The sequence below is a fragment of the Anoplolepis gracilipes genome, chromosome 13 (genome assembly GCF_047496725.1).
Source record: "Anoplolepis gracilipes chromosome 13, ASM4749672v1, whole genome shotgun sequence".
In the NCBI taxonomy this organism is placed as follows: Eukaryota; Metazoa; Arthropoda; class Insecta; order Hymenoptera; family Formicidae; genus Anoplolepis; species Anoplolepis gracilipes.
Window position 1 is genome coordinate 1,300,787 of NC_132982.1, and position 284,202 is coordinate 1,584,988.

Sequence of the window (284,202 nt, forward strand, 5' to 3'; positions counted from 1 at the left end):
CCTTTTAGGCTGGGATTTCACTTAACGTTTGTCGACATGTCGGACGGATAGCGATTGACTAGCAAATTGAACATTCGTGAAATTTCGATGGAGAGTCTAGAAATTCTCTATTGATAGCCAAATGTTTTGTCCGACAACGTCGACAAATGTTAAGTAAAATCCCAGGCTTACTCTGCTATGGATTCAATATTTGGAGAAAAGGTCAATAGCAATGGTCTATCTGCTGCTCACATCATTTCCATGCTCTCGTTCATCATTCATTAAATAAATTTATGAACAAAGGCATTGAAATTCTAATGTTAAATTTTATAGGTTCCGGCATAAATTACAATTACTGTATATGTAAATAATACTTTAAGCTACTTGCTTTCTGCAATTTGACTCAATAAATTGATAAAATTTTGCTGGAGCTGCATTCTTTCCCTGTGCATTTGATTCTGTCTTTCTATCTTTTCTGCTCTGCGTCGTTCTCTCTCTTCTTTTTTCTTCTCCTTGTTCTCTTTTATTTCAGTAATAAACGATTCCAAAATTGTTTCGACTCTTCGTTTTTTGGGTTTCGACTCTTCTACTCCCATGGAACTAGTTAAAAATAAAGTTAAAAGTTATTAATTTTTACAAACACAACTATAGACTTGGCAATTCTTCTGATGATATCTTGGATAAGAGAGCCAAAAAATCTCACACGCCGTTAACCTGCGTTTGCTCTTGATTGCCCTTTATAATTATATTTTTATCTTGTAAACACACAAAGCATCTATTATATTGTTTTTTTAACTAAGTTAAGTTTAAATTTAGTAGTCCAAAGATCAAGTTAAAAATTAATAATTTGAAATACATAAGGCTCCAATATTTACAAACACAACTATAGACTTGGCAATAAGAGCCATGCGCGGATGTTGATACGTAAAATTTCTTTTTAGAAATTAATTCTTTCGCGAAATTTGATTCGCCTCGATATTTTTTCTCTACATCTTTTTAGGATGGTAAAGAGGGGTGTAGAATTCTCAAAAATGAGAATCTATTACTTGATGAAACACACCAAGTAAAATATGTGCCTTATGCATGAATCAAATTTCGCGAAAAAATTAATTTCTAAAGTGAAAAGAATTAATTTTTAGAAAGAAATTTTACGCATCATCATCCGCGCATGGTTCTCATTGCCAAGTCTATAATTGTGTTTGTAAATATCGGAGCCTTATGTATTTCAAATTATTAATTTTTAACTTGATCTTTGGACTATTAAATTTAAACTTAACTTAGTTAAAAAAACAATATAATAGATGCTCTGTGTGTTTACAAGATAAAAATATAATTATAAAAGGCAATCAAGAGCAAACGCAGGTTAACGGCGTGTGAGATTTTTTGGCTCTCTTATCCAAGATATGCCATCCGAGGAGACCAAAGGCCCCCTTGTACCCCCCTCCCCGCGCACGTGTGTGTGTGTGTGTGTGTGTGTGTGGCCACACGAAGAAATGTCGATTAAGTATCTTTTCCTCTTACACAGAAATTCGTTTGAGTGTTTATTTACATTCGCTCGAACGTCACTATATCGTTTTTACTTACTTGATGTACTATCTTACTTGTACGTATATTTTGTTCATATTTGTTTTTCAAATTTTTTCGAGAAAAATAAATCAATATAGCACATGTACTATGTATCCCATAAATGAAAATGTCAATAAATAGATTTCAACGTTGAAAATTACAAACTTTCTGTCTTAATAACTTTTTAATAAATGCCGAGCGCAGCCTAAAATCTTCACAACATTACTCAGGGTGATGACCTTGATAACATATGTGAAGGACATTGAAATCGGGGGTGGCTCCGTATAAGTAAATAATTACCCGATTAGAAGTCGTGTAAAAAATCTGTTCAATGGAATGAAAAAAACCATAAGGACAATAATGTAGATGACATTGTCGATATACCAGTAGAGAATAAAAAAATCGTTCTTTAATATTCCTTACATCAAATATATTTCAGACCAATTCAGAGAACTGACAAAAAATTTGAATGTAACGTTGTCTTATACTGAAATTAACAACCTTTGCCAACTCATTAAAGTAGGAAAAGACAACTTACCGAGACATTCACTCAGCAATGTCGTCTATAAGATTAATTGTAAAAACTGCGATGCTTCTTACGTGGGACAGACAGGAAGACGCTTGGGAACAAGGGTTAAGGAGCATAAAAGAAGAACTACGTCTTCAGGCATAAACGATCATAAGGTTTTGAATCATGATTTTGATTGGGAGAATATTAATGTCTTGGATGAAGAACCTTTTTTTAGGAAAGAGATTGATATTTGAGATGATATATATAAAGCGACAAAAGAATGGTTTAAATTTCCAAAGCGATACAGAAAAATTAAACGGTTATTTGGCGCTCATAAATGACTTTTCGAAAATTTGACGTAAACAAAAATATTTTAACATAACAAGCGCTGCGTACTTTCCCTATAATTTCAGTCGTGTATGTGTCGTTCTTAATATGCGGTACGGCCGTCGTTCGTCTCGCGGTCTGAGTGAGTTAGCTGTTATCTATTTGGTTTTATTAATTGTGAACTTTTAAATCTTTGACGATATGATTTTAGTCGATAGTGTTGACTACGTCTTTACGACCGGAACCGTTTAGGAGGCTCCTCACATAGGATTTAGCGAGATTGACTAAGATGGCTTTTTAACATCATTTTAACATAACTGATAATTTGCGATATTTAGTATGTATTCATTATCTACACTCAATAGAATTGGTCATTACTTGGTTTATAATCCGTTTTATTTACATATGTGTTATTCTGTTGTAGTTACTGAAGAAGACTCAAATTGAGCACAAAATGTATAATAAAAATACGATTTTTGAATATATGTGAAAAACAAGAATTTTCTCACATGCCGTTAACCTGCATTTGCTCTTGATTGCCCTTTATAATTATATTTTTTAGTTAAAAAAAGTTAACTTACTCAATTTCATCTATTGTTGACTTGTTTGATAATAATGATTTTCTGATAAAGAAGAGCCTGTGGAAGGTGAATCGCTGTTGGCTATAAACAGGTTCTACCCAGGACTTTTCTCTAAATATTAAGTCCATAGTAGAGTAAAAGGTCCAAAAACTAGCATGATTCCTGTTGCTGTTACTAATATTTTTATAAATCCTTTTCAATCCGGACATTTTATTTTGGCACTGAGTAGCAGTGACGTCTACTTTGCCTTTTTCATTTTGTTTGCGATGTCTAACCATATTTTATTATGGCGTTTTAAGCCTGAATTAAATTCAGGCTCTTTATTGCGATAAATCTCCAGAAATAAAAGAACTGTCTGACGTGACCAAATAAAAGATTCTTTCTTGCTATTTTCGTTTACCTCCAATCCACAGGATGCATAGGAGGTTATTCTGGTTTGTCAGCTTCTTCATTGATAAATGCCATACTTCGCCTCTCACTTTCTCGGTCCACTAGAACCTTGATAACTTCTAAAAAAATAAAAAAAGATTTCAATTATTTAGGGCATTTTACAAAGAGTGAGTGTTACTTCACATTATCACAAAAACGATATTTCGATTGGAATTCAATATTTTAGATATGAAATCTGCTTTGCATAAATAAAAAAACACAATTCTAAAGTATTATTTATGCAGGCTGTAGTCAATAATTTATGCCGAACCTGATAGTTTGACACTGAGATGTCAATGTTTTGTTCATAAATTTTATAAATAAAGAATATATGAATGAAAACATTGAAATCCCAGTATTTAACTTTATTAATTCCGGCATAAATTATTGATTACACTTGCATAAATCAAATTGAAAAGACATTTGGAATAAATATATTGTTTTAAGAATTTTTAAAAGTGGTTGCAATTAAACTTTCTATTATTATAATACTTACTACCCGTTGTTGCCGCCAGGAATTCGGTCTCAGAGACATCGAATTCCCAAAACTCATTATCTACGTACACTTGCAATTTTTTTGAAGTTATGTGTACTTATAATGAAATAAATTTTTTTTTTAGCAATCTGCCACTAACCGTTAATCTAACTTAACCGTTAGCTATATCTAACGTCTTGGGTTCCGTTTCGCGTATGAAATGCATACGCATGGACCACGCATAGGCTGCCTCACCTCGGGAGCTGAGGCAGTTTATGGGCTCTTATCCGCTGAGTGGTGGGAAAAAGCATTATAGCGGGAGATCGTTCTCATGTGCGCATGAATCGTGCATGGAGTGAAACGGAACGACCTCCGAGCTTTTTATGCGATCCATGCATGAAACGGAACGCACTCATGGTTACGGTTGTGTTTATGGATAACTCTTTCAATAATGGAAAAAGAATTAATTGAATTTCCAGTCATCATTAACGACAATAATGAGATTAGTTCTTACCCTCTTTCTTAATAAAGAAACCGCTGCTAGAGCTAATCAAGGTATTAAAATAAATATAATTAACATAACTTACAAAAAGAGAAATATGTAATAATTCGAAAGTAACGAAAATATTTTAATATAGATCAAGAGTTTTTGCGAAGTATTATTAATGAATACAAACAGAACAGTAATGGATTGAAAGCTGCATCAATGACTGATTGTGAAATAGAATCCAAAACAAGAACAATTTTTTACAATTTAAAATCTTGCTAAACAATTATATATATACAGGGTGTCTATGACCACCCGTACCACCCTTTTATTTTGGATACAGAGCATTTTAGAGAAAAATGTTTCAGACAAAAGTTGTACAATTTTGAGGAGGCCATAAGATGGTACCATTGGTTTGACCTTGAATAGTTGTTTGAAGGTCATGTAAAGGTCACCTTGAATTTTTTAAATGAGACACCTTATATATTATTGCATATTCTTGTAGCTCATCTCGAGAGTTTTCCGAAACACTATAATAAAATGTTTTTTTATTAAATAATTTTTGGGTTATAAAGCTTCAAAGTTACAGTATTTTGACATAAAATACAAGATATCTCGTAAAATATTCATTTCTCGATTATCTTACCCTAATACTTTTATGCACAAAATAATGAGATAAATCAATTGGCGTAATTAAAACACATAATTATGTTAAAGTAAAAATGTGTAACTGCTAGTTGCAAATTCAGATTTTTTCTTAAAGATAACTATGTGTTTTCTTTACATCACTTGATTTGTCTCATTATTCTGTGCATAAAACTATTAGGGTAAAATAATCGAAAAATGAATATTTTACGAGATATCTTGTATTTTATGTCAAAATATTACAACTTTCAAGTCTTATAACTCAAAGAATACGTAATGAAAAATACTTTATCGTATATCCAAGCAGCAATATCCTTAACAGATATTTCTGAACGTAGAGGACGTACTCCTACCTCTTTGCTTCGACAAATAAAAGCAATGCTAGGATCTTTCATTTGTTCTTCACGCCATTCCTGAAGAGTGTCCTCTACGAGGATAATTCGTGCTATAGACTTCTTAATTTCTTCCGAGTTCTTCTGTTCTACCTTAGCACAATATTCACAGCCAAGTAATTCACAATGCCGTCCGGACAAACCATCAGCATTCTTATGCACCAATCCTTTACGATGCACAATTTCAAAATCATATTCCTGGAGTCTCTCCAGCCAACGCACCAACTGCCCTTCCAAGTCTCTGAAGGACATCAACCATTTAAGGGAGACATGATCCGTGCGAATCAAAAATTTTCGTCCGAAAAGATAGTGTCTGAAAAATTTTATAGAATCTACTATTGCTAAAAGTTCTTGACGAGTAACACAATAGTTTCTTTCAGTTCTACTAAAAACTCGACTAAAGTATGCAATGACTTTTTCCTTCTTGTTTCTGTGAAAGGACCGCGCCAATTCCTATATTTGAAGCATCAGTATCTAGTACAAACTCCCTCTCTCCCCTCGGAAAGGATGACATTAAAGAAGAAGACAACATTTCTTTTAGTTTCAAATATGCATCCTGACAAGATTTATCCCATGAAAATTTAACCTGACTTCCCGTTAAAGCATATAAAGGCTTGCTATAGAAGAAAACTCCTTAACAAATTTTCGATAGTAAGAACAGAATCCCAGAAAACTCCGCACTTGTTTCTTATTATGTGGAATTGGTCAATTCTTCACAGCAGAAACTTTTTCAGGATCTGTAGTAACGCCTCTTGAGGAAACTATATATCTTAAATATTTTACGTCTTTTGCAAAAAGAATACATTTTTTTGGATTCGCTTTCAAATTAGCCAAATGTAAGCGCGAGAAAACTCTTTTAAGATTATCTAGCACTTCATTAAAATTCTTTCCAAAAATGATCACATCATCCAAATATACTAAACAGATTTTAAATAACAGGCCTTGTAAAACTTTTTCCATCATCCGTTCAAAAGTAACGGGGGCGTTACACAGTCCAAAAGGCATAACATTAAATTGCCATAATCCACGTCTAACAGAAAAAGTCTTTTCTTTATCTGCAGAACGAATTTTTATCTGCCAATAACCACTCTTAAGATCTAAAGTATAAAACTAAGAGTTACCTGAAAGTTGATTGAGGATATCGTCTATTCTGGGTAAAGGAAAAGAGTCTTTTATAGTTACAGAATTCAACTTCCTGTAGTCAACACAAAATCTAATCGTTCCGTCCTTTTTTCTCACTAAAACAGCAGGAGATACCCAGGGGCTATGCGACTCTTCGATGACTCCTTGTTCTTTCATCTCCTCAATTATTTTATCAACTTCCTTCCGCATTTGTAAAAGAATCCGACGAGGAACCTCTTGCTTGATAGGAGAAGGATCTTTTACATTAATACCATGAAAAACAGTTTCACAATTTCCAGCAACAATCTGTTCGGAAAATACATCTTGATATTCATTCTAAAAATCTCCAAAAACATTCTTTTGAACTTCGTTTAAATTTTCAGGTTTTTGCTTGTAAAGTTCCTGTAAATTGGAAGGAATTCTTTCTGAATAATTTTGCTTTTTCTTGCATTCAGAAAAACCAAAAACAGAATCAAATATATTTTCTAAATTTACTTTTTCAAGAAAATCCATCCCCAACAGACAATCATCATTCATTTCTATTATAAATATTGGAATTTCTACCGATTTTCTTCCCAAAAGAACCCTCACTACAACCTTAAATTCGATCGGTACTTCCCTTCCAGAAGGATATAAGAACATTTTCCTCTTTAAAAATATGTTTATCCTCCTTTACCAATTTTTTATTGAGAATTGAGACGTTGGAGCCCATGTCTATTTTAAATAAACATTCTTCCTCATCTAACTTCCCCTTATGACTAAAATGTTTAGAATTTAACTCAATTCGATTAATATTATATGTAACATTCGGGGTTCTACTCTTTATAGTTGTTCTCCCCCCGCCGAAAGCAACTAAACTGTGTTTCCCTTATTTTCTGGGCAATCAGATCGGAAATGTCCAATTTTCCCGCATTGCCAACACTCTTTTGCATTATTCCTTTTCCAATTTCCTTTTTCCTCATCCTTTCCAGCCTTTCCTCCTTTCTCATCATTCTGTGCATTCCTATCTTTTCCTTTCTTAAAACGTTTTTCAAATTCTTTTCTCTTCTCAAAATTCTCTCCTTGAATAAATTTTACGGCCTTCGTCCTCTCTACAGCTAATTTCAGCGAAGTAATTCCCTCTAGCTGAAGAGGCCTTCTAACAAACCCATCCGATAGAGATGAAACAAATTGCGCGCACGCGATTTTATCTCTAACCGCATAAGGCATTCAGGGTAAGCCAAACGAGAAAGTCTCTCTAATTCTGAACCAAAAGTCGCGAAATTTTCTCCAAATTTTTGCCTCCTATTCGTAAATTGTGTATAGCAATTTTGCGAAAGTTGCCCATCACCAAAACGCAACTCTAATTTCGATTTCAACTTTTCATAATCTAATTTTTCTAACTCCTCCACTGATTCCAAAACAGAAGCGTTTTTTCTCTCAAATTTGAAACTAGAGCTATAGTTTTTGTCGCGTCATCTCAATGATTCGCACGCACAATTAAATTAAACTGTGAAAGAAATTCTCGCAACGGAACTGATCCGTCAAAAATGTCGAGCTTTAATTTATACTCTACGTCGGCACGCGTAATCTCTCTTTGGCAAAAATTTTCTATTTCCGGACCACGATTTGCTCTATTATCACGACTTAGCTGTCTTTGTTGCGGAGATCGAGTTCGATTTTCTCACAGATGTTGAAGCTCCTCGTCATGTCGACGCAACATCGCGGAGAACTTCTCCCGACGAGCCTGTCGCATTTGCCGCATCTCCAACAGCATGGTCTGAAGGACTGTCGCACCCGAAGTCGCTGCCGCTGTCGGAATCTCCATCGTTGCTATTTTTGCAGCCGGCTATACTCCGTCGTATACTCTGATCCCGCAGACTCCAATAATCGTCTTTTCCTTGTCGCAATTAACGTGGTCATAGCACTCGCACTCGTTTACTTCGGCTATCCTGGACGAGCCCCCAAAATGTTACGTCCGCGGGATCGATATATATATATATATATATATATATATATATATATATATATATATATGGAACGCAACGCAGCTGACACTCGCAGACCGCACTCGTAAATAAAAATACACTTTTGAATTAATAAGAACAACTTTAATAGTGAACACAAATAACAGTATCACAAATATCGATGTAAGACGCGACCGTTCAGCTTGACAGCTGTCCGAGATCTCTCTCAAAATGTTTGCCGTTTGACAACCGAATCTCCCGATATCCCGGAGACGATCTTCTTTTACCATAATGAGCGGCCGTGCAATGCGGCGTGGGAACGCCAAGCAGGGACATAACAATATTTTCAATATTTTCATAATATACACAAACACATATACACGGGGGGGGGGGGTGCAAGGGGGCCTCCGGCCCTCCCCCTCCCATACCCACCCCGTCCACCTCGCTTTACGTGAAAAGTTGCAAACCCATGTAAACTTTGCTTTGTCTTGTACATGCGAAGCGAGGTGTCCAATCGTGCAGTGTGTGTCCAATCGTGCAGTGTGTGTCCAATCGTACGGTGTCCAATCGTTCAGTGTCCAAACGTTCAGTGTCCAATCATGCAGTGTCCAATCGTGCGGTGTCCAATCGTTCCTTGTCCAAACGGGACCCTCCCTCCAAAAGACACTCACTCCCTGGCGAAACCTTGCGCTTCCGCATCGAATTCCACGAAGCCCTTTTCAAATATATCTAATAATTCAGTTATATGTTTCTGCAATATCTGCGTAGGCCAGGTCTGCAGAATTAGAAGTAGATATTTCCAGGATATTTTGCGAATATCTTTGCTAATGTGATTCATGCACGATATAATAATAGTGTGAGCGCTTAGTTTACGGCTCGGTACGCAGAGGAGAGGTAGGAGTGGTGTGAAGTAGCCTTTGATATTTGTTCTAGTATCGTAATTTATTTACATATGTACAAGTCATTATGTGGCCCATATAGGTCGGCGGAGCGTGTGTGCACGCCTTACAGTAAGCGTTCCCGTCAGGTGATCTGCGGCTTGGCCTTGGTGCGTTTCACGGGTCCCCAAGGCTCTGGACGGTTATTATTCTCGTCCTTATGCTCCTTCAGTTTTGGCAACGACGTCGTTTGGGTCCCCCTCGTGGCGTAGGTCGTTTCCCAGTCGTTGCTATACTGCGTGCCGGTCGTTCTACGGCTTACGTCGTGTTGTACGCCTCGCTCTACAGTGGTTGGCGAAGTCTGGATATCCCTACTGGTTGAACTGTGCGTTGTTTGTGTAGGCTTGTCTACGTTCGTGGCCTTCTTGGCGAAGATGGCAGCGGGGACAACAGCTTCGGGTAGTCTCCCCGATAGGACGGAGAGGTGTACCTCTTCACTTTGATGTCCCAAGGTGTCAGCAAGGCTCGATGGTCTGGTTCTTGATTCTCGTGGTAGCTCGATCTCTATCAACTTCCACAGTAGGAGGGTGAACCCCACTCTCCGTGGCGGCTGTGGTACGTGAACGTCCTGCGCTTCCTGCGATCTCCTCGTAGGCCCGGGTGATCGGGGCGTGAGAAGCGGACGTGGAATCCGGCTCTTCTAGGATGTCAGCTCGTGGCCTTCTTATATGATGTAGAGCTTCCTTTGTGATGTGGCGACATTCGCTGCTTGCGGAGCTCCGGCTGCCCGAGCTCGGCGCGCGGCTTATACGCCCGTTCGCGGAATTCTCGAGGACCAGCTCCGTGCTTGCGCTACGTAGCGGCGCGCTTCGGAGTTGTGCCGTGTGCGCGCGTTGGCCGTGTTAATGCCGGTTGCAGTAATGTGTGTGATGATACTATCGCCACAATAGTTACATATCGACTACAGTGGGTATTTGCAAAGATATACCGAACTGCCAACGCACCGGCTCTCGCCACGACCTAGTTATCGTGTGAAAATGACGATTAATTAAAACTCTTACCTTTTACGATAATACAACGAAGATGAAAATTAACGGATATACACGATCATCGTAAAATTTTACAAGATATAAACATTTATTGCAAGAATAGATAATTAAAATAGATACGACGAATTGAATAATAATTGGATTTGAATGACAGAAATCTAGTATTATCTCGCGAGATTTACCTCGGCACTGTTCTGTGCGAGAAGCAATACTAACGTTAACAAAACATCCTCGCCAAAACTGGCAAATTGGTCTCCAGGCTCTGACTCAGAAAAGCTAGAGTTATACACGCCTTTCGCATTACTTGGGATTTAGGGTCTGTGCAGGCTTGTACGAATGGTCGCTGTACGTTCTTTAGGCACTCGTGAAAATTTTTATAATTTGTTCTACCTGAGAGTACGATAGCTCTTAATTTTTTCATCTGCAAAAACAAAAAGGTAAATAAAAAACAATCGTAAAATCTTCTAAGGGAGGAGAAATTTGCATTTTTCGACACATACATTATCCGTTCTCAGTTTCCAGTCATTGCGGTCACATAATTGATAAGAATAGAATTCATAAAGAACCTAAGAAATTTGAAGCTATTGATAAAATGCCTAAACCAAATAATATTACAGAATTACGTGCATTTCTGGGTATGATTAATTACTACGGACGCTTTATACAAAATTTAAGTGCAATTTTACACCCTTTAAATAAATTATTACAGAAAAGTACCAAATTTACATGGGGTCATGCACAAGAAGCTTTTAATTTAGCAAAAAAGGAATTTAAAAATAAAAACTACATTTTGATCCTAAATTGCCTCTTATACTGGCTATAGATGCAAGCTCATACGGTGTTGGTGCAGTTTTGTCTCACTGTTATCCGGACGATTCAGAAAAAGTAATCCAATATGCTTCTCAAACACTCTCGGATACACAAAAGAAATATTCGCAAATTGACAAAGAGGCATACGCAATTATTTTTGGTGTTAAAAAATTCTATCAGTATTTATATGCGAATAAGTTTACATTGCTTACAGATCATAGACCATTGGTCCACATTTTTAATTCAGAAAGAAGTTTACCAATTTGCAGTGCATTACGCATGCAACATTATGCACTTTTTCTAAGAGCTTTTAATTATAAAATTCAATACAGACAGACTGAAGCACATGGAAATGCAGATTGCTTATCCAGATTACCAATTGCAGAGAAATCAAAACAAGAATTTGATAACGTATGCATTTGAAATTCAATTAATAGACGAATTACCTATTACAATGCAGCAATTAATCATAGAAACGGATCGTGATCCAGAATTACAAAAAATTAAAAAAGCATTAAAAAAGGTAGTACTTTACCTAAGGAAAGTAGATTTTATATTGAGCAGCACGAATTTAACATGTAAGCAAATATTTTAATGTGCGGACATAAAATAGTAATTCCAAAAAAATTACGCCCGCAAATACTAAAAGAATTACACGAAGGACATTTTGGAATTGTAAAAATGAAAAATTTAGCAAGGAATTATTGTTGATGGCCAGGTATTGACAAAGATTTAGAAATGTTAGTAAAAAATTGCCGAAATTGTAATCAAGTACATAATAATCCGAGAGAGGTTGAAAAGCATTTGTGGGGACCAACTTCGTTTCCTTTTCAACATATATGCTAATTTTGCGGGACCATTTTTAGGCCAATTCTTCTTTATTATTGTTGATGCATACTCCAAATGGCCAGAAGTGTATTTAATGAAAGATATTACAGCTAAAACAATTGAAGTATGTAGAAAAATTTTTGCTACATTTGGTATTCCGCAAACATTAGTTATAGACAATGGTCGTACTTTTATTTTGACAGAAATTCGAAAATTTTTGAACTTAAATAATATTAAGTTAAAACTAACTGCCATATAATCCGGCAACTAACGGACAAGCCGAAAGATTTATTCAAACTATGAAAAATGCGTTATTGCGTATGAATACAAATGCGAATAAAAAAGAAATACAAACAAATTTACAAAAATTTTTGCTGCAATACAGAAAAAAGTCACATATTACTACAAATAAATCACCGTCTAAATTAATGTTTGGCAGACAAATTTGTTCAAGATTAGATTTCTTAAAACCAACTATTCAAAAACAAAAAATGTTAATAACGATATAATTGTAAAACTTTTTAAAAAGGAAGAAAGAGTTGATTGTAGAAGTTATATAGGCAAAGAAAAATGGCATTTTGGTACTATACATGAGAAAGTAAGGAAGTTACATTATTTGATTCGACTTGATGATGGACGACTTTGAAAACGCCATTTAAATCAAATACATTGTCATTAGCAAATAAGAAGTAAAAATAAAAACATACTTAATACTATTGTTGCAAATGTGCACTGTGATATTAATATATCTTATAATTCTTATAATAAAAACTTAATTTTTGTTGTAAATGTATGTGCACTGTGATATTAAATTTAATAAAAATATAATAAACATGTTTATAAAATCTGAGTGTTTCTTTTATAACATAATTTATTAAAAATTCTATACAATATTTTCAGCTCCGATTACATTGGGGAAGCCGCATGATCTTTTGAATTGTTTCATTACATTTGCAACCACCTGATTTTTTGGCCATGTAATAAATCAAAGTGCAATATAATGAAGAGCATAAGTAACCCGTCTCAATGCTCGAAAAGCAGTTGCTTTGCCGATTCCAAATTTTGTAGCTACGGATCTATAACTATATAATATAAATTGTAAATATTTAATATATGTATGTCGTTATTGTCATGTTCTCATTATAGAAAACAATATATATATATATACAATATAATCTAATATATACCTATAAGAATCAAGTGTAGCCACATAAACCAGATGGCGATAAGTAATTGTTTTTCCTTTGATATTTCTGCCAGTTAATGCATTATTAATAGCACGTAATCCTGGACCAATTGTTCCCAACATCATTTCAAATGTTTCAGGAAACATTCTAAAAATAGAGAAATTCAACTGATAAAAACTAATAAAAAATACAAGCAATTAATTTTGTAATAATGTACACAGAGCTGTTATTTTCCTAGATTATACATTATATTATTTCGAAAAACTTTATACCTTATGTTTTCATTTTTTTCATATAAAAATATTATATAATTATTACTCACAGAAAATGTTCTTGAAATATTGTTCTCGAATAATCAGGAATAACTCGCTCCACATAATCTGTTAATTTTTCCACAAATATCTCTTCACGCATTTCATTAATAATTGATATTACATATAATATTTCAAATTCTGAACTTAAAATTGTATCTTGATCTTTATTTTCACTATCACTAGATTCACTAGTATTATTGGTAATTTCGTTATTAAAATTATAATTATTATTTATTAATAATAATAAGTTAGCTAATAAGTTAGAATCATTTATGGTAGCATCCATTTTTGTATCGCATCAAATGCATAATAAGTCGTTTCGTTTTTAAGCACGTATCATGCACATTGCGAAACGGAATGATATCAATGCGCGCAGCACGTTGAATGTGATCTATGCGTTTAATACATGAAACGGAACGCACTCCTAGTAAGAAGCAGTGGATACATGAATATGTTCGACAATCACACAGAACCCATCACGGTTACTTTCCAAAAAGACCTCGGCCTACCTTTAAAAACGTGATAGTGCAGTATTTACAGCAGGAGAGAATAAATGTAAAAAACATTATAGACATATTACAACAAGGTGAATTACCGGAGGAATGGCGAGTGATAGTAGCGGTCCCTAAATAAAGAGAGTTGCGTAATGATGATGCTAGATTCTACGGCAAAATGTGCTTCAAGATGCGCCTATATCAAACTGCCACCGAGAAAAATATAGCTGACCATGTGTTTCCCTACGTCAAACATCAATCCATGACAATGAACGTAGAACAGCTTACCCGAACTATACTATGCATGAACACCTCAGTTGTACAATTAGAAGGAGGAACATAAGTATTGATAGTCCTTGACTTCTCCTCTTGGTGCATTAACTTCCGACATGGGTTGGTAACACTCCTGTTCACGGAATTGGATCGATTGTTTGGTTTGCACAACGTATATTCCTTTACACATTTGTTTCCACAGTTGTTTTATCTATTATTCCAAAATAGGTTCAATTCCCCTAAACAAGGTTCCAGGTGCTATAAAGGTCTGAAAGCATAGCTAGAAGAACAGAGGCAGAAAGGTTGGACTTTGGCAACCATCCTTATTATACTCCTGGCATCTTGGAAGTGTGGAACATTGTCATCACTTTTGGGTGATAATCAGATTATTTTATTAAGGATACCGCCTCAAGATTATCTAGATACAAGGGGGTACACAAGAGACACATACATACACAATCATATTTAAAGGAGTTACAATCACTTTGCGACCAAGCTGAAATCATCATAAAATTAGAAATAACATGGTACTCCAGGAACCTATTTGAATATTCCCGTAAGTATCATTACAAAGGTATCCAAATCAATGGATGCTGTAAATGGATATCACGTATTGTTAGTGAAGCTAACCAAGTTATATTCTCTCTTCAAGAAGATTTGTCCAGCATCTTTTTAACGGATGCAACCGCAGGAGGGGAGGATAATACCTCTATAGCCTCTTACTAATGCATAATAGTAGACCTATGAGAGATATGCTACTCATCGTCAGGTGGATGCCGATGCTTTCTATGCTATTCATATGTCGCGAAAATTTGCTTCTTGGATAGTAGGTCGCAGAACGTCAGATAAAATATCAGTCCTAGAAAGCACAGTGCTAGAAGAATCAGTAACTGTGAGTTTTGTGAACCTAGGAGAATTCAGCCGTTTACAAGTGCCCTTATTTCTGAATTCTTTTGTATTTTATTGCTCTGTGTTAGATCCTTTGTTCTTTATACACACTTACACGTACTACAATAAAGCATTAGAAAGTAGTACAAAGGATCCCTACGACGTATTGATAGAGAACCTGCTTAGATGCGGTCACGTCAAAGCTCTTACAAGCATGCTAGATGGGCCGATAAGCGTTATGGGCTCCCCGCAAGATTACAGAGCTCTTTTACATGTTAACCAATCTTTGTGATAATATGAAAGACGTTTTCCATATGGCATATATACTTACTCCAGAGGACACCCTACCCTGCACAATCAGAGCCATGATATCTTGGTTATATATGCAAGAAATACCTTGTATTCTTAATAGAATATTTGATGTAACTGACACTTAGAAGACTTTCCTAGAGAAACTTACTAACACCTACCCTATGTATCCTCAACTGAAACCACCGTGCAACTGAAGCACCTTAACCGAAGAGGCTATTTATCATATAAGACAACAGGACCCGCTTGAAGTGCCCACAAGCAAAGGTCATTTACTTAAATTAAGGATAGGTGTGCCAACCCATTCCAGTGACCCTATCAATTGTGGCATAAAGGAGGCTTTATATTTTTCCTTGGTCGCAGTGGCAGTGGGCCATGTGATGCGAGCTATAAAGGACCGGGTCTCTGGGTGGCTGCCCATAAGACCGAGGCCATCGGATTTTACGATGGACCTCGGTCGGGCCGAATGCCTCCGGAGACCTGGGTCCGTGTGGAGCACGTGTTGGTCCGGGTGGGGTTCCAGATGTCATATCTGGGCCTGGACGACACATGGCGCTTCACCGCCAATTTTATCCGTCTGGTCCCGAGACTTGACGTGGCGGCGGCCGCATTAGGTCACCTGATGCCCAACCTCGGTGGTTCGGACGGACGTGTAAGGAAGCTGTATGAGTGGACGGTCCTGTCCATGGCCTTTTACGGGGCCCCGGTATGAGCGGCCGATATACGAGGGAACCGAAAGGTTCTCCCGAGTTTACGCAGGGTCCAACGCAAGCTGGCCCTGCGGGCCACCCAGGCGTATAGGACCGTCGCCCATACAGCCGCCGTAGCCTTAGCGGGGGTCCCGCCTACGGAGCTCTTAGCCCAAATATACGCCGATGTGTATACGGGAGCTCCGCAGGGAAGCGAGACCCAACACCATTATCCCCTCCAGGGTGCGGCAAGCGGTGAAGCGCCGCGCTTGGTGACGCCTGTTGGAGCACTGGCAGGACCAGTTGCTTCAAGTTGGCCTCGGTCAGCCGGGCCACAGGCGGGCCTAACGGGTCGCCGACGCGATTGGGCCCTGTCTACCAGAATGGGTAGACAGGAACTTTGGTGGCACGTCCTACCACGCGACGCAGGTACTCGCCGGACATGGTTGCTTCGGCGAGTACCTGTGTCGCATTGGGAAGGAGCCCGCACCACGGTGCTGGCACTGTGGCGCAGGGAATGACCCCACTGACGTCAATTACTTTGGCGCCAGTCGGATCGTGACGGGGGCGGTGGACTCGCAGCACACGCTCGAGTACTGCTCGGCGTGGAGCGAGCTGCGCCGAGTTTTCACCGCCCAGATTGGCGATGACCTCGATCTGCCGTAGTGCAAGCCATAGTCCGCAGCAAGGTCAACTGGTGGGCCGTGTCCTCCTTCTGCCGGGAAGTGCTCCTGGAGAAGGAGAACGCGGAACGCATAAGAAGGGGGCAGGGACCCAGGCGGGTCGTCCCCCGTGCCCCCCGTCCTTCCGTGGTTTAGGGCGAGGGTGACGGGGGGAGGCGGGGAAAGAGAGGGGGCGGATGACATTGAGAAAGGAAGGAATAACTCCCCTCCTATACTTCCCCCTTGATGACCTCTTGCCCCGACAAAAGCCCCCGGGGAAGGGCCGGATGGGATGGGAGAGGCTTTCCCCGTTAATCCCTCCGGCCTTCACCACCCCAAATCCTCGGCGGCAAGGGAAGAAAGAGGGAGTCGGGGAGGCGCGGTATTAACTGCCGCACGGGCCTCTCCGACTCCTCTCTCAAAGGGGGCGTGGAGGGGACACGGGCGGGAAACCCGTGTTCCCCTCAGACGCTCCCCCGCTTCCGCAACCAGCGGGGAAGTGCGACGGAACGGCTGGTGTCCCCGTTCCGTCGCAGGGGGCAACAACATTGCCCCCCTAATGTAAGGCTACTACTACTGACGGGCTTATCGCCCGTCAGTGTAAAGAAAGCCCACCCAGGGCTTGGGCGAGGGGAGGTGCAGGATAGTTCCGATGGCGAGGCCCGCCCTCCCCGATAATCGCCAGCATAGGACACTCGTAGGGGTTTTAGTGGGTATGCCCGTTAAATAGGGAGAGTCTCACATAGAAAAAAAGGGCTTTATATTTTATTGAGAACAACAGTGGCTACCTAGATAAGATAATAAGTAAGGACAGTCGTTTTATAGAGCGAACACGTAATAAAAAGTTAATCACTCTAGGAGACAGAGAAGGTTTGTATTACACGCTATTATATCTGTTAATCTGTTAAATGAAATTCGGTAATAATGTAAATAATTAGCTTAATGAGTTTAAATGAAATAATACTTTATTACAGAAGTGGTCACAGAACAAAGAAGTTCACTTATATATCTAAACGGCGCGAGCGAGAGAGAGAAAAAATAAACCAGTAAAAAACAGTGTCGCCAACCTAGCCTATACACTAGTGACTTTGTATAAAATGAGAACTCTATGAAAGAACTAAAATGTTACTATAAATTTGAATGTATATTTACATTGTTTAACAATATCACACATGGATATATACACCTGGCTTTTCCTATGATGCTCTGAGAAGAAACCGGAATCGAAATCCTTCCTGTTTAGCTAGTTATTCTTATGCAATATCCTGGTGTAAAGAATCATATCTTCAACAAAGGCCATTAGGAGAACGAATGTATCAAAAAGATTTTGTTGTGACGCCACCACCCAAGGGTGCGTGTCCTACAAATTGTTTATGGTTAATAAGAACTGAAGAACTGTTGCCTTATTATCCGATAGAGATTTTCAGATGTTACTCTCGTCGAGGCTCACAGGAGGTCTGGGTGCTGTATGACCCTACTAGGGTGGCTGCTGTACCCCTACACTACCCGTTGTCTATAAGTAGCACGCTTTTAAGCAACCGCCTTTTGTTATACCAGTCCTGTCGTCAACACTTAATTGACAAATTTTATAACTCCAGTTATTTGTAACCTTATGCTTTAGTACCACATACCCTTGGTTGTTTACTACAAACGACTAATGATTTGATTACCGTATCAAAAATGCGTATCCGACAATTGACTACAAATGTGTTAGCTCCCTTGAGAATTCGATCTCTTACGTATGAGCATGCTTTAGAACAACACAGAAAAAACATAATGCCATTCTATCTATCCACATATAGCTACTTATCACACTTTATTACAGTTATTGGAAACTGACGAGTGGAAGTCATTTGACCACGTTGTTATTGACCACAGATACTTTTGACCACGTTGCTTTTGACCACGCGTCGTATTTGACCACGTTGCGATTGACCACGTCGCGATTGACCACGTAAATATTGACCACACACACACACACACACACACACACACACACACACACGCACACGCACACGCACACGCACACGCACACGCACACGCACACGCACACGCACACGCACACGCACACGCACACGCACACGCACACGCACACGCACACGCACACGCACACGCACACGCACACGCACACGCACACGCACACGCACACGCACACGCACACGCACACGCACACGCACACGCACACGCACACGCACACGCACACGCACACGCACACGCACACGCACACGCACACGCACACGCACACGCACACGCACACGCACACACACACACACACACACACACACACACACACACACACACAGGGGGGGGGTGCAAGGGGGGCTCCGGCCCTCCCCCTCCCGCACCCACCCCGTCCACCTCATTTCACGTAGAAAGTTGCAAACCCACGTGGTCAAATGCAACGTGATCAATAGTAACATGGTCGATTGCAACGTGGTTAATTGCAACGTGGTCAAATAGTAACGCGTGGTCAATAACAACGTGGTCAAATGAGACGCTTCCAAATTGACTGGAATCTAAAAGAGGTAAAGGGTATTCGTTATCACACACAGAAGACCACTTTCCATTAAATTGTGCTGGACTCGTTGCGGCATAACTTCATAGGCTGTGGACGTGGCGGAGTTGTCAGTTTGCACAACTCACCTTAACATATGGTTAAGGTGTTTGTGGTGACTTTTACAAGTGCAGAAGCTTACGATACGTATCATAGGTCTTAAATTAGATGTTGTATAATTGATTGTGTATATAATTGTTTTGTAATGTAATAGCATGACGCCTAATTAGCCTATGTTTTACTTTTAAAACAATTACATTTATTTTGGTTAAGAAAATCATGTTTTGTTTTATTTGCTTTATTGTATCCGTGTAAAAATTATCATCAGTAAATTAGAGTGTACATTTTTTATTAAAAAAAAGTGCAGGTTTGAGTCCGGGGAGTAGAACTATTTATGTTATTGAAAACAATAATAATATTATAGAAAAGTTTGAAATGATTGAAATAGAAGATTTAGAGGAAATTGTTACGGGACTACCAAAAAAAGAGGTACGGAAGAGGGAATAATTAGTGACATACATAAAGTAACATCTTGCGTAATAAAAGAAGAGTTTGTCGACCTGATAAATAATTCTTAGAGAGAAGGTTGTTTTCCAGAAAGTTGGAAAACATCAACAATAATACCGATTCCAAAAATCGGTAAAAAAGCTAAAAAAGCAAGTAAATATAGGCCTATTAATATGTTACCAAATTTGGAAAAGTATTAGAGTTAGTAGTAAAAAACAAATTGAAATGTACCTTGAATCTAATGATATTATAACGGAACATCAATCGGGTTTTAAAAGACATTATTCGTGTGAAACGGCGATTCAAACTGTTATCGACGAATGGAAATTGATAGTTAGTGAGGGAAAAATGGTAGGGGTAATTTTTATGAATTTTAAACAAGCATTTGAAACAATAGATAGAGAAAGATTAATAGAAAAATAATATCAATACGGAATTAGAGGAATGGTATTAAAATGGTTAAAATCGTATTTAAATAATAGAACACAACACGTCCGTTTCAATAATAAATGGTCAAAACTAATTGCCATAAAATATGAAGTGCCACAAGGGTCAGTTTTAGGGCCTTTATTATTTATTGTATATATAAATGATATAATTAAAGTCTGCCCGGAAGAATGTAGTATACAAATGTTCATAGATGATACATTAATATATGTAAATGGAGTAAGCAGTGCGGAATTAGAAAATAAAATGAATATGGCATTTAGAATAGTAGAAAAATGGATGAATGTAAATAAGTTGAAAATGAATACGGGAAAAACGAAATACATGATAGTCAGAAGTATTAGGAAAGAACTGAAAGGAAATATTGCGTTGAAATGTTTGGATGGAAGTGAGATAGAGCGAGTAAAAACAGTGAAATACTTAGGTATAATTATTGATGATAAACTCCGTGACGTCTGTATCTTTCGTGTAAAAGAAGTATCGATTGATTCTCAGCTGAGTCGAAAAATCAATACATTGATTTTTCAGTACAAGACAATCGAAGAAGCGTCGCATAGATGTGATTTAAATAGAAAAGAGCGAGATTCGTTTGGAATTTCTATCGAGAAAGATTATTTATGAGTATTGTAGTTGTGATCTGTATAATTATTACTTTTATAAAGATCGTTCTACATTTTAAAAAGTCTCCCTTTATTGCGTGTGCGCAAGTGTGAAAAAGGAAGACGAATAATGCGCGCGCGTCGCGCGCATTCGGAAATAATATTGAAATCGTTCCACGGACGTAACATTTTGGGAGCTCGTCCGAGATAAACGATCCACGTAACGGGATCCATTCTACGGCAAATATTAAAAGTGAATTAGTGTGTGTGCTGAGAGATAAAAAATTTAAATGATGTCGATTACGCACTCTCCGAGAAAGACCCGTTCTCAGATGTCAGCATCCACAGCGGAGCCAGAAATACAACGAGCTCTTCTTCTGGAAGTGGAACAATTGAGACAGGAAAGGAGAGCAGAGCAGAAAAGAACGCAAAAGGAATTCCGAGAAAGAGATGCAGCAGTACTTCTTCAAAACGAGTTAAGTTGTTTAAATAATATCGTGTCTATTCATCCGAACGAAAGAGCAGATAGGGAATTAGAAAACAATACTAGAACAGAGAATAATATTAAAGATAATTTAGGGTATAAATTGAAGCCGGATACATACGATGGACGGGGTCGTTAAGAGAATTTTTCACATATAATGATACCGCTTTTCGCGAGTCGGCACGGTTAACTTCGTCGGAATCAGGGCAAAGGGTAAGAGCTCACAAACGATAGAATCGCGGGTATTGTTTGAAAGATCGTTTTATTCTCTTGTTCGTGTGAATGAGAGATGAATATATACAGTTTGTGGATGGTGCGTATTTACAATGTGCGTGTGTTGGTATGTACAGTGAGCGTGTCTTTGTATGTGCGGTTGCACCGCGTGGAGAATCGCGTGCGTATTCATAATCTCGAATCGGTTCAAGATTGAACGCGGTGTCTCGATGTATGGAATGCGGGCACGTGTGTTGATGGTTTTTGCGGCCGTGTTTTGACAGCTCGGGTTCACTGTCCCGACCGTGTTTATGCTTTTGCGACGCGGCCCTTTAAATTCGAAGATTGACAGCTGAGTGAAAATTAGGCTATCGGCCACGAATTTTAAGGATGGTAATCGGTTGACGAAGAGAACACTCGTCGGAGGCGGCTCACTCTCCACTCCGTGACGTTAATGTCTTCCGGTTCCGGACGGTCGGAAAATACAAAGTTATCTCGTAGCAAATTTTGAATGTCGAAAACGCTCGACCGAAGCGGAGTACTCTCCACTCTTGATTCGCTTTGTCTCGGTTTTAGAAGGATAATCTATTCAGAGTCAAGAACTCTCGGCAGGGGCGGAGTACTCTCCACCGCTGTGTTCTGGAGATCATTCAGGTTCGGATATACTCTCTGAGGCGAAGCCCGTCTTAGAGATCTGGCTGCAGGAAAGTTCTGATTACGGCGCGTGTGCTCTTTTTATTCTACCCGATTTACCCCCTCTCCCAAGACAATAGCGCCTAATTATTTTGGTTTAAAAAATCCGTTCCGCTCGGATATCTTCGCGCTCGGTCGGCGGAGTTTGGTGTTTCGGCGGGCTTCGAGACCTCGTCGCGCGCTCGGGTATTTTCGGGAGCGATCGGTCGGTACCCGAGCGCGACTTAGTCTCTCACTTGCCGATATTTGCTGGTTGTAACGACCGCGTTTTCTTAGGAGACTAAAAAGGGGCGCATCGCGCCTCCCGGCCAGTGTTCGCCGGGCATCGGACTCCCGACGGATGTTCGGTCGGGAATTTAGTAACGGGAGGCGCCTCGTTACACACACAATTCAATTTGATTGCACAGGCGAATGACTGGACAATTAGTACTAAAACGGTTACAATGGCACTATGTTTGAGGGAAAAGGCGTGTTCAATTTTAGATTGTTTTTCGGAAATAGAGACATTAAGTTTTGAAGAACTAAAATCTAAATTAGAATTGGGTTTTGGGGAAAGTCAATTTTCACAAATATGTATATTGTACACAATTTACTAATTGAAAACAAAAATATGGAGAAGAGATATCAGCTTTGGAGGCAGATATAGAACGTTTATCGCGATTAACATATCCGGAATGTACATTAGAAGTACGGGATAAAGTGGCTTGTACGTAATTCATTAATGCTCTTTTGAGTGGATTTATTAGACGAACGCTACAGATAGAAGGGATAACATCCATAAAATTAGCCTTAGAGAGGACAAAGACTTTAAAAATAATTCAAGAAAACAATTCTTTTCGTAAAGAACAAAGAGAAAGAAATTTTAATAATAGAAATTTAAGTAATGATTCAAAAAAATTTCAAAATATTAGATAAAAGAAAGAGGAGAAAAGGAAGAATTGGAATATTTGCAATGTGGAGAGAAAGGTCATTTTCGTTCCAATTGCTCTTTGCTTAAAAAGGAAAACCTGAATTAGTCGAAGCGGGTTCGATTTTTAACAGAACCAAAACAAGTTATCGAATGTAGAATTAATAGAGTAGGAATAAGTAATAGTTTTTGTTATACGGGAAAAGTAAATAGGCAGACGTGCGTTTTAAAAGTTGATACGGGCTCAGATGTGACGATTTTGAGTGAAAGATATTCTGAGGCTTAATTTGAACTTGTACCTCTGAGACCTGTTGATACTTTATATGAATACTTATAATAAAGGGTTAATATTATTTTTTTTAAGTTAAAATAACAAATTTGCGTTTGTTGTAATTCTTTCCTTAGAGAAAGTATCTTGGAAAGAGCGATGTCTCTTGAAGGTGATTTTGAAATCGACTGTGAAGAGTTATTGTTCTTTTAAGAAGATTGCCTCACTCACGGTTTTTGAGCCGTAGTTTTCCTGTGGGTCGAAGGGTAAATGCCGAGGCAGGGACTTGAGGAGTCCTTTAAGGATAACGGGTCCACGGTGATTACCCTTCTCTTGTCCGAAGACAAAACGGACCAATGAGGACAAGAATTAAGGAAGAATTGATATTGGAACCTGCATCGATGTAGTTCGGTGACTCGGAGCAGCAGCTCGAGGTAGAACAGGAAGCGCCGTGGTTTCTAGAGTATCGACAGTAAATTAAGAAATTGTCGGGACGACAATTTTGAAGAGAGGGAGCAGTGTTGCGTCCGTGACGTCTATATCTTCCGTGTAAAAGAAGAAGTATCGATTGACTCTCAGCTGAGTCGAAAAATCAATACATTGATTTTTCAGTACAAGACAATCGAAGGAGCGTCGCATAGAGACAGTGATATAAATAGAAAAGGGCGTGTCTCGTTCGGGATTTCTATCGAGAAAGATTACTTATGAGTATTGTAGTTGTGATCTGTATAATTATTACTTTTATAAAGATCGTTCTACATTTAAAAAAGTCTCCCTTTATTGCGTGTGCGCGTTCGGGTTAGGTGCGAGTGTAAGAAAGGAAGATGAATAGTTGCGTCGCGCGCATTCGGGAATAATATTGAAATTGTTCCGCAGACGTAACAATTTATATATTATATATAAATTATTAGAAGTTTTTATCCACGTGGAAAGTCAAATCGATGACTTAAAAGAAATAAGGACATCTATGCGTAAAAATGACAAAGAAAAATAAATCGATAAATATATAAACGGTGCTAATGTGATTAGGATTATGCATGTAAAAATAAGAATATAAAGAGAGAGGGAAAAAGAGAGATATTATTGTGTAACCTAATATAATTATATCGATATTGCATGATAACATTTTACTGTGTATAAATATCGATTATCCAAAAATGTATCGATCCAGTTCAATTGATAAATATGGTGCAATAATCTCTTGGTATTTTGTTAATTTCTTATTTGTTATATATATAACAAATAAGAAATTAATAAAATACCAAGAAATCATTGCACCATATTTATCAATTATATATATATATAAAGGACTACAAAAGCCGTCCCGGCCAGGTCATTCGACCCTTGTCACGGACTCGCAAAAGTGTCTGTATATATATTGTGACGTGATTTTTGTAGTCCTTCGTTTTCCTGATTTGGGAGAGAGCGATGCGGAATTAGACTGTAAGAGGTGCGAGCAATTGGTGGCCTTGCGGACATGCTGCGGAGTCTAGCCGACGGACAAAGAAGGAGGTAACGGGACAACATCAGAGGTCCACTGCTGGAGGGGAGTGCGCCAGGTGATGTATCAACAAAAATGTAACACCTCATTAATAACGTACGGATCGCGGAGGCTGCCGAAATCTAAAAAAATCTACCCCACAGGTACCATGGCACGCGCGAAGGATCGGAAGAGGTCATAGGGGACGGCCACTCCGCTCGCCAAACGCGAGGGAGCCCCGAGAAAGAGCGGACATCTACGACCCCGCGGAACCCGACAAGTTCGAGATGTCGAACGGGGGCGGATGTCCCGCTACCCGGATACTGCGCGAATACCGCCGAGAAGAATTTGAGGGGCGAGTAAGTCAAAAGTTACGGCTCTACGGGGCGTAAGGGCCGCGAAAGCCGTGAACCACCTCTGTGCACGTAAGCGCCACAGATAGCCGCAATGTGCGTTATTGACGTATCTCCTGTGGGCCTTCCGGGTCGTCACTGTTCGGCGGACTTGCGAAAACGAAGGACCCGCAATTATCGAACCAGCGATCGACCCATGAGCGGCTACGTAGTAGACGACCGGAAACAGGGTGTCGACCCGTGTAAGGCTGCCGATCTGGTAACGTACAACGATTCGGACGGACGGGCGAGTAATTGAATTATTTAGTGTTGCCGTAAATTCGGTTTTTGGTGTTTGTGCGAAACTCATGTGGGCATCGGTTGTAAAATACGCGCTCCGCGAAATTACGCGTTTTAGTGAGCCCTTTGAGCTGTCCGAATCGATTAGTCATATGCTCTCTTCTCGATGATCGCCGTCGACAATCGCTTGTAATATCGTATTAATTGTCGTTTGTAATATTTGCGTGTCGCGTACTCTGTATTTGCTGAGCGAGTTTGTGTCGTGTAAAGCGTATTTGCGAGCACGTGTTACTGCCGTGTCTGAAAAATTTGTCGTTTGTCTGGCGAATTTGTCGCGAAGTGAAATTAGCGGAATATCTAAGGATAATTGTGTTGCGGTTGTAATTAAATATCGGATTTGCGGATAATCTGGTTGTCGCGGACGGTCACAAAGAACATCAGCGTGTCACGCTTTAATCGTTAATTTTACAGAGTTAATTAGTCGCGAAATAATTTGCTGCCGTGACCTTATGACGTCACGAGCCCATTGTCTAGTAAGTCGAAATACCGCCGTATCGATAGGCAACACCTGGTAATCCGATATCCTTGCGCCTGGCCGCAATCATGTGCACTCACGCGTCCAGCGCGTGTATCGCTGCCGAAACAAACTTTTTGCCTTTTTTATTCTTTATATTTTTGAACAGCTCAACTTCTGTACATTTATATTTACTATTATTTCTGTTATTCTTCATCTATTTGTATCTTCTACTCATCATTCTTTTCTTATAATATATTCTTGTTTTCTATACAGAATTTTGCTCGATTATCTTTTAGCGCCCGTAATTAATCGATTCTTCGCTCCCAGTCTTATCGTTGAATCACCCCCCCTTCCAATTAAAGGCTGGCTAATCGATCTGTTGCCGTCGCGATTGCTCTTGTAAGAATTCTTAGAGTCTTTGATATCTATTTTTTTTTTGTGTGGCGTGATTCTTCGCGCCTAGCGCTCAACATAATTCGTGCGGTATCTAGATAATTGAGCAATAGTCACGCCGAAGGTGTGTCGAGGATCCTTCCATCGATCCCTCCGACTTTTGAGGTCACGCCATATAAAAGTCATTCGGTCACAATATATAACCAAATAAGACGCAGAATGATGGAAAAAAATTACTTGAACAAATAATATTACTTATAAAAATAAAACAAATTTTTTCTCATTTTTTAATGTTATATATGTATATAATAAATAATAAAAAATTTTCAAGAATAAATAATAATAAAATAGCAAAAGATCATTGCACTATATTCGTCAACTGTGTGTACTTCACATACTCTTTCTAAAAAGTAATTTTTATCAAAATTATAGCATCGCAATATTTATGTAATAAGATAGAGTACATAAAATTTGATTAGATACTACATTTTATTTTATAATCTTTATCTTTCTGGCAAGTCTCTAATCACTTTTTTCTTATTTTTGGATCTTTAGGAATTGAAAAAAATTTTACTTTTTTTCCTAAAAAGGACATTTGTCCGATTTTTGCAATTTTTGACTAAACAACTCAGCATGATAAATAATTCACGTAACTGTCAAAAAAATAGATGCCTTCGTTTATGTAGCGCAGCTATGTGCACTGGTTCAGAGTTTGTCTTTCTTCTACTAATATGGAGGAAAAAAGACAGACTCTGAACTAGTGCACATGGCTGCGCTAACTGCTGCATAAACAAAGGCACCAAATCAGTGTTGAATTTTGTGCTTTGGGGCACCCCTTGATTGGTTGATTGCTTCCCTCTACTTTTAGACGACTGAGTATCCACCGGAATGATTCACCTTGTATTCTTTCCATCATGAGGCGAATGACGCATACAGGTAAATCAATGCAAGAGGTTCAAATAACATATTAAGAACGTTACAAAATTATATTTGAGTTCATCAGGTCAATAACATATTGTGTTTGCTGGTTTATTTTTCAAAGTTATTATTCGTCATTACACAGACACCTTTGTCATTGGCGTGTTTATATTATTGTATGATTTTTAAATTCAACAGATAAAATTTACGATTAATTAAAAGAACGGAATAATAATTAATAATTCCGAACAAAATGCATATCAAACAATTAAGGAAATAAAGAAGCTGGATTAAAGCGAAATTGACATCAGCGAGAAATTTCGCAAGCAGTGTCATAGATAATATCGAGAGCACCACTAAGGAAGAAGACTCGCGCATTCAGAATTTAAAAGACGCATACATCAAATTCCAAGGCATCTCACAATAAATATTAAATGCAGTTTCTGAAGAAGATTACGAACAAAGAGAAGTAGTTGAGGAAACGGAATTCGAGGAGCGATATTTTTCAATAAAAGCGTCATTGCTGCAATATCTCGAAAAATTGAAGCCGTCATTACAAGCTTCAACAAGCAGTGGAAGTCAAATTAGCGAAAACATGCTGGCGCATTTCTTGGAGTAGCAATCAGTGCTTTTACAGTGGCTGACGGAACAGTCAAGTAACACCAGTGGTAACAAGATTTTGTCGTGAATACTGAATTAGCACGGTCAAATGTGGGAGCGAATGGGCACATAATCTAGCACTCCACGAGAATCTCAAGTGAAGTTTCCGATTATTAATTATCGACATTCAACTGAAATATCGAGGAGTGGAAAAGCAGATACTTTAAATATACATAGTTTAAAACTTTAATTCACGATAGCGATTTGTCAAACGTGTGTTGTGCCTCCGTGAGGGGGCACAGGGTTTTTCGGGATTCGTGCAGGGAAGACCGGGGATACGGCGGGCAGTGGCCTCTCTTTATTTTAATAAAGGTCTTTTTTTTATATGTGCTTGCTTCTTCCTTTTATTATAATAAATAACAGTTAAATAGACTCAATGGGTTGGTATTTTGTCACTGCTCCCAGCGAACGTTATGTCACTCGTGTTTAATATCGGTTGAAGTGAGAGAGCGGTATCTCTTGTACGCTCTGTCGCACGGGTAGTCTGATACGTGTCGGCTTATCTCAGGCGCGCGTATATCTCTTAGTCATTCGTGTATGACTCTGTTGAATCTGGTCAACAGCTGCTCATGGCGATTATTCCTCTTTTGGATCTGATCAACGACTGCCCCTCGCTTCATCGCGGCGGGTGCTGTTCTTCCCTCCGAACTGTACGGTTTTTCGGAGGGGATCCCTTAGCAACATGACCAAATATGGTTATGTTGCTGAATTCGCGTTTTAGTGCAGGCGAGGAAGTTCAAAGTCGAATTTCCTCGCTTGTACTTTTAGCAATTCGGCGACACCTTTCCGGTGCGTCTTCGAGAGCGCTTTCCGGTTTCGCGTTCGCGCTCGGTCTCGGGCGCGCGTGGCTTGCTGCGTCAGCGGCTCGCGCGATTATCGCTTCGCTTGCGATGGATTCCTGCATCAATATAATTATATATATATATATATATATATATATTCATTAATTAATTAAATCTATTGCCTTTTCTGGGGCTATAACACGTGCAAAAACATCAGTACTTAGTTGGATCATTAAGCTGCTGTAATGATTGAATCTATTGAAATATCTGATCAAAATTATGCAATTGCTTGGGAACTGTTAAAAAACGCTACACAGACGAGAAGGCTATATTCGCAAGTGACACGTTCAGTTCGAGCTGCCGCGAGTACATCAGGAGTCTGCAGGTGCAATACGGGATCTCGTGGATCATGTACAAAAACATTTGCGAGTTCTACACTAGATGAAGCTTTCCACTGAGTTCCTGGAGAGAATGATTATTTACTTGGTTGAGAAAAATTTGGACAATATCACAAAGAGGCGTTGTCAAGAGCATGCGGAAATCTTGGAAATTGCAACGACAAATGACATGATGGAGTTTCTGTAGTGTCGTTGTCAATCTTGGAAAGAGCATCTCTTGGCGAAGGTTCAGGAGACGTCAACAAATCAAAGGACGGTCAGTACGAGAAAGATGACTACAACAAAGCAAGAAAGCCATTTAATTTAAAATTGCAAAGCAAAACAGCGTTGTCAACAACAGTTCAGGAAGGACGATGCTTATGTAAAGGTCAACATCTCATCTATTTTTGTACTCAATTTTTAAACTTTTCTGTTAAAAACAGAATCCAAACAGTCAAACGATTAAAGCTGAGCATCAATTGTTTCCGTAACAATCATTTCATTGCTAATTGCAAGTCAGGAGCATGCCGAGAATGCGGACAGCGGCATAATACATTATGCCATTCAACGGAGGCAGCAAATTCCGTGAAGGGAATCAAGGCAACAACTATTTCTGCAGAGATGCCGAAGACGAATAATCTTATGACAAATTTGAGAGAAGAGGCATCAGTCAATTCAAACGAGGCGTCAAGTAGTCTATCACGTGCGAGAAGAAATGCAGCGGAAGCGTTTTGTTTGGAAGTTCTTTTGTCAATGGCGATCATAAACGCTAAAGGCAAGAACAATTACAATTATCAATTGCGAGTTTTGTTAGATAGTGCAAGCAAAACTAATTTTATAACGTTCGTTGCAGCGTGTAAAAAACTTGAATTAAAACTAGAAAATGTTTGTGAATCGGTGAGCAGTCTAAGTAATATGACTTGTATAATCAAACACGGCTGTCAATTGCGGTTGCAATCAAGAACTTCTGAATTCAAATTAGATTTGTATTGTTTAGTTGTTCCAAAAATCATTAAAGAATTGCCGTTATTTTTAGTAAAATTTTCTTAATTATCAATTCCGGAAAATATAAAATTAGCAGATCCGTTATTTCACAGTCCAAGCAACATAAACGCGCTCATTGGCAGAGAATTTATCTTTGACTTATTAGAAACCGGAAAAATTAACATTAACAACAATTTACCGAGATTGCAAAATAGCAAATTCGGATGGATAAACAAATAGCAATTAGGCGACTAAAATGTTTAGAACGCAAATTTCAAAATAATCAAGAATTTTTTAAGCAATATTTAGAATTCATAAAAGAATATATTCAACTAAATCATATGTTTAGAGTAGTTAAAGATATGAGTAATGCAACACTGATAGATTTATCGTATCACGACGTATTACGCAAATCTAGCGTTATTATGAAACTGCGCGTAGTGTTTGATGATTCGTAAAGACTACATCAGGAGTCTCATTAAACGACCCATTAATGATTGGAACCAATTTACAAGATAATATTATGGATATAATTTTGAGATTCAGACTACATGCGATTGCAATTACAGAAACCGACTTAAAGAAAATGTATCGACAAATTTTAGTTCATTCAAGCGATCAAGATTATCAAACAATATTATGGCGATTTTCAACTAGCGAACTGATACAAGAATTTAGATTAAATACGGTCACATATGGATTTAGTGTGTGCTCCGTTTTTGACTATACGATGCATAAAACAATTAAGCAAGTACTGCCAGTGATGAACTAATTCACGCGTCACAAGTTTTATTATAAATGACCTATACGTTGACGATATTTTAACTGGAGTTAATTGTAAAAACGATGCAATCAATTTAGTTTCACAATTAAAGGCATTGTTAAATAGCGACGGATTTGAACCTCACAAATGGCGTTCAAATTGCAATGAAATTTTTAAAATCGAGTGAACAACGCGAGGAATCGTTAGCTGTCGCAATTGATGCAAATCACGTAAGCAATATAAAAACATTAGGTCTAAATTGGCATCCTGAACAAGATATTTTTGAATTTTTCAGTTCAATCTATAGCAAACTCTAGCAAAACAAAAAGCGAAGTATTATCAGCAATTTCAAGGCTTGATCCATTAGGTTTAATTAATCCCATTTTGATTTGAGAAAAATTAATTATGCAAGAAACCTGGGCAGCCAATTTAGGTTGGGATGATCCTTTGACGATTAATCTCCAGTACGTATGGAAAATCTATGTAAACGATTTAAAAGACATAAATACGATTCAAATTCCTCGTAGGGTTAGCTCCGGTATAAATATAACTCGATTTTATTTACATGCCTTTTGTGACGCATCATTAAAGGCATACTGAGCTTGTATTTATTTACAAACTATAGACAAGGATAATAATTTTAACTCCGCATTACTGTGTTCGAAATTACGAGTAGCGCATATTAAAAATAAAACGATCACATTGCGAAGACTGGAGCTTTGTGGTGCTGTATTTTAGTTAGATTATTAAGGTTGTGCGAGTCGCTCTCAAAATTGAATTTGATAAAATACATGCATAGAACGATTCTACGATTGCGTTAGCATGGATAGCGGGCAATCTATCGCGACAAAAAGCATTCGTATTTAATAGAACAGCAGAAATTCAATCAATTCTTCCGTCAAATTGTTGGTATCAAGAGCGAAGAAAATTCTGCTGATTTAATTTCTCGAGGCACTAGTTTTAAGAATTTGCAGCAGTGTGAGCTTTGGTGGAAGGGCCCCAATTGCTTATCGAGAATTGATAATAATTTGCGAAGTAGATCTCAATCAACTAATTTTACCCAAAGCGAAATAAATATTAAATCTGAACAAAAAACAGACTCACCAATATTTTTAAATACTAGTGGTTCGAATCATATCATTTTATCTTTATTAAACAATTATTCATCTTTGACTAAGCTCAAATGTATTTTAGCGAGAATTTTTTGATTTATATTAAACTGCAAGGTCGATCAAGCTAGACGTAAATATGATAATATTTTAGTTGACGAGATTAAAAAAACAACTCAATTATTAATAATAATAACTCGAAAAATTCATTTCGCAGATGAAGTGTCAAAGCTAAAAGGAAATAGACAAATTAAATCTAATAGCAAATTGTTTATAGATGAAAACGGACTCGTCAGAGTGGGCAGAATTCAAAATTTACTTGCAAAATTCAAAACAAAACATAATTTTATTACCTTATGAGAGTAAATTCATACGACTGTTGTTCGAACGGGAACATCATAAATTATTATATGTGGATCCACAAGCACTATTATACAGAGTGTCTCATAATTCGCGCTCCACCCGTCAGGTGCAGGTAGAGGGGGTCAAACCGAATAAAAAAGTCCTTTACCATTTTGCGATATTCTCAATAATAAGAGAGAAATTAATTAACAAAGATCAGGGTTAGACGGTGGTCGTGCATGCTGCGGCGCGGAAACTCGCCTGAAGAGAATGCGTAAACGCAGGTTCGAGTCCACCCAGACCCAATAGAAATAAGAAAAATTTAGTCGGAAGGTGTGGCTGTGCACGCTGCGCCGCCGAAGCTTATCTGACATAACCAGTATGGCGGAAACGCAGACTCGAACCCATCCAGACAAATTAGGATTAAGTTTATATAGGTTTAAGATAAATATGTAATAGGTAAAAATGTGTTAGGAAAAAAGAAATAAAGGTTTGGCATAGTCTCTGAGGCGAAAAGCTAGGGACTTAAAACGCAATGTTTTTTTTTAATTAATAAAGATCGGCCAGTACAAGCGCGCGGCGAGAAAAGACGGCCCACTGTGGCGTGGTTACTACGTGCGCGGCGATAAGACAGCGGAATGTTATATCGTTGCTAAGCGCGCGACGGAACGCTGGCAGGAGCGCTTTACAAATGATAATGGCTACGTATAAACGATTAAAAAATAATTTTTTATATTCTCCCTCTGCCTCTCTCTCTCTGCCTCTCTCTCTGCCTCTCTCTCTGCCTCTCTCTCTGCCTCTCTCTCTCTGCCTCTCTCTCTGCTTCTCTCTCTCCCTCTCTCTCTCCCTCTCTCTCCCTCTCTCTCTCCCTCTCTCTCCCTCTCTCTTATAGGATTATAGGACACCCTGTATACTATAAACAGAGTTTACCAAAGAAGATCGTGTATGATTGTGTAGTTTGCTTCCGCAATAGTCCGAGATCGTTGTCGATAACAGGACAACTGCTCGCGGATCGAGTGGTTCGGAGACGTCTAATTTTTGCACCAGGGATTAATTTCACCGGACCAATTATAACTTTAGTCAATCGAGGCCGCGGTAGGAAGACTAACAAGTCTTATATAGCTTTATTTATTTGCTTTTTTACGAGAGCCATAGGTACACCTTGAGGCAATCAGCGATCTCAGTTTGAATTCGTTTATTGCGGCGCTTAGACGCTTCGTAGGACGTCGAGGATCCCCGCATCGCATTTTTTGCGATAATGTAACTAATTTCGTGGGCGCACGAAATACGACAACTTATTAAGAATAAGGCTAAGGACATAAGCGATAAATTTTACATTCTGAATAATATCGATTGGAAATTTATTCCACCATCATTCCCTTATATGGAAGGCCTGCAGGTGTAAAATCTTTTAAATTTCATTTAAAACAAGTAATAGGTCAAAATCTTTTAACTTTTGAAGAATTAGCAACAGTTTTGATACAGAAATTCAGAATACAGATTTGAAATTCACGTCCAATCTATCAGTTACTATCTACTCCCACAGATTTACAACCATTAACATCTGGCCATTTCATTATCGGCGAATCATTGACGGCTATTCCCGAAGTAGAATTAAGCGACGTGTCGATTAATAGACTCGATCGTTGGCAATTGGAGTTTAAAAAATTGTACAAGATTTTTGGCGCCGTTAGAATAGAAAATATTTAACGTCAAACTAAATGGAAATCTGAACAAGCCAATTTGTCAATTGATGATGTTGTAATAATTCAAGATAACAATATGCCCCCCCTCCCTAAAATGGAATTTAGGCAGAGTAATTGAAACTCAGGTGCAGATGGTAAGGTGTGCGTTGTTACACTTAAAACTGCGAATGGAATTTATAAAAAAGCGATCATTAAATTGTGCAGATTTCCGACGACTGACTTTTCAGAAATATAATAGCGTACAAATTAATTAATTGACATTCATTGGTAGGCGGGATGTATAGAATTGCTGTATGATTTATAATCTAGATGTGTGAACAATTTTTGAAGATTTGCGCAAGCGCTTCGATAGGATAGTGCTTCGAAACCCCTTGGTGGGAGTGTGATAGAACAGCGAGCATGAGGCTTAGGAATGGCCACCACGCTCTCTCGATCTTACGTCCATGGATTTTTTCGCGTGGGGCTTCTTGCGACACAAAGTGTATGAGACTCTGCCGTAAGAGCTAGAAGAATTGAAAAGTAAAATTCGTAACGCGTGTACGAAAATCACTCCTCCAATGATTACCAGAGTAAGAAAAAATTTTATGCACACGATTGCCTTATGTTTAGAAGAAAATGGAGGTTACATTGAACATATATTATAAGCTTATATATTATAATATATGTATTATAAAAAAAATTTTTTATTTAAATTTATATTTTATTTCTTACTTTATCTGTTTTATTATATTTTATAATTGTATTAATTGTGTTATTATATTTTAATTGTGTTATTTATGTTATTTTATTTATATTATTAAGGGGTTAGGCCACCTTGAAAAATTTTTTTTGGCTATTTTTTTCGCTTAATCAATAGTTTATAATTTTGAAAATGATTTCCCATTGGTTACAATGCCGAATCACCTTTCTTTTTTGAGTTTTGAATTGATTTAGCCGAACGCGTCAGAGCGCGCCGGAGCGCTCCAAAAGAGTTGCAGCGTATTTGTACTATCGAAGCATTTTAGACCACGAATAAGCATAAATGACGCATTTCACGTCATTACAGCTGCTGAAAGACGTTGTAACGACGCCGCTTGAGTTATCAATAAGTTTTCTTGTCCGCAAACTTTTTTTGCAATAATGGACAATACAAAAAAGTGTATTTGACAAAAAAAGCTCTAGGAGTACAAGTATGAGACCTGGAAAGAGACCAGAATTTCAAACAGACGCCCGTTAAATCATTTTATAAAGAAGCAGCAAACGGACGATTGCACGTCTGCGAAAAAATTGAAAATGTGTGAAGATGATCGTGAATTTCACGTGAACAAATCGTTTGGATATCGAATTATAGAATCTTATACTGTGTTCTCTACGATTTTACAACTCGTAGTGTGCAAACAATGTGGATTAAATACGACCTTCAGCGAAGCAAGTAACCGCGGCTTAGGTTTCAAAATTGTCGTTGCTTGTACAAATTGTGAACCAAGTTATATTAATGCTAGTCCGATTATTAATAATCGCGCGTATGAGATTAATCGCCGAATTATGTTTGCTATGCGAATACTTGGCGTTGGTTTACATAGCATTATTAAATTTTGCGCTTTCATGGAGTTGCCGCGCCTAATATTTCACTCATTTTATGACAGCCTTGTCTCTTCGCTATCTGTTGCTACGGCAGCTATTCGTCTAAAATCTATGCAGAAAGCAGCTGTTGAAGAGAAAAAAATAAGTGTTGAAAAAGGACAAAATGATGGTTTGACTGTATCAGGCGATGGATCATGGAGAAAAAGAGGATTTACGTTACTTTTCGGACTAGTTTCACTAATCGGCTGGCACACTGGTAAAGTTGTTGACATACAGTGAAATCAAAATATTGCAAAAGTTGTGAATTTTGAGAAAAAAACAGAAATGAAGAGTATGAAGAATGGACACAATTGCATAAAGAAGAATGTCAAGCTAATCATGAAGGCTCAGCAGACAAAATGGAAGTTGACGCCGTCGTCAAGATGTTCCATCGCTCTGAACATTTACATAAAGTTAAATATGCTCAGTACATTGGCGATGGTGATAGCAAGACTTTTAAAGAAATTCTTGATGCTCAGCCTTATGAAAACTTTGTCGTTTGTAAAAAAGAGTGCATCGATCATGTTCAAAAGCGCATGGGAATACGACTTTGTGCTCTTAAAAAATCTACGAAAGGTCTCGGCGGTAAAAAAAAGTTAACCGGCAAGTTAATTGATGAATTAACAATTTATTATGTCTTGCTATTCGCCGAAATCATGATTGTATTAAAAAATTGAAAAAAGAAATTTGGGCGACGCTGTTTCATAAAATTTCCACGAACGATAACCCGCAACATGACAGATGCCCGGTTGGCGAGACGTCATGGTGTACGTGGCAAAAGGCGAAGACTTTGAATAAATTAGTTGATTATAAACATAAACCACCGATGAGTCAAACTATTTTCGATGCTGTTAAGCCTGTATATAAAGAACTAAGTGGAGATGACTTATTAAACCGTTGTTTAGGAGGTTATTCTCAAAATAATAATGAATCATTCAATTCAGTCGTGTGGTCAATAGCACCGAAAACGTCTTTCAGCGGCAAATTATTAGTAGATATTGCAACTGATATCGCTGTATGCACATTTAATGATGCAGTCTTATGCATATTATGGAGCTCCTGCATCTACAAATTGGCCAATCATGTTACAATTTTTGTATGGAAGCAGATGCGAACCACGTAAAAGCTGAGGAGCGCGCAATAAGTGAAAAAGCTAAAGAAGTTTGAAAATGCTCTAAAAGCTTCCAAAAAGAAGCAGAAGATACTTATCTCAATCTAGAAGGACAGCTGTATGCCGCAGAAATAGCTGACTAAAGGTAAACTTGCTTTTTTTTCATTTCATTTATAAAATAATGGTATGCAAAACTTTAAACGTGTTTTTCTCGAAATAGCTTTTTTGACATCGGTGTTCAGTATAACTCCTACAATTTTTAATCGATTTAGTTAAAATTTGCAGATCTTCTTTTATACATAATCTAGAGAAGTACATACGGATTTTGCGATATATTAAAAACTTTTTTTGTAATTAATAATTTTGCAACCAAAATTTAGGCAAAAAAAAGAAACTTTTATTCAAGTGTTTACCATTTTCACAAAAATGAATATTTCTAAATATCCGTATGTACTTCTTCAGTTTCTAGTTTTTAGATAATAAAAATTTTTGATTTTTTTGTTTTAGGATCAATGTTACACCCGTGAAACTGAACACCGCAAAAGGCGTCACTGGAAAACGGCTCGAAATGTCTTGGCTGCAGCGCCGCCATTTTTTGTTGTAAAATTAAAAAAAAAAAATTTTTTTTTCCTTAAAGAATTGCATAATAAACGCTTTGTATACAATTTTGTATTTATTTTGTCAGGTTTTTTAAAAAAATTACTAAAAATAACGGTCATTTTGACCTATCCAAGGTGGCCTAACCCCTTAAATATTACAATTATATTATATGTGAAAAGCCGATCTCAGTTTCCTCATTCCCTACCGGATTTGCATTTAAGGTATCAATCATGTAATTTTTTCACTTTTCACAAAGAAAAAATTACATGATTGATCCCTTGATTTTATTATGTTTCGATTATGCGAGGTCGATAAAGCATGCCCCTGCCGATTACATAGGCAACCCAACTTACTGATCTGTATGTTGCGGAAGCACCCTGTACTCAGTTTATCACATTACAGTTTTCCCTCTATATATTATATACACATTGATAATGGTCACATTCTTTGCTCTTTGTTCAAGTTGCTCTCACGTTTCTCCTAATATATTGTTGCGTGCCACCGAGTACAGTCCTTCCGCGCCACGAAGTCATGCGCTCGAAGCGGCGCGATTGAAGATCATCTCCGGGACGATTTGGTCGTTGTTTGTTTATAACAAGATGAGAGAGAGTTCTCAAGCTGTGCGGACGCGTTGCTGACAGCAATAATTATAAAATTATTAGTTATTCCGTTTTGCATTATTGTATTGGACTGTGTTATTATTAAAATGATTAGTTATTATAAAGTGTGTCTTTATTTGACGCAACTCGTGAATGTCGTTTGTGCCGTGCGCGTTCGATATAAATAAATCGATCTGCGGACATAACAATATAATAAATATTATTGTACCACAAATCTAATCAACTTAATTGATAACCTGTCACAAAGCTCTGTACAACAAATACAAGTTTTGGTAAATGTTTACTTATAGAGAGTCACCTCCGAGTCTAATGATCTTGAGAAATGTTATCAAGGTCATGACCCTGAGTAATGTTGTAAAGGTTTCAATTGGCGCTCGTTGTTTATTAAAAAGTTATTAACAAAAAAAATTTGACAAGTAGGATATAATTATTCGTTCGTAGAAGTAGTTATAATAAGAAACTATATATTTATAGAAAATATAATATAATAGCGATTACATATTTAATTTAATTTTACTTTTTTATACGCGTATATATTTATAACACAATACGACATATAAACATATACTGATCACACGTATCGTTTTGACAGTATTAAAATAACAAATGATGGTGAGTTTTCACACCACCCGTGAGGTATCACCAATGGCGTTTGGTTTTTTTTAAGTGGACCTTTGCTTAGAGTCCTATTATACCACATTATACTATGTTGCATTATATTATGCTGCACGCGAATATTGTAGACAAGATATCTTTTACACACTTATTTTTTTCAAATGTGATATCTTTTGCAGACAAGATAATTTTTACATATCTGTTCTTTGCAAAAATGTTATCTTTTATAAACAAAATATCTTTCACACTTGTTTTTTTAAAGTGTGGCGTTTTTACAGACAAAATATTTAATACATCTGTTTTTTTCAAATGTAGTGTCTTTAGCTAGCCATACACGTACAGTTTTGCATCAGTTCTGAACTGCCGTCACGCCAGAACTGTCAGTTCAGTATTGATGTTTTTCGCCACGTACATACATGCTAAGCCTGACATTCCTGATTGCTACCTTCATGTTACTAGCAGTCTTTTTTTAATACTGTGATCTGTGATAATGTTGAAAAAAAAAGCTGCAGCTACTTTGATAATTTTATTAGATGAAGAAGAAGATAAAAACCGTCGAAAAAGACGGTCCAAATGGTGCAAGAATTGGTTACAACAAAGAGAAAAGCTTTCTCATATGAAACTTGTCCGAGAATTGCAAGACAACTTCCACGACGACTACAAAAATTACTTAAAGAACGCCACACACGGACAATTTTGCAACAGTTTTAAACTGCGCCACGTTAAAATAACAAGCACGTTTGATCTCTTAGTTTTGGTGTGAAGGGTCTTCAGTCTTAGCGTAACGGCTCCATACACGTTCAGTTTTACATCAGTTTTAAACTGTGTCATACCGCGCCTTATGTAAAACTGATACAAAACTGTATGTGTATGGCTAGCTTTTAATAAACTTTACACTTCTTTACATATCTTTTTAGGTATGGTGTCCTTCAAATATGCAAATAAAAATAAAATAAAATAAAATAGAATATGTAAAATTAAAATAAAAATACATAATTAATAAATTATTAAATAAAATAAAAAATAAAAATAAAAAATTAAGTAATAAAATAAAAAAAAAAAAAAAAATAATTAATAAAATAATAAAAACAAATAAATAATTAATTAATAAAATAAATAATTTAATTATTTGTTTATTATTTCGAAAAGGGACCAGCTTCGTCAGCATCCGCAACATATAATCTTAAAATACTTTTTTTTTTCTTAACAGCGGGAGCATATAAATTATCTGCTGACATAAGAGACAAATGTTTTTTATCAATTGTCATGTTTAAAACTGTTTCTCCCTTCGTTTTTAATGCTGATTTAAACACGCAAATAGCATTAACAGAAACTGACGAAAATTTATTTCGCTTTTTAGTTTTAACATTATTTAAACAAGAAAACATTCTCTCCAAATCGGCATTTGAATTTGGAAGTGATCGAATGCTACTTATAAGTTTTGTTAAACTTGGATATTTAGCAATAATATTAATATACCCACGTTATAAAATTTCTTTCCACATGTTGTCGAAATTTAATTTAGAGAGACTTTTTTTTCTTCCATTGTAAAATCTAATGGTAACACAATCCATTCTTGCTTTAAACCATTTTTGTCAATACCGCTGAAAGTTTTAGCCACGAAAGAAACATCATTGAAAGATGTTTCTCTATTATTACTGACTAAACTTACACATGGTTGAAAAACTTTTAATTTTGATAAGAATATATCATTTATAAGTAATCTTTGACGAATTTCCTCTGCAGCAGTCACATAAAATGTTAAATATTTTTCTCGAATAGTTGTAATTATGTTTACGTGACCTTTTATTATTAATTCGTTAAGATATTCTTCACATTCTGATCTTAAACTAATTTCATTAAGAGCTTTTTGATTTTGTTTTAAAGAGAATATAATATCTGTAGAAAATGGTTTTAAATGTTCCTCTTTTAAAAAATTTTGACAGATTTGAAAAAGAAAGTTTATAGATTTCGGTTGCAACAAATGAATTCTCGTTTCGGACGCTTGAAAAAAAAGCGTTAAATGCGTTAAAGAAATTTAAAACGTACTTTAAAAAAAGAAAATAAGCTTTTGTTTCTACATTGTTCATCGTAGACAGTAGCTTTCCTGCATTGTCTGTTCTTTCACTCATTACCATTTCAGTAAGAAAGTATTTAATTGTATCCCAAGATTCAAGAAATCTTTCGACACATAAATAATGAGAAAGCCAGCGTGTATTACATAATTATAATAATTTGAGATGTTTTTCTTGAAAACATTCGCAAAATTCCTTAAAAATTGCCGTACGTTTAGGACTAGTATTAAGATAACTAGCAATTTTTTTAAAGAATTTCTCGCAAAATTCGGGCAATTTATTAGATGCAGCATGCGCTACTAATGCGGCAGAATGACAAGGACATGAAAATGTTAATAAATGAACATTTTTCTTCTAATTTTTTTTTCAAAGATATAAAGTTTCCCTGTCATAACCGACGTATTGTTGCATGATAAGGCAACAATATTCAAAAATGGTATTTCTAACTTGTACATTTCATTTTTAAACGCATTAAATAACATTTCTGCACTTGAATCTTTGGCATCAATATCAATTAATTTAACTGTGAGTGAATATTTAATGTCTCCGGATCAACATATCGAACAAAAAAAGTCATCCATTTTTCATTTGTAACATCAGACGTTTCATCAATGAAAATTGAAAATTTGGTATTTTGAAGCTTATTAACGACATGATTCGTTTCAACCGGACACAAAACATTTGTAATAATGTTTGTACATTTTGTTCGACCCATGCTCATGTTTTTCAATACATTAGGATCTTTTCCTATGTTTTGAAAGAAGCTAAGAATCTCTTTCGCAGTTTGATGAGAAATATTTTTGTCAGCAATTAATACGGCATATCTTATTTCTGCTGCTTTTCTACGATCATCAAACGACAAAAGCGACTCAATATTTGTATCTTTGATTACATTCGATTTATTTTCATTTATTTTATTTTCTTTAAATTTAATTGTGTGACTTTTACATTTTGCGTGTCTGTGTATTTCCGACAGATCGCCAGTAATTGATTTATTACACACCAAACAAAAAAAAAGAAAAAGCGGTGTTTAGTACTTCACGTAACCATGACTGATTCTTTAATTTCCAGCCACTCATGTTTAAATGTTTTTTTGTATTGTGTTTTACGTTTTTTATCATGATTATCATGATCATCATCATGATTATCATTATTATCATTATTATTATTATCAAATTTAATATTATTTTTATAACTTAAAGTATTTGCGTGTCTGAAAACAGACGAATGACATGAAAATTTTTTTTACATACAATATAAAAACAGAGAATTATCGAAAGAAACTTCCTGTATCCACGATTTGGTTCTTTTATCATTAAGTCAAGCTTTGCAAAACTTTCGCTTAGGTTTTTTTATTATTATATTTTTGTCACACATATTATTACAAATTAAAAAATGGCAAGAGAGAAGAAAAAGAAAAAAGTCAATATATATATATATAATATATATAATATTTATAAAATTGAAATATATATATATATATACAGGGTGGACCATTTTAATCCATCCAGTCGAATATCTCGAAAATCAAGCCCGGGAGAGAAAAATGTTTCAGACAAAAGTTGTTTGGTTTCGAGCCATAAAATGGTACCATTGGTTTGACCTTGAAGAATTATTTGAAGGTCACATGAAGGTCACCTCAATTTTTTTAAATGGCATCCCCTATTTTTTATTACATATTCTTGTAGCTGACCTCGAGCGCTTTCCAAAACACTATAATCAAATGTTTCTTCATGGAGTACTTTTCGAGTTATAAAGCTCCAAAGTTGCAGTTTGAAGAAATTCAAAATATCTCGTAAAATATTCACTTTCCGATAGTCTTATCTTACATTCAACTAATCAAGGCAAGATCTAGGCATGATCCAACCAGTAAAGATAAGATCCGAGTATGATCCAACCAGTGAAGGTATGATGTAGCCAGTAAAGGTAAGATTCGAACATGCTCCATACCCTACACACACACGCGCACGTACACACACTTTACATACACTTGCACACATCCTACACATATTCCACACACACTCACACATAGGTTATGTGACATAACCTACACGCATGTACACACACTTTACATGTTCTTACACACACCACACGAACACTCCACACACATCACACACACATTCCGCATACATTCACACATAACCTATACACTCATACACATACCTCACACACACTTATACATATACATCCCACATTTACACACACACAGATAATCGGCCCATATAGACGATTGATACAAATCCTGTTCGCAGAAGTACAAACCTGATTGATCCCTTGATTGTTCTTGATGTTCTACTTATTTCAAATAGTCTATTTTTGAAATAATATACCCTCTATTGTTTCCAAAGAAAATATCGACCAGAAAATTTATTTGTCATTATTTAGGAATCAATTGATTACGAAAATCTCTTCTACTGTTGATCGGAGTATCAAATTTTATTACTCACAATCAGAGGCTTACGTCTGCCGACAATACCCATGGCTGATTATCGTCCCTCAGAGATTGTTGATATTCTCTTTGTTCTCGGAGAATATCAACTAAATTATCATGAAGCTTCGCGAGTTTACCGGAATCGTTACACCGAAAGAGAACAACATCCGAATCATACTACAATTCGGGACCTTGAACTAAGAGCTCGCCAAGGCCGTTTAGAACGTCAAAGAGCACATCATGAGTATGATGAAGATGATGTGCGTGTGCACGTTATCTTGGCATTCATTCATCTTAATCCTCCTACAAGTAGTCGTATTATGGCTAGAGAAATTGGTATCCCGAGAACAACGATCTTAAGAATTTTGAAGAAAATGAAGTACAATCCTTACCATATCACGTTAACACAAGCTCTTACTCAAGCAGATATGCCGTTGCGTGTACAATTTTGTCAATGGGCACAACAGATGATCCGAGCTGATCCGAATTTCTTCTATTATGTTATGTTCTCTGATGAATCGACGTTCAAAAATAATGGTGAATTGAATAGACATAATTGCCATTATTGGTCGGATGTTAACCCGACTTAATATTGGCATAGACAAGAAGATAATCAACATCGCTGGAGTGTGAATGTTTGATGTGGTATTATAAATGGTTTCTTGATTGGTCCTTATTTCTTTGAAGGAAATGTTAACAGTGTAAATTTTTTGGAACTTCTCAGGGACCACAATTGCTTGAAGACGTTGATTTTCATACACGTCAAAGAATGTGGATACAAATGGACGGGGCGCCACCTCATTATGCGGCAATAGTGAGAGCTTATCTAAATCGAAAATACAATGGCAGATGGATTGGGCGACGAGGGGCCATCGCATGGCCTCCACGATCACCTGATCTAACTTCATTTGATTTTTATTTATGGGGGTATATTAAAAATGTGCTTTATGAGCATGCGCCTACAACTAGAGTAGATAGAGAGAATAAAAGTAGCTTGCGCAAATATACCGCGAGCTGTCTTACTCAAAACGGTCAGGTACTTCGAAAATAGGTTGGAATTATGTATTCAAGCCAATGGAGATAATTTTGAACAGTTCCTTTGATAAAGATCTTACCTTGACTGATTGGATCATACTCGGATCTTATCTTTACTGGTTGGATCATGTCTAGATCTTGCCTTGACTGGCTGGATCATACTCAGATCTTACCTTCACTGGCTGCATCGTGCCTAGATCTTACCTTCACTGGTTGGATCATACTCGGATCTTATCTTTACTGGTTGGATCATGCTTAGATCTTGCCTTGACTGACTGGATCATACTCGGATCTTACCTTCACTGGCTGCATCATGCCTAGATCTTACCTTCACTGGTTGGATCATGTCCAGATCTTGCCTTGATTGGTTGGATCATACGTGGATCTTATCTTTACTGGTTGGATCATGCCTAGATCTTGCCTTGACTGGCTGGATCATACTCGGATCTTATCTTCACTGGCTACATCATGCCTAGATCTTACCTTACTGGTTGGATCATGCCTAGATCTTGCCTTGACTAGTTGAATGTAAGATAAGACTATCGGAAAGTGAATATTTAACGAGATATTTTGAATTTTTTTAAACTGCAACTTTGGAGCTTTATAACTCGAAAAGTACTCAATGAAGAAACATTTGATAGTGTTTTGGAAAGTTCTCGCGGTCAGCTACAAGAATATGTAATAAAAAATAGGGGATGCCATTTAAAAAAATTGAGGTGACCTTTATGTGACTTTCAAATAATTCTTCAAGGTCAAACCAATGGTACCATCTTATGGCCCTCTCGAAACCAAACAACTTTTGTCTGAAACATTTTTCTCTCCCGGGCTTGGTTTTCGAGATATTCGACTGCATGGATTAAAATAGTCCACCCTGTATATACATATATATATAAAATTTAAATTAAAATAAAAATAATAATCTTACAATTGATTTGCTGACGAGACTGTTTGACACCGACATTGACACTAACACCAAGTATACACATGAGCAAGTGACAACTTAGCACAGTACACAAGACTTCTTATAAGAAATTTTTGTTTTATTTACGTTCTAAGTACCACACTAGGTTATCATTTGCTCATGTTTATTTTCATCGTTTAGTATAGTCTTTACAACAAAAATAAATAAAACAAATTTAAATACAGTTAAGATAATTATATAAAATTATATACCTCGATAACTCGAAATTGAAATTTGAAAAACCTTTCTAATTCGAATTTTTTTTATTCCTAAAAAAACCTTTATAAGTCGAAGAAAAATAGGAGATTAATTAAAAAATTAAAGTTTTTTTACAAGTTAAAAAAACACATTTGCAAAAACAGGTGTGTAAAAGATTTCTTGTCTGTACGGCATTCGTATGCAACATAATATAATGCAATATAATATAATGTAGTATAACAGGGCTCCAGGCGAAGGTCCATTAAAAAAAACCAAACCCGCCATTGGTGATACCTACGGGTGGTGTGGAAACTCACCATCATTTGTTATTTTAATACTGTCAAAACGATACGTGTGATGAGTATATGTTTATGTGTCGTATTGTGTTACAAATATATATGCGTATAAAAAAGTAAAATTAAATTAAATGTGTAATCGCTATTATATTATATTTTCTATAAATATATAGTTTATTTATTACTAATATTTGTTACTATTATTATTTTGTTTTTAGTACAACGCTGCTTGGTTCTTAATATGCGTGAGTGTTAAATGCTTTTCCGAGATTTATAGTCTCTTTTATAAAATTATTTATAAATTAAATTATTAAAATTAAAATTAAATATAATATTAATATTATTATTATTATTTAATATTTTTAATATTAAATTATTTATAATTATTTAATTATTAAATTTTTATGTATAGAATTAAATATTTAATTAATTTAACAGTTGAATAATTTATTAAAAATATTAATATTAATATTAATTTCAAATTTAATTTAATTTAATTTTAATTTAATAATATAATTTATAATTTATAGTTATAATTTTAATGTTTTACATATTATTAATCATTTTTTAAATAATTCTTGAGAAAGCATTTTGCCTTATTAACTGTTGCGCATATGAAGAATCGAGAAGTGAACAACAGAATAGAGCAGCATTGCCGTCGTTTTCATTGTCGGCTTGGTAGAAAAGAGACAGAAAGCAGTATATCTGTTCTTTTCTATTATCCGAGCTAACCAAATCTCTGAAGACACACATACGCGGTTCGTGCTTGTGTGCATCATCCCTTCTATCGGCGTATCTCCTCTATTTGGCATGTTGCTCACCCTGAATCTGGCTTCTCTGGAGCCGACACCTAGTCCTGTCTTGATCCTACCTCGAGGGAGTTCCCCGAGGCTTAAGACACTTGCGACTATTTCTACGACTTCCTTCGGACAACGGCCGTTCTCGTTGACGTGGTCGGGCGTCCTCGGCCTAACCCGACGATCAGACGTCCGCTTCACGGATGCTACCACTAAGCCGTCCGTTTCCAGGACACTACCGACCAGACGACCAGTCGTCCGCTATCAGGACGCCACCGGTAAACCGTCTGTTGCCAGGACACAACCGACCGTCGCATACAAGACCGATCTCCTGATTTACCGCATGCCCCGTTTTGTACATATCGCTTACGCCATTATATATATTCATCCACGCATACTATTCATGTAACATAGCACGAATAAAAGAGTCTAAGAACAATAAGTCAAGGGCGTCTCTAACCCGTGCCTAACCTTATCCTGAATCTTGGCTGAAGGAGCGACATCCGCGGCATCGGGAAAGGAGTACCGTCACAGTATACATATATGTATATTATTGCACTTCCGACGCCTTTTATTATCGCTAGTTTTACTGTTTGATTTTATTATTTGATTATTTTATATTTTAACCCTTAAATGTCACACTTCATAAGAATAACATAAATGTTATAGGGGGTCATTTTGACCCCAACGACAAAAATGTTTGCTGTGACAAAGCTTTTTATTTTTTTAATTTGAAAAAATTAAAGACTAATTTTTAAGCATTGTTTTACAAGATGCTATTAGTTTTGTTTATTAAATTTAATTTTAAGTATGATAAAAAAATCCGAGAAGCAAATAAAAAAAGAAAATTAATGGTTTTTACTAAAAAATTCATAACTTTAACAATTTTTCATATTTTTAGTTAAAAATTGAATCTGATATTCTCAAGATTCTCATGTTACTTTTTAAGTAAAAAAATAGTATATTAGTGTGCGTTTTAAAAAAGGTATTTATTTTGAAAAATGAAGTCAGGAATAGAGTCTTAAAAAATTAATATATCATAAAAATTTGCAAAATATTATAATATTGTATATCAGGTATAATACATATCAGTATAATACAGTATATTAAAATTTATTGCATATTGCCACATTCAACGCACAGATATATACGCGGTGCTTGTCACACATCGGACGTTTGCAAAACGGGCACATTTCTTTTGTCTTCTTATCTTTTTTTCTTTTGCATAACTCGTACCTTTCCTTCGGTTTGAGATAATGACGCTATTCTAGTAGCGCAAGCTCTTCATCTTTCATTAAGATGCTAGCAATAGCTAATTTGAGTCCTTTGAGCTTAGGCAAACTGTACCGTTTTTGTAAATATGGTACTTGATTCCTTCTCGGTTTCAAATGACATTTCAGAAACATGGTCTACCTCTTCATCTGAAGGATCTCCACCAAAACTCTCAATTTGCTCGTCCTCAAGCAGCCGCTGCCAAATAAGCTGTTTTCGATCGTCAAATAAAAAAGTTATGCCATCTGATAATGCCGAAAAATATACATATAGGCTCCACAAAAAAATCCCACTATGCTCTATCAAATACTCACCTTCTACTGAACACAACTGATGATAAAAAATACAGAAAAAAATTCGAAAAAAATTCACTAAATATACGTACCTGTCAGCTGGATCTTACCACAAAAACCGTCTATTTCGAAAGGGTGTTCTAATCTCATTAACGCTTTGAGGACTGCGCATAATAGTGAAAGGGGGAGAGGATAACTCAAACTAATAACAGATGGCGCCATAACTTCAAGTTTTACATTATTTAGTACTGTAAATCTAACTTAATTCGCGTGGGGTCACAGGGACCCCTAGTGACATTTAAGGGTTAAAGTCACTGAAGAAGGCTCGAAAGAAGTCCGAAACGTGTGAAATATAGAATAAAGATTGAATCGAATACTGTTTGAGAAACAAGTTTCTTTTCACGCCCTACACTCGCATCGGCTCTTCATTGCTTTTCTATGTTTATTTTATATTATTTAATTATAGAAAATGTAAATTAAAAATGTAAATTTATACATTCTTGATCAATTATATTCTACGTAGACTAACATTTAGAAATAACAAAAATTCAACTGATTAATAGTAAGAAATATGCCCCGAACGGGTCTCCACCTTAGCATGGTGAAGAGGTTCGAGATCGCACCCAGGTACACCCGCTCAGTGGTGTCACTGGGTGCGATTGACAAAGAGAGCCTTTCCAAGCCAAGGTGTAAGTGACCGTGCCGAAGGCTGCGTGACGCAGAGGGAGTTGCGAACGGTGCCTCCTGGGCGACCTCCGGGAGTATAAACCAAGCCTTGGCACAGGGCTCTGACCGGGTGAAATCGCTCTTCCGCCCTTCTCGTGAGATCAAGATGGAAGTGCGAAATAAAAATAATAATATGGAAGTCCTTCAGGGCGTGGCTTTTTCAGGAAGCGAACGATCTGGAAGGAAACACCAACGCGGGGGCGGGTTCCAACGAAGACCGTTAAAAAAAACCCACGTCAGATTTAGCAGGGCTGCTAGGCGCCGCTACAAAAAGCAGCTACAGAGAGAGAGGAGGAGCTGACAAAGCTCTATTCACTCCCTCTGCAGCTGCTTGTGTAATTAGGAGAGAATGAAATGACTTCCATTCTATTTTAGAAGTGTTGAGTTTGTGAGAATAAAATAAGATAGCTTTAAGTGGTTGGTTGCTACAAATGATGGAGGGAATATGGTCACTATTCAAGAAATCATCATACGATTTCTAGGATAGAAAAAGAACAAAGGAAGAGGAAACGAAAGTGAGATCTATGACTGACGAAGAGTTATGAGGATAACAAAGGCGAGTGGGAGTACCATTGTTAATAGGTAAGAGATGATGCTCTTGTGTTACTTCAAGGAGCAGTTTGCCTGAAAGATTGAAGTGATGACTGCCGCACGAGGTGTGATGGGCGTTAAAATCGCCAGTAACAATAATGTGAATGTATGAATAAAAATCAAAAGAAGAAAAAAAATTTTCCTACAAATATGAATCTAAGGAGCTAGAATGTCTATAAATAGATACAATGAGTAAAGATTTGGGAGTGGCTGGTATTTCTATACAAACTGTTTCTAGAATTCTTAAAAAAGATGAAATGATATTAACTTTATGAAACGGAATATTTTTCCTGATAGCAAGCAAAACCCCAGCTGAATGGCTGGAGGGGCCATCTTGTCTGATGATATGATAGTTGTTGAAGAATAATTTTTGATTTGCAGTTAGGCATGTTTTCGAGAAAGCAAAGATATCATAATGATCTAAGAGGTTAACTAAAAGTTTTTTCTTATTAAGAACTCCACGACAATTTCATTGTAGAATTGTAAGGTCATTAGGCGAATGGTTATTTGCCATCTTGTATCGAAGATGTGAGGGATCCTTGCGGCTTTAGAAAAATTTCCATGAATGCCATTGCATTGGCTAGTGATTCTGCGGAAATGTTAAGAGTTGTGATGAGTGAAAAAAATTTCTGAATAAGTTGATTGATGTTCACGTTAGAAGAGATTTTGACAGGATTAATATTGTTTTGAGAAGTATGAGAGGGGCTACTGATAGCAAAATTGATTGTTTTGTTACTAGTATTACTATGTGACTTTTGAAGTTGGATGGAAAAAGAGACAGATGAAGACGATAATGAGGATTTAGATGTGGAGAGTGGGGAAGATGATTGGATAAGGTTATTGTGAATGATTTTCTGATGATTGGAGGATGGCATGGGAAAAGATTTAGACTTCGATAAAGGAGAGAGAAAGGATTTGTCTGATTGAATACAAGAAATAGATTTCGCGTATGACCGCGGAGAAAAGCGTGAAGCATACGAAATATCTGTCAATTTGGTATAAGGAAAAGTGTTGATGTTTCGAGAGGGGAGCGAAGGAAATTCATTTGAGGAAAAGGAGAAAGAAAGAGGTGATCTCTTACTTCTTATGATGCTGTTGGCATCAGCAATGGAAGTATTTCTGAACACTGCGTATTCTTTGATTTCTTTTTGGATCTGCTCAGGGCATTTAGTATGACACGATGTTCTCCCTTGCAATTGGCACAAATAGGCGGATTTTGCCAGAGGGGACAGTCATCCTTGTTCGCTGAATGTCCTTTCTCTCCGCAGTGCAAACATCTTGGACACCCCTGCAGGAGGCTTTTATGTGACCAAATCTATAACAGACATGGCACATAGAAACTCTAGAGACGTATGAAAACACAGGATGATTAACGTAACAAAGAGTGACATAAGTAGGAAGTTTCTGGCCTTCTAATGTGAGAACAACTGAGTATGAAGGTGTGAGGATGTCTTCAGTTAGGGGCTGAGCATTGTTTAAGTTTTGGTCTTGAGAAACTCTATTATTATGATTAATGACCCTGCGGTCATTTAGTCTTCTGGCAGAGAGAATCTTGATGGAGCTCTTGACATCCTCAAGGATTTGGTCTTCGATTACATCCAGTGGAACATTTCTTATCACACCTTTTTTGGATGTGCGAAAAGAGGGAATGAATGCTATTATGTCGTTTTCTTTCAAGCGTGAGTCTTCTATGAGAGAGTTAACAGCCTGTCCTGATTTGAGAAAAACTGAGATCTTAGAATAACTCACCTTCTTGATTTATAAGATTCCGTCTATGTTGAGTTTGGTGATTATTCTGTCAACTGTGATAGAATGTAGCGGGGGAGAAGGATTGCTGATCTGTTGGATATAGATATCATACGGACCATAATTGTTATACGAATATCTATTTCTTAGAATAGAGTCATTAATAGAGACTAAAGAGCTTGATATTGACCGTGTGTGTGTGTGTGCGTGCGTGTGCGTGTGCGTGTGCGTGTGCGTGTGCGTGTGCGTGCGTGCGTGCGTGCGTGCGTGCGTGCGTGCGTGCGTGCGTGCGTGCGTGCGTGCGTGCGTGCGTGCGTGCGTGCGTGCGTGCGTGCGTGCGTGCGTGCGTGCGTGCGTGCGTGCGTGCGTGCGTGCGTGCGTGCGTGCTGCGTCATACATCGTGCGTGCGTGCGTGCGTACATACATACATACATACATACATACATACATACATACATACATACATACATACATACATACATACATACATACATACATACATACATACATACATACATACATACATACATACATACATACATACATACATACATACATACATACATACATACATACATACATACATACATACATACATACATACATACATACATACATACATACATACATACATACATACATACATACATACATACATACATACATACATACATACATACATACATACATACATACATACATACATACATACATACATACATACATACATACATACATACATACATACATACATACATACATACATACATACATACATACATACATACATACATACATACATACATACATACATACATACATACATACATACATACATACATACATACATACATACATACATACATACATACATACATACATACATACATACATACATACATACATACATACATACATACATGTGTGTGTGTGTGTGTGTGTGTGTGTGTGTGTGTGTGTGTGTGTGTGTGTGTGTGTGTGTGTGTGTGTGTGTGTGTGTGTGTGTGTGTGTGTGTGTGTGTGTGTGTGTGTGTGTGTGTGTGTGTGTGTGTGTGTGTGTGTGTGTGTGTGTGTGTGTGTGTGTGTGTGTGTGTGTGTGTGTGTGTGTGTGTGTGTGTGTGTGTGGTGGTGGTGGTGGTGGTGGTGTGTGGTGGTGGTGGTGTGTGTGTGTGTGTGTGTGTGTGTGTGTGTGTGTGTGTGTGTGTGTTATGAAGGGAAAATTGATATTATTTATGTGAATTTTGTTTGAGGTTAAGGTGTCATTTGTATTGTCATTTTCCTGGTTCCTTTTTCGCAGGCGCTTATAAAGAGTTTCTGTGAAAGGCAATATACTTTTTATGGTGTTATTATTGAGACTTATTTGTTCGGTCAATTCAGATTCGTTTATAAAAAAGTTGAGAGTTTGAGTAAGAAGGGTGTCTTTCTCATAATCCATCTCGTTGTCTTTTGAGGAATTGTACCTACCCTCGGAGGTCATAATGAGAGAAAATAGAAGGTATTGGAATAAAAAAATTAAATAAAAAAATGATAACGGGGATAGAGGAACAAAGGTGAACAAAGGCCTAAGATGGCCGTTCTCGATAGTTCGAGACTAACGGTTGTGTTACGTTGGCACTAAGTATCGGCTGACATCCCAAATCCACGATGTCCAAGAGCACCTCAAATAAGAGATAGAGATGTTTATCGACATTCGATATTATCGAATATTCGATATTTCTTACACTTCGATATAAAAATATCGAATAAAAAAAATATGAATAAATTATCGAATGAATACTTTCGAATTATTTAAACAAGTCATAAAAAATGAATATTTTTTAAAAGTGTAGCCCAGTTTTCTATGTCCTCAATCCGAGAAATGTTTATCCAATCAATTTACAGTTTTTTGGAAAAGCGGTAATCTTATTGGCTACACGTTTCTCAGATCGGGACCTCGAACCGACTTCTAGAATTATGAGCATTGGACTTTCCTAACTTAACTTAACCTAACTATTCTATTCTACCTTTAGGTCTATGCTCTATTGTAGTATATGCGTTCTGTGTTGTACAGTGACCCATGGAACGCTGCCGTAGGTTTGTTTTTTATTCCTGTACTTCTGAACTAGTGCAATAAGTTAGAATACGACAAATATACTTTTTCTCGTTCTAACTTACTGCACTAGTTCAGAAGTGCAGGAATAAAAAACAAACCTCGAGACACAACTATAAGTAGTGAATTACAAAGTGACTAAAACAATTTAAAAGTAATATTTTGTGCTGTGACTTATTTTTCTAACATGAGTCTTGTATGGAAGTATTTTTCAAAATCAGAGAAAAATGTTGCTAAATGCACATTATGTTCTAAGAAAGTTAAAACTTCTGGAACAACATCCAACTTGTTGGCACACTTAAAAACTAAACATTTATTTGCATTTGACGAATGTATAAAAAAGAAAAAGGTATGTGTTACTTGCATTGCTTTTAAATTAAAATATTCTGTTATTAATGTACATTCAGCGTCAGGTATGCCTTAAAACATGAATTTTCGAGTGTCAAGGCACATTCAAGCAGCGTATTTCGACTCTACGTATTCGCGCATCATGACTGTGGCAATCTGGCAACATTGTTTCAAAGCAACTAGAGAAAACTTCAATTGAATAGTTTGACGTGTGACATATGTCAAAAATAATGGTTATTTGTCAAATAGAACACATGTCAGATTGTAGTTATAAAAGATAAGTATAATATATTATAATTAATAAGAAACATTTATGAATATATAAACAATATATAAATAAAATTAATATTAAAATATATAAAAATATAACATCCATAATATAGTATTACAGTTATAATATTATAATATAATATTGTTCTATAATATTATTATAATATTATTATATTATATTTTATAAATATAATACATTTATGTTTATGCAATAAAGTAATTTAATCTTTATTGTTCTGTGTTGCAGGGCATCGAAGAAAAACTATCGAATTATATCTGATTCGGGATATGTCATGTTAAGGTGTGTAATACTTGGTTTATTTCATTATATTATTTCTTATGTATATATTTTTATATTAATAAATTATTATAATAAATATATTTATGGTTTTTATTTAATTGTTATTATAAATAGGTATATATTTTTTTATATAATACAGAACAATCATATAACAACATTTTAATGTGTGCAATAATTAAATACAAAACTTTTTATACACATTATATATAATAATCAATTATAGTCAATTATAATTTTAATTAACAATAGCAATATAATACAGAACAACAAAACAATATAATACAGAACGTAATACATAACATAACATAACATTTTAATAATAGAGATTTACAAAAAATTTCGGAAATTGTGGGATAACTGTCAAACTGTAGGCTTATGGGTGAGAAAGTATGCAGAAGGAGGAATGGTAAATCTTAGGGACCATCGCAAGAATAACAGAGGTCCAAAAAAAACTACTTTAGAACAACACGAAGAAATCATAAGAACTGTTGATCAAAATCTTTATGATGCAGCTATTAATATTTTAAGACGTGGAATTAAATATTTCTGGATCAACAATTAGACGCCGCTTACATGCCGCCAATATTAATTCTCGTCCTGCAGCAAGGAAAATAGAACTCAAACCAGCACATAGAGAGCAAAGAATACAATTTGCAAGACAACATTTAAATACACCTCAAGAAGAATGGAATGCCGTTGTTTGGATGGATGAAAAAGTCTTTTCATCTGCAGAAGAAGGGCGATATAAAGTCTGGCGACCTAAGGGACAGCGATTAAATCCAAAATATGTTCTCCCATCAGGACATAGCGGCAAAATCACAATAGGATTCTGGGGAAGTATGACTTCCCATGGACTATTAGATCTCGTAGAAATCACTCCAAGAATGGATGCTGAAGAATATGTCGAAATTTTAGAAGAAGTATTAAAACCTAGCATCAGACGAATTTTTCCAGAGGAACAGTATCCAGTTGTTAAAATAGTCCAAGATAATAGTGCGGTCCATACTTCTAGACTAGTGCAAGCATGGTTTGACGTAAATCCAAACATCCAACAAATTTGATGGCTAGCAAAATCTCCAGATCTGAATCCTATTGAAAATGTTTGGGCCCAAATGATATTATCGTGGAGAGCTGGTGAACATAAAACAAGAGAAGCATTGCGAAATCATGTGCATCAAGCTTGCAATTATCACAGCGCGAAAATTATACACATAATTTAGTAAATTCAATGGGAAGAAGATTACAATTAGTTCTGGAAAATGAAGGATATTGGATACCATTAGTAAGTATTAATATAATATATGTTATATGTATATATACACATATACCCGATATAAACATATATTTATTGCTTTATATTTTTTTATTTCAGAAATGCAAAATTGAAGAAGAAAGTTTAAGAGACTAAAGAAGAGTAAATAGATGCAAATATTATAAGTAAATGCTATTATATCTATATGTTTTCGTAAAAATTTAAAAACTTATTATTATTAATTTCAATTTTTATTATGCATTTCAGGAATAACTAGTTTTAAACTTAGTGCACGTGATTTCTTAATGCTTCTTTCTATCAGTTAACCAGATGATTTCATTTGGCCAAATATTTTGGATTTACGAAGAGTATCTACTGTATGGATTTCCAGCTTTTCGTCAAAACACGCTTGCACTAGTCTAGAAATATACAATGACATCTGCTTTATATAAATATGTGCGTGCGTATATTTTGTGCTATCTTAACACTGGATACTGTTATTCTGGTTAAATTCGTCTAATACCAGGCTTTAACACTTCTCGTACTTTGCACATATTCTTCAGCATCCATTCATGGATATATCTCTACGAGATCTAATCTAATCATCTTTGAGTCATGCTTCCTTAGAATCCTCTGATTCTGTCGCTGCTCCCTGATGTGAGAACATATTTTGGATTTAATCGTTTTCCACTTGGTCGTCAGACTTTATGTATATCATTCTTCTTCTGCGGATGACAAGACTTTTCCATCCATCCAAACAGCATGCCATTCTTCTTGAGGTGTATTTAAGTGTTGTCTTGCAAACAGTAATTCTTTGCATTCTATGTTCTGATTTGCGCTTTATTTCCTGTGTCTGAATAAATATTCGTGCAGAAATATTTAATTCCACGTGTCTTAAAATATTAATAGCTGCATCATAAGGATTTTGATCAACAGTTCTTATGATTTCTTCGTCTTGTTCCAAAGTAGTTTTTTTTGGACCTCTGTTATTCTTGCGATGGTCCCTAAGATTTACCATTCCTCCTTCTGCATACTTTCTCACCCATAAGCCTACAGTTTGACAGTTATCCCACAATTTCCGAAATTTTTTGTAAATCTCTATTATTAAAATGTTATGTTATGTTATGTATTACGTTCTGTATTATATTGTTTTGTTGTTCTGTATTATATTGCTATTGTTAATTAAAATTATAATTGACTATAATTGATTATTATATATAATGTGTATAAAAAGTTTTGTATTTAATTATTGCACACATTAAAATGTTGTTATATGATTGTTCTGTATTATATAAAAAAATATATACCTATTTATAATAACAATTAAATAAAAACCATAAATATATTTATTATAATAATTTATTAATATAAAAATATATACATAAGAAATAATATAATGAAATAAACCAAGTATTACACACCTTAACATGACATATCCCGAATCAGATATAATTCGATAGTTTTTCTTCGATGCCCTGCAACACAGAACAATAAAGATTAAAATAAATTATAATAAATTACTTTATTGCATAAACATAAATGTATTATATTTATAAAATATAATATAATAATATTATAATAATATTATAGAACAATATTATATTATAATATTATAACTGTAATACTATATTATGGATGTTATATTTTTATATATTTTAATATTAATTTTATTTATATATTGTTTATATATTCATAAATGTTTCTTATTAATTATAATATATTATACTTATCTTTTATAACCACAATCTGACATGTGTTCTATTTGACAAATAACCATTATTTTTGACATATGTCACACGTCAAACTATTCAATTGAAGTTTTCTCTAGTTGCTTTGAGACAACGTTGCCAGATTACCACAGTCATGATGCGCGAATACGTAGAGTCGAAATACGCTGCCTAAATGTGCCTTGACACTCGAAAATTCATGTGTTAAGGCATACCTGACGCTGAGTGTACTTATATAAAAATTTTACTAGAATATAAAATTATTTTTATTATTTTAATTTTTTAATTTATAATAATATAAATAGCTTTTAATTTAAGTAAAAAGAGTATAATATTATAAAAGTTCTATATAAGAAAATTTGTTGTAGAAAAAAAAATAAACTTACAATTAGTGAAGACGGTTTGAAAGAAAATTTAGACCAGGAAGAACCTAGCACCAATAAACGTAGCAGGTATACTTAATTAACTTGACATTAAACTTATTTTATTACGATTAAAAATTCTATTCAGAATTCGTATAGTATAAAAGTTTAAAGTTAATGAATAAATATATATTATATAATATATATAATTTATAGTAGATAAAAATTTATCTATAATTTAATATAAAATATTGGAACAGAAAGTACAGAAAAGTATATTTTTCATTTTTTTGTAGATCGCAAAGCCCACTCTCCATTGACGATTCACCACATTCTTCACAAAATACATTATTGGAAGTCTTCAATAGAAGAACAAGTTTTGAAAGCGGAGGTTCAAGAAATACAGTAATCACAAAAGCATTAGTAAACATGATATGTAAAGATAATATGCCTACTAGAACTGTCGAAAGAGAAGGTTTTATACATTTTGTCAAAACTCTTTGTCCTCTGTATAAACTTCCTTCAAGATCTACATTAACAATTCTTCTTGAAGAAAAGTATAAAGTGTGTAGGTCACAACTTAAAGAAATGTTAAATCAAGTACATTATGTTTCTTTGACATCAGACATTTGTACAATAATGAATTCAACTAGAAATTTTTTGGTCATAACTGGTCATTTCATCAATGCAGAAACTTGCGATCTGGAATCCGTTTGTTTAGAAGCAGTACCCCTAACAGAAAGACATACGGCAAATACTATATCTGAGCAGTTTTATCAGATTTGTGAGGAATACTCTCTGAGTTCATTAAAAATAGCTTCTATTACTACAGATGGGGCTGCTAACATGCAAAAGGCAGTTGAATTATTCTCAGACTCCTCAAAATGGGTTTGGCGTTTTGCGTATATAACTAATTTAGTTGTACAAAATTCTTTAAAGAATACACCTGAACTTGATAAAATAATTTTACAAATAAAGTGAATTGTTACATACTTTAAGCAGAGTACAATTGCATCGGATGGACTCAGAGCAGAGCAGTTAAAGCATGGAAAAAGTGAAGGCAACATAATATATCTCACACAAGACATTTCTATTCGATGGAATTCTACTCTTGAAATGGTAGAAAAATTTGAGAAACTAGCTCCCACTTTGGGAACTATTTTAGCTAGTAGAAATCATAAAGATAGTCCACAAATGTTGGCAGGATACCATATTGAAGTAGTATCAGAGATTATTCGCCTTTTAGCACCTTTTAAAGAAGCAACTACTCCGCTGATAAATATGTTACTGCCAGCATCCTATTGCTATTGTGCCACAATGTACTAGATACATTAAATGAATTAAAGCCTACCACCAATGCTGCAATAGAATTAAAAAAGAATTTATTAAAGGAAATTGAAATAAAATATGTACCTCTTGAAAAAAATAAACTTCTGACAATCGCAACTCTACTTGATCCCAGGTTCAAAAGAGTGTATAGCTTTTCTTCTCTCCCTCAGGCAGAAGCTATATCACAAGTATGTCGGGAAATTAGAGAAATAGCAAGACAACAAGGCTCTCCTTCAAAGTTAGAAAACAGTCCGTCTAAAGAAACTCAAAAAGTTTAAAATTCTATTTGGATGGAACATGCAGAAAGATTGAAAAAGCATTCAGACGAGGATGAATTATATACATCATAAATGCCACCTGAATTAAAATTATATTTTAAATCTGCAGTACTTCCATTATTGGAGAATCCTATCAAATATTGGTACAACTACAAAGCGGTGTCTCCTGTATTGACAGAAGTTGCTCTAAAATATTGTACAATAATGAGGTCTTCCGTGGCTTCAGAGAGAGTTGTTTCGGCTATTAATAATGTCGAAACCGATAAAAGAAGTAGATTAACAAGTCGTCACATAAAAGAGGCTGTTTTTCTTACTCATTTTGTAAGAAATAAATGGTAAGTGTATAACATATTTTTAATTATAAGTTATTAAAGTCGCTAGTATTTGATTATAAACAACGGGTTAATTAAAAACGACCTGACTAGCCAAAATTATTCAATTTATTTACACGACGTTTCGACCATATGGTTGTGGTCCTTTTCAAGTGTAACTATAAAGAAAATAAATAAATAACGGATCAAACATTGATATATAGATACAATTTTTACCAGATTTTAGCCAAACAATACAACATAAAGGCGTCATAAAACTAGTCTACTCACACGTAAATTAAGAAAGAGATGAAAAAATCCAATGGGGCATGTTTAAAGGTAGAACATAATGATGGAATAATTAAATATGTCACTTAGTTAAAAACAATGGTTATAAATTTTGAGATGAACACAAACAAGGAGACACGTCATGTCAGCATGAGTTTTTTGAACAAAACTGTGAATATTTAAAAAGAAAAACAGTTCAAACGACCTTTATAATTTTGTCATAAATATTATTTAAATTTTCAGTATCTCTTTGTAGATTAATGGTGGAGTTAAATTTCTTAATAAAAAACATTTCAGCTATTTCTCTTTTCTTAATAAATTTTTCATTGTGTAAAATAACCGGATCATCCCACTCAAAATCATGCCCAAATTCAACTCTGTGTTTGCTAACGACTGATTGATTGGTAGGATGTAATTTTATATTGTTAAGATGTTCTCTAATACGTGTGCGTATATGTCGCTTTGTTTGGCCAATGTAAAGCGCATCGCAATCCTTACACTGTAATTTATAAACCACATCAGTTCTAAAGTCAGTATGTAATCTGTCTTTACCACGCTTAATCAATGTATTAAGTTTATTAGTTATAGTCACTTGAAAAGGACCACAACCATATGGTCGAAACGTCGTGTAAATAAATTGAATAATTTTGGCTAGTCAGGTCGTTTTTAATTAACCCGTTGTTTATATTTTTAATGTAATATATATTTTTAAGACAAAACATAACTATATCTTTTTCTGTTTTATTTCAGATTCTTTAATTGACATTTGAAAAGTCACGTACAAACGTGTTATATATATTATATATACGATGTGACGTGGTCGTCACGACGGACGTCCACCCCGCTAAAAAGTACCGCGAAACTCGAACCGAGTATACGCGCCGGTCGAGATATCGAGAGCCCTACCGCGATTCCCAAAGAGACGAACGATTTTGATTATTTGAATTTAAATATAAACGCTATATTGTATATTTTCCGGCCATAAATCACGGTGACAACGAGGGATTATGACAAGGAGTATCACAAAAGAAATAATAGCTAAGGAATGCCGTAAACAGGAGCTCGGCAACAACAAGGATCGGCCATCCTCGCGGAGCCTCGCGAGCGCTCGGAGGATCGGTCCGGCAAGACAGGGCCGACCGACAGCTGAGGGCGAGAAAGGCGCCCTGACAGCAAGCCGGAAAATTACAGAGACGCCCCTGGAAGGGCTACGTCCCCGAGGGGACATACCCGGACTGCGTCGCTCACCCACGCTGTCAAGGTGGAGGAATCTCGCGAGGAAGCCAGAAGAGCACTCGCGGTGCGAAACCTATCCGCCGAAGGCCCGGGCGCCCGAGCACGTGACACGTCCGTGCATGAAATCAAATTTTGAGCGCGCAAAGCACCTTCCCCGCTCGCCGATACCGATAAGAGCGGTAGGGCGGCAGGAATAAATGCGCATTCCTGGGAGCTTAGAGAGAGATTCGACTTAATCTCGATCAGTCGAATGCGACCCCGCAAAGCGAGACGACGGCGAGCGTGAGCAAGTGTACTCGGTGCGACAAGAGAGCGAAGATTGAGGACCAAGTCGGAGAGAAAGCCTCACCGGTGAGGCTGTCCAACATTTTTGCGCATATTTGTAACGCGATTTACGTCACCACCGACATGATCCGCGTAGTCGACCCTTCTGACTCGGACGCGCCATAATGGGCTGTTAGTGATTTCGTTTGGTGTTATAGTATTCACGTTTCGGATTTGGAGAGCGACCGTGGTCAAGGGGATCGAGAGGATCATAAGGCGTTGGCTTACCCGGCGTTATCGTTCGTCTCTTTGCGTACCGATTAATCGTGTCAAAAATACACCTCGTTGTCGGTATGGTTTTCGTGAGTTGTCGCCGGGTGGAATCGCCGGATTCCCCCGAGAGTGCTGTCGTGTGCCTGCGCAAGAAAGATTGTGAGATCTCAGTGTTCATACCAGCGGGTGCGAAAAGTGCGTGTCACCGCCTCCCTGGTGGAGGAGCGGCGCAGCCGGCACTAGTAGAGGCCTCGTGGGGCCCAGGAAAAGACTCATTTCCTCCCCCGCCAACGTAGGGTGAGTACCACCGAATTCTTGTGAGCGAACCGCGCGATTCGCGTACGCCGAAAAGGGCCTCGATTCTCGATCTCCAGTCTCGTTGCGGGTTCCACCCGCTTCCAGCGGCTTGTTGCTGCCAAGGTGATCGGCTGTCGAAAAGAAAGAGCTGTCGAAGGCGTATCTGCCTCAACCATCGGGTGCGCCATTTCGGGGGCTGCGACCACGCTCTAGCAACGGCGCGAGAGTATCGTGGCCGCGGTGTCGGTCTCGTATAGTTGTCTCATCAGACTTGCGGTAATTGCGTCGATCTTGCGAACGATTGTCGCGTCATAGATTCTTGTACTGTAACTTGTTTCTTGGCGTTCTCACGCGAAGTTGAGGAAGTCTATCGTTCTGTGTGTACTGTCGATCTCGGGCAAGAATTATTGTTGTACTTCATTGGACCCGCGACTTTCCGGGTCGTCCGACAGAATAAAGCTGTCATTACGTTTTATTATCTTAACTACGTGTTCTTTTTTTTGAGCCAGAGGTTTCCCCTACTCGCAGACCAATAAGCCTTTGCACTTCCTTCGGAAACCGCCCCTTTCATAAACCACTCTCCCCCTTACTGTTAGGTGAGCTGGCCCGTCGTGACGGGCGGAGAAATATCCAACTAACTCATAGCGAATTTCGCGCCTTTTCGCGACTTGACGCGTGAAAGACCGCGCCTGGCGCTCAGGGTATATTTCGCGCATCGCCTCCTGCCTGTCACGTCACCTCGCTTCCGCCCCCTTTCGCCACTCTTTTTCTGAGGACGACTTACTGGCCACCCCGCTCTCCTGTTCGCCGCCTGTCCCTTCCCACCCGACGGGAAAAATCGTCGCAACGAGTACAATTTAAATTCTAGTGCAAAAAATATGCATAATTATTCTCATAATGTGATTTTGTTTTGTGATTTTATGCAATACTTATATGGAATACTTATATGCAATATTTTTAATTATACGCTTTAATGTATGCTAAATATATTTTTATTTAACTTGATCGCGTAAGGCGATTTGAAATATATTTTTACTTTAATAAATTAATTTTAATAAAATAAAATACTTTCTTACATTTCTTAAAAAAATTATTATAAATTAATTATTATAAAAGTTATAATAAAATGTTCATAATACAGTTTTTTATAACTTTTATAAAAAATATCGATTATTCAATATTTTATTCGATATATTGAGCATTTATTTGATATTAACATAAATATTTTTTAAATTGATGAATATTGTGGTGGCTATGGCAAAACGCCACAAGCGCTTTTGCGCAAGCAAACCTCACAACACGCGCACGAGCACCTTCACGCGCGCAAACCGCCGAGCGCGGCTCGCGCGTCTAGTACACGGGCCGCCGCTACGCGGCGCAAGCCAGGGAACCACCCGAGAGCAGAAAACGGTCAGTGCGGTATATAAGCGTAACGAGTGAAGGAGCGACCGACCATTCTGCGACTAGCGTCAAGCGAAAACAGAACCGCCATTTTTGAGAGTGCAAGGCGTCACTTAAGATATATCCGCCCCGATTACCAGGGCCGGCTATCCATCAGCAGGAGCCAAAGGAGCGGCCGCGACGAGTGGGATTTTCCTTGCTGCCGTGGAGGCTGATCCCCATCATCACCAGTGAAGCGGACACGACCGCCAAGTGCTTTCCTTACGACGTGGGACGTTCGAGTACGACGCTGGACTTCACCCAGCATACCGTGGCGAGTACCGGACCGTTTGTCACCACCACCAGGGTCTCCTACCTCGGTGCCTACCACAGTAACGTTGCGGAACGCAGCAACGCAGACGATAACCGTCGGGCTCATAAGCCGCGGGACACAGAGCCAGCCCGGCAGTCAGGAGCGAGCCACGCAAAGTCACACATCTTTGCGATCAACCGCATCGCAAAGACCAAACGAGATCCGCTGTCACGCAGAGTCCAACACCACAATCAAAGAGGAGCGAGACAGAGACTGCAACAATAACGATTGCAAGCCCCGTTCCACGCTCAAATGGACAAAAACCAGGCCCTCCATCTCCTGGCGCAAGTGAGGCTAACGCCGAAACACACCGGCCCTTTTCAGGGCCCACACAAAATACTCACACTTCAGCATCTGTACATACACCACATTCAACACATGTGTAAATAATCATACGTGTAAATAGAGGAAGAATAAATCATCATCAAAACAAACCACATACTGTGTCTCGGTACACGCCTACCACCGCCTCTTCCCTTGCGAATACGAAAGCGAACAAACACGAAGGCGGGACTCCACGTAGTAACCGCCATAAATATATTCATATTCGATATTTTTTCTCGATATCGACATGTCTAATAAGAGATTTTTTTGTAAAATTTCACTATTGAGTAGCTCAGAAATGAATTGTTTTTTAAACATATACCGCGAAGGCACTCAAGAACACGTCCAACTAGCTTCGATGCAAAAATGGCGTTCGTTGCCAGGTTCTAGATGTATCAATGCGCCACTTCTGAAAACCTAAAGCCACAATGCGCCAATTTTAAAGATACAATGGCACTAGATACCAAATGTAAAAAACATTTTTGAAACTTGGAAAATAAATTTTACCAATGTCTGCAAACAAAATACAGAAATTTTAATAATGCCTTCCACTTTCAATAAAGATGTTTTGGCTTGGATGCATCAATCAAATCAATATATTATATTTTCGTATCATAACTAGATAGATAGATAGATAGATAAAATTTATTGATTTTCTTTGGGGTTTTCAACTCTACATAGTGTTTTCTCAGGAACTACCAACCCCTTACAAAAACAAAAAAAACTCTTTACAGACTCCCTCCTTCTTTCTCACTCTCATACATATTTACAATATTACAATACACACCTAAAAATACCCTTGTCCCTCTCTCCGTAACCCCTTGCTTTCTCACTTCTTCTCATACCTATTCTCATCCCCTTCTCCGCAATCTGGCCATATACGACCTTACAAAAACTTTTTCCCCATTCCCTCCCTCACTCCCCACCCCTCTCTCTTCTTTCTTTCCCTGTCTCTCCTCACGCCTCTCTCTCTGTCGCCCCCCTTCCTTCCCGTTTCTCACTCTCTCACTCCTTAATTCAAAACTCTCTTACAAATTGCTCAATGCTTCTATAAACGCCCCACCCCTCACACTCTAACTTTATTCCTGTCACTAACCCACCCCTCTTCATGCATCCCTCTTCTATCCTCGCCTCTCTCTCATACATTTCTCTCTTCGTTTGTATTCTTTCACTCTCTCCCTCTCCCCCTCACCACTCTCTCACTCTTTCCTCCCCTTTCTCTCCTCTCTCTCTCTCTCTTTCTCTCTCTCTCTCTCTCTCTCTTTCTCTATCCTCTCTCACTCTTCTTCTCCTGCTCCTCTTCTCCCTTCTCCATTTCTCCGTCTTTTTCCTTTTTTCTCCTTCTTTCCTCCTATTCCTCCATCCCCCTCTTCTCTTCTCTCCTTTCTCCGCGTTCCTCCTCACTTGTCCCGCTTCTCTTTGCCTACTCAGTACTCGATCCAGTCTCCCCCCTTCCCTTCTTCTCTCCTTAACTCTTCTTTCTCCCTCTTCTTCTCCTTTCCGGTCTCCTTTTCTCCTTTCTCATTCCTGTCATCAACCTCGTCACTCACTTCTGTCCTTTTCCCCTTCTCTTCATGCTTCTTCCTCCTCTCCTTCATCCGACCTTCTTCTTCACTCTCTTCCCCTCGCTGCTCCACTCCTCTCTCCTCTTCTTCCCTGTCACCTTCCTCTTCCCGTTTACCACTCGACTTATCACTCTCTCTCGGCCCTCTCTCCTCTCCCTTACCTCCTCCTCTCTGTTCCCCCTGCCATTCCGCCGCTCCTCTTTCCTTATTTTCCTCTTTCACCTTTTCTCTCCTCTCACACTCCACCTTTCCTTCCCTGCTCTCCCTCCTCACCTTTAGCTCTCTGCAAATCTTCCTCACCACCACTAGCATTTCCACCAGCCACTCTTTCAATTCTCTCATCTTGTTCCTTATCCCCCTCAGCTCCTCCATCCCTCCCTGTCCCTTTCTCCTCATTTCCTCTCTCTCTCTCTTCTTCCTTCGCGCCACTCTCCTTCCTCCACTCTGTCCACACACTTCACTGTCTTCTTTCCTTTTATTCCCAACTCTCCTTTAACCTCTCAACACACGTGTCTTAGTCCGTTCACTCGTCCTTATCCTAATCGATATCCCTGCTCGCCGCTTTCCTCGATATCGATATATCGGGATCATTTTCCGCTACACTTTCTAACCGTTTCCTACCGCCATCTGCCATTTACCGTCAGTACTCCGCCTTCTCTCTCTTATCGCACCGCTCCTTCTTTTCGCTCTCTCCTTACCGACCCGTGTCCGCCAACCTCTCCCCGTTCCTCTCCGCTCCCTGCTTCCACTCATTATCCTCAAGCCTCTTTTCTTTCCCTTTTATCTTTTTTTATCATTTCTTTTCCGTCACTCTTCTCCTGGCTCCTCTCCAGACAAACTCCTCGCTAACTTCCCTCTTCCTTCTTTTACTCCCTCGCTTTTCTCCACGTTCCACTCACTACCTTATCTTTCTCCTGTCATCCATGACACTTCCACGTCATCCTTCTCATTCTCTCCTTTCGACTTTCTCATCCTCATATTTCCTTACTCCATTTGTCCTCCACCTCCACTCCACTTTCTCCCACAACTAAGTCCCTCCTCAACCTTGTCCCTCTATTCTTCACTTTCACTCAAAACTATCTCTATCCATTCGTACTCCGATCTTTCTCCGAACTCTCGTTTCACACGTACATTCCATCCGCCATCTTACCCCCTCTCCTCAGCTAAACATGTATTTTTTTCATGATGTAAGTTCGTCATTTGAATTATTAGCATCAAAGAATAACAAACCAAAGTTTATTTCCACTGTGTAGTTTGTAAAAATTTTTGTAAATGGTTTTCTTTAATGACATCGAAATATTATAAAATAGCGTTAGGTAAAAATAATATTAATTTATATGAGGAAAATATTGATATTTGTATGAAGTTATCAATATTTTTACAAATTTAAAAATAGGTAATTGGTGGATTCAAACCCGTATAAAGAGGCATAATGATAAATACATAATCAATTATTGAATTAACTGAATATTTAATAACAAAAAGAAACTTTCAGTATATTTTGACATCAAGATTTACACAAGATGTGTCAAAAACCTTTTTTCTCAAATCACGCAAAAAAGTTATACCTACTCCACTTACAAATGACTTAAAATTAATTGCTATTGCAATGTATATGAAAGATATTAATAATACTAATTATGATAAAAACGATGGACAGTATTTATCAGGATGTCTTGAATATTTACAAAAGAGAAAAAAAAATCTGTGATTGATAAGATGAATAAAATTGAAAATACTGAGATTTCCCCTTTTAATAGAAATTATGTATCAAATTTGTCACATTTAGAATTGAATAGTTTGTATAACATAGCTGGATACATTATAAGATCTATTACAAAAACATGTACAACATGTAATAAATGTCTCTAATCTGTAACATCATTAAATCCATTGCGTCTTTTATTTACTAAATTTGGACAACTAAAATTTTATAGTTACCTAACATAAACCATATTCCTTATATTTTGTTAACGTTGAAACATTTAAAAGATTTATAATATTAGAACAAATTTTTCGTTATTATTGTAATTATTTTAGTGATTTTCAAAATGTTAATTGAACATTATTTCTAAAAACTGAATTTGCGAAAGTCAATGTTGATCATATATTAAGTAACTGTCATAATTTATTTTTTAAAATTATAACAAGATTTACTATATTTAGACTAAGAATTTATAACAAAAAAGTATTATACGCAAGCATTACGATAGTAAATCTATGGCAATGCATTCTCTTTTCTTAATGTGCAATATAAGTATTTGTGATACAGGAAGTATTTGTGATATTATAAAGTATTTTAATTTGTTTTGCAATAAATAAGTATTTTAATTTGTTTTGCAATAAAAAAGTATTTTTATATTTAATTAATGTTTTGTAAATTTATTCTTTCATACTCATTTTGTTAATTTTTATGTACAACTATTAAATAAAGATTAAATGTAAGGAATTTTTCACATATATCATTTTGATGTTCTAAATAAAAAAATCATAATATAGTTTTTCTAAAACTTTTTTTTATAAGTGATTTAAGTTAAGTAAAGCAATATATAAAATTCAATATTACTCTATTACAGTTAGTAAATATATATACAGGGTGTCCCAGACTTACCGAATCACCTGTTAATGGTGGATTCCTGAGGTCAATTAGAGACGAAAATCCTAATACCAAAATGTCGAGGCTATAGTTTTCAAATGATAAAAGTTTAAAGTTGACCAATTAGCATGATTAAACTTCACGCACTCAGGAACGTCGCATAAGTACCACCGCAATAAATTTAATTATCGACATTGAAATATTGATAAATTATGTATTTGATTTATTGTTAAGTTATTGTTATATAGTATAGTATATAATTTATTTGATTCCCCTTGGAGTTTTCAACTCTACATGGTGTTTCTCGGGGACCACCAATCCCTTACAAAAACTCCTTATAAACTCCCTCCTTTTTTCTCACTCATTCTTATACCTATTTACAAATATATACAATTGCACATCTAAAAATAACCTTGTCCTTCTCTCCGTCTCCCCTTTACTTTCTCACTTCCTCCTATTACCTATTCTCATCCCCTTCTCCGCGAACCTGGCCAACCTATGACCTTACAAAAATTTTTTCCCATTCCCTCTCTTACGGCCCATCCTTCTCTCTTCTTTCTTTCCCTGTCTTTCCTCACGCCTCTCTCTCTCTCACCCCCCTTCCTTCCCACCTTTCATTCTCTCTCCTCTCTAACCTCCTCTCCCTTCATTTCCCGCATCTAAAAAAGGCAAGTGTCTCTCTCATATCCCTAGTTTCCTCTCTCTCCTCCACCCCTTCTCTCTCTCTCTCTCTCTCTCTCTCTTATTCCTTAACCTAAAACTCCCTTACGAATTGCCCAATGCTTTTAGAAACGCCCCATCCCTCACACTCTAACCTTATTTCTGTCCCTAACCCACCCCCCTCATGCATCCCTCTTATATCCTCACCTCTCTCTCATACATCTCTCTCTTTGTTTGTATTCTTCCACTCTCACTCTCTCCCCTTCACACTAACTCTCTCTCTCTCTCTCTCTCTTCCCCTTTCTCTCCTCTTTCTCTCTCCTCTCTCTTCTCTTCTTCTGTTCCTCTTCTCCATCTCTCCATCTCTTCTCCTTCCTCTCTCTTCTCTTCTTTCCTCCTCTCCTCTCTTCTTCTTCCTCTCTCTCTCTCTTTCTGTTTCTTCTCCCTCTCTCTCTCCTTTCTCCTCGCTCTATTTGTTTTTCTCTTCTTTCTTCGTTTCCCCCTCCCCCAATTTTCCGCTCCTTTTCTCACACCCCCTATAATCCGTCATCTCTTCCTTCTTCTCTATCCTCTGTCCCCTCTCCTCTCTCTTTGCCCTCTTCATCTACTCTTTATTCTCTCTCATTACTTCTATTTCCTTTTCGTCTTTACAATTTCTCCATGCCACACGTTCCCTTCTATTTCTCCTCAACATCTCTCACCTCCTCCCTGTACTCCCTGGTCCTCCTTGCCTCATTCTTCACCCGTTTAACTCCTTCCTCTCTCCTTATCCGCTTCTCTTTCCTTTCCACCTCTTCCCTCCTCCCCTCTTCCTGCGTTCCTCCTCACTTGTTTTCCCTTCTCTCTTCCTCTTCATCACTCACTTTGAAACATTCTTCTTCTCCTTTCTCCTTTCCCTTCCTTCCTCTTCTCTCTTCTCTTTTCCCCTTGCCACTCCTCCATCCTTCTTTCCTCTTTTTCCTTTATCACCCTCTTCCCTTCTCTCCTTTCTCCGCGTTTCTCCTCACTTGTTTCCCTTCTCTGTTTCCCACTCAGTATCCGCACATAACCTCCACCTATCATCGCCCACGCTTCTCTCCATCATAGCCTCCTTCATCTCCTTCCTTTCTATCTTCCGTCTTTCTCCCTTTGCTCTTCTTCCTACTCTCCAGCTCTCCGTGGATCTTCTTCACTACCCTCAGCAACTCCGTCATGCAATCTTTCATCTCTCCCATCTCCTTCCTTCTCCCTCTTAGCTCCTCCATCTCTCCTAGCTCCTTCTTCCTTCTTTCTATTTCCTCTTCCTTTCCTCTTTACTCTCACTCTTATCATTCCTCTTTCTATCTGCTTAGCCTTCTCTCCTAACCTTCTGCCACTTGCACCTTATCTCTTCTATCCACTACTGCCCAATCAACATATCGACCAGCCTCCTACCGACATCGATCTCTCCGCTGCCTTGTTCGTGCTGCTTCGTTCCTCTTTTCTCTCTCACTCTTTTTCTTTCACAACACTCTCGCACACTTAACCTTTCTACTCTCCTTTCAATCTGTCACCACGTGTGCGCTTTATCCCGTCCACTCGCACCTTTCGACATCGATATCTTGGCCGGCTTTTCTCCGATATCGATCTATCGGATCTACCTTCGACATTACACTTTCAGTCTGCATCCTATCACCTTCTGTCCATCCTATCGTCCGCCGTCCATACTCCGCTCCCCTTTCCCTCCACCGCTCCATCTCATCGCGCACCGTTCTCTCCATGCCGATTATTCTCCGCCATCTTCCCCTTCCTCTCTTCGCCCTTTGCCTCCACTCCTGTCCATCTTTCCGTTTTTCCTTTTCACTTTCCTTCTGTCTCCTTTCTCTCCAGTCCCTCAACACTCTTCCACCAACATTCCTCCATCCTCTAGAATCCGTCCCTCTCCTCCTCGTTCCACTCGGCCTCTCTTATTCTCACTTCATCAATTCCCTCACGTCATCTCTACCATCTTTTCGCTTCGGTTTTCTTGTCCCTATAGCTCTCTCTTCCATTTACCCTTCTCTTCCACTCCACTCTTCCGTGTTGCACTGACCCTCCACTTTTCCCTTTACTTTTCTCTTCCACTCACAACTTTACCTATTTCTTTAAAATCCAAAAACTTCCACAGACTCTCACCTCGCCCATCCTTCCCATCCGTCATCTTTTCCCCCTTCTCTTGTTATGTAGTAATTTATTGTTATTAAAATAATTTTATAAATTTATCTCCTTCATGTGCGGTTAATAAATTTCGGTATTAGAATATCTCCGCAATGACAGAAAATCCTCGTAATTGTGGATTTTCTCTAACCTAACCACCCAATTAAATTCAATGTCGATGTTGCGCGCGGAATTACGAGGATTTTCTGTCGAGATATTCTAATACCGAAATTTATTAACCGAACATGAAGGAGATAAATTTATAAAATTATTTTAATAACAATAAATTACTACATAACAATAACTTAACAATAAATTAAATACATAATTTATCAATATTTCAATGTCGATAATTAAATTTAGTGCGGTAGCACTTTTAATATGCGACGTGCCTGAGCGCGTGAAATTTTGTCATGCTAATTGATCAACTTTAAACTTCATTTGAAAACTATTGTAGCCTCGACATTTTGGTATTAGGATTTTCGTCTCTAAATGACCTCAGGAATCCACCATTAACAGGTGATTCGGTAAGTTTGGGACATCCTGTATATAGAATTCTAATGCGCATTGATAAAAAAATATAACATTTTTATATTTGTTGATAATCATCTGAAATACAAACTTTTTATCTTATATTTTTTTCTTAGCAATATATAATAATTGTAAAAAGCGTTTATATTAATTTTCTTTCATATGTATGAATTATGTTCACATGTATTCGTAAATCGATATGTTTCTTCCGTATAGTATTTGTATATCCGTATTATTGCGATACATACAATAAAGATAAAAAAATGTATACAGAGTATTCGGAAATTAAACCCACAAATTTTCAGAGGTTGTCGGGGGCACCGAAAGGATAATTTTTTGCAAATGAAGCTAGGATCGGAAACGTCGCTAAAATCAGGTCAAAATTACCTTGAATTTTTTAAATAAAACCGCCTAGTTTTTATCGCATATTTATGTAGCCCTCCTCGAAACCTTTTTAAAACATTATTATCTACTTTAGATCAGTTGTTTCAAAGTTATTCAGTTTTTCTTCCGACCTTTTTTGAACACTCAATGTGCCATAGCGCTGTAACGACACGTCTCCGACCTTAGGTTTATTTGCGAAAAATGATCTTTTTAGTGCCCCCGACAACCTTTCAAAGTTTGTCGGTTTAATTTCCAAACATCCTGTATATGAGTTAAATCTCTGATCTTTTCCGATTTAAAAACTATAAATTAGAAAATATGGTTCCACAAATACCTTTTACTTTCGGTTAGAATATTTTGAATCGGTTACATTGTATCTACATATTTTTATATCAAGTATGTTGATTTTAAAAAATTTGGTGTTTTAGTCACGTTAAATGTAATAATAATATTACATATACGCATTTATAGTGTATATTACATTACATATAATGTAATTCAACTGCAAATTTTTTTCAAAATTATTAGTTATAATACGATATAAGATGGTGGATGGAGTGGGGATGAAAACCGAGCGAACCCTTCGAAGATTCCTCTGCGACCAATTAGGCGCGGCCGTGACACACGAGCGTTTAGCCAATGAGCGTCGCACTATCGGTGACTCGCATGTGTGCTTCTTCTGTTCTCTCTGTTCGTGACGATTCTCGAGACGCAACGTATCTCGCGTGTTAACGCTAATTTTGTCGATCGCGTTTCAAAGGTTGGAAAGGAGAACAGTGATATCTCGCCTAATCGGCTACCTTCTCGAGTTACCTTTAGAAAACTGAGATTATCAGCTCTCAAGTGAATAACTGGATATTCGAGAAATCACGTAAAGGACCTTCTTAGGTAAAGAAACCATGAGACCTTTTCCAGCAATTTTTGCCGGATGAAATTAAACACATAGACTAAGAGAAGTTCATCCTCTCTCTCTCTCTCTCTCTCTCTCTCTCTCTCTCTCTCTCTCTCTCTCTCTCTCTCTCTCTCTCTCTCTCTCTCTCTCTCTCTCTCATCAGGCTCCCTTCAAGAATAGCTCGAGCTTGTAAGTACTTGAACTTTCTCTCTCTTATAGGCTCCCCCTGTTGTTAACGCTCGAGCTTATAAGTGTGTATCGTTTCTTTCTTGCTTTCCTTCGGAACGCTCCCTTCTTAGTTGACGGGCCTTCAAGTGCGGACTAACCTCTTAAACCATTTATTATTTCAGGAAACATTGTATCAAACTTTTATGTTTAAATAATAATCTAACTATATGACTTACAATTACAGTGGATCTGCACAAATCAGAGTTAAACTTTCTACTCATTTATAAGTTCTATTTATTATGTTTGATACTTAGAATTAAATTTTATTTAATTCAATTCCTTTTCAAGATTATCATCCGTTGTTTATTAGTTTATTTAATAGTTAATAACTAAATTGCTAGTTTAAGTACTTGTGTTTTGTTTTGAGTTATTCGTTAGAGAAATTCATCCTTTTGGTTGTTAGTTAAAATCTGACATTGCGATCTCAAGTTTATTTGTTGCAACAACTGGTTTCATGTCCTTAATTGAAGCTTTAATTCAAGTTCAGTTCTTGATGTTGCATAACAATTTGCGTTATTGTTCGCTATCGGCGGAGTGAGCCTTGCGAAAGTAGCCCCGCGATAATTAACGCAAATCAAATAAGGCAATCAGACAAGCCACGCCGAACAACCTGCGCGCGTCCCCCGCAGCGCTAAAAAATTAAGGCGCGTTAAGCCAGCTCTCTCCGCTCTCCTGCGCTCGACAGCGCGGCAAGGAGCCTACAAGATTTATCTCGAAACGGTTGGTCGACGGATCGAAAACATCAACAACCTAAACCGAATGGAGTTATTAGCCGTGACTTTGACAAGCATAGCAAAACAACAAATAAACGGGTCTCGAAACGTCTAGAACAATCGAGAATCCGTTATACTATAAATACTCCGTGGATCGACCGTTCTTCGACACTCGTGTTATAGAAGTTGCCTAAGACAAATAATCGTAGTCGCGAATCGAATTAACGCCATCCCGCGCCTTTTTTCGTTCTCGTTCCGTCGCTTGCGGATCGCGACCGTTGGTCTCTCCACCCGTCTTATTGGCACCGAGACTTAATAGTTCAAGGCGGCACGCACCGTCTGCTCGCCGCCATCAACGCTATTTGTAAATTGACGAAAAAACTCACTTTATTTGGGTGTCACTTATTTTACGAATAAAGACTAAATTGAAAACTAGCCTATCGTGCACTGAACCCCTCCCGCGTTACCACTTCGGGTTACTATCCTTATCCTCTGGTCGCCACAGTTATTGTATCAATTAATTTAAAAGAAGGACTTTTTAAAAGAAGGAATTTTGTTATATTTATTTTAGTTTGTACCATCCTGCCGCCTGTCTATTTCTTATACTAATCTCACATTAATAGTCATCTTTTTTTAAATTTAGGTGTTAGTAGCAGTTTATAATTTTCTTGAATACTTATTAGTTCGTAGAAATGCTTTAACTCTATTTTATTAGAAAGTGAATTATATTTACTGACTATATCATCAAATGGTTATGACTTCATTATTTGATAAGGTTTGTTTTACATTTTTTAAAATATGAGGTACATCAGTACAGCAATAACATATAAATAACGACTATCATCTAATGTATAATGTAGTTTTTAATTTTACTAAATCTACCAGTATTGATATCCAACAGTTTCCATAAACCGTTATTTCCAGAACCCATGTAATAAAATTGACGTGGAAACCAAGTTTCTCTGCTTTATTAATTATCTGAAAGATAATTTGTTTTAAAGTATTACTATTAAAATTGTTTCCTGTAAAATGATACCCCACTACATGATTCCATTGATTACAAATCCCAACAAGCGTAAAAACAAGAGCATGTGTAGCTACATCTTTCTCACCAGGAAATGTTATATCTCCTATCAATAATCCCGTTGCAGGATTATAATATTTTTTTGATGTTATAGCCATTTCATCGAACATTAATCCACATTTAATATCTGTTTCTTTGTTAAAAAAAGATTTTTTATAGTTTAAAAATTCAAATAGTTTTTAAACTAGGAAGTGGTATTCCTTGCCTCAATAATTTCTCATAACCACTGACTCCACAAGAAAATTTTAATTTTAATGCATTGTCTCATTCGACCAATTTTGAATGCGAACTTTCTTAACAATGCTTTTAATTAGTCTCGATTAAAAATTTTACTTACAGCTTTCCTATATTTATTATTATCAATTATTTATTTTAGCTTTTTATTTAAATGTTGCAGACTATTTATTTTCTTATGCATAATAATAAAACAGATACTGTTTCTTTACCAGTTCCTTACACTTCTCATATTCCTTTTTTCGTTTTTATTTAATTTAATCATGGATGACACATTTGTTGACGATGTAGGTTCTGAAAGATTTTCATTGAATTCAATTATAAATGACATATTTGTTGATGATGTAGATTCTGAAAGATTTTCATTGAATTCAGTTATGGATGATACATTTGCTGACGATGTTGTAGGCTTCAAGATATCATTTGTTGTGCCTCGGGGTGTGAGGCACGGGATTTGTTGGGATCATCCGCTAGGAAATCCTAGGATGTGGGCCGTGGCACAATGACTTTTACTGACAGCAATAGTTTCTTTTTTATTAAACTCTCACTTTATTAAATTCTCAAAACGTATCTTATCGAATTGTCACTTACACCTGACTGATATCGTTTAACGATTCTCTGCAACGGTTGTACTATATTTGTCTATGAATCTACTATTCGCGACTGATTGAATGTTCGATTGCTCGATGCAATTATTATAAATTCTGATTCAGTTTCACGACTGCCCGTGACGATTGTTAATCGTTCAAATCTGAGTGACGACTGCCTAATGCAGTTCTTATTAATTCAATTTCTGTTACGACTGCCCGTCGCTTAACCCCTTGACTACGGCAGACTTTGAGACGTACTGGCCTTACCATACGGCAGGAATTGAGTTACGATGTACGCCGAGAACGGCGAACTTTTGGGTAGAAATGCATTTTTGTGAAAACATATTTCAATAATAAAAAAACTGAATTTTACTACATTAAAACAATATTATTTATTTCTCTGAACCGAATTACTATAAATATTACAAATTTAATATTAATGTAAAGCTTTTTTCGCAAGATATTTAATAGTCTAATAAAGTGTGATATAATTTGAAACATGGATAAATACATAATCCTACATCACATTTCTTACATTGGTAATTTGTCTCACTTCTTTTGTTATGTTTGCGGCACACTACATTTGCGCCTTGCGTTTTTTCAGATTGCTGCATTTTTTACGTATGGAGACGGAAAATGTCTTTGTATTAAGCGAAAAGGCTGATTATAAGGATTTCCACCTATTAATTTATATCATGTATTCTACCTGCGCGGTATTTGTGTTTTATTAAATAAATGTATTATATACAGCCAAATCCAATAAATGAAAGAAAAATTTTTTGTACCATTTGGACTTCCGTTTCCGGTGCGTTCAGTAGTGACACGTGGTGGGTGAGAGATTTTTTCAAGTGAAATGTACAAGGGTTATAGTGAGAGAGGGGGGCTGAGAGTGTGTGAGGGTGAAAGAGGAAGAGTGAGAATAACGGGTGAATGTGAAGAGAGCAGAGGGAGCGAGGTATAGAGAGAAAAAGAGGATCAACAGACAACGGAGAATAATGACAGTTAGGCACAGAAGATAGAATAGTGAAGAAGGGTAAGTGGGCAAGACGCTCAGGCGTAGAGGAAGGAGTAGACAGAGGGATAAGACGGATAATAAGCGGGTAAGGCGTGAGCGTAGGGGGCGTAAGGAGAAAATAGAAAGGCGCGAGATAACAGAAAAGAAAGAGAAGCATCAATGGCGGAAGGTATAGGGAGAATCGGGAAGCTGGGAAAGGAGAGAAGAGGGAGCGAGGGGAATATGGAGGATTGGATAAAGAGGTAGAGAGAGGAGTGGGAAAGAAGTGACGAGGGGATATTCGTTAAAAGTAGAAAAACGGCTAGATCTCCGGACAGGAAAGAGGAGAGAGGTTTAGAGGAGATAATGAAGAGGTGGAAGGAGGAAATGGAGGGGGTGATGAGAGAGGGAATGAAGAGATGGATAGACGAGATGAGAAAAGAGTTGAGAAGGATAGAAGAGAGATGGAAGGAGGAGAGAGAAGAATTAAAAAAATTAAATTATGGGATTAGAAAAGAGGGTAATAAAGTTAGAAAAGGATAAGGGGAAGAAGGGGATGAGGGGAAAGAGGAGAGATGGTAAGAAGGGTGAAGGAAATGGAAAGGAAGACGGAGATGAAAGATAGGGAAGAGAGGAGAAAAAATATAATAATAAGAGGAGTGAAGGTAAAAGAAGGGAAAAGGAAGGAGGTGGTGGAGGAGATCCAAAGGGACATAGGGGTAAAAGTAAAGGAGGTAAAAAGATTAGGAGGTGACAGGGAAAAAGATAGAGAAATAATGTTAGTGAGACTAGAGGACGAGGAACAGAGAAGAGAGATATGAAAAAAAAGCGGGTTGAGGGGGAGGAAAGAAAGAATTTTGGAAGACTGGACATGGCAGGAAAGGAGGATGAGATAAAAAATAGAATAGATTGCGAGAAAGGAGGAGAAGGCAGGAAAGAGGATAAGAATGGGATATGGGAGGATGATGATAGAGGATAAGTGGTGGAGATGAGATGAGGAAGAGGGAGGTTTGATAGATGAGGAAGGGAGGAGAAGAAGCGAAGAGCAAGGGGAAAACTAGGGAATAGGGTAAGTGAGAAGAGGAACAAAACAGAAAAGGAGGGAAGAGAGGAAAAGGGAGGGGGGAGGGGAAGAAAGAGGATGGAGAGTGGTTTTTTGGAATGTGGCAGGTTTGAAGAAAAAAGATGAAGAATTCTGGAAAGGATTGAGGGAGTGGGATGTGGTGTTATCGGACATGGTTAGATGAGAAGGGTTGAGAGAGAATGAAAAAGAGGTTACCGAATGAGCTAAAAATGGGAGGTAAATTGGCGAAGAGGGAGGGAAAGAGAAGGAGGCCTAAAGGAGGTATGTTGATGGGTATAAGGAAAGAGTGGATGAAAAAAGGAAGTAAGATAAAAAGGGAAGTGGAAGGGATGATGATGGGTAGGGTGAGATGGGGGAAGAAAGATGGAGGGTGATAGGAGTATACGTGGGGGAAGGGGTAGGGAGGATGACAAGGGAATTAGAGATGGGTGAGAGTGGAGGAAGAGGGAACGAAAACGTTAATAAGGAGGGATTTTAATGCGTGGACGGCAGAGGAGGGAGGATAAGCAGAGGGGGGAGAAGGAGGAGGAGACGGGAAGGCGATCAAAGGATAAGAAGAAGGACTAAGGAGGGTAGATGACTAATAGAATTTTTAGAGGAATGGGGGTTGGGAATTATAAATGGGAGGGCCAAAGAAGATGAGGAAGGGGAGTTCACGTTCACAGGAGGGAAGGGGTGACACGGTGATTGACTATGATAGGGGATGGGTAGGTAGAGGAAAAGATAGAGTTTAAGGGTAGGGGATAAGATAGATTCAGACCATCACCCGATAGAAGTATGGGTAAGAGGAGATGGAAGAGGTAGGGAGGAGAGAAAAAGGAGAGAGAGGTTCTGGAGGGGGGTATGGGATAAGGAGGGAAAGAAGAAGTTCAGAGATAAAATGGGAGAGATAGAACGAAAAGGCAAGGAGAATGAAGGATGGGAGGAAATGGAAAGAAAGATAAAGGAGGCGATAAAGGAGACAGAGGAGGGGAGAGGAAGAAGGGATAGGGGGAAAGAAGGTTGGTGGGACGTGGAGTGTAGGGAGAGAAAGAGAGCGGTGAGGGAAGAGATAAGGATTTGGCGGAGGGCGGGAGGGGAGGGAGAGAGGTATAAGAAGAAGAGGGAGTATAAGGAGTTGTGTGAAAGGAAAAAGAAAGAAGATAATGAAAAATGGGAGAAAAGGGCAAAGGAAATTAAGAAAAAGGAGGAAGTGTGGTTTAGTAAATAAGGAGAGGAAAAGAAGTAAAAAGAGAGTGAATGAGGATATCGAGATGGAGGAGTGGAACACTTTATGAGGTTGCTGGGGAGAGTAGAGGAAATGGCGGTAAGGGGGTATAGGGAGAGAAGGAGGGGGGAGGAAGAAGAGGAAGAGATAGGCTTAAAAGAATTCAGAGGGGTAATAGGGAAAATAAAGAATGTGAAAGCAGCGGGAATAGACGGGATACCAGGGGAAGTGTGGAAGTACAGGGGAAAGGGGTTAGAGAAGTGGGCATGGGAGTTTTGTAATAGAGTATGGGGAGGAGAAGGGTGGCCGGAGGGATGGAAGGAGAGGGTGATAGTACCAATAGTAAAAAAGAGGGAGGGGAAAGGAGTGGGAGATTACAGAGGAGTGACACTGATGCCAACGTTATATAAGGTGTATGCGGCAATACTAGCGGAGAGACTGAGAGAAGAAGTGGAGGTGAAAGGAATTGTACCGCCGAATCAGACGGGATTTAGGAAGGGGATGAGAACGATGGATAATGTATACGTACTGAACTATCTGATAGGGCAACTGGAGGGGAGAAAAGAAGGGATGGTGGCATTATTCGTTGACCTGAGGGCGGCGTTTGATTCGGTGGATAGTAATGGAAATGATGAGACGGCGGGGAGTGAGAGAAGGACTGATAAGGAGGATAGAGGAGGTACTGGGAGAGATAAAAAGTAGGGTAGAGTAAGTAGGTAAGAGTAGAGCAGGGAATAGGGGAGAGTTTTTGGACGGGGAGGGGGGTGAGGCAAGGATGCCCGCTGAGTCCGATGTTATTCAACATATTGATTGCAGATCTGGAGGAAGAATTGGGAAAAGTAAAGTGGGGAGGGGTTGTGTTAGAAGAAGAGAGAATATATACGCTGGCATATGCGGATGACTTGGAGCTGGTGGCGGAAGAAGAGGAAGGAATGAGGAGCATGATGGATAGGCTAGAGAGGTATATGGATAGAAAGGGGCTGGAAGTGAATATAGGGAAGACGAAGATCATGAGATTCAGGAGAGGGAGGGGAGGAAGGAAGTCAAAGAGGAGCTGGAGATGGAAAGGGAAAGAAGTGGAGGAGATAAAGGAGTATAGGTATTTAGGATATACGCTACAGAGGAATGGGAGACAGGAAGCACAAGTGAGGGACAGGGTTAGGAGGGCGGCATCAATAATGGGACAGGTATGGGGGATAGGAAAGAGAAGATTTGGAAGGGACTGGGGAAGGGGGATATGGCTTTTTGACAGGCTGGTATGGACAGTATAGGGGTATGGGGTAGAAATATGGGGATGGAAAGAGAGGGAGGGGATGGAGAGAATAGAGGAGAGATACTTAAGGTGGGTGCTGGGAGTGGACAGCACGACACCGGGATACATGATAAGGGAAGTACTACAGAAGGAGAAAATAAGAGTGAGAGCGGGAAGAAGAGCATGAAGCTACGAGAAAAGATTAAGGGAAGGAAGGGGCGGGGAGTTAGCAAGGAGATGTTTATAAGAGATAAGGGATAGGAGCAAAGTAGGGGAGACGGGGTCGAAGTGGGAGGAGAAAAGAGAAAGGTTCTTTAAAGATAGAGGGATAAGAGTGGAGGAGACGGGGGAGGACTAGTACAAGGGAATAGAAGATAGAGACAGAGAGAGGCAGAAGAAAGAAAGAAGGGGAAGGATGGAGGAGGCAAGATTTAATAAATGGTATAAGGAAGTTAAGGGGGAAGGGATATTTAACCCTTGTCAGTCACACTTCCCGAGAATCCCGTACCGGTCACACTGGGTGAAATACACCCCAGCGTGTTTGCACGTGTATAAAAAATTGTAAGTGACCTTAAAAAAAAAATATCCTGTTATAGTTTAAGCCTTCCTTAAAAAGATTGTATAAGTTTGATTTACAAAAAATTAATTTAACATATGACAAAAAATTGTTGAAAAAAAAGTCGGAAAAGTGACTTTTTTCACAAAAACGAATGTAACTTTTTCAATTTTTAAGATATTTCAATTTTTCAAACGGTTTTCTCATCCTCAGATGATGCACTTTTCACTGATTATTGCAGTTTATGCGAATGTTCCAAAAAGTTTATTTTGTATTTATTTTGAGGTATAAAGGTGCGATTTTTTGCGTAAAAATGAAAAAGACATTTTTATGGAAAAAATAGCAATATATTTGAAGGTCCCAACTCCCTGTAGATGGCGACACAAGGCCCATTTCCATTGGTTTATTAGGTCGTTTTCGAAGTCAAAAAAACGCTGGGGTGTATTATACCCAGGGTGACTGTTAAGGGTTAAAGAAGGATTGGGGAGAGAGCAGATGGAGAAGGGTGGCTAGATTTAGATTGGGGGGAGATGAAGAAAAGTAGGTACTGGGAAGAGGAGGGGAAAAGACAATGTAGATTATATGGAGGGCAGGAGGAGACGTGGGAGCATGTATGGGAGAGTTGTAGGAAATGAAAGAGAGGAGAGGGGAGCTGGCAGGATAATGTGAGATGGGTTCTGGAAGAGGAGGGGGAGGGAGAGGAATGGATGAGGGAGGTGGAGAGAGAGAGGGATAGGAGGGAGAAGAGTAGTAGGAATGAGAATGAACGAGAGGGAGAATGAGAGTGAATGGTAGGATGAAAGGAGAAAAGGGAGGCGAGGGGTAGAAAAAGAGAAAGGAAAATAAAGTTTTTTTTAAGGCAAGAGGAAGCGGAAGTCCGGCGGAGAGAGGGTGGTGTATGTGTGTGTGTGTAGGGAGGGTATGGGAGCGATTGGGGGGGGACATAGAAGGGTCTCCCACGATCGTAGGCTCTTCAAACAACAGTTAGGTTAAGTTAGGATAAGTTTAGCGGTAAGTTAGATTAAGGAAATTTTGTACCGAGTTGTAAACCCCAAGAGGAAACAATAAATATTCTATCTATCTATCTATTTTTTGTACCATTTTAAACTTTTCCTGGTAGAATTTAAGCTATATAAAATCTGATCAACTTTGTCAACCGCCCCCATTGTGTTATTGTAATTAATTACACATTGTGGTTTGATTATTTTTTCTTTTGTTAGATAATGTATCTTATTTGTATCAATCATATTGGCAGAATGATAAGTGGAAATCATCCACACTTCCCTTTTGTCCATCCATTTCAAGGCTAATATATTTTTTGTTGAACGAAATACACATTCTCCTTTTTTAATCTTTTTATTCAATTCTGGTATATCCAACCGGTTTTTTCTAACCGTTCCGTATGCGTTGGTTAAGTTTTTATGTAATTCGTGGAATAAACTGGGACTGCTGTATCAATTGTCGATCACGAGTGTGTGACCTTTTCCAAGATAATGTTTAAGAAGTGTCATTACTATCTGTCCGGACTTTCCTATTGATTTTGATGGTATATCTTCAGAAATTATCATGTTTTCCTCGGAATATATAAGTAAATCTTGAATATAGCCTGTCTTACTATCACACAACAAAAAGGATTTGATTCCAAACCTGCTTCTTTTTGACGGTACATATTGTTTGAAATAACATCTTCTTTTAAACAATAACAAATTTTCATCTATACATAATTTTTCATATGAATAAAATGCATTTTTAAAGGATGTTCTTAATTGTTCAACAATATAGCGTATTTTCATAATTGGATCGTGATTTGTAATGTTGTTATCACAAAAATGCAAGTTTTTTAGTAATAGTGTATATCGATCCCTTGACATTATTTCTCCAAACGATTCTGTTCTTATCAGCTTATCTTTACACCAATATTCTGATATAGATATTTTATGTATTCGCGCCATTAGCATGGTAACGGCCAAAAAATTATACATTTCGGGAACAGTAGTTGCATTAGAACTATTTATATCGCCTCTTGTACTATTTTCGAAAGATTTGTTACTTTGCTGGACAATGAATTCTATGAGCTCTTCCGAAAAGAAAATTTGAAACATGTCAAGAATAGATGATTTCCTAGTTATATTTGTTTTGATTCCACTATTCTGGTCATCAAATTCGTAAATTGTAGGTTGAAAATCTCTTTGTGTTCAGGAAAATATGGTTTTACGTTTTGTTTGCTTTGGTGCAACTTTTGTGCTATTATCTTCTGATTCCGATGAAGAGAATGAAAGGCGACGTTTTTTCAATTTACGCTTGTAAAAAGGAACAGGCATTTCAAAATCACTTGTTTCCTCAGAATCAGAATTATCTGGTGTATCATGTTTGCATGTTTTTCTGTTCATTTTCTTATTCCAATGTTTCACTCTAGGGATAAAACAAAAAAATAACTGTAAAATTTAAATTTAAATTGTGGGATGAGAAGCGATATGGAACGATTCGATGAGGTGAGAATAATTACCACGGTACGAAGTGATGTCTTCAGAATTCGTTTATTGTCTGCTTCGGACGATGCAAACAACGAAGCGCGTGCCTCCACTCCCTCTTACTCTTTTTTTTTTTAATATTTCGCTAATATTTAAATATTTAAATAGCAGGTGACTAACGAAATATGTACCAGTGAAATTAGCATTCACTCTCGTCTAATTGAGATAAGATCTATCGGAATAAATATCGATAAAATTTTCAGGGCGCCTTTAGGCGCCCTTCGTATCAGAAAGCTAAACTGCGAGCGCCTATAGGCGCTCTCAGTGTCACAAACGCAAAATTTCTAAGCACCTATAGGGACCCACAGTAGCCTAGGGGTTAATTAGAGCGGGGAGTTCTATTATCTCCGAATTGCACGCCTTTAGGAAGGGGTTCCTTAGCAACATGACCAAATATGGTTGCTATCCGAGTCCTAGTGCAGGCGAGGAAGTTCAAAGTCGAAATTCCTCGTTTGCTGGTTGTGCAGTTTTTGCAATATGCTTCCGGTCTTCAGGAACATTTCCCTGCTTTGCGGCCTTAAGCGCGCGCGTGGCTCACTGTGTCAGCGGCTCGACGGTTATCGCGCTATCGCGGTGCATATTTAATGCACCTTGATTATTATGTTAAAGAAATTTATTTTAACATATACATATATATATATTGTGACGTGGCCGCCACGACGGACGTCCACCTCGCTAAAAATTATCGCAAAGCTCGAACCAAGTATACGCGCCGGTCGAGTAATCGAGAGCCCTACCGCGATTCCCAAAGAGGCGAATGATTTCAATTATTAAAATTTAAAATTTACCGTTGTAATTGTATATTTTCCGGCCATAAATCATGGTGACAACGAGGGATTATGACGAGGAACATTACAAAGGAGACAATAGCTCAGGAATGCCGTAAACACGAGCGCGGCGACAACAAGGATCGGCCATCCTCGCGGAGCTTCGCGAACGTCCGAAGAATCGGTCCGGCAAAGCAGGACCGGCCGACAGCTAGGGACGAGAAAGGCGCCCCGACAGCGGACAGAAAAATTATGGCGACGCCCATGGAAGGGCTACGTCCGGGGAACCCGAGGGGACCTATCCGGACTACGTCGATCACCCCGCTGTCAAGAAAGAGAATCTCACGAGGAAGCTAGCGGTGCGAAACCTATCCGCCAAAGGCCCGGGCGCCTGAGCGCGCGGTACGTCCGTGCACGAAATCAAATTTTGAGCACGCGAAGCAAATTCCCCGCTCCTCGATAACGATAAAAGCGGTAGGGCGGCGGGGATAAATACGGATTCCTGAGAGCTTAGAGAGAGATTCGATTACGAGTCATTCACGTACGATCTCGCGAAGCATCACGACGACTCTGGTTATCGCGGATACTCGGTGCGACACCCGCAAGGACGAAAATTGTGGACCACGTCGGAAAGAATTCACCGGTGAGGCTATCTTGCATCTTTGCGCATTATTGTCACGTGAATTACGCCAACATCGACACGATCCGCGTGGTCGACCCCTCTGACTCGGACGCGCCATCACAGGAAATTAGTGATTTCGTTTGGTGTTTTGGTCTTTGCGTTTCGGGATTGGAGAGCGACCGCAGTCAAGGGGCTCGAAAGGATCGTAAGGCGTTGGCTTACCTGGCGTTATTGTTCGTCTCTTCGCGAACCGATTGGTCGTGTCAAAAATTTACCTCGTTGTCGATCCGGTACGGTCTTAGTAAGTTGTCGCCGGGCGGAATCGCCAGATTGCTCCCGAGAGTGCTGTCGTGTGCCTGCTCAGAAATTGTGGGATCTCAGTATTCGTATCAGCGGGTACGAAAGTGTGTGTAACCGCCTCCCGGGTGGAGGAGCGGCGCAGCTGGCGCATGTGGAAGCCTAACATGGACCGGGAAAGAACTAGTTTCCTCCTCCGCCAACGTAGGGTGAGTACCACTGAATTCTCGTGAGCGGACCACGCGATTCGCGTACGCCAAAAGGGGCCTCGATTCTCGACCACCAGTCTCGTCGCGGGTTTCACCTAGCGGTTCACTATAGCCAGGGCGAGTCGGCTGTCGGAGGCACGAGTTGTCGACGGTGTACCCGCCTCAATCATCTAGCTACGCCATTTCGTGAGCTTGCGAGTACGTCCTGGTAAACGGCGCGAAATTGTAGCGACGGCGATTCCTGTCTCGTATTGTTTTCTCACGTTCGCGACATTCGCGTCGATATTGTAAGCAATTGTCGTGTCTTAGATTATTGTCTTGTCACCAGTTTATCGACGTTTCCGCGACGGTAGGAATCATCGTCGCGTATCCCTCGCGGGGTACGTAATAACCCACGAAGTTTGTTAACGTCTATCGTTTCGTTTATACCGCCGATATCGAACGAGCATCACTAATGTATTTTATTTGACCCGCGACTTTCCAGGTCGTTCAATTGAATAAATTTGTCATTACATTCTGTCATTTTTATCCTGTTAATTGGGTGTTCTTTTTGAGCCAGGGGTTTCCCCTACTCGCAGCCTAATAAGCCTTTGGACCTCCTTCGGAAACAGTACCTCTCATAAGCGACCCTCCCCTTTACCGTTAGGCGAGCTAGCCCGTTGTGACGGGCGGAGAAATAACCGGCTAACCTTTAGCGGTTTTCGCGCATTTTTGCAACTTGGCGCGTGAAAGACCGCGCCTGGCGCCCAGGGTATATTTCGCGTATCGTCTCCTGCCCGCCACGTCACCCCGCCTTTCGCCCCTTTCGCCTCCCTTTTTCTGAACGGCGATTTACCGGCCACCCCGCTCTCCTGTTCGCCGTCCTTCCCTTTCCACCCGACGGGAAAAATCGTCGCAATATATATATGTATATGTTAAAATAAATTTCTTTAACATAATAATAAAGGCGCATCAGGTATGCACCGCGATAGCGCGATAACCGTAATAATGTGTTATAGCTCCGAAGCTATACGTTACTAATATATATATATATATATATATATTGTTACGTCCCTGGTTCGGCATCCGCTGAATGTTTTCGTTGGAGGATTGTTTATTGACAACCGTTTGGTTTTGTCTTTCGGTGATATATTTAAAAAAAAAAGATTGATTTGGGTTGAGCCGTTGACGTGCGCGGATGTGCTGAATCTTTTGGCTTTGCATGCATACGTTTTTGTATTTAATTTGTGCATTGTATTAGATCGTGGTATTAAGGATTATTTCTTAAGCTGCGTCTACACTATATAACAAAACACTGTTATATAACAAATTTGTTTTTATCTTTGTTGTACAACTTGTTATATAATTTGTTATTGGATTATACTATTGTTGTAAAAATAATTTTATGTAACAAGTTGTAAAACATTTTTCAGTTTAGTATTTACGTCTCAGTATTTGATAATGGCGTCAAACGTAGAGGATACAATTCTCGCAGCAGCAAGTTGTGTAATTTTGGCTAGACAACATATTAGGACTAAACGACGAATCTGGATGCGGCCATCATTAAAAGCTCGAGAAAAATATAGTGTTACAACTCTTCTAACAGATCTTGAAAGAGATGACAGAGATCTATTGACGGGAGAAATTCGATGTGACGGTAGTTTCAAAAACTTTGCTAGGATGACAAGTTCTGATTTTGAATATCTCATAAACAAAATCGGCCACAAGATAGGTAGAAAGGACACAGCATTTCGAGATGCAATACCAGTAAAAGAAAGACTAGCAGTTAGATTTACATTAAGGTTTTTAGCTAGTGGAGATTCATACCAAAGTTTAAGTTTTTTGTCCAAAATATCTAAGCAGAGTATTTCAAACATTGTGCCAGAAGTATGCGAAGCTATCATTGACTTTTTGAAGGATCAAATCAAAGTAAGTACAAGACAATCTTTTTAAATTATTTTATTTAGATATTATTTAGATAAACTATTTTATTTAATAACAATAGAATGACTTAACTCTATTTTATTCAGATTGATAGATATAAAATAAACTTATAAATAATAGTAAGTCAATATAATGTCTTATAAATCAAAGTAAGTTTTATAAATTCATTAAAACGTTTTCAAATTTAACGTTATTTTCATCATTTTCTGTACTCCATGAATGGTTTGAGGGAACTGATGTAGCATTAAATGAGATAGGTGTCGATGTACCAGAGAATGTAGCTGGACTAGATGTGTTATTTGATGCTTGCTCGTCATTTATCTCAGCTTGATAGAGAAATCTACTTATCTCAAATTTTGTGTGGCTTTGAATTGATCTACTCTTTAGATTTCGCAAAGAATTCGCAACATGTTCCCCAAACACATCAAACTCATCTCGTTTCTTCACGTTACTTGATAGCTGTTTCATTACTGCATACGTTTCTTCAGACATCTCGTTTACTTTTCTCTTGGTGCTTTTAACTTTAGATTTGTGAGGAATGCTTTTGTATACAGTTTTTTGTTGACAGCTTTCTGTATCATCTTGCACTTGATGTAACTCATTTAATAATTATCCATCATTCTAAAAACAAATGAAAATAAGTATATTTTTAAAACAACTATATTTTTAAAATAAATCAAATTCTTTTTTCAGGTGCCTAATTCTCAAGAAGAATGGCTAGCAGTTGCAAGTGATTTTATATTTGCAATTAGCATCCCACATTTCTGGCGCAAAATGAATCTATATGATAATAATAGTTTTATTATATACTTCAATCATAATTGTAAAAAAACATAAATTTTACAAAGTCTATTATTAGATTAATTATAATTAACATTGTAATTATTATTTTATTATAATAAAGTAATACATGATTACTAACCTCGCAAAGACAAGAATTGTTTGTTGGGGTTCCAATTATTTAAAACATTTGGTGCCCAGCTCAACGTACGGTATTTTTAGGAAATATCTTCATAATATATTCTTTAACTGAAGAATTATTACAAAATGGAGCTGCACATCCACCCATGTTTTAAATTATGTATGTACTTATTTTATTACCGGTTCTCTATGTCGTCATGCGTGAGGTGTAAGCACTCAGAAAAGGTTAAGGTTAAAAAGAGAGAGAGAGATAAATAGTGAATGTATAACTTTCTCTCTCGCAAAATTTTGTCCAGATCACTTTATGGCGAGACTCTTATTATAGGATTTCTAGGCAGTTCAGGACCGACCAGTCGTTCGGCGCATTTGCGCCACCAAACAAACTAAAAATAAGTTACGTTGTCTAGCAACAACCGCGACTCCATTCTGCGGCTACAAGGCACGAATGGGAGGCACCGGCCCAGCGCCGGGTATATAATCTGGCTCGGCCAGCGCATCGACACCAGTCCCGATTCCGATCCTCGGGATACCAGAACCTCCGAATGCTCTCGAAGGCAGACAGCGAGCCCGAATATCCTATCCTACACTGGGTCTTGGGAACGAGAACTCTCATTCTCTGCCGTAAGCTTCCGGTGATCCGTCCATTTGTTTCAACGAGCGCTTTTGTTAAATACCAGATAGCCGGTCTTGGGGGTGAGTGTTCTCACCCTCCGCCGAACGCATTCGGTGATCGATTCGTCCAGAAGTCGCGAGCGCTTTTGTGCCTCTGCTCACCGCAACTCACAGGGAGAGGACTCCCTGCTTAGCTCTGATGCACGAGTGCTCTCGTGACAACGAGCCGTAACGGCCTGAGGAAGTGCTCTTCCTCGGGCTTCCTCACAAGGCTGCTGACTTTCGGTAACCACCGCCAGCCTACAGGCTACCGTTGCCCCTCCGGAGACCTTAGAGTTAAGCTTGTGTTCGTTCCTCTAGCATAAGTCAGTGTTGTGCACGTCTGCTTAGGGTCTTAGAGTAAAGGTTGTGAGTGTCCTAGGCTAAGACCGTTTCCGCATGCGCTTGGGCACCCGACCGCCGCTAATGATACCGTACTTGTAAATGTCCGGTACTTGCGCTTGCGCCAGTAAATATCTGCGACCGCTGCTACCCACGCCTTGTAAATAGTATCACCTGTATGAACAAATAAACCAGTTGTAAGATCAATCTGTGTGGTTAGTGTGAATCTGAATCTCCCCTCTCCCGAACTCTGGAACCGGCGAGCTAATCTGTGGCAGTCGGGAAAAGTGCATCGTTACAACATAAAATTTCAAACTTATTACATATAGATATCACATTCAGTCTAATAAGTGACGCATACAAATATTGTAATTGACATGTTTATGCAGTAATTAGTGACAATAAGAACCAAAATAATAACATACAAAATTTTATTTTGTTGCAGCTGTAACAATGTCATAATTGCAATAAAATATTCAGAAATATTATAAATATTATAATTATAATTTTATCTTTCAGATAAGAATATAATAAAGAAATAATATTTATATTATGCTTGTTATTCGACTTTTGTTGTAATTATTATTTACTGCAAAAGCTTATTAGTAGTATCAATTGTGACAATTTGGTGCACTCCTTATTGTTTATTGTATCAAAATTTAACTGTTTTGCAATCAACAAAAATGAAATCTTATTAAATATTATATTAATATTTTTTTTTTAATTTAGGCTAATGCTAAATGTTTTCGATTGTCACGGCAAAGCAATGGGCGAGAGTCAACGCTTATTACGGCACAAAATTGTCCTTTTTTTTGTATTCCTTTATTAAATTTATAAAACTCAATAATTCACTGACAAATAAACAAATAAACAAATAATGAACAAGTTTTACAATTGAGTAATCGCGAGAGTCGCGCGTCGGAAGCGATGATGGTAGTAATGCGAGAAACAGCGGTTGATCGCAAAGCGGTGCGTTTGACATGGCGATAGTGCGCGTACTTTAAACAGATCAGCAGTGTTGCAAGATATGCTGGTAAAGCAGTTTATTAGTTAGCAAAAGCTCTCGAATCTTTAGTCAGCGTCGCTTTATAGATTTGACACTTGGTGCGCTGGCCAATTATTTTAAAAGTATCGAGACAATGCCAGAGTGTTGGTTTTTATTGGCTGCCGAAGGGTTGTGACGCGTGCTACGCAAATTTGCCCTGCGCGAAAGCCGACTCGGCGTTTGCCAGTATTCCCGATCACGTTACGAAGTCGCGCATGCTCGATGAAAATTGAAGCGGTTACGTACCGGCTGTAATTGTTTATGTTTGCGGTGATTGCTAGAGTGTCGTTAGCGCCAGAAAAAGTTGTTTGTTTCTTTAATTTTGAAACTTGTTTGTGAGATTTGTTTGGCTTTTGTGATCGAGAACTTTCTTGCTGGCTTGAAGGACACTCTAACAATTAAAATCGTATAACGACAAATTTAATTTGAAGGAAATGGATTTTTGCGAAATAGCATGCAATTTGTTGTGCAAGTTTTCGTATTTCCAACACTAAATATATAAACATGTATGATATTACTATTATATTTTATAAATAAATACATTTATAAAAAAACTGTAAATTCTATTCTGTACACTAGAATGACATATATTATTTTTTCGAGAATAGAATTCAGTTTTTGTAAAAATCATACACCGAAAAAATTGTATTCTCTATTTTAGAAGAATTCCTTCTAAAGCTTTCCTCCAATAAAATATTCTAAAAAATTCAGAATATTCACCTCTAATGATCTTTTGTTAAGAATAGTATATGAAATAAAGAAAATATTCTTAAATTGTGTCATACAAATCCTATTTGCGATTACACCACTAGAGGGCATAACGGTATATTTTTCCCGTAGATAGAAAAACCTTTCGCAAGATATAAGAACCCCAATCCAAGAGAGCTCAGTATCGGGGCTCTTAGCCCTGAAGATGCAAACTGCAATGTTTGTGAAACGTCATTGAATGCATTACGCTGTTCAATCACGCGGCATTCATCCGGAAGTCCCCAGTTAGACAATTCTAATGGAAAGCCTCAAGATTAGAAGTGTATATATATTCTTACATATTAAGAATATCTAATACTTTTCTATTTTTTAGAGGATTTCTGGGTTTAGTTAAGAAAATCCTCTTGGCGCTTATTTTAGAGGAAGATATTCTAAAAATAAATGGTATATTCTTAAAATGAGAATATGATTTTTTCGGTGTAGTTTCAGTCTTTTTCGATGTAACAGTTATTATCATTAGTATCATTCACAGCCTCTAGAATATATAAATCTTCTTCAACTTGTTTTTCTTTTTCATTTTCTCATCTAAATATATTGAATAATTAAACCTTTCCAACATTTTTTGTGTGCAAACAAAATTTTTACAACAATAGTTGTTTGCATAAAAAATGAGATTTAATAATTAATAATTAATTTAACATTTCATTATTTATTCTATTCCTCACTTTGTTTTCTGTTGCATTCTTAACATTAAATATTCGTTCAACTTAAAAATTTTAATGCCTATCTTGCTATTGTGTTAAAGGCTAAGGAACCACCAGAAACTGTAAGTATCGACAAGTACATCACCTTCATATAAAACATTCCAATCAACATGGGTTTAATATATAATAATAAGTTATATTCAGTTTCTGCAGTAGCTAAATCTTTTTCACTAATAAGAACGTTTATTAATGGAAAATCAGAAAATTTTAGTCTAGTAATGTTGGAAAGGCACACTTTTGGACTTAAAGATTGCATATTTTTAAATAAATCAACATCAAGAGATAATCTTTGCGCCAATTCTTTTAATAACTGTTTTAGATAATCACCAATTTGTTGTTCCAAAGTATTAATATCTTTACTTAATAAAGTTACCTTTTTCCTGTGGAAGTACTTATAATATTCAATTCCAAAATCAATATTATTTGCTTCCTTATATGCAAGATCATTGTTAATATTTTTTATAATATCATTAATAGTAATAGTAAATGCAGGTTTCAAAATTTTTCAAGAAAGAAAGAAGACAAGTCCTTTTATATCCTCCATTGCACTTCCAATTTCAACATAATTTAATTGAAAAATGCAATTTACCTTATTTACTTTATTAAGAATTGGCTTAAGAATAATTAAATATAAGTAATTAGACTAAAATAACTTAACAATTTTTTAAGGCTCTTAATATTGATAAATAAAATAAAATAGACATAAGAAGGCAATAAAGAGCCGACATTTGGCACGCTCATGGGCTCTCCATTACGATGTTGTTCTCGGAGCCGCTTTTTCTCGCGCATGCGCATTGAATGTGGCTTCAGTAATGTATATAACTTATAAGAAAAAGGTAGTTTTTACCATTTAGTTAAAGATTCATATAAATTTCACGCTTTGCACCGAAAAATTTTCACTTAATACATCAACAATTAACACATTAACTTTATTTTCACTTTCCACGTCTTATTTCTGGCATCACCGACTTAGCCTAATCACTCCGGATCCCGCCAAGACTTGCACCCATTTGTAATCATAACATATACATTACTGGATATCTTTATATTGCGCCGCGCATGCGCGAGAAAAAGCGGCCCCGAGAACAATACTGTTCCATTATCTCCGATTATCGCAGATACTCTTCAAGATTTAAAAACCAGAAGATCACGACTTTACCTGTGATTCTTCTATTTTATTTTAAATATGTTGACAATATTGTGTTAGCGGTCCCTCCCTCAATTTTAGATATTATTTTGAACACTTTTAATTTCTTCCATCCAAAATTACAGTTCACCATTGAGGAGGGGTGCAACAATTAATTGAATTTTCTTGACATCAAAACTATTGTAAAAATGAATTTATTGAATTTAACTGGTTTTATAAGCCGACGTTTTCGGGAAGATATCTGCATTTTAAGTCGCGACATCCTCTTAACTACAAAAGAGGCATCATTATTGGATTGATAGATAGAGTTTTTAAATTTTCTCATCCAAGATTTCATCAAATGAATTTTGAATTGATGATTAACATTCTTTTAAATAATGGATATCCGCTCTCTTTCATTTTTCAAACTATCAATGAACGGTTAAAGAAATTGTTTTCCCGAACAACAAATGAGCATACTGATAATTTGGCAGCCATTAAGAAGTGATAAAAACAAAAATGAAAAGAAGGTTTCATATTTCAATGTTCCATATATTAAAAATATCCAAACGATTTCGATATTATGTTAGAGATTTAGATGTAAGACTGTCTTATACGGGAATTAGCAATTTACACCGGTTCATCAAAGTAGGTAAGGATAATTTACATAAGTTTTCTCGCAGCAACGTAGTATACAAAATTAATTGTATGGATTGCAATGCATCTTACGTGGGACAAACCGGACGCTTTTTAAAAACGAGAATTAAAGAACATAAAAAAGCCACACGTCAGTCATTGCTGATCACAGAGCTTTAAATCATAATTTTGATTTTGATAACGTTGAGATTTTGAATGAGAAGCTGTTTTTGGAAAAAGACTGATATCGGAGATGATTCACATAAAACACCAAAAGAACGCTTTAAACCTCCATAGCGAGACTATGAAATTGAATAATGCTTGCCTACCTATTATTGAGAATTTATCTAAACTTTAATACATCACTATTTTTGATATGTGTCTTTGTTTTATTTACTTATTTATGATTTACGTGACTATATTTGGATGACTTCGTAGCGTTTGAATTTTTTCGTTATTGCCTGTTATTTGTATGTCGGATGTTCACGTCATCTCTACTGTTCTTTGTTTGTCCAAGTAAGTTGCCCGTGCTCTATTATTTTTTGAATTTCGCATTTGATTTTATTGATCACAACGTATGCGCTTGATTTCATTAGTGCATTTCTCCTTGCATTTTGCACCGTTTTGGAGGCGTCTTGCTTTGGACACTTTTAGAGTGCGGTTGGGATGTATCATGGTACTCTAATATTGGGATTATGTATGTACACTATTACACTTTCTGTGCTCCTACTATTGCTATCTTTTACTGTTTGATTTATTATTCGATCATTTTATATTTTTAAAGTCACTGAAGAAGGTCGAAAAAGAGTCCAAAACGTATGAAATAAAAACTGAAGATAGAATCAAATACTGTTTGAAAAAGAAGTTTCTTTTCACGCCCTACACCCGCGTCGGCTCTTCATTGCCTTCTTATGTCTATTTTATAAATAATTAATTTCATCATTTAACATTTCGTTAAGCACTCAGGCTGTGTTTAAAAAGCCTGCGCGATCGAGAGTCGATAACTATATTCAATTCCCTAGAGAGATTGAGTGGGGAATAAAAGCTCAGGCGCTCCGCGAGGGGAGCGAAAAAAGCTTCTTTTGTTCTTACGGTGAAGAAGAAGGACTTCTTTTAATGGTGGAAAAGACGCGCTGTGTAGTAGATGTACTCGCGATACACGTGCGGAGAATAAATTATCGAATCATTACGTATATTTTCGTGTGTTTGAGTAAATATTTGAGTTTGCGAGTGTGACCGATATTGAATGCCGTTCTTTACGGCCTTGTAAAAGTCAAACGGCAATCTTTCTTTTGAATGATGCAAATTTCATAATTTTTTATTGCATCACCACGCCATTGACAAACCTCATAAGGAGGAAATTGTGTTACGATCACTATAGGAGTGATCGTCGTTCTTACGAACCTCATAAGGAGGAATTGGTAGTTACGATCACTACAGGAGTGATTGTCTTTCTTACACTGTATATCTCTCTTCATTGTGTTCATATATATATATATATATCTATCTACTTACAGATATATGTATGTTTAACAGACCCTTGGTTTGTGGACTGTATATTTGTAGGCCTACAATGAAGAGAGATATACAGTGTAAGAAAGACAATCACGCCTGTAGTGATCGTAACTACCAATTATATATATATATATATATATATATATATATATACATTGTGACTGTGTATATTTTTCGGTTAACTACCGTGTACGCTCCTTTACATAATTTTTGGCCGATGAACTGGCCCACGGTACACCTTCGGCGCGATCGATTAGTTAATCGGCGTTTTTCCTTGCACGAAAGATAATTTATGGGCGCCAGGCGCGAAAATTCGCGCCACCTTTGATCGACACGATACTCGTATGGTCCACTTAAAATCGTAAAACAATTACGACCGCGATGGCAACTAAAGCGGCTAGTCAGTACTTAAGCGGCAGAGGTGGGGGGGGAGGTGCGTCAGGAGCTGAACGAGATCGAGAATCGATACTTAACAAGCGAGAAAGCCTCCCGGAAAACAGACACAATTATTAAATTTAAGAATAAATATATTTGACAAGGATTAGTAGAATAAATATAGTATACAAGAAAATTCTCGGTGTGGAACGAGAAAGTCTTTTGGAGAAAATTATTCTAAATGTGACAACTAGACGTGTACGTCGCACGCTCGGCGCATGTGAAGGGCGCGTGACGGCGCGATGCCGCGACCGAGAGGTATCGAATTACATGTGATTTAAGAGGAATTTAGACTCTTTCGCAGATCGCTCGCGGCTTATTAAGGTCGTGGCGATCGTAGAGATACATTATTCAATAAGATACCGTAGATCTCGGCCACGAATCGTCCGTTAATCGCGCTAACCGATTTACGATAAAACTTCGGGAATGCGCGTAAACATGCGCGGTCGGCATGCATCGACCTCCGCCATCGATCACCACGGTACTTATTACATGTGGTATACGGCGTGTGAAATTCTCCAAACACGCGGGATACACAGGTTCTTGTACACGAAATTACATTCGAATAAATTACGTTACATGAATTGTTCCCGGATCGCGAGTCGATAAATGGCACGGAATATTAAAGTCGCACGCGACCCGCAATACACGAGCTCGCTTCCCGACGGATACAATTTAACATGCGGTACGACAAATTTTGACAACTAAACGATACTTAACACGGCAATACAATAATGACTATCGGCGGCGGTGATAGAGAGAGACGTTATGCCCTTCTACGACTCGGACGAAATGCGGCCCCTCGCAAATTTCAACAACTATACGGCAGCAAATACGCGACGGCGGGATATAGTCTCCCCGTGGATCGCGACAACTAAAATTACGATAATTACGACAGGGCACGTTCGTCCGAATCGTATGAGTTACTGGTTTGGCGGCCTTACAATCCTTTTCCTTCTTCGTCGTCCAGTCTCGCACGGGATCCTCTTTCGTCGGGTCGATAGGCCTGTCGTCCTCGATCGCTCGCCGAACAGTGACGAGCGTGAGGCTTGCGGGAGACATGCCGGCGACATCGTACGCAATTAGGCCACCTGTGGCGCTATCGTGACCCTTAGGGCCAATCATGGCCGTTTCTTATCGCGGCCGGTTCGATTCAGGTTATCGATCTTTGATCCTTCGGTTCCCGCGAGGCAACTTCCCGGTGCGGCTTGTCAGCAGCTTCCGGCCGGTCCCCTTGGCTTCCCTGGACCCACGGTCGAGTCAGACTTTTCAGCTCCATGGTCGGGACTCCGATGCTCGATACGTCGGGAGTGGCCATCCCCTTGACCGCTTCTTTCCGATCCTTCGCCCTCGGTTCAATCCTGCGGATGTGAACCTTTTAACGGCAGCCGATGTTTCCGCCGATTTATGAATTATTAAATAAAAATGTACGGTCTTTACCGGGCGTGATTTCTCCGCCTTCCTTGACCTCTGCTCGCCGTCATAACCAGGCTCCTTGGATCCGTGTAGCTGTCGAACTAGAAGTTGCTGCCGCCAAACTTGCAAATAACGCGCGCAAATAAAAAGTGAATTTCGCAGGGCGCTCTCTCTTTAATTTGAGGACGCAGGCCCCGCGAAAACCCTTCCCGATCGGGCCTTTCGGCCCTTGTGACGGACGAAAGAAAACGTCACGTCACAACATATATGTATATATGTGTGTGTGTGTCTGGATCATAGGGATTTACCAGTCGTGATCATTGGGACACATGAATATCTAATTACAAAGACGTGTAGTCCTAATCACCTGATATCCATTCATTTAAATACAATTAACAAATATAGGCGAGTGGTTGCAGGGACCTTGTGCCTTCTTTATTTTCTCTCAATTACAAATTTGTCAAAGGGACAATGTTATGAGATAATAAGGATCTCTTGTATATAATTAATATTTCTTTGTTTATAGGGATGTCATAGGGACAATGTTATGAGATCATGAGGATCTCTTGTATATTTATTTGTTTATGTTGTCATAGGGACAACATTATGAGATCATAAGTGTTACGTCCAGACTCGGGAAGGATGAGTTAAAAGGAAGGGCGTAACAGCCAGCTCTCGAAACCGTGCGGGTCAGGAAGTAGGTTTCGAGTCGAACGAATTATCAGGTCCAAAAACAAGTCAACGATAATGAATATCGCTATTACTTGTTGTTTCGGACATTCGTCGAAAGGTCCTTTTTATAAAGGAAATTAATCCTTATTACGCGGGATAGGACCAAGTGCGATCTTTCAACTGATTGAGGGGTTAAAAGTCACTGAGAGAATTGAGTTTAATTTTACATAAATTTATTCATAGTTTTAAAAGTATATTACATAAAATTATTGCTAAGTTTGGTTATAAATATGTGTATATAATATACGTGTGTTTACATGTGTTTATTATTAAATTACAATCATTCTCTATTTTACGTTCGTGTGAGTACGTGTGGTTGTGTGCGTGTGTGTGTGAGTGTTTTAATCGCGGGTGTTACATTAGTGCGGAAGACGTCAATCAGAATAGAGAAGGGAGAGAGACTCTACTATTAAATTTTAAATTCTGATTGGAAGGTTACAATGATCTTATTAAAATAAAAAAAAAGAATTGCAAAATAAAGAAGTGTGTAAGTGTGTGTATAGGCGAAGGAGACATTGGAGATTCCTTAAGGGTATGTCGGAAGGTGAAAGTCTTCGAACACTTCCGTGATGATATTCCAGAGATCTTCTGAGGATATGGACGTTAATTATGGAAAACGTTGGAGTGATAGAGGTTGCGAAGGAGAAGGTGTTCGACGGGAAATTTTGCATGTTCGTGGGCGCAAGGGTTCCGATTTATTCGTCCTTTTTGATAGTTTAGTAAGTCGGGGGGACCAACGTCTGGGCAGTACTGACTGCTTTCCATGGTTTAAGTATTTCCGCCCCTTAAGGCGTAACGACCGGCGAATTATTGATTTGGGCACTATGTAAATTTTAATACATGAAATAATAAGTAAATGAGGGAAAGATAGGAGAGAAAAAGAAACGGAACGGAACAAGAGGAAGAGTAAATAATATGGAAGTGGATTTACTATTGAGCGATCAGGGTGTAAGCGAACTGGCGTTGGTTTCGTTTGCGAGCCTGGAAAATCCTCCGTGGTTCAATTGCCGTCAGAGTGTTGCCGTGGATTTGCCGGTCCTGGTGGTTTACCGATAAACTTTTGTCGTTCACTTCACCGAATGATGGGTTAAGGTAAACTGGTGAAAGAGGTTGTGTTGTTTTCTTCCAAAACCTCTCTTTTATATGGTTTTTGGAGCAAGATTATCGCTCATGTGGTTCTGAGTCATATTATTTTCTATGTTCTCTGCTGATAGTTCTATCGGTTAGAAACTCTTCTAACGTTGTCAGGAACCCGTTTCCTGTTTTTTAGGTGCTTCCGGTGCATTTGGAAATCGTATGGAAAAGGATGTATTTCATGATTTTGTGAGAGGACTTAGACTTAGGTATTAAGTGCATTGTTATCATTTCCCAATAGATTAAAGTCGTACTGCCCTTTTCCGTTTTTATTGATAAGTTGTTATCGCGCGCTCATGATTTTGTGAGAGGACTTGGACTTTGATATTAAGTGTATTATTATAATTTTCTAATAGATTAGAGTTGTACTGCGTTTTTCCGTTTTTTATGATAACAAATTGTTATCGCGCTCTCAGTTACCACGACTCCGCGAGAGTCGTTGAGACAGTATGCCCTAGTGAGTGTCGTAGTGTAGACAGTTAGTGTTAAAGTTCCATGGAAGGAAGGAATCGTGCAGTCGAGACGATGTAACATAAGGATCTCTTATAATTTCCTTGGTTTATAATGCTCTATTATATTTTCATGTATAATTTACTATATTTGTATTTATGATCTGGTGTATATTCATGATATATGGTATTTACGTCTATGAGATCATACGGATCTCTGAATCTTTTCATTGTATTTATAATTTCAACGATGTCAATGTTATTAATCGACATTTATTTACAGCCACGATTGATTCATAGAATTGATAATTCCTTTTATTTATATGTTCATATTTGTGATTTAACAACAATATTTCAGTAATGTTTATTTGATTTCTCATATATTATGTTATTCTTATGTTAAGAAAATATTAGCACTTTCCTTTCTTGAAAGTCATTATTTTCCTTATGTGTTTTATAATTAAATATCGATTGATATATTTATTATTAATGATGATGATAATAAGCTTTTTACTTGAACAATATTATATTTAATTAATTTGTGTTTCTCTTCATATAAAAATGTACATTCGTATCATTTAATTTTCATGTTTTGAAAATATATAATATTAATTAATAGAATTTAATGGTTTGTGAATACTTTCATATAGTATATTATACCGTTAAACATATATTCTGTCCATATATTCATATTATTCTTTTGGTTATTATATATTTTATTAGCATATTCTGCTATTATGCTTTATTATATTATTCAGTATTATTTAATTTCAATGTTTTTCTTTCAAGTTAAGTATATTTGATTCATTCTTATGTATATATGTTATGTATCTGTATGTATTTCTTTGTTCATTCTTTCTTTCAAAAGCAGGATTTAAGGAATAAAAACAAACCTGATTTCATACAGGCTGTATAACATTGTTCTTTGTTTACTACTATTTTAAAATGAAGTTTTAATTTATCCTAGTGTTCTAATATTATATTTATCACGTTGTATCTACATAACCAACGTGTGGAACACAACTGTACAAACTTATGAAAAGTTTTTTCATCTTTGTTTAATATATCGTATAAACTTTTATATTGAATTCTTCTAAGAGAACTGTGACTAAACCACATGTAAAATTTCTTTACAAAGGAAATCTAAATTTATTCGCTCGTGTCGTGTGAAAAATATACATATTTGTATATTTGGCACACGACACGAACAAAAATCATATATTCATATAATCAATTAGATGTAAACATCCATAATGGAAAGCTGTCTTTTTAGTTCGTAGCTAGTAATGAAAAGCTGTATTTTCAGTTCGTAGCTAATAATGTAAATAAGTGTGTTAGATTTAGATATTGTGCTTTGGTGAACATGTAAGTATTTATTGTCAACTTATATTACTTTCTTATTCTTGTCATTCATTGCTTAAATATTATTGAAATTATAAAGGTGGTTAAATTATTATTGTACATATATAATGCAGCATAGTAGTGTACGGAAAACTGAAATGAAATGGAGAAAAAATTTACTTGCTAATTATACAGTGTGTTCGAAAATTAAACGGACAAACTTACATGCACAAGAGGCAGTTATTAAATGTGCCACAACTAAAGAAAGAACGCAACAATTTATAGCGCAGCGAACATATATATAGCACGAAGTTATCTTGTTTTCTCAAAATTGATTCGTGGAATCCATATATTATTATACATGGATGGATTTGGCTTTTGATATGTAATTTTTGTTCTTACAAAATTTTTAAAATTTTGTAAAATAAGGGGTGGGGGTGATAAATTATTAAAAAATTTGACATTTTAAAAAATATAATGATACTATTGTAAAGAGTACAAAATACCATAAAATTTTTATATAAAACATTTTTTCATATATCTTATATTTTCAAAGATATTTGCTAAAAACGAAAAATTCGTTATTCTTCGAAGGGTTGTTTCAACCCCTAAACGTTGAGATACGCCGCTAAAAAAATATGAGTCTAATATTTTTTTATACTCTACAATATATTTAAAGTTCATTAAAATCAGTTAGGGACATTTCCGATTGTTCTCTTGTAAGTGTTCTCTTTTAATTAAGAAAGTAATTGCACCAATTCTTTTAAATGATTTGTTGGATGATTTGAAAGATTGTCCTTATTCTTTAATAATTTATGAAAGTACTGATATAGCAATGGTTAAATATTTATGTATTTGTATACAATATTTTAGTAAAAAAAACACAGAAAATTTTAATCTGCTTTATGGAATTAATTGAAATACAAGAGGCAACAGCGAAATGTTTGTACTTGTTTGTTTGTGTTGAAATTTTAAAAATTCTTGAAAAAATTGAAATTAAATGTTTTAAATTTGATTGGAATAGGCACAGATAGAGCAAATAATTTATGTGGGTAACACATCTTTCAAAATTCGTTATTCTTCAAAGGGTTGTTTCAATCCCTAAACGTTGAGATACGCCGCTAAAAAAATATGAGTCTAATATTTTTTTATACTCTGCAACATATCCAAAGTTCATTCAAATCGGTGAGGGACACTTCCGACCGTTCCCTTGTTAATTCTATGAAGACTTATTATCTTTTGAGATACGATTATATATCTTTGAAAGATGGTCGATACTATTTATTAAAGAATGAACAGCAATATAAACAGCTAAAAGTACTTCGATATATTTTTCTTTTTTTGAAAGAATAAATACATATCTTTCGGATAGTTTTTGTTGATTCGTGTCCGGAAAAAGACTTTTTATGTTAGATTTATACGCTGTATGCCTGATGAGATCAGCTTTGCGTGCTCTTATGTCTGTTATACAAACTTTGCAAAATGCAGTATGGAAAGTGTCCTCCTGGGTACTCTCAACCAACCTAAAATTAATGAGAAATTACAAAATTTGCAAAATTTATTTTTAATAAATTTTTCTAACATTGCAACTGCAATTTTTTTAGCATACTTTTAATATGCTGGATTACTTAGTAAACATGCTCAGAAAACGTAAATCGTTAAATGTTCAAAAAGTTTTATGTGCCAAGGGCTCGTTTTTCCATTTTAGATTAAATTTTCGAAGTTTTTCCACTTTTTCCACATTTTTACTGAAATAAGCAACCAGAAAATAATTAATCACATATGAAGAAACGTTATAAGGTTGTTTGTCTAGAAAGTTATAAATCTAACCTTGTCCTAAACAACTCAGTCTTTTTCTTCTGGAAGCCTATCCATTTTCACTGCATTTCTGAATGCAATCAGTATTGTCGAATCGTGGGACACTATTATATGCACAAATGTATTGATGTAGCGGCGGCGCTTGTGGCATTGCGGCAGTCAATAGACAATGCTTACTGTTTCGCCATCACTACACCGATACATCTATGCATGTGTAGTGTCCCATGATTGGACAACAGTAAATGTAATATAAGTTAGAACAAAACAAATATATTTTCTTTCATTCTAACTTGCACTAGTTAAGGTGCCTAATTTTTCCTTCAGGATCCCAAAAAGTCTCATTGTCAGCAGCTAATTAGAAGCCGTTTGACAAGCTAGCTGTCGGACACACATGTACTAGCCTAAAGTGCCACTTTCCGCCATATTTTTTTTTCAATGCGTCACATATGCACTAAAGCGCCAAAGCGAAATTTCACGCGTCAATTCAGCACCTCAAAGAGTCACATTGGCGCTATTGCGCCATATCTGGCAACCCTGGATTCCAGTATGGTATATATAGTTCAATAATTTGAATACAATGCAGAAAACGCTAAGTACAAATTAGTCCACGACAGTCGGATCACAAAATATATGATTACTTTTGATTTCGAATTTTTATGTTGACTTTTCAATATTTTAGAGATCGTTCAAGCTCTTTCAATCTCTTTTTCCTCTAAATGTAAGGTGCGCTTGTTTGTATATGTTCCGATGTTCAGATAGCCAGTAAATCGAACGTTTCTGCGCGATGTTATTCCGCTCGTTATTAAAAAAAATTTCATAATATAAAAATTATTTTCTCTTAACAGTTTCTAATTTTTTGATTGGATAAACTCTACGATCTATAAACGGCCATATATGTCAATAATAATAATGAATATTGTTTTCCTGAGAGATTCCTCCTTTGAACACGGTTAAGAAATACAGACACATATTAGTTGCTTCTTTCACTAATATTCCTTTGTTTCATTAATATTCCTCCTTTTTTTATGAAAAAAAGGCCTTTTTATCGAATGAAGTTACTTCTCTCCTTGAAATGTGAATAATATCACTCACTCCCATTACTTCCAGCGAGTCTTCCGACTCCTCTATCTTCATCTTAGCAATAAGCACTGTTTTTATCGATACATCTAAAAATCATTCATCTCGCTGTCGGTATATCCTTCTTTTTCCCTTCTCTTTGAGTAGGAAAGATATATAGGGCCAATGGTAAATTTTCTGTGTTCTTCGATGAATATCTGGCAATAATTAATGCAGTTGATCATATTTTTTAATATTGTTACGTCCCTGCTTGGCGTTCCCGCGCCGCGTTGCATTGCCGCTCGTTATGGCAAAAGAAGATCGTCTCCGAAATATCGGGAGATTCGGTTGTCAAACGGCGGACATTTCGAGAGATCTCTGACAGCTGTCGAGCTAAACGGTCGCGTCTCATATTAATATTCGTGTTATTGTTATTGGTGTTACTGAAGTTCGTGTTTACCATTAAAGTTATCTTTTTAATACAAAAGTGTATATTTATTTACGAGTGCGGTCCGCGAGTGTCAGTTGCGTCGCGTCGCGTTCGATAAATATCGATCCCGCGGACGTAACAATATAATATTAAAAAAGTAGTTTATGGATTTTTTTTCTTTTCTTAATGTTGTAAATAGAATTTATTAAAAAAAATTATTCATGATTCTAGTTATTTTATCTTAGTTTTAAAAAATAAACTCAGATCGGCTTTTTTTCAAGGAATCGATATAAATATGATTTGGATACTGGCGCATGTTGGGATCTTCTGAAAATGAGACTATGGGCCTATTAGCCAAGAGAGCAATTAGGGAAGGTGAATCCTCTAACTACTTGATTCTCTATACTGATTTTTAATCTCTCTCTTCATGATTGTTAAATTACTTCTGCACGCAATCTTTTTTTAAAAGTGTCTCGATTCAGGGGATATTAATATTTTTGACTCTATCTTCTGTTCTTCTTTGATGTCTGGTTTTTTGGTCTTGGTCTTGAGCGTTCTACGATTGTGATGGCTTATCGGATCCATTCTAACCATTATAATTTAAATTTCAGTTTGCAAATTTTGGTGTGACATTATTATGTCCCCATCGTGCAATTGTAAAGTTCAGTGCCAAGACATCATCTACGTTTTGTTTTGTCCTAAGTGTGCACCGTGCCTCTTCCACTTTTCATTCTTAAGGATTGAATTCGGGCTCTTCCTTGTTATAATATATTTGACATCTTCAAAATTCCTTTATAAAAATAATTTTTCTTCTTCTGGTTTTCCTTCGCAAATTGCATGTAATATTTCCTTATAATTATCCAAGCGACGTTTCATTACTTTTAACTCAAGTACATCAAGAAGTATCTCTGGCAGCATGATTAAAGTTTGAATCAGTGCCAAAAATAAAGAAGAAAAAAAAAGAAATTATTACTATTGATAAAAAGAATCTGAGCCTACGGTAACGATAACGACTTTATAAAACAATTTTCCAAATTCTGTTTGTTATCTGCAGGGAGGCAATAACTGGATACCATTACTCCTGTCAATGGTCATGTTGAGTTTTCGAACGGTCTACAAACTAGGCATTAAATGTTTAACACAGGAACTATTATTCAGAACAACCCTCAAATTTCCGGGCCAATTTTTCAAATGCATTGACAATCAGGTTAAGCCAGAAACATTTGTGCAACAACTTTGGGACAAGATGAAACATACCTAGACACATAGTATGACAGAACATCTTTTGTCTACAAGGACCTAAAACAAACAACTCATATACAATATTTCTGAAAGATGATACTGTACGATGTCCCTTATAACCAACGACCTTATAAATTTTTTGGCAAGAATTAATAATATACACAATATTAATAAAAAAAGCCATTCAACGTATCTAATAGAAAGACTGAAACCAGCGTTTTTAAGGGTTGACAGGAGTGACAAGAAAATTCCAGCGTCACTGTCACCAACATTGAGAAATAAATTCGTAAAGTGTTGATGTATTTGTACAAAAACATCATTGCATTTCAAAAGAGATAAAGATGACGTTATTGTTTCTCATTGTCTCTTCTTATGAAGCTATCAACACCGATTCGTTAGCTGTATTTTAGGTGTAGATAGCGATATCCGCATCGACAGTATTTAGTTCATAGAGAAGTTATATATTGTTACGTCCGTGACGTCTGTATCTTCGGTTTAAAGAAAGAAGTATTGATTGATTCTTTCAGCTGAGTAAAAAAATCATTATATTGATTTTTAAGAAGCAGACAATCGAAGGAGCGTCGCATAGAAACGGGTATTTAAAAAAAAGAAAAAGAGCGAGTCTCGGGATTTCAATCTAAAAGGATTACTAATGAACCTTATAATTATAATCTGTTTAATTGTTACCTTTATAAAGATCGTTCTGTATTTAAAGAAGTCTCGCTTTATTGAGTGTGAGAGGGGAAGATAAATAGCTCGGGATTTCAATCTAAAAGGATTACTAATGAACCTTATAATTATAATCTGTTTAATTATTACCTTTATAAAGATCGTTCTGTATTTAAAGAAGTCTCGCTTTATTGAGTGTGAGAGGGGAAGATAAATAGTTGCGTCGCGCACGTTCGGAAATAATATTGATATCGTTCCGCGGACGTAACATTTTGGAGGCTCGTCCAGGATTCACGTAATGGGATCTGTTCTTCAGAAAATATTATAAGTGAATTATTGTGTGTGCTGAGAGTTGAAACTACAAACGATGTCGATTACGCACTCTCCGAGAAGGACCCGTTCTCAGACGCCAGCGACCACAAAGAAGCCAGAAATACAACGGGCTCTTCTTCTGGAAGTGGAGCAATTGAAACAGGAAAAGAGAGCAGAACAGGAGAAAACATAAAGGGAACTCCGGGAAAGGGATGCAGCAATATAACTTCAAAACGAGCTAAGTCGTTTAAATAATATCGTGTCCACTCATTCAAACGAAAGAGCAGATAGGGAATTACAAAATAATATTAGAACAGAAAATGATATTAAAGATAATTTGGAGTATAAATTGAAGCCAGATACATACGATAGGACAGGGTCGTTGAGAGAATTTTTCACATAATTTAATTTGATTGCACGGGCAAATGACTGAACAATTAATACTAAAACAGTCGCATTAGCATCATGTTTGAGGGGAAAAATGCGTTCAATTTTGGATTGTTTTTCGAAAATAGAGATAATAAGTTTTGAAGAACTTAAATCTAAACTAGAATTGCGTTTTGAGGAAAATCAATTCTCATTATATAGTATACACAATTTAGTACACAAATATAGTATACACAATTTACTAATCGAAAACAAAAATATGGAGAAGAGATATCGGCTTTGCGGGCAGATATAGAATGTTTATCACGATTAGCGTATCCGGAATGTACGTTAGAAGTACGGGATAAAGTGGCTTGTACTCAATTCATTAATGCTCTTTCGGATGAATTTATTAGACGAACGCTACAGATAGAAGGGATAACATCTCTAAAATTAGCCTTAGAAAGGGTAGAAGATTTAAAAATAATACAAAAAAAACAATTCTTTTCATAAAGAACAAGGGGAATAGAGTAGGAATAAGTAATAACTTTTGTTATACGTGAATAATAGATGGACAGACGTGCGTTTTTAAAGTTGATACGGGCTCAGAGGTGACGATTTTGGGTGAAAGGCTGATTGATAGAGTAAGGAAAGAATTTCTATAAAAGGAAGTTTTCTTAAATATCCAACGGGAGAAAGTAGTACATGCGGATAGATTGGCTTCTTTTTATGAGAGGGGAGAAAGATTAGAATAGATTATTCTGAGGCTTAGTTTGAACTTGAAGTGTACCTCTGAGACCTGTTGATAATTTATATTAAATAAAAGGTAAACACATAATGATGTTAAAGTAAAAATGTGTAATTGCTAGTTGCAAATTCAGATTTTTTCTTAAAGATAACTATGTCTTTTCTTTACACAAATTGATTCGTCTTATTATTCTGTGCATAAAAGTATTAGGGTAAGATAATCGAAAAATGAATATTTTACGAGATATTTTGTATTTTATGTCAAAATATTGCAACTTTGAAGCCTTATAACTTGAAAAGTATTTAATGAAAAAATATTTTATTATAGTGTTTTAGAAAACTTTTGAGGTACGCTACAAGAATATATAATGAAAAATAGTAGGTTCCATTTAAGAAATTAAAGAAAACGTTTACGTGACCTTCAAACGACTGTCCAAGGTCAAACCAATGGTACCATCTTATGTCCCCCTCCAAACCATGCAACTTTTGTCTGAAACATTTTTCAATAAAATCATCGATTCGCAAGATAATCGGCCATATTACTTAAAATAAAACACCCTGTATACATATATCTCCATGTTTAAAATATTTGCATAAACCTAATATTAAAAAAAAATTATAACCATTTATTAGATTTTCCATAATTTTAATAACTTCAATTAGTTAATATATTATGTTTAAATTTTTAAATTATTACTTTTAAAAAATTATTACTTTTAACTCACAGGAGATTGCTGTTTGTTTTCTTCCTTCGGGTATATATGGCAACAAATTTTGACATAATTGCATTGCCGCCTTTCGAGATAATATACAAATATATACAAAAAAATTTATCTATCATAATAGATTTGCTTATTAAAAATAAGCATTATATTGTTGCGCCCGAGTCGCTACGGTCCTAATGTTCGTTCGTCCTGTTCTGAATCGAGCCACGGTTAACGGTTACTTAGAAATCGTCGTGAAGGGAGATTGTTTATCAACAGCTGAGAGGAGGTTGTTTTCCAGCGCCATATTTGGGATTCGGTTGACAGCTGTCAAAACGTTCGGACGTTTCGCTTGCGGATACCGATCTATTCACATAATCATTGTTATTTTGTTCCTTGTTACTTCTATTAAAGTTCTTAATTAATTTTTCCTAAACTTGTGTTATAATTATTATGCGGCGTGATATGGCGTGGAACCGGAAGTGCGAAAGATGATGCGCGGGCGTAACAATATATATATGTATAATTAAATAGACTATTATAGAAACAAATAACATATAGAGAAATAATAAAGTCAAAAACTTAAGCACTACAGTAATAATAAATATTATTAAATATTATTATTAAATATTATTTATTAGAATCTGTGTAATTTTTGAAATCTTTTCTCTCGTATATCAAATGGATCTTGAGTATCCCTTAAAATTCTACGCATTATGCGTATTGTTGGATTTTTATTTTTTTATTTTCTTTTTCAAGAATAATCCACCATGCAACAGCCATTGTACCCGACTAATTTTTGAATGGAAGATTCATTCATTCATTCATTCAACTTTTCATTTTTATAAAAATTTTCACTTTTTTATGAATTTACACTACGGAAAAAGATTCATGATCGATACTCAACATTATCTTTGAAGCCGAAATCGGATGTTGTCGACCGATTTGTTGGTGATTAATACCATCGGTAATTACACGTGTAATCACCGATGATATTAATCATCAACAAATCGGTGCAATGCATGGTGTAAAGAATATATCTTTACACTATGTCTTATAAGATATAAGAAAAACCAGAGGAAAATGTAAAAATAACTGGAAATAAAAACATTTCTCCTAATCTACAAATTAGCGAAAATCGTAAAAATACCGATTTTTAACATACTACGATATTTATGGTTATACTCATTTCAATCTCTTTTATCATTTCTTGACTTGATCACATAGAGCTACACAAATGGCGAACGCTAATTATAATTTACGACCCGTTTATATTAAAAATTGTTTACTAATGCGCTGATGAAGGTTCGAAAAATTGAACCAAAACATCCGCACGCAATTTAAAACTGTTCAATACTAGTTTTAATTTTCACATTTCAAATACCGTTTAATATAAGTTTAAAATTTATCTTTAATTTATTATATAATATTATTATATAATAAATTAAATTATATAATCATTGCGACCTTCCTATTGTAATTGTTTAAATACCTTCAATATTATTGTAATACATAACTTTCAATATATAAACACGAACTTATTAAGGGGATCCAAAATTACTGACAGAACATGAATTATAGATTTGGAAAATCTCTTTTTTGGCTACAAGGATTGATAAATTCTTCTCCACAATTAAAGTACTTACAAAAACAACACGCGGGGGCTAATAATTACATATAAAAATGATAAAGAATTAAAAAATGACAGTTACGTAACAATATTTAACATAAAAAGTTCTACGGTATGTTCGTGTAAGAGATATAGCGTCCGCGTTTGGAATGACAGCAGAATATTAGTAAACTTTTGGAAATGACTTTAGAAGTCTAGTAAAAAAGATTTTCAAATCTGTTAAAATTGCTCTCGTGCATCTGTGAATATGCGAGATTGAAACACAAACTCACGTCAAACGTCATTTCTAAAAGTTCACAAATATTCCTTCATGCAAGTTCTAGCAGAAACCTTATTTTGTGTGTGTAAATTGCAAAACTTTTTATATTAAGCAAATATATTGTCATATGTTAGATTAAATTTTGGTTGATAATATAGAACAGCTTTTGGATCCCCTTAAGCCTCTTTTATACATCTCATTTTAAAAATATTTATTCCAAGAAAAAAAGCGTTAATTAAAGGCAGTCAAAATCGCCAATAAAAATAAATCCTAAATGACTCTAAACATAAATACATAAATGTACTCATTAATAAAAGTACAAGAAATTGAGTAGGAGTGTGCGGCCTTAAGTACTGCAGCTGAAGTGCTTTTACTTACGCGAAGCCACCTAGCGGCAAGTTCCGCGGCTTGCATGCGACCCGAACGCTCACGAAAAAGTTTCCCGATAACGCTTCGCGAGGCATACTTTACTTACTGTCCGGCATGCGTTTGTGCGGTGTTCAGTAGATTTCTACATTTTAATTTTGGTAGAGAAAAAAAATTAAAAACTGTTTCTTTTGCTCTTGCTGACACTTATAATTAGTGAAAGTTATGTAGTATCAGAGTATTGGAAACCAATTTTTTAACATTAATTAACTTTATTTTCCATTTTTTCTTATTGAAATTAAGCAATTTTGCAATTTCTTGTACATTTTGTCCCATAAAAACATAGTGGCTACCATGAAAAAGATTATATTATTTATTGCCAAATTAGTTATTTTTTGCCAAATAGTTTATGTACATGTATAGTTATGTACAATATTTTTACATGTAGCACTCAAATCAATAATAAATTTTGTTCTGTTACAATTTATATATAAAACTTTTTTTTATAAATATTTAAAAAATTATTCTACTAAGAAAATTATTAAATCTAATGTTTATTAGAAGAAAATACCGTGAATCATTATTAAAACAAAAATATTTCTGGAAAGTATGTTTTATTATCTTGTTCACAAAGGAACAAACCCTGAAAAGAAATGGGGGAAAAATGCAGTAATTGGCCGTTAATTAAATAATCATTAGAATAATTCAAATTACTTTAAATAAACGCTTACGAAGAGCATAGCGCTAAGAGCGATTCGTAATCGCCGCGTCGCCGAGCCGACACGCGATGACTGCTGTGCAACCAAATCAGCGAAGCGTAATCCGCGCGCAACCAATCACAGCGTGATAAGCGACTTAAAATCAAAACGCGCTTATCACAAAACGGTCCCCGGGAGGAGTGACAAGCAACAATAAAAAATTTACTGTAAAAGATGACTTTGATCAAGGTTTAGATTAACAACGGAACGAAAATTAGAAAAGTCTCGAACTTTCTCGAAATCTTTAGCTTATAAAAGCTCCTCCGCGCGACCGCCGCTTCGCACTTGAACTTGAGCTCCGAAGCGATAGTGTGTGATCCTCTCTTTTGCAAAATTTGTGTTAACTATTCGAAGTCTTTGTTTTTTTCGAATAGCTGTAGTTTGCGGACAGTGAATTTAATCTCCGCGTACTAATCAAAACGCCTCTTACTTTCGCATTTTTATACTCGCGTCAAAGTCGCGCCGGTCACGTCTCACTGCAGCTGCAGCTTGCAACGCAGTAACGAACCATCAGTGATTCAACTTGTAAATAAATGTAAATAGTTATATTTACATTTATTTACAAGTTGAATAGACAATAAGATCGTTTTATTGCAAATCGATTAGTAAGTTTAAGAGAACATTGGACTTATTAGATCCATGATTTTCACGAGTCTTCTTCGCTGTCCATCGCTGGCACAATCTCTTTTTTTCAACTTATTATATTTAAAAAGAAAAGTACAATTTTAATTTCTCGATATATAAGTTAAAAATTAAATTAAATATGCATTAAAATTATATTTTTTACATTAAATATAACATTATTAATATTATTAATTCGTGTTTTTTTACATTGACAATCTTTACGTGATTATATCACTAAAGTTGCAAGGAGAAATATAATTACTTTGAAATTACTTTGAGCAGTTTTACATTTTACAGAAAAATTATTAATAACTTATTAATGTATCATTATTTCATTTCATTCTATTCTGACTATTTTTAACCAGAATAAAAAAGAATAAAAAATGTAAAAACTATTCATAATAAATATATAATGTGCACATTACATTTTATTATCTTTTCTTGGTTGAGTGATTAATCATCCAAATTTTCTTTAAAATTTTACAAATATAGAAATTCTGTTTCTCTATTTGCTCACTGCGTTTTTTAGCTTGAGCTCTAAATATTCTATCAATGACTTCAAATTTACTAGATTAGTTTCCAAGATATTCTTTATCTAAAACAGATTACTTTAATAGTTATTGTCAAAAGAGAGAAAGAGAGAGAGTGTGATTTTTTTTACTACAAAAGTCTGCTATAATTTCGATAAAGGCATCGTAAAAAAAGAGTCGCGTTTTTCTGGTGACTCACTGTTATCCGTGTTGCTGGTAGATTTGTTAATTAAATATTTTATACGATTATTTATAGTTTTGAAGATCACATGTAACGGGTAATTATTTTGCAAAAGGATATTTATTATGAAAGCCAGATTGTCAGTATAAAAGCGCGGATGAGACAGCAGAAAGTCCCTATCTGTGAGACCTATGATGGTGCCTCTTTTTTGGCAGTATGGAGATGTCAAGAAAAGAAATTAAAAAATCTTCCTAAAAACGTCGGTTTATGGTACCAGTTATATGTTTATGCTATTAACATGCAAATGTGTATAGATTGTTTGCCTAATTGTATAATGATATTATAAACTATCGAAACTGTGAATGTCACCTATTAATCTATGTAACCTCTATATCGGTACGAAAATGTTTTCTTGCTTATTTAATTTTTAACTGTCTCAAAGCAAGTTTCGACTAGTGCTCGCTTATTCCATACGTTCTCATAAAATCGCCTTTCGAAAGAATTTTACGAATGTAAGTTGTGAATGTGTACTTGTTTCGACATTATTGAAATTTGCATTTTTTTGTGCATCTATTTAGTTTATCTGTTTCTATTAACAAACTTTAGATGATTGATCATGCTGACATTCCTACTGGCGAAATAACCAGAGAGGAGCGCATATCCTCGACAGAAATTTACACGTCGGAATAAGTATATCTACAGCATAAGTACTTTATTTTTATTCTGTTTTACATTAATAATATTTTATATATGTTAACTACGCCACCGGCTTTATTTCAATACGATTGCCTTCCAATTGATATGATAATGTTTTATGTTTATTATGTATAATTTGTCATATTTTATTTATTTTTATACTCCAACCTCCGGCCGATACTTGTAACTGCTCTTTGTTTAGTTGATTACTTTTGTTAATTGTGCTGAAAGCGGTTGAAAAAATTCGACTGAAACGTTCGCTTTCCCTTAATATATGTATCAGTAACGAATTTTTTGAATTATATATGATCATTCTTTTTAAGAACATTAGTATCTTATGCTCCTTATGCCAATTCCGATTCAATTATTATTATTTATTGTTTAGAGCTCTTAATTATATTATTGATCAATACATAATAACATTCACTTAAGTAATATATTTTGGCATTAATTATTATTTTGTAATACTAAAAGTTATTGCATAAAATTTGAAAAGCGACAATTGTATTGTGACATTTAGAGAATTAAATACACGCATTGTGTACTAATCTATTATGTTTTATAAAAAAAAATAATATAAAATTAATGTGTCATAAAATTATGTAAAACTAATGTATTGTTTATATATAGCAATAATTTAATATACAACACATTTTTTTTATTTATAGACTATTATTATTTATACCTCACAATTATGACAATATATGTCAAGGTCATTAACTTCACTATCAAGAAGAACGAAAAATATATCACATTTTTCAAACTTTTTTTGTCAATAACTTTTTAATAAAGAAGGACCGACGGTTAAAACTTTTTGGAGGTTACTCAGGACAGTGACCTTGACAACATATGTCAAGGTCAAGGTAAAGGTCATAGGAGGTGTGTCTCCTTTTCTCAAGGTTTACCAATATTATAAAAAATAGCTATTTTTTTATCTTATTTATCATATTTATTGTATTTATCATATTACAACTGCGACATTATACGGACATGTTGGAAAAGTTTTATTATAATTAAAATTAAATTTGTGTAAATATTGATAGACGGTTTTCGGCCATTAATAGAAATTTGTTGTGTCGAGTACAGTTCATAAGATATATTATCGATAATATATGCGATCTAATACGAATTAGATTGAGAATCTATTTCTATTATGTTTATTTAAATGTAAGAGTTTTTTTTAAAGCATTGAATAAAAAATCATATATTAAAATTGACAAATTTAAAATGGCGGAATTAATATACATAGATGTCAAAATAACAAACTGTTCAAATTTTTTTAAAAATTTATATATATAATTTTGAAAATTTATATGCATAAATTTTATATATATTAAATTTAGATTCATATTTAGTGATCTAAACAATTCTCTTGAATCTAAAAAAGCATAATTGAAAACTTGATAGATTTTATAAATCGTCAATAATCTATAATAATTCATAACAGATGTCATGTTTATAATTATGAATATCATATTAGAATTATGAACATAGTTATATATTAATTTATATGAATAATATAGTTATATATTAAGCATAGTTTACACAAAAAGTTCTTTCGGAAAACTGAAAGTTCTAACAACATACTTAATTTTGACTGCAATAAAACTTCCCCAATATTTCATACCGTAACTAGTATGACAAAATAGCCATTCTAACTGTATTCTCCTTGCAATTCTAACTGTAAATTTCTCAAAATTATAATATAATAGAGCAATTGAGAAAACAGAATCATATTTATAAAAAAACTACAAAAATTAACTATTTGTTCCTTATGTTTGAAAAAATCATTTTTCATTTACTTGTGTAATCGAATCAATATGTATAATTTAACTTTATAAGTTCTTGAAATTAAATAATAAATCAAATTTTTGTTCTTGAAATTAAATAATAAATCAAGTTTTGATTGGCTCTTTATAAAGTGTATACCGTATACCTGAACTAAGGTGATTATCCTGAGCTTAAGCTGGTGTCGAAGAGTTTGAAGCTGAAGCCGATGGTGGAGCGCGAACCGGCGTGTGCCAGTGCCAGTCACTCAGTCACTCGCCGGCCGTTGGTGTAGAATGATCGTTGTATTTTGTCGATCCATTCATGTTTTTACGTTGATGTAAGACCGTTTGGTGCAAAGTATCGTTTCTGTTTGCAGAAAAGAATGTCGTTTGCAATATCGCCGAAAAAATTACTTGGTACATGTTCGATTTGTAAAAAATCTGAAGGAAATTGCTTATCATAATCTCTTACAATAACATCTCTCTCTTTCTCTCTCTCTCTCTCTCTCTCTCTCTCTCTCTCTCTCTCTCTCTCTCTCTCTTTCTCTTTCTTTTTCTCTTTCTTTCTTGCGCTTCGGCGCGATGGTGTCCTGCGGGAGTATCGGGAGTTTATGTGAGACATAAGTGAGAAGTGGTTTAACATCAGAAAAGTTTAACATCAGAAAAGTTTTGGAGCGAGCGTGCAAAAGTTTGTGTTGTGTTATGAATCATACATATATGAATATATTTTAGTTCGCGAGTGTTTATCTTCGACGACTACCTAATATTCTTCTTATGTTACGTTGGATTAACCAGAGCGTGCATTGGAGTATTCTTCGCGTGAAAATAAATCAATGATTGTAGAGACGCTGTGAAAGAAAAGGTAAGGGTGAGTGATCGAGCATGTGACTCCACGCTAGCATGTCCTCGCTTTTCGTTCGAATGAACGACACGCACGCGGTGTCGCCGTGTTGCCGCTTCGAGTCGTATAATCGCTATAGAATAATATTGATATTAATTCGCGCGTTCATTTAACGCTCTTGGATATTCATGAAAAAAATGCATCGAGTGAGGTGCATACATTTTTACCTTAATTGATATAATCTACAATATGATATAATATTAAAGCGTTTTTTGTTTTACAAATTTATGAAAAGGTTCTTTCGTTCTAACTGTTTAAACGCTAACATTATGTTAATTTTATTGGAATATTATCAATTGCAATCGAAAATTAAGTTATTTTTTAGATCGACATAAATTAAAAAGATAAAAAGCAGGAACTGTTTATCATTTTAATAGTAATGTGAATTATTCCTAAAATTACAAAAAATTTAATATAAAACAAACAGTCTAACATCTGACGTGTAAATGTGACGTTCGAAATTTGTTCCTAACTGAACCATGATAAAATTAAGACTTGAAAAGGACCTAAATTGAAGGTCGAAACGTCGTTGTACATCGTAACACCGAATAAAACTTTATAAGTATTGATGCCAGTTTGGTCGATTACTAACCATCTCCCTGATAAAACAAACAATTATACTATTTTATAATATAAATGAAATTAAATAATTGGATAATTAAATAATTATTATGTATATAACATATACATATCTGGATAACATATATTTGGATGATTATGTATAAAACATATATATATATATCATCAAGAAGTTATGCGATTTGATCTGAATTTTTAAAACTTAATTTAAAAATTTTCGGGAATATTGTTATTATTATTACATAAAATTTTCGAAATTAGCTGTTTTTAGCATGAAATCTTTTAAAAGTTACAGTTGTACAAAAGATGAGGTTATAGAATTATTAAACTTCTTTCAAATTATATATTTTATCGTAAATTTCAAATAAATTTGTCACTAGTAGAATTTATGTTAATAAATGATTATTATTTTTGCATATTTTCATGAAATATCTGAATAATACACTTAATCTTTTATTAAATTAAATCTATTAAATCTTTTTATATTTAATATGAATAGGTTTTTTATTGGTTACAAATTTGAAAAACTTTATTCAACCAGAATTAATATATGTTCAATAATATTTAAAAAATTAACAGAAAAATTTCTGAAAAATTTTAAACGTTTGACAGTACGTGTATATATATATGTACATATATATGGGGCATTCCATACGAAATTGACCACTTTTTTCCGCGAACATTTTTTATTTGCTTCATTTTTTTTATGTTTTTGCATTTATTAAATTTTTCAGCCATGAGCGAAAAGGGGATTCAAATAACTTTAATTTTTTTAAGACCATTTTATGCAATTTTTTTTTTCAAAAATTACATTTTTTAGTTTTTTAATAAATTATTTATTATTTATGGAATTATTAATGTTAAAAGATTTTCTCAATTTACTAATGTAAAATCTTATGAAATATTTAAAAACACAGGAAAACAAAGAAAAAGGAAAAAAATAATAAATTAATTATTTTAATAAATTATTTAAATTATTAAAAAATAAATGTTATTGTGTTATAATTTCTAATAAAATGTTTTATTTAATTAATCTTTTATTTGTAAAGCTTCTTTTTCGATAGGAGTCGTCTAAGAAATTAATAAACATTATTTTTGAGAAAAATAGTTTTAAAAAATATTAAAATCTTTTTCTCTATTATTAATAGTTTAGAATGAGTATTTATTATGTCTGTAAACTCTTTTTCTTATCAGAGTAATGTAAAAAACTAATAAATTTAAAATGTCATTTAAAATGTAAAAAACTAATAAATTTAAAATATCATTTAAAATGTAAAAAACTAATAAATTTAAAATGTCATCAATTTTTTAGAAAAAAATCGAAGGGATCTCATTAAGGAAAAAAAATAATTTCGATTAAAATTGACTAAAACGATGTCAAATTATTTTTAAAAATTTTTTCAATATTTTTTTTCGAAAACTACATTCAAAAACAAAAAAAAATGACCACCTGATAAATGCCAATATCTTTATTCTTCTTAAAGTAATAACTATTTGAATTTTTTTTTATTAATTTTTTTTGTTAATTTATAACTCGAGTATGGATAGAGATAAAAATCTAAAAAAAATCGTGGAAACCACTTTCAATAAGTGCAAAAACATAAAAAAAAAATAAAGCAAATAAAAAATGTTTGCGGAAAAAAGTGGTCGATTTCGTATGGAATGCCCCATATATATATATATATATATGTGTGTGTGTATTCAATGTTAATATATAAAATCACATCGTTGAATGGAATTAAAGGGTGTATATACATGACGTATTGAACTAGCATGGTGCAGCACGGCCGCATATCAAAGTGATGAACAGCGATGTAGAGGAAATGTAAGAGCTGTGCGACACACGTGGAAAGAGCAAAAGGAGCGGCTTAATGATGGCGGGAGGAATATACACAAGCGTGCATTCCACAGATACGCATATGCATGCTTGCATGGTTTGTTACTAGTTATTCACCCGCGCATTCATATAATCGCGCAGGTAAATTCAAATTTGCGGAAAATATTATGTAAAAAACTTGTTATTTAATTTGATTATTCAAAATGTCTCTGCTATCTTTGATACCATGTAAAAATATATAAGATAAAAACTATTTCTTTTAAAAATTAAAATGTTACAGTATAATTATATACAATGTACATACATATTTATTATAGTTTCAAAAATGTTTTATTAAAAAAAAAAAAAATAAATTTTGCAAAATTCAATAATAATATATTATATATAATTTTTGTTTTTAATTGTATAATAATATTTTTGGTAAATGTCTATAATAGCTACTGCAGCGAAAAATAAATTTTTTTCAATACTAATCAACAAACCTATCATGGAAATGGAATGTAGAAATGCTTTTAGGGAGGGGCAAGTCTTTCTTAAGAAGTTATTAACAATAAAAGTTTGACTAATAGGATATAATTATTCGTTCGTAGTTTTAAATTTTGCATGGAATAATATAAACATGGACCAGGGAATATTTTCATAACATAAACACACACACACACACATACACACACACACACACACACACACACACACACACACACACACACACACACACACACACACGCACGCACGCACGACGCATACACACACACGCACACACACACACAGGGGGCCTTTGGCCCCCCTTGCACCCCCACCGTGTGTGTGTGTGTGTATTATGAAAATATTGAAAATATATATGAAGATAAAGCAACAAATACAATAATTATGGCATTTCGAAATGAAACATTTTTTTATCTATAACTTTCTAATAAAGAACGAGCGACGGCTAAAATCTTTTAAACGTTACTCAGGACAGTGACCTTGACAATATATGTCAAGGTTATTAATTTCTGAAAGGGTTGACCTTATGTGAATATTTACTTTATATCCTATTTTTATAACTTGTTATTGAAGCATTCCCCCTCCCTGAAAGCATTTCTACATTCCATTTCCATGATAATTTTGTTGATTGGTATTGAAAAAATTGATTTTTCGCTACAGTAGCTATTATAGACATTTACTATATTTTTTTATATAATTCTTATTGTCAAGAAAGATAATTTTGTGTATAGTAAATAATACTTTTTATTCAATATGTTTTTGATGAGTGTACATTTGGCATTTTTTATATTTTTTTAAAAATAATTTTTCAATGGGGGTGTCACTTTTTTAAATATCAAGCTACTAATACATAAAATTATTTAAATATAAAAGCATCTAATAATTAAATATGTATATAATTATGAATATATACATATGTGTGTGTGTGTTTTTATAACAACTTAAAAGTACTACCATTCTGATCGATATATAAATGTAATTTTTTTTCGAAAGCGTCAATAGTTTTCCTTATCACACAACTGCCGCGTGGTACACCTTGAGTAATGCAAATACTGTCAACTTCAAGCCTTATAACTCGAAAAGTATTTAATGAAAAAATATTTTATTATAGTGTTTTGGAAAGCTCTCGAAGTAAGCTACAAGAATGTGCAATCAAAAATGGAAGATTCCATTTAAGAAATTAAAAATGACCTTTATATAATTATTCAAGATCAAATTAGTAGCATTATCTTATGTCCCCATCGAAACCATGTAACTTTTATTTGAAACATATTTTTATAACTCTTATAGTTTTCGAGATGTTTGGATGTCTCAAGTTAAATGATTCATCCTGTATATCTCGAAAAAAATTATTTGCGATATTAAAAAAGTTTTACTCAAAAATTGCATGGTAAAAACATTTGTATTTAACCATATAAAAAATATTTTGAAAAAATAATATTTTAAAAATTTGTATAAAATGAGTACTAAATATTCCAATAGGTCTGATTTTGTCGATATGGTATTATCAGTTTCAAAGAAGTTTTCACGAAGAGATCTTCGACGATGATCTGATTAATCCTTGTAGTGTCGATTATTTGCAAAGTTTAGAAAAATTATAAATTCAATGCTTTGTAAAAAATGATGTGGAATGTAATTTGTAACTGAGGGCATTAACAAATATTTTATATAAAAATTATTTTATATAACAATAGAATTACATTAAAGCATTACTTTATAAAATATTATAAGATACTATTAGTAATAACGATGCAGTGATATCGAACAAGGAAAATAATCGAGATAAATCGGGTTTAATAAAACTGTGGCTGCTTTATTATAAAAAGGAAAGCGCTTTTACGACATGGCACATACAAGATATTAAGAGAGGCATAGGTAACACAACCCGTAGTAGTAGAGAGGATCGAAGAAATTGATACAGATTAAAGATCGAAGCAAACGATATACCTATGTACGTATAAACATGAATAAGCAAATAAAAAGGTGGATTACAAATATTTTATAAAATACAGTTACAACAGATACTTTATAAAATATTATATATTTTAAAATGTATTATTTAAACAATGTATTAAAATAAATTATAAAATATTTGAAAGAAGCAGTAAATAGCAACAATAAAAGAACATCGAAATTTTTATTGCTTATTTTGATAGCCCTTCTTGAAACCTTTTTAAAACATTATAATTTTATTGTGACCTTCACTTGAACACGTTACAAAAGGACACGGTTTAAATGGACACGAAATTTTAGACACCGTTCACTTGGACACCGTTCATTTGGACACTGTTTATTTGGACACGATAGATATTTATTTTATTTTGTTTTATTTCGTTAAAACTGATGAACTAAAACAAGCATTTTGTAGGTAAAACATTATACTTTATGAAACTTGACTTGAATTCATCGAGAGAATTTTTCTTATCAAGCTGTAGAGTTTCAAAAGTACATAATTTTAAGGAACAAAAGAATGTATTGCTTTTTAAAGCATAGAATAAGGAAAATACAAAAATTTTTTTAAATTATTGATAGCGCGTTAAAGTTGAAACTTCAAGACTTTTTTTTAACTTTTCTGATGACGATGATTTTTTACCGAGTTGTAACAGTTTGAGAATAGCCTATTTTTTGACATATAAAAAGTGTTCCCTATATTTTTGTGCATAGTATACTATTAGACTTGGTTTGTATATTCTGTTTTATGTATATTTCTATATATAAATTGTATTATTAAACAGCAAATAAAATTATAAATTTCGAATTCTATCAAATTATGAGTCATCTAACGTTTTATTGTAAATCGCAAATGTAAATAAGCAAAAATATTGTAGTATTATTAAAGAATTACTTTTATGTCAATGCTGAATATCTCTCAAAAATATTAAGAACAGTGTGTCAATGATGCCAGATCTTTCTCATTTTATATAAAAATTTGGTTTTTTTTATATAACTTTATAAAAACACACATTAAATCCATTTTTATATAATAAAATAATAATATTAAATTCAAAGTAATTTTGATTTTATTAATGTTACTTATTTATTCCTTATTATATTATCTTGTTTTTAATTACTTTTGTACAACAACTTGAAAACAATATTTTATCTGCATCATTATTATCAACGTTTAAAATGCCATATTTTCATATTAAGTCGCTAAAATATTCCTACTAATATTTTTATGTCGCTAAATATTCTAGTATGTTCTTTTTAATTAAAGAAATTTTTCAAGCTAGCCAATGATTATCTTCACTTACTTACGAGAATTGTATAATATAATCTGTTTTTACTATCACTATTATTCCTGTCGAGTTAGCCAACCCGTCTTGCAAAAAAAAAAAAATCAATAACGCACAATTATAAATTTTTAATGCACATTTATGAGCTTTCATATCTTGCAAATTAAAAATTTTAAGCTTGTTATTGAGCAAAAATTTAATATTTTTTGTAAAGAAGCTAAGCGACGTCGCGCTCTTCCACCATAAAAAAATTGGAACATTCTTTGCGGTAAAGAATTAGGAGTTATTTATAAACTTTCAAACTGATATAGTTTCGAGTTTTGAACTCACTTCCTTAATTTCTAAACAACTCTTTAATTGATGCAATTCAAGAGAGAAATGTTAGAAAAAGTAAAACTCATCGTATTGCAAATGTAACATACATAATTCTGAAAATAAACTCTTAAAATACGCGCTTTTTAATTATTGAACTGCATAATAAATTATTTACAATAAAACGATCTTATATTTTCTTGGCACAAGTGAGAACTCTACTTTAAATGAAATTAACTATTTTGCAACTAAATAATGTTTATCTATTTAAGAACTCTCAAAATACTTATATTTTGATTGTTGAATTGCAATTTTTTTGTTTTGCATGAATACTATTATATTCTATATACTACTATAATATATGATAAAATTATAAATTATAGTTATAAAATAATATTACGTCCAAACTCGGGAATGATGAGTTAGAAGGAAGAACGTAACAGCCAGCTCTCGAAACAGTATGGATCAGGATGTAGGTTTCGAGTCAAACGAATTATCAGGTCTAAAAACAAGTCAACGATAATGAATATCACTATTACTTTTTATTTCGGACATTCGTTCGAAAGGTCCTTTTCGGTAAAGGAAGTTAATTCCTATTACACGGGATAGGACCAAGTGCGATTTTTCAACCGATAGAGAGGTTAGAAATCATGGAGAGAATTGAGTTTTAGTATTACATAAATTTATTCATAGTTTTGAAAATATATTACATCTAATTATCGCTAAATGTAGTTACAAATATATGTGTATGTGTGTACGTAGGCATGAATTTAATTATAATTATAGCCTCTAATTAGTGTTTGTGTGTGTGAGTGTTTTAATCGCGGGTGTTACATTAGTTGCGGAGGACGTCAAGAATAGAGAAGGGAGAGAGACTCTACTATTAAATTTTAAATTCTGTTTGAAAGTTTACAATGATTTTTAAAAATAAAAAAAAGGAATGCAAAATAAAGAAGTGTGTAAATGTGTTAAGGAGTGGATTTAAATTCATTGAAAATCTTATCCGTGTTTAGTGGGCAGTACGCTTCGTCTGGCTGATGTTTTTTATACGGTCGTGAAAAATGGCGACTTGAGTTTACTTTTAGAATACTTTAGTTGGAGCTTTGGAGAATCTGTTGTGGCTGTTCGAGAGGGTGAGCCAATGGAAGTTGAAGCTTTGGTTTCGTTGACTCTAGCCGTGGGTTGAGTGATAAATTCGTAAATGTTGTAATCAGGGTTCGACAGGGTTGTTACAACTACTGGTTAGGTCCTGTAGCCCGGAAGTTATTCGGTTGCGAAATCTTCCGTGATCGTATTGAAGTCGGAGTTACGCCGTGCAAGCGTTCGTCTGGGGTTGTTCACTGACCTGAGTTTTTATTAGTTGAGTAATTGGTTTTCACTGGATAACTTCCACTGAGTGACTTGTGAATTATGAATAGTGAATGGTGAACAACTTGTGAGTGGTGACTGGTGACTGCTGACGGGTGACTGCTTCGTTTCTCTTTTTATATGTCTGAATGTCTCCCTTTTTATATGCTTTTTGAAGCAAGATTATTGCTCATGTGATTCTGAGTCATGTTATTTTCTACGGTCTCTGCTGATAGTTCTATCGGTTCTGACTAGAAATTTTTCTAATGTTGTCAGGAATCCGTTTCCTGTTTTTCGGTGCTTCCGTTGCATTTGGAAGTCATATGGAAACTTGTTATCGTTTTTATTATTCAGGATGTGATTCATGGTTTTGTGAGAAGACTTGGTATTAAACACGTTGTTATATTTTTCCAATAGATTAGAGTCATACTGTTCTTTTTTGTTTTTTGTGATAATAAGTTGTAATCATACGCTCGGTTATTATCGCGACTTGGCGAAACTCGTTGAGTCAGAATGCTCTAATGATTGTCGTTGTGTAGGCAATTAATCTTAAAACTCAACGGAAAGAAGGAATTATGCAGTCGGGACGACGTAACAATAATATAAATTTTTATTTTGTCTAAATTAGTTTTTTATTAGGTCAAAGTATATAATTCAGAAATTTTTTAAAATCAATTTAAGCAAAATAATATTATTTATTTTATAACTATAATTTATAAAAAAATTTATTGTATAGCAAGAATATAATAGTTTTCTTACAAAGAAGGTTACAATTTCATAATCAATATACATGTATTTGGCGAACTCATAAATCAATGAACAACATAGTTGCAAAATTAATTTCTTTTATTTTACTGTAATTTTCTATAGTGCCAAAGAGATGCAGAATACTTTTATTGTAAAAGGATTGCAGTTCAATAATGCGCATATTTTGCAATGTTCAATCAATGTTCAATCTCATAGATAAATAATATTTATAGTCGCAAAACAATTAATTTTCTTTTATTTTAAGTAATTTTGTCATTGTAGCGTTATATATTTGGGTACAATATTTTTGATTGCAAAGTTTAGAGCCGGTAAGAAACTTATTACATTTGTGTGCGTGTTTGCATACTTTTAATGTCTTCTTATGTTATATTGTTGAAGATGATCCGAATATGGATTGAAGCGTTTAAATAAATATGTTTTTGTATTTAAAAAACTTGAGATTTTATTTGCGCCTTTACATCCTGCGCTGGCTCCTATTGTCTTTCTCCGTGATGTTATTAATAAAATTAAAATTATTATTTTTACTCTATTTACTATTTATGTATCTTTTTATTGTTACTGACGTATCATTCTATTTATATTATAGATAAAAATCAATATGTAAAAAATTATTTTATAAAAATTTATTTTATAAATTATTTTCTAATTTTGCTAGAATCTGCAGATATATAAATATAAACTTTAAAACTTTTAATCGTTACAAAACTTAAAAGATATGAAATATTTAAATCACATATACACGAACATAATTGAACTAAATTATTGTAAGAATGATGTGGGATAACATATTTAACTTGGTTGTAGGTAATGAGGGAAAAACAAGAACTTTGCTTCGCATTGCGAGGTGGAATGTTTTAGGCTATATAATTTAACGCTTATGATATTGTAAGTTATTACCTCCTATGTTACGTGTCGGTTCAGTCTGCTTTAGTCTTACGCATTTTAGGTCCGACTTGTGCGGTCATATGTATTTGCTTTGTGTAAATATAGCCGGTGCAAAATACCTTTCGAGGTTGACTTGAAGGCCGTTGTGTCTAGGCGCAAATATTTTTTTTTTCATATATAATAGAATATAAAAAAACATGAATATATCTTTCTCTCTAACCGAACTAATAGTTTTTTAAATAAAAAAAGCATTTAAAAAAAATAAAATTTCTTTAGTAAAAAAAAATTTTACAAAAATGATATATATAAAAAAAATATATGTATTTTTATTAATAACATGAAAAAGTAAATGAAATCATAAAATAACCAATTATATGTTTAAAATTTTTACAAAAATAAAATATATCTCTTCAACTAAAATAACATTTTTTAAACAAAAAATAGTATTAAAAAGGAAATATAATTAATAATACGAAAAAGTGCTAAAGTCATTAAATAAATAGTTCATTAAATAAATAGGTCAAGCATGATTAAAACTTTATAAAAATTAAATTTAGAAAATATATTAACCAAAAAAACATACTCAGTTTTTTTCACAAATAGAATTTAAAAAGGGATTAAGAAATAAATATTTAAAACTTTTTTTTTGGTTAACAGGCAGAAAATTGTTCGTATCAAATTTTATCACGTACAATTTACTTTTTTTTATTTTTAAAATAAAATAATTGAATTATTTTATTAAATATGTAAGAATATGATAGATATTAGATATATACATATATTTGAAATATCAGACATATAAAAATAGTGTAATCTAATTTTTGAGATAAATTAATAAAAAAAGGAGACTTTCAGAGCTGAACAAGAGATGTAGGAGCGTAAATGAAAACACAGTTTAAAGGAGTTCAAATTTATTCAGACATTTCGGTCCCTCTTCAGACCATCCTCAGTGATACAAAAATAGTAAATAAATTAACAGTGAGGTAGCTTGCAATTGCGATTACATTAGATAGTGAGTCCCTAGCGGCCTCCCACTACACAGTTAAAAATTTAGAAGTGCATACTCAAATGCACTTCCAAATGCAACGCTATAATGGCGAGATTAAAAAATACAAAGAAGCCGAAAGGAAACTCATCACAATTATAAATATACGAGACAATGCGCACACAACCGTCTCGTACCGAGAATTATTAATATTATTCATATGACTTGAAAAAAAATTTATAAAATATTACAATAAAACAAATGCAATTGCTTATAAATATAAAAGCGAAAATTAAATTAAAAGTAAAACACAAAAATAATTATAAAGCCCTATTGATAAGGATTGTCTCGCTATCGCAATCAAGATTTCATCAAAAGAATTTTGAATTTGTCATTAATATTTTAACTGACAATGGTTATCCATTGTTGTTAATTTTTGACACGTGAACGGCTAAAAATTCATGTCCTTTTTATGGCAGAGAGGATTTGGTGAAAGAAGTTCAAGTATCTTCCCGAAAACGTCGGTTTATAGAACTTTAATCTTCTCTGAGGATGAATCTGAAGAGGGACCGAAACGTCTGAATAAATTTGAACTTTTTCCTTTCAACTGTGTTTTTATTTACGCTCCTGCAGCTTGCGTTCGACTTTGAAAGCCCCCTTTGATTAATTTATCTTTAAATTGAAAGTTTATTTATTGATCTTGATTTATTGATCATATAATAAAAACCATTAGTTTTTATTATTTGTAATTTTTGAGTTTGTCATCATATAAAATAAGGCTAAGTATTGTACAATAGTTTTCAATATAATATTTAATTTTATGCGAAATTTGGTTTTAAATAATTTGGTTTTACATATTTTCAAATAATTAATAATTATTTTTGTTTTACTTTTAATTTAATTTTGGATTTTATAAACAATTGCGTTTGTTTTAGTGTAATATTTTATACATTTTTTTCAAGTCATATAAATAATATTTTCTGTTTAATTTTACTTTCCTTCTATTTTCTTTTATTTTAAATATTATAATATTAAAATAATAAATATTAAAATATTATAATATTATAATATTATAATAATAAAAAGTTTCTTGATTAGTTAAATCTATTTGAACAGATTTTGCTAAGTGCTACAATAGGAGCAATTATTATAAATTAAATCTGCAGATTGGCGACAGAAATCAAATAGAACTTACGCAGACGCAATCTGACAAATTGACAGCAAAAACGAAGGCAGATCTGCATTTTCTAGTTATTTAATGTAATCTAGTTATTAAATGTAATAGTGATCTAAATCAATATTTACAAACTTTAACAATAATATTTAATTCCATAATCTTTTTGTTTATCCCTATGCAACGTATTTTCTCACATTTGATGTTAAAAATAGATATAAAATCTGCAAAGCACAGCTACTCAGATAAGATCAAAAGTGTAATAATAACTATTTTTAGTACCGTTATAACTAGTTTTATCAGTTTAATTTTGAATATTTAATACAAGTCTAGGAAATTTAAAATACTAAATTAAATGGAATTGGCAACATAAATAGATAATTATTCGTTTGGTGCCTATTTAAAGCATAAAGTAGAAATTTATTTTATATATATGTAATTAGATTTATAATCATATCTCGAGTTTTATTAATTAAATTTAATTATTTTCATAATTTATTAATTTTATTACTTATTTAATTTGCATAATTTATTTTATTATTATTTATTGAACTCATTTGCTATGTGAGATATAATTACGATATAATACATATATTTATATTGTATCATATTTTTATAAACGTACATATATGTGGTATTGTAGTATTAAAAATCATCTAAGCGTTTTTTAAATTTTCACAATTTTTATATTTTTTCTCAACTTTGACATTTTGTATTTTGAAAACAAAATACTTTAGAATATAGGTTCTAAGATATTTTCTTTATAAGCCAAGGAATATCTTTTTAAATTTTTTCTATTTAGGAAATATCTTGCGTGTGCGTGTGCGTGTGCGTGTGCGTGTGCGTGTGCGTGTGTGTGTATGTGTAATAAAATAAATTATGAATAATAATTAAATTTAATTTATAAAATTCAAGTTATAATTATAGATCTAATTATATAAAAAATAAATTTCTATTTTATATTTTAAATAGGCACCAAACTAATTGTCGAGTTACCAATTCCATTCAATTTAGTATTTAAAATTTAAAATTTTATATATATATGTATATAATGCCGTTTTTTAGACATATACGTCCAGGGGCCACACATCAGTAATAATATATACATGACTGTATTCAATTCGATACACGATTCACTGATGTACGCTTGCTTAAAAAAAAAACGATGCCACTTATATACCAGGGTGTTCCACCTAAGGACCATTTTAAACATTTCACTTGCTTTTGATGATACGAAAAAAATGTCAGACAAAAAACATCATTTGTTTGAAAGAAGCAAACATTATAGACAAAAAATTCTATTCAAGGTCATATTTTTCCTGAAATTTAATAGTATTGAAAATTTTTTAAAATGGGACTACATATTTTTATCATAGCTGAAGTCAAGATTAACTCAATGACTTATGATCTTCATGTCTTAAGTATTAGAAATACTGAAATGTATGAAATAAATATATAGTGAAATAATTGTGCGATAGAGTAGTAAAAAAAATTATTTTAATAAATGTTTAAAATTATACTTACTACTTTCGATATATTTTTGCAGATAATAAATATATAATTCTCTGATACATCAATATTCGATGGCCTCCTCGTTTGTTTACTCTAACACAAATTTTTTGCAGGGAACTGTTAAAAAAAATAACTGTTTATAATGATAGTTCTACAACGCCGAAAAACATGATAAAACATATTAGAATTGCTAACTTTAATTAAGAAACTGTAAAAAGGAGCAGTGATTAATTCTTGCAGTGTAGTTAAGTTTTAATTTAATGATATTCTTAGATTAATAAAATGAATTAAAATTTATAGTATGTACGACGTAGTATTATATATTACGTTCACATAACATTTTTTATTTGTGTTAATGTATATACATATTTACCTTTTAAAATATTGCCGTGAATTTATGAAACACTTTATATTTGGTTGTATATATGTGCATGAGCGCATATATAAAGGATCTCATTTTAATTTATTCCCACAAAACTGTTTTTGATTGTAGAAAAAAATTCTTCATATAAAAATTGTAAATATATATATATAAATACAGGATGTTTATTTAAAAACTTTCTACTTTGCTTTTATTTTGTGATTGACTAATTTTTTGTAAAATGTTTTATACAAAAATTTTGTGACTCCTACTAAGGGACATAAGATGGTACCATGAATGGTGGAATTTTGATCAATTTTTATAAATAACACAAAAATATTCTAATTAATTTTGTTTACTAGTGAAGAATTGATTAGTTGAGAGTTAGGTGCGGCGAATAAATTTCGTACGTTTGGTCTTTAATTTGGATCATCATTAGAGTCAATTAAGTTATGATTTGTCTAGATTTTACTAACTTTTCCTAATCATTGGTTGTTCGAGAATTTGACTATTCGGCGTTTATATCCATCTTAACGCACTAATAAAGCGTTACAAGAAGTTGACACATAACTGTTGTGTCGTGTTGATCTCGTAAAATATTACATTGATTTCTTGATTATGTTATCTCAATACTTTTGTGCAGAATAATAAAAGGAATTAATTGGTGTGCAAAAAAACATAATAATTGTTATTAAAATAAAATATATAGCGTTTTAAAGAATCTTATTGTTATTTATTTATTTTTTTATTTTAAAGTAGCTACTTCTTTAATGGGGAGGGGGGGGAGAGAGAGAGAGAGAGAGAGAGAGAGAGAGAGAGAGAGAGAGAGAGAGAGAGAGAGAGAGAGAGATTAAAAAGTATGTTTTATTATTTTACTATATGTTATAATAAAATTTTATTTATTTCTTTTTATTTTAATATACTTTAATATATTTTTTATAATATTTTAATATTATAAAATAATAAATGAATTTATTATATTAATATTAATTAAATACATTTAATATTTTACTTATTATTATTTTGTATCTTCTGGACATGGATACAATGCGCAGTATGCGAGTGGAATGCAAGCTCTAAAGTGGGCTGCTCTTGGCTACTGGCATGCATTATGGAATCCTGGCTACCTGGTGAAAGTACCACTGTCTATTTGCACTCTACACTGAAGCGTACGTGCGTGCGTGCATGTATATGTATGGGTGGTGTGCGTGTGAGCTAAGCATGAACTGAGATACTATCGGCATCGTGCGTATGAAGTGTCAATGCACTTTATTGTGTCATCCATCGGACTATGAGATAACGCATTAAGTAGTTTCCAAGAATCCCATTCGAAAATTAACGCTCTACTAATCTACATATTTGAGTGACAAATAATTTTTTCCAATAAGCTTATGAAAAGTTTTTAAAAAGACTCTTATACTTCTTAACAATTCAATACTTCGTAACAATAAACAGTCATTATTGAAATTGTTTAAAATAACTAATATAATAATATCGAGACATTATTAATAATATCAAGTCTACAATACATCATAATTATTTTTAATATATTATTATGTTATTAAATATTAAAAAAACGATGAAAAAAAAGATTATAAAATTTATTTGATCTAAATATCATTATCATCAATACGAAGTACAAAATTTATTTACTATCATATTTGAAAAATTATGCCATATGAATATTGTATACAGAGTGTCTGGTAATTACTGCCCCACCTCTCTAGGGCAAATAGAACAGGTCAAACTGAACATAAAAGTCCTGTACCATTTTGCGATTTGCGCAATAATTATTAAAATATTAATTAAAAACACTCAGCGTATGAGCGCGCGTCGTATATAGCACTGAGCGTATGCTGAGCGTTTTTAATTAATATTTTAATAATTATTGTGAAAATTGCAAAATGGTACAGAACTTTTATGTTCAGTTTGACCTGCTCTATCTGCCCTAGAGAAGTGAAGCGGTAATTACCGGACACCCTGTATATGATTCTGATTTTAAATAAAAAATAGTTTAGATTAGGGATTAGGTTATTCTTTTCCGAGTGGCAATACAGTTGGAGGGGCGGAGCCCCTTCGCCGTCCAGGTGTTTATTGAAATATTTATTATTTATTTTTATAGCAAATAGTTTCTTAATGGCAAAACTAAGCAATAATTCTAAAGTGTACTGGCAGTAATACAATAAAAGCAAATATAAACAAAAGAAAATAAACACTAATCGTAAAGCGTATTGACACAATAACGAGCAAATGTAAACAAAAGAAATATACATATACAATTATTAGAATATAACCAGAAGATAATACAAATAAGTAGGAAAATATTAAATATAAATATTATATACAAAATCGCATATTTTAGGAATAAAAAGACCCTGCCGACAAAATTCTTAGTGTATTACTTAGGAATGTATCCTCTATAATACATGTATAAAAGAAAATCGGTAAGGTGCAAGTTTTTGTAAACTTGTACCGTTTAATGTTTAGAATAATAAATAAGAGAGAAAAAGACAAAATGAAAAAAGAAGAGAGGAAAAATAGAGAAAAAGAAGAAAAGAAGAGAAAGATATGAATTATAAATATTTATACATATAAAGACGTTTAAAATAAATGTTTTTAAAAAAGTCCTGCATGAAAAAATTTTACTGTACTCTTTTAACTTATTTTATTGTGTAAATAATTATTTTTTATACTCTATATACTATATACAAACGTGATACACACACGAATATTTCAGATGTACATATATGTATATGTGAAATATTCGTCCCGAATAAGTGTGCGAATTAATTATTGTTTGTTTTGCGTGTGAAAACAATTAAACACACAAATATAGTTAATTAACAGATTGTTATTTCTTGTCGATTGTATGGTCTTCGGTTGTATAAATTGTACATTGTAGCAAGACGTATGTATATGTCAATTTATCGCACAATGAATTTATGATGCGTGTACTTATATTTATGCGACTGTCAAAATAAAATTGATGTAACTTCTGTAATATTTAATAACGTGCATTGCGAGCTACTCATTATATATGGAATTTTGCAATGAATTCTTGTATACACTTTTTATTGTTAATCATCTTTATGCATTAAAGTAGTTTTTCATCTAATTTTCTCGAATTTTCTGCTTTGTATGTACTTATTATACTTTTTGTTTTTTATAATAAAATAAGAACTAAATAATCAACGTTTTAACCTTTTTTACTCTTACATCGTTAATTGTCAGAAAATAGGAGAAAATTCTTTAGAATTATTTTTATTACATAAATAATTATATTTCTTCTTTAGATAAATAACAAGTAATCATGTCTTACAAAAAAAAGATTATAAAGAATCACATACAAAAATAGACGTATAAAAATTACTTATGTTAATTCTTCTTACATATTTAAATACATTCTAAACTTTTAAACAAATACATTCAATATTATTCATTAATTTTTAAAACTATGCAAATATTATGTAAAATAATATAGTATTAAAAAATATATTTATTAACATATATAATTTTTCTATATAGATTTGTATAAAATTATTTTCTAAACTATAAATTTAAATCAATGGTGACACAAAAAATATTAACACACATAAACACATCTTATTTTGTTTCTTCAATCTTTTCGTGATCCCGTTATTAAACTCGAACAGTATGAACGTCATGTTAGCGGTTATATATTTTTCCTGTTAAACTTGGCTAATATTTTTATCTCCCCTAATTATTGTTCTTGAGTTTTAAAGTGCAATCTAACACTTTAGTTCAATCATTTTAATTTATTTTTATTTCAACGTTGGCATTATAACGTAAACAATATCGTAGTAGCCAATTTATAATCAATTCCTTAAAGGAAATTATATGTGGGAGTAGGAATGCCTTAATATATATATATATATTAGAGCATATATGTATTTCTCACATATGTTTTAACGTACGTCTAAATGTTTTAAGGCATTTTTATCTATTTATATACACTTTTATACACAGAGAACATTTTACAGTAAAAATTACATAAAAATTAATTTCTTTTTTCAACATTTTATTGTAAAGCTACATAATGGCATTATAGTACTTATTACCAAAAATTGTAAATTTAATTAACGATTAATTGAAAATACATATAATACACGTACACATTAGTTACAATTAGTACATATATATGTAAAAATATGTATTGTAAAAAGTCGTTGTTGATTAAGTAGTTTTCAAAAATGAGATTATTAGATATTTCTAGAATCTTTATTATAATTTTTATAATAATATTATTATAAAAAAATATTACTATACTGTAATATTTACATTAACAGTATTAGTTTTATTAATTATAATCGTAAATTTTAAATAATTATAATTAATTTTTTAATAATTTATATATTAATATATGTAAGGATAAGTTGAAAAAAGAAAAACGGTACACACATTAACGCATTCAATTTCATTTTTTTTCAATAACAGTTGTTATATGTATGTATATAAAATATACAGGGTGGGCCATTTTAAACAGTACGGTCAATTTTCTCGTAAACTAAACGAAATATCGCAAAATATTTCAGGCAAAAGTTGTTTGGTTTCGAGGGGGCCATAAGATGGTACCATTGGTCTGACGTTATTTGAAGGTCAAGAGTTATTTGAAGGTCACATGAACGTCATGTTTAATTTTTTAAATGGGACACCCTCTATATTATTGCACATTCTTGTAGCTTATCTCGAGAGCTTTCAAAAACACTATAATAAAATATTTTTTCATTAAACACTTTTCGAGTTATAAGGCTTCAAAGTTGCAATATTTTGACATAAAATACAAGATATCTCGTAAAATATTCATTTTTCGATTGTCTTACTCTACTCCTTTTATGCACAGAATAATGAGACAAATCAATTGGTGAAGAATGGGTAAAGAAAAGCATAGTTATCTTAAAGTAAAAATGTGTAACTGCTAGTTGCAAATTCAGATTTTTTCTTAAAGATAACTATGTGCATATCTATGCATATATATATACATCTATATATATATTGTAAATAATTATATGTGTGTGCGTGCGTGCGCGTGTGCGTTTATATGTGTATATAATTCAAAAATATATTCAGTTTTCGATAATCTTTAATATTATGATTAAAGTAATGAGACAAATCAATTGATGTAAAAGAAAATATTTGTTTTTTTGATAAAGTATATTATTTATGTGCATACAATGTGCAATTTTATACATTCTTTATATATTTCTTTTTTTCAAAAATAGTTATTTTCTTTATATAAATCGATACATTTCATTATTCTATGAAATATGTAAACATATTAAAGTTATCAAAAGTTGAATATTTTATAAAATATTTTATATGTTATATAAAACATTTTATGCGTATTAGATATGTGAACTATAAAATATTTCATAAACATTCAATTTTTTAGATATTCCATTCTTATAACTTTTGCACAAAAGAGTAGAAAAATCTATTTACAGACATAAAACACTTAATTTTTATTAAATAAAACCGACTTGACATCTATATGTCTGAAAAATTGTATCTAAATCGTTTGATTAATTTTGTGTTCGCCTAAAAATCATAAAACTTTTATATAAAACATTTCTCAATAAAAACATTGGTTTTCGTGGAATCTTAATGTAAAAGTTAATACAGGATATCTTACAAATACACACACGCACATACAACAATTGCTTTTTCCAAACTTTTATTAAAGTAAGTAAACATTTTTTCTATATAAAATCTTCAATCAAATTTTATTCCTCATTTAATTCATTTTAATTCATATTTCAATTTTATTCATAATTTATCAGAGTTTTATAAAATGTTTATGTAATTCCATATAATATTTAAAAAATATTCATGTAATGCTTGTTAATGTTTAAATGGAGGTATGGAAAATGGATCTATATCCAGTAGACATCTGTAAGAGATTATATGTTCAATGAAAGTTTCCACGATAGACATTTATTACGAGTTTTGTCCCGTATTTCTTTTCTCTTTTTCTGTACATCTCTACTTTCTTTATCTTTATTTCTTTTTTCTTTTCTTAATTGTCTTTTTACCTCTTTTTTTCCTTCTTGTACATTTTTTTATCCTATTATTCTGAGAAGGAAAAGTATGGAAGTGTCCTCTCTGATTTTAATGCGCTTTGAATATGTTGGTCAAAGTAGGAGACACGTATTTTTTTATATGAGGGTGTTTCACTCTCTTACAGCCGTTAAGGGGGTGAAACATCCTCCTGAAAAAAATCGGTTTTTATATCTCTAAGTAAACTGTCTCTCTAAGTAAACTAAGTATACTGTCGAAACGATAAGAGATATAAAAAAAAGTTTCCAATAAAAGTTTTATGATTTTCAATGTAGTTTAAAATTGCATAATCAGATTTTTCGAAATCCCCCTTCCCCTCTTCAATTTTTGAAAATTTTAAAATTTGTTTTATAGCAAAACTTATAGCATATTTAACGACAAAATCAACCATATATGATAAAGTTGTATTCCGAGATTATATTTTTCAGAAATAAGTTAGCAATATCTATATATTGCTATACGCGTGCCCCATTTGTATGAGCTCATGGTGCTCGCCACTCGCTGACGAAATTCTTTCTTCGCAATATCAGAGACAACCATGAATTATCAATAAAATTTATATATTGAAATTTTCATACAATATATTGATATATTATAATAATTATGTTATTATATATTATGGCAATAAATAATTTACTCACATGACAAAAATAATATATTTCGAATAAATATGGCTCCTAATATTTACAAACAAGTAACTATCAACTTGACGAATAAGAGCCATACGCGGATGTTAATGCGTATATGGCTCTTATTCTAAATTTTTTTAGAAGTTAATTCTTTCCGCGAAAATTGAAACGTGCACAGGGCACATATTTTACTTGGTGTATGTTACCAAGAAATGGATTCTCATTTTTGAGAATTCTATAATCCTTCTTTACTTCCTTAAAGAGATGTAGGCGAGAAATCGCGAGCATTCGCCCCGATATTTTTTCTCGCCTTCTTCGCGATATCAGAGACAACCATGAATTATCAATCAATAATTTATATATTGAACTTTCATATAATATATTGATATACATTATAATAATTATATTATTATATATTGTAGCAATAAATAATTTACCCATATGACAAAAATAATAAAATTATATAAAGAGCTCCGACAAAAATAATACATTTTTTAAATTAAACATATAACTGATCGAACAAAGAAAATCTCTGTGACGAGATGTCTAAAGTCAATTATCATAGATCATTCGATAGTAATCATAAATAGATGCATGATTGACGCAATAGGATATTTTTATTTATAACGGCGTGTAGCGGAACACATACTATTACGCATTATATATAAAAGCATATGTAAAAGCAGTATTATATATGAAAGTGTCAAAACTCAGCAGTTCAGTATAATTTTGTTCTGTTAATATCTTGCGTGTGCATATATAATATTATATATATATATATATATATATATATATATATATACAGGGTGGACCATTTTAATCCATCCAGTCAAAAATCTCGAAAATCAAGCTCGGGAGAGAAAAATGTTTTAGACAAAAGTTGTATGGTTTCGAAGGGGCCATAGTTGGTATCATTAGTCTGATCTTGAAGAGTCATTTGAAGGTCACATGAACGTCATGTTTAATTTCTTAAATGGAACCTACTATTTTTCATTATATATTCTTGTAGCGTACCTCAAAAGCTTTCTAAAACACTATAATAAAATATTTTTTCATTAAATACTTTTCAAGTTATAAGGCTTCAAAGTTGCAATATTTTGACATAAAATACAAGATATCTCGTAAAATATTCATTTTTTGATTATCTTACTCTAATACTTTTATGCACAGAATAACGAGACGAATCAATTGGTGTAAAGAAAACACATAATTATGTTAAAGTAAAAATGTGTAACTGTTAGTTGCAAATTCAGATTTTTACTTTAACATAATTATGTGTTTTAATTATGCCAATTGATTCGTCTCGTTATTCTGTGCATAAAAGTATTAGAGTAAGATAATCAAAAAATGAATATTTTATGAGATATCTTGTATTTTGTCAAAATACTGCAACTTTGAACCCTTATAATTCAAAACATACTTAATGAAAAATACTTTGTCATAAGTGTTTTGGAAAGCTCTCGAGATGAGCTACAAGAATATGTGAAAATATATAGGGTGTTCCATTTAAAAAACTTGAAGTGACTTTCACGTGACCTTCAAATGACTTTGCAAGGTCAAACCAATGGTGCCATCTTATGGCGCCCTCAAAACCATACAACTTTTGTCTGAAACATTTTTCTCTCCCAAGCTTGGTTTTCGAGATTTTCGACTGGATGGATTAAAATGGTCCACCTTGTATATATATACAGGGTGTCTCAGAATGACCGTATTACCTCTCAAGTGCAGATAGAGTGGGTTAAATGGAATAGAAAAATTCTGTACCATCTTTCTTGCAGCGGGCTGATACTCACGCCAAATTTGCCGATCTTTGTAAATTAATTTTTCAATAATTATTCTGAAAATCGTAAAATGGTACAGGACTTTCTATTCCATTTAACCCGCTCTACCTGCACCCGAGAGGTGATACGGTCATTTTGAGACACCTTGTATATCAATTTTTAAAATTTTTTATTATTTTTGCTTTTGCGTACTAACTTTTTCCAAAATTTAGGTGTTTGTCTTTTTTATTAAATTATTATAAAATATGTGATTTTATCTAAAAACATTGTACTATTTTTTTATGAAGCTAGAAAAATACTTGTAACAAATATGTATTTAATACGTTGTATTAATATTAAGTAATAAAATATTATTTTTGTTGTTAATAATTATAATACATTTATAAAGTAAATTTTAATTTAAAAATTTCTTTCTTTTTTAGAGAATAATGCTGTTTAATCCAAGAAAACGTAATAATTCTACTGTGTGCAGTATTAACTACTTTGGACTCTCAAAAAGTCCTGTGACAACTAATGAAATTGAAACATAAAATAAGATTGAACATATGTTTAAACTAATGCATAAAGAAACGTATGAAATTGATGAAGAAAAATCATTAGATTTTGAAAACACATTTTACATACCAGAAGTAGAACGAGTAACTGATGAAGAAAGAGAAGATGACACATATGTTGTAAACAAAATTACATGTGTTGCGGATTGTATACCAATAGAATATAAAAGAAACACTGTAGAATTTTGCAAAAGTGGTATAGCAAAGCTAAAAAGTCTTAGAACTGTGAAACATAGATTCCGGAAAGTCGTCTCTTCGTCAATTAAGAAGATGGAAGGAAAAAGTAAATAAAAGTGGCAATAGATTTGACATACTGAAAGAAATTTTAACATATACGTTAAATAAATTCAATGAAGCTGTTAAAAATGGTATAATTGTTCATGACATCAATATTGCTCGATGGGATCTTCGAGCGCAAAAGGAAGTAAATGTATCAGGAAAAATTAAAAAATTTGTAACAAAAAAGCATTTAACGTCAAATGTAAATTTAGAAGAACAAAGCAATTTATTTATTGAAAATGTAAAATATTTTATTATACAATATGAAATTGAAGTTGTATATAACTCGGATCAAAGTGAATTTCAGTTAGAATTTCATTCCGGTCGTTAACTGTCATCCAAAAGTGTAAAAAGAATAGAGCGTATAATATTTTAAAATTACAATTATTACATAAAATTACAATCAAATTAACACACAATCAATTATCATCACTGAGGTTTAAGAATTTATTTAAATATGCATGTTATAAAAGTGGTTATTTAGAAAAGAGGCTAGAAGAATTTGATAGACATCTGGTCAAAGAAATCTTCTTTGTTCGATCAATTCTATTTTTAAATTATAAAAATATATTATTTTTGAACAAGTAACTATCAATTTGGCGAATAAGAGTCATACGCGGATGTTAATGCGTTTTCTTTATTTTTAATGCGTTTTAGAAATTAATTATTTCCGCGATAATTGAAACACGTACAGAGCATATATTTTACTTGGTGTATTTTACCAAGAAATAGATTCCCATTTTTGAGAATTCTATAACCCCTCTTTATCTTTCACCCTATAATAGTTAATAATAATTGTAATAGTTATAATTACACTACAAAATAAAAATATTTTTTATGTAAAAACAATTTTCACAAATACAACTTTTAAATAAACTTTTAAATTGTGTTTGGATAAAAAATATTTCTATCCTGCAGTATAATTATATATGATTATATAATTATATAATTATAACTATTACAATTATTATAGTTGCTATTATAATTATTACAAAAAATAAATAATTTTCCGTCTTATTATCAAAAAATAATAAAAAAAAAAAGATTTTCTATTTTTTTCATCATGTTGCACCAACTCGACAAAATTGAAAAAATTTGAGAGTATTGAGACATTTAAAAAGAATATTCTATAAAAGTTTGGTAATTGAACCTCGAAAGGAACATGTTATAAAAGCCATTTCTTAATTTTAAATTTTTTTAAATCAAGCTTTTATTCAAGATTAATGAAAAAATATTTTTTTTGTGTCTTTTGTTGGTAAATGTTCGGAAAAAAAACGATATGGGATCATCTTAAATATTTACAGAAAAGAAACATAAAAACTGAAAATGATGTTTTTCTCAATAACTCAGAAAATAATAGAATAGGGAGCTAAAATTTTAAGGAAATTTTTTTTTACAGTGAGGAAATGTCGGGCCAAATGTTATTTGAAAACTCGTCGGGAGTATTTTCAGTATACTTATCCGGCTATAGCCTTTAAAATATAATACATAAAAATTGTTGCAAATTATACAGGTCATTTTATATGGCAATCAAATATGTTTTAATTGTTATACATAATAAAGTTCTTATATTGTCGACAAAATAATTTATTATGAATTACAATATAGTATAATGTAATGCAAATAAATCGTTACATAATGACAAATTTTTTTATTTATTTTTTTATAATTTATATATTTTTTTGCAATATTTTTTGAAGAAAATATATATATATGTAAGTTTAAATATATATATATTTATATATGTATATATAAGTTTAAATAATTCTTGTATTTTCAATTGATGTATTTCCTTTTATAACATAATTTTTTGTAAGAGAAATAAATTTATACAATGGATGTAATAAAATACGCTTCTTTGTATGGCGCTTTTTTTGATGCATTAAACTAACACTGTATATAATAATTTGATGAACAAGCATTTGGTGGACTTGGCGTTTTTAACTTTTTTTTTGAAAAGATAATTTTGTAAAAATTATAAAATATACGTAATATTTTTTAACAAAGATATTGTAATTTATCTTATAATGAATGTATATGTTGATATGTTTCAAGATTACAAAACTTTTTTACTATAATATCTTCTTCAGCATAATCTATGAAAGAAGCAGTAAATAGCAACAATAAAAAAAACATTAAAATTTTTATTGCGTATTTTGATAGCCCTTCTTGAAATCTTTTTAAAATTATAATTTTATTGTGGCCTTCACTTGGACATGTTACAAAAGGACACGGTTCAAATGGACACGAAATTTTAGACACCGTTCACTTGGACACCGTTCATTTGGACACTGTTTATTTGAACACGATAGATATGCATGTTTTATTTCGTTAAAACTGATAAACTAAAAATAGCATTTTATAGGTAAAACATTATACTTTATGAAACTTGACTTGAATTCATCAAGAGAATTTTTCTTGCCAAGCTGCAGAGTTTCAAAAATACATAATTTTAAGGAATAAAACAATGTGTTATGTTTTAAAGGATAGAATAAGAAAAATGTAAAAATTTTTAAAAACTATTAATAGCGCGTTAAAGTTGAAACTTCAAACTTTAAAATGTCTTTTTTTAACTTTTCTACGATGATTTTTCACCGAACTACAATAATTTGAAAATAGCCCATTTTTTGACATATAAAAAGTGTTTCCTATATTTTTGTGCTTAGTGCATATATATATATATATATATATATATATATATATATATAATATTACAACGCTGATGTCAGCTAACATTTTTTAAAAATTGGTAATTATAACTGTAAAGATATAGAAATCATATTAGTAAAAATATCTTATTAATAAAGAATTATAATAATAAAAGTATGCATACTATAAATCATATTATTGTTAAAAAAATTATATTAATGTGTTATATGAATTGATTTATCTTGTAATTTGTTGTCAATGTAATATAACATTTCATTTTAAAGTGTTAATTTAAAGAAATATAAATAAATTGGATGATTTAAATTGTATTTTTATAAATATTTTAAATGAAAATATCTTGTATTAAAAATGTTAATTTTAAAAACCTACAAAGTATGATCACTGAAATATATTTATTTTTATAAGAAAACAATGTAATGTAATTCGTTAAATACTTTTATAATGCATATATTGCATAATTTAATAGCGTGCAGCAATCTATTGCAATACTTTCTCATATTTTAATATATTTTGTAATTCTCAATAATAATGTCAGTTTTGGATATTTATTTATTTATTTAAACTTCTATTTTCATCCATATTTTGCAAAAGAATTACTCAACAACAACATTATCAAAATTATAGCATATAAATAAACAGCAATTTCTCATAAATATCTATATGCGTTTGAATTTTTATTTTAAATTTTTAGTAAAAAACTAAGTTTTTGGCTTTAATACGGTTAAAAAAATATGTCAGTTTTGACACTTTCTTAAGGAAGAATTTCAAAAATTTATTTAAGAGAGATGACATAATTGTTTTATTTTTGAGTTAAGTTACATGTGTGTGTGTACTACTTATTTATTTGTTTAACTATACAATTGAATTATGATTGGTAACTAGATTGATGTGTTTTTCTTTAAAAATATTCCTAGAAAGTATATCTTATTAATATTAAGATGTAATATATGCACAATAGCTTCCTTTCCCAAGAATATTTATTGAATAACGTAACAAATTAATTACAATAACAATACATTTTCGATAACGAAAACAATTGTATATTGAACGATGTGTCTGCTTCTGTTTTTATCGAATATCTTTAATCGCTCAAAAATAACTTACGTTAATTTCATCAACAAGTAAATCTAAAAGAGGCATTAGGCATCAAGCAATATCAGCTTTTATAAAAAGTAAGACGAAGAGGAAAGAGTGAGATGGGCGTTTCTCTCAAGCGAGTATTCCAGGTTAATTTTATCGAGCCCTAAAGAGTGCATGGAAGGACCGGCGAAGGATAACGCTAGCGGGTTTCATCGGACGCTGCTCGAAGCGGATGAAGGACGCCCGCATTCCACGCCGCAACTTGGTATAATACGAAGAATTGGCTGTATAGAAGGAGGGAGTGAGAGATAAAATGAGATGAGAAGAACGGAAGAGAGAGAGAGAGAGAGAGAGAGAGAGAGAGAGAGAGAGAGAGAGAAAGAAAAGTGTGCGCATGTGTGTGTATATGCGTGCATATATGTATGCATGCGGGCATGTTTTTGTGCGTGTGTGAAAGAAGAGGGAATAGGGAGAGAGCGAAAAGAGGGAATGTAGAGAAAAAAAGATAGAGGGGCGGCAAAGAAGGAAAAGGAAACAAGATAAGAAGGTAGAGAGAAAGAGAAGAGAGATGACGTTAAAGAAGATAAAAATCAGAACGAAAGAATGAAGGCGGAGAAGAGAGAGGGAGACTATAGAGGCGAAACAAAGATTCAAGTGAAAAAAAAAAGAAAGGCAAAAGTGGAAGCAGTTTATTCTAGTAGTCATCTATATCTGTCCTCTTCCTCTTCTCCTTCGTCAACTTTTCTTTTTCCGTTTCTTTCTTTCTCTTTATCTTTCAACTTTTTATTTTTTATTTTTACCTTCTCTCTTTCGACGATCGCTTGCCGCGTGTCTCCGACGGAAGTAAATCGACACGTATATTCTTTTTTTTATTAGATTTCCGTCCACTATAAGATCCACACAGTATCACGTAACATCATTCTACGAGGATATTACATACATATAGTACTGCGCGTTTGCAAAGAAGTTATCATTTGATTTTGATGAACTTTGGATGTATTATATATTATAGTCTATGTCAAAATAAGAGACACGTATTTTTTTTATAGTAAGTATAAAGTGATCTTATCTATATATTAAGGAGTTAAAACAAAAAACAATTTTTTCTTGAAAAAAAATTAACTTTCTTTGTTTTTGAGCGCTAATATTGTCAGAGAACGGTCATATAAAATAACAACTATATAAAAATATATAAACAATAATACTTAAATATATGTAAAAACATATATATATATATATATATATATATATATATATATATATAAAATGTTTTAAACAAAAATTTAAAGCATATTTTTTATACAACAGTATATTTAGATTTTTAAAAAATGTCAAATTTTTTCCTTTTTCTTTATTTTTCAAAAATTTTGAATTTTTTTGTGGACAAAAGTTAAATAGAATTTTATGACAAAATCAATTGTGTATATATAAAGTTATTTTTTAAAAAAACATTTTTGAGAAATTTAATATGAACATTCCCTTACACGCTATTTGTATATACTCATTGTATCGATTTAATAACAATATTTTTTCTAGTTTTTCTAATAATTTTTAATTTCTTACTATATAATAGTAAAATGGATATTTATATTACATATGATTTCCAATTATAATGTGAAATCAATATATAAATATTTTAACATGGATCTTATAATAACACTTTGTAATCTGCAACATCAATGAAATATTGTATAGTGTAATTTGAAATTTATTTTCTTTATTAGATGTATTTACTCTGTGACACCCAGCGAAATAATATTTTCGTTGATCTTACACGGTTGTGCGTTGATGTGCGAACGCCGGTTCAATCTTTCGTTTAGCGTCAATGCTTGCGAAATCTGTAATAACTAACACCATTATACACGTGGCTCACGGATAAATGGCAGTTTAAGCAATGCTTATAATTGATAAAATTTTAAACTTCTATGTATATTAAAAAAACTACTTCTTAAAATAAAAAATGATATGCACTTTTATTGTTTAATTTTTTATGAGGTTTTGTGCTGCAATCTATTATTATTTTTAAATTTTGAGACTGTGCATGCGTACAGAATATTGAAGAACCTATGGCACAAACTTCTTAGGAGGTGATGGTTTTATTAAAAGAATCAATTTTTATAATTATATTTTATGTATTCTTATGTCTATTATGGATTTTACTAACATGTGTTGTATGGTGTGATAGCACTGAGCGCAACAGCACTAATGGCGTCATCTAACGGTACAAAATTAAAGCTAGACAACTCTTGCGAAGAGAAAAATTATGATAACAAGACAACAAGGTATCTGAATTATATAAATAGACTGAAAAATTCAGATACATATATATATATATATATATATATATATATATATATGTATATTGATATGTTCCATATTTAAAAAATGCAGAGTTTTGTTCAATATATTGTATATTTTCTGAATATTACTTATAATTATCTCATAGAAAATGTAATGAAATTTTAACTACTAAAGGTTTAAAATAAAATATACACATAAAGGTAATATTTTTTTGTACAACAATTTTTTGAACGGATATACTATATAAATTTGGCGCCTTTCTTATTTTCTTTTTAAAAGTTTAGTTATTTAAAAGTAGGTATAGGGTAAGTTTTCTTTACGAGTTTCAGAATGAAATATAATTTAAATCTTTATTTCTTGTTAGATAACAATAGGACATGGAATGTCATTTGAATATATTACTTAGGCTTTTATTTATTTTTTAAAATTAAAATAAAAAAATTTACGTTTATCAAATACTTACATTTGATTTCCGTATTAAACTAACATTGCTTTAGTCTATCAAATTCATAGCATTGTACTATGTTGTCTGGTATAATTGTAATTTTTCCTGTATATTAACAAATTTAAGGCCAATATATAGGAAAAATTGCAGTTATACTAGAGAACATGGTGCAAACAGCGACCAGAGTACTAATCTGCGTATAGATTAGGATAATGTAGGATGAGGTTAATGCGAAGAGATTAGGAAAATGCGAAGGACATTTGATAAATATGAAAAAAAACGGAAAACAATAGGATATACAATAAAATCCCATTTGAATATATTACTAGATTTTATTTATTTTTTAATTTAAAAAAAAATAAAATCTAGTAATATATTCAAATGAGATTTTATTGTATATCCTATTGTTATCCGACAAGAAATAAAGTTAAATTATATTTCATATTTTATTTCATTCTGAAAATCTTCAAGTCTCTTGACTCGTTCTATATAACACATACGTGCATGTGTATATTACTGTGTATCACTATACTAAATGCTAATTTAGCCATTTAATAGATTGCTGACTTGCAATATAAAAATAAAATTATTATCAAGGAGACAATTTTTTAAAATAATTTCTTGCATATTAATAAAACTTCATAAGTTCTGATTTTTTAAAATAAAAGCAATCTCTGAGAATTCTAGATTTTCTAGGATTTTTTAGAGAATAAATACACTAGATTAGGTACGTATATTATTGTATTTTAAAATACGGTTTGAGGTTTAGTAATTTATTGATTAATAAATTGATTAATAAATATTTTTTATTCAAACAATGATTCATATGTATATTAATGCAATGAAAATAAAATAAAAAAGAAAGAAAATTTATTTGTCAAATAAAAAGTCATATGCCAAAACAAAGTAATACGTTTGTATAAATTTGTTATATAATTCTATTCTATTCTTTTAAACCAGGTGTACGGCCGATTTGCACTTTTTGGCTGATTTCGCCTATTGCCATCTTTACTTCTTTTATATCAAAGCATCTAGACTGCTGGCGGAAACATAAGACGCTCGGACTCAGGGATGGTATTAGCTGTAAATCGTATGGGACTTTGATATGGATTGCCTCGCATATTGTTCAATGTTTACAGAGTTATTACTATTATTATAATTATTATTATTAATGTTATTATTAGTGCTACTTTTAACTTTATAGCATAATAATAATAATTATAATAATAATAACTCTGTAAACATTAAACAGCAAGTGGGGAAATTCATGCCAAAGCCTCATATGATTTACAGCTAATACCGTCCCTGAGTTCGAGCGTCTTACGTTTTCGCGAGCAATCTAGATGCTATGAAATAAGAGGAGAATAAAAGGAGAAATAAAAGGAGTGGATGGCAATAGATGAAATCGGTCGAAAACTGCAAATCGGCCGCAGACCTGTTTTAAACAATAAAGTATAAACATGAAACAAGATAAAGCAAAACAGGAATGTATATGTTCATAATTTTACAGCTAGTAATTTTCGTAGCTTCTAACTAAGCAGAGAAGTATCCTAATGAGATTATAATGTGAATATAATGACAAGCTTCCGAACTACGTATACGAACTCACTCCCTTGATTTCGTTTTGACTGCGCGTCATGACTATGCACTTAATCCACATCGTCCAAGCTTTTTTCCAAAGTTTTACTCAATATCTACCAAAAAGCTAAAAGACAAATAACATAAGCGAAAATACAAAAAACAATGATGAGTTCTAAATAATTATATTATTTGAACCCCACGTACATATCTGAGAATGCATATCTGGAGAAGTTAATACTGAGAATACATTTCTTCCTTATTTCTTCTTCTTTTCAAAAACAATTACAAAAATTATAATTATTTTCTATGAGATCAACACATGCAGTGGTATTTGGCAAGCGCAGAGGTATTTGAAGAATAATGACACTATCAAGCCTTTTGACTTAATTATATGAGTTACTTAAATCTTGCGAATACTTTAGTTCATCATTGTTTTATTATAAAAATGTATAGATCTTTTATACATATAGTTATCTTTAAAATAAGCGATATATTCTATCTAATCGCTATTTTATTATCGATAGTACAAAGAGTTTCTTACCTATAACAAGAAAATATTTGCATTGTCGGCAATTTTTTCCTGTTAAACCCTATAAAATAATCGGTCTTTAATAATATTTCGTCGGTGGCTATATATAAGCTCGATTTATAAATTTCTCCATTTTTTAAAAAAGTGATGATGCAATAATTATGGGCATGAATGTATCCTAAATCAATTACCAAAAATCATTATTTGTGAAAATAGACAATTGACAATTAAGTAAAGAATATCGAATGTTATTATATTATATTTTGATATTTTTCAATATTATATTTAAATATGAGAAATAAATATTTTACTATTTTTTTATCTTTAATATAAAAATAATAATACAAAGATATAAAAAATAATAATACAAAGAAAATTTTAAGAGATTAACAATAAATATTAATCAGATTCAGCCTTAATAACCTCGTCTTTGACAAATGTTTTTAAAGTCACTATCTTAAGTAACATTTAAAAGATTTTAGCCGTCGCTCGTTGTTTATTCAAGAGTTATAAATAAAAAAATTATAATTAAAAAAATTCTGAATAATAAATATAAAAACATGAAAAAAGCTATAAGAGCAAGCGTAAAGATAACAGGTGAAAATTAATTCAGACTTCCATAATGTTAAAAAATTATAGATAAAAGTTTTATTAAACGTTTTGGACCAATTTAGGCCATTTTTAGTAAAACTGTTTAACAAAATAAAGTTATAAACGGTTAAAAACCTAATTAATTAAAACCAATAAAAATAAAAATACGTCAAATACCTACATACATATAAAAATCAATTATAATTAAATCATATTACATTATTTCTCCTATAACAGTGACACACAAGACAAAAAGTATAATTCTCACACCGGTAAACAGTAAGAACGAATTACTTTAAAATGTTCGCGTTCACATGCTAAAAAATGAGACAAATATTGCAAAAACTGAAATATTCTTATAAGATCAATTCACTAGGACAATATACCGAAACAAGAATAGCCGTACATGACACACTCATCGAATACATTTCAAACATGACTGTCATATTAACAGTCGAACACAAGTATAAAACATAAATATTAATAAAATAAATTCAGATTTTCGTAAACTTTTTTATTGTATCATTGGTAAATAGGATTCATTTAAACTGTCAATATCAATCTACAGATTTAAACTATTTTTTTTTGTATGTTTATATAAAAATAATTTCTGAAATCATTTTGTTTGGGCCGTGGTTGTATTGTTACGGCCTGTATGAGTATCGGGAATCAGGGATCTTTGGTCAAAGTCACTTATCTAGACGTTACTTTTTCTTATATATTTCCTTGGCAAATACAGTCTACGTTACAGAGGCACGAGTGTCTTGTTGAACAAATGTCGCCATATTGATTTTCACTCGATATTATAGGTCGATCCCGACCTTCGCGTATAGATGTCAGGGTTATCAGATCTTAGATAATACAGTTAAATTGGACACAACACATTTTGATTTCTTTTTAATTTAAAATCATAAATAGGTTATGTTAGATTATTTTTTTCAGAATGGGGATGCATTTAATAAAATATCTATTTTATTTTTATCATAAAGTAAAGACGAGAGAAAGTTATTTATGGCTGCTAACAAACGAAGTCTCTCTCCCTGCTACTCTGAAAAGAACAATCTAACTTAACCCATTTTTTTGAGGTGCAAAATAACAATTTACCCTCTTAAAATTAGGTTAGTTCTTTTTAGGATAAGGATGCAGAGAGAGAGAGAGAGAGAGAGAGAGAGAGAGAAAGAGAGAGAGAGAGAGAAAGAGAGGCGAAATACCTGCCCTGCCCATTCGATTTACTACTTTATTAATAGATTCGTTTATTATTTATGTGTAATAAATCGAACGCAAGGAGTTTGCCGCTTTTCTTGTTACTCTCACATCCCGAAAAAACTAACCTAACTCAATTTCGAAGAGGGTAAATTATTATTCATCACTTGTAAAAAAATGGATTGGATTAGATTAGTTCTTTTGGAATACGGGTGCAGGGGGAAAGACGAAGCCTGTGCTCCGCCCACGCTTCGATTTACTACATAATAAAAAAATCTTTAAAAAATAAGTTCTATTAAATATATCTAGTGTCCGAAAATTATCTATAATTTGTGAAAATTGTTTTGTTTATAACTTTTTAATAAATAACGAGCGATTGCTAAAACATTTTGAATATTATTTAGAACAATGACTTTGACAACATATGTCATTGAGGATGGGTCTGTTAGTATTAATACATATTTACCATAGCATGATAGATTTCTTAATACCATGTTGGAGAGCGGACAACGTATAAGCCTTTTAACTTACAAGACTTTGAAACTGATAAGTTCTTTTATTTTTAAATATGTTTTTAGATTGTTTATATCTTTTTCTAAAAAAAATGGGTACTCTTATTTCACATTTTGTCAAAACCAGTCATTCTCGAGAAAAATATATGATGAGTAGAAGATAATTTTTATTCGGATAACAGGATAGAATTACAAAAATTAAACAATTTTGAATTTTACAGGGTATTAAAAGCCAAATGCCGAGTAGTAACGCGCCAGTTTCATAGAAAGTAAATTTTTCTTTGAAACTAATTACTATCTACAGAATACGAATACTTCTTGATCTTACACCAAATATATATAAATGAAATCCTATACTTGAGATTTTTGAAATCTCTCTAAATTCCTTTTTATTCCCCTGACAAAATGAGAAAAGTATTGAGGCACAATCGTTGAATCAAATCCGAGTTTTTTGCTTGCTAGGTGACTGCTCTTATCACTGAACTGTTTAAAGATTCCTTCAATACTTTTCTTTTGACTTACAAATATCTAATAATAATAACGTCATCTTATACCGAGCATGATTTAACAATTAAGAGATTAATATTTTACAAGTTGAGTCACTTAACTTGACGACCTTAAATAAATCGTAAAATGCTTGAAGGGAGACATATAGTACAACAGTCATTTTTGCTATCTTGATTTTTTATTGAGACATAAAGATCATATTCTGTTTTTAGGATGTCCAACATTTCTTTCCGGATTTCGATAGAGTATTCAACGTTGAGTAAAAAAATATTATACTGGATGGGGCATAAAGTTAATAGTTAGTGAAATAATAAAAGTAAAATAATTTTTATTTCAAGTATTACACGAATTGTCGTTCATTTTCAATGACATTGTGTAACCGATTAATGAACAAAAAATTAACAATCTAAAGCGTGGAATTATAGCAACACATGCAGTAATAATGCATTCTCATATATCTTTTGTTATTGATGCTTCGCGAAAACATCAATTTTTACTGCCCTATATAGAAAATAATCAAGTTAAGTCTGGCGAATAAACTGATCACTTCACCGTTCAATCTACCAATTAAGACTGTCTCTGTTAGTACTCGCCGTTCTTTCTATGTGCAAGACAATTATACTCTTATTGATATCACATTGTCAAGTGGATTTAATACGATAAATTTTCTAATAAAAGTGATAGTATTTCAGATAGAGAAACTTCTGTCCTGATAATAATTCATCAATAAAATACGGTTTAATAATATGATTGTCAATTATTTTATTGGAATATTATGCCCAATCAAACATTCAAACTCCAATGTAGTATATGATCAATTGTACGAAACCAATAGAAGTTTTCTATTGACTAATAATGCAGTACTATTGCCATTTTTACACGTGTAATGTATGACTACATAAGATACAACATACGAATAATTAATAATAGTCTACAATACGCAAGTAATAAAAAAAAATTTATTCTACATTCACAGTACAAGATACAGTTTATTTTATGTTTTGCGAAAAATTGTGTGAAAACTATTGTTATATTATCAAACTATTATTTTTGTTTCAATACATTTAAATTTTTTAAGTTTTTTTTAATTCTTTTTTATTATGTTTATAATAGTATCTAAGAGATTACTATTACCATGTTAATGGTTGCTAAATAAAGATTTGATTGAAGTATAACGTAGACATTTATTAATAAACAAAAATCATAAGGTTCTCAATATCAATAAAATATATTAAAAAACTAGCTAATAAGTTTTTAATCAAACAATCTAGAAGTGGTAGTTAGAATCCTCTTTGATAATAGTTATCCATTTGCTTTTTTATTTGACGTATTTAAAAAAATCACGCTTCAACGGACCTTTCTTAAGAAACAATATGTTTGACATTTTAATTATTAATAATAACAAGAACATTAATAACAAAATTTTTTATTTTAATGTTCCATACATATGTGACAGGCATTTCTGATCTTTTCAGACGAGCAATGAGAGACTTTGACAAGAGAACTTTGCAAATCCAAAAATTCTGATTATGATTAAATTTTCTATATAAAACGGGAAGGGAAAGATAAATTTAGAAATTTTTGTCAGAAAAGTGCGACTAAAAAACGATCTAAAAAGTAAAACCATGTATGTAGAACGACTTTTTGTTTTTCTTGATATATGTCAAAAATTATTCGAAACATATAACAAACGTTTTATACAAAAGTTTGATAGTAGACACCTCTATTTAATTATATTAATAAAATGTTGAAAAAATAATTAAAAATTTTTAAAAAAATTTGTTAATGTAATTAAATAAAGATATTTTATTATAAAAACTTTTTTATAAAACATTTTTTGATATCTGGAATAATTTTTGAAATATATCGAGAAAGGAAAAAATCGTTATAATTTTATTAAAAAAAAAATTTGTAATAGCTCGTTGCAAATTCATATTTTTCTTAAAAGAAACTAAGTTAAAAAAAATTTATAATTTTAGTTCTATAGTTTTAAAATAAAAAAATAAGGTGTTAATAAACAAACACTAAACATCTCTAATATTTTATCATAAAAAATGATCTTCCCGTAATAGTCGCTTAGAATCTTTTTAACAGTTTTTATTTTTATCAAAAAGGAAGATTTTCACCAAGTTTTATTGAAATCGGAGGTAAGTCGTTTTTGGAACTGTACTCGAAACTATGTATTATCTTTACATAAATTGATTCTTCTCTATTTTTGTGTATAAAAGTATTGAAGTAAGAATCAAAAAATAAATATTTTATGAGATATTTCATAGAGCATATGCAAAATTATGTCGTATTAAAGGCCGGTATAAAGTTAGCATTTCAAATTAAAAAAATCGAAAGTTTTTCAAGAGTTCTATTTGCACCTAAAATAGTTGTACAGTTTTTGATAGATTTTAGAAATAGTTTCAAAATACTTAAAAAAAAGCATTTTAAAAATATAAGGTGCCAACTTTCCGTAGCATCGCAACATGCAAAAAAATGCCTTTAAACTATCATCTTATAGTTCTCAAAGAGTTTTACAATTCCTGATACATTTAACAATAGTTACGGCCGCTAAATATTCAAAAAAAAATTTTTTTACTCTAGAAACTGACACCTTATGTAACGTTAAGAGTGACCCAAACTTTATTGTTTTTAATTTTATAGCTTCGAGCCTTGATACTTACCTCTAGAACTCTTCGAGGTACAAATAGAACTGTTATTAAAACTTCGAAATTCCGAAAAAAATTTCAACTCCTCTAGAATTACAAAGAAAGGTATGGAAGTGTCCCCCTCTCAGTTTTATGGTTTTTAATGTACTTTAAAACTGCATAATCAGATTTTTCGAAATCTCCTTTTTTCCTTTCATTTTTTGAAAAATCTGATTATGCAGTTTTAAAGTACATTAAAAACCATAAAACTTTTATTGGAAACTTTTTTTTATATTTCTTACTATTTCGACGGTATTTGCTCAGAAATATAAAAAGTGATTTTTCTCAAGAGGGTGTTTCACCCCCTGAACGGCCGTATGGGCACGTATAAAAAAATGCGTGTCTCTTACTTGACCTAGACTACAACATATTCAAAGCGCATTAAAATCGGAGAGGGACACTTTCATATTTTTCCTTGTTAGAAATTCTAAGAGCGTATAACTAAAAGTGGCTACAACTTTTTTGTTATTAATTTCATAACTTTAAGTCTTAATAATTATTGATATAATTTTTTGGGGTGCAAATAAAACAGTCATCAGAAATTCCGAAAAAATTTCAATTTCTCTAGACTTGAAAATTTTCAGCTTCTTTGTAAAAGAAAAATGATAAGATGTTATTATTTTCTATTATTAACTTTTCGTTACTTATAATGTAACTTTTCGTTACGTAAAAATGTCAACAGAAATTATTATTAAGAATTAAAAGTTTGTAAATAATTATTGTATATTTGTAAAAATTATTGTATATATTAATTTAAAAATTTTTTTTTGTTTTTTAGGTTTTTTTTATAGATGTGTCTTAAAATATTAGTGAATAATAATGTAATAATCATTAAAACGGCGTAATATAACTGCAAAACATTATTATATTAGAATACAAAAATAAGTAATTGTTACGTCCTGATGGTTCCACATTTTCTTCCTTTCACGGGTATAGAATAATAATCAACCCAATTAACGACAAGGAAATGTCGCTCAACAAATGAAATCTTTTTTTGCCGAATAATTTTCTAAACATTTCAACACGATGTTTAAACAAGCACGTTGAAGAGATTGGATAACGAAACATTATCAACCTCTTCTGCAAATAAAACTTATAAAACAAATGGTAGAATTTTCAACGGAAAAACAGGTAGACACACGATAGACAAGTCACATAACTAACAAATACAGCTGCATAATTTCGAGAAATAAAACAAATGCAGAAAATTAAAATTCTCTTATCTTTGAAAAATAAATTTTAAGAGCTCATACCAGACTCACCAATCGGCGATAAGTAAAAATAAGGCGAAGAAAGATCCCACCGAATGAAGACACAATTTTAATACTAAAATCTTGAAGTACTTCCGTCCCTAAAAAAATTTTAAACACGTCCTTGAGAATTAATATAGAAAGAGAGCATCCGCAAGAACGAACGCATAATTTTCTTGAGGTTACGAGTTATCATTTTACTCGCGGTTAGACTCAAAAATCAAAATTTTAACTCAAGGCATTGTAGAGCTGTGAATGTTAGATTGACACTAAAACGAAGAATAAATCGTGGATGAGAGAAAACAAAATATGAAATTATACATGTTGTATATTGTGTATTTAATATTAGAAAGTTAAATTAAGTTGAACAATAGTGCAAAACCGCGTACGTTTCGTTACCATTCATTCATTTTGGTGAACCATTTATTTGTCAGCCGTAAATCCGACAAGACATTGTGCTAAAAAAGCGAGCTTATTATAGAAACATCAAGTCTGAAGAGATTTCTTAAATATTATACACATGCGATTTTTATATAAGAAATCCAATTAATCCAATGATTGTTGCCTGGAACTTCGAAACATCAACAACGAACAATGGACCATGTGATTCCGACATTATTGGTGAACGTATCACACCGAACGATTATAAACAAATTGCGTTATAGGTTCCGTGACAAATTGTTTATGTTATAATACTTACAATCATGTACCGCTCTGAAACACTGAGTTATCTTCCGTATCGATGTAGTTTATGATTGTTTAGCGCTGAAGATGGCTTAAAGACAAGCCGAAACGTACACGGTTTTGCACTATTGTTCAACTTAATTTAACTTTCTAATATTAAATACACAATATACAACATGTATAATTTCATATTTTGTTTTCTCTCATCCACGATTTATCCTTCGTTTTAGTGCCAATCTAACATTCACAGCTCTACAATACCTCGAGTTAAAATATTGATTTTATTTAGAGCTTACCTACATTTTATTTCAAAAATCAAAGCTTCATCAAGTTCACCGTCCTCTCGAGCGTTGGCAACCTACAAGCCCATTGCTAATCTTCCAAAGGCCTGAGAAAAGTAGTAAATTGATCTAACGATTTTATTTTACTTTTCCTTTCTCAAACATTTCATTCTTAAAATTTTACCTTCTCAAGCTCAATGTAAAAGTGCCGAAATCAAATCGAGTCGTCTTTCTCAAGCGAGAGCGTCGTGTGGATAAAACATGTCGTCCATGAACACAATCAAACACTATAGTAGTGATATTACTTCTACCGCGATTTTACCACCTTTCTTTTCTCTATTTTAGAATATCCACGTTGCTCTAACCATTTTAAAACCTATTACACACGTATTACTATTGGGCTTAAAAATCAAAACGTCTGATTCTAGCATTGAAAGAAATAGCAGAAACTATGATTGTACTGGCCATTGTGGTACTACAACTATACCATCTACTTCTTTAGCTCTTATCTTTTGTAAAACTCTAGTAATTAAAATAAATGGTGGAAAGGCATAAAAGAAAAATTTATTCCAGTTTATGGTAAAAGCATCAACTGCTATTGAATTTGAATATTTTGTACAGGAAACATAATTATATTTTGCGTTAATTCTTGACGCAAATAAATCTATGTCATAATCGAACTTTTTAACAATGTTCTGTTAAAAGACTACATTAGATGTTAGATATTTCATACTCAGTTTCTTTCCCTAACTTTCTAGATTCAAAATCTGCCTCGGTATTATTCTTAGAAGAAATATAGGACGCAAAAATAAATAATTCACATTCTTTATACCATTTCCAAATAGTCTTGACAAGATTACTGAGTTTTTTAAATCTTAAATTACCCATACGATTTATATTAGAAATCGCAGCGGTGTTGTCAATTCTTAACAGAATATTATCCTTAAAATTTTTGGCAAGATTTAAGTCCAAAGAAAGCTTATAAAAGTTTTAAATAATTGATGTGATATAACCTTTCGTCCCACTCCAAAGTTCGTATGTTCTATTATTGTCACACAAAATTTTCCAACGAAAGAAAGAAAAATCTGAAAAGATAATCAGCTTAATTCACGACTAGTAATACTACAAACTCTACGTAAAATATTTAATTCCCACTAAAAAAAATCATCTTGTAAATCTTGATTTAATTGCATAATCACTTCATAATTGCTATTTGACTATAAGAAAGCTAAATATTTTTCTTTTTCGAAATTTTTGAAGTGTGTTCAACTATATTGGATAGCTAAACAACACGATACTAAAGCTTTTATCAGCTGAATAAATTCTCAAATTTTGTATTTTTTCTTTAAAACTATTGATCTGATTGCAAATTTTATGTCTCTTTTTAATAAATTCATTAACTTTTTTAAATTAAATATTAATCTACTTGAACCATCTGGTTTAAGAATAAAAAAAAATACTGGATAAAAATTGATCTTCTCGAAAAAGGCATTTATTAATAGCTCTGGAAACTAACTTTTCAATATGATCTATAGATATAGTTTTTCTTTAGTGACCATGAAGGTTCTTTTCTTCGGATTGAATTTTGAATCACTGATTTAGAGAGAGGAATTTTGTATCCTTTTGTCCAGTCTAAAATTTTGGACTTAGAGGTTAAATTTTTTCCACTTTTCTGAATAAAATCTTAATCTGCCCACTAGACTACTTATTAATGACAGATCATGGTTAGTCATTAACAGAAGCGATTCAAAATAGTGACAGTGTTATTAGGGGGATCTGGAAAATAATTTTAACAAATTGTTGGAAGAGATTTCAAACGTATTCCGATTGAGTATTCATCGATAGTGATCCAAATCCGATAAAGTTGGTGAAAAACCGGATAAAGTTCTTAAAGGACTCTACAACAGATCCCTCAAGTCTGCACCATCGAATGGTTTCTACTTTTTTTGACCAACGCTCTCGATCTTGAATTATGGCTGCCGCTTATGTTGAGCGCTATATGCGGCGCGCGCTTATACGCTAAGCGTTTTTAATTAATATTTTAATAATTATTGCGAAAATCGGAAAATGATACAGGACTTTTATGTTCAGTTTGACCTGCTCTATCAGCCCTAAAGAGGTGGGGCGATTATTACCGAACATCTTGTACATATGTATAATATTGTTCGCTAGGCGTTTTTAATTAATATTTTAATAATTATTGCGAAAATCGCAAAATGACCTAATACTTTTTTGTTCAGTTCACTGTACTCTATCCGTTCACGAGCATTGGCTCGTTAGTTATGAGACACCCTGTATGTATATATATATATATATATATATATACATACTGGATGGATTAAAATGGTCCCCCCTGTATATGTATATATATATATATATATATATATATATATATATATATATATATATATATACAGGGCGGACCATTTTAATCCATCCAGTCGAATATTTCGAAAACCAAGCCCGGGAGAGAAAAATGTTTCAGACAAAAGTTGTATGGTTTCGAGGGGGCCATAAGATGGTACCATTAGTTTGACCTTGAAAAGTCATTTGAAGGTCACGTAAAGGTCACTTTAAGTTTTTTAAATGGAACACTCTATATATTTTTACATATTCTTGTAGCTCATCTCGAGAGCTTTTCAAAACACTTATGACAAAGTATTTTTCATTAAGTATTTTTTGAGTTATAAGGCTTCAAAGTTGCAGTATTTTGACATAAAATACAAGATATCTCGTAAAATATTCATTTTTTGATTATCTTACTCTAATACTTTTATGCACAGAATAATTAGACGAATCAATTGGTGTAAAGAAAACACATAATTATGTTAAAGTAAAAATGTGTAACTGTTAGTTGCAAATTCAGATTTTTACTTTAACATAATTATGTGTTTTAATTATGCCAATTGATTCGTCTTGTTATTCTGTGCATAAAAGTATTAGAGTAAGATAATAAAAAAATGAATATTTTATGAGATATCTTGTATTTTATGTCAAAATACTGCAACTTTGAACCCTTATAATTCAAAACATACTTAATGAAAAATACTTTGTCATAAGTGTTTTGGAAAGCTCTCGAGATGAGCTACAAGAATATGTAAAAATATATAGGGTGTTTCATTTAAAAAACTTGAAGTGACCTTCACGTGACCTTCAAATGACTTTTCAAGGTCAAACCAATGGTACCATCTTATGGCCCCCTTGAAACCATACAACTTTTATCTGAAACATTTTTCTCTCCCGGGCTTGGTTTTCGAGATATTCGACTGAATGGATTAAAATGGTCCACCCTGTATATATATAAATATTTTATATATATAGGGTAAACTAGAGTATAATGGCCATAGACTGTAATTAGGTTGTTATATGAAATGCCCAATTTTATAATATGAATTATCTGAAGCGTTTTTGTTTGGAAATATTTTTATGTTTACGGATGTGTGAGGTATCGTTTCGAAGTTTGTCATTTGTTCTATTAGAGCTGATCTTATTTTTTTGGTTTACGTATCTAATCTCATTTTTGTATGGCTTAAGTTTCGACATGAATTAATGCGATCTTCGAGTACTTTTCTTGTACTACTGGAAAAGTGGTCAAAATGCTGCAGTAGCTTCGCGGAAACTCAACAAAATGCATTTGACGAAAATACTGTAAATGAATGTACAATTTCACTTTTCTAGTGATATAGAAAAACATTTCCACACAAAAACACTTCAGATAATTTATATTATAAAATCGGACATTTCATATGTAACGACTTAATATATTGTATATACATAAATCGATTTGTCGTAATATGCTGTAAAAAAGATGTAAAGATATGATAGTAAAAAATTGAATAATTTACAAGATTTTTATACTTTGATATGCCGGTATGAAGTTAGCACTCAAAGCTCTAATCTATTGACTACAGGCTCTAACCTGATGGTGAGCTTGGTTTCAAGAGGCATATAAGCCTTTTTTGTGTAGTTGTAATAAAGCAAATGGTTTTATCGTTTGCAGAGATTGAACTTCCTGGTTTTACCAAATCATAAAAAATAATATATATATATATATATATATATATATATGGGACAAGGTGTCCCATATTAAGTTAAACATTTCAATATCTCTTGAACGAAGCGTTTACGAGTATACTTCCAGATAAATTTTGTTTTGTTTTGAGGTCATGAGAAATTCATATTTGAAGTTTGGCCGTTCAATTCGGGATATAATATAATATAATAAAAAAATAATGATTATGAAGAAATATATTTTAAAATATAATATTGTATAACGTTTATATATTGAGTTTTCCAAGTTTTTTATAAGTTGTTTTCTACAGAAAAAAAAGATAATTAATAATTTGTAATTATCGTCAAGATATAGTGTTTCTTAAGGTCACGATTTTTTCTTATTTATTTGCTATATTGATTAGAAAAATGTGCCATTAGAACAAGACGTTCACAAAGAGAAAAAATGTTGTAATATTATCCTTTTCTTTTTTTTACGTTCCGATTTTTTTATCTTTCTTAATTTGGATAAATTAATCTTTTTACAATATATAGAGACCTACAAATATGTTGAACTCATTTTATAATTAAAAGAATCTTTATGATTTCTTAAAATAATGCAAAATTAGAAAACATTATTACAATTTTAACTTATTGATTTATGACTGATTTTTACGCGTATGTTGCAGAGCGTGAAATTGCAGACGGAGGATTTAGAGGACGGGAGAATTTAGGTAAAAATTATTTATTTTTATCTACATGTTCTTTAATATAGTGGTAAATTGTTTGTATTTTCTTTTAAAATATATATGTAATAAAATAAATATAATATGATAAAATAAATATAACATATGTATGTGTGTTTTGTATGTGTGTGTGTTTGTACAATTTTAATACAATTTTTTAGACAAAATGATAAAATTTTGATTTTTAAATATAGAAAAAAATTGATTTATTTTTCATATATTTATATTATGAAACATTTGCAAAAAATTTTTATAACGATCCGCTTTTCCACGAATGTTCGAATTAACTAACTGGGATCCAAGCTTTTCGAAGTCCATCTCAAGAAACAAATGTACACAAATATACGTTTTTTCTTTGAAATTATCTCATAAGAAAAAATTTAATAACATAAATAGTAATCATTTAGATTCCGTGGTTTTAACAACCGTTTACATGGTTACTCTGGAATCAGAGTAGATAATAATTTTCTTTTCATCGTGTTCATGGAAATTCTATGCACTTAAGGATGATCACTTCTTCAACTTGGAACGTACAGTGCTAATGATCATCAGATCTAAAAGTGAAATACAGAGTTATTTTCAGCACTTTTGTGAATGTGATTTTTATGACCTCTTGTCGTCCTTAGGTTAATTTGCAGGCTTTATAACTGGTTTCTTGCTTATAGTTTTTTCACTTTGGTCTACTGTAACACATGTAAATCTGCTTACTTAACCAGAAGACAATCGAAAATTTACTCAAAGACTTATCTATGGCTCTTTGGCATGCCCACAGATCTTTTTCCCTTTGTCTTTAAGATGTCCTCAATCTAGCTTAATATTAAATAGAATTCCCAAGTATTTTAAAATAATAATAGTAATAGTAATGCTGATATTATTTTGGAACTGTAGCGATTTGGAGCGATTCAATAATTTGTATTTTCTGGTGAAAATTATGATTTGTTTTTGCCACGACAAGCCTCTTGCCTTGTACAAGGTCTTATATAATGTTAAGACTTTTATCTATGAAATTCCTTAAGAATGTTGACAAAATTGCCTCTCATCACAATGTCATTGATGTCATAAAAGGAATAAGCCTGCCTTCTAAAGTTTTATTAGGAATTCATTCATTACCATGCATCACAACAAAAAAGATAGTATTCTCCTGTGTAGGCAGTTTCTAATTCTCTTAAAGTTACTATAATTGATGTCATTTGCCAATGAACATTTGCTTAATATCCAGTTCATCTTGGGATTTTATGTTTGTGCTTCTTTGATTGATGCATTAGAGGTACCCTTAAAATACGCTTTCCATACCTAGGAAAATGCTTACAGCGTACTCTTTCTGACCTCGACTGATTTCAATTCTGGTCACGAAGTGATGTAAGGTCGTTTTAATTAATCTCTTCTTCTTATAGCCATATGATTAGGTCAATGGTTGACTAAGAGGTTTGTTTCCAAAAATTTGTCAATCACCCACTTCAACAATTTTATCAGAAAGATTGTTAGACTGATAGACTTGACAGTCTTTAGAATATATAAAGTCATTTTTAGCAGTTTGAAGATAAACACAACTTTAGTGCCGTGCCAATCTGAAAGATTTAAAAGCTATAGTAGCTAAAGCTATGGCCCTAAAGAATTTGGTTTAGTATAATTTTTCTTGGATTAGTACGGATATATACTGTCCAGTTTTGGTTCTATCTTAAAGAATCAATTTTTGATTAACATACGCTTATAACTATTTAGACAAAATATTGCGAGAAATTGATTTATGTAAAAAAATCAAGGTAATTTCATTTAAGAAAACAAAATTGACCTGCACGTACAGCCAAGGTCAAACTAATATGCCTATTTTTCGAGCCAAACAACTTTCATCTGAAAATTTTTTTCTAAAACTTACTGATTTTGAGATAGTCTATAGTGAATTAATCAAAATGAACTATTTTATATGTAAATATATAAATTATAAACATATTAATACGCTTAAATTATTATATATTTTACTACATTAGTATTCTTGTAACTTAGCTCGAGAGCTTTCCAAAACATTATAATAAAATATTTTTTCGTTAAGAACTTTTCGAGTTATGAGGTTTGAAGGTTCCAATATTTTGACATCAAATACGAAATCTCGTAAAATATTAATTTTTTGATTTTTTTTAAAGAAACAACCACATATTTTCTTTATAATTATTATTATGCGCTAAAAAGTAAAATAAGATAATCGAAAAATTCCCGGTACTTTTTGTACACTCTGTATAATATTATTATATAGATATGAAAATATTATTTAAATATATACTTAAATTATAACATAATTAAATATTATTTCCAAAATAATAGTAAAAATTAAAGTTTTTCCGAAAAGTCTCAAGTAAGACTTTTCTTGTTTTCTTTATTGAAATTAATGATATATATTTAATAGTTTCCCAAATTAATATTTTATATACATATTTTGCATCATATTTTGATGCTGTGGAACGTTTGTCTTCTTAGTACTAAAAATGTTTGATGTGACGAAGTCAGCAATATGCGATAATATATTGAAAGAACTCTGCTTGAACAGCTTATTCTTAAGTTTTTCCTTTGCGTGATGGTGCGATGTGCCGCGAACATAGCACGGCGTGATGCAGTGCGATCGAGTACACGGGGTCGGTGATCGCGCGGAGAATGCTACGGAGACATGCAGGTTGGACGGCTGCGAAATACATCGGCTATCAGGATCCTGAGAGAGGAAGAAGATAGTGAGAATGAAGAAGATCCGAGAGGAGAGATAGAAGAAGCGAGCAAGTAAGAGAGAAAAAGACTGACTTTAATAATGATGCGGAAGAAAGATAATGATCACTACGCGAGTAAATATATCAATATACTGTGAATTAAGAAAAGTATTTGAAAGTGAGAGAGGCAAAGAAAGAAAACGAAAAAAGATGGTATAAAGAATAGACAACTACACGATCATGAGAAAGTATACGAGCAATCAAGAGGAGGAACGAGGATACGAGGCAAGGCTAGTTTCTCATTCAGGCGGATTATACATGTCTTCTATAATAGGATCCATTGATCATTCTTTCGCAGTTTTCCGTTTTTATGTTCTTTCGCAAATCGTCAATTAATCAGTTTTGTCGATTATTTCTACTCCAAACCATAGGATAGGAAATTTATTTTGTAAAGCAATATTGTTTGAGTACTACAATGCATTCATGTTCTGTTTGAAATAAGTCATCAAGTTGACAATATAATATAATCTAGATTTTAATTATTAAAATTTTTATTTTATTCCTGAGATTAATGAATCATGCGATGATTCACACATCAGCTTCTCTATTAATAAAAAATAAAAATAATTTTTGATAAAAATATAATAATAATATTTTCTATTTACATAGATATCTGTAATGCATCAATTACTAAGTTAATAATAATAATTAAACTACTAAATGAATAATAATTAATGGTTAAACATTAATTTTTTATGTAAATAATATCTTTGATTGTCTCTAAATTGCATTAGTCGGAAAACGAATACATCGAGTGATGCTGGCCATTTCATGTTCGAATTTTATTTCTGGCATGACTTGTCTATTAGGAGAAAGAATAATATATAAATATTTATATTTGGTTTTTTTTTATATTTTTAAAAATTTTATTTGTAAAAAAGAGTGATTTTGGCTATCATATTCTTTTAATGTCATTTTTGTAAAATTTTACACATAATGAAGTGATTCTCTAGTATTTCAGAACTTTTTTATGCTTAATTTATATTTCTCTTTTTTAATATTCTAATATTATTTTTGTAAAAAATGTAAACATACTAATTTTTTAATTTTAATATTTTTTAATGCCATTAATTTGAATCTCTCTCTCTCTCTATATATATATATATATATATATATATATATATATATCTCTATATATATATATATATATATATATATATATATATATATATATATATATATATGTAGAGAGAGAGAGAGAGAGAGAGAGAGAGAGGGAGGGAGAGAGAAGGGGGAGAGAGAGAGAGGGGGGGAGAGAGAGAGAGAGAGAGAGAGAGAGGGGGGGGTGATTTAGACTACTCGTCCCACACATTTTTCTCAAAAATGAAACGTCACAGAATCGTAAAAAAGTTACGGAAAAAAATTTTATTAGTAAAAAGTGCCCAAAATATATATTCATTGATAATGGTTTCATTTTTCGGGACTAACTGGAAGTAAGTATAACTGACGGAGTCAACTTTAAAATTTCAAATGGGAACATGAGTAGTTGGGTAGCATTAGATAGAGCTTTAAAAAAGAAACAACTCTTATTAAAACTTAATTCAATTATCTCTTACAGGTTTCGAGAAAAATGTTTGAATGTGCTTACAGTAATTTACAAGTACGTTATGTCACGGAAAGTTAGGAAAAAATTTTCATTACTAATGGACACCTAAAGTAATTATGAATTCCTCTTTTCGGCACAAACTGGAAGTAGTTTAAAAAACAAGGTGCCATCTATTTGACGAAATCTTTTGATAATTCTTATGACGAAGCAAACGTCGTAAAAGTCCAAATGTCGTAAGACTAACATACTTTTGTCTCATCTTAACAATGTCATATATGACGTTAGTTTTACGACATTTTGTCATCTATGGATAAAACAAAACAGATAGTAGAATGTCTTAGATGATATTTAAATGTAAAACTAACATATCAAATTTTCCAAGCAGCGATTACCCTTCTTAAATATTAATACGCCTAATGTTGCTTAAACTTCAATGATTGGATGAGAACTGTATTATAACTATTTTACATTATTGACATTTGAAGAAAAATTATGGTATTTAAAATAATTATTATTGCAAATAAAGAATTAATTTGACTTACAAAGAATTTTAATTTATGACAGACTGATTTCATAAAAATATTCGTAAGAACGTAATAATCTCGTAAAGCCCGTATCAGACGACGCATTGAAGAGTGAGATTGAAGATTAAAGATTGAAATTTAGCCAATTAGGACGAAAAATTTTAGTTCCTTTTGTTCTATTTAGTCAAACTCTAATTTCTAATCTTCAATCTTCAATTTGCAATGAATAATCTGATACGGGCTTAAGAATCGCTCCTTTAAGTTCATAAGTAATTTTTTTATATATATAATAATATACTAATAATACATATTAAACATTCTATTTTAACAAATTCACAATTAATTATATATTTTTATATCTTTGATAATCAATATTGTTCAAATGGTCTATCATTTGCAATTGCGGACAACATATGACCAAATTAAGATGTAACTTTAACTTAATATTAATAAACATTAGTTAATTTACCATTCTATAATGTGTTTGCAATGTCACACTTTTCATTAATGATGTTAGTAATTTGTCATTGCTAGATCCTCACTAATATGTCACCAAATGGTCAATTAATTAATGTTATTAATTAATAAAAAGTGACGTCGCAAATGTTGTAGAACGGATAAGTACATAACGTCATTAATAGATAAAAAAATGATTTTATTATTACGTCTTAATTTGGTAACATGACATTCGCAACTTCAAATGACGAATTATTAACGTCTAATAGACGACACCTTGTTATTTGGGAAGTGTAGCTGGGATCAGTTTTAAAATTTCAAATAAGTAGGGGAGACCAGGGTTAAAAGTAACAGGAGTAGGTTATAATACGGCTAATAACTTTGTAAAGAAAATAAATATCATTATGAAAACAAAACGGGTCAAATACTTGTTTACCACTATTACGCTGCCATCATGATAGTTGCTTCTAGTGCCACTCTATTAACGAGTGTAGTGTACGAGATAACTACACATTATGTGAGTAAATAAATTTCAATGATATTTTTTTGGATTTATTCGTAAATTTTACACTTTATCAGCAATTATTTTTTTTTTCATATCTTATGAGTTAATCGATAGACAATTATATGTTGCCATTTCATTATATTTTAAACATTTTTAATATAAAAAATTTAGTTTAAAATGTATCGTATTTTGGGGTTAGAAGTAACATGCCGTTGGGGTAAATTGTAACATGTTACAACTTACTCCAACACGAAATATTGTGTATATATATATATATATATATATATATATATATATACATATATATATATATATATATTGTATGTAAATTAACATACCTAACTAATTATGTAATTATGAGACATGAGCATTGTATTAAAAAATCTGATAAGGTTAATTTTGTGTGTTCCAACTGTTACTCAGATGAGTCTTCGAGTGAGAGCTAAAACAATTTATTTTAATTAATTATTTGCATTTAATTGATTTCATTAAGACGCTAATGTTATGTTGTGCTAAGTAAAAAGAAAACAATTATGTTACGTTGATTACTAATTAAGAAATACTATTTATGTTGTGTCAATTAAAGAAAAGACAATTTATGTTATGTTGATTATTTTTAATATGTTGAGTATTATTAATTAAAGTTACTTTTAATTATTTGTTAGTTCTCATTTTATAATTCAGCTTGTATCTATTTGTGTTACAACTTACCCCAGCATTGTTACTTTCAACCCCAAAGTCGGGGTAGAAAGTAACGACTCTCCTCGGTCATTTTGCAGGGTCATAACATTTTTCTCAAAATATAATATTTAATGATACATTATCGCTATCAAACTAATCTTAAATCTTCAACTTATCCATATAAATAAACATTAAAACTCTAACAAAAATATAGAATTTATTTATTTCATCAAAACTAAAAAATGTTACTTTCAACCCCGGTCTCCCCCACATGAGTCGAGTGTGGTATCGCTAAATAGAACTTTGAAAAAGAAACAACTTTTATTAAAACATAATTCAATTATCTCTTACAGGTTTCGAGAAATATATGCATTTGTATTATTGTAGGCATACACACATATTCAAACTTTTTTTTAAACTTGTAATAATCTGAGATAATTTAATTATGTTTTATTAAAAGTTGTTCCTTTTTCAAAACTCTACATAACGATACTTCTCGATACCACCCATGTATTGTACCTATTTGAAATTTCAAAACTGATCTTACAAGGAGAGGGCGCGAACTTGGGTCACCAATTTTGATGAAGTTTTTTTCTAGTATAGTACTCTATTAGAAGAGTACTTGAGTAAAGAGATAGGGCGCAACGCTCAGCCGTTTTCGAGAAAATTTATTTAAAAAAATACAGTTGTTGGAACCAGCAGTGATGAAGAACATAAATTAACTGTAAAATCTTCGAAATTCCCAACTCGATAGTTTCATTACAACATTATTATGATTTTTTTTAATAATTGAACGTAATTTAAAATAATCATGATAAATGTAGATACAATATTTAGATATAATTATCGTTATCTTTATTATATATATACAATATATATATATATATATTTACATATATATATATATATATATATATATATATATATATATATATATATATATATATACAACTGTATTTTTTTAAATTACGTTTAATTATAAAAAAACTCATAATAATGTTGTAATGAAATTATCCAGTTGGGAATTTCGAAGATTTCATAGTTGATTTGTGTTCTTCACTATTGCGGTTTCAACAATTGTATTTTTTTAAATAAATTTTCTCGTAAACGGCTGAGCGTTGCTCCATATCCCTTTACTCAAATACTCTTCTAATAGAGTACTATACTAGAAAAAAATCCCATCAAAATCGGTGACCCCAAGTTTGCGCCCTCTCCTTGTTAGTTACATCTAATTCCAGTTTGTTCTGAAAAATAGAACCAATTACTTTAGGCGCCCATTAGTAAATTTTTTTCTAACTTCCTGTGACATTATTTTTAAGCACTTGTAAATTATTTACACATTCACACATTCAAATATTTTTCTCGAAACTGTAAGAGATAATTAAATTAAGTTTTAATAAAGTAATTTCTTTTTCAAAACTATATCCAATAATATTCCATTCGATCTATGTTTCCATCTGAAATTTCGAAGTTGACTCTAGTTACACCTATCTTTAAGGTTTGTGTCGAAAAATAAATCCATGAATACTTTGAGTGCTCTATAGTGATGAAAATTTTTTCTATAATTTCCCATGATGTTCCATGTTTGTGAAAAATGAATATGCTGGGTGATCATCACTCTAAATCACCCTGTATATACAGAATATTTCCTCTAACTGGAGCACTTAGAATATTTCTGTTTCTGTTGAGCTTAAAGTGATTTTGAATTACAAAAATTATGTTTAGAAAAAACTATAATAAAATTTATCATATATTTCAATATAAAAAAGTACTTCTTAAAAAACATCTTTACATTTTTTTTAAAAACATGAAGTTTTTTGTAAAGTCCATTCGTATAATTTCTCGATGTACTTTTCAATTTAATGCGATAATGTTAATGTATGTACAAATAGAATGTTGTTATTTAAAGTAGTTTACAAACATTTACGCAATACAGTTGTATGCAGAAAGACATCTTGGAGGTTAAATCAAAGTTTTAATCTCAACAATTTTGAGAATAGACAGAAATTATACTAGTGGACTTTATAAAAAGAAAATCTAGCAATGTACATATAAAAAAAATCTAAAAATGTTTTTTCTTAAAAGCACATCTTTATACGGAAACATAAAATAAATTTTACAAATTTTTTCTAAATGTAATTTTTATAATTCACAGTCATTTCAAAGTCAACATAGTCTATGTGGTTAAATTTGTTTTTTTATAAGCTACATCACGCGTTAATGAAAAAATACGCTCATTTAAAATATCTTATTTAAAAAAATGTCGATTACCTTGAAATATCGTATCGCTACATTAAAAAAGATTTTTGTTTATCAAGATATTAGTCCCTTTGAATCGAATAATTTTTGCTTTTGACTTTTTTTCGTATCATCAAAAGAAACAGAAATATTCTAAATGCTTTAGAGGAAACAATTCTTTATATACAGAGTGTCCAGTAATTCTTAATAAATTTCTCATATATCGATAAAGCGAATTGATACAGTTGTTACTTGATACTAGCCGCGCGGCAAAACATAAACGCAGAGCGCACTGTACGTGTCTCTTTCAGTACGTCCTTTGTACGTCCTTTGTACGTCTTTTGTAAAGCGCTCCGCCTACTGTCTCGCCGCGCGCCTAGTATCAAGTAACAAGTAGGAGGCTTCTTCGCACCGCGCGCTTATCCTGACACATATTGACCGATCCTTATTATATTTATATCTCATTAATTATTGCGAATTTAGCATTTTTTTTTTTTAATTAGGACAACTTTCAAAATGATATAAGATTTTTCTCTTCAGTTTAACACGCTCTATCTACCCACGAGAGTTGATCTGCCAATTCGAGGACACCCTGTATATAAAATTTATATATATCTTTTCGCTTGTATCAATTCGCTTTATCGATACATGAGAAATTTATTACGAATTACTGGACACTCTGTATATAAAGAATTGTTTCCTCTAAAGCATTTAGAATATTTCTGTTTCTTTTGATGATACGAAAAAAAGTCAAAAGCAAAAATTGTTCGATACATATATATAATTTATATATATCTTTTTATTCCATTTCTGTAAAAAAATTTCTTTTTGCTAAAGATGTTTCATTTCGTATATAGATTCTCTGTTTTTTGTAAAAAATGTTATTTTGATTGAAGATATTGGGTGGAAGGGACGTATAGAGAGACGAAACAGATAGGAGACAATGTCAATATTAATGTGTATGTACATTTACTCTGCACAGTGAACAAAAGATGACGGTTATGAAAATCAAGAGAGAGTATAATGCGTTATTATAAAAGAAGATAGAAGTATAACAGAGAGTACACACAAGTAAATGTCAGATGTCACTTGCTGCACGATTGACCGTAGATTGATATTCTCAACACCTCCCCTCGAGCAACGGTCAATCAACTAGTTTAAGTGTTCCGATCCAAGTCCGAGGAGAGTAACACAATGTTGATGCTTCGGATCTGATAAGCTTTTGGTTAATATGTCAGCAGCCATGTCATTTGTTGAAATGTTCTTTAATTTTAGGCCCGATCTACAATAAGAAGTGAGAGTAAGAATAGAAGTAGGAGTAAGGAAATAAAAATATTTTATACGCTCACTCCAGCTCTTTACGCCGCTATTACTACTTACTTCAAGCTTATCTCCCACGTATTATAGACTATTGTAGATCGGCCTTTAGAGTCCCGTTCTTTACGGCATCTCGGACGAAATAATGTCGGACATTTATATGTTTACTCCTGACGTGAAAAACTGGATTATCGGCCAGACGCTGTGCTTCTATATTATCACACATTATGCTAACGTCTACTAAGATTAGAAATCCTAGTTCCGTCAGGAAATTGCGGAAATATATGGCGTCTTTTGTTGCTTCGGAGAGCGCCATATACTCCGCCTCTGTAAAAGATAAGCCAACGGTGCGTTGTTTCTTGGACTCCCAGATGATAGTTCCCGTTGCCAGTTTGAATAGATTTCCGGTATATGAGCGCCTGTTAATCGTAAAGTTTGCCCAATCAGAATCGACGTATTCTGTTAATGGTAATTCGGAGGGTTTAAACACGATCCCTAGGTTTAGTGTCTCTTTAGGGTATCGTAGAACACGTTTGGCGGCCGTCCAATGTTCCTTTTTGAAGTTTGAGTAAAACTGACTTAGTGCGCTAACAGCGTGTGCTATATCTGGTCTGGTGGCCACTGCTAGGTACATTAAAGCACCTATCAGTTCTTGATAGGGTAATTCATCTTGATCTAAATCGTTGCTGCATGTATATTTAAGGTTAATTTGATGTTTGTATCTATGTGTTGATACGGGGTTAGCATCGGTCATGCCAAATATGTGGAGAAGCTCTCTAATGTAACCTCTTTGACGTAGGATAATAGTATCCTTGTTTTAATTGAACTTAACACCCAGACAACAACGAGGTTCACCGAGATCTTTGATTTCAAACTTCTCTGCGAGAAATCTTTTTAACTTTTCGACCTTTTCAGTATTCTTGAAGATTAGCAGGATATCATCGACGTAAACTGTGACGAATAAGCCATCCTCCCCTTGATCCATGTAATAGATGCACGGATCTGTGTTGGAAGATTTTAATCCTATTCCTTCAGTATGTCGTCCAACCTTGAATACCAGTTTCTATCGGCTTGACGTAGGCCGTAAAGTGATTTTTGTAATAAACATATCTTGTTGCCGCTGTTGAGCTCGTCAAGCATTTTCTTGGCTTTGATTCGAATTTTGCTTCCGTTTTCTTTTTCCTTTGGTGATGGTATGCAGGGATTCCGAGAAAACCTTTGGTACTTCCGTAAATATCTCTTCTTGTATTTTACTATTCAGATATGCTGTAGTTACATCTAGCTGCGTGATAGTCATCCTGAAGTTTGTTGCGATTGCAACTAGAAGGCGAATTAAACTCAAACGTGCTACCGGTGCAAAAATCTGATTGAAGTAGACGCCCGGTTTTTGAGCGAATCCTTGTACCACTATTCTCGCCTTTCTTTTTTTAGAAAACCATCGGGATTGTATTTGTTTCTCAGTACGATCCGGCTGCCAATTACTTTCCCATCAGTTGAGCGTTCGACTAGTTTCCAGACATCATTCTTGAGAATCGACTTGGTTTCCTGTGTGATAGCGTGAATCCATTCTTTTGCATCGGGTCCCTCCATGGCCTTGTCAGTGGAGTCTTCAGCTGCGAAAGCTTCTTTAATATTTGCCATTTTTACTTTTATGTTTCTTGATACAGTTTACGAGATCTTCCTCTTTGCCCAGTTAATAATTTTCGAGGTCGCCCTGGGCTTCTTTAATTATTACGTCTTCGCGACGTGGAGTATCTAGGTTATCTTCAGGAAAATCTTCATCTGTGGAAATTTCGTCCGAGGAAGGTTCGTTTTGCGTCAAGTTAAATTCGACTGCAAGATGCTCAAGAGAATCTTTTGACTTATTCTTCTTTTGTCCTTGACTTTCCTCTTTCTCGAGTTCTTCCGGGACAAAATCTTCCAAGTTTCCATTTATTTCATCCAATTTCAAAAATTTGATATCGCGTGTTATTTCAGTTTTTCTTTCTACAGGATTCCAAACACGATACGTTTGATTAAAGTATCCAAAGAAAATCCCTTTCTTGGTTTTATCTTCGAATTTACTTTTCCCAAGTATTCTGTCTAGACATAGTACATTGCATCCAAATTCCCAAAGATTGCTTACATCTGGTGTTTCGTCAAGCCATATTTCGTGTGCTGTTCGACCGTTCAGAGAGCTGAATGGACATCGATTCCGAATATAATTGGCGGTAATTATGGCTTCGGCCCAAAATGATGAAGGCAGGTTTGACTGTAGAAGAAGACATCTTCCCGTTTCTAGCAGAGTTCTGTTTTTTCTTTCTGCTACGCCATTCTGCTCGGGATTGTAAAGAACTGTTGTTTTTGGATTTCATTTTCCTTTAAGTATTCCTCAAATTCGTTACTTAAGTAGGGTAGGGCGGGTGACAAAGGTTCACTTTTGACATTAGAAGTTATATTTTTGAAAGCATATGGATTAAAAAGAAACAAATATGACAAACCGACAATATCGCTATTTGACTATATGAAAAATATGATTTAATGAAAGAAATTTAAAAAAAGTACGAATTTAAGCAACTTCTGTTGATTTTCCCGTCTGTACCTTTTTGCCCTACAGGTGGGGTAAAAAACTCCACCCACGGGCAAATAGGACCAGCTTTTATTAGGTTTATTGAAATATTTTTGAATCATAAAGTAATTAAGTTATTTATTATCTAAAATACAAATATTAAAATTACAAGTGTTACCAGGCTTATATAATATGGATTAGTATAATCTTAATCGGCTTCACAGTTAGAATCACAATTTTGACAAACAAAGTAAACGTTTGTGCTTTATTTGCTATGTATTTTTCATGAGCCCAGTTCTTGCAAACACTACACTGCATTCAGCCTTCGCCAGGAACGCTGTTGCTGTATGGACCTGTAATGGATCTTTTTATCCCAATCACTTGTGCTTTTATTTTTAGGTTATAAAAAATGTTCCGTTGATTCCAGCGGCAAACTAATGACATATTGAAAAAGCCAAATATATTATTGAAGTTATTCAACCCTTATGGGCAACCAGTAAAAGTGATATATTGTTCTAGACCAAAAGAGAGAAATTTTACTTACGTGCAAATCTCGAGTCGCGGTCGTGTATTTCCTTGTATCAGAGTTGCGCAAATGAACGCAACTGCGCTTTTTTGTATTTCCCTTACTCACTTTTTATCGCTAGTACAACACGACAGATTGATATATCACTAGTTATGAATATACGTATGGTGGACCTTTTTACCCGCGGATCTTTAAGCTCTGCTCTACCCTACTTCCGTTATCAGTTTGGAAATATTTGATTTTTCTGTTTCTTTGATTTTCAAGTAACGATTTTACTTCTTTGAATGCTTTAAATACTTCAGCCTTTGATTTGATAAATCGCACTTCCCACCATCGAGATTTATCGTCAATAAAGGTAGCGAAATAACGTGCTCCGCCGTTCGATTGGACTCTCATCGGACCGCATACGTCGAAATGAACGATGTCTAATAAATTTGTTTTTCTGTCCGATTTTTTTGAAAAAGACGATCAACTCATTTTTCCGTGAAGACAAATTTCGCATTCGAAGTTTTTACGTCCGCGTCTAGTTTCACTCCACATATAACATTATTACGCACACTCTTTATGAGATCTGATACATTTAAGTGTCCTAGTCGATTATGCCACATTTTCAGTATTTTTGTTGAAGCTAATGTTTTCGACGATGAATCTGATACGGCTTGACTTTCCTCACGACGTTCGCGCACGAAATATAAGTCGCCTATATTCGCGATTAATAACGTCTTTCCGGCTTTGTCATTTATGACGGCTTGAGTTTTATCGAAAATTAATTTATGGCCTTTTTCTGTTATTTCGCGCATCGACACGTTTTTTATCTTTTCGTCGACTTCAATAGAAAAAACAACCGTTCCTTTTGCCGTAATTTTGCTAGTGGCACTATTTGCCAGATTAAGAGTTCGGTGTGTTTGACTGTCGAAATCGATATACTTGTTCGATGCATAAGTAGGATGTTGCTCCGCCATCCAAGCACCATCGATCTCGCGACGTGTCCGTTTCTGTGTGATTTGTTTCAATCGATACGCTCCTGCCTGTAATATATGCAACCGCACATAGGCTTATATCCTCGGCCTTTTTAGCTGTCGATTGAGTTTTCGCGATTTTCTTTTTGCAGTCTTTTGCAATGTGACCAATCGCTTTACACCGAAAACAACGAACTTTACTTTTACTCGCGCCAGTCGTAATGTTGTTATTGAACTTACCCTTGCCGCGTTTAATATATTTATCAGCAACCATCGCATTTGAAATTGTCACGTGAGAATCGTTTTTATGTGCGTTACTTTCCTCGATAAGTTTTATACGAAGCGACGGCAACTCGTCACGTGACTCGTTCGCACATCTAAAGTTCTAATTCGAGCGGTAAACTGTACAATAACATGATAATAATCCGCCAATAAATCCGGATTAATATTGACTTCCATTTCTTTTAATTTGTCTACAGCATCGAAGAAATTTCTTACATGATTTTGCATGTCTCCGTTACTTTCCATTCGCTGCAATGTCAATTGCTTCAGAAGAGATGCCTTGTGGGCCGATCCTTTGGATTGGTAGATGTTTTGCAGTTTTACCCAGACTTCACGAGAAGTATTACATCCTTTAATTTGCTTGAGCTCTGAGGGATATATCGACAAATGTTTGATTTCGCCTTGTTGTCATTGATCGACCACGTGATCCTTTTATCTTCCGACGCTAGTTGCGAAATTAATCCGTTAACATATCCCCATGTGTCGTTTTTGACTAACAGGGCCTCCATCTGCATCTTCCACGTATCATAATTATCTTTTCTGAGAGTCTCGATGCGAACGATGCTTGATCCACTCATTTTGTCTTTTGTGAACTTTCGATAAAGCTAACCTTTAATCTCAATCCTAGTTCGCGACCGCTCGCGTACAACACACACGTTTCGAAACTTATACAAACTGTCCTGGGCCCATAACCTGTTAGATGGAAGGGACGTATAGAGAGACGAAACAGATGAGAGACAATGTCAATATTAATATGTATATATTTACTCTGCACAGTGAATAAAAGACAACGGTTATGAAAATCGACAGAGTATAATGCATTATTATAAAAGAAGATAGAAGTATAACAGAGTACACACAAGTAAATGTCAGATGTCGCTTGCTGCACGATTGACCGTAGACTGAAAAGATATATATATATATATATATATATATATATATATATATATATATATATAATAGAAGATATATATATATAATAGAAGATATATATATATATATGTATATATACTTGGAATTTTCTTCATATGCTTCATATTAATTGTACATTATTATTACGCTTGCGACTATCGATTGCGTATTATTCATCGCAGCTTACGTTCGCAGCAATCAGTCACATACACAATAAATGTAGTATAGCTTAAAAAAAGAGCTTAACAACTTTGGAACAATAATATAAAAAAATGTATAAAAAAACTCTTTCTTGTTTTCTTTTTTTGTATTAATTTATTTAAGTTAATTCCTCAAAGTTGATAGTATTTATCATTAAGTTATCTATTCACTATTAAACATTTACTTAGAGATTTAATTAAATTAATAATAGTAACGGCAGTAGAGAGCAAGGTTGAGAAAAATTAACACTGTAAATGTAATATAAATATTTATGTAGAAACAAATCAGTTTATTAACATTTAGCGAAATCTATGAGAATGTTGTGAATAATTGTAAATTCGTTAAAGTAAATTCGAACGTTTCGAGCTCATTTTGAGTCTTCCTCAGCGCATATTAATAACTAAAAAACTAGTGAGTACAATGTCGGTCGTAATAAGAGTCGTTATAAGTATAATTGAAAAGTATAATAAATAATAAAATTAAATAATAAAAAATATAATTAGAACAATAACGGCATTGATCAGTCTTTTAAGAATGATTGTAAAGTGTCAAGCCAAGATAATAATAGGTGTAGTTGTAATTTAAGATTAGTGACTCGAATTCAATATCAGTTGAATCCTGGAAATGTTGTAGATGTTTGTATAGATTAGTTAAGAGTAATCGAAGTTACCAATCTTTACAGTAGGAATTATAAAATAGTTACGATGTCGAAGTAGTCTACACAAGCGTTAGAAAAATCTTGACTTGAGCAAGTGGTTTAGAGGACGATCGGTTACTGTCCAACTAAATAATGAGAGATGTGTTTATATACTGTGTCTTTACCTAAGATATTTTTGGGAGTGTGTTAATGACGTCATGATACGTGTTCGGTAAGTTTTCTGTATCCGTCTGTAAATTCAAACCGTTCTTTTATCTTTTTATAAAGAGCATTCGGAGATAAGCCTCTTATTATAGAACGAAACTTCATGAAGAATTTTAACATTCATCCAATCGAAGTCATGATTATATTCGAGTCTGTGATTCGAAATTACGGAGTTGTTAGTGGTATTTCTATAAATATGTTGTTTGTGTTCGGAAACTCTGGTTTTTAGCATTCGGGATGTTTGACCAACGTATGATACGTCGCAATTATTGCAGTTGATTTTATATACTACGTTGGTTTTTGAATCCTTCAGGATAATATTTTTTTGGACTTTGATAAATTTTTTCATTTTGTTAAGGCTAACGTGATAGTTTCATATTCGTGTTTTTTATTATATTGTTGAATTTCTCGGATACAGACGGTAAATAAAGGATAGTGAAATAAACCGGATTATTCACTCTTGATCTGTTGTTGGTGCAAAATTGTTTGTGAGTCAGAGTTTTTATGCGCTAATTTATGACGTTAAAAATTAAATTAATAGGGTAGTCATTGTCCATAAGAATTCTGACGATAAGGTCTAAGTTTTTGTTATGGAATCTAGGATGTGAAAGGAAGAGAACTCTATCCACAAGTCCAATGATCGTGCCTCGTTTCTTGTGAAGCGGATGTTGTGAAAAATAGTTATTAGAAATTTAAATATACAAGTATATCGAATTTATTTATTTCAAATCTTTTTTATCTGCAATGTTTCAAATTATGTGTTAGGTTGTTGCAAATAAAATAATCGGTTTTGATTTGAATTTTTTAATTAAAATTGTATACATATATTACGTATCCATATAAATGTATATATTACAAGTTAATACAATTTAGTACAAACTTAATAGATATTTTTTTATATACTAGCCTTTATATACTTCAATACACTTTTTTTAATGTGATACAAATTTTTCAATGTTTTCTCAATAGAAATTTGGAGAACGAAGAGACAATGAATTCTTCGAAAACAGTTTTTATGTCACTTTGAAATCAATATTTAGTGGTGCATTTAATTGTATTTTCGCTGAAAGCGGAATTTATATTATGCGTTGTATGGATCGCATTAAACTCACGATCGAATTTAAACTCATACAAAAAAATTATTCAAAATTCTTTGTTTTCTATAATGTAAGAAACTCATTTTAAATACGCATATTATATAAATATAAGAAGTTATGTTTATATATTTGCATTAACTTATTAGCAGATATGTACTTTTCAAATAATATATATATGTATATATATAGAGTGTCCCGAAAATGTCGGTAAATATTTTAATGGCAGGTTCTTTAGAACATTTTAAGACGAAAAGTTTAATATAAAAATGTCGAGGCTACAATAGTTTTCAAACTGGAAGCAATTATATTTCACGAATGATAGGGCTGAGATTTCGCGCTCTCAGGTACGGCAAAATAACAAGTGATAACATAATATTCATAATATCGTGAAAAGAGCGCTATTTATAGGAGCACTTTTATCACTTGTTATTTTGCCGCACCTAAGAGCGCGAAATCTCAGCCCTATCATTCGCGAAATATAATTGCTTCCAGTTTGAAAACTATTGTAGCCTCGACATTTTTGTATTAAACTTTTTGTCTTAAAATGTTCTAAAGAACCTGCCATTAAAATATTTACCGGCATTTTCGAGACATCCTGTATATATACAAAATAAGTACTATATACAAAGAAAGAAGCTAAATTACAAATGTGAAAAGTAAATTATGAAATTACAGCTATTTTATTTGCAACAACTTAATATTTTATAAATGAGATTTTAACTAATGCAATTTAGATTTGTATTATACTCAGTTTTAATAATATCTCCGATAACCCCTGAAGATCTTTTGGATTAAATAATAACTAGATACATTGCATCTAATCATATGTGACTTGTATTTATGACTATTAATTCAAGAAGGGAAAATTGTTTCGGAGTTGTGTCCATTAATGTAACACCTCTAATGCTACAAAAAGTTAAACCACAAAGTATTGACTATAAGAAGAAAAAATATATATAAAATATATTTATACTTTTTCTGTGGGTATGCTTTTGTATCTCTGAGGGTGTGACAATTTTAGAATTTAACATATCAGAGAGTACATTCTTATTCGATAGAATGTCCCTATTTTATTAAATTTTATGTTTAATGATTATCCAATGATCTGATAATAGCCTGTGTGTGATTTTCAATAATATTAATATTCTGAAAAGTTTTTTCCATCAATTATATTCTTTAAATTGAGATTTTATTAACTCAATAAAATCAAAAGGATTCAAAAGGGCGTAAAGAGCTATAAAAATTATATGAATTTAATAATCAAAAATATTAGTTGAAAATAACCTTTAACGGTACATATCGATGTTTACAATTTTTGACATGTGTGTGGGCGGACGATTCGATCTATCTTTAAGTCGTCTTCAGCGCCTAATTTTTAACATATCGTAATTAAAAAGCCGGAAAGAGAGGATACTCTAACAACGCAAAATTAGATAAAAACTTCATAAACTACATAATGAAGTCGAATATGTGACGGTACTAATGCAATACAATCATTATAATCTATATACGGTGGCCTCACGGTTTTTTCCACGAATATTTTTATCATTTTCGGGATGTGAGTGGAGGTTTCGAATCGTAAGAAGCTTGGTATTATTTGTCTGTAACCGTACAAAAGTTATGCGCAATCACAAAGGCAGTTAAAGTGATAAGTCAACACAGAGTTGTCACAAAAATGAATTAATATAATTATATGGTTAAATAAATTAGCATTTAATGGAATGTCATGTAAAATGAGAAAACGGTTTAAGTAAATAAAGTTGTTAAACCAATAACTGAGTCAATTGTGTAAATTTATAAGTCAAATCATTAACTAACTTGAGAAACGTTAATATATAAAAAATTAGTCAAATTATAAATAAGAAAAGAACATAATAAATAAAATAAAATAAAAATAAGTTAGAGTAAAAAAATATATAAAAAATTAGTCAAATTATAAATAAGAATAAAAAATATAATAATAAATAAAATAAAATAAAAATAAGTTAGAGTAAAAATATATAACGCAGAAATGAAGTTGAAAAGTAACAGATAATATAAATTAAGAAACAATTGTATATTAAGAGGTATTAAAATACTTATAGTTGTTTACTCAGTGTAAAGGGAAAAAATTTTTGTAATGATACAGAAACGTGATAACTCACATTGCCATGTGGTGAAACTTAAAATCCATATCTGTCGCTAATCAGGGTCCTCCGCAATACTCTTTTTTGGTGACTGTTCGTCATGAAGGTGTAGTTATAAGTGAAGATAATGTTAGCAAAAATCTTTTCAAGCATGACCCCTAAATCTTAGGTAGCTTGTTCTGTATCATTACAAAAATTTTTTCCCTTTACACTGAGTAAACAACTATAAGTATTTTAACTACTCTTAATATACAATTGTTTCTTAATTTATATTATCTGTTACTTTTCAACTTCATTTCTGCGTTATGTATTTTTACTCTAACTTATTTTTATTTTATTTTATTTATTATTATGTTTTTATTCTTATTTATAATTTGACTAATTTTTTATATATTTTTTTACTCTAACTTATTTTTATTTTATTTTATTTATTATTATGTTCTTTTCTTATTTATAATTTGACTAATTTTTTATATATTAACGTTTCTCAAGTTAGTTAATGATTTGACTTATAAATTTACACAATTGACTCAGTTATTGATTTAACAACTTTATTTACTTAACATGATAAGTTATATTCGGCGATGTGAGCCCATGCGCGGATGTTGATGCGTAAAGAAACTGCGTAAAGAAATTAATTCTTTTCACAAAAGAATTTTTAATTAATACCCAGAGCACATATTTTCTAGATTCTCATTTTTGAGACCCCTAAAAAACCCGCTCTATAACCCCCCAAAGAGATGTAGACGAGAAAAAATATCGGGGCGAAGTCGCTGAATCGGGAATTGAACCCGAGTCTTTCGCTTGCCGGGCGACTGCTCTTACTACTGAGCTATTCAGCCCCACACCGATACTTCACTCGTCTATTTGTTTATATAAACCTCCTGATAGATAAATCGAAGAACGCGATTTTTCAGCCCCGCGACTTCGCCCCGATATTTTTTCTCGTCTACATCTCTTTGGGGGGTTATAGAGCGGGTTTTTTAGGGGTCTCAAAAATGAGAATCTAGAAAATATGTGCTCTGGGTATTAATTAAAAATTCTTTCGTGAAAAGAATTAATTTCTTTACGCAGTTTCTTTACGCATCAACATCCGCGCATGGGCTCACATCGCCGAATATAACTTATCATGTTTGTAAATATTGGAGCCGAATATAATTTCAAATCATTTTGAAATCACGCGGGGCTGAAAAATCGCGTTCTTCGATTTATCTATCAGGAGGTTTATATAAACAAATAGACGAGTGAAGTATCGGTGTGGGGCTGAATAGCTCAGTGGTAAGAGCAGTCGCCCGGCAAGCGAAAGACTCGGGTTCAATTCCCGATTCAGCGACTTCGCCCCGATATTTTTTCTCGTCTACATCTCTTTGGGGGGTTATAGAGCGGGTTTTTTAGGGGTCTCAAAAATGAGAATCTAGAAAATATGTGCTCTGGGTATTAATTAAAAATTCTTTTGTGAAAAGAATTAATTTCTTTACGCAGTTTCTTTACGCATCAACATCCGCGCATGGGCTCACATCGCCGAATATAACTTATCATGTTTGTAAATATTGGAGCCGAATATAATTTCAAATCATTTATTTACTTAAACCGTTTTCTCATTTTACATGACATTCCATTAAATGCTAATTTATTTAACCATATAATTATATTAGTTCATTTTTGTGACAACTCTGTGTTGACTTATCACTTTAACTGCCTTTGTGATTGCGCATAACTTTTGTACGGTTACAGACAAATAATATCAAGCTTACCTACGATTCAAAACCTCCCACTCACATCCCGAAGATGATAAAAATATTCATGGAACCGTGAGGCCATCGTATATAGATTATAATGATTGTATTGCGTTAGTACCGTCACATATTCGACTTTATTATGTAGTTTATGAAGTTTTTATCTAATTTTGCGTTGTTAGAGTTCTCTCTTTCCGGTTTTTTAATTACGATATGTTAGAAATTAGGCGCTGATGACGACTTAAAGATAGATCGAAACGTCCGCCCACACACACATCAAAAATTGTAAACATCGATATGTACCGTTAAAGGTTATTTTCAACTAATATTTTTGATTATTAAATTCATATAATTTTTATAGCTCTTTACGCCTTTTTGAACCCTTTTCATTTTATTCAATGATAGAGAACTTTTCTACTTGATTATTTATTATTATTTCAGTGAAACTGTAATTATTGTATTTTTTATTTTTTCATGATTTCATTATTTGATTGTTCCGCATTTTTATTGATAGAATTTTTATAAATTTCCTGTCAAAATAATATTTAGAGTTTTTATTAATATTGTATTTTTTATTTGTTTAGAAAAAATCAATAGATGTTTAAGTTCTTTGATTATCTCCATTACTCTTACCACATTTATTTCGCATCTTGCCGCAATTTTTTTTCTTAAGCTTATCAAGTTTGTTGGGAGGTTGTAAAGCATATTATAAAAATAACACTGTTTATGAAAGATCTGCTTATAGCGAGTTTTTTTTTAATTTTATATCATTAATAGATAATCGACATGATAAGTTTAAAAAGAAAAAATCGTAAAATTTATAGGCTGTAATACTAATTAAGTAAGTATTAACCATTTAGAACTGTCAATAAAAATATATTATTCTGTATTCGAATAAATAAAGCTCCAATATTTACAAACATGCAACTATTAACTGAGCAATGAGAGCCATACGCGGATTAATGCGTAAATTTCTTTAGAAATTAATTCTTTCAGCGAAATTTGAATCGTGCACAGGGCACATATTTTACTTGGTGTATTATACCAAAAAATAGATTCTCATTTTTGAGAATTCTATAACTCCTCTTTACTCTCCTAAAAAGAAAATCGCGTTTCCGTGATTGATATTTAGATTTATAAACAAATAAATGAGAGAGATATTGGTGTGGGGCTGAATAGCTCAGTAGTAAGAGCAGTCGTCCGGCAATCGAAAGACTCAGGTTCGATTCTCGATTCAGCAACTTTGCCCCGATATTTTTTTTCGCCTACATCTCTTTAGGAGAGTAAAGAGGGATTATAGAATTCTCAAAAATGAGAATCTATTTCTTAGTATAATACACCAAGTAAAATATGTATGCCCTGTTCAATTTTCGCGGTAAGAATTAATTTCTAAATAAATTCACGCATTAATATCCGCGTATGGCTCTCATTGCTCAGTTAATAGTTACGTGTTTATATTATTCTGTGTTTAATAAAGAATTATAATTTATTGTTTACAGTGAGGGCGCTGGGCGTAGCGGCGACGAAATGAAGCATGCAGCATGCGTGGTAGCGGTGTCACGGCTGCGCGGTCTTGCCTTCAACCCTTGGTGTCCGCCAGCCGCTATCTCGCCGTACATGCCCTTCCCGGTGATCCTTTTTACTTCATCGTCGAGGTAAGATAAGTTTTACTTACGAACAATTATCAAAAATATTATTTAAATGAATTGATGTTTATATAATGAAAAATATGAACTAAGTTCCTTGAATGAGTCAAAGAAACTATACAGGACTCTTCGATTTGGATTGTTCTCCTGTATCTCATGGTATGCTTCATATACGTTTAATACGATACACTGTGTATAATGGTTAGAGTGGATGTTGTTGTATATATTACCTTTGTATAAAATACCTTTTTCTTAGTGTCAAGAATCCAAAAACATAATTTGAAAAAAAAGTCCACCGACTTTAAAGTTTTTAAGTTAAAAGACTTACAGGTGATCCAATTCTGGCTTTCCGAGATGATATCAAAAAATCTATCACACTATTTTAAAAATCTTCATTTAATAATAAAAAAATTTTACATTATTAAGATCTACAAAGTAATATAAAAGTTATTTAAAAAAATGATTCTTAAATTTAAACTTTAGTGATAAATATCTCGGTAGAAATGCATTATAGAAAAAAATTTTATAGAAACTTATAGGGTTATTTTTAGCTACTCTACATTCCCACCAGAGTTGGCCCACCTTCACCAGGATACTCTGTATTGTATATGTATATATGTATATTATACATATTGTATTATATATTTGTGTATACATTTACAAAATAAATGGCGTACGCGCTTATAATATTCTAGTATATATAAATAACGCATTTATATTTAAAAGATTCTAATAGATAGATTATAATAAATACATATATAAATACATATATAAATAAAATATATGTATAAGAAGTGCATCATGTTTGGAAATACTAGTTTTATTTTATAGTCCTAAAATCTTTGAAGTAATAAAATCTTTTAAATAATAAAACAAGGAAATATGTAGTAGAGGGCATTGCGGAGATGGCACTGGCCCAGGCACGTTGTAGCAATCATTTATCTAGGAGCGATTGTCGTACTTTGTGTAAGGCATTCACAACATCTTTCAGTTTGAAAAATGAGTGTAAATATTTTTACAGATTCAAAAAATATGTGAGACACAAGTGGCTGAATCAGGAATCAAACCCGACATTTTTTGCTTTTCGGTCAACTTTTCCAGTCAATCTTTCCTGCTCATCTAAGCTACTCAAATCTTCTACCTAATGCTATTTTACGCAGTAAAAAATTAAAGTAATACGATAATATGTCACTTTGCATACTGAGTGGTTCTTGCTATTATTTGAATTTATTTTGCAAGCAACAAATTTAAAACTTGAATAGTTTGAGAGTAATAAATATATATTATTGAGATATACGCTCTGTCGATATCTTATTTGTCTCTGTTTATATGTACTTTCTAGATGTTCGTTAGTCTGTGATACAGATGGCGTGTAGTATGTCACAAACACTACAGGATGATGTCTCTCTAATAGATGAGACATAACTCGTAGATATAATATATCGCCGTTAGAATCGCGTGGCTGCAAGAATAATCTCTTTATTTATATATCCTTCGTCATTTTCTTATAATAAAAGGTGTACTGTGTAAATTAAAAAACTGCTAGCTACCTCATTGAAAAACCTTCCAACATATATTTATTGTTATATTATATAAAGTACATTTTTGTTGTTACATATATATTGTTCCGCTAACTTAATCTTTCTTTAGCGGGACATCATTTTTTAAAGAAACTTTTTAAAGAAACAGAACAACAAATTTTTTTGGCAACTTTTTAGTAACAAATGAGCAACAAACAAAAATATTAATTTGAATTCTATTTATTTTGTTCCGCGGACTTATAAGACGTGGTTGTAACTCATACTCCCAGAATGGCAAAACAAATTTGTGCTCTATAATGAAATTCAAAACACTCTTTTGATAAACAAAGAATAAATATGCATAAAAGGTTACACCTCACGGATTTTATCGTTACTTAAATATATTGTAGGGGGGGGGGGTGTTCTGAGTAATTATCCGCAAGAACTAAGTGGAGGACGGCATTGGTTTAGGAGATATAACAAAATAAAATTTCATATTTTTCATGCTGTTCCTTCGGTTTTATAAACTGATATTACCAACAGTGAGGTTTGTTTACGTCCTACCGAGGAGTTGGTTACCGAGGTAATTTTTGTACAAGGACTAGGTAATTCAGCGGCAATCCAAACAAAATTTTGGGTAATCCAAGGTAATTTTTTGTAAATTAAAATAATCTTTAGCGTTCTCAGGTAATCTTGGGTAATCTAATAGGAAATCCTAAGTAATCTAAGAGTGATATCAAATAATTTGTAGATAATTCTAAGTATTCTTAAAGTAGCCTCAGATAATCTTAGATAATCTAAGGTAATCTTTGATTTTGAAGTTAGTGAACGTCATTGACGAGTATGTTGTACTTTTCTACAATAATATATATTTTCAATTGATTTTTGGAGTTGACGTAAAAAAATTTTTTATTACAATCTAGGAATTGTCATCGTTAGGTTTTCGTGATATCACATCTTGTAATGCTTTCTCTCTCAGGCTGCGAATACACGAGCGTTTAAAAATTACGAAATGCATTTTTATCTACAACTTTTGGTAAGCTATCGTCATTTAATGGTAAAATAAAAACTACATTACAATTTTTATATATTGAATATTCGAATACACCGGCAATTTCAGTCGCATCTTTGCTAATAATAAGCCAAACTAATTTAGGCAAATTTATTTGCGTTAAAAAGTCGCTTAGTTCTTGTTAAAAAAAGAAAATAATAATATCTTTTGCTGCTGAAAATAAAAAGGTTATCGTTATGATAAATAAAACACATTAAAGTAATAAAGTGAATATATATTATAAACAAATTAACTTTTATATTATTATGAATATCAAATAACAAGAAAAACAAAAATTATTAGAATACACTCGTTAATGTTATTACAATAAACATATCAAAAATAAAAAAAAGTATGAATTGTAACGAAAAAAAGATAAATATATTATTTAGGATAATCCAGTACTATCCTTGTATAATGTTATAGAGAAAAGAATCGGATATTTTTTATATTCGTCCCAAAGGCAGCATTTTCTTTTTTATTTACTCTTAAGCTCGTCCCAATGGCGATATTTTTAGTTTCTCACCAATAGCGATTAGATTATATTTTCTATATCTTCGGATCGTCTCGATGTCGTTGTGCACAATTTCTATTTCTATTTCCGACAACAAAATGCAGTGGGACTTTGATCCGAGATGAATCTCTCACTAAGTAGAAACACAACTAATATGTTAAGAATTTGGACCCAATGTCCTCTTTATCGCTTTATCACAGTAAAATAAAGAGCTTAAAATCTTCCTTTTCCTCTACACAAGCGGGCGCTCGCGAAACTACTGCAACAATCGTCTCTACAACAACGCGCGGGCGTTACTCTCCAAGTTCTCTACAACAGCGCACAAGCATTACTCTCCAAGTTCCTTTTTTTTACTAAATACGCATATTAGAGCGCCAGTTTTTTTAAACAGATATTTAAAACGAAATTTATCTTTCCGAAGTAAATAATGGTTTGAATTTATTTCCCTGCTGATAGTCAATATAAATAGAATAATGCTACTCAAATTGGCGTGTAAAATTTCGTAAGTCAGACGTCCACCTATTATTTAAAATATAATGCAAAAAGAACTAAAAATACAAGTATATAAGAATTGCGAAATGCATTTTTATCTACAATGAAAAGATATGTGCAAAATCTCTTAAAAGATTCTTCATTGATTATTCTTCGATTTTGGAATTGTTATAAATTGTTTCAAAAAACCGTCAATATTATTTAAAATCAAAACAAATTTTTTTTTAAGTTGTCGAGGTTTCTCGGCATGCTGAAAAACGCTTTCTTCAAAATACCATTTTCTTATACTATTTTTGAAATTTTATTAACAAAGAAAAAATATTGAATAATGAACATTTGATTTGGAGATATTATCTGTAATTTTCTTTTTAATCGATTTTATCGACTGTATTTTTCACTAGATGATTTTTTTAGAGCTGTAATTTTAATACTGCATATTATCTTATTTTTTCCAGTACTATTTACTAAAAAATTTGACAACCCAATATCCGAAATCGAGTAGAAATTATTTTCTTCTACAATCTCCGAAAGACCTCCAAATCTTCGAGATTGTTTTCTCGATTTCTTCGGTGTCTTCGATTGGAATTATTACTAAAATTTTTAAAGATGATCCTCGTTCTGATTTTTTATTTTGAGTAATATTCAAATCTTCACACAAATTTTTACTAGTATCAGTTTTTGAAAAATAGAACGTTAGTAAGGATGATTTTTTAACAGAAGTCTGAGATGTTACCGAAGTGTCGTTTTGAGTATGGCTTAAATGTTTAAAAAAATATTTGTAAAAATTACTTACCATCCATCTTGTACTTCTATTATTTTCGTTTTTATTGCACTTGATTAGTTTTATAAATGTAATGCAAAGAAAACAACTAACCGTAGCAAAAATAAGTTTTTATTCCCAACTTCAATTTTAATACAAATCTTATCTTAGATTTGATTTAATTTTAATATTTTTTGCTTTTTCCAATAAATCATCATTTTTATTCGTTTTGTATCTGATACCTTACTTATTTTTTGCTCTTCTATTTAGTCCAGTATAAATTTTTTAATTTTTTTTATTTCTGAATGTAAATCTATTGTCTTGATCTGTATAATTAAATCAGAGTTTTCCTCAGATAAATTGTCTTGTTTTTTTCTTTTATAGCAAAATTTCTTTTTATCACCGACATTTTTATAATTATTATATTTTTTATAATTATTATATTTATATTATTATTATATTCTCCTATTATTTTAAACATTTCAGATTTTTTGGAAAACAATGGACAATAATACTTCGCATAGTCTTTTTTATCCACTAAAAAATAAAGTTGCTCTCTTGCAAAGTTTTCTATTTCTTTAATGTCTTTTTCCTGAATCGAAAGAAAGAACACTTTCACTATAATATCTTGTTTCTTTTAACAGTTTGATTAAATAAATCTTGGCAAAATTTTTAATTTATTGTTAAAATTCATCAATGCTGTATTTTCCGTGTTGATTTTAGCTGATAGTTCTCTCAACCGTCCGCAATCTTAATCAATCGACTTGCGCTAAGAATACAAAATCGGACTGTACTCCACACGCGTTTGGTTGTTTAGCGCATATGTATACCCGCCACCTTGAAAATCTAAAATCTATGTTCTCAAAGATATCTATTGTATCATAATGGTTTATAAAAATACTCTAGAATGATCTAAAGAAATAATACTTTATGTACTCGTATAAGGTAATTTTAGATGAGCAAAATAAATTTGGAAAAATCTCAGATAATCTCAGAAAATATGATGTAATTTTAAATATTCTAAGGTAATTTTGGGTAATATTAGGTACTATTAGGTAGTATTTAATAATTTGGAATAATTTGAGGTATTATTAGATAATCTTAAATAATCCAAGGTTTTTTAAAGGTAATCCGTATCAAAGGTAACTTTGTACACTATAACCGCTAATAACCAACCCCTCGCGTTCTACTAATGTATGCGACACATTAAGGCAACGTATTACTGCAAATTTATTTATTTAACATGCGATTTTCTATTGAATGAATCACTTAATATTAATTTTTATTAATGATATATATTTGCAATATTTTTATAACATACACACACACACACACACACACACACGGGGAAGTGCAAGGGGGGCCTTCGGCCCCCCTTCCCGCACCCACCCCGTCCACCTTGCTTCGCATATACGTTGCAAGACAAAACAAAGTTCACATGGGTTTGCAACTTTCCACGCGAAGCAAGGTGGAAGGGGTGGGTGTAAGAAGGGGGCCGAAAGCCTCTCTTGCACCCCCCCCCCGTGTGTGTGTGTTATGAAAATATTTAAAATATATATTATTAATAAACATTAATATCAAGTAATTCATACAACAGTATAGATATCCCTCAAATAATGTAAACAAAAACTTTTTCCGTGTCGCACACATTAATAGGACGTAACCAAACCTTACTGGCATTATCAGTTTATAAAACCGAAAGAACAGCATGAAAAATATAAAATTTCATTTTGTTATATCTCCTAAACCAATGCCGTCCCCCACTTAATTCTTGCGGGGAATTACTCAGAACAACTCCCCAAACAATATATGTAAGTACCAAGAAAATCGGAGAGGTGTAACCTATGCATACATATTTACTAAATAAAGGAATAGTTTATTATAAAAGAATAGAAACCTAACATATTTTTATTTTTTAAGAAATTTTATTTTTTTAAGAAATAAAAAATTTTAACTAATACTTAAGGGTCTAAATGATTAAAATTCGAAGGTGTGTGCGTGTGCGTGTGCGTGTGTGCGCGCGTTTATGTATGTGTGTGTGATTATGAAAATATTGAAAATATATATCAAGATAAAGCAACAAATACAATAATTATGGCATTTAAAAATGAAACAGTTTTTGTTTATAACTTTCTAACAAACAACGAGCGACGGCTAAGATTTTTTGAACGTTACTCAGAACAATGACCTTGACAATATATATCAAGGTCATTAACTTCTGAAAGGGTTGACCTTATATGAATATTTCCCACTTTTTTTGTGAATAATTTTGTAATGAACAACGAGCGACAGTTAAAACCTTTTGGATGTTACACAGGGTCATGACCTTGATAACATATGTCAAGGTCAACGCGATTGGAGCTGGCTTCATTATTCTAAATATTTACCCTTAATTTAATAATAGAATTTAAAAATTAGAACAAAAAATTTTAAATATAATTTAAAACTTAATAAAGAGAATAACTGAAAGTATAACGTATAATAAGCGACATATTGCATATATGCATATAAATAAAAAAATATTGTTATATGTAAGTGTAAACGTAATATATAATAAATTATTGATTTTTAAATAGTATGAGTTTAGTGTATGTTGATTTTATCCTAATAACTTTATTATTTTTAGATGATGCTTCATGATGAAGACGAATCATAAAATATTTTTAAGAATTATTCTTAGCAATTGAGTTCTGTGATCAGTAAAAGGACTTTGTTCAAATAAATGAGCATTATTGTCGAAAATATTTGAAGGAATAGCAGACATTGCTTTTACAAGTAATTTAAGAATAATATTCTTTCCATTGAACACAAGTTATGTGTTTTAAAAACTTTTTCAGCAATAAGACAATGTTGTTTTTTTTTTTTTTTTTTTTTGTTACATGTGGAAAGATATGTTTTCTTCGTTGTTACTTTCTTTCCAATAACCACATGCACTGCATGGCTTAATTTTTTGATTTTTTAAATATTATAAAATAATATATGTCTATGATATCCACGATTTCCGATGATATTCATAGATTAAACCGGCCATTACCGTTGTTAAGGTACACAAACTAATCTTTAACGCGCAGAAAAGAATAGAGATTCTATGTTTTGCCTCTCTCTCCGTTCTGTCAAGCCTAACGTATAACATAAGGAACTATACGGCATGCTGGGTCTAGCTATATATGTCTATGGTTTTGCCCACGTTCAGAATGACCACGAAAAATATTGCACTAAGTTTGATTTGCCCACGTTAAAAATAGACACGCTCGAAATGGCCATGTTCGAAATGGCCACGTTCGGAATGGCCACGGTCGGAATGGCCACGTTGCACATTGACGTAAAAGTGCGCGAAATTATAAATGTGGTGTAAGAGACATGGGTTGAATTAAGATTTTACATTGAGACTTCCGCACAGTACTGTCAGTTTTGGTAATTTCCACACTCTCAAGTTTTGTTATTATTTGTATTTATGTAGGAGAGCATGGAAGACGAAGCAAAGCCCCGTCTCCGTGTACACTCTCACTTAAGTTTTCTTTTCCAGCATGTTATATATGTACATACTAGAAAGTACATCAAATCGCATGATCGTGAACGTTATACAATATTTTACGTTGGCAAAACGAATGTGGCCATTCCAAACATGGGTAAAATGAACGTGGGTAAAACGAACGTGGCCGTTTCAAACGTGGGCAAAATAAACTTCATGCGGTATTTCTCGTGTCCATTCCGAACGTGGTCATTTCGAACGTGGCCATGCCAAACGTGGCCATTTCGAACGTGTCCATTTTGAACGTGGGCAAATCGAACTTCGTACAATATTTTTCGTGGTTATTCCGAAACGTGGGGAAAACGAACTTCATGCGGTATTTCTTGTGTCCATTCTGAACGTGGCCATTTCGAACGTTGTCAAATTTAACAGTGGCCATTCCGAACATGGGTAATTTGGACGCTCCCGATTTAATACTTACCAAAAAAGTTTTGATTTTCAAACTTGCTCGCTACAGCCATAGTAAAATATTGACAGTCTTGGCGGCATTTTTAAATATTTTGTTATATGAATTTTTAGCTAATTCATATAATTGTTGATATTGATATTATAAAAACATCAATTTTTCATGATATTCTAAATTATCAACAGTCCAAACATGCTACACTTCCTTCCATCAAAATTTGTAAGAAATTTCAAAATTTTTTCATATTAATGAAAACGAAAGCAAAGAAGAATAAAAAATGATAGACATGACTATAAACATAACAGAAAATTGTTACTGAAAGAGTTAATTACAGTTGTAATTGCGAAAGCATTTTTTGAGTGCATTTAGTAATTAATTATCAAAGTTCTAATGTTTTAATAAGTGTGTTTTGTTATTTTAGGCTAAATCGAGAGTGAAGGAAGTTTATACGCAAACATGCACGCTTCTCAGCCAACAGGGCATGCAAGATTGTGAACTTTTTGGCCTAGCAATATTGTCTGGTGAGTTGTATTCATCTTATATATATGTATATAGATAATATATATATATATATGTATAGAATCACTTCAGGTCCGTATAATAAATTTTCGGAAGAAGTTGTAGTCTCTAAAAAATCAATTTAATGCTACCGACGAAGTATTCTTTCCTGCGTGCAGTTGCTGTACTTGCACTATACTTGCTCCTAACGATCGAGCGCGGAGCATACTTTGAATGCTTGTAACTCTGTCAATTTTATTCGGATTAACTTGAAACTTACAGGGAATATTCTCCAGATGTTATACTTACAGAAAATGTTAAAACCTAAAAATGGATTTTTTCAAAATTGCTGACTGAGCATGATCTTAATGATTTGTATCAACAAATAAGAGATAATATTTGATTAATGAATTTTATTTAATTGCTTAATTTTTATGGTTATCAAGTTTTGTTTCAAATAAAAATTATATATGCAGGATTTGTTTATAGAATAATATTGAATAGATTTTGTCCTTCAGAAGTTGCAGAAAAACTATAGCCATAATAAAGGAATGTGGGTTAAACAAACTAACTTCTGAACAAATATATTCTATAAATGTTTTTACATACAATTCTTGTTGTTTCTCAACGGATCAAGTTTTTTTCTAAAGTTGCACGTATTAATAGAGTTATCTTGAACACAAATAATATATGCATTATGATGATTTATTGATAAATAAATGTTATTTTAATAAAAAGTAATGAGATGATTATATAATACAACTATTCAGTAATACTATACAGAAGAAAAACATATAATTTTACTTTCTAATAAACTTTCTAATAAATTTTCTGCAGTATTTAAATTAACTTAATAATTTTGAACTCTATATACATATAGCAAAGTAACTTTAACTTTGCCTCTGTGTGTATGATCATTGCAAAATATCTTTATCTTAAATATTTCGTTACATATTTATTATTTTAAATAATATAATTTATAAATTCTATATTTAAAATATATTTAAAATAATTTTCTTAAGATATTACACTAAAAAAAAGATTATATTCCTAAATACTTACTTTAAAAAAAATATATAAAAAAGACGCCAAGTTTATTATGCGCCAATTGTTGAAACCTATTATTACAAAAAATAATGTTATTGTATAAAAAATAGATTTTTATTATAGAAAATGATTTCTATAAAAATAATGATATCAATAAAGTGCGCCAATTGAAATAAAACAAATTTACAACAAAATAAAGTATAAAAACTTAGCGTGTCCGAATTGTATTAAAATATATTATTTGTTGCTGTAAATTTATTTTATTTCAATTGTATTGTTTAATATTTTATATTATGTAAAAATTATTTACACATAACAAAAATATTATTATGTTAAATATTTAAATTTATATAAAATTTTATAAAGTTTAATAAAGTTTTATAAAAAAAATACATTATTTATCAAGAAAAGATATACGTATAATGATTTACGAGTCTATTAAAATTTATTATTACAATTTATAAGTATATACATTTATATATTATCTATATATACCTTTTAGCATTCATATGTATACATTACATCATATACATTATATACAGGGTGGGCCAAATAACCTGTTACAAACTATTTTCTCTGAAACTATTGGAGATATGAAATTAAATTTTTTTTTACAATAAATGGTATACAGGGGTCGACTGCTGGTGTATCAACAATTTTTATGAAAGCTCTTAGAGAGGGCAAAAAAAAAGAACCTTTCATTTTTTAAATGGAAACGGGGTACAATTTTTTTGTATATTTGGATAGCCTTATTAAAATTAACATTTACTTGAAACATTTTTTTTTATATTGCATTGTTAAAGAGTTATGAAAAAATTCAATTTGATTTTCTGAATACATAGAGACATTCTAAATTACTTCAACCTTGAGTTTTCCATAAAAATTTTTTACATGCCAAGTAGTCAGTGTGCTGTTAATTGTAAAAAATTCAAGTTTATATCTCCAATAGTTTCGGAGAAAATAGCTTTGTAACAGGTTATTTGGCCCATCCTATATAATCAACATATCAGATAATACAAAATTGGGTAAATATTTACATAAGGTCACCCCTTTCAGAAGTCAATGATTTTGACATATGTTGTCAAGGTCACTGTCCTGAGTAACGCTTAAAAGGTTTTAGCCGTCGCTCGTTGTTTACTAAAAAGTTATAAAAATTTTTTTAAATTGACATTTTTTGCAATTATTTTATTAAATACTGAAAATTTAAAAAAATGTTTCAAATAAAAGTTGTAGGTCTCTTCAAAATACACATTTTATATCCTATCCATTTTTATTATACGAGTGATAGTTTTCGAGAAAAACAACGATAAAGACTCTAAACCTTATACAATATTAATTACAACATAATATATAATATAGTCCCACTGCATCCGCGCATACACTTTCTACACATATACTTTCTTGGAAGCTCCACTTCCAAACAAAATAACCTAACCCAACCCATTTGTTGTGTGGATAGAAAAGTGTATGCGCGGATACAGTGGGACTATATTATATATGGTATTATAATTAATATTGTATGAGGTTTATAGTCTTTATCGTTATTTTTTTCGAAAACTATCACTCGTATAATAAAAATGGATAGGATATAAGAGATGTATTTTGAAGAGACTTACAACTTTTATTTGAAACATTTTTTTAAATTTCCAGTATTTGATAAAATAATTGAAAAAAACGTCAATTTTTAACAATTTTGGTAACTTTTTAGTAAATAACGAGCGACGGCTAAAACCTTTTAAGCGTTGCTGAGAGTGATGATCTTGACAACATATGTCAAGGTCATTGACTTCTGAAAGGGGTGACCTTATGTAAATATTTACCCAAAATTGTATATATAATTTAAGATAATATATACAAAATATTTAAAATTTAGAAATTTTAAAATTAAGATTTGTAAAATATTATTAGAAAAAACACATAAAAATAATTTATATATTTATAAAATGTATACGTTTTATAATGCGATTCCACATTACTTCTGCTTGCGGTGGGTCTTACTAAAAGATTTTTATATCTATAATATATTAAGTTTTCTCAAATTTATAGATAAAATTAGAAATTTAGAATTATATTATTTGTTATATATATTATCTATTTGGAATTAAATTATATATAATGATTGTAAATCTTAAATAATTTTAAATATTTAATACTTATATAGCAGAAGCTTGTGTAAAAATAAATAAATCTTAAAATAAATGAATTATTTTTACTATTTCAGATGGCGAGTATCTCTTTGTGGATCCCGAAAATAAGCTGAACAAGTATGCCCCGAAGAATTGGCGAAACTCTCATACATATGTAAGTAGTTACTTATTTGTTGCTTATTGTTTTATAATAATCGATAATTATTGAGTTCAGGAGAAGCAACTTTAATGATCTTAACTTTGACATTTGTTAATCAAGGTTATAACCCTGAGTAACTTCCAAAAAATTTTAATTGTTCATTTGTTTTTATAAAAACCTATAAACAAAAAAAATTAATTTGAATAGAACTTTAATATAATATAATATTATATTAGTTGTATATTTAAATATTTCAATAAATAGTCAGAGAAGAGGCGGAGCTTTTTATTTTATATCCCTACTCCAAAATATCTTAACCTATTTTTGATAGTAAATATTTACTTTTATCTAGGTTCGTTTTGTGAAAGCAAGAGTGGTCTGAAGTGAACTTACTTTGCGTGAAAAGTTGGAAACTTGTAAAATCATACTTATTGATTTTATTATTATACAGTTTCACATATTTTCAACTTTCCACGCAAAGTGAGCCTACTCCACATTACCCCTGCTTTCAGTACGAAATAAATGACAGGTTATATAAAGGTAAATATATATGAATATATTGTATATTTAAATATACAATTTAACTGATATAAAAAAGGTTGGAAAAGACCACAAGCTATTAACAAATAAATTATAGATAAAAACAAATATTAAATTCAGATTTTGAATTTAATATTTGTTTTTATCTATAATTTACTTGTTAATAGCTTGTGGTCTTTTCCAACCTTTTTTATATCAGTTAAATTGTATATTTAAATAGTTCGCTCATGTATACTTACTTTAAATGGATTATAAAAGCAATGGCCTCAATTCAAACGGAATACGCCTTCTAAGCGTAAATACTTTATACTAAAATATATTTAATATTATGTATACATATATTATAATACCGACAATTTTAGTTTCACCGTTCCCGATACTAGTATCTATATGTAATTTATGTTAGAAAGGAGCAATTTCGCAATGTGTATGTCTAATAGTTTATCTATTTACTGTTATGAGGCGCTGCATGACAAGTCTAAGCATATAAGCAATTTATGGGGTGAGGATAAAATTACACTATTAAACTAATTAAAATAACTTTAATGATTAAACACAAACACAAGTTTACAATATCAGTATCACGTATCAAATATAAGACGTGACTGTTCAGCTTGACAGCTGTCAGAGATCTCTCTCCAAAATGTCTGCCGTTTGACAATCGAATCTCCCGATATCCCAGAGACGATCTTCTTTTGCCATAATGAGTGGCCGTACATCGCGGCGCGGGAATGCCAAGCAGGGACGTAATATTACTTCCCCTTCTTCAAAAATTGTAGTCCCGACAATTGTTCCAAAAATGGGTTGACCGTTATCCAAATGTTGACTCCAGGGAACCTCAACGACTTCCTGCTCTACCCTAAGCTGCTGCTACAGGTTACCGAGCACTGTTACCCCAATTGACTCCGATCATTCTTTATCTTGTACTCTTCTATTTTCCGCTCCAGTTGCAATGTCTTCGGACAAGAAGGGGATAACTACCGTGGACCCGTCATCCTTAAAGGACTCCTCTAATCGCTGCCTCGGCATTTGCGTTCCGTCCTGCGGAAAAACCACAGTTCAAAAACCGCAGAAAAGGCAATTTTCGTTTAGAAAAATGTTATGTATTTCCATTTCTGATCGATCCTTCGAGTAACTCTCCTAGTCCACTTCTTCCAATTAATAAACTGAAAAGAACATTCCAACGGAAAACAATGTCAAACATTAAATTCTTATGAACCTCGAAAGAGTTCATGGGGAGTTAATAAATAATCATTGATTGGTCTCAGATGTGAATCAATCGATACAACCGAGCCCAAATCAAAACCATCTAAATCTTTCTCTCAAAACCAAATAGGTTTTTTAAATTTAAACATTTTAACAAAATAAATTTTTTTTATTGAGAGACTACACTCTCTAGAATTCTCTAAAATTAGAAGGACTTAGCTGGTTGAGCCCACAAGAGCTGTATCATATTCTCCGGCCTTCCTCTATTTGAAGAGGCGTTGCGGCTCGCATTGTTTTTCGTGCAACTGTTGCTGTTGACGGCCCAGTAACTTCCAAATTTTCCATTCCTTCTCCGGATGCCATCACTCGTAAAATTACGTTCTCCGTCCGCAAGATTTTGATTCAGACTATCCCGGACGAGCCCCCAAAATGTTATGTTCGCGGGAACGATATTAATCGAACGCGACGCGACGCAACTGACACTCGCGGACCGCACTTGTAAATAAAATTATACTATTAAACTAATTAAAATAACTTTAATGATTAACACAAACACAGAAGTATACAATATCAGTATCACGTATCAAATATAAGACGCGACCGTTCAGCTTGACAGCTGTCGGAGATCTCTCTCAAAATGTCTGGCGTTTGACCACCGAATCTCCCGATATCCTGGAGACGATCTTCTTTTGCCATAGCGAGTGGCCGTACAACCATACAACACGGTGCGGGAACGCATATATATATATAGTATATAGTCTGTGGATACATATTTGCATGTATCTTTGCTATTTATAATTGCAATATTTCTCATGGCATAATAAATATTATCAGAATAGAAGCAACTTTTATCATTACTCGATTTATTATTAATGTTACTATTATTCTATAACTCTTAATATATAAGTATACATATTATTTTCAGGGTTTAGACAGCAGCGGAAGACCAGCTTTTGTGCTATATTTTCGAGTTCGTTTTTATATTGATACGCCATTACTCTTAAGGTAAGATATAAACATCTTCTTTTAAAATAGCTATATTTCACATGCCTTCCACATATACTCCTATTTATTATTTGGAAGTCAGCTAAATGTTATTTGTTCTTTCTGAAGAGTACCAACTATTGTTCAAAAAATGTTGTAAAGAATGTTTATATTCTTTAGAAGAGTTTTCTGGTCTAGCATTCTAGTCCAGCTATCAACTGTGACCAACAAGTGAGATTAACAAACGTATTGCTCTGAAATCGTATAACTTTAACATTGTGCCTAAAATGACATTAGATACGAGAGCTGAACAAAAGCAGTTGTCCGGAAAACAAAATGTCTCGAGTTCGATTTCCGATTCAGACTCGTGCCTCACATATTTGTCGACTCTGAAAAATTTTGTACAATCATTTTTTAAGCTGAAAGATGTTATGAATGCCTTACAAAGAGTTGTTGCCACATATGAATAATTCCTACAGAGTATCTGGACTGATATCCTCTATTACATTCTTGTTTATTATTATACTTGGATATTTCATTTTTTTGAAATATAAATTCTTATATAATATAAATATAATAGGGACCGAAATACAATAGGAATCGAATTTTCACATTTCAATTAATCAATAAATGCAGATACTTTGAAGAAAAGAATAGTAAAAATTAATTTGAATTTGATTATAAATTATAATCGGAGTAACAAATAGGGTGAATTAAAAAAACTTTTTTTTTGTAATTGAATCGTAATAATGTGCAAAATTTGTCCATTTATGCTAATAATAAGTGTGCAAATTTCAGCTCGATTAAACAATATCTTCTGTTCTGAATTTGAGCATGAATTTGTGATATTTCTATCCAAAAATCAAAGCGTTGATAATAATACTTTGCTTTGAAATGACCTCTCCAGATTCCGTTAATTGAATCTTAAATACTCATCTGGAATTGATGGGCATTCCATTCTTCCTCGCAGGCACAAGTGTCCACGTTCGATTCTTCTCGTTAGCTCGCAAATCTTCTTTGATTGCTTCGCATCACTTTTCAGCGTCAAGTTCTAACACAGTTTCTTTGAAACCGGATGGCTCGTCTCATTCTGCAATATTTATTTCAAATCTCGATGAGCGCTCGATTGACTTATCGACTTCTTCATTTTGATGTTCTCTTAATTGTCATGCTCAGGAAGATTCTTCACAGTTGTTGCTATTATTAGCTTATTCGCCAGTTCATTTGTCTGTCTGTCCTTTTCTGTTTTTAGAATTTCTGGCTAGAAAATCTCTGGGTTCAAAATAAGCTGTTGAGCAAGTTTTCTTCTCATTGAAGATTACATATCTAACTTCTGAGACTCGCTTTATGTTGAGATCATAAAGCTTGTAACCAGCAGAGTTTTCTTTATATCCGACAAGTAACACTTTTTGACTTTTGAACTTCCAGTTTTTCTCGAAACTGCTTTGACACGTGCACAAACCCCTCCAACCTAAATATTCTTATATTCAACAAGTCCTGTTTTTTACCTGTCCACATTTCACACGGAGTAATCCCTCTTGTTTACCTGGATGGAACTCGATTCAAAACATAGGTGGCTGTGTTTATTGCTTCAGCTCATAAAAATGTCGGAAGGTGTTTTGCTTTCAACATTAATCTTACACTCTCGACAATCATCCGGTTGTCTCTTTCTAATTTGTCATTTTGCTGAGACATATATGAAATTTTATCTCTAGGTGAATTCCTTTCAAAATAATGCTTCAGTCCACTGCTGTTGTATTTTCGACCGTTGTCTCATCAGCTTGCAGACTTTTCATTGGACATCCGAACTTATTGATAACTATTTTCTTGAAGTCCCTGAATTCTTCAAGCACATCCAACTTATGCTTGATAAAACTCACGTTGTGATATCTCGAAGCATCGATTTTAAACACAAAATATCTAGCGCCATCCAGTAATTGCACTGATATGGATCTACACTATGAAGCAGCTCACCCGGTTGATTCTGGCCCGTTGATGTTTCTACTACTTTTATATTATTTAATCACAAAATTAAAGAATGAACAAATTTGATCAAGCTAAATAATTAATATATCAACAGTTATTAGAATATAAAATATAATTATATACATATAAATATATACATATAATTACAAATACATATAATTATATACATATAAATATAATTATATACATAATAATAAAATAAAATTATATTATATAATCAAATAAATAATAAAAAATTAATATAAATATTTAACTAATACATATAAATTTCTTGTTACAAAATCATATTAAGTGGTTAAGTGAAGTTTTTGTTACGATAAAATTTTAAATACGTGTGTGATGATATATAAAAAGTATAATAAAAGAACATATTTTGCTACCGAATTAACTAATAATATACATGTACTTATACTTACACACAAAGGTGTTGAATGTTACGCTTGTAGCGCTCTATAGCGCTTCAATGTTTGCACATGTGCGACGTACATAAAGGAGCTCCGTACGGGACTTAATGCCTCAGAGACAGTTAAGTGGCGCTGTTCTGTTCTTTTTATTGTTAGTTAGTCTGTCTATCAGTATTCTTTGAGTTCTTTTGTTACGTTTAAGAAAACACACAGTCATATATACTTTTCTTTATATTGTACTTTATTGAACATTAAAGTGTATTTAACCAAAGGCAGATATTTATTTGCATAACCCCTGTGCAAGTTATGGGCTCAGGGTCTTTAGTGTGAGGTTAAGCTTGTGTCTTGTTTGATTTGTCGAGTTTATCTTGCATACTCTTTTGATAATCCGTCAATAAAAATAAAAATAAAATGTCGGCTTATGAAAATCTGTGTGTTCCTGTCTTGACAAAGGTGTCATATCAACGTTGAAAATTTGAGGTGATCGCCTGTCTCAAGAGCGTAGGTGTCTACGAGGTCGTGAACGGCAGTGACGCACATTCAGCGGAACACACGAAGAAATAAAAGAGTGGCAAAAGAAGGACGCAAAGGCAATGCTTATCTTGTCAGGCGACTTAAGTGACGATGATTTCAGCGATACGAGAATGTAACACCTCGAAGACGATGTTTATAAAACTAAAATCACTTTATGAAGTAAAAAGCGAAGCAAATTAATATTTACTAAATCAAAAATTACATGCTATAAAGTTCCAAGAAGGACAGTTCAAAGTTACTGTTCCGAACTAGCTGTTATCGTACAACAACTTGAAGCAATCGGTGAGAAAATCAGTGACGCAACAATGGTAGCAAAGTTAATCAACGATTTACCTGCAAAATTTGACACGTTTCGTGAAACATATTACATACAAGCAACAAGTGACAAGACGATAAAATTGGATGACATTTGTTAACAACTTGTGCTGATTGAATCACGAAAAGAAGAAACCAGCAGTAAATCAGACAGCGGCGATGCACTGATCACAAAATTGCAAAAACCGAGCAATGATAAAAAGTTAAATACTGACAGAAGACAAAATCCTGTTAAAAAACCACAAAGCAATGTTGAATGCTTTGAATGTCATAAACTTGGATATCTTTAAAAGGATTGTCGCAAATATAAAGCCAGAAAGAACAATCACAAAATAAATCGACCAAAGCAAATCAAACATACAGTAAGTCGCTAATGTTCGCATGTCAATCGGCATATACAGCAATCAACGGTAAAAACTCATGGATAGGCGACAGTGGTGCTTCAAATCATATGACGTACAGAAGAGATGTCTTCACAACATTTGAAGAAATCATCGATGGCTCATTTCCAATTATAGTCGGCAACAATGAAATTATTTATGCTCAAGGCAAAGGAACAGTTGATGTCAAATCGTTATCAGGAGGCGATGTTACATTAACAAATGTATTATACGTGTCAAAACTAGGTTATAACTTGCTTTCCCTTGGCGCAGCAACAAAGATGCAAGTCAACGTGCAATTTGGCAAAAATGTAATTGAGATGTCAAAGGATGGTCGACGACTGGCAACAGGACATCGTTTACCAAACAATCTGTATGAAATGGATTTCGCTCAAGTCGGTAGTGCTGCGAATATTACTGTTCAAGAGGCTACGCTTCAGGTATGCCACGAACGTTTAGGCCACGTAAATTATGGTTCAGTTCATCAGCTTGCAAACAGTTCAGCGGTTGAAGGTATGAAATTAGCAAAATCCTCAATCAGTGGAAGCGATAAGTGCTTCTGTGAAGCATGCGTTTAAGCAAAACAATGTCGTCAACCATTCAATGAGAGAAGTACACGATCAACGAAGCCAAGTGAACTAATACACTACGATATATGCGGACCAATGTCGGTGGAATCATTCGGTGGTACAAAATTGATGGCAATATTTGTAGACGACTATTCTGGGTTCTTGTTCGTCAAATCAATGACAGCTAAATCTCAAATAATTGAAGCTATGCAAGAGGTAATTGCTGAGGTAAAAGTAACTGGTAACGAGGTAAGACGTACATGATCTGATAATGCATCTGAATTTCAAAGTACTGAAATGCGCAAACTAATGCGAAAACACTCAATTTTACAAGAATTTTCAGCACTAGAAGCTCCACAGATGAATGGACGTGTTGAACGTCAAAACCGAACAATAGTCGAAATGGCCAGAGTGATGCTCACAAGTGCAGATTTACCACGTGGATTATGGGCAGAGGCAGTAATGACTGGCTGCAAAAATTCGTAACTGCATTCCGTTAAAACGATTGAATAATAAGACTCCACAAGAAGTCTTTACTGGATGTAAGCCAGATATTTGACATTTGCGTATTTATGGCAGCAAAGCATATGCTTTTACAAATGAAGAAAAAAGATAATAGTTGGATCAAAGTTTGATCCAAAATCTAAAGAAATGCGGCTCATTGGTTATGCATATAAAGCATATTGACTATGGGAACTAAATACTCGGCATGTTATAGTCAGAAGAGATGTTGTTATAGTTGAACCTCAACCACAACAAATGGTGAAGATTATTATACCAGACAATGAAGATGATGCAGAAACATCGTATGGTGACATCAAAACTGAAGATGATGACACTGAAATGGAAGAAGAGGCAATCACGAAACTGCGCAAGAAACATGAAAGCGAACAGTCAAGGTCATAGCTGATAATATTGTGAATTAAACGCGTAGTAAAACACAATCTAACACTACTTATTCTATAGCCAGTACTTAATTATACGCAAGTGCATTTATTGCTAATGTTGAATTGCCAACAACAGTTGAAGAAGCAAAGACATCATCAGACGCGAAGAAATGGGAACAAGCAATGGCAGATGAGCTTGATTTACTTAATCGCAACAAAACCTGGACACTTATAGAACCACCACAAGATTGCAAGCCAAATCGTAATAAATGGATCTTTCGTTTAAAAACTAAACAAGAAGCGTTGATAAATACAAGACAAAACTTGTCATAAAAGGATGTTTGCAGAAACGAGGCATCGATTTTTCAGAGACATTTCCTGTAGCACGATTCGATTCAGTGCGTATATTATTGGCGGTGGCAGCAGCGAAGGATTTTGAAATCGTCCAGTTAGATGTAAAGACTGCATTCTTATATGGAAATCTTACAGAGACGATCTACATGGAGCAGCCAGATGGATTCAACGATGGTACAAATCGCGTGTGTCTTTTAAACAAAAGTCTCTATGGTCTTCGACAAGTTTGACGCCAGTGGCACGCAAGGTTTGTTGACATCTTCATGAAAGAATTTGGTCTTAAACCAATGAGTACAGATCCATGCGTGTACACTTCAAAGGATAGTAAACTGTTGGTTGCATTATACGTCGACTCGTATTTGGCCAATCAAAAACGGAAATTGACAAATTACTCAAGGCGATGCAACAACAATTCGAGATAACGAGTACGGAAGCTACGTGTTATCTAGGCGTTGAAATTATACGCAATCGAGAAAAGAAAACCATACGGATAATCCAGACGGTATATGCAAAAGCCATTCTTGAAAAGTTCGCGATGAAAAATTGTAATTTTGTTACTACACCGATAGATGCGAATGCTACATTGAAATTAATCAACAATGAAGATTTGAAGAATGTGCCATATCGACAACTCATTGGGTCATTAGTGCTTAGCAGTCGCTACACGACCAGATTTGTCATATGCAGTGGCAACTCTCTCTAAATTTCTTGATTCACCAACTGATGAACATTGGAACGCCGGCAAGCGTATTGAGATATTTGGCAAGTACAACGGACATCGGAATTACATATGAACTTGACAAATCAAATAAATTAATAGCCTATTCGGATGCTGATTGGGTTAATTGTGTCCATACACGAAGAAGTATTAGTGGTGTTGTTCCTGTTCTCAACAGTGGACCAGTTATTTGGTTTTCACACAAAAAGAGTATCATTGCGACATCTACTACAGATGCTGAATATGTAGCAGCACTTGACGCAGGAAAAGAAATAATATGGACCAGATCTCCTAAAGGAGACCAGAAGACTCCTAAAGGAAATTGGTTTCAGTCAAGATAAACCAACCACATTATATTGTAACAATGCAGCAGCTGAGAAGCTTATTACAAATCCTATATTTCATCGTAGAACAAAACATATTGATGTAAAGTACCACTGTACGCATGAATTAGCAAAAAATGGAATAATTGACATCAAACATATAAGTAGCAACAAACAACTTGCTAATATATTTACTAAGCCACTAACAAACACGGAATCTTTTTGAAACTAATAGGAGGTCACTTGGAATATATATTACGAACATTTCAGCGAGTGGGAGTGTTGAATGTTGCGTCTGTAGCGCCCTATAGCGCTTCAATGTTCGCATATGCGCGACGTACATAAAGGGACTGTATACGGGACTTAATGCCTCAGAGACAGTTAGATGTTCTGTTCTTTTCTTTTTGTTAGTTAGTCTGTCTATTAGTATTCTTTGAGTTCTTTTGTTACGTTTAAGAAAACACACAGTCATATATACTTTTCTTTATATTGTACTTTATTAAACATTAAAGTGTATTTAACCAAAAGCAGATATTTATTTACATAACCTCTGCGCAACAAAAGGAACGAATTTGGAAATTCTAATTTTGATGAAACTTTATACACATATAGGAATGCTAAATAGATAAATTTAGAAATTTTCATTGTCGCTCAAACATGATTCAAAAAGCGAGAAACCACTCCTTTATATGTAGAGCGATTCTCTGCTTTTCTCAATATATTTAAAAAATTATTGATATCAAAAAAATTTTATACAACAGTTTTTTATGGTAAAAAAACCTTCATTTAATCACATTAGTAAAATTTAAAAAAAATTTTTTTTAAAGATTTTCGGAAAAAAATAAAAAAAAATTTTTAATTATATTAACGTGATTAAATAGAGATGATTTTACCATAAAAAACTTTTGTATAAAACATTTTTTAATATCTCCAATAATTTTCGAGATATATCGAGAAAAGCAAAAAGTCGCTTTATACATAATATATGAGGTGATTTCATCCCTTAAAAACATTTTTCGCCGCAACTGAAAATTTCTAAATTCATCTATTTATTTCCCCTACATGTGTGCAAAGTTTCATTAAAATCAAAATTTCCGGGTTCACGAAGATCTCTTGTTATAAAATTACTAAAGTAAAACTATAAAATACATAATTTGTAATTTTTACGTACAAAAGAAAGTTTTAAATAAATGAATTCCATATTATCTTTTGGACATTTTATATTAAATCTCTAATAAGTAAATGCTTAATATAAATAGTAATTTAATATAAATAGCTTTATCATAAATGTTTAATAATAATGAAATTTTTTTAAAAGTAAGGCTCTTAAAGACACATGTGTCAAATTATTGGAATCCTCTTTTATAAAAATATTATTTTTACTTCAAGATAGCATATCTCAGGAACCAAAAAATTCAAAGCATATATTATACTACTTACAATTAGTCACAAAATTCAAAGCATGTATTACTTAAGAATGTACTCTACAATAGAGTCATTTTCAATTTTTTTTATTATTCCAAATAAAATTAGAGATTCTAAAAACATTATAAAAATATTAATATATGCGGTAGAATCATTATAACAACATAAAAATAACTTAAAAATAAGAAGCGTTTGAAAAGAGCCAGAAAGCGCCATTAGGTCATGACGTCACGATATATAATATAAAGGAATGAATAATAGAAGAATTCGTAATTAAAAAACGAGAAGGTGTATATAAATGCTGTTTCGTGCCAGGATGTTTAAGTACAACAATAAAAACTCTTTTTAAAATATTCGTGAGTGTTCCAAAAGGAGAAACACGAAAAATTAAATAAAACAAGTTTGACGTGATCCCAATAATGAAACATCATTAATTGCACCTTTTTATTGCTGCAAAGATTATTTTGACGTAAATGTTATAATAATTATATGTACAATAGAATTCCGAAATATTAATTTAATTTTTGTAGTTTTATTTTTAAACGAATAACATATTTATGAAAATATCATAACCTTTATATATGTGTAAAATATTATTTATGAAAGTTTAAAATGGCAAAATTTACATTGTTTATGCATTTATACTTATAGTTTATACAAAGTTAAATAACATTTAATATTAACTATTGCAAGAATAAGATTTAGAAAATTATATGCGAGTAAAACTCAATTCAAATGCAGTAATATCACTGTTATTTTCAGTAAATTATCGGATTTTGCTTGTACAAATCCTTGATGTCATTTCATTATGCAAATTCATAAAAATAATTTATTAAAACAAATATTTATACACGATGTTTGTATTTCCATGCAGTCACCTGAACTTGTCTTATATATCGTGACGTCATATCACGTTTGAAGACACGTGATATTTTTCAAATTTTTAATGACTTTTAATTAAATACTGAATAATATATACATATTAAATATTATTTTTTATAGTGTATTCGGCATTATTACTTAAACTTAATAAAAAAATTATATTTATAATATTTTATTTTTTTGTGAATGATCCTATTGTCAGATTGAAAATAATCCGTGCTGTGTAAGTTGATGTCAATGAACATTTATTATATGTTTTGCGTTAAAAATTCAAAATATTTTACTTGCTCATGATATATTGAAGTAGTTAATTTCGCAAAATAGGATTTTACAATGTGTATACTTGCATATAATTCTCTGAGCCTATATAAAATGTAAATAGGTTATTTTTACTAATTCCAATATAAATAGTTTATTCATAATTCTCCTAATCTCTACACAAATATTCGCGAATAATAAACAATAATTTATTGATTTTGTATATAGTCCTCACTTATTAAGATTTAAGATTTTAATAATTTGCGTTATTATTTTAGCGATGAGACAACGAGGCATCATTATTACCTGCAGTTACGTGACAACGTCGTCAGACATGGTGGTGGAGTGGAGAGCCTCCATCCTCACCATCCCCTTCATGATCCATCTCTCGTTGCGCCATTGCTCGCGCTTGCTGGACTTGCCCTTCAAGCCGACCTTGGCGATTATTCTGAGGAACGGCATAGACCACATGCAGGATCTGTTGGATACTGCAAATCCACAGATTATCTTCCTCCTCATGTAAATTGAAAACTTTAACGTTTTGCCTGTTATAAAAAAAAAAATTATATTTGACATGAAACAAGAAAGATATTTATTAAGATAAAAATATCTAAAAATATTTATTTTTATTAAATCCGAAATTATAGAATAAAAATAACTTAATCTTAAGGGTCAACAGGATGAAAAAATTCCAGCATCATTGTCACCAACATTACAGATAGCGATATTCGTAGTTTTAATATTTAGCCTCGAGAAAGTCATATTCATGAAGCTATTTTTAATATATTCTTTACAAAAATGAGAAACAACGTATAGAGACAGATTTTGCATTTTGGCTCTTAAAAAATTATAATAAATAGAATATCAATTTGGAATAGCTACATCTGATTCGCGGCAACTTATGGCCAGCAGCACGTTTTTAGAAATTTTATTTCGACTTTTTTTCCAAAAAATCACTCTAGATGAAATGAATTTTGCTGATTATGAATATTATAGTTTTATCGCGATATTCTCTGTTTTTCGGCCAAAATATAAGAATCATGAATCAGCCTCCGCGAGAGGTTTCCACAGTGTCTTCTGTCGACCCCATTGAACTATATCCTAACTGGCATCAGACTGTCATTGACGTCTAGACAAAGATAACATGAATCGGAGTTTTCAGTCTTTTTTTCGCATCTTAAAAATGGTGGAAATAAAGTACGCTCATTGAGTACGCTTAAATAAATGCTTCAATAAACTTTAATGAACTAAAATAACTATCAAATAATGTATGATAAATATGACAAATAATTAATAAATAATTCATAACTATCAAAACATATTTTATTCAAAATATGTATAACCATGTTTACAATTATATTTAGATTTTATAAATGTCTGATAGGCATCCATTTTGCGTGTCTCTTTTTATCTCGTAAAGGAAATCTGTAAAATATTTAATAATATATTACATTATTAGTATTAATTTGTCTTAAAATATAAACAATTACATGATTTAATCTTTTATGTACTATGTACTATATTAGTATACTGTACTATATTAGTATATATTATGTACTATATTATATACATACTTTTTGATTGCCAAACATTTCCGCAGCCTATAATACTACAATTTTTCAGCATAATTATTTATTATTGTTGAGATTATTTATATTTGCGTTCACATGATGCACATAACATAGAACCTAACTTTACACAAATTGTATATGTTAGAAAAAGAGAACTATACCTTGATGTTGCGCTCTCTTTCTAGACGGGTTACATGACCCAAGAACAATAGCTGCGCTCATTCCAGTTAGGATATAGTTCAATAGTCGACTCTTAAGTTAAAGTTTCTTATTTCATAATTATGATCTTTCATGGATTAAATGAACACTCTTAGATGTGTCTTGAGTCGAACGTGCTCGTTGTGCTCGCAACCCAACACAAGGAGAATAGTGGACTCTCTAGAGAGGAGGCAGAGTTACAGTACATTCGAGAAACAGTATTGTTGGAGGCGCCACTTAACGCTCACCTATATAGATTGCGTCGAAACAAAAATGAGGCAGGACCTGGACGCATACTCTTGGCGATTTGTGCTCGTGGAGTGCGTATCTATACTGAAGAGGAAATACCACGCATTTTCGCTTGGAACAACATTGGCAAACTCTCTTTCGATGTAAGTTAAGATTTTTATATGTACATTGTTGTTTCTGTCCGTTCAATATTGCAATATTAAATTATGTGCTTAAAATAATAATATAAATTATTTTTTCTCCATATGTATGTCAAAATAAATTCTTTGCGCTATTTGTATTTAATAATATAAATTGCTAAAATATATTTTACCGAAAATATATTTATTCTTTGGATTTATAAATTTTTTTATTATTTGTGTATATTTTTTAAAGATTTCATTTTTTCTGCAGCGCAAAAAGTTTGAAATTCGAGCGGTTGATCATGCAGATAAACTCACTCTCTATAGTGGATGCGATGACAAGAGTAAACTTCTTTTGGGACTTTGCCGTGACACCCATCAGTTTTCGATGGCTATAGCACCTAAAGTAAATGAAGTTAAAAGACGAGAAGAAGAAGGTGAGTTGTTGCTCTGTATTATTGTTTACAACGTTGAACATTTAATTAAGTTAAATAATTAACTGATTATATCTCTTACAGTACACACCTTAAATTCCGAATGATACACAGGGAGTCGTTTATGACTCATCGGTTTTTTTGCTATAACTTTACTTAAAATTAATTTTTTTTGACATTAATGAAACATGAATCAAAAGTTTAAACTTTAACGAGTGTGCTCGTAAAAAGTTTATTAGCGTGGAAGTTATAGTTTTCATGTAAGAAAGCCTAGAAGTAAGCATTCGGAATAACGTCAAAAAATGTTATTTTTTTACATTAAAAATTTTATATATTTTATATAGGGTATTGTAACAGGAAAAAATCGGATATAATCTTAAAGTAGAAGTTTCATACATGAAAAAAATTATTATAACTTCGTGCATTGCAAAACATTGAATTATTCAGAAGGACATATTTTTGTTAATTTTTTGCTTGCAAATTACTTGATTTTACATATGTTTTGAAGCAAATAAATAAACAATAATTTTAGATAAAATTAATTAAAATTTTTCTTTTTATTAAAATATGTATACATTTTTATAAAAAAACGATAAATTTTTGGAAAAACTTTTTATAGACTTAAAAAAAATTCTTGAGTTTTTAGGTAAAACTTTAAAAATTTATAAATTTTATAAAAAAACTTGAAAATTAAAAAAATCTATAAATTTACATTTATATTCTATACATTTAGAAAAAAACATTTTAAAAAATTCATAAACTATTTATATTTCGAAATAGTTAGTATTCATGGGGTATATGTATACCGACTCCAAAACACACGTTTAAATACCTTTTACTCGGCTAGACTGACTACGGGACCTGCAGCTCTTTTAGGCGCGTCACTTAAGTATATTTCTGTTAGATACTATGAAGTCTAAACTTATGTTCTTTTAATATACAGCGTTAAAAAGAAAAAAAAATAGAGTCGAAATATACTCCTGTGTACTGTAAGGGATATTATAGTTTACATCATTAGTTTTTAGCAAGTAATGTAAGTAGAATAGAATAGAGTAAGTTTTCAACTTAAAAAGGACCACAACCAAACTGTCGAAACGTCGTTTTAATATTAAATAAAGATATTATTGGCTAGTTTGGTTGTTCTACTTACATTACTTGCTATTAATTGAGTATTAGCGATTGGAATTTAATAATTTGGAATTAGTTTTTAGATTAATCTAATTGTACGATATTATAAAAAATAGAAGCATTAAAAATTATTTTTATCTTTTTGATACCTTTATCTTAAATAATACATAAAAAGAAAATATGAGAACTAATAATTTTTAAAAACATCACTATAAATATTTCATTAGATTTCTAGTTGCATGATAAAAAAATATTTAATCAATCTTATTAAAGAACAAATTATTTAATAAACATATTCAGACAGTACATTTCTCTAAAGAACACTTAAAGAAATGATTTAAAGACGTCTTATCGACCTTTAGATATCTTTAAAATGCTTTTTGACATTTTTATGTTGTCTGGATATTCAATAATAATTTTTCATGTTTCTTTATAACAAGTCTAAAATGATCTATATACTTCTTTTAAATACAAAATTTGTATTTAAAAGAAGTAGACAAAAATAAATAAAAAGCAGGTATTGTTATTTTTTATAGATTTTTGAGAAACAGTTTTCACTTCTTTTTATGTTATCTTCTGTATCTTTTAGGAAACTTTCCATTAGGTTATTTTTATATTAACTTCACAATATTTCTTTGTGCGATATTTATTTAAGTCTTTTGGAATTATTTATATTTTATACATTTGTTTTCCGTTGAAATTAGATCTTCCATTATTTCATTGATTCTATATAGATTATTTCACTTTTATATTTCAAATTACACAGAGATATTTACTCTATAACACATACTTGCAGACACGCAATATAATAATATATAGATGTTCCGGTTAATTTTGAGGGATTTTTGTAAAAATTGTAAACGATCAGAAAGTTGATTTATCAACATTTAATGCTTCAGCTATTTTTTGAAGCATTTGAGCTGAGCTTTCAATAATGTTTGCAATTGGGTATTTTCAAACTTTTTTGGTTGATCTGAGTTTCTATTTTTCAAATTAAAATTACTTGTGAATCGTTGAAATAAGCACTCACATATTTTCCTGATGAAGCAGATTCAAAATAAGTTTCTGAGAAAAATCGATGAGCTCTAGCAGCCGTTTTCTTCGAATCAAAACAGTAAAGTAACAACTGACGAAAATTATTCTTATTCGAATATATTCTTTATGACATTCTATTTTCAATTGCACTAAAAAGTGCGATTTTGTTTACAAATGCACATGACATGTGTCAAATTATTTATAAAAATATCCAAGCTTTGAAATGGCATATCAACTTTCAAAATATTTCAAGTAGATTTGTAGTTACAGTCATTTATAGTGAGCCTTTAAAACTAACCGGAACACCAATATATTTCACTCATATTCCAATTTGTAACGCATTCGTTCGCTTTTATATATTTGCATGTACAGTCGCACCTCTTATCCTATGACAAAAAATCTTCTCATGCTACGACCGCGAAAGGGGAATTATACCCCCACTCTCAAATTTTTGTCGTAGGATCAGAGGTTTAAAGGGAAGATTCTGGACCGAAAATGTAGGATAAGAGGTCCGACTGTATATAACTTTATAGTTTTAGAGTACATTTCATTTGATTTTTGCTTTGAAATGTTTGATGAAGGCGAAGAATGTGCTGTTTAGCCACGTTGATATTAACCACGGTCTCAATTGACTACATTGATATTGACTACGTTGCAATTGATCACGTTGATATTGACCACGTTATGATTGAATACGGTTCCAACTGATCTAGGTCCTGATTGACCACCATCCTAATTGACTACCATCTCGATTGAACACCGTCCCGATTGACCACTGTCCCGATTAACCACTGTCCCGATTGACTATAGGGCTGTTGTTTCAAATGTGCAATTATACCATTCCACATGAGTTTGCCACTTTTCGCTTGAAAGTCCAAACCATATCGCCCCGTGCTTCGGACGCGTAATTATAATTATATGGTACTACTAGGCAAAGTTGGGAAAGTTACTTTGTAAAACTTACTAGTTATAGTTACAGTTTTTTCATTGAGAAAGTAACTAGTTACAGTTACAAGTTACCGATTTTAAAAAAGAACTCGTTACAGTTACAGTTATTCAAAAAGTAACAAGTCGTTACTTTTCAGTTATTTTTTTTAAATGATTGTACAATATTATTTTAAACATAAAAACCTTACATTTTATGTTTTACTAATTGTTGTACATTATGTGTTTAATTATGTGTTATATTATTTTACGTATATTAAATTATAATTTTATAAAGATAAAAGATTAAATCATATGCTACCTAAATACTGAAAAATTTATTGTTTTATATATTATGAATTATAACAATATATATAATATTAATAATAAAATATAATAAAATATAATAAAATATAATGTGTTTAAATATCCAAATATATTTTATAATCTTATAAAAAAAATAATATTAATCTTAACTTTTAATAACCATAAGGCACTTAATAATTATATAATCATAATAAAAAATTTAAAGTTAGATAACGTTCAAATTGTTATTGAATTTTTTCCATTTTTCTTATATTTAAATTATTACCATATTGTATTATTTTTTTATAATGCAAAAAATTGGTCGGTAAGTCGGTAAGTAAAAATAAGATATATAGAACAATGCTTTTAGCGCAAGCTCTCAAAAAAGTAACTATTAAAATAGTTATTAGTTACCAAAAAAATGTAACTAAGTTAAGTTACAGTTACAGACAGAAAAAAGCAACGAAGTTAAGTTATAGTTACCGAAAAAAAGTAACTGTAACTGTAACTTCGTTACAAGTAACTCGTTACTTCCCAACCCTGCTATTAGGTTTGCGATACAAAGCCAGGTTCAATTCATATCGTCTGATGCTTCGGATGCGTGATGAGGTCTATAATTATACTGTTATTATTATTATACAGAATAATTATACTCTGCTCACGCTTTCGATTATTCTCATGTTCATACCACAAAATTTTATTGTGTATTAATCAGAACCGTGGTCAATATTAATCTGGTCAAACGGATGCCACTCGCGAAGGATTTTAAAGGGAAAATAACGGAGTGCACCTTTAATTACTATTAACAGCCATATGTATCATATAAGAAATTAGAATTGCTTACTGCACTTGCTTAGATATTCATCGGTGTTTGTTTGCTTATTATTAGCTGACTTAAGATTCGTCCACTCATTTGTGCGTTATGTATTTTAAATTATTCTTAATCTTTCCTTTCTGTTGTCGAGATGAAAATGTATTTATTTACGTATACCCACCGCCTGGTGTGTTAGCGGCAGTGGGTTTTATGAGACGCTCACTTTATTTAACGGGAATATCCATTAAAACTTTCCGGGTGATCATCTCGGGTGCTTTGTTTGGGAAGTTCTGGAATCTGGCTGTTGCACTGTTTCAGAGGTACTCCTGCTCTTTCTTTCTTTGCAGCTCGTCAGAATTCGATCGGTCAAATAGTACACATAAAGTAATAATAGTAATAACCGATCAGAGCAGCGATCGCGTATCTTTTCCCGTAGGACGGAATGTTGAAAAATGAACATTTCCGAGTGAACTCGACTATTTTGCAATTGTGTAATTTTTAGTGATGCGGAAATGTGAAAATTTTCACGTGAACTTTTTTGGTAGCAATCTATATTGTGAAAATGTGAAATATCAGTGAATTTCTGAAATCACTAACATTTATTTGCTGAAAATGGCATACATATAAGAAATACATATCGAAATATCATGAAGTATCGATATACATGATATTTCTTACACAATTGATTGTATAAGTTATATTAAATTATGACTAATAATACAATAATATATATAAACAAATATAAAGTAATATGGTATAATGTAATATAATTAATAGTATTAATACATACTTGCGATTTCAAAAATCCAAATGTTCCACAGATATGTAACAAAATTGATTATTGTGTTACTAATACTCTTCAAGATATTTTTAAGTTATAGGATAGAGATGAAAGTGGTTCCTAACTATGAATTTTTCTGGTTATTTCATTTTTTCACTTTGTACATACACGATCACTCTCAGAGTATTTGTGGAAAATGAAAATATTCACGTGAGATTATGAATAGAGGAAATTAAAAAGTGAAAAAATTCACCAATTCTTACACGATCGCTGCCCAGGCCCTGAGTTTCCGTCGTTACGGAGTTCTTCCTTATCATCAAAAAAAGGATACTAACCCTTTCCTTCCCTTTTTAACTGGGAAAAAGATTTGTGTTCCTCAAGACAAAACATCCTGGCGAGAGCGGGGGAGAGCATTATCTAACCTAGATTAAACAGTGGCCTCACTAATATCCTTCCCCTATAGATGTCATTTATTAAAGATATCCTATAATGGAGGGAAAGTGACGCTTGAAGTTCGGGGGCGTCTTTGATGCCTTTTATCCTGCTCCCATCGCGTATCTCTTTGGTCGGCGGAAAGAAGATTTATAAGTAGAGGGAATCTTCTTACGACTGTGATCGCGCCCTCCTCTTTCTTCTTCTCTATACGCCTCACAATAGTGATGCGTAACAAAAGGTTACACACTGAATTATTCTTAATTTAAGTTAATTTTTTTTTTTTTACGTGTGGAAAATCCTCATGGATAGGGCTCCCGTGTGGAAAATCCTCATGGATAGGACATGTGGAAAATCCTCATGGATAGGGCTTCCCTCTCTCCAGCATATCCTCCCGAGGGAGGTTATGCTGGGGAGAGGAAAGCACTGAAATAATGCGGAAAGCGGTGCCTCCTTCTTAACGCGTCGGGTAAGGTCACTGTGTAGAGAACGCCGACGCATTAAGGAGGAGGCACCGCTTTCCGCATTATTTCAGTGCTTTCCTCTCCCCAGCATAACCTTCCTCGGGAGGATAACTAACCGCTCAAAATACCTCGCCTGACCGGAGAGATGGAGTCACACCATTCCAAGAAACCACGTGTAATGGGGAGCCCAAGCCCCCGCTTGAACTTCCCGCGGTCCCGAGAGGTTAACGGTCACGCCGATGTGACTTCGGCGTTGCCACCTCTATTTGTCCGGGGTGGATCCTCATCGGAAGAGAGGGTCTCACTAATATAAGTTGTGCCTCTTCCTTTTATCCTCTTGTGGTGTCATCTGACATTGGTTACGTCGAGGGAAGCCTCACCCGGTGATCATCACTCGACAAAACCCTCCTCCTCCATGAGTGTCCCCTCTGGAACCCATTCACCTCATCTACAAAGATCTTTTACCAAGTTCCTGGAGGAGGAACCTTCCCCAGCTCATGCTTATTGGGAGATGCCGAGATTGCGACAAAGCGCACATCTCGGTGTACTTCTTCACCACCTCCTGCGGTCACCCGCGTGACCGCAGTTGAAGCATCTGTTTCCCTGATAAAGGGGACACCCCGCTACCATATGTCCGAGCTGAAGATGCGGTAGCACCTAATTATCACCGCATCTCCAGACAGGGTCGTTTCACGATGAGGTCTCCTCTTCCTGGATTTGAGGTTTCCGCCACCTCCGTTTTGCGGACCCTAAAGCTACAGGGGCCTTTCTTTTCTCTCGATAGGAGGGGTATTCCCAGAGTAATTAGGTGTTACTCTGGGAATACCCCTCCTAACCTAATTCTCCTCCGTCTCCTCTTTTTGTTTCTCTTTTGAGGGCCAATACTTTCCTCCCTTTTTTCTCTCCGTTCTTTTCTCCCGCTTTGTTCTTCTACTCTTTCTTACTCCTTAATTTTTTTTATCTTCTATCATTTACTTATTCTGTTTTTGCACTTCTTTTTCTATTTTCTCCAATTTTTTATCTCTCTTGGATCCGTTTTCCAATATCTTTCTAAATATCTCCTATTATTCTCATTTCATTTTTACACTTTTTTCTTATATGCTCTTATATTTATCATTTCTTCCTATATTGCTTGCTTTTTTTCCTTTAAATATCTTTTTTCTGTCATTTTCTCAAACTTAGCTACTGTTATTTATTTTTCCCCTTTCTTTTTTTCAAATAATGTGTTAAGAAAAGAAGATTCTATAAGGTATACAGGATGAAGTTTTTATTCCTTATATTGAGCAGAATTACATAAAGAAAAGCTTTCTTCAGCATTGCTAGAATTCAAAATCCAGAATGTTGTCAAAGATGCTTTTACACGTGGACTAAGAATAGTGCTCTTTATTTTCTTAAAGTTATTACATTGCAACCGATTCATTGCTGGAGAACTTATAATAAATTTCAATGAGTAATCTTTTGAATAGTCTTTTAAACCCGCTTGTACAATTACAAAGAACATAGAAAGATTCATATACTTTTCATTTTTAATTTAAATAATCTTAAAATCTATTATATCAACATTTATATCAATACATAGTCTATTTTCGCATCTAGATGTATTTCTTCTCTACTTTAGTATGCGACGCAATATACACTATCTTTTCCGTGGATGAATATATTACTTTAGTTTTATAATATTGTAGAGCTGAAATATTATATTATATGTATATAGTTATAAATTAAAGTTATTAGTAGCGATATAACTATATAACTATATAATGTACAAAATGCATTTTGGATGTATGCATTTCATACATATATTGTTCGACATACGCCTAAATTTATTAAGGCATTCTCATATAAGGTATCCTCATATGTAAATAGACCTTTGAATGTGCAATAACTTTTATCTTAAACATATCACAAGTCAAAATACTTATTAGCTGAAATTAATATTAAGCAAATATCCAGGATTGCTTCATATCTTACTCCTTCTTCTCCTATCTATACAGTCTACCATCTTTCAAAAACTATTAAAAGATATTGAATTTAATTTTTCTGCCTATCCACTAAACTATAGACATGACATTATATTAAATAACTTTAGATTTAATATTACATAATTATTAGATGTAATATCTTAAAATGTTTGCTCATTCTTTCTATTTTAACTTTGCGTTATAAATTTTATCGTTTTACTTGCATCATATAAATATTACATACATAAGTAAAGTATGGTATAATATGGTAGGAGTATAATATGGTAAGATGCGAGTTGAGATTTAAACAAGGTGAAATTCGTTAATTTATGGTTTTATATAGACATAACTTTATTTTAATAGAGCAAAGATACGAAGAATAGCGAAATTTGCCAAGAGCATGCAAAAGAACGGTTATATAGATAGATAGATAGATAGATAGATAGATATGGTTTATTCCGGACTCCCTCGGGATTGCCGGGGTGTTTTATAGGGACCACCAAATCTTTTACAACCTCCCTCTTACTTTCCTGTACATACATAAATATATATTTACAAGAATATACAAAAAATACGCTACCCCCATTTTCCCTCTAATATCTCTGTACACTCGCCTCCTCTTGTCCAAGCCCCCCTCCCCCTTTTTCCGCGAACCTGGCCATTTCACGACCTCACATACTGTTCCCCTCATCCTCCCTTGCGACTCGCCACCTCCCCCTCATCCCTCTCTTCTCTCCTCTCTTCCCTTCCCTCTCGTTTCCCCTTTCCTCTCCTCTCTTCTCTCTCCTCTGACTCTCCCTCCGCTCTCTCCATCTTCTCCGATCTCCTTTCATCTTCTCTCCTCTCTTCTATCTTCTCTCCTTCGTCCTTCCTTCCAGACTATGGTTTCCCTCTCCTTTCTCTAAACCTCCTCTCGCCCCTTCCCCCTTTCTTTCTCTCTCTCTCTTCTCTCTTTTTTCCTCTGTCTTTCCGCTCTCCCTCCTCTCTATCACCACTGCCACTTCCTCTTCTTCTCTCCCTCATTCACTAGCTTTCCTCTCTCTCTTAGTCATCTTCTTCTTCTCTCTTCTTAGTTCTCTCCTTTCCCTCCTCTCCATCCTCTGCCTCCCATCTCTTCTTTTCCTCTACCCATCTCCACCTCTTCCCATCCACTCTCAGTTCCCAGCTCGTTGCTACCACTTTCCTGCCTCTCGCTTTCTCTCTTCTCGCTGTCTCCCTGATCCTCCATCTCGTCTTCCTCTCCTCCAACGTCAAATCCTCATCCATTTCCACTCCCCAATTCCCTCTGATCTCCCCTTCCTTCCCTAGCACCTCTTTCCTCTGTCCTCTTTCTTCTCCATTTCCGTTAGAATCATCCGTCCTCCCTTCTTTTTTCTTCTATCCATTTCATCCTTAACTTCCTGCCTAATTCCCTCTTTACAATCCCTTCCACAATATGCCTCCTCTCCTCCTGATCCGCACCCTCTATTCCTCTCCATATCACATTCCTCTCTCTCTTCTTTCTTCTCTCCTCTTCCTCTCTCCCCGCTCTCTTTCTTTTCTCTCCATCTCCTTGCGTCCCTTCTCCTTTCTTGCTCTTTCCGCTCTTCCCTCCATCCTCTTCCATAGACTCTCCTACTTTTCCTTCTTCTCTCTTTCCTCTTTTTTCTTCTCTTCCCTCCATCTTTTCTCCTCGTCCTCTTCCATCACCTTCCACCATGCTTCACTCTCTCTAGCCTCTTCTCTTCTTCTCTTCTCTTGCCTCTCTCTCCTCTTCCTCTCCATCCCCTCCTCTTCCTCCCCTCTTCTTTTCTCACTCTTTGTCTTTCTCTTTTTCCTCCTGTGCTTCTTCTTGCCCAGTCCGATCCCCTCTTCGAGCCTCCCCTCCTTCCCTCCCTTTCTCTCTTCCTTTTTCTTCCTTCTCCCACTTCTTCTTCTTTTCCATCTTCTTGCCACCTTTCTCCTCTCTACCATCTACTTCGTCACTTACTTCAACCCCTCTCTCCTTCTCCTCACTTCCCCTCTCCTCCCCTCACCATTCTATCGTTCCTCTCTTTTGTTCCTCTTCCAACGCCTTTTCGCTCCTCTCGCTTTCCGCCTTTCTCTCCTTGTTCTCCTTCCTACTCTCCAGCTCACCGTGGATTTTCCTCACTACTCTCAGCAACTCCGTCATGCAATCTTTCATCTCTCCCATCTCTTTCCTTATCCCTCTTAGCTCCTCCATCTCTCCTAGCTCCTTCTTCCTTCTTTCTTTTCCTCTTTACTCTCACTCTTATCTTTCCTCTTTCTATCTGCCTAGCCTTCTCTCCTAATCTCCTATCACTTGCACCTTATCTCTTCTATCCACTACTGCCCGATTGATATATCGACCAGCCTCTTATCGACATTGATCTATCCGCTGCCTTATTCGTGCTGCACCGTTCGGCCCGTCGCCTGCTGCCATTTATCCTCCGTCATCGGTACTCCTTACTCTTTTCTGCTCTGTCACACCGTTCACTCCATACCGCTCTCTTTGCCCCCCTTGCCATCCTTTATCTTTCTTGTTCTTCTTCTTTTTTTCCTGTTCTCTTCTCTTTTATCTCCTTTCTTCCAAACCCCTCTTGGCATCCTCACCATCAATTTTCCATTCTTCCCTTTTCCTCCTTGCTCCTTGCTCTACTCTGTCTCTCCTTTCTTCGCTTCTCCGATTCTCCCACGTCATCACTCCCATCCTGTCACTCCACATTTCCTGCTCGTATATCTCTCCCCCACGTTTGTCCTTCTCCTCCACTCCACTTTCCCGGACGGCACTGACCTCTCACTTTCTCTCCAGCCCTTCCTTTCCCTTCACAAACTTTCCTATCCTCTCAAAAAACTTACATATTCCTCCGAGCACACATTTCACTCATTCTCTCCGTCTACCATCTTTTCCTCCTCCTCCCAGAACGGTTATATAATTCTCATGACTAAAATGTAAGCACGGAAAAGATAGTGTATATTGCGTCGCATAGCGGTAAACAAATTAACTAACATATAACCCTACAAGACGTCTAAAAAACAATTTAAAAACGTCTTATTTTTTTTTAAACATTTATAAGATATTTCCAGTCTTTTTCTACTGTTTGAATAGCTAATTTTTTAATATTGTTTTTAATTAGATTTCTATGTACATATATATTATATATACAGGATGTCTGGTAATTTGTAAAAAATCTCTGGTGTACAGGTAGAGCAGGATTAAACTGAGCAAAAAAGTTTTATATTATTCTGCGATTTTTACAATAATTATTGAAAAATTAATTTAAAACTATCAACCAATTTGCGCGAGTATCAACCCGTTGCAAGAAGGAACGGCCCACCACTAGGTCCGGTCGCTAGACGCAGGCCTAGTAACCGCGAAACAGTGACAATAACTGCTATAATTCTAATTAAAATAACTTCTGTTCTCTGTTCAGTACATGGCCTCTTCAATTCATCACTCAATTGGATTGTTGTTGATAACGCTCTACAGAAACAGTCTGGTCTTAAATATTGTATTTATTAAATGTATTATTAAAAACTTATTAAATACACCATACTCAGATAAACGATAAAACTTTCTTAGCATAAATCTTGAGTTTTTGAGTTAATGTCGATGGTTGGGATCTACTCATGATTTTCTGCGTTTAGGATTATCATACAAAACTTATTTTTCATTATCTATGATAATTTTCTTCTTTTTAAATCTGGTCAGTAAAAATATAAGCCGTATCGAACCTTTATTCTTTGTTTTCTGAACTGAGCTTGTATGAAATTCATCGATTTAATCTCTGAATTTTTCCCAGCTAATGTAAGCGGATGGATATGGATTGCTAGATAACTCCAAATTATTAAACAAGCTCTTGTTGACTCTGAGTGGAGTTTTCATTAATAATTGCGCAAGTTCCTCGTCTCCAATTTTTTGATTAACTGAAATATTCTTGATCCAAAGATCAAAGAAAATCAAAATCTCTCTCTCTCTCTCTCTCTCTCTCTCTCTTTCTTTCTAAATAGATAGAAAAAATTAATAGAAAAATTATACCAATATGGAATTAAAAGAATGGTTCTGGAATAGTTAAAATTATTATCTAAAAAATAGAACACGCAATTCGATTCAACAATAAATAGTCTTAATTGTCAATACGGAGTACCATAGGGGTCTGTGTTAGGACTTTTCTTATTTATCGTATATAATATATATAAATGATATAATCAGAGACTGTCCAGAAGGATATAGTATGTTTGTAGATATTACATTAATATAGATAACTGCGAAAAATAATGCAAAGTTAGAGAGAAAAATAAATATGGCATTTACAATATTATACAATAGTAGAAATGTGGGTGCTATCATGGCGCAGTGAGTTGTGTGTCTCTCTGTACCGAAAAACCTGGGTTCAAATCCAATAAGAAACATCGAATTCATTTGATCGCCACCTTTCGGAAGACCGTGACAATCCATCGAGAATATCTTGCCATGAAATCCCTCTAATCTAGGCCATTCGGATGTAGGTTCCATATAGCTGGGAAAATACACACTCTGCAGATATATGTAGAGGGTACAATCTTTGACAAGAAAAAAAGGAAGATAGTAAAGAAAAATAGATAAATTAATAAGTTCATAATGAATGCAAGAAGAACAAAATATATGATAATCAAGAACTGAAAGGAAATATTACGTTGAAATATTTTGAACTAACAATAATACAGAACGAGTAGAAATAATAAAATATTTAGGCATATTTATTAATAATAGACTTTCATTTAAGGACCGTTGTGATTATACGTTAAAAAATAAAGGAGTGTTAAAAAAAGTTTTTAAAATAGAATAGATAATTTTATTGCCATACACAGATGTATTGTATATAAGTCAATCATAGCGCCTCACTTTGAATATTATGCGACGTTATTAATTGATATGGAAAAAACACAGCTGAATAAATTGCAAATAACAAATTGTAAATAGAATACGATAGGCCGAGAACATTGCTATATAATTTCGTAAAATAAAAAGTGTGCAAAAGAGTATATTTTGAAGTAGTGAAAATATATCATATTTTAACAACTAAAATAAGATGATGCGAAAGAATTAAGCCGTTTAAACGAATGTCAAAAGAGTATATTTTAATAAAAATCAATCAAAATTAACTTAAAAAATTGGTGAGTAAGAGCCAAATGCTGTAAATAGTGCGCAAGTATCTATTTTATGTAACGAATTAATCTATTAAAATAACATGTACGTTTTGGTCAACTTTATGACTTAACCTTCTTCAGCGCAAATAATACAAATTTAATGAGAAAATAAAAAGATTTCTAAACAGTACAATTATACATAACGTGTCAATAAGTACAGACGCAAAGAGTCGTATAAATATTTCGAAAATTAATTGTCAAAAATTATTATGTAGTCAAAAATTATTATGTAGTCGTTAGGTTAAAAATAGATAAGAAATTAAATTAGATCAAATTGATAAATGTTCTTCTTTTGATTGATAGAAGTGACACAAATGTTGATTGTTAATTGAAAAATAAAAGATTGGGAACCTGTATTAAAAAAATTAAAAATCAACTCACACTTTCACTAATTATTAGAAAATTTTAAAAGAAGCACTGTGTTATGTCACTTACATATTGGTCCGTAAATGTTTTACAAATGGTTTCTTAAATATTAAGATGTTTAACGATGAACTGATTTTATGATAATGGAAAAAAGTCCACTGTTATATCATTGAAAATGGCAAAGAATAACAAAGTATGTGTCTTTCAGGTTATTTAGACTTTTGGCAATTTGTCTATAATGTTTATGTAGAGTTTAGGCATTCTGTATCTGTTTGCAAGTTTATACTGTTTATTTGTCTTTTTATGAATATCACTTAAGAAGTCAATCTTTTATTATAAAAATTCTTTCTGTTTAAAATTTTAACTCTTTTAAAAATTTTTTCAAAATCAATCAATCTTTCTCTTTCTTTCCTTCTATTTCATTCTTTTTCTTTTCATATTTTAGCAATTTCCCTTCTTTCTACTGACATATCCCTTCTTTTTTCTTAGCCTATTGCCAACTTATTATCCATTTTTTATCACTATATCCATTTCTTCTCTAATCTTCTCAAACCTTCAAGTTTTTATTTCTAATCTTTCACTTAACTTTTTAACTTCTTTATTAATTATTTTTATTTTTTCATACTTTTTTATATTTTATCTATATTTTTTAGCATTTTTTATATTTAAAATTTATATATCTTTTCTGCAACATTTCTATTTTTTTTTCCATGCTTTTTCCAACTTTATATTTTTTTATTTTAAATTTATCTCCATGATTTATATCAATACATTAATGAGCTATGATTTTTTTCCTTTACTATATTTTACTATATTTCTTCGAAATTGCCTTTTTCCGATTTTTTTATATATTTGTCTCTCTCTCTCTCTCTCTCTCTCTCTCTCTCTTTCTCTAATATTTATGTATCTTAGATCGCTTATTTATTTGAAATGCTTAAATTTTCTCATTCCTTCTATTGTAGGTCTCATTTATTTTTAACTCAATTATTTTCTCTTTTCTTCTTTTGAATTAAATATCAAATTCTTAATTTTTCTCTAAAATGTACTTTAAGAATTTATTTTTTAATATTGTTATAACATTTCATAATATCTTTCCATATACTATCAGCATCATATCATCCTTATACTTAAAAATGTATATTTTTCATTTTTAACTTCTTCACTTTTCGTTTTTCACATGTTTTAAATTCATTGTTAAAAGAATAAATTAATACTTAAAAAAGAAATTATAATAATATAATTAATTGAATGCGGTTTATAGAACGGAAAGTCTTGAGGGATTGTTATATGTATCCTACCCGATGCAAGCTGAGTTTAACAACGCGTGGTGCACGTGGTGATCAACGAATTTCCGTCATCTCGAGTACGTCCTCAAACACAACATCCGGTATAGTCAGCGATCGGGTGCACAGTGAAGATGAACCTGATACCGCACCGGCATCAACCGAGTGTTTACCACATCTTACAGAAACGGCGCCTTATTCGGCTGCCCAAAGTAGAATCTTAAACTGCACGAATACGGATGTGGACAATCACTCTGTATCTCCCGTTTCTATTATCGACGGTAAGCTTAGTCGATAATAGAAATCTTATTTTACTAATTTAAAAAAAGCACTAAATTACACTTATATTACGAATTTAAGTAAAATCGCCCTTTAGTCAATCTATATAATTTTATCATTTATGTCTAACGTAAGATAGAGTTCAATTTATAATAATAAATTTGAGCTTTATCGATATGGTTTGTTCCTTTAATTTAAGAACTTAAGAAAAAGAATGTCAACTCTGGTACTGAGATATTATATATAATATATTTCTTGCCAATTGATCAGTTATTGAACAGACCTTCTGATTAGTTAATCATGCTAATTATTTAGGCATCGATATATGGAATGTGTCTAACGAGAATTTCCTTTTTATGCGACCCTATTAGATTAGGTATAAATATAAAAATATATGTTTTACATATGATCGTGCGTTTATTATATTATTATCGCATTGAAAAATACTATAAATATTGTGTTAAAATAATAACTCGTCTTTGCATCTTCATGTACTGTACCTTTCTGGATCAGATAAACTGATTAACTATTTTTCTGTCAATTGGATTTTCTACCGTTTTTTTACACATTTGCCATATAATTACCAATATTATATGTAAGCTAGTAAAAGATAACATTTTTATTTTATGAATATATTATTAAAATAAAAGTGTTGAAATTAAAAAATTATTCCAGAATAAAACAATAGCTTTTTCTGACGAGTTTAGAGTAGATAGGACATATAGTAAATCAATATGTTCTATCAACTCGATGTTTTTCTCGCAATCATATGCAAATTATTTATGTGCATATGGTTTAACGTAATCATAGGACAATTTTCAGAGTTTGATGGTTCCGATATCAATTCCACATTGATGGCACGCTTCACAGCGAACACTACAATGGCTGCCGAGGATTCACAATGCAGTAGTAGTTGCAGCACAATCGTCATCGTTAATACACCTACGGGCAGGCCATCGCGAATACGTCGCACTTCAGTGACCTCAAGTTTAGAACTAGGATACTCGCACACGGCGCAAAACTCTGCAATCTCCTCAGAGACAGCCAGTTTCCCCACTATTTACGACAGATGTAAGAAGACAGGTAAATACATAGGTAATGAACAGTAAAATAGCTAATCAGTTTAACAAATAATTTTGTAAATTATCGATTCGAAAATACTTTATTCTAAAATTATCAGACTCAAAACTAAGCTTCTAATATGATTTTCTCTGATCACATTTTTGTGTCTAATAATAATATATATACATATTATATATATATATTATATAAGGTGTCCGGTAATAACCGCCTCATCGCTCATATACAGGTAGAGCAGGTCAAACTAAGTAGAAAAGTCCTCCACCATTTTTCGATTTTCAAAATAATTATCGAGAAATTAATTACCAAAGATTGACAAATCTGGGCGAGTACAAGCGCGCGGCGAGAAGGCCCATCCTACTGCTATGCGGTTACGAGGCGCTCATTGAATGATAGGAGGAGCGATCTACGACTGAAAATGGATGCGTATGAGTAGCGCGCCTAGTAACCGCGTAGCGGTGGGACGGCCTTCTCGCCGCGCGCGCTTTACTCGCGTGGATTCGCCGATCTTTTTTAATTAATTTCTCGATAATTATTTTGAAAATCGAAAAATGGTAGAGGACTTTTTTATTCAGGTTGACCTGCTCTACCTGTATATGAGCGATGAGGCGGTTATTACCGGACACCCTGTATATACAGGGTGTCCTGAAATGACCGGCAAATATTTTAATGGCAGGTTCTTTAAAACATTTTAAGGCGAAAAATTTAATACAAAAATGTCGAGACTACAATAGTTTTCAAATTAGAAAGATTTAAAGATCACGAATGACAGGACTAGAATTTCGCGCGCTCAGGTACAGCAAAATAACAAGTGATAAAAGAATTAGATAAATTCATAGAAGCACTTTTATCACTTGTTATTTTGCCGTACCTGAACGCGCGAAATTCTAGTCCTGTCATTCGTGATCTTTAAATCTTTCTAATTTGAAAACTACTATAGCCTCGACATTTTTGTATTAAACTTTTCGTTTTAAAATGTTCTAAAGAGTATAGTAGTATAGTAGTATATATACAGGGTGTCCCCGAATTGCCAGATCAACTCTCGTAATAACTGGGAGGTTTCTTTGCGCCGCGCGCTTATACTGGCACGGATTGACCGATCTTTATTAATTTATATCTCATTAATTATTGCGAATTTAGCAAAATGATATAAGACTTTTGTTTTCAGTTTAACACGCTCTACCTACCCACGAGAATTGATCTGGCAATTCGGAGACACCCTGTATATACAGGGTGTGTCGCATAATTTGCGAACTACCCGTCAGGTACAGGTAGAGTAGATTAAACTGAGCAAAAAAGTTATCTACCATTTTGCAATTTTTCCAATAGTTAATGAGATATTAATTATAAGAAATCAGCCAATCGGTGCCCGGCAAGAGCGCGCGGCACGAAGAAGCCTCCCATTGTTACTTGATACTAGGCGCGCCGACGAAGCGTGTATGATTCCTCAAGTTGTCAATGCAGAGCGTTCCTCTCACCGCTTCGTCGGCGCGCCTAGTATCAAGTAACAGTGGGAGGCTTCTTCGTGCCGCACTCCTGCCGGGCGCCGATTGGCTGATCTCTTATGATTAATATCTCATTAACTATTGCAAAAATTAAATGACAAGTTTGATAGAAGGTGGATTGGACAAAATGGTTCCATACATTAGCCGGTTCGATCGCCTGATTTAACACCACTAGATTTCTTTTTATAGAGTAATGTAAAAGAATTTATAAAGATCCAATAGATAATAGAATAGAGTTGGGAGATAAAAGTTTTTCTTAACAGATTATTAATGGTTGCACTAGTGGTTATTTTATTGATGAACTTATGGCCACAAAGTAACTTCAATGATACATTAATTATTTGTTAATTAAATTCATTAATTGTTCGTGCATTAGAATTTTGTTCATTTACGTTTCTTCAATGTTATGTTAATTTTATTTAATTTTTATATAATTTTATGTTATTGATATTAATAAAATATTTTTAACATTAATACAAAAAGCTCAGTAATATTAAAAATCTATATTGTAAAGTAATTTTAAACATTACCGTAAAATTTTTAAAAAAGATTTATAAAATAATTTGTAAAATAATTTTTAATATAATATGTCGTAAATTAATTTTTCAAGAATTTATAAAATAAACATTTTATAGGTTTTAAAAAAGTAAAAGCCCGTTTTAATTTTACAGTAATTTTTACTATTTGATTCTATTATAATATTCTTTTTTTTAAGTTCTAGAAATTTTTTTCAAGATTACGAAATATAAAAAAGAAACATTACATTATAAAAAAGAATATTATTAAAACATTAAAAAGAGATGGTTTGACTTGTATCAAAAAATCAAAATTGAATAAATAATAATTGGTAAGTAATGTTTGATATTTTATCGACAAATTCAATCTCAAGTTATGTATGAAATAAAAAATGTTTTTATCAATAAATCTTACCACGAGAACTCACCATATAAACCAAATGTGACAAATGACACATCGATATCTTAAACATCGGTATATTAAACTATTGAATAAAAACATTTTAAATTGTTCTTATAATTTCTTACAGATAAGCAGAAATAGATTCTTAATAAAACTCTTGAATTTTTGACAATAATTTTACTATTGTTAAAGATACTTATTCGATTCATGGAAGTACCTTCGTTACTGATCATTTTGCTATCCCTGAGGGCGCGAAATTCTAATCCTGTCATTCGTGATCTTTAAACCTTTCTAATTTGAAAACTATTATAGCCTCGGCATTTTCTATATATATATATATATATATATATATATATATATATATATATATATATATATATACATATATACATATATATAAAATAAAAATTTTATGTGCTTAGTTTGTCAATTATTTTCTTATTTTGATATTATTTTCGTAAAAAATATGTGAGACAACAGCGTAAGAAAAATTATACCGGAATTTATAAGCGGATAGCTTCCCTGCATAAAACGTCGGATTGAAAAGAATTAAAAAATATTGACATTTGAATATTTTCTGAATTCTGTTTTTTGTATTCTTCTTATTTTATTGCATTCAATAGAATTCTATCAAATATTAACTCTCGCATTCAAAAGAATTCACTTGACTCTTAGACATTCTTCGCATTCAATCGCAATAAGAGGCATTCAAATGAATGCAAACTCTCGCATTAAAAAAAGATTCACTTCTTCTCTAATTGTTATCGGATTCAGAGGCATACAAGATTTCATGGTTCTATTCTCAATATCGAACTGAAAAATATTGGCCCATGATCCAATCCGAGATTTTTGCAAAGCAGAATTCACGATAAAATCTCGTAAATGCGAAACACTATTTTTGAATAAGACATTTTATGTAGGGTTTTTTACCATTCAAAAACATCCGTAGGAAATAAACTCTACAACATACTGTTTACAATTGAATTATTTTGGCATAATGTAATACATTATAAAATAATAGGTTATGCAATTATGTATTAAAGGTATTAAACATTATAAATTAACAATCTTACAGATTTTAGTGATTTTGTTATGTTGTCAAGGTCATGACATGACTCTAAGTAATATTTAAAAGATTTAACCATTGCTCGTTGTTTATTAAAAAGTTATTAACAATTAAAGTGTACGATAAGAGCATAAGTATTAAATGCGATAATTTGAACTTTTCAAGCAAGAATTTTATATTAATTGTACATATAAATATTTATGTGAATGCGTGAGGCTTCCTCTGCATTTTCAATCTGAAAAAATTCTTCCACAAAGATACAGATTTTCATTGAAATGTAGTACTGCCAGCCTTGTTATTTTGTTATTTTTATTTATGTGGGAAGGCACGGGAGACGACGCGAAGCCCTGTGAAATTTTGCGAAAATGTGGACTATTTTTTTGGTTAATTGAGACGTTGCTTAGAAAATTAGTGACGACGCGACTGGATAACTGTAAGTCAGTGGAAGACTACGTGAACAAAATAATTACAACTACTCATCAACTTATTGGAGTTGAAGTCAAAGACGAATGGACATATTTTTACTAGCAGGACTTCCAGAGCAATATAAGCCAATAATTATGAGAATTAAAAATTCCGGTATAAATATCACGGACGATGCCATAAAAACGAAGCTATTACAAGACATTAGTATAACAAATGATGAACCTAAAGACGTACATAAAATGCGTGGTGTCCCATGGGTAAAATAAAAATAAAACACAAAAAAGAGAGAATCAACAAGTGTTTTACATGTTACGCTTTAGATCACATAGTATATCAATGTCTAAAAAATAAAAATAAGAAAAATAAGAACATAAAAAGTAATTTATCATCAAAGAAAAAGAGTGATTTCAAAGCTTTACACATTGTCACATTGTACATTACTGCAATAAACAGTGTTTATTAAAAATCTACCAAACAATTATTGGAGATTTTTCTTAAGTCTGTAAAATACTCTGTTATCAAAAAATAAAATAAATTTTTAATTAAATTAAACATTTGTATACCATATTTCTAATGACTTTATTCTTTTTTCATAAAAATATATTAATGATAATAAATATTTAGTGTATCAATAATAAAATTCGAATGATATATTTTAGGTACGGATATTACGAGCGAGACGAGTGGAATATATACGTTGAGAAGCAATGAAATCCAGGATGAAAGAATCGGCGATGATTTATATTCACCTACTAGTGAAACCAACGAATCTTCAGCAGCGAGCGATGTTTGTGTTCTTAGCTGCGTTCAATCCACCACTGACGAGGCATCTATTACGTCCGGTTTTTATACTATTCACAGCGGATTGCAGTCTGAGAGTAGCAATGTCTATACTGAAGATGTTGGGACGGCAGATCAGGAACCGATATACAGCATTTGTAAGGATGAAGATGAAGTCTCATTAAATCAACTACTCGAGGACTCGCGTTCACGCAGTAACAGCATACTCAGCGCAGGCAGCTTTCGAGGTGATGGAAGTGATCCGTCCAGCGTGAGGCCACTTCTGTCGGCGGACGAATTATCAGACCTGATAGTTGGTCGATATCCTCCAAGAAAGACTATCAGCAATTTTATGGACTCGGATTGCGATTATGTGACTGTGCCACCACCTCCACCGCCACCATCACAGTCACAACCACTTAGCACGGACAGTGATCGACAACTGCCGCTGCCGCCACCGTATCCGATAGAGAATATTGATTATGCAACGATTAATATTCAGAAGAAATCGAGCCTACTGGAATTAGATCGAGAACGAGGACCACCGCCACCACCACCGCCGTATAATACGATTCGAGATGACTTTGTTCCATTATCACCCAGACGGACCAATCCGTTACCGCCTCCTTATACTTCACAACGAGAAAAAATTCAAATACCGCCACCCACGCCACCGCGAAACGACGCAGTAAAACCACGAGAACCACCACCACCTCCACCGCCTTATCCCGATATGTCAACGATGTCTGGGTCCGTCCCGAGGATTGCGAAGACCACCAATGATATTACAGAAAACCTCGCACCAAAACCACCACCTAGAATCCAACCTCCTACTTATCCAGGTGATAAAATGAAGCCCACTCCGGTACATGCTCCGGTAGCCGCTCTTGTGGTAGGCCCAAACAATTATCTGGACGTGCATGCTTCTCGAAACGGTCCGGTGCTTTTATCCTATTTGACCGCACCGCCACCCCCGCCCCCACCTCCAATGGTACATCCGCGACAACCACCGCCACCACCATCACCACCACTACTGCCGCCATCCAGTTTAGCAACTGTTTATACAAATCAAATCACTCGATCTCAAATAGAACAATACAAACAGCAGCTCTATTCTGATGTTGATTATGTTATGTTTCCGCTCAAAGATCCAGCAGTGTCAAAGCAGGAATATATCGATGCTAAACAGGGTTCTCTTTTAGCAGCTATGGCCGCCTATCCACCACCACCATATCCGTCTTTTAGCAAATCCTCAGTGATGTATCGTAGTACGCCCTATCTTCCTAGTTCTTCCTTTTCTTCGCAGTCTAAATGTGCGTCTAATCAGAATTTGAATACTAGCGACACCATTAATTCTGGTAGCAATTATCTAGTACATAACAATCTCAACAGTCATTATGCCGCTAGCACGAACTCACTGTATAGTGGCGCGACCTGTTCTAACCACAGTTTTAGAACAGAACCGTCTGCACCAGTTGATCCTCATCCGTTGCATACATTTTCGCACACCAGAAGTGATGAGAACATTCTCAAATGTTTGGACACTCTGGTCACGAGTAAAATGCAACCTCTACCACAATCCAAGCATCGTAGGTTACCGCCGCCTCCACCACCACCTCCTTATGAAATACAGGTACAAAAAATATGAAAGATATAAAAATAATTAACTCATATTTACTATATTGCAACTTAAGTAAAATAATAATAAATAATTTTATTTTCGAAATTTAAAAATCAATTTTTTGTTAAACATAGTTATCACAAATTTTACTTTATGGTATTATAGTATTAATTTTCACTACAGTATAATATAAACTAAGTAAATGTGTCTAATTTTGTTCTTTAAGATACATTTTAATTACATAGAATTAAAAATTTGCTCTATTAAAAATAAAATATAAAAAATAGAAATTTACATATAATATATAAAGTATATGGTTAAAATATTTGTTTTCTCTCCTTTATATATATAAAAAAAATTTTCAGAATGTCCTTCGGACGAATCCTGGACGAAATCCTTGATATGTTATCTGGGATATATACATATGTATACTTTATTTATATAATTGTGTATATGTATATATATATATATATATATATATATATATATATGTATGTGTATATATATAATTGTATATGTACAGTGTGTCTCATAACTAACGAGTCAACGCTCGTGAGCGGGTAGAGCGGGTTAAATGGAATAGAAAAGTTTTATACCATTTTACGATTTTCAAAATAATTATTGAGAAATTAATTTACAAAGATCGGCAAATCCGGCGCGAGTATCAGCCCGCCGCAAAAAAGATGGCGAGAAGGACAGCCCACCGCTAGGCCGGTCGCTAAATAATAATCGCTAATCTATTGTTCTTATCAACGCTTCTCGTCTATGCCCCTGGTAACTGCGAGGCAATGGCGCCTATTTACGCCGCGCGCGCTTAGCGATCGTTCTTAGGGCCGTCCTTCTCGCCATCTTTTTTGCGGCAGGCTCGCGCCGGATTTGCCGATCTTTGTAAATTAATTTCTCAATAATTATTCTGAAAATCGCAAAATGGTACAGGACTTTTCTATTCCATTTAACCCGCTCTACCCGCTCACGAGCGTTGGCTCGTTAGTTATGAGACACCCTGTATAAATACAATTATACAAATAAAGTATCTATTCCAGATAATATATCAAGTTCAGGATTCGTCCGAAGAACATTCTGAAAATCTTTTTGAGACGAGAAGACGTCTTCAGGATGTCTTTTGCATGTTCTGGATATGTTGTATAACATTTTAGACTTTTAAATTATATTAAATACTCTCTCTGTATAACTGAAAATAATCATATATGTATATTAAATTTTTTTAAAGTATATTTATAATGATATCTTGAAACATTCTACAAATGTCCTACAATGTCCGTATTTAAGACAATCCTGATGTCTTGTACTGTCTGAGAATTCTTTTAGTTTTTTATTTATTATAAATTTTGAAAACCTTGAGATGCAATTAATTTTTCTCTCTACAATACGATATACAAATAAAAAAATATATGGTTATTCAAATACTTAATTTATAGAGATTTTAAAATGTTATTTAATGTATTTTTTTGTTTGTTCTAGAATCTTGACAAAAATCAGCCATTACCATCAGCTTCTTCGGTAACAACTTCTTCGTTGGTTGCCACAAAAATATATAAATCTAGCAAATCTAGCAATGGTATGGAAGATAGTGACGAAGAAAATGACGATATGTTAGACATTCGAACGCTTCGCGAAAAAAGCCGTAACTTAGATTTACCATTAATTTCCGCACTGTGCAACGATCAATACTTGCTGAAGCAGACAAAAGCCTTTGTCTTGCCAAAGCATCCTAACGAAATCACCTCCATTGCAACATCTACAAAAAATAGTATGCGAAACAGCAATGGAGCGACCTCCAGTAGGAATAAGTATCCGGTAAGCGGACTGTCAACGACACAAATTCAAAAACCATCTAAGAAGTCTTCGACGAGCACTCATAAACATCCTTCTGAAGTAAAGAACAATTCTTATAAAGTCAATACTTCCATTACAGGGATTTCAACGAATAAGAAAAACTTCACATCTCATTCTTAATGCTCATTCTTGATGTTTCTTTTCTTATTTAAAATTTTCTATAATTTAGGATAAAAACATCTTTCCCATAATTCCGATATTATTGTATATTATGTTTCGTCAATATAACTAATATAACATACAGATGATGTACAACAAATTAAACGTCGTTTCAATAAACCGTGCTTCTTCGATTCAAAGTGCCATTTTATCTGTTCATCGTATATTTTTCTTTATTTATGAAATCTTTAATGATAATTAAAACAATAGAATATTCAGCTCGTGTAATTGCTGGTCACTAATAAACGTAAAATATTTTAATCATCTATATATAAAATATTTCAACTATCTTCATTTTCATAGAACTTATTGTTAAAAATTTTATGTTTGCGCGAAACACTTTTATATAAAATATTTTGAATAATTGAACTGCTGGACTCAAAATGTTTATGATTCTTTGTTCAATTATACGACTGGTACAGATACGAATTCGATTTATAAGCCCCGATAAAGGCGGCACTAGTCCCGCTCATTGTTAGACTAAACTATAGAGTTTATTGGCCATCATGTGATAATCATATTATATGAAATGTTTATAGTTAATTACTTAAAAAGATTAATTATTTTATATATTTAAATTTAAATTTTATTTTCTTTTATGTATATTCGAGCAAATATAATATTCGTGTTAAATAATAATTAATACTTTTTATTTGTTTTACAATACATAGCTTGAATAGTTCGTATTCACAATTCATTGCAATACGTAGTTCGTTTTTAAATATATACGCACACAAGGTTATTAATTAAATATCGTTAAGTACGGTATTATAAGATGTTATACATATAATCATTTAATTAACTGATTGAAATCTTAAAATCAATACATCACCTAAAAGTATACTTAAGACCTTGAATATATATAAGAACGAACTATGGTGCTTTATTTTATTCAAATTCATAGTCAAACTATTTGAACTATTTTCAAGTTGGACTGATTGGAATAAATTTAAATTTAAGCTTGTGAAGTTTGAACTGCTTGAATTGTTCAATTTTTGAAAAATTACGAATATTAGTAAAAAAAGCACTAAATAAAAAGTATATATAAATAATTCATAATTAAATAATTTTACTTTTGCATTTTTTAACATACTATTCAAAACCATTAAAAAATTGCATCTTTAAATATAATTATCATCTAGTAATTGACATTTAAAAATTATATAGTATATAATTTCGAGAGATTAAAAATTATACATCTAGAATATTATTTTAAATGCTTACATGATTTATTAACGATTTTGAAGATAAGTAAATATCATTTAGATGGCCAATAATATATAGTTTATTTATGTTATAAAATGGAAGTAACACTTTTCCTAAGTAAAATAATCATGCGAAATACATCTATATTTTGAAAAAAGATACATATATATCATATTGTAATTAAAGAAATAGTATACCTACCTTACATTAGAATGTATTTTCAGAAGTAATATTTATTACCGATCAGTTTCTTGTCTTTATATTTTAGTATGTTAATCAGAATGCTTGCGTTATAGTATTGTTACGAAAGTAAGTGCACATATGATGCTGCTAGTGTAATTGACTTTTGTACTTTTATAATTGATGTATATTAATATTGTGAAACCATTGAATCATCTAAATTTATTAACATAAGTAAAGAGATCGTCATTTTTACATGTATTAAATTCGCAGGCACTTTATTGCAAGAACACGCTAACAACAATAGAATCAGTTCTACTTTAACAGATATTTTGCATTATATTGAGAAGAGATATATCAATATAAAAATTCAAAAATAACTGTAATTTTCTATAAAAATAAAAAAGTTGTAAAATAAAAAAGTTGTAAAAAGGAAATAATTAAATTGAAAAGTTTGCTGATTTATACAATACATAGTAAGATGCAATTTATATATGTATATTTTAAAATGAAAAAAATACATAGATAATAAAAAACAGTATTATGCTAACCTAAAAAAAAATGCATAGTTTAACTTGTATAGTTATCCATTTTTTTCTTTTTGACCAGGAAGATTCGAAACTATATATAAAAAATATATATATTAAATATATATATTAAATATATAATATTAAAACTATATATTAAAAATATAATAATAAAAACTAATAAGGCTCTCAATTCCAAATTAGTGAAAACGGGAAAAGAAAGGTTTGAAAAGCTAAGCGCAAATAAAAACACAAGCAATTTGCTTTCTTTTCGTATGTTACGTCCAGACTCGCGTAGGATGAGTCGGTGGAAAGACGAAACTTATCTTTGTCGAAAAGCGCTTCTTAGTTCGAACGCTTATGACTTGAACAAACTATGCAAAGACCTTGGATCTGTCAACGACCTCGAAGGTCGCTTTTACTACGTCGGTAGATCATTTGTTCGCTGATCCCTTTTTGGTAAGGGAATTAAATCCTTGTTATGCAGAACTGGATCCTGTGCGAATCGGGAATGATAAGGAAAAGGTTATTTTAAATGAAGCAAAATGATAAATAGTTTAATTTAAAAAATCTATTTAATAAAAAGAAAAAATAATTTGGAGAAAAAAAATAAAATATTACATATAGGCATATATAAATAATTAGAAACAAAATTTTGATATAAAATTAATATTTGTTTGTGTGTGTATGCGTGTGTGTGTGTGTTTTCACGGATGTTACTTAATGCGCAGAATCATCAGTCAAAAAATCGGGGAGAGGGAATTTGAAGATCAATCTCTGACTGGAATTTATACAATGTTTAAAGAACAAATTAAATTATTAAATATCTAAAGGAAAGGGAGAGGATTATAGTTTTTGGAACTGGACTGTGAAGGGAGGGAATGTTCTCCCTTAAGGCTTTAACGTCGACAGGGAAAACTCGACCGAAGATATACCATGGAATGATGGTATCTGAGTGACTCTCTATCAGGATTACGCGTAATTCTTCAAGATTCATAAGATCAGAACCTACTGTAAACGAGTTTTCGAGAAGAAAATAAGGGAGAATTGAGTCATTAAATAGTCGAAAAAGAGGTCACTAGACGCTTCGGGTTCAGTATTGCTCAACTCTTCTTCAAAGTTGGGCAATTCCGCCACAAGTCGTTAAAATCATTAAATTGTTTCGGGATTCCTAAAAAGGAAGGAGCAGGAAAATCTTCCAACACAATTGTGAATGGGGTAGGAGAGGAAGGTCGAAACGGTTCTGCTAGAGAAGGAAGGGGTGAAGAGGGAGCATGAAGATCGGACGATTCAGGTTCTGATGGTGTGGCTGGAGGAAGGTCGGATACCAAGGAATAAGATGGGGGAATATCTAGGAAAATGGAGGGAAATGGATCTATGTGATAATTCATGTATGATTGTTTACTTCCAAGTGAATTATGAAAATATAATATATCTATATTAATCTATATTAATACAAGAAAAATTTATAATAAAATTGTCATCTACCGCCGCCCGAACCAGGATTTTTAATATACAGTGTCTATTAAACCGCCTCGCTCTTGCTTTTAATCGTTTCGAGTGAACGGCTTCCATACTTATAGCGTGCATCGATATGTAGATAAAGAGTTTTAAAGGGTGTAGGTCCCAAAAAACTGCAGGTGGTCCCCAGAAAAAGACTTGGCAACGGCATCGGAAGTGGTCCTAAGTTAGTTGTAGTAAGTGCTGAGTGCAGGTCGCGAATGGGTAGTCGCTGGACTTTCGAGAAGAAAACACTATCTAAATGATCCTAAGATTATTAGTAGACAGTTGATCTCACTAATAAACTTTTTCCTTTTACTCTTGCACGCACTTCTCGGAGAATATGTTACTGCCAGTCACGACTGATAGATACGGAATGTGTCCTCCTCTCCATTGGATAATTAAACGGATCAGAATTTTAATTAACATCCCCATGGACTTGGAGAAGTTTTCTTTTTAACTTCGAGCATTAGAGGTTTTTATCTATAGGTGAAATTTTTATTGTGTGGGAAAATATGAGATAACGGAAACGAAATTTCCCACTCAATAAGGCGTGAACATGCACTAGTTTTTAAGATTGTTTATTTCTGTGTATCTTCTCTCATAGTCAAGAATGGACTGACTCACTCGATCTTGTCTCGCGCGCGTTCAATATTGGTCGGTCCTTTTGTGAACCGAGTGCTCCCGTCCCGAAAATCACAAACATATCGTGTATCAAAGAATAGTGCCTGTATACATTTGTGACCCAATGTCTGTTGCTAGAATTGTATCTTAGCCTACAATTGGAAGATTTTGGTCTTGACCAATAAAGAGTTTGGTACAATCGGAGGGAGTTATCGCTTGTTGCCTTATTCTAATAAATTTATTATAAGCAGCTGCCACTTACGAGGTCTGTCAGACAAGCTCTCATGCCATATCTCCAATTTATCTTTGGTTTACGACACTAACAGCAATCTCAATTTATGATGACTCTGTTTTATTTAAAAAATTCTCTTATGTTAGAGAATCTTTGAGTGTTTATGCACGGTTCAAATTTTCGCATTTTGAAAATTTTGTCTCATCTATCAGCTATTTATTAAAAGTTATTAGATATCAAACGTAAGATTTGTGGAGTCTTACGATCGTAACGGAATTCTCAGAACATATAATATTTCACAGCTTTGTCACCGTATCACCGGAATATTTGAATGTTTACAAATGTCTTTCGAAAGAAAAGAATCGTGAAGTCCGGACGTAATACACTTGGACGTAAAAAGCTTATTTTTATTTACGCTCTTATATTCTGCCTCTTTAAGTCTTTTTTTCTCGTTTTTACTGAATAAAGATATATTTTATGTAAAATATAGTAATATAAAATATATTTTGTAAAATATATCTGTATAATTATAATTTTATAAGATATGTGTATAATTTTTTATTTGCTTGAATTCTGAATAATATTAAAGGATTCTCATGATTCAAATCAATAAATGTGAGTTTATGTAATTAATGTAGATTTAGAACTTAAGCATTTCGTTTCATTAATTTTTTTTATATTTGCAGAAGACCAGATTAAAACTTTTAAAATGTTCATAACTTTTGAATTATTTAATATTGAAATTTCATTATGTTCTAATTATATGTAACCAAAGTATTTGATTTTATTCTAAACCTATATTTACTATTTACTATTCATTATCTGCTTAAAATTGGATCATTTCCAATCAAACTAAATACTTTTAATAAAAAAATACTCTTGATTTTTTCAATCAAACTAAATACTCTTAATAATGACCAATTTGAGAGAATTTTTCTTTGTTTGCGATTGGCGAGAAGATTAATCCTAGGAAACTTTATCTTCTTCAAAAGAAAGTAAAATATCTGGACTATATGATTTTACAGAAGAAATTACTACAGATTTAGAAAAAGTTTCTGCTGTAATAAATTGAATCTATTATATAACAAAATACAAAGGAGAGGTCCGCATAAGCCTCGATTTCAGCTCCCTCTGGGTTGAATTGTAAATTATCAAAAACTGTTTCTTAACACAAATTAAGTTATTTTCAGTCTAAACGAACATGTTCAACATGATCGTAATCTTGTTTAAACACTGAAATTCGTATTTGTAGGTATATTGTGTAAGACTACACAACTCACCTGAAAATCGTGGATATTATATTGGAAAATTATGAATATTATACTTAAACTTCACGATGGCAGTGAAATATGTCATATATATAGCACACACATATTTAGTTGCAAAACCATGAAAAACAATCGTTTTTTAACTGAATCTATGAGATGCAAAAAATTGTGACTTTGATACTCTATGAGCTTATGTATTATATTTTCTGATTCTCAGAGCCTGAATCAACTATAATACATAAATATATTATATTATATTATATTATATTATAAATATATTATATAATCTCCTAAGGTATCAAAGTCACATTTTTTTACATCTCATCGATCAAAAAAAATAAGTTAAGCCCTAAAAAAAATCTGTGATTCTTCTTATTTGTGCGAAAGTGATATGTGAATGCCAGACAGGTGAGTTACATGTTCGATATATTATAAGTATAATGACTCGCGGATACAATAACACATTAGTAAAACTACACTTCTACACACACACACACACACACACACACACACACACACACACACACACACACACACACACACACACACACACACACACACACACACACACACACACACACACACACACACACACACACACACACACACACACACACACACACACACACACACACACACACACACACACACACACACACACACACACACACACACACACACACACACACACACACACACACACACACACACACACACACACAACAACATATATTTATGTATTATAGTTGAATCAGACTTTGAGAATCAGAAAATATAATACATAAGCTTCTAGAGTATCAGTCACAATTTTTTATACGATAAACTCAAAGTTGCGAACTTGCAACCGATAAAACTCGCATTTCTCCGGATTATTGTGAGACTGGCAGCAGAAATCTTATCCAATATGTGCTTCAATCACTTCAAATGATCCTCGAAAGTTGGCGTTACTATCACAATGTCATCAAGGTACGCGAACACGTGAGGTTCCATTTCCTGTCTAATAAGTTTAGTCAACAAGTGTTGAAAAGTTGCAAGCGCCCTAGTTAATTCATATAACATCCAAGTAAAATGACATAATCCCTTCTCCGGAACACTAAAGGCAGTTATCTCTCAGCTCTTTTTGGCCATAGGTATTTGAAAGTACGTTTAACTCAAATTGAGCGTCAAGATGTAACGCCGATCTTAATTTGTCCAAAATACAATATGCGGCAACGGGTACGCGTCTTTCTTGAAAAGGTTATTGGTTTTACAGAAATTAAGATAAAACCGATATTTCTTGTTCGACTTTTTGACCGTGACTATGGGATTTGACCATTCGCTAAATGATGGCTCGATAATACATCTAACATTTTGTCAATTTCCTCGAATTGCTTCCTAAACTTTCGGCGACACTAAATAACATTGCTTTACAGGATTCTGATCGACGTTAATTATTCCGTAAGAATGGTGACATAGGAATTCACGGTCGTTTTCAGTACTTTTTTGCGATAAATTCCGCTAACTGATCCTGTTTGGAAAACGTCAATTCGGGAAGTGTATAAGTCTTCGTGAGTACCTTCCGCAATTCAAGCGAATATCTGATAGAGGGTTCGCTTACAAAGTGCCATTGAGAAATCTAGGCTGATGTTAAACCGGCAAAGGAAATCTACTCCGACGATACATGGAACGGGATTAAACTCGGCAGCTGACCTACGGGTATCTTATGCGTCTCACTTTCCAATATAAACAAAATGTCAATATATATGTCAATAAATGTCATATTCCATTATAAACAATATGTCTCTTGCGCATTTCGGCGACCTGACCTGATTATATATTGGATGTAAAACAAAAACACCATACTTTAAGATCCAGCGACCGCCTACTACTAAAAGCTTACGGAACTCCGAAAATACACAAAGAGAGTTAACCGTTAAGAATAATTATCTCCTCTATCAACAGTCTGTTATACAACATAACTAATTTTTTTCAAAAAATTTGAACTGAGTCTTCCATCGGCACCATGTAAAAACAGTTTTATGCTTTATAATAACCTTTTTCAATTAGAAAATAGATACAGACAATGTTTTGATTTCACTGGATGTGATGTCTTTGTTTCGGAGTTCCGTAAGCTTTTGGTAATAGGCGGTCGCTAGATCTTAAACTATGGTATTATTGTTTTACATTCAATATACAAAAAATTCTATATACAATAGAACAAGTTTTAAATAAACTCCTCACAACAATTAAAGGAATATTTGAATTTTCTTAAGGAATTCATAGAAGGTTGAATTTTGTCTATTTTTTAAGAAAATTCAAGTGCTCCTCTAATTGTTGTGAGAAGTTTATAATCAATAGAACACCAAATTCAACGGACATTCATGCATTCTAGAGATTGACTTAAAAACAAAACAAAACAGTCTACAATAACAGTATGACATCTGCAAATCATATTAACATTTCCTACATCACATTGCGTTAAATTTGTAAGTCTGATGATTGTAATTTAATTAATTTATAATAGCTGAAGAGACAAAAGTTATTGTCAAAGCGTCCCAATTTTTTCTATTATTCTTATATCATTTGACAAATTTATGTATTTACAATAATAAGTCGTAAAAAAAACATTCGTAAGTTGCTTGTAGATGGCTATTACTTAATTATTTAAAATTGTTTAACAAATGAGCTTATTAATAATTGTTACATTACTTATTATTTGTAATTATAACTTGTAATTAATATAAAGAAAGAAATGAAATATTTATATAGTAGATAATTGTATAACTGAAAAACAAAACATATAAATAATGGAAAAATAAAATACAATATGCAACAAACATAAATTATTTCATATGTCGTGTTCCTCGCGGATTTTAGAATGAGGGAACTCCGACAAGGGAAATTTAATACTGGTGTCTTACAATTTTTTCACAACATTTAATCTATATCTCTTTCTCTATACAAAAGTGTGTTGTGCTATCTGACGGCCGGAACGAGAGAGAGAGCGATCCGCCTGTTGCTTTTCTCGCCCGTCTTCTTGCTCGTCCTTGCCAATCTTCGTCAGTGCCGTATATTTAATCACGTATTTAACACCCTTCCTCTACGTAACGAAAAAAAAACAAAAAGATACTCGAAAAAAAATTTTCGCGAAAGGAAAGAGTAATATTTAACAATTTAATGTGTACCTGCTTTCTGTAACGGTTTGGCGGAGCACAATTACGTAGCGATTTTCGCGGTGTCGCTTACTGTAGAGTTTTCTTCGCACTCTTTTCCCTCCTTCGCACTTTAGACGCTTTGGTTCGCTCCTTTTTCATTTGCATCGCTATTGCTTCCTTGCTCCTGCGGTTGCTCTATGTCTTTTCGTTTGCTTTGCTCTGTGGGTGTTTCATTTTTTGATTGGTTGTAGTCCCATATTCTTTCCGAACTCTGACGCCATTTTGGAACGTTGCCGATCTTTTATATCTGATCGACATAACGCTTCCAGCAGGCGTCGTTATCCAATCGGAACATGTAATGCAACAATCCGATACGTTTCTCAATTCTTCCGAAAGCCCATTTTGTAGATCCGTAATAGTTTCGACATTCAACTCTATTTCCTTCTTGGAACTCGCGCGTGTTACATAATTTCTTATTATTATTATTTATATAATTTGAAAATATAAACGGCTCCTGGTATTTACAAACATGATAATAATATATTCGGCAATGAGAGCCCATGCGCAAGATGTTGTCGCGAAATTTTTCTTTACTTAGTGCACAAGACACATATTTAGATTCTCATTTTGAGAATTCTAAAAACCCCTCTTTACCCCCATTATTATTTATATTTGTCTCTTTGTTAGGAACTACCAGGGTTAAACGTATATGCAGTTTTCTATTAAAAATCTTTTCCGCCTGCGACATCCCTATTGCTAAGTGCGGCGTCATACAGTAATGGAACAAGATTTGCTGCACTGCTTTTTGCAGTTTTGTAATATGTACTTTATTATTTTGGAATTTCTTTTTTAATCCAATTTTTAAAGTTTGAACAAAACGCTCAGCTTGTCCATTTGTCACTGAGTGAAAAGGTGCGGTCGTTTTATGTATAACGCCATTACATTGTATGAAATGCGCAAATTTATTAGATGTGAAATGTTGTCCATTATCCGAAACGATCATTTCTGGAGTCTCGAATGTGTTAAAAATTTGTCTACATTTTTGTATTATTGTGTTACTTGTCATATCTTTCGTAATATAAATTTCGGACCATTTGGAGAACGCGTCTACTAGTACAAAGAAATAATGACCCATAAACGAACCCGCGTAATTTATATGTACGCGTTGAAATGGAAATTTGGTTTCTTTCCACTTGTACGTCTTCGTTTCTCGCGTATTTCGTACCAAATTACAACAATTTGTACAATCTTTCGCTAAATTTTCGAGATCGTCAATGCGTAGCCACCAAACATACTGCCTCGCAAACGCCTTCATTTTTACAATACCTAAATGTTCACTATGTAATTCTTGTAAAATTCTACTTCTTAATTTTCGTGATATTATTACTCGGCAGTTTCGCATATATAAGGATGGTTGAGTCGGTGATAGGCAATTGTATGTGTTTTTAATTACCTTTGAATCTTGTAAGGAGCGTTATTACAATTGATTTTGATATAACACAAGTAATTTTATTCTTATTATAATTTAATGTATACAGTAACGGAGACAAAGGTGCGAACTTTTCGAATGTGTCAGTACGGTAGTCGACACCAAAAAATATCAGGCCCGTACGCCTTCACAGGATAATATTATACAGGGTGTCCCAGAACAACCTTCCGTCTGTAAAATGACGTATTTCTGACACAATTCTAAGACAATTTTTCCTTTACCAAAATTTGATTTAAAGCGTAGTTTTTGAGTTATAAGCAAAAATGGTTAGCAAATCACACGTCGAGTATAGAAGGCAAGCAGGAGCGGCGCGGCGCACCGCGAGCGTAGCTGACTATCCGACGAGTGATTACCGCCGCATGAGTCGCTATCTATTTTATCTTATAACATAAAATTATACTCTAAATAAAATTTTGGTAAAGAAGAAAATGTCTTATAATTACGTAAAGAATAAGTGTTCCTTAAAATAACGTTACTTTAATGACCAAAAGTTGTTCCGGATCGCCGACCGTCGGACGCTGCAATCAGCTGATTGCTACACGCGATGTGTGTATGTTGAGTGTGTGCGTAAAAGAAAAGGACAGAGTGAGTGAAAGAAAGAGAGAGAGAAATAACCGTCTCCACGACGGCGACGCTCCTTCGATTGTCATCGACATTGTCGTCGACGACTTCAGACCGATCGATATATTGATTTTCCGGCTCAGCTGAGAGATACATCGCGTGTAGCAATCAGCTGATCGCAGCGTCCGACGTTATTTTAAGGAACACTTATTCCTGACGTAATTATAAGATTTTTTTCTTTACCAAAATTTTATTTAAAGCATAATTTTATGTTATAAGATAAAATAGTTAGCGACTCATGCGGCGGTAATCACTCGTCGGACGGTCAGCTGCGCCCGCGCTTGCGGTGCGCCACGCAGCTCCTGCCTGCCTTCTGTACTTGACATGTGATTTGCTAACTATTTTTGCTTATAACTCAAAAACTACGCTTCAAATCAAATTTTAGTAAAGGAAAAATTGTCTTAAAATTGTGTCAGGAATACGTAATTTTACGGACGGAAAGTTGTTCTGGGACACCCTGTATACTAACATATACGTCAGAATTACCGTTATATACAAAATATCGAAAGTAATCGCAGTGCCGTAACATACCGTGCGCCTTGATAAACTGTACTTGTCAACTATCACTTATTCGCGGTAGGTGTGCTTACTGCGTTTCCGTGGCCTGGGCAATAGGACAAGCTGCAGGACTTACCTGCAGTGGGCGGGTCTCAACACCCACCCACGGGAGGGAGGTTGGTTTAATTGGTAAGACCGGCCGGGCGCTTGCGCTGACGGGTGAGTCTAACACTACCCTCGGGTTCGCCTGGGGGTGTGCCTAAATGCATTTCCTCCCCCCGCCGCTGGTAAAATAAAAAAAAAACTATCACTTATATAAACGTATAGATAAATGTTTTATTTTGCTTACTAAATTAAACCTTGAGTCATAAATAAATCATTTAAATAAATTAATTTAACATTTTAAGTTTCTATCGGTAAAACGCAAATTTTAGCAGCAGACCTTTTATAAACTTCTATTGCAGTCCGAATAACTACAACTCGAATCTTATTGTCCTTCTCTGGGCAGATTTCCTGCACTCTGGCTAAAGTCCATTTTAACGGTGGCAAGCCTTCCTCTTTGCAAATTATTAATTGACCAACTTTAATCAATGGGCCGCTGTCAGATATCCATTTAGTCCACGCTTGGAGTTTTGATAAATATTCTAAAGACCAACGCTTCCAAAAATGTTGTCTCATTCGCTCAATTATTTGCCATCGCGATAATCTATTAAATTTTATATGTTCTAAATTAGGCTCAGGGAACGCAGTCATACTATTTCCTATCAGAAAATGTCCTGGCGACAAGCAACTAAAGTCATTCGGATCGGACGATAATGCTGTTAACGGTCTGAATTCAAAATCGCTTCTATTTGAGTCACTAAAATAATCGTTTCTTCTAATGTCATTGACGCTTCTGTCGCTACTTTAAAAAAATGTGTTTTAAAAGATTTCACGGCTGACTCCCACAATCCGCCGAAGTGCGGGTATAAAATGCTATTTAATGCCTTCTAACGCTGTATTATCGATAATTTTATCCTTAGCTATCTCCGAGGAGAATAATTTCTTAAGTTCTTCTAATTCGCGATTCGCGCCTACAAAATTCGTACCGTTGTTGGAGAACACATCCGATGGCTTACCTCTATGGCTAATGAAACGCTTAAAAGCCCCAATAAAAGTGTCAGTGGTTATATCGGAAATCACTTCTAAATGTATGGCTTTGACAATCATACATATAAATACCGCGACATATGCTTTCGTGTGCTTAATGTTTCTTCGTCCGCTTTCTCATATGTAGATCGGTCCACAAAAATCTACGCCCACCCTGCTAAATGGTCGAGCCGGTATCACTCTGTTGTCGGGCAGATCTTCCATCACTTGTTGTGACAACCTTGGTCGTGACCTAAAACAAATAATACAACTGTGTACAACTGTGCTGCGGGCCTTGATCGGGCAATATAATTGCCGTAATGCAGACGTCTGCTCCGGAATGAAAACTGCTCCTGTACTCGTACTTTTTTATCAACTCCTTTAGTTTTGAGTGAGACGGTAATATCCATGGGTGTTTGACCGTATATTGCACTTCTGCATTTCTCAGTCTGCCATCCATACGAATCAATTCAAATTTGTCCAGCCACGGACTAAGATGCCTTAGATCGCTATTCTTCGCGATCGCCTCTCCCTTACGTAAGGTGTTTAATTCTTTGCCGTAAACTCGTTCCTGCTCCATTCCGACAACGCATCTTCTCGCATGCTCCAACTCTTCTGCTGACAGCGTCCGTGAATCTTTGAATTTCCTTTGACCTCTGCAAAACTGTGCAAATCTTTTGCATGTTGCAATCAGAAGTAATTTCTGAAAATTTGAAAATTTGGTTATTATCTCGTCCACATTTCTGACAACAAAGAGAGCAACACATTAAGAATCCTCGTTATTCTTCAAATCTTCTGGCGTCTCAGGTTCACAATCGTGATTCGGAAAACTGCTATTCCGTAACCACACCGGGCCATTCCACCACAACGTTGAATTACGCAAATCTTCGGGGTCGCATCCTCTTGATAGAATGTCTGCCGCATTCTTCTCTGACAAGGGAATTGTCGGAAGTGTCCCTCACCGATTTTAATGAGCTTTAGATATGTTGTAGAACATAAAAAAATATTAGACCCATATTTTTTTTAGCGGCGTATCTCAACGTTTAAAGGTTGAAACAATCCCTCGAATTTTTCATTTTTAGCGAATATCTTTGAAATTATAGGACATATAAAAAAATGTTTTATACAAAAGTTTTATGGTATTTTGTACTCTTTACAATAATATAATTGTATTTTTCAAAAATGTCAAATTTTTTAATTTACTTTACCCCTACCTCTTATTTTGCAAAATTTAAAAAATTTTTTAAGAACAAAAATTAAAGAGTATCGAAAGTCAAATTCATCCATGTATAATAATGTGGGTTCCACGAATCAATTTTGAGAAAACAAGATGATAACTTCGTGCTATAAGCGCTGCGCTATAAGTTGTGTTGTGTTATTTCTTTAGTTGCGACACATTCAATAAAAGCCTCTTGTGTATATATTTATGTTGTGCATATATTGGAACATAAAAATAGATTAATCTTAATGACATAATACGCAACATATTAGAAAATAAATTAAAGAATAAAAGAAACAGTAATATTATATTTCACATTTGCATATATAATTGTAAATATAAATTTATATAATTATTAAATATAATTTAATATATAATTTAATTTAATTTATTGATTAAAAAATACTATAAAATAAAAATAAAAGAAGGAATAGAAAAAAAAGTTAAAATATCAAAAAAAAGAAGAAAGAAAGGAAGAAGAAAAAGAGGTTGAAATTGTTACAAACGTAATTTCATATAAATAAGAATTTTTTATTAGGCAGAACTAAAAGAATACCAACATTTGTTGCAAGGAAAACTGCCAAAAACCTGTAACGTTTCGTCGGAGCCGACGTCTCGGACAATGCTCGTCGGTTCCAGGATTCGGGAGAAGGACAGGCACGGCGGATGATAGACTCCCTTTCTTATGTCGTTCTTAGACGAGTTTATTCTATTTATACAATGCTATTCGTAGACACGGTATTTACAAACGTGCAAGGATGAGATATATATATATATACAGGGGTATGTACAGGCGGGGTCCCGTGCGGGCCGTCGGTGTTCGTCCTGCTGACGCTGGTTCGGTCAGGGCGTTCGGGTGACGGACGACTTGGCGGTTCGGTCGGTGGCGTCCTAGCGGCGAACGGCTGGACGGGAGCGCACGACAGGCGGGCGCTTAGCTGTGCGGCCGGGGGCGTCCTGGTGGCGGACGGTTCTCTCTCTGGTCGCCCGAAGACGGGCGGTTTGTTTGTTGTCGTTCGGAGACGGACGGTTTCTCGTGCACGGGGCCGGAGGCCGGGGACACCCGGTCGGTTCAACGAGAACGCTCGTTGTCCGGAAGAGGGTCGGGCAAGGTGCCGGAGGCCGGGGACACCCGGTCGGTTCAACGAGAACGCTCGTTGTCCGAAGGATGGTCGGATAAGGTGCCGGAGGCCGGGGACGCCCGATCGGTTCAACGAGAACGCTCGTTGTCCGGAGGATCGTGGTAGAGGATAGTCGCTTGTGTCTGGAGCCTCGAGAGAACTCTCTTGAGGAAGGATCAGGACAGGACTAGGTGCCGGCTTTTCGGCCGAGCCGGCTTATATACCCGGCGACCGGCCTCCCACTCTCGGTTACGAGTAGAATAGGGAGGTGGTCGAGTGGGGAGACCGGGAGCCCCAACGTTGTACCGTTTGGTGGCGCCGAAAGGCGCCGATGTTTTGCAGGGGCGGCTGTTCGGCCCCTGGTGACTTTGTCACAAACCTTAACAGTATTCATCAATAATTTAAAAACACATCTTTTTTAAAGAAATTAGTACAGAATTTGTTCATAAATATATGTTTTACATTTATAGCACATATTTATTACAAAGATGATGTTCATAGAAAAAATGTTATGCAAAGCGATTTTTTACACCAAGAACAAGTTATTATTGTTGTTTCGCCACAAATATCGCATTTTACTTTAGAATTTTTTTTTAAACAAAATTCTACTGGTGTTTCAAACTCTGTTGGTCTATTCTGTATGTATCCACTTTGAAACCACGCATATTTTAATAAATTTTGAAATCTGGACGACGAGAACTGATAGTGTGTTAATGATTGTAATTTTAAGATATTATTTCTTGCATGATGATCCAAAACAAGATCTAACAACATAACGGTATCAGAAAAGTGTTTAATAAAATTCTTCCACAACCGAAATCCGTATACGTCTAATGGCTGTATTTTTCCCGTTGTACCGGCGGGAATAGTTAAAAAAACAATATCTGTTGCAGAATCTGGTTTGGTTTTTGAAATTATGTTAGGACAATATCCACTCCATGAATTTAATAATAATACCGATTGTGGCCCGACATTCGGAAAAAATACTTCCTTTAACCAAATTTTTACATGATTTGATGTTAATTTGCCTGATGTTGAAGCCAGAACAAAGATATTAGGCGCCTTGAATAATGTTTCCTGTACTCTTGGACCAAACGTTCCTGTAATTTCTTTTAAAACTATAAAAAGAGGTGATAATAATCTGCCATCAGCCGAAAGAGTTGAATTGTATAGCTATGCGTGGTTGATGATACAGACTGTACTACAGATTCTACCTTTTTTATACCTTTTTCAGCTAAAGTACGACCAGAATGAAATTCTAACTGAAATCCACTTTGATCCGAATTATAAATATTTTCCACTTCATATCGATTAATATAATATTTTACATTTGTAATAAATGTATCGCATTTATCTTCCAAGTCTGTTTTTGAGAGCACAGATTTTTTTGTTACAAATTTTGTTATTTTCCGAGACACAATATTATGTACCTTTTTGAATCTGTTTACCCATGTTTCAGAGGCTTTGAATCCTGGCGCATTTTCTTTTTCTTGTGCTTGAAAAGCCCATCAAGCGATGTCAATATCATGAATGATGATTTTTCTTTCAAGTGCTTTATTAAAATGATTTAATCTGTATTCATAAATTTTTTTTAATTCTTCCAACCTACTACCACCTTGAATGATTTGGTTTTCCCATCGTCATAGTTGTCGTATCGATGTAACTTTTTTAAATTTTTGTTTAACTCCTTCAAATGATCTTGGTCTTGTTTTACCACTCCTCCAGTATTCCATAGCTTGCCTTTTATAGTCATTCAATATTGTTGTTTCAACAGAACTACAAATAACTTCTTCTGGGAGATAGATTTTCTCTTCATTTGTCTCTAAAAAATCAATTTCTTCCGCTTTTGGAATCTCATATTCATCGTAAAAATCTAATGTTTCTTCCATTTCTAGTTGAAGTTGTTCTTCATCTTTTATTTCTAACAGCATACGTTCAATTTTTTCTTTCACTTCTCTTTCCTGTAGAGTTATCTGAGTTTGTTGATAAATCAAATCAGTAAAAGTTGCAGAAAGTAAAAGTATTATGTTGTATGGATTAAACTGCAGCATTCTGAAATATTAAAATTTTAATATATATCTCGAACTTTTATTATATATAAAAAAGAATAAATTTTACAATTAATAAAATTGTCTTTTTATGATAGTAATATCATCTCTTACTTTCTCTTGACAAAAATATAATAAGGCAAAATAAATTAAGCGATTAAAACAAAATAATAATTTTGTATTTTGTGTATGTTGTGATGATAGAGAAAAACTACAGTATAAGATATTGAAATAGAAATTATAAAATTTGAAGTAACCAGAAAATAATTTTTTAAACAAAAAATAACTTTATTGTTGGTATAGATGCTTACAAAAAATTCATTGAACCATCAATCATAACATTTCATTGATAAAAAAATGATTTTTTTATAAATGCAGAACAATATAAGAGAATAATATGAAAAATGACAAAAAATGAATAACGATAGCAGAATTAAATATTTGTTTTTTATTATTAATATAATAAATTTTTTAAGACTTAAGTATTGATTTATTTTTTATAATATATATGTGTGTGCGTGCGTGCGTGCGTGCGTGCGTGCGTGCGTGCGTGCGTGCGTGCGTGCGTGCGTGCGTGCGTGCGTGCGTGCGTGCGTGCGTGTGTGTGTGTGTGTGTGTAATTAGTAAATTAATTCTTGTTCCATTTCATTTCGGTTTTCCGTACATTACGATGTTGCATTATAGGTATATGCATAATAATGATTTAATGAATTTTTAGAATTTCAATAATCTCAAAGCAATGAATGACAAGAATAAGACAAAAAAGTAATATAACTCAACAATAAATACTTACATGTTCACGAAAGCATAATATTCAATACACTTCTTTACATTGCGAACTGAAAAGACAGCTTTCCGTTATTAGATATTTATATCTAAATTTAAATGATTATATGTATATATATATATATATATATATATATATATATATATATATATATATGTATATATATTTGCATATTTTGCACAACGACACGAACGAATAAATTTATCATGTAAAAATTATATATTCATATAATCAATGAATTTTTCTTTGCACTATCTTTAACACTGATTGAGTTGACTTCCGCAAATGTAATCTCGGATGGTATGACTTTGTAGTTTTATTGCTTAAAAACAGTATATACACGCTTATGCCTGCAGAGGTAAAATAATCTCTATTTTTATTTCATGCATCACAGCACTATTTTAATTCTTGCAATATGTAAACATACTTACATATGATACTTTTGTTATATATACATTAATGGAATAAAGACTAAAGACTCTCCAATTAAAGATTAAAAATAAAATGAAATTCGCCTTTAGGAGGCGAACGGTATAGGTGCGCAAAAAAAAGAAAACAAAAATTTCAAATTAAGAAATTTTTATTATACAAACGTTTCGGTCTTTATTTAGACCTTAGAAAAATAGATTAGTTATATGAATATATTATTTTTACCTGATTTTATTCGTTTGTGTCGTGTGCAAAATATGCAAATATATATATATATATATATACAGGGTGTCCCCGAATTGCCGGATCAACTCTCGTGGGTAGATAGAGCGTGTTAAACTAAAAAGAAAATTCTTATGTCATTTTGCTAAATTCGCAATAATTAATGAAATATAAACTAATAAAGATTGGCCAATCCGAGCCAGTATAAGCGCGTGACGCGAAGAAACCTCCTCTTGTCACTTGATACTAAGCGCGCGGCGCGAAGACGCCTCCCACTTGTTATCTGATACTAGGCGCGCGACGAGACAGAGGCGGAGTACTCTACAAAGGACATACAAAGGACGTACTGAAAGAGACACATACAGTGCGCGTTGCGTTTATATGCATGTGATTGTTTCAGTTATCATACACGGCAAAAAATTAATATGACTTGATTACTCGAATAATCAGTAATTAATTATCCAAAATTTTTTTATTACTGTTGGAATAATTAACGTCGAAAATTATTTGATTACTTGGATAATTATAGTCGAAAATTATTTGATGTAAGAGACTCGCGGCTGAATGCAAGGATATTAAATTTCCACGGAATCGGTCGGCGAAGAGATAAGCCGCGGCACAAACGTTTGAAAAAAATTAATTTACCGTTCACTTTTTCAATTTATTATTTAGTCCACATCAGTAGATGCCCAGCAGTCTGCATGTACGTTTCGTGAGAAAGTTATTGACAAATGGAGTACACTGCAATAGAATACACGGATATGATTATTGCATATGGAATGGCCGGCGAAAACGCTCGTGCAGCGACTCGTTTATACGCGGAGCGATTTCCTGATTGTAAACATCCTAATTATAATGTCATCTTAAGATGCATACAACGCGCAAGGGAGTCAGGAACTCTGATGCCAGATCATCACACTGCTGGTGTACCAATGCGTATTGGTGTAAATGAAGAGGAGAGAATTTTAAGAAGAATAGAAGAAAATCCTCAGGACAGTGTGCGCGGTGTGGCAAGGATGCTCGGTTTATCGCGACACGTGGTACACCGTACATTACGTTTAAATGATTTGCATCCTTATCATTTTCAGCGCGTTCAACAACTTTTGCCAAGAGATGAAGAACCACGCATCTCTTTTTGTGAAGGTATTTTTAATAATTTATTTAATATTTTTCTGTTATTTTTAATAAATATAGTAATCGGCGAAACATACACAGGGTTTCTTGCACAATGTCGGCGGGATTCTTTTTCCGACCGGATTTTGTGGACCGACGAAGCCACTTTTACGCCAAATGGGATATTTAATAGGCATAATTTTTTTATATGGAGTGATGAAAATCCGCACGCCATACGAGAACAGACCTTCCAATATCGCTGGGCAATAAATGTATGGGCAGGAATAACTACAATCCAAATCGTAAGTAATAACTTTACTATAACTTTACTGAGCAACTCAAGAAATTTTCTCTTACAGCTTCAATAAATTACTTTTTTCGGCAATTTTCAGATTAGCCCCTATTTTCTACCGCCCCGATTAAATGGGCAAATATATTATAATTTTTTAGAAAATATTTTGCCCACACTTCTCGAGGATATTCCTCTACGCGCACGGGTGCAATTAATTTATCAATACGATGGGGCTCCTGCGCATTTTTCGCGGCAAGTACGCGATTTTTTAAACACGCATTATCCGGACAGGTGGATAGGTCGAGGTGGCCCAATCATCTGGCCGGCATGATCGCCAGATTTAAATGTTCTTGATTATTTTGTGTGGGTCTATATTAAAAATTTAGTTGAACAGAGGCGTGATGGTACAGAAGCTGAAGTACAAGAAGCAATTCTCGCAGCTTTTCGTACTATCACGCCGGAAATGGCGTATCGTGCAACGTGCAATATTATTCGAAGGGCTGAACTCTGTGTACAAGAAAGAGGAAGGCACTTCGAACAGTTGTTACATTAAATTATGAGAGTGGATTAACCTATTGGGGATACCACTATAAAAAAAATGCGCTATGCTATCTACCGCAAGGTGGTGTGGAAACGATAGCACATTTCATATGTCGCGCTCTCGTGAGAGAGAGAGAGAGAGAGAGAGAGAGAGAGAGAGAGAGAAGTTGAGAGAGAATAGTTCGATGCGAGAAAAAATTATTTGATTGCTTGGATAATCAGTAATTAAAGTAGAAAATTTTTGTAATCAAACCTAAAATTTTTTCAATTAATTAAATAAGAAGCATTTGACCTTAATACTGAATAGAAAAATTTTTAGATTTGATTACTAAAATTTTCTACTTTAATTACTGATTATCCAAGTAATCAAATAATTTTCGACTATAATTATCCAAGTAATCAAATAATTTTCGACGTTAATTATTCCAACAGTAATAAAAAAATTTTGGATAATTGATTACTGATTATTCGAGTAATCAAGTCATATTAATTTTTTGCCGTGTATGATAACTGAAACAATCACATGCATATAAACGCAGCGCGCACTGTATGTGTCTCTTTCAGTACGTCCTTTGTATGTCCTTTGTAGAGTACTCCGCCTCTGTCTCGTCGCGCGCCTAGTATCAGATAACAAGTGGGAGGCGTCTTCGCGCCGCGCGCTTAGTATCAAGTGACAAGAGGAGGTTTCTTCGCGTCGCGCGCTTATACTGGCTCGGATTGGCCGATCTTTATTAGTTTATATTTCATTAATTATTGCGAATTTAGCAAAATGACATAAGAATTTTCTTTTTAGTTTAACACGCTCTATCTACCCACGAGAGTTGATCCGGCAATTCGGGGACACCCTGTATATGTATATATATATACACATCTATGCTTTATTTCGTGTAATACGTTGCGTATTATGTCATTAAGATTAATCTATTTTTATATTCCAATATATACGCAAGATAAATATATACACAAGAGGCTTTTATTGAATGTGTCGCAACTAAAGAAATAACGCAACACAACTTATAGCGCAGCGCCTATAGCACGAAGTTATCATCTTGTTTTCTCAAAATTGATTCGTGGAACCCACATATTATTATACATGGATGAATTTGACTTTCGATACTCTTTAATTTTTGTTTTTAAAAAATTTTTTAAATTTTGCAAAATAAGAGGTGGGGGTAGGGTAAATTGAAAAATTTGATATTTTTGAAAAATACAATTATACTATTGTAAAGAGTACAAAATACCATAAAACTTTTGTATAAAACATTTTTTCATATGTCCTATAATTTCAAAGATATTCGCTAAAAACGAAAAATTCGTTATTCTTCGAGGGATTGTTTCAACCTCTAAACGTTGAGATACGCCTCTAAAAAAAATATGGGTCTAATATTTTTTTATGTTCTACAACATATCCAAAGTTCATTAAAATCGGTGAGGGACACTTCCGACAGTTCCCTTGTGAGTTCACATGTTTCCAATCTTCCACCGATGTGAGCTCTTAAATTCCTTCCACTCTATGCGCAACAAACACCGGGAGTTTTTTGTTAGCCGCCTTGATCCAATGAAGGACTATGGATGAATCAGCCCAATAATATATTTTGTTGATCTTCATATCCACAGAAATTTTTAACTTATACATGAGTCGCGCTAATAGTAGAGCTCCACACAACTCGAGTCTTGGTATTGATAATGCCTTGAGCGGAGCTACTCTCGATTTCGCACAGACTAAACCGATTCGTATCTTCTACTGTCGTCCGTTCTTATGAAGATACAAACGCCGTAGGCCCGCTCGCTGGCGTCACAAAATCCGTACAATTGAACTTCCGCGTCCGGCTCATCCGTGCCGATTCTATGCTGCACATCGAATCCATCCAGTTTTCTCATCTCCATCGTGTATTTGAGCCATTTATTGGTAATATCCATCGGCAGCCTACTTGAATCTTCCACAAGTCTTGTATCAAGAGTCTAGCATTTAAAATAACCGGTGCCAACAATTCAACCAGGTCAAATATTTGTACTATACTTGACATAATGGATCTCTTGGTGTGTGACACGTGGGCCTCCATTTTATAGAATAATGGAACTTATCAGTTATATGATTCCACTTAATTCCAAGCGCTTTTGAAACGACCCTCCAAATTACGCTCATAAGTCTCTACGAAATGTTCTCGCAGTAGCGCTCTTCCGGCGATCTTGTAATTTGACGTTCATCATGCTCCATCTGCCAAAACCGAGCAATGCTTGCATTAAGCTGTTCATTAGTGACCAAATAGCACGTCGTACTGCGATCCGTTCGATCGGTCATCGCACAATTGCCCGAAGCGATCCATCCAAGGACAGTCTTCTGCCATATAAACTGATTTTTCGAAATTTTGATTCTGCCGATGCACATCAGTTCGAAAAATATCTCAGCACCAAGCAATATATCCACGCCGTCGGCCTCACACATATCTGGATCAGCCAACTGCACGCAACGTGGAATCTGAAAATCTCGCACGCTGACTCCGTTGATCGGACCTCGCTGAGTAATCCTATCAATTACAAAACAATCGAATTTAGCTTCAAAGTCGTTGATTCTTGACACTAATGTTATTTGCACGTAATTATGAGCCTAGGTTGAAACTGCGCCCAGTCCGCTAACTGATATATTAGTTGAATGCTGCTTGAGGCCCAATGTCCTCGCACATTCATTCGTTATAAAACAAGAGAACCGCTGTCCAACAGTGCCCTACAACGTTTCACACTGCCTTGAGCGTCAAAAACACTTACAATTGCTGTGGCAAGCATCACTCTTCTATCCTGGATGAGCATGACCTTTGTTACCGCAATAAACACACGAGTCTTCTGCGGTCGTGACGAATGTGTTTGTTACACGATTCTGTTTGAATTTTATCCGTTGTGTGCTCGAGTTAACCGTTTGAACACGAGCCGATGCCTCCAATGCTCTGCAATGTCGAGATAAACATTTCGAAAACTCCTTGAATGTAGCACTTCCTTTGTTTTTTGATGCGGTTTCCCATGTTTTGTCTTGTGATCGAGCCGCGAATGGACCAAATGTATCATAAGGTTGTGCCATTGATTCGTAGGCCTCTTCAAAGCCTTCAGAGCTCTTAAATGCTTTAATGCTCCGATTAATTGTCGTAACGCCACATGATCAGGTTTGCCTAGAACTGGTAACTCAAATAAAGCGTGTTTTTGAATTATTAATCTTGGATCGTCGTATCTTTCTTTTAATAACGTCCAAGCTTCTGCGTAATTTTCTTTTGATGCGTCCAATGAATTGATGATATCTCTGGCTTCTAAAGAAGATATCAAATATTGCTTTTTTTGAGTTGTCGAGAGTGAGGTATTATTGTCGATCATGCTCATAAACATGTTACGAAACTGAATCCATTCCTCGATAGCTCCCGAAAATACTGGGAAATTAATTCTATGCAATCTTGAATGATTATTTGTAGTGTTACTTATCTGACTTATCGGCGTTTCATATCTATCCGTTCGTCCGTTACTCGTTGCTACAGTATTGTTCTCGGTTGCCTTGCTCTCTATCATGGCTTCTAATGATGACGTGACTGAAAAATATCTATTCTCGAATTCTTGTCTTTCCTCTTCATGTTTTTCCGATTCGTCTACCTCTATTTCTTCTATTTCCATTTGAACAGCGCTGAATTGCTCCCACGTTTCCGTAAACCTGCGCATTCGCTGGTGTAGCTCAAATATCGAGATATTTTCGAAGTCCACTTCGTTAATATAATTCCGTGCTTTTGTTAATAGCCTTTTTATTTGCGAACGTTTCAGTTTTAAAGATTTTAGTCTTGCTACATCGGAATTAACGCCCCTGGCTACAGACAATGGACTGTTTGATTCCGTCGGCACAAGTGGCATTATGCTTACGTTATACGGCTCGTTCTTATTAGCGATAATGTTAGTAGATTATTATTTTATTGAAAATCTTGATATCTCGCGATGAGCGTGCAATGGATTTTTATTAGACAAATCTTGACACGTATACGTGAGAACTTTTTCGAAACCGTTATAACAATATGTTTACTCGTTCAAGGTTGTGTAGTGTTATATTCAGAAAGATATTACCTTTTTATTATCTTTCCTTTTTGATCTCAGACCGTTTTCTTCGATCGTCGATCCGGCTCGAAGGACCAAAATTATGTATGTGTTTTTAATTGCCTTGGAATCTTGTAATGAGCATTATCACAATTGATTTTGATATAACACAAGTAACTTTATTCTTATTATAATTTGATATACAGTAACGGAGACAAAGGTGAAACGCGAACTTTTCGAATGTGTCAGCACGATAGTCGACACCAAAAAATATCAGGCCCGTACGCCCTCACAGGATAATATTATATACTAACATATACGTCAGAATTACCGTTATATACAAAATATTGAAAGTAATCGCAGTGTCGTAACAGCAATTTTCACGAATAATAGAAGTCAGAAAGGATTAAAGAATGTTTAGTGAGAATTTTACATTAAATATAATTTAATAGCAATTAGCGGTATCCTGGAGTTAACAAAAAAAAACACTGATCTGGTGAGAACGATGTCCTTTACATATACAAGTCTCTCGTACAAAAAAAAACAGTCACACGAATATTAGATCAGTCCCTCGATCGCAACTTTTTTTCGCTCTAAGAAATCCTCAACAGAGACTGACTCACGCTCTCTCTCTTTTTTTCTTCATTTCCTTTCCAATATACATTACCTTGGCAAAAGATTTGCAGAGCGAGCTAATGAGCTTCAGTACGGAAACGCTTTCCTGTACGGATATTCTCTGTCGCTTATTTTTGTAACATTTTATTTAAATTGAAGTTGAACGCTCGAGTCTAGTGACGTTTTCTTTCTAGACGCTTACATATAATAATGCTGTTTTGACAACTAAATTTTTCTATTGATATATTAAGGCGCTCCCATGTCTTTACATTGCTATCTTTTTAAGGCTTGTAATAGTGGTTGTAATTTGATATCTTTTTCTGTTTCGGTTGACAGTTCAGAACGTGTAATCGGCAGAGAATTAATTATATTTATTTCGAAATTGTCTACTACATCATATTCGAAATCATCCTTGTGTGTAAATCGTATTTAACGTCGGATGAAAAACTTTGTAAGAAAATAGCGCAGTATTGCATTCTTAACGCACTATGTACCAATAATCCCTTCCCGGGCCTTTCAAAAATTTGCGTAAGTAGACGGTGATCCGTATATAGTACGAAATGATTTTCAAATAAATATTGATAAAATTTTTTAATCGCGAAAATAATTGCATAAGCTTTTTTATCCATTTGAAAACATTTTCTGTGTGTAAGCAATTGTGACGCGTATTGAATCACACGTTTTGAACCGTCGAGCTGTTTTTGTGAGAACACTGCTCCTATTCCATACGCGCACGCTACTATTGTTTGTAAAGTCGAATTAATATGCGCTAGAATCTGTTTACTCATGAACGCCTCTTTTGGTTTTCGGAACGCGGTTTCGCATGCACTATTCCAATTGAACTGTACTTTGCGCGCGTTCAGCAGATTCCAACAGTTGCGAATCAGTTGAGTGAATGATCAGTGAGCGCTTAGTGATATAGGTCGTGCCTGCTGAACGGACTTTTACTACAGTATGACCTTATACTGTTTTCCTCACTTAACCGCATTTGTCAGTGTGTTTGCTAAAATTGTACATTAAAAAAATTTCACAAATCGTATATTAATTTGCAATATGGACGATTTAGATATTGCTATCTTACTTGCTATGTATGATGGTAAAAACGACCGAAGTAACGTATTGCATCTCCTGCTTAATGAATTTATGGAACCATTACCAAAGATGTATGAATTGAGACAATGTGACTTGAGAGTCAGAAACCAAAAATATTATGAAATTATAGTTCCTCTATATGATAAAATGTTATTTAATTATTTAAAGAGCATTTGAAAATGTCTCGTGCAACATTCGAAGTATGTTATGATACATTATCCACCTAGATAGGAAAGCATGCAAAAAATTGTAGCATTATTTTAATTTTAAAATGTAAAGTACGATATATTAATTTTAAAATGTAAAGTACGATATATTATACTAGAATTATAAATTTACATTTTGAAATTATTGATTAAATTATTATTATTATATATTATTGATTATAGAATATTATTATAATTATTGATTATATTATTATTATATATGTTTGTGCGTGTGCGTGAATCACATTACAATTATTGCAAAATTTTCCTATCTGAGCAATAAATGAAAAATATTCCTTGAATATTTATGAAATGTTTTTAAAATCCAAAATTAGCATCCCAAGAATGTTCCAAAACATTCCAGAATATTTACAGAATGTACAAGGAATATTTCAGGAATATTTAATAAACATTTACTAGGTATATGTTAGTAATATTTGATTTCGAATCCAGTTTCATATTTTTAGTTCTTAAGTTGGCTACAAGGACATTTTCTAGGGACTAAGTGTCCGCTCTACTATTTTATGTATTCTAAATTCTTGTTCAGTTTTTTATCCCCACAAAAGGATGTCCGTTAAGTTATCTCAGCAAGAGCATTGTATTATTTTCTCACGCATAAATAAATAAATTATATTTAAACCGTAACCATTAACAGGTTACGGTTTAAATATGGGCCCAGGACGTAGCCTTAACAGAAATACGAGGCAAGTAAATCGTGAACGCGAAATTATTTGCGAGGAAGAAACGTGAACTGTTGCTCGATCGAGAAACATATATAGTGTGTGAAAGAAATGACGAGTTGCATATATCAATGGCACAAGCAATGAACTCTGGTGTTTTGCCACCGATAGAACGTCTTAAAGGAAGAGAAAATTACAATTCCTGGAAGATAGCCATGCAAAGCTATCTAGAATTAGAAAACCTCTGGACTTGACACCGACGTGAAGAAAAATGCACGTGCGAAAGCGAAAATTATATTGGCACTTGATCCTATAAATTATATTCATGTGCAATCGGCAACAAATGCCGAAACCGCATGGAGAAGTCTGAGTGTAGTTTTTGATGACTCAGGTCTAACGCGTAAGGTAACGTTACTCAGAAAATTAGTAACAACGCGATTGGATAGCTGTAAATCTGTAAAAGAATATGTAAATAAAATTGTTACAACGGCTTATCAACTTACAGGAATTGGTCTTGAAGTCAAAGAAGAATGGATAGGTACACTATTACTAGCCGGACTCCCTGAGCAATACAAACCTATGATCATGGGAATTGAGAATTCCGACGTGAACATCACTGGCGACGCTATTAAAATCAAGTTGATGCAAGATGTAAATATATCAAACGAAGAGCTCAAAGGTGCAAATACTGAAGTGGCTTTCTATGAAAAAAAATGAAAATAAGCATAGAAAAGCAAAAATAAAGTGTTATGCATGCAACGGCTTGGGTCACATAGCATATCAATGTACAAGGAATAAAAATAAGAAGAAAGATGCAAACAAGGATACAAAAAGTGAATCAGCGGAGAAGAAAAGGAGTGATTTCAAACTACACGCAGCATCCGTCCCAAATAAAGACTGGATCATAGACTCTGGTGCGTCTACTCACTCAACAAATCAAAAGTGTTTGTTCAAAAATCTAAGCGAATGTGAGAGATCGTATATTTCACTTGTAGATGACTCTAAACTAGCTATAAGTGGTAAAGGTGGTATAAATTTAGACATTAAGGTTATAAATAGTTTACAACAAGTACAAGTAAAAGACGTAAGCTATGTACCAAATGCTACAACAAATCTGTTGTCGGTCAGTCAAATGACATCAGAAGACTTAAAAGTTGTATTTACTAAAACGAAATGTAAAGTTCTAGATCCTGAAAATAAGATTGTGGCAACGGGCTCAAGGATTGATGATCTGTATCACCTGGATGTTTATTCGCCAACAGCTTACTGCGCGGTCACAAGGATCAGTTGAGCTGTGGCACCGTCGACTTAGAACATTTGGGAAGATCAAATATGAAATTACTTAGAAACAAGCATGCAAAAGGATTAAGTTTTCCAGATCCAACTGAGGAGCCCTGTGAAACCTGTTAAAAGCAAGCATCGGAGGGACCCATTTCCAAATTCATCAAAAAGAGCATTAGCACCATTACACACGGACTTGTGTGGACCAATGGAAATAAAATCGATCGGAGATTTATCATATTTTATGACAATGATAGGTGATCATTCACGCAAGGTACGGACCTACTTTCTTGCACATAAATCTCAAGCCATAGACTGCTTTCGAGAATTCAAGAACATGGTAGAAAATGAAATGAATACCAAAATAAAAATGATCAGATAATGGTCGAGAATATGTTAACACACATTTCAGCAAATTTCTAAAGGATGCAGGAATCAAACACCAAACGACCATTCCCAATAGTCCACAGCAAAATGGACGTGCGGAGAGGATAAATCAAACGATAGTGGACAAAGCAAGGTGTCTTCTAATTGACGCTAACCTGGATAAAACTTTCTGGGCGGAAGTTGTGTCAACGCCAACGTATCTAGTGAATTGCACACCGGCAAAAGCGTTGAAGCATCAAACGCCAGAAGAAGGGTGGTCAGGTGAGAAACCAAATCTTTCGCACTTACAAGCGTTTCGAAGTCGTGTATTGGCACACATTCCCAAGGAATCCAGGCAAAAATAGGATGAAAAATCGAAGGAGTGTATCTTCCTCGGTTACACTGAAGACAGCAAAGGATATAGATTATTCGACGTGTTCACAAGAAGAGTTTTCAAAGCACGAGATGTTTTCCTTGAGAATACGACCACAGAGAAAACGAAAAACGCGAAGAGTGAGACTAATAAAGAAGAGATTCCCATAATGGATATAGTTGACAACGAAACAGAAGAGGCAGCTGAAGAAGGTATCCAAGAAGCGGGAGTTCAAAGCCTTGATAGACTGTCAATGACGTCTGCTTCAATTGAAGAATGGAGCACAGCGGAGGATGACAGTAATGCAGAAACGTTAAGCAGTGATATAGAGTATGCACTGGAAACTGAACGAGTTAAAATTCAAGCTGAACTAGAACCGCTACGTCGTTCATCGAGACAACCAAAGCCAAGGAACATGGATGACTTTGTTACATATAAACTGTCTAAGGAATTGCTAGAGGATCCCGTAACGCGAGAAAAAGCACTGAGAAGCACTAACAGAGATTACTAGCAAAAAGCTATGGAAGACGAATATAATTCGTTAATAGAAAACAGAATGTGAAAGCTAGTGGACCTCCCACCAGGAAGAAAAGCACTCGACTGTAAATAGATCTATAAAATGAAGAAAAATGCAGCAGGAAAATTAGAGCGATACAAGGCAAGGCTAGTTGCAAGAGGCTTTGCACAAACAAAGGGTATTGACTATGAGGACATATACTCTCCTGTGGTCAGACATGCATCGATAAGACTGTTATTGGCTTTGGCAGTCAGATTTAATATGGATGTGGATCACCTTGATGTAACGACAGCATTCCTACAGTGCGATTTAAAAGAAGAAGTTAATTAGATGACGAGAATAAGACTGCTCTCTTTTTGATACTGAGATAGTTTCGATAGCCCTTTCTTTGCTTAACGAGGTGGGGATTTTGACCTATGGAATGCTGTTACTCTCTCTCTCGCTCGTGTAATACCGATTGTTCCAGTGGTCCGGTATGCGATTCTCCAATTTCGTTTACAGAAGATTCGGCCGTTGGTTGATAAAACGAGCGTTCCTGTTCGGTTTAAGAGCACCTTATAACTTCATATAATATTCAACGTATAATTTTGATTGTTGGATAGATTTGTCTTTTCTTAGATTTTAATGAACAAAGTTATTAGTGAGTCGGTTGCCGATGTGGGTCGTAATTATTTGAAATAAAATTTGCTTATTCCTTACATTATTCGTTATTAATGTTAAAATTCTTATGACTAATATATGTATATATATATGTATATCTATATTTATATTTACAGTATTAATAATGTAACCGCTTCGAGCTTGCTCTAATAGATAGATTTACGCAATTTCCTCACTCGGTAATGATTACATTTAAAAAATTTTATATTTTCTACTTGGCCGTCACAAAAGAACTAAAAAATGTTACCGACCGTCGGCATGAGAGTGAGCGAGACAGCAATAAAAACGAGCGAGACAGCAATAGGAGCGAGGAAGACGGTAATAGGAGTGAGCGAGAGGGGAATAAGCAGCTTGGCCATGAAGTAAGAATAAGGAGACCTAACTACATAGTGTAGAGAGAGGAAAAGTTGCTCACAGAAAATGTTCCGTATAGTGGCAAGTCCGTTGAATGGAATAACTTTCAACCTTTGGTCTTAAAAATTCGTATATGTGCAATTTGACGTTGATAGTGGTGTAATGTATGAGCGTGTAGTTGTGCAGTAAATAATTTTGAAAATATATATATTTTGAAGTAAGTATTGTTACGTCCCGGCACCAAAATTTTTCTCATTTACTTCTAAGAAATACTAAACTTATAATATAAAGCCAAACGACAAGTTACCGACTACATTTTAGCCGATAAGTTATTCACTAAGACAAGTTACCCATTATAACCGTTACCGACTCTAGCTGACAGTACGAAACGTTAATCATAAAATAGCTGCTCTCCCACCACCATAAGACTCTCCCGCTACTCCGAAACCTTAGATAACCCTTCCTACCCCCACTTTCCAACCCCGACCTGCACAAACCGAGGGACCTCGAAACAGTCCCAAAAATCGTCACATCAATTCGAGACTCTGAGCGATGCACTTCTCTCTCTAGAAGTGCTCCTCATCCTTGCGATTCTATTTCTATACGCGATTCCATTTCCAAACACTGTTCCAAATCAGCACGCTTTCCATATCCACATTCGTTTCCATTTCGGTACGCGATCCTATTCCATACAGTTCCTCTGCAACGTCATTCTACTTCATGCGAGCGCCTGTTATATCGTTACTTTATTATACTACGTCTGTACACCCTGCGTCAGTTCTCCGCGCCGATAGCTCTCCGATTCATAGTCACGCGTCACCACTGTAACCACCCAATGTAAGGTTAGCCAAAAATACACGTATTTACGAAACCTCATTGTGCATTAATACCAAAACATACCTGAACCCAATCCGCATTTTCTACGTTCGGCGTCATATTAAATTTCAATCCGACTCTCAACAGACCTGGTTTCGACCATTAACCAAACCAGCGACGTAGCGGTGCAAACAATTGCACGCTCGTTACTACCCCTTCCCAGCCGATATCGTGCTAATACTCTGCACATACGGTACTCCTACTCTAAAACCAAACTTATACCTTCTCCTGGAAGCATCGTGCTAATATTCTGCACATGCCACCTCCCTACCTCAAAACCAATGGTCGAACCCAGCGAACACGTGAAATTAATTTGATCTTTTGTAGATGCCAAAAATAAGAAGAGGCGGACACAAATTCCACGCGCGACGTTTATATTACGAATACAAATACGCCCCCGTCAGTGAAGCGGATAGTGAATTCCTCGGGACGGATCGTCTATATTTTGACTTAGAGTACGAGGCGTACTTTAACCCGACGTTACGAACAAAGCAGGTCAAACCTCTGAGGACGGACATCCGCATAAAGTCTATGGGATATTTTCCGTGGCCGCGCAAACTGATACAGTTAGACACACAGCTACTGTTCCCCCCTCTGCCGCCCGCGAATTACGTACCGGGAGACCCGAAGAAGACCCGCTACCTCCAGATACGCGACGAAATATTATACCTAAATTACGGGTGTTCCACCCCCGAGCACTGGAGTTCCGCGGAACAACTGATAGTAATAGATTAATATTACACGGAACGAAATATAACGATATCTCGTAGCAGCGTCACTCAAAATACGAAGCTTGGAAAACCTAGAGTTTTCTCGTGCCTACACTTTTACGACCGACCCTTTTTTTTTGCTTCCTGCGTTTCGCTTGAGCCAGCTCGCCCTCCGCTAAACCCTTCCAAAATAGTATTTTCGCTCCGCGCTGCAGAGACCGGTTTACGACCGACCCTTTTTTTTTTTCCTGCATTTCGCGTTGACCATTCTCTCTCTTGTCGAGATTTTCTCGAAGACAATACTTGTTTCCAAGTTAATACTCGTTTCAAATATTGTATAACGCGCGTGTTATTTTATTCATTAATTTGTAAACAATTAATATTTAAACCGAATAAATATAGGAAACCTATTTTTCGTTATTCAATTATTTTTTACTCCTTCCTTATTCTGACCACGACTAATAACAACGCTTTATGCAAGCAATAACAATAATAGTATTTAACCATGACCTATTGACAATACACCTACATGTGTTACGGACAACTGCGCCCCATACGGGAGGGCCACCCCTCCCCTCCCGCCGTCGAAGCGCGTCACCGATTAAGAAACGTCCGTTGCACCTACATCTCGGGATTTGCTCATAAATTAGAACTTACCCCGTATTGCGCATCTTGCTTTGTAAATTCCAACGACATTGATAAAGATTCTTGCGCGTACTTCAACGTACACCTCGCGCTCGACAGCACGCGCTATTCCGGCGTGTATTGCACGGTGTGCTCTCGTAATCTAGCAGAGTTTTTCCCGTTCGACTGCGACCGGTGCGTTAACACCTACGCCGACTTCCTCAGAGATTTGAGAAATAGAAACATCTATTACTACTCGTTAGCGGACCCTATTAAAGTCTTCGTTAGCGGAACCATCCCCGAGGAGTTCACATCACGCGACTTCCCTTAGTCAGTAATCGCCATATCCCTATTACTTCGCCGTTGGTAAGGAAAAACATCCATCGTCCGGATAAGCCTAGTCGCGAGGAATCCCCAGAAGCTTAGCTTCTGAAATACGCGACCGGTCAGGCGAAAGGTCCGACCACTCTTAGGAGCCGCGACCCCGTTTGACGTAACAGTATATATATAGTTACAGTTTATTTGTAATTGTATAATTATTATAAAATTTGAAAGAAAATTATTAAATTTTGCTTAAACATATACTTTAATTAAATTAGCTTTTATAACCTTAAATTTCTTGCATGTTAAATAAGACTTTATATTAATTTTTAGCTGAGCAATATCTTTATGCTTTTAATAATCAGAATAAGTAGATTTTCTAAGACAGAAAATATTCGCAATTATTAATATAAATAATTTATAGTATATTAATATTCTCTGTTAGTTTTATTTAAAGAATAATTTAGATGCATTTTAATTTAATGTTTATTATAATATTATAGGTGAAATAATTAAGAATAAAATGTCCTGTTGCAGAGGGATGCAACTCAAGGGGAGGGAGCAAGAAAACATCAAACAAAAAAAGTTTATTTAGACCTTGCACAGTAAGTATATATGTTGTATAAGGAATAGTATTCTTATTCAAATTCTTTTTTAAGTTATACATACATGAATATATAGTATATTGTGTTTAATTTAAAAATATAACTTTAATTTTTTTTAGGATGAAATGTTTATCTCTTGGAAAAATATAATGTGTACTAAAAACATCACACTAAAAAGGAATAGCAGAATTTGCGAACTGCATTTTAAGTCAAATGATATTATCAAAGAAGATACTTTTTTGCAAGCAGATGGAACAATTATATATCTGAAAAGAAAAAGTCTAACATTAAAAGAAGGAGCGGTTCCTTCCATTTTTCCAAAAAAGAAAATACCATGTTATCAACAGATAGAATCAATTTTTTCTACGTCACATACAGTTTCACATTTAGATGAACCAATGCCTTCTACATCACATACAGTTCCACATTCAGATGAACCAATGCCTTCTACATCACATACAGTTCCACATTCAGATGAACCAATATCTTCTACATCACATACAGTTCCACATTCAGATGAACTAATGCCTTCTATGTCACATACAGTTTCACATTCAGATGAACCAATGCCTTCTACGTCATATACAGTTTCACATTCAAATGAACCAATGCCTTCTACGTCATATACAGTTTCACATTCAGGTGAACTAATGCCTTCTACGTCACATACAGTTTCACATTCAGAAGAATCTACTCGTTCTACATCTTTTGTTAAGGAAACAGCTCCTTGGTTTTCTTATAAAGATATCAACATTGCAAAAAATATTGAAGTTCCTACAAGTCATTGATTTGCAAATATTAATGATAGTTATATGATGTGGACATGTTGGGCAAATGATTTGTCATATATTTTAAGACGTGTCATTGTTAAAACAAATATGAAAGTACAAGTAAATATAATCAAATAAAGTAATAATATCCCAGATAGCACAGAGAATCCAAAAAGAAATCGTTTTTATGTCACCAATTCTAAGCCCTTTATTAAAAATAAAATGAATTGTTTTTGTACTCTTTATCTTATAGAATACAAAAACGAATCTTTATGTTTAATAAAGGGTTCAGAATTGGTTACATAAAAACGAATTCTTTTTGGATTTTCTGTGCTATCTGGGATTATTTAATTTGTATATACATATTTACATCTATAATTTTTTAAAGTTATTAATATATATAATTATTAATATAATTTGTATATAAATTATAGGTATTCATTGGAGATAAAGAAATTTCTTTTGATACGAAAATACTTAACAACATTCAAGAAATAAAACAAATCTTGAAGAAATTGGAAAACTTTTTTCCTTGTAAAAAGGTTAATGAAAACAGGTTTGTGCATCAAATTATATTTTAAAATTTAAGTTTGTATCCATAAAAATATATATATCCATAAAAATATTAATATTTACTTTTATTTTTTAAGAAGTTTTTTTTGTTTTATTATAGTGTTAAGCTTGCGCTGACAGTAAAAAGTTTTGCATAGACATATGTATAAAAAAAATTATTGGTCTATTTATGCATTTGTTGAACTAATTAATTTCCGTATGCATATTTTATATCCTTATGCAAAAGTTTGTACTTCTGCTTTTATATAACATAATTATACATAATATAATTATACATAATATACTTTAAATAAAATATACAAATTTTTATTACAGCGTTGCAAATTGTCAAGGTTTTGTTATTCATACAAAACATAATAAGGAACAAAAGAATAAGAGATGTTTAGCTTGTACAAAGAGTTAGAAGATGTTATTACGAAAATCGTTTGATTTAACACATATTCAAAAATTAAAAAATAAAAACAAAAAATTACAAGTATCAAATTTGAATTACAAATATCGGCAAAAGACGCTTCAAAACAAGGTATATTTTTTTCTAAGAAACACAATTACGGTTTTCATTGGAATTCATTTTTAATTTATTAATATAAATTTTATACAGATTATAAAATTACACAATAAGATAACAAATTTGAAGCATAAATGTTTTCAAAGTAACAAAAAAATAATTGAAGAAGTAATTTCAAAATTGCCCAAAAATCAACAACTGGCAGTTCAAGCTTGTTTTGCAGCATCAAAATTAAAAGATAAGAGGGGCATAAGATATTCAAACGAATGGATATACGAATGCATTTTGCTTCGGATTAAAAGCACAAAAACGTATAATCATTTAAGATCTCATAATATCCTAATACTGCCTTTAGTTGAAACACTAAATCGTTATATGAAGAGCATCAAAAGTTGTTACGGTTTTCAAAATAGCACATTTGAAATGTTAAAAAAAAAAACAGCAAATATGGAATCTAATGATACGCGAGGTATATACTACCCATATGGCACGAATCTTTCAATTACATTGCAACCATATTTCAGCAACATTACACTATTGCTGCAACATTGCCGCAATATAATTGAAAGATTCATGCCGTATACATATGTATTATATATACAATTATTTTATTTACAAAAATTAAGTTCAACTATAGAAGAATGAAATTTCTAAGTAATATCGATAAATGTTATATATTTTAATAAACGAATTAATTTTTTATAAGCGTTTTACTAGTAGATGAAATGAAATTATCCAAAACTTTATATTTTAATCACACAAATCTTAAAGTCGAAGGTTTTGTTAATTTAGGTCAATACACTACTGAAGAACAAAAGAAAAAAAAAGAGATCATGCATTAGTCCTTATGTTCCAACCCTTTAAAGGAACATGGGTTCAGTCTTTAGCTTGTTTCTTGAGTGTTGGTAGTGCAAGTGCATCAATCTTGCAGAAAATTATTACGGAGTGCATTATTCTGGCAGAACGATCTGGATTAAAAATAGACGCTGTAGTGTCAAATAGAGCATCATGGAATCGATCTATGTGGAAAATATTTGGAGTAACAGAAGAATGTGTTAGTGTACAGCATATTGTAGATATAGAAAGATGCTTATGATTTATTTTTGATTTTCCACATTTGATAAAATGTCTCCGAAATTATTTTTCTCAATTTGATCGATATGCAGGAAGTTGGGTAATCTTAATAATTTGTATTAGAAGTAACAAAAATAAAAAATGTTATATTACATTTACAAATAAGAATTTACTATACACAATTACATATATATATATATATATATATATTCTTTCTATTTATATTTAATTTAATAATTGACCAATGTAAAAAAATAATCAATAATTGTAATAAATAATTTTATGTTTTATATGTATGTGTATTGTATGTTAATATATATATATTTACATTAATATAATAATGTGTACATTTAATATTCAGTTGATATTATACAATTTATATTATTGTTATTCTTTGTTACATACAGACTCCAGATGGTGTAATTTCTTTGAAACATTGGTATGCAATACTTGCCATCGAAAATCCTCAAGGTTTTAACTTGAAATGTAGTTATTGCTTGGATGAACATCATATAAAACCTAAATATTACCAAAAAATGAATGTTGCAATGGCATTTCGAGTATGTAGATGAAGAATATATTTCTTATTTAGTGCGTAATTTGGTTGTGTTGATGGACATTAATATTAGTCATACGTTATTATTTTTACTACTTCTTCAATGTAGCATCTACCATGCAATTATATAAATAGGCAGGTATTTATCATGATTTAAATGATGCTGATGGAACAATTAAATTCTGCAAAAGAATGAATGCATTAATTACAGCCATGAATAGCCGCACTCCTAAAAATTCGTTACAACCAGGTAACGAAATGTACAAAGTAATCATATAAGTATAAATAACATTACAAGTAACTTTATAATGTAGTAATTGCAATATTCAATGCTGAATTATGTAAAATTTTAATTCATTATTAACTATGTTCTATATATGTATATATATATATATATATATATATATATATATATATACAACATGGTTAATAAATATATTTATTTATTTATTTATTTGAACTTTGCAGAATATCGAAGATTTAAAAAATTTTTTAATTACATGGGAAGCTAAAAAAATGAACTATAACTTTATAACTGAGCAAACTTGTTATGGTTTGAAAATTTTTTAAAAACTACTCTTGAAATTTGTTCTTTTTTAATCCAAAAATGTAAATTTGAATATTTAATGACAAGTAGAGTAAATCAAGACAATTTAGAGGTATGTATATTTATCTTTTTTTAAATGTTAATAAAATATACCTTTCCATAATAAATATTTTTATTAATGCGAAGTTTGTAATATATAATCGAAATTACTTTTGCAGAGATTTTTTGGGATGATGCGAAATTGTTGTGGTTCCAATGATCATCCTGACTCTCAATTATTTATACAAATGTACAGACTGATATCAACATATTCTCTCGTGAAACCTCCGAAAGGTTGTAACGTGTCTACGAAAGAAATAATGAATGTTCTTATAAATATCCAAGATATTAAAGATGAAAAAGAAAGAGAAGAGCAATGGATAAGTCAGATAGATACTATCCTGGACAGAGGATTAGTATAAGGGAATAGAGGAAAAAATACAGAAATTTTACCATATGCTCCAGCAATTCTTCATAATCATGATTTGCATATTAGTACGACTTCAGATTATGTTATGACGTACATTGCTGGATATGTGGCGAGAAAAGGAAAAAGGTTTTTTAAAAATATAAATAATAAAAATCATATTATTTGCGAAGAATGCTTGAAAACGTTGATCTTACAACCAAATGAACCAATACCAGAAAGGCATAAATTAATTGAATTAAAAACGAAAGGATATTTAGTAAATCCTTCTCTGGCTTTATTTAAAATGCTTTCACAAATGGAAAAAGGAGCAATAGAAGCATCCAAACATGGACAAATTAATGTGAACACATTATTTGAAATAATGAAGATCATTGACGAAGAAAACAATACTGTAACTCTTGTCGGCTGTGAAAAACATAACTATGAATTTACAAAGAATATTATCCATTTTTATTTAATTACACGTATGTTTTTTCTAATCAAGCAAGCAAACAGGAATGATAATGTTGAAAAAGAAACAACTAAAGAAAAAAGAAAATCTTCAAAATTAGTAAAAATAAGTGTTCCAAGTGCAATGAATACGCTCACTCAAATTAAGGAAACAAATGCGGTTGAAACTGTGATACAAATAAAAAAAATTATGCAAAAAAACGTAAAATTTAAGCTTGTCTAAAAAAGCAATAACCAAAGAGCGTTAAATTTGCTATTTAAAATTTTTATTTCTTATGTTGACATTAGTATAATAATTTATATATATATATATATATATGTATGCATTTATTTTTAAGCGTTTTAATATAATAGTTATGTGGGATATGGTGGACAGAAAGATGTTATTAACTAAGAAAAGGATTTATTAAGGATATAGAGTATAATATAATGGTGTACGCACAAAATGACGGCTGAATACAGACTGCCCTGAGAGACTGCACTGATTCATCGTGCTCTCCCAATATCTTAATCTGTTATAAACAATGCTAGATACTCACACCGTATGATCTAGCCGCTAATGACGCAACGGTGAACCGATACTTTTCTGTTATAAACAATGCTAGATATTCGTGTCGTATGATCTAGCCGCTATCGCCTGTAACGTCGCACGCGCACACATAAAACTTATTTTCTAATAACAGTGCTCTGAGGAATGCAGTATGTTAAATAATGCGTTTTTAATCCTACATTTCAGCCATCCTGCAAGACATTCGCCCTCGAATGTTCGCGTCACTAATCATGATTTTTCTCGATTTCCTCTTCATCTTCACTTTCCATTTGTCGTGCACCTGTCTAATTATTGAAGTTTGTAATATCTTAGGCACTACTAACAATAATTCGCCGTTTCTATTGCAATACAGTAAATCATTTCTTAATATATAACTATCGACTTTATTAAGTCTTGCTAACTTGATAATTTTCTGCAGATCTTGATCTGTACTCTGAGCTTTCTTAAATCTAGCGACCGTCATTATTATTACTTATTAGTAGGGTTTCCGGAAGGGGATATCTACTTAATGCGTCTACATGCATCATGTTTCGTCCCGGTCTGTGTTGAATCTTATAATCATATTCTTCTAATGCGAGAGCCCATCGGGCTACGCGAACACATAAATCTCGTTTGTTCATCGTTAAAGCAAACGCTTTACAATCAGTAACAATTTTGAAATGAATACCCAACAGATATACTCTGAATTTTTTAGTGACTTAATGATTGCGAGTACTTCTAACTCGTAACTAGTATATTTTTCTTCTGCTGGAGTAGTTTTTCCGCTTGCATAGTAAACTGGATGAAAAGCATTATCTGAATAATCTTTTTGCATTAGAATCGCACCGTAACCAAATTTTGAAGCGTCTGTATGCAATTCTGTTTCGGCACCAGTTTTATATAATCTTAAAACAGGCTTATTACCTAACGCTAGTTTTAAACTTTGAAATGCGTGTTCTTCATCTTTTCCGAATCGAAATTCTACGTTATTTCTTAAAAGATTCGTTAATGGTCGCGCTATCATTGAATATTGATAAATAAATTTACGAAAGTAACTTGTAAGACCGACAAAACTTTGCACGTCTCTGATGCATTTTGGAACTGGAAATTTCATAACTGCATTAGTTTTGCATTCCGCGGGTTTTATAGTTCCATTCGTCACAATATGTCCTAAATATATAATCTCTGTTTGGATAAATTTACATTTTTGCCAGTTAACATGCAGTCCAGCTTGACTCGATACTTCTATCACACGCTTTAAATTATTAATTGCTTACTCAATATCTTGTGAAGGTATAATTAAATCGTCCATGTAAGTTAATACGACTCCTTCAGAAATTAAATCTTTAAAGACAGCATTTATAAATTTTTGGAACATTGCAGGGGAATTGCAAAGTCCAAACGGCATTCGCATAAATTCATATTGACCTGTGGGAACAATAAAAGAAGTGTACTTCCTACTTTCTTCAGCTATTTCAACGTGAAAGAATCCGTTTTTTAGATCGAGTGTACTGAAAATTTTCGCGCCTTGTAAACGATCTAATTGATCCTCAATCAATGGTAATGGGTAATGGTCTTTTATAATTTTCTTATTCAATTTTCGGAAGTCAACACAAATTCTTGTATCACCATTTTTCTTTTTTACTAACACGACAGGACTTGCGTACTCAAAATTAGAAGGTCTTATGATACCATCATCTATCCATGTTTTTAATTGGTTATCAACTTCTTGCTTTTCCGACTGAGATAATCTACGTGGTCTTTGATAAACTGGAATATCATCTTTCAAAATTAATGTCATTTTAACATTGACTTCACGCGTTTTCTTGGGCTCATAATTTTTTGCAATGACTTCTAGTTCTTGTCGTGTGCTTTTATCAGAAACATATGAAAAATCAAATGGATTCGCGTCTTCTATTATATCAACTTTTAACACCTCAGGTAATTCTGAATTATTCGCATAAATTGATTTTTCAGGAATTTTTCGGATAGTTACCTGACCTCCTACTGCATGTGATTCTACCTGATTCAAAAAGTCAGCACCAATCAAGATTGCATGCTTTATTATTTTATCGTCGACAACATGAAATATGATTTTATATGTTTCGCCGTCTATAATAACATTTATTTCAAATGAACCGTACGTGCTATTGTTTAACGAGCCTAAACCGTCAAAGTTTATCTTATTATTTAAATTCGGACGACCTATTTTTTCATAACATTCTCGATTCATCAAGCTCAGATCACTACCCGTATCTATTATACTAATAAAGCATTGATTCGCAACTTCTACCTGCTTTATCTGCTTCTGTTGCGGATTTTTAGCATTTACACATGCGGCTTCTTTCTGCGCACTTACTGTCCCTCTACATGATTTCGCGATATGTCCATATTGATTGCATTTAAAGCACTTGGCACCTTTGTCTTTCGTCAGACACACTTTACCCAAATGATCTCTGCTACCGTAGTTGAAACATCTTATCTCCGTCGAACTTGTGTCTCCTCGTGTCATCTTTTTCTTTTCCTCCCACTTCGACTGCTTCGTCTTTGATTTGCCTTCCCCTTTTATCGCTTCGTATTGCACGAACTTTTCTTTTAATTCACGTATTGTTTTTGCTCCATGTAATATTGTTTTATTAACTGCGTCGTCTTGAATACCTTCAATAATATATCGAATTACCGATGGCGTATCAATATTAGCTTGTGCAGCGATCTCGAGCATTTTATATATGTATGCTTGATATGATTCGTCAATTGTTTTCTTTCGCCGTGATAACTCTCGATGCACTGCATGACTGTCCACAACATTGGCAAATTCTTCTTTTAATGCGCACCGTAATTTCTTCCTCGTCTTTGTGCATCTTTCATATTTTACGAACAGCTTCGCTGATCCATGAAGAAGATGTTTCGCATATGCTACCTTCTGGGCGTCGGACCATTCGCACAATTCAGCCATTTCCTCAAAGTCTTTAATCCATATTTTCACGTCGACCTTGTCATTTCCATTGAACGTCTCTAAGGATTCTTCAACATCTCTGAATGTAACTGATTTACTCGAGCTTTTCTTGTTTTATTTTGTCTTCTTTCGGCAAGTGGTGCTTCATCTTCGTCACTCGAATGTGTATCACTTTCACCATCATCTTCTTGCGCTTTCGTGTGTCTTCCTTGTGCGTTTTCGTTGTCACTTTCATCCTCATCGTCGTGATATTCCATTTCACCATGCTGAAGTTCGAGTTGTATAAATGGTAACAGTCTTAGGATAAGCTCATTTTTCGGTCCCGTCGTTTTTAACTTTCATCTTTTTAATTCTTGTTTCAACTTAACCATCGTCATATTTGTGAGCTTCATATGCAGATCGTCGTTTTCTGTGCTAGCGCCTGGTTCCGACATTGTTTAAATTACGTTTTAACTTGTTAATTTTACGCCTCAACGTCTTAACGTCTTGAACTTTTCACGAACTTCTTTAAATTACGTCTTGAGATTCGTGAACGCCTTGAACTTCTTGAACTTTACGCCTTAACGTCTTGAACTTTTCACGAACTTCTTTAAATTACGTTTTGAGATTCGTAAACGCCTTGAACTTCTTCAACTTTACGCCTTAACGTCTTAACGCCTTGAACTTTTCACGAACTTCTTTAAATTACGTCTTGAGATTTGTAAACGCCTTGAACTTCTTCAACTTCTTTTGGCACTGCACTCTAAGCCTCGATCCTGATCTCTGTCCCTATCCCGAACGAGCCCCCAAAAATATGTGGGATATGGTGGACAGAAAGATGTTATTAACTAAGAAAAGGATTTATTGAGGATATAGAGTATAATATAATGGTGTACGCACAGAATGACAGCTGAATACAGACTGCCCTGAGAGACTGCACTGATTCATCGTGCTCTCCCAATATCTTAATCTGTTATAAACAATGCTAGATACCCGTACCGTATGATCTAGCCGCTAATGACGCAACGGTGAACCGATATTTTTTTTGTTATAAACAATGCTAGATACTCGTGTCGTATGATCTAGCCGCTATCGCCTGCAACGTCGCACGCGCGCACATAAAACTTATCTTCTAATAACAGTGCTCTGAGGAATGCAGTATGTTAAATAATGCATTTTTTATCCTACAGTTATATTAAAAATGTATTTATATTTAAAGTTTATTTTTCAAAATAAAGATATACAATCTTTTTGATACAATTATCATATTTACAATTTCAATCCAATCAATTATTATAAAATACATAAAAATGTATAAATGTATATGTTTACAATATCATAAGCACATAAATTATGCACATATTTAATAATTACACAATATAAATAAAATACTTGATTGCTGTTAATATGGCATAGATATAACAATAAGATTTTAATATTAAATATAAAGTATTAAAACATACATTACTTAATTAAATGCTATCGTCTTAAGTTATCTTGGTTTTATTTCATTATTCTTATAATTCATCGATAACTTTTAAAAATGCATTTAATTCCTCAATATTTTTAATTACGATAAATTTTGAAAAAGAATGAATAATGTTATTAATATAAATATTAATCTGTCCATTTCGCAAAAATGCAATTCTTTTTCTTACATTATAATCACTTTCTACTTTTTGGAAACCAAAAAATTCTTTATTTCCTCTTGAATAACTCCAGTTTGTAGAAGGAAGTGTAATTAACTCCAAGTTATCTTGCAAGTGTTCAAAAATTGTTGTGTTCATCATTTTTAAGTTTCATTAAATTTTTTTGTGCAAGACTAAAAAAAGAAAGAAAAAATATAATTTTTATACATAACATTAATTTATTTAGACTAAGACAAAACATTAGATTAGACCTAATGTTCTGATTTTTGCTTTTAAATAAAATATACACATATATATTATTATACATACATTAAAATATTCTTCAATATTACTTTTCCTTCTCTGCACCAATATATATATATATATATATATATATATATATATATATATATATATATATATATATATATATACAGGGTGTCCCATAATTCGCGAACCACCCGTCAGGTGAAGGTAGAGTAGGTTAAACTGAGTAAAAAAGTTATGTACCATTTTGCAATTTTCGCAATAGTTAATGAAATATTAATTATAAGAGATCAACCAATCGGCGCCCGACAGAAGCGCGCGGCACGAAGAAGCCTCCCCATTGTTACTTGATACTAGGCGCGCCGATATGTGTGTGTGACTATGTGTGTGACTCTTTAGGTTGTCAATGCAGAGTGTTCCTCCCACTGTTTCGTCGGCGCGCCTAGTATCAAGTAACAATGGGAGGCTTCTTTGTGCCGCGCGCTCCTGCCGGGCGCCGATTGGCTGATCTTTTATAATTAATATCTCATTAACTATTGCGAAAATTGCAAAATGGTAGATAATTTTTTTATTCAGTTTAACTTACTCTACCTGCACGTAACGAGTGGTTCGCGAATTATGGGACACTCTGTATATATATACATATATGTAATGAAAAAATTATTTTGTTGTAAATTAGATATTTATACGTCTCACAGTAATTTTATGTTTCTAATCTTCTTAATTCACCATGTGTCACACACTATGTATATATATGTATAATTTCAAGATGGCGACGAACGGTTGCAGGTTATTTCATTTAGCGAACCTGTCACTATACGGAACAGTTTCTAGTGCTAAGTTTAAATGTGGAGTTAATAGGTCTCCTTATTCTTACTTCATGCAGCTGGCAAAGAAACTCGAGGCTCGAGCTTTTCCTTCCATGCTGCTATTTCTCTCTCACTCACTCCTATTAGTATCTCGCTCACTCCTATTACTGTCTCGCTCGCTCCTATTACTGTCTTGCTCGCTCTTATTACTGTTTCCCTCGTCCCTATTACTGTCTCCCTCGTTCCTATTATTGTCTCTTTTGCTCGCTCACGAAGAGCTATTTGTTATATGGTAATAGTAGACACTAATGCGTAATCTTTGTACATTGTTGTTTTAAAGAAGCGGTTATAAAAATCGACTTTTTTTCTCGACCAAAATTTTGTCGCAAGGCTGAACATAATGTAGAGGCCGAATAGGCATATACAAAAATACAAATTAAATTTGAGAAATGTATACATATAATATAAATATCTAAATGTATATAATATAAATATCTAATGTTATATACTTTACTTAAATTTATCTCTATATAATAAATACAAATAAATTGTAATATTTATTAATACATACATATTGAATATATAATTATTTTTATTTTGTATTTTATACTATAATGAATAAAATGATACATATAATATACATACATAAATATATATGTATATTGAATATTGTTGGAACATGTATTTATTATTTATGTCATTATGGTGTAAGTATAAACTAAAATAACTATATTAAATATATATAACTGTATTATATTAATTTATTAAATAATTAATTTTGTATTTATCGTATACGGATAAAATTAAAAGAAAAGTATATTCTTCTTTAGTTAAACTTCTTTTTTCAATTATAAATGTATAGTATTATATATACATACATATATATATTTATGAAATAAATATTTTATCATATTTGATATCTTTTAGATATTTTGCACATGTCTACATCATCTTGTACATGGCTTCTTTATATCATGACTTTGCACATGCAAAATATGCAATAAATAATAAGGAACTAAATATGCTACAATGTTTAATTTGAGAAATATGTGTATAACACTATATATCTAATATCATATACTTTTCTTATTTTTATCTGTATGTAATAAATGCAAATAAATGATTTATTATTTACAAAACATATTAGATATTGAATATATGAATATATATAAGTATCTCTATTTTGTATTTTATACCATAATGTGTGAAAAAAAGTTATGAATACGTCTATTTACAATAATAATGAATACGTGTATTTACAATAATAATCAATATACAGGGTGTCTCAGAATGACCGTATCACCTCTCGGGTGCAGGTAGAGCGGGTTAAATGGAATAGAAAAGTCCTGTACCATTTTGCGATTTTCAGAATAATTATTGAGAAATTAATTTATAAAGATCGGCAAATCCGGCACGAGTATCAGCGCGCCGCGAGAAGGACGGCCCATCGCTAGGCTGGTCGCTAAGCGCGCGCGACGTAAACAGACAGCTAAGCCTTGCGGTTACCAAGGGCATAGACGAAGTTACAATATATACACACACACATATATATATATATATATATATATATATATATATGTAATATTGTATTTTCTTTTTCTTACAACTAGAAATGTACGCTAATTCTATCTTTTTCTAATGCTTTGCTTATTATAATATATCACTCCGTTGCTGTTTCACAAGCTCATATTTGCAATATTTGCATTTATTTCCTTGTGAAAAAATGATGAAAAAACTAGTAAGTTTGTGAGAAAGCAATAGAGCTATGTAACGATTAGAAAGAGACCGAATGAGCGTATTGTAAGAGAAAAAAGATAGGTATGAGAAAATGTAATGATATTAGAGTGTGTATATTACTCTCTACGCATGAAACAGACAAGGATAGTACTATTGTCTTTCCTTGTCACAAAAACAGATTATAGCTCTGACTATCGCGACACCAGTCAATCTGCTGGTGCTCTAATCTGCTGCTCTTTTTTATCCATTTATCTTCGATCTCGTATGATACATATGCACGAAAGTGTTCAAGACCGAAATTATTTTTACTAGACTTCAAATTCATTTCTAAAAGTTTACATATATTCTTTCATGCATTTCCTTCCCGAAACCGATCTTATTTTGTACGTGCAAATTGCAAAACTTTTATATTAATAAATATAGTTACAATTTGACACTACCAATCGATAATATAAAACTGTAATTTTTATTTTTTTCATTTTTAACTGAAAATTAAACAGGTTCCTGGTTCGTTGCTGTATATACTTTAATCAATGGAGAAGCATTTTTCATTCTGTACAACCAATAAAATAATTTTGGTCTATAACAAAATAATTGTTTTGATCGATAAAGTAGGACGGTACTGCATCCTCTTAAGTATGAACTAATTGAATCATTTTTTAGTATTAGAATTTCTTTTCTTAGTCGTTGCATCAAGTTATTTAATTTAAATAAATGAATAAGAAAGAGGCAATAGGAGCGAGGAGATATGATTAACATTAATTAATGTTAATATACTTGTGACACATTATCTATAAGAAAAAACTTATAATTTCAATCATATCTCCTCGCTCCTATTGCCTCTTTCTTATTCATTTATTTATGTTTAATAATTCGGAGCTCTTCTTTAAATCTTATTATTTAATTTATTTTTATCAGACGAAGTTCGAGTTTGTTTCCACCTCTTCCTGGCTTTTCTCTTTTCTACAACCAGCTCTTTAATTTCTGTATTATCTATCGTCTTCGCTTGGATAACTGCTGAATATTCTTCTATCAACTTTTTTGTTTTGGAATATAGTTTTTCTCTACTTAATATCTGTGTTCTTAACTGTATTTTCTCTGACAAATCGGTCCGAAAATCCTCCCAGTTCGTGGGTCTATTTGTTAAAGTAGGTTCTTTTTTAATTAAATTTTCGTTTAGTATTAGAATAATTGGCGAATGGTCGGAGCTTAAATCATGACCTTCTAGATTAAAGTAATTTGCTGATATTTTCTTAGAAATAAAGAAATCCAGTAAGTCTGGTATTTTACAAGAATCTGTAGGCTAATAAGTGGACTTCCCTGTTGAGTAACAATCACATTCCAAGTTCCTGCATAGCTGCTAATAGCTTTCTTCTTTTGGGTTTGTTAATCTTGATCCTCAGAATGTGTTTTTTGCATTAAGATCTTCATCCACGATGAATTTCATCCCTAAGCTTCTTAAGAAGTTCAGGTAATTTTCTTTTTTAAGTTACATCTAGGTGGAGAATAGACAGCACAAACTGTAATGTTGTAGTTATCCGCTTTGACGCTTACTGCTGTTGCTTGGATCGAATCAGTTTGGTAATGGTTTCCTTCGTAGTGGACAATATTGTCTTTGATAATCACAGCGCTTCCTCTTCTGTCTATGTTTGAAGGGTGAACAGTGTGATATATTTTGTATTCTCTAAATTTAATGTATGACTGATTAGTCAGATGGATTTCTGATATGAGACCAATGTCTATTTTATTAGTGTCAAGGAAAATTTGAAGTTCTTCTTGGCATTGCTTGATGCTGTTGGCCTTCCATGTAGCTACTCTTGTCTCTTGTTTATTCGTGGTTTTCTCCTAGAAGGCGTAGCTACCTTAACACTTTTGTTTTCTAATTTAATAAGCCTTTGTTAATACATTTTTTAATATTTCCATGTCCTTCATATTTTTGATCTTGTTTTTCGAGGTTTTCTAATAGTTTTAATAATTTTGTCACATTGTTGTTTTCTTCTTCCTGAATTGTTCCCATTGTCTTACTATTTGAGAGCAAGTTCTGTCTCTATTATCGTTATTTGTTAGGTAATTCCTCCTGCAACCCTTGGGAGATCCGAGTTCCTGTTACTTCTTAGACTGGTATTATTCACTTTATTTTTAATAATTTTATTCCTTATTTCTTATTGCAGTTTTTTGCTATTTCACAACCTCTATAATTAGCGAGGTAATTACCTCCACAGTTAACTTATTTTGGTTGAATTTGTTGTTGTTTTTTACATTCTCGAGTGTGATGCTTACCTGTACACTTGACACATCTCGATTCTCTTTTACAAAATCGTTGCATGTACCCAAAAGTTTGGCAATTTTTCATTGAGATATGAGTTTGGATTTCCTTAGTGGCTCAATTTCCACTTTTATGTCCAGAATTTCTTTTATTTCATATATTCTTTTAATATCTTCATCATTGCTAAAGATTAGCATAAAGCATAGAAGGAGATATTTGTCTCCTTCTCTGCATGTTAACTGCTTCTATTAGATTATAATTTTTGTGTCTCAGATCATCCACAATTACTGGGTTACATGTATAATGCAATTTTTTACCTAGTACTCTGATGGGTCTGGTTAATATATTTTTATAAGTATACCAGTGGAATCTACCTCCGAGGAAGTTCGTCAGCCTCCTATATTCTTCAGCGTTTGTAACATTCAGTTTAATCTGTTTATTACTTAGCATGGTTGCTATGAAATCAAATTTGTTTTCTTTCAGATCTTTGTACATCGAATTATAGTTTTTAAGTTGGCTGATCACAACAGGTGGTGGCTTGGGTTGTTTTCTTTGCATTTTTTGCTTAATATTTTATTGAGATTGCAGTTGAGGGAAAGTTTCCGGAGAATTAACCATTTTTACGTTTTTTGTTCCTTCTTCCTTTGGTCACCCATTCTGTTTCCCCAGTCAGATCCTCTTTATCAGTATAGTATTCAGTCTCTTGATTTTGTACAGTTTCTGTCGGTAGAGAATTTTTCTGTTTTGAATCTTGATGGAATGCTTTCTTCATTCTAGTATTTGTTGCTGTAACTCAGCAACAATTTGTTCGAGATTAATTCTTGCATTTTTTTTATTTGTATATATCCAAACATTAAACATTATTTGTTTATTCGATGTTTTGGTACATGTTATATCATACTTTCCAAGCAATAGTCATAGCTAAATCTCTCTCCCGAACCGTGGAGCCAGCCTCCGCAGAGGGTGGATTTACCAGAATACCTGTATTACTACCTGGGGTATGTTTTTTCTATTGCTCGAATTATTGTTGCGGTTTTGGTCCATCCCGGGAATTTTATTTCTCCAGTACCCACCAACGGGTTAGCGGACATTCCCCAATTTTCCACCTGAGAAGGCGGCCGAGAGGGGACCAGTATCCCCACACGGGGTTCGTTTTCACGTAATAAAATTTGTAAGTACATTTTTTCAATATCTGTGGTGACGACGTATTTATAGGTACGAAATCGAATTAAGTGTGAGAACAATTTGGCTTGAATAGGCCCTACTAAGAATACATCGTTTAGAGAAACGCCATTAGCCGTTTTTGCGAATGTAAAATACTATTCGCACCTTGGTTGTGATACTTGATTCTTTAATTATCACGTAGTGAAGCATGTAATATCCATGGCTCTCGGTGTCTTCTACTACAGAAAGATAATTTGATTTAATAGAATCGTCTATTATTCGAGTGTATTCATTCTTCAATTTTTCATTTATGTGAAATTTCTGTTTCAATGTTAGTAATCGTTTAAGTGTTGTGGAATTCGACTCACCGAGACGTTTATAAAATTTTACTAAAGGACAGTCAAACTGTGTAACGTGCTTGACTATCTTGAGAAACGGTTCTCACAAAATGTACTTTGCATTCGTTTTTCTTATCTGCAATCTACTTGTCTATTGTGACTTCCTCGATTACCCAGAATTTTTCTATTTGTGTTTCTAATTTCATTAAACTGCACATTTCTAAATTCGACGGTGTTTGTGCAGCCGCACCGACGACCAACTAGTCTAAACACGTCTTCTGCAAGTATAAATCGTATCCTTCTCGTGACAAATTAATTTGACCTATAGAGAACAACGATAACGTGGTCCTGGACCCGATTAATTGTTAGTTTTAAGTTAGTTATAAAATAGTTATAAGATAGCATTAAGATAGTTGTAAGACAGCTGTAAAATAGTTTTAAGTGTTTAGGTTATAACGAACAGCGTTACTAACGGTCTCGGGGGCCGAACACCCACCCCCAAATTCGTGAGATTCGGCGCCTATGAGCGCCCCACCGCACACGCCACTGGTATCCCCCTCTCTCTCGAATGAAGTAAGAGAGAGGGAAGGTTCCCGGATATATAAGTCCGACCGACCGACGACCAGGTACCTGTCCTGATCCTGAATCCGGCCGGGCAAGAGCTTCAGAGCTAAACTCCGAAGCGAAGCCAACAGCTAGATTCGATCCAGGAGAAGGGTGTTCTCTTCTTCTACCGGGTGTTCCCGGTGACCGACTCCGCTCCCGACCACGCGATCCGGGAAGAGGGTGTGCTCTCCTTCTGCCGGGTATTCCCGGCGGCCGCGATCCCAGCTAACGGTCGATCCGGGAGAAGGATGTTCTCTTCTCCTGCCGGGTGTTCCCGGCGGTCGACAGCAGCGCGCCAGATCGCCGCCCTGGCTTGCGAATAACCACGCCGCGATAATCGTACCCTACGGCGACTCGCCCAGTGTATATAGTCGCGTTACACCACGAACCGTTGCGCACCCGCTTAGCTCGTAGGAACTTGCATGTGCTGCGACCCGCTCGCAATCTCGCGCCGCCTAGCTTGTAGTTAGCCGCTTGTCTAGCTTATAAAGAACCGCACGCCTAGCCTGTAAACAACCGTACGCCTAACCTGTAAACAACCGCACGCCTAGCTTGTAAGCACACATACCGCTTGCACTCACATACACACACCACACATACACAACTACACATGTATAAAGCACACGACCCAACCACATGTAAATACTCCCCGTAAATAAACCGCTGTTATACGAAAACCCGGTCTC

General features: G+C 33.3%; 4 protein-coding genes, 1 long non-coding RNA gene, 1 other non-coding gene and 5 pseudogenes across 11 annotated transcripts; 9 read left to right on the top strand and 2 right to left on the bottom strand.

The window, feature by feature from the left end:
- The first annotated feature begins 14,409 nt into the window (after nt 1–14,409).
- On the top strand, nt 14,410–16,845 carry LOC140672754 (uncharacterized). The gene is made up of 5 exons (XM_072905134.1): nt 14,410–14,413; nt 15,271–15,469; nt 15,854–16,153; nt 16,250–16,491; nt 16,562–16,845. Exons 1-5 carry the CDS (start codon nt 14,410–14,412, stop codon nt 16,843–16,845), a joined length of 1,029 nt encoding a protein of 342 aa, XP_072761235.1.
- Nucleotides 16,846–25,440: 8,595 nt separating this feature from the next.
- Nucleotides 25,441–37,032, top strand: LOC140672755 (uncharacterized; annotated as a pseudogene).
- A 6,579-nt stretch (nt 37,033–43,611) lies between these two features.
- LOC140672232 (uncharacterized) lies at nt 43,612–44,333 on the top strand (annotated as a pseudogene).
- A 9,088-nt stretch (nt 44,334–53,421) lies between these two features.
- Nucleotides 53,422–58,820, top strand: LOC140672756 (uncharacterized). Its single transcript, XM_072905136.1, has 7 exons — nt 53,422–53,583; nt 53,832–53,863; nt 54,100–54,153; nt 54,716–55,180; nt 57,525–57,584; nt 57,791–58,382; nt 58,497–58,820. The coding sequence occupies exons 1-7, from the start codon at nt 53,422–53,424 to the stop codon at nt 58,818–58,820; spliced, it is 1,689 nt and encodes a 562-aa protein (XP_072761237.1).
- Nucleotides 58,821–78,856: 20,036 nt separating this feature from the next.
- Nucleotides 78,857–80,276, top strand: LOC140672757 (uncharacterized). The gene is made up of 3 exons (XM_072905137.1): nt 78,857–79,442; nt 79,580–79,950; nt 80,016–80,276. Exons 1-3 carry the CDS (start codon nt 78,857–78,859, stop codon nt 80,274–80,276), a joined length of 1,218 nt encoding a protein of 405 aa, XP_072761238.1.
- Nucleotides 80,277–87,848: 7,572 nt separating this feature from the next.
- Nucleotides 87,849–123,112, bottom strand: LOC140672279 (uncharacterized). The gene is made up of 3 exons (XR_012047874.1): nt 122,723–123,112; nt 114,460–114,659; nt 87,849–89,008 (listed from the first exon to the last, which is right to left on the bottom strand). It is a non-coding gene; the product is annotated as an uncharacterized lncRNA (long non-coding RNA).
- LOC140672277 (protein expanded) lies at nt 114,580–233,810 on the top strand. Of its 6 annotated transcripts, none has more exons than XM_072904277.1 (13): nt 114,580–114,709; nt 159,003–159,047; nt 181,828–181,983; nt 190,671–190,770; nt 194,016–194,095; nt 196,752–196,831; nt 206,124–206,364; nt 207,731–208,006; nt 208,257–208,422; nt 223,061–223,363; nt 224,184–224,456; nt 229,016–230,769; nt 232,240–233,810. In XM_072904277.1, the coding sequence occupies exons 3-13, from the start codon at nt 181,870–181,872 to the stop codon at nt 232,732–232,734; spliced, it is 3,882 nt and encodes a 1,293-aa protein (XP_072760378.1). In that variant the 5' UTR covers nt 114,580–114,709; nt 159,003–159,047; nt 181,828–181,869; the 3' UTR covers nt 232,735–233,810. The 6 variants fall into 6 exon arrangements, with proteins under 6 accessions (XP_072760378.1, XP_072760376.1, XP_072760379.1 ...); XM_072904275.1 differs by having other exon boundaries at nt 114,656–115,154; XM_072904278.1 differs by having other exon boundaries at nt 114,656–115,154; nt 224,184–224,444.
- On the top strand, nt 179,854–179,925 carry Trnaa-ggc (transfer RNA alanine (anticodon GGC)). The gene has a single exon. It is a non-coding gene; the product is annotated as a tRNA-Ala (tRNA).
- A 14,174-nt stretch (nt 233,811–247,984) lies between the features above and the next one.
- On the bottom strand, nt 247,985–249,571 carry LOC140672758 (uncharacterized; annotated as a pseudogene).
- A 17,337-nt stretch (nt 249,572–266,908) lies between these two features.
- On the top strand, nt 266,909–269,074 carry LOC140672415 (uncharacterized; annotated as a pseudogene).
- A 1,243-nt stretch (nt 269,075–270,317) lies between these two features.
- LOC140672416 (uncharacterized) lies at nt 270,318–271,467 on the top strand (annotated as a pseudogene).
- Nucleotides 271,468–284,202: the final 12,735 nt, after the last annotated feature.

Bases quoted from the DNA above. Each gene is read 5' to 3' on its own strand.
- LOC140672756 (XM_072905136.1), top strand. From the start codon at position 53,422: ATGAGTCTTGTATGGAAGTATTTTTCAAAATCAGAGAAAAATGTTGCT. The intron at 53,584-53,831 runs GTATGTGTTACT...TTTGTCAAATAG, and splicing joins AATGTATAAAAAAGAAAAAG to AACACATGTCAGATTGTAGT. The intron at 58,383-58,496 runs GTTTGGCGTTTT...TACTTTAAGCAG, and splicing joins TCTCAGACTCCTCAAAATGG to AGTACAATTGCATCGGATGG.
- LOC140672754 (XM_072905134.1), top strand. The intron at 15,470-15,853 runs GTGATAATATGA...CCTTGGTCGCAG, and splicing joins TTACATGTTAACCAATCTTT to TGGCAGTGGGCCATGTGATG. The intron at 16,492-16,561 runs GTTGGCCTCGGT...CCTGTCTACCAG, and splicing joins GGCAGGACCAGTTGCTTCAA to AATGGGTAGACAGGAACTTT.
- LOC140672277 (XM_072904277.1), top strand. From the start codon at position 181,870: ATGCGTGGTAGCGGTGTCACGGCTGCGCGGTCTTGCCTTCAACCCTTG. The intron at 194,096-196,751 runs GTAAGTAGTTAC...TATTATTTTCAG, and splicing joins GGCGAAACTCTCATACATAT to GGTTTAGACAGCAGCGGAAG. The intron at 196,832-206,123 runs GTAAGATATAAA...TTATTATTTTAG, and splicing joins GATACGCCATTACTCTTAAG to CGATGAGACAACGAGGCATC.
- LOC140672757 (XM_072905137.1), top strand. From the start codon at position 78,857: ATGGCGGTAAGGGGGTATAGGGAGAGAAGGAGGGGGGAGGAAGAAGAG. The intron at 79,443-79,579 runs GTACTGGGAGAG...TATTGATTGCAG, and splicing joins TGATAAGGAGGATAGAGGAG to ATCTGGAGGAAGAATTGGGA. The intron at 79,951-80,015 runs GTATGGGGGATA...GCTTTTTGACAG, and splicing joins CGGCATCAATAATGGGACAG to GCTGGTATGGACAGTATAGG.